This window comes from Cavia porcellus, unplaced genomic scaffold, assembly GCF_034190915.1.
Source record: "Cavia porcellus strain 051 isolate PalLab524CR breed Dunkin Hartley unplaced genomic scaffold, mCavPor4.1 scaffold_2, whole genome shotgun sequence".
Lineage (NCBI taxonomy): Eukaryota > Metazoa > Chordata > Mammalia > Rodentia > Caviidae > Cavia > Cavia porcellus.
Genome location: NW_026947485.1, coordinates 90,317,356 through 90,605,713, shown reverse-complemented (window position 1 = coordinate 90,605,713; position 288,358 = coordinate 90,317,356). Strand labels below are relative to the sequence as shown.

Genomic DNA, 288,358 nt, shown 5'->3' with positions numbered 1-288,358 from the left:
CAGCCACGAATTTTTCTTCAGCCTTGAATTCTGGGTAAGCAGCCTCCTGTGCTAGCTAAACGCTTTTCCAGCTCTTCAGCCGCCGCCTACAATCATTTTGGCATGCGGAAAAGTCTGCATCAGGATTAAACCCCAACATGCTGTCTTGCACTTCTTGGAAAGCGTCCTGAGCAGCGTCCGAGCTCTGCTTTCTCTAGCGTTCAGCGGCTGCCATCTGCTGGGCGGCCCTGGTATGGCGCGGTGTCCCGGCTGACCAGATAACTCAGGGCTGCGCGATCTAAAACAGCACACTCACTGAAATGGCACTGTGGGTCATAGTCCTAAGGGCTTGGGACTTAGGCTGGACGAAGCAGACAAATGTCCTTGCTCTTCTAGATTGCATTCTTGCTATGTGATAAATTCATGGGGAATTTTTAAAGTAGAACATGGAAGGGGATTGAAAGTGCTGGCACCAAGGTGAGTTGCAATTTTAGTTTTCAGGGTGAGCTTCACCCAGAAGGTGTCTGTGGTGGATTAACTAATGGTCAACTTAGAACACCCGGCTGAACTGAGTCGGCGTGGTTCTTGGTGTGGAGGGCCCACCTGAGGACTGCTGCCAATGGCATAAAGGAGAGCAGGAGAGGAAGGTTGCATGCTCTTGATTCTCCTCCAGAAGCTTGCTTGGGCTGGCTTTCCTGATATGAACTCAGCTGTTCTCACCGTTGGAGGAGCTCAGGTCCTCGCTGTCACTGAGGATGGACCTTACTTTGAGCCTCACCTCCTGGCTCCAGTGCAGATCCCTCAGCCTGCTGATATGGATCCTTCATCCCGCAGGCACGGACTTTCCAGCTTCACCACTGACCTTTGGATCTTCCAGGTGCAGACGCTTGATACAGAGTCGCATGAGACATTGCCATGTGCCCTAGGCCTTGAATGGACTCATGTGGGATACTGCCATGGAATCCAGGCCCTATACTTTTCTGCATTTGACTTTTTGGGTGAATATTATAATATAATCCTATAAAATATGTGTCCTGTATTAAGTCTATTCCCTTGCAAACACTGACTACAATAATGGCTTTTGAGTGAACACTTAGAGGAAGAAAAGGGATCTGCTATGGAAGAAGAGTGTAGCTGGCAGAGGAAATGGAAGTGCAAAGGCCCTGGGGTGGGAATGTGCTCCATGTATTCTGCTCCAGGGGGAAAATCAACACCCATCTCCCAGAGTGACTGTGGGAACAGAAGTGACCTCAGTGTTGTCTCAGGTTCTTGCTAGCATGTCCTGAGTGCCAGGTGCTCATGTGTGTGTGCCAGGAGCCAAAGATGCATATTCTAGCTGGACCTGAGGTGGCCTGGCCACACTGATGAGCTTTTGAAAGCAGGCGCTATGTTTGCTAAAAGCTGATGTTCACTCAGCTTCCAGTTGTTAAAATCATAGAGGTGGGTGTGGGTACAGTTATACCCAGGGTAACAGAGCTGCTAAGAGATCGCTACAGAGATACTGGTGAATGTTTTCCCTTAAAAGATGCACATAATAATAGATAAATAACACTAAGTATCCAAAAAGAAATTCTATTGGCATAGGAAGTACGGAGAAGACCAAATAATTCTCCAAAATATTTATTCCTTTGTTTCAAATATATTTAATAGCAATGCTAACTTGTCTCATTTATGCTGCTTGTTTCTCTCAGTTCACTGAAGAGGAAGTTTGTCCTTGTATCTGCTTCCTCTCTGTAAGAGACAGCCATGACTTGTACTCTGAGTAACATGTTGGCCTTTCTTTAAAGATTATGACACACAATTTATTAACTATTGTTATTCTCCAATTATGTCATTATGAATTTTTTTATTTTCTCATAGAGGGGTAATTTTATATGTTCTTTATTAATATCTACTTGTATTACATTATGCTAACCTTGAAAATAAAAAAAGAGATACTATTGCAGCCTGGAACAAAAAGATAAACACTAATAACTTCAGAATAGTATTTTCCCTGAAGAGAGAGAGAAGAGAGTGGGGTATGGAAATTAAAAAACCACAAAGCCAAAATCATAACTCCCATTGATTTCCCAGATACACTATTTCATTTATTAAATATTCGTATCACTCCTTAATGTGTTACCCCATATTACAGGTTATTTAACTGAGGTTCAGTGAGATAACACATTTCATGGAAGGCTGATAACTGAAACAAAGTCTATCTAAATGTGAAGTCTTAATCTAATTTTATTAAATGTCTTTACCTCCCTAATTTAGTTCTATTTGTTGCTGAATTGAACTTACTAATATTTTGTTGACGATTTCCCCCTAAATTTATGAGAAACGTTGCCTGTGATTGATTTCTAACCTATCTTTATCTAGTTTAGAAGTCAGGTGAAACTAATTGTTTCAAAAATGAGTTGGTAAATGTTTCCATTTTCTATTTTCTCCAATTCATGGTGTAAAATTGGTATTAATTCTTTTGCAAATGCCCAGAAGAATTCTGTAATAAAACCACCTTGGAAGCTTTTAAAATTACAAATGCTAATTGTTATAGTGCTTTTCAGTAGTTTATTCAACTTGACTGAGTTTTGGTAGCTTGTAGTGTTTGAGGTATTGAATTTATGAGCATAAAGTTATTCAGAGTATCTGCTTCATGTCTTTTTAATAACAGCAGACCTGTGCTGATATCTTTTGTCTACTTCCCAATATTGATAATGTGTCTTGTTAAAAATTCTTGTCAATATTTCTAGATTTATCAATTTTATTTTTAAGAAACTTTTTTATTTCATTAGTTTTTCTCTGTTGTTTTCCATTTCACTCATTTTTCCTTCTACTTTTATTTCTTTTCTTTTGTCTGCTTTCTTTAGATACAAGTTTTTCTATACAAGTTTCTGAAGAACTTTGACTATTAATTTGCTTCTTTTGTAATGTTAGCGTTTGATCCTGTAAGTTTTTCTGCTGGCTCTGTGTTAGCTGCACCTCAAAGGCTGGGTATTTTTGTTTTTCCCCTGAGATTCCTGCTTTGACTTATGAATTATTTACTTCTATGCTGTTTAACTTCCAAGTATCTGGAGATTTTCTGGTTGTCTGTCTTCTGTCATTGAATTTTAATAACCCTCTTTGGTATGCATCCCCATGAGAATAGTATTTTATTGATTCTACAGCTATTTTGCTAATGCTGAGAACAGGACAATGGTAAGTGTTCAGTAAATCAAGATGAATGAGTGATTGAAATATTTAACTTAGAAATCAAGGAAAAACTATAGGTTTAAAAGAGGTAGGGAGGCTGGGCATGATGGTGCACACCTATAACCCCAGCACTTGGGAGGCTGAGGCAAGAGGATCCCCATTAGATCAAGGCCAACCTGGACTACATGGCAAGACCAAAAACTGGAGAAAGAGAGAGAGAAATAAAGAGAGAAAGAGAGAGAGATACAGAGGCAGAGGCAGAGACAGAGACAGAGAATTTGATGATGATTATCAGTAGGTAGAAAAATACGGTTGTCTCTTATTTTCTTCTTTTTGAAGAAACTGGTGTGGTTTTTGTTTGTTTATTTGTTTGTTCGGTTTATTATTATTTGTTTGTTTGTTTGTTTGTTTGTGGTACTAAGGAATGAACCCAGGGAGTACTGTACTGAGCTACATCTTTATCTCCCCCCTTCCCCAATTTACTTTCCTTAGTTTTGAGACAAGTTCTTACTAAGTTGCAAAGGCTGGTCTTAAATTTACAATCCTCCGGCCTCAACTTTCAAAATAGCCGGGATAATGGGCTTGAGCCACCTCACCACTGGCATAAGCCAGTCTGGCAGGAAACTGGGAAGTTGCTGCAATGAACATCTGCTACTTTCACAGTCCAGTAATGAAAGTTTAAAAACGGGAGCTGCTATTCTAATTATTTTTCATTCCTTGCTTGACAGGATGTAATGGAATTTGAATCGCTGAAAAAAAGCCAAAGATGAGAGGCAGAATCACTAAAGGACACTCGGTGAGGTCCCAGCACTCTGCATCAGGTAAAGAGCCTGTCTTCAGTGCACCTCCAGCTTTCACAGCTTCCAAAGTTACCGCGGCCCTAACCTTATCACAGTTTCTGTGCTTCTTGAGTCAGTCAAGTCCTGGTCTTCTCATAGCCCAGAGGCGCTTAGAGATCTTATTAATTAGTGTTCACCAAGGAGATCTTGTTTGGCGTCATAAATAAAACATCTGTCTTTCTAAGACTGGCCATTAAAATTACTTTGACAATTTACCTCGTGGGAACAATACTAACATTTTCTTACAGGTCTCAAAAGATAACTAAAAATTAGGAGAGAGCAAAAAAGAGGCACTTCATTTTATCTTTCATTTTAAAAATATGCAACCATCCCTTGTGTACTTCCCATGTTTTCTGCTAGGCAATTTCTGTGGAAAGCTGGCTGGATGGGTAAGTCTGATGATAACTCTATCCAACCAGGGTCACCACTCAAGCAGTTCTTAGCTGTGGACAATTCCTGAAGGTGGGTGAATAGGTTTTGCTGCTTTGTAAAACTAAGACCTAAGTTTCAGCTGTTTGTTTGTTTGTTTTTCTGAAATTTTATTCAGGAGAGAAATTCCTAGATCAGAAAAATGTTTTGCCCTTTCTTATTTATGAGGTAAAGATCTAGGATTTACTGGAGAGCCCAGGAGAGGATATGTTTAAAACCTGAAGCCTGGGAATGGTACAGGGTGCTGTCCTAGGATTGTTCCACAAATGGCAAAAGAGGAATACCTTCCTTGGAGCTGAGCTTATGTCTTTATGATTATTATTATTATTATTTGTCTTTTCAAGACAGGGTTTTGCTACACAGTTCAGGCTGGCCTGGAACACACATTGATTCTCCTGTCTCAGTCTCCCAAGTTCTGGGATTACAGGTGTGCACCACCATGCCCATCCAGGCCTATGTTTTAAAGAATGGCCAAGGACATGAATATCTAGGAACCAACAATCCTAACCCGGTAAGGGAAAAATAAAGAATCCTTATCTCAGGATACAGTGTGAGTCATATCATACAAAACAGGCTATGCTAACCAGCCAGAAATAGAAAATTACAATGTCAACTAGTTTGTTCACTTATTTTTGTTTTGTTTTGTTTTGTTTTGGGAGATACCTGGAATCAAGCTCAGGACCTCATGCTCACCAGGCAGGTACTGTGCCACTGAGGTAGACCCCCAGCCCCAGTCTGTCCATTTTTAAGATCATTTGATTTCTTGGATTCCTGAGCACCTGATTTGCTAGCTTTCTGTTGCTATTGTTGAGCTGATTGGTTGAAACTGAGCACGTCAAAAGACACAGATCAATGTGTCTGATTTTTATCAACAACTATGCTTAATTAAGTTTGAAAGCATCAGTTGCTCTTCTACATCTCCAAATAGACATTGTCTGCACCCTTTTCAGGATGATTTATAAAATATTTCTGGCTTTCCATTTTCTGTCTGTATAAGGACTGTACCTCTTGCCCATAAAGTTAGGTACCGCACAAGCCTGCTTGAGACACAGAAATATATGCAGAAGTAACCCATCCAACAGGAACCCTAGCTTGGTATGTAACCCAACCCATCTTCTTTTGTTGTGATGTGGATGTGGGAGTCACAATGAAGCCATCATGGGCCCCAAAGTCATTATGACATGCAGAGATGCCATGGATAGTGCTATAGTTTGAGTATGGTTTGTCTCCATTAGGGTTCCTGTCAAATACAACTCCATTGTGGCAGCATTGGAAGGCAAGCCTTTGGGATGGTCAGGTGGTCATCGGGTTTATGCCTTTCTTACAAGATTTGGTTAATTCTCATAGGGGAGATTAGTTACTGGGAGTGTAGGATATTGTAAAAGCCAGTTTGCCTTCGTTGGCTCTTTATTGTCACTTTCTTCACCATATGATTCCTTTTTCCCCTCCCCTATGGTGTACTACAGGAGGAGACCCTCACCAGAAGCCAAGACAGTGACAGCACTGTGGTCTTGTGCTTCCAGCCTCCAGAATTACAAAGTAAAATAAATTTCTTTCATTATAAATTACCAGCCCCTGGTATTCTGTTATAGAAACAGAAAACAGACTAAGAGAAGAACAAAAGAAAACATTTACTGTGTAAAGGCTCTGAGATCTGGTGGTTTTTACTGCGTAGTCACTTGGCTTGTGCTTACAGATGCACGTGCATACACACACACACACAACACACCACTTGTAGGGTGGTATGCAAAGATGGACCTGAAGCCATGGAGAAGAATCAGGGGAAGAAATCATCTGTGTCTCTGAAAATCCCATGACCCAGCTTGGATGATGCATGGTCTTGGCAATGTATGATGATAAACAACAATTAGAGAGGGGACAACTCAAGATGACAATGCCAAGATGTTTACAGAGCTGCAGTCGAAAGGAGGAAGTGGGGCTGGGGATTTAGCTCAGTGGCATAAGTGCTTGCCTTGCAAGCAGGCAGTCGTGAGTTCAATCCCTGGTACCGGTAAAAAAAAAAAAAAAGAAAGAAAGAAAGAAAGAAAGAAAGAAAGAAAGAAAGAAAGAAAGAAAGAAAGAAAGAAAGAAAGAAAGAAAGAAAAAGAGAAAAGAAAAAGCAATCAGGCAGAGTCTGGGATAAAGGAAGAGCAGCCTGAGGCCAAGGAGCTCCTCTTGACCTCCACTGCCTCCTCTCTTGTCCGTTCTCCATCCTCTGTCTGCCCTGTGAGACCACCTGGTGCGCACCATTTTACAAGCTCCTTCCCTCTGCCAATGAGGCAGAAGTCTGGCGAAAGGCAAGGCTGAATATTTTTTCCAGCTCTCTCCTCATAGGGTGCCCACCGGCTGGTTACACCTTGCCTGAATCCCCAGCTCCTCTCCTTCCAGAGTCTGGTAACACTTTGCTCCTTAACCCTCAGGCTCAAGGTGGCAAGAGCCTGCCCCCAGATTCTGCAGCATTCTCCCCCATTTCCCTACACTTTGCCCACACATTGGCAAGTGGATTCTTTTTAAAAACTCTGGAAAGGGCCCTAATTAGAGATGGTGTTTCCTGATAGATCCTCACTGATGGTGCTTTGGGAAATTGACAGTAGAAAAGAAATGATCATGCTCTAATTACAGAGCCAGCTGGTAAAAGAGGCAGAAGCTTTTAAATAATAATTCATTTTTCATTATGAATGAGTGATCAAATAGCTTTGCACCTAGCCAGCTAAATTGGGAGATTCTTCTTTAAAATTAAAAAGCACTGGAGGCTAAGTGTTAGCCTCTGCACCTGCAACAGAGAATGGGCCATCAACAGAGCCTTGACCTCACAAAACCTTGCGAATCCTGTGACACAGAGCCAGTCAAGATGACATGTCCTTGCCAGATCAAGAGGTTTTCCTCTTGCCCTCTTCTCTGACAAAGTTCACTCCAGAATTCCTATCACTGTATTCAACTTGATCCTGAGGGTAAAGGCTTAATTTCTAGATGCTCAAGGAAAATTGTAGCCAAATTTCTTTTGAGCATCCACACATAGCACACAACTTCCTGGGAAGGAATTGACTTCTTTCTGCCACCTCTCTGCCAACTGGGAGTTCCTTTAGTGCTGCCTTAGGATGCTGTGGCAAATCCACTGGAGTCCTTCATTTGCTGGCTGGATTTCACATGGGAAGCCAGGGAAGCCTTGGAAGAGCTAAATTTGGAAGAGTTCTATCTTCTCTCTCCTATCCTGCAGGTCCGCTCTCCTTAGCTGCATCCTGCTCAGAGAAGGTGTGTGGCGAATAGGTTGGGATGGGTTCCCCAGCATTTCCCAATGCGGCAGGAAGAGCAGACACCTGATTGCTCTTGACACCAGATTCAAGGACCGGTTGATTCAGGCACATCAAGGTATAGTGTTGGAGGGTGTGCAGGCATCAATTTGAAAGCTGTCATCAGATTTTACTGTCATTGACATGTATTTCCTCCAGAGCAGGAAAGAAGAACAAAAGTAGAGCGTACTCACATGCCAGCCCTGCACAGCTGGGAAGCAGAGGCAAAGTGCAGAGGATGGGGGTGTGATGCGCCGGAAGACCATGGATGCAGCTCACTCCTCAGATGCCAGATGATATATGCCAAGGCCTGGGCTGGTACCTACCAGGAAGCAGCAGAGGTGATAAAACCCTCGGCAGCATAACTGGCTTTAACAATAACTTCCAGGAAAGTAAAAACATGCTTTTGCAAAAAACAAATACCAACAAATGAGAGAGAAGTTTCTCATTAGCATCACGACAAAAGCCAGGCTGCTGACCAGCGTGAGAGTTTCAGAAAAAAATAATCAAGACATAATGCATATACATACCAGCTCCTAAGGTGCATGTAATTATTATGTATTGCAAACATATACTAACACAAATAATGAATAAAAAGTTGATTAAGAGTAAAAAAAAGGATTTCAAAAAAGGAGAGGGAAATAAGAAAGAAAGAAAGGAATTCGCCCTTCCTGTGAGCAGGCAGAGCCATGTGAGTCCTGGGAGGAGAAACAAGAAGCCAATTTACCCTTCCCCATGAGCCAACCAGTACACAGACTGGAAGACAAGAAACACACCCCATTTCCCACAAACAACCAGCTGATTCACAGGACAGGCTGAGTTGATAGCAACTGAGGTACAAAAGCAAGCTAATGCTTATATTGTTTGATTGACTTTTCAGTCATAAGGCTAGTAGCCCGAGCGTCTATTAAGAGGATAATAATATACAAGGTAACAAATATGAAGGATTTCCTTGTCTTGTTTTTGAGTGCCAATATTGTTCTCACTGTTTCGCTTTGTCCCACTTTATTCTTTTGTTTTATTCAATGTTCTGTTTTAATTGACTTTATTCTGTTCTGTTTTGTTTAATTTTACTATGTCTGATGGTATGGACAGTGATTTTGAAGATAACAGAGGCATTATGGTAGCCATTGTGGCTTTCCTATTATCCTGTTTTGAAATTCTGAATTACTTTCACTGTTTTGTTTTGAGTGGATTTATTCGGTTTTATTTTGTTTGGTTTTATTATCTTTAAAATAAAAAAATTTTAAAAAGAAGGCAAGAAGGGTGAAGGGCCTGTACCTGTTCCTGACAACCCTGTCTCAATAGCCAGTTACTGGGGCTCATGTTTTAGAGTCAGAGAAAAGCAACATCTCCTCCAACACAAGTTCCCTTTTTTTATTTTTTGGTACCAGGGATCTAACTCAGTCTCACATTGCCAGGCAAGCACTTAATCCACTGAGCTAAATCCCTAGCCTGACAACTTCCCATTAGAGATATCAAGTCCTGTGGCACCTGCACCAGAGTGGCACCGGTCAGACTCATTGAACCATTGACTCATTTCCTCACCAAACATCCCTGAGCATCTGACATACACCAAGCTCTGTGCTCATGCTGGGGGGGACAATGATAGATAAACAGATTGTGCCTGCATGGAGCCAACTCTTGGGACTGGATCCATTTCTCATGGGCAGGTGTAAAAAATAATGCGGACACTCCACATACGGTAATGGTTGTCATGGTGATGACAGCAGCGTATACTTTATAAAGCCCTGCTGCATCCCAGCCACTGTGTGCAGCATCTGACGTGAGTCATCTCCTTAATGCTCACAATGGCAGGAACTGCTAGTAAGCCCATCTCAAAGATGAGAAAACTGAAGCTCAGAGAAGGTAAGTAACTGACTAGTAAGGAGAGGAGTGAGACTGGATGGCCAGGCAGGCTGACCCCCTAGTCCAGGCCGTTAACCTCTGTCTATACTTACTAGGTCTTAGTGTCTGCTCGCAGCTCCACATTCTCTCCCTGAGGGACAGCTCCACGGAAGCCAATGACTGTGGCACTTGAGACAGTGGAAGAAGCAGATGATACAGACTACAGAGCAATCACCTTGCAATACCTCAAGGGACACACTTGTGACTCAAGTCAGGCACTGAAGCTCCTACCCAGCCTCCCCTCTGCCTTGGGCACAGCTAAGGACACATTGCTTGACTTTGCTCCATCTTGCTGAGCAAAGGCAGGCATCAGTCTTTCCTGGGCCCCTTTGGTTGTACACACCACACACACATTTGCACACTTATAATCATCCACAATCACACAAGCTCACACCCACACCCACATACATGTTTCTACTCACACACTTATATACACACTCCACCATGCATAGCACACATATATGCGTGAGTGCATGCTCACACACTACTCTGGGGATGTTAACACCTTCAGTCAAAAGAAACAAAGTCCTTGCTGTTTTCTGCTTTGGACCTGATATATTTGTCTTGTAGTTTAAATGAAGACAATCTTACTTCCCTAAATCCTGGCTCTAATGGGTCCTCTCACATTGGCTCAGAACCCCTACTCGCTTATAAAGCTCCACATGGCTCTATATGGCCACTTCTCTTGACATCCAAGACAGGAGAGTCTGAAATGGTCCTGAGTATTGACGTCTTCTTTAAAAACAGATGGGGGGCTGGGGATTTAGCTCAGCGGCATAAGTGCCTTACAAGCAGGCAGTCGTGAGTTCGATCCCTGGTACCGATAAAAAGGGAAAAGACAAAAAAAAAAAAAAAAAAAGATAAAAACAGATGGCCTTCCTTCAGAAGGCTAAGTCACTTTGCACCCAGTTTTCACTCACTGTGAGGCCAGGGCTGCTCACTCTATGCACAGGAAAAACTCTCCTTGCCAGCCTCTATGTCAACACTGTAGAAGTTGCCCTTGGCTTTCTACTGCATCCTGAGCTGGACTGTGAGCTGGCGTCCCCTTTGGATTCAGCTTGCCACCCACCCATCAGTCCTACTGACATCTGATGAGGGGGCATCTGCAGTGCTGCACTTGTGTCCAAAAACTGCAAAGGTTGTCATCCAGAGCTAAATCCAGCCCTAAGGAGATTGTCTGAACACTGGGAAGTCCAAGTTGGCTCAACGCCCATCAGGACACTGAGCCCCATGTACTGCAGGAGTTCTAGAGACGGCAAACTTCAGAGCAGAAAATGGTGTAGGGAGCTTCCTGGAAGAGGGAGGCTTCTGATGGGCTTTGTTATGGGGTGAATTGTGTCCTCCTCAAAGTTTACATGTTCAGGTCCTAACCCCCAGTATCTAAGAATGGGACCTTATTTGGAAACAGGGTTACAACAGATGTCATTAGTTATGATGAACCTGTACTGGAGTTGGGTGGGCCCCTAATCCAGTGAGCCTGGTATCCAGTAGGAGAAAGCTAGAGACAGACACCTGGGTAAAATGTGACATGAATATAAGGCAGACCCAGGGTGTCACATCTGTAAGCCACACACTGCCAACACCACCCCAGAAGCTGGAACAGGGGTAAGGAACAGCTTCTCCCTCAATGGTAGGAAGAAGCAAGGAACCTCAGACGAAAGCAATACTGATCTCGATTTTAGACCTTAGCCTCAGAATCAATGCCATATCTGTTGTCTAAACACCTAGTTTGTGATTCTTCATTCTGATGGCCCTACAAGCTTAGGCGTAAACAGGGAATTTGTAACACACCCTGAAGTCAACTCTCTGCCCACTGTTGAAAAGGATAGAATCTGAGCACCTCCTGCCCCTCCCTGTCCCTCACTTACAGAGCTGTTAAAAGCAATGCAGGGGGATGAGCAGGTCCCAGGGCCCCGATGAGAGGTGGGCAGCAGGTCAGCCCGAGCTGCTGCAGAACCAAGTGTTCGTCACCCCTGCCCACTTGCCGATGAGCGCTGTTAGCCAGGCAGAGAAGCTGAGGAGGGAAACTTGGCCACATCCCTGCCTGCCTCACTGGCCAGGAGTGGTGCTCACTGCCAGCTGGCCCAGCTCCCCACCACATACCTGGCTGGGAGTCAGTGGGAAAACAGTGTGTGTTTGTAGGGCTCTGAACTGAAGGGTGTTAGATCAATGCAAAGCTAATAAATTAGAGATAAATGGGATTTATTGATTTGCTGGTGGTTACAGCTCCAGGGTCTGGTGTCAGCTGGTGATTCTTACCCCAGCTGGCTCAAGTATGAGTAGAAGATGGAGCTGAACTGTAGGGGACTGGAAGGGAGGAGAGAGGGTGCTCATAGAGGCTGGGTACAGCATGCAGGATGCAGGTAGAGAAGTCAGTACAGGGGGATGAGACTGGAGGTTGTAAGTTGCATCTCCTGTTGTAGGTTGCATCTCTCTAGAAGACAGGTTGAATCCTCACTTCTGGTGCTTGTGAATGTGACGTTTGGAAAAGGGGTTTTTGTATGTACAATCAGTAAAGATGAGGCATCTGAATTCCTTGGGTTCTAATTCAATGACTCATGTGGATACAACAAGCAAAGTATGAACAGAGACACACAGAGATGTGAGTGCTATGTGAAGACACAGACACACACACACAGGGGGATGCTATGTGACTAGAGAGGCACACATAAAAGCAGAGCTGTGGCCTCCAGACCTGGGGAAACAGTTACGACATTTTCAGCCATGTGGTCCATGATCATGTGTCATGGCAGCCATGGGCAGTGCAGACAGGGCCCTTGCCTGATGAATGGAGCAGCCTCTGGGGGCACCATAGAAGATGCAGGCGAAGACCTCAGTGCCACATGCTTGCTCATTCAGAAGGGCTTCTGCTCTCGGTCTCCGCTCTCCATGCAGCTTGGTTAGGGTTCGTGGCACTGCCCTTTGCACTCAGCCGCCAGGAGAACTGATGTGGCTGCCCAACCTTCCTGCCAATGGCCTCCTCCTATCTCTGCCTTCTTTCTGGGATCCAAGAGAACGGAGGTGACAGAGCTATACACCCTACAAAGTACTGTGTGGAGTGGAGCAAGGAGAAACACTGGATGCCAACAGGGAGACACATCCCACCCCTCAGGACTGGTCTTTCACCACCTCCACATGCTCACAATTGCCACCTCCTTGGCATGGCACTCAAGGCTTTTTCCAGGCTGCCTGCACTCACCTCTCCAGTCTCATCCCCCTGTACTGACTTCTCTACCTGCTCCCTGCATGCTGCACCCAGCGTCTGTGAGCTCCTCTCTCCTCCCCTCTAGTCCTCCAGTCCCATCTCAACACTCCCTTCCCCATTACCACTAGATTCTGCAAATCAGCGTCACATCCTCCAAGTCCAGGGTCCACTTTGGCATTTTGCAGCTGAGAATGTATCTTCCCTGACTTTGAACTGATTGGGAGCAGGACCATGGCCTATCTCCATGTTCCATGTGCCAGCACTTCTCCAGGGCCTGCCTGCTCCAGAGGTTCTCGGCCGATAGAAGGCTGTGCACTCGGTCTTCTCTTATGTTTAAATTGTTCTTATAAGATTCTTTCCCCTTCCCCATCTTTACAATGGCTTTGTTCTCTTGGGCTGCCTGCCCTGGACTCCACAATTCACCCTACCACCTCCCTACCATCTCATCAGGCCCCATTCTCTTTCTACTCTCACTAGCTCTTTGGCCACCTTGGCTGCTCTTTAATCCTTCCAAACCCCGTCCTCTGTGGGGCCTCACATCCATCTCTGGGCCTGGAGCTCTGTCTGTACCCCCAGAAGTTCACATCACTCCGTACTGTGTCCTCCTCATTCTTCACATCTCAGCCTGAACAGCACCCGTGCACAGCCATCCTCAGGCCTCCTGCTCTGCCCTGTGGCACACCTGAGCCTGATGCCATCATGTCTTTGATTTGTCCACCTCCCTGCTGCCCTAATCACCACCACCAACAGCTTCATGAGGCCACAGTCCTTGCTTGTTTTGCTGCCCACTGGACTCAGCACTTAGCACAAGCTGGTACTTAGTGAAGAGTTACTGAAGACTGGAGTTGTAGCTTACTGGTAGACCACTTGTTTAGCAAGCATCATGTCCTAGGTTCCATCCTCAGCACCATAAAAAAATGGACTTACTGAAAAACCAAAGAGTGAATCCCACAGGTCTTGGGACCACAACTTGGGGACTTTGGTGCTGAGTTAGAATTCCATTGCATTCTTGCAGAAGCAGGCAGAATGTAGGAGGCGAGGCTATCTTTACCTGCACCCTTTTTCCAGGGACCCAAGGGGACTGGCACTGGGGCTCCAGCGTCCACTACTTCCTCCATTTCACTGCTATAGGGCTATGGCGGAGGAGACAGAGGAGGAGGTGAATGTGGAACATGGGAACGGTGATCTAAACAGCCCAAAGGGACATGCTGTGGAAAGTGAATCCCTATCACCACGAATGCCGGGTCTCCCAAGTACCTGCCCCAGAAGCAGCTTCTTCTAGTGTCCCTGGTGGTGACCTTGTAAAGACGCTCTGTGCCTCCACAAGCACCTGGATGCCTAACATGTTTACCCAGATGTGCACCCTATGCAAACTATTCTGCACCTTGTTCTTACTCACATCCAGATGTGCCTGCTGTGCACACTATTCTGCAACCTACTCTTGCTGTTGACCTTTTGCTTTGCTTTGTAACAGGATCTATGCTGGGGCTCTACCTTTGTGAGCCCTTCATTCCTTCTGCTCCAGGATCCCACTAGTGTTGTGTCATGCAGCTGGTGTCTCACCCTAATGAGGTGGACCTTTGAGCTATTTCTCAGCAAGACACACTGCCTTATGGATGTCTCTTTGCATGCTTGTAGGATTGTGTCTGATAGACAAGTGTGGAGTTATGGGTCAAAGGGCACGTGACTTTCATCTTCTGAGCAACATGAAAGGCCCTTTGAAGAGGCTCTGCCTGACTGTACCATTATGCAGGACACTTTCACAGAGAGCCTAAACCCATCTGCTAGCACATTGCTGACCCTGGCTTCCTCTGGCCTTAATCGGATGCTTCCCACTCCCAAGCCCACTTCCTTTCTTTTCCCCCTGCATGCACGCTGCCACCTGCCTTCTGGCCCTTAGAGACCTACAGATCTTACTGTTCAGTCTGCATGCACTGTCTGGAACCAAACCAAACACTCACCCCCAGAAGACCCAAGAGTGATCAAGATGCTGTTACATGAGGGAGCAGATGACCCCTCTAAACAGTGTGCCTTTTAGGAAGTGGCCCCATACCCAGAAAAAAAAAAACCCCTGTGACTATGTTCGGTGAGGCCCTTTACAGCATGAGCACCCTCCTCTGCTGTCCCCCAGTAACTGGGGTGGGGGTGGCACCTGGGCTACAATTTGGACATTGACTTTCAACCTTCACCTCTTGGTGGAGACAGAGTCTTCTTTTCTCATCATATTCCTCAGTTGTCACATCTCCTCACCACCATGACACGCAGTGCCAATGGCACCCTAACAGAAGCCAGCTCTAGGACCTGAGCCCAGCTCAGGCTTCACATGCCCAAGTGACTAAGGCAAATCTCTTCATCGCTAATCTCAGCTCCTTCCCCAGAACAGAATGGGTTAGCCTTGGGATGGGCCCTGGGCTCCTGCCTTAACAGTCGCCCTTGCAACGGGTGGGTTGTGAGAGACACAGGAGCCCAGCTTCTGCCTTGCCAGGCCTCAGGCTGCAGTCCATCACTGAGTTGGCTGCCTTGCCTGCCCAGAGCAGCTGACCCGCTCTGTGCTCTTCTCAATGACCTTTGACCTCTTCAAAGATGCACAGGAGATGTCCCTCCCCCTTCATGACAATCTGGACTCCACTTAACCCAACACCACTCCCATGACTCCACACCCTAAGTCCTAAACAAAGGTATGAGGGATGATCAAAAAATACAGTAGCTATCTAAATGTTTTTAACAAAACTTACTACAGTAAGAAACACATTGCCAAGAACAAAGACATAAATATGTTTGAGGTGAGGGGGAGTGTTTTGAGTACTTTGAAGTGATTAAATGTGTCTTTTGCAGTAGCAATTTTCTATTTAAACATATTTCTGGGTCATTTTTTTGCTAATCAAACATTTATGCAATTTCTGTCCAATTAGACATCATGGTACGTCCTCTTCTACCTTACTTCCTGAACTTGATACCATGCAGTTTCCGGCTCTTTCCTAAAATCAAAATAACCAGGAAAGGTAAATACTTTGAATGGATTCAGGACATCAAAGTCATCATAAAAGAACAATGAGAGGCACTCACTAAAGACTGCCAGAATTGTTTCAAGGGGTGGCAAAAATAATAGCACAGGCGTGTTTAAAATGAAGGGTATCAGGGGAATATTGGCACTAGGTCTTTCACTACAATAAATCTTGTTTTAAAATGTAAACATGCACTGTGTTTTTTATTAGGCCTCACATTTATTTCAAATGTCAATGGAAGTAAACTTGGCCCAACTTCAAGCCACCAGCAGCCCAGAGGGAGTCGCACGCATGTTAAGAACACACCTGGGGAAGCCACTCTGATAACTGATGGGGCCTCAGTGAAAGCACTTACCTGGTCAGGGCTCAGCTTTGTCCCCATCACTGGATAGGGTTCCCCTGAAAGATGCCAGGAACCTGGCACCATGACCCATAAGGAAGAATCAGCTCCAAATCAAAGGTAGCTGAGGCTTTGGGTTTAGGAGGGAACGCATTGGTGTGTGGGATCAGGGAGAGCTGCAGCCAGGAGAGCAGCCCAGGATTCAGCCAAAGACCCTCAGGATTCCTTAGCCCCTTCTGGCTGCAGAGGAGACTTACATCTTTGGACTCAGGCTGGGAGATGGGACCAGGTGCACATGCAGAGTGGCTCGACTGCAGTAGGGCCAGATTTCTAAACACCAGCTTCCTATTACCTGGGAACCCATCTTCCCTGAAGCCAGAGTCTGCATCAACTAGTCTGCAGTGGGTTAACCTTGTACAAACCTTCACTCTTTATCTGTAACTCATGTATCTAATCTTTAGCAAGGAGCTTCTAGTTGCCTGGACAGCAATAAACACTCTGTGTATATTCTCTCACTGACTCAAGTCTTCTGCAACATTGGGGATCAAGCCTGAGACCTCTCACACATAGGCAACTGCTCTGCCACTAAGCTAGATCTCCAGTCCTTTTTATTTTTGAGAATTCCTCCCAGATTGCCCAAGATGGGCTCAAACTTACAATCCTCCTGTTTCAGCCTCCAAAATTGTTAGAATTACAGGATGCACCACTAGATGGGATCCTTGCAAGTCTTTTGAGGTCAGCACCATTCTCCAGCTTGTTTTGCAGACAAGAAAATAGGTACAAAGACTGCTATTTTCCTGAGGCCAGGTAGCTTGTCTGTAGAAGAGCTTGGTGTTGAAAATGGACCAACTTGACTTTGAAGTCTCACCTACCTTAGGAAGAACAATGACCAAACTACTCAATGAAGGACTCAAGAATCCCCCAGAAAGGAAAAGAATCCCTGGAACAGAAATCGCCTGTGCAGAACACCTGGTGCAGAAGAGCACAGTGGAGCACATGAGTCATCCGTATAATTCTGGAATCAAAGAGGTTTTCAGGGCAGCAGTGGGAGATGCAGCTGTGAAAGGAGGCAGGTGCAAGATCGTGTAAAAAGCTTTGAATAGCAACTTTAAAAAGTGGCATTTCTGGAGGCAACAGGGGAACCTGAAGGTCATGAGGCCAGGGAGAGAACACCTAAAAGATCACAGCAAGCTGCTTTGTCAGTGAGTGCTGGCTGCGAGAGGGAGGTGAAAGCCTAAGAAAAGTTAGACAAGAACGTTCAGAGGCCAGCGCACTCCGGCTGTTCCAGTTAGGCCCCATTCCAGGTGCAAGGACACCTGATGGGAAAGGTGGTTGTCAGACTAAGCCATGCACAAGGTACGTGAAATCTGCACCACTTTAAATTTAGTTCTAGTTTTACCTGTATCAACCTCAGCATGGGGAATTAAAACAGAGTCAGCTAAGAAACCACCCAGCTTATTAAAACTGTCCTGGCTCTGGAGCTCTGACTTTCCGGCTATAACCGAATGTTCTAGGTTTCTGCTTCAGTCAGTCACTCCCTACACGTGCTCAGAGAGGGATCATGCTTCCTGGGGTCCCCCAGCCTTCACCATCCCCACTGAGCTTCCTGACTGATTCCAAGACCAATCTTTTAACCTGAGTTTGGGGTCCCCCCAAAATCCTGTTCTCCCTGGGTCTGGAGTCCACAAAGAACCACTTAGAAATTGGTGTGCTCTTTTTGGGAAAAAGACTCAGTTCTTTCCTTAGCTGCGTTTCTCACTATGCTGATTTTCAGGGAAAAAATAAAATTTTCTTAATGGAAAGTTACCACTTATTTGCAAAGAGTTGTTGGTCACTTAATATTTTTTATGGTGAATGACGCAATCCAGAGTCTGCTGGAACTCAATTCTGGATCCCTAGAGAGTATAATTGACAAAGCTGTCTGGTGGGCATTGTTGGTGGAGATGGTATCCACGAACTTCCTTGTACAACTTGAGGGTTGAGGAACCCCAGAAAACATCAGCAGTCAGCCCCTCATTGCCCTCCTCCCCACTGCCAGCCTTTTCCTCCCAGTCCTAGTTTACCTGGTAGAGAAGCTTCTTAAAACTGAGGGACAGTGACTAAAGAGGAAAAGGAATCCAGCTGTTAGACCCCAAGGAATGCTACTGTGTACAATCTCAGAGAAGCCCACCAGGGCACAATTCTGTCTCTAAGAAGCCACCTCTGTATGGACTGAGACCAAGAACAGTCTGGGTCCCTGGACAATAATGGGGCACCGATCAGCCAGTTTAGATACCCATAAGAAAATAAAAGAAAGGAGTAAGTAGAGAGACGAAATGGAGACTAAAAAAGTAGGTGATGGACAGGAAGCAGAGAGACGGGAAGTGGAGTTAGGAAGTGGGAGATGAGCAGAAAAAGTGGAAAGAAGTGAAGACTAAGAAAGGAAGTGGAGAAACAGGAACTAGAGATGGAAGTGGAAAGTATCCAGCAGGGGGCCGAAGTTTCTGTATACTCCATTGACAGGCGGGCTCCTCTTACAAGAAGGTAAGAAGAGTTTTAGCTTTTACCAGGAAAAATTCAAGTCAAGTCTGGGGATAACTTAAGTTTCCTTAATCTCTACTAGTCATTTTTTTCCCCTAGAATTTTGTTAAAAATTTCTACCTACTTCCTTTGCATTGTGGAAACTCAACTTTCATTTTTGAAATACAATCCTCAGCACTGCCTTTTTAAATTAAAATTTTCTTCTTTTGACTACAGTGGATGAAGATGTGCAACAGTGGGTTTATAAAGGCTGCCTGGAGCTGTGCCCTCCCCCACTCACCCCCACAACACATCACACGCACGTACACACTGGTGCGGAAGACACATTCAGGGAGTGACATGGAGCAAAGAGTCACATATACAATGTCCTATTTTGACCCCTGGGGGGAAAAAAAGGCTTCCACAAGCCCCAGGATATGATCCTCACTGTTTAGATGACAGTTCCTCCTCAGAGAAAGTCAGGCTTTTTTTTCTACTTTTATGCAAATATAGGACCAAACAATACCACATATAAAATATTATATTGGCATATATATATATATAGATGTTTAATTTCATGTTTTTCCTCCTCTCTCGTAATCCTACCCCCACCCTGAGGATTACTATTATAGTTGTATATTGATGAAGGATTTTTTTTAATGCTTTTAAACATACATTTACCTATTGGCTTTTTTGCCCAGAAAAACTGGGGAATCTACTATCACTAAACTTGCTTTTGAAAAAAGCAACAGTATTTCCCAGTCATTGTTTCAGTTGTAAGGCCCATATCTGATTCATCCTTTTACAGCTCTGTTACCTCTTGTACAGGGGCATCTTGATCGTAGGCAGTAGTTGGTCCCCTGCTGTAGGGCATCCGGATGGCTTCCAGGCTGGGTGGTTGGTTGGAGACTTTTTGCTATTATTCTAAATGACCCTGAATATGCCCCAGGCATTCATTCCTCTTGCTGTACAGTGAGTTTGCTTTTACAAGGCAGAGTCCTACAAGTGAGATTTTGGTGCCAAAGGCAAGGAGTGTTTAAATTATAGCAGGAGCTGGCAGCTCAGAGCTCAGGATGATCTTGTGATTCACACTCCTTCAGAATGTCTTCAGTGTATTCTGCTGAGCCTAAGCTGGAAAGTGAAATTTCTCAGGGAAAGCCTTTTTTGTTTTTATTTTGTTTTGCTTTGTTTTGTTTTACTTCTTCTCTCTCTTTTTTAAGAATATGTGAAATTACTTTACGAGCTTTAAAGCATTTACAGGTTCTGTGCTAGCTGGGCTTGTCTTACTCTAAAATTCTAGATTATAAGCTTATGATCCATAGACTCCCCAAATCAGTCCCTTTTTTCAATTTTCTGTAAGTTCCTACGGGACTGGAAGGAATCTGTAGTTTTAGAATCACTTCTAACTCCTCACTCTAGCCGAGTCTGAACTTATTCCATGTGGATTCTCCCTGTGTCCCTTGTCACATTAACTCAGACATAGGAGTGAGCCCTTTGCTGTAATACACACACACACATGCAAGCACACACACACATGAACACAGACACACACTCTTCTCATATTTAGCTATTCCTAAGTGTGAAGACTACTGACAATTTTAAGAAACTGCAACTTACAGCTCAGGATACACACAATTAAAACTTCAAAATTCCATAAGCTTATTTCTAAAAGAAAACGTCCTAGCAATTTCAAAACATAGGCCCTCATCTTCTGATCTTTACTTAGCCCATCTCTCTCTCCCCTGCATCCCTACCTTATTTCTGAGAAACACAATTGCCAAAAATAATAAATCCTTGCCTTTTCTCGTGTGCTAAAATTCAGTTCTGCCAACCTCTGTGCCCAGATTTTGCCAGAGCCAGACAAAAGGGTCTTTCATGCAATGGGATCCACCCTCCTTTAAAAAGACTGGGAGCTGCAGGTAGCAAAAAAGCTTTCGTTTCTTTCAACACCCAAACGCCCCATTCATTGAATCCATTCCACACCCTTAGCAGAGTCTTCTGGGAAGATGTAAATCCAATTGTATCACCTGGCTCTATCCCTGGAGCTGCCCCCACAGCCATTAGAATAGAATCCAAACCTTCTCTACCTGAGCTGCCTGTCACAGGGACCTCATCTCCCTCCACTTTTTCTCTTCCTTTATAGCTGACCTTGGCCTCAATGTCGGGTTCAAGGGTTAGGTTCAAGTGACCTAAGTTGGTCCAACTGATTCTGCATGATCATGGATCACTCTTTAGCTTCTCTGCCTTCTCCTTCCTAAGCATGCTCAGCCCTTAGCCCCATCCTCAAGAGGAAATGATAATTTTAGAAATGAGGAAACTGAGGCTTGGAACCCTTAAGCTTCAATGCTGAGGCCATCAAGCTTCAGTGGCAGAGGGACAGGCTTTAAAGAGAGGCCTCTCTGAAGCCCATGATCCTCCCAACATGCCACTGCCACCAGGACAAATGTGGGGAGGAAAAGCAGTGTGATTTATCTGCACAGAACAAGAGCATTTTAGCTCGAGCTATCAAGACCCTAAGGACAAGTAGTTTTGGGGGTGGAACAGAGTTAAGAAAATCCAGAAAGAAAAATGTTATGTAGTTCTACTCATGTGAGGTACTTAGAATGATTAAATTCATAGAAGGAGGAATGGTGGTTGTCAGGGCTGGAATAGAGGAGTTTGTGCTTTACAGGGACAGAGATTCGGTGATGCATGATAAAGATCTGAAGGCCAGTGGCGGCCACTGTTGTACCACAGCATGATTGTACATAGCATCACTGAACTACACACTTAAATATAATGGAAGTTAAATGTTATATTTGTGTATTTTACCACAGTTAAATTTTTTAAATCATCCAATAAAAATTGCAGGATTCTTAGGAAAATAGAGTTAAAGTGTAGCATTCAAAAACGTTGTCAGTAGTACACTGAAAACAGATAAGATCCTTGTAAAAAACAAAAGCATAGTTTTTAAGCATAAATGACTAAGAACTACATAAATACTGCAATAAATCTGGCTTTCTTGAAGAAAAAAAAGGAGATTTAGAGCAGAGATTCTCAAATGTTTTTGTCTCAAGGTCCCTTTACATTCTTACAAAATGTTTTAAAAACCCCAAAGAGCTTATGTTTACATGGCTTATATCGCTCTCCATTTTCCATATTCAAAATTAAAACTGGGAAATGTTTCACAAACTACAATACCCAGGCACATATTTCATCAGCCCCTATGACATGCAGGCTCCGGAAAATTCCCCTGCTCACAGATGAGAGAATAAAAATGGAAGGGAAGAAGAGGTCATAATATCCTTGTGAAAGTAGCCTCGACTTGTGAATCTTCTGATAGGGTCTCAGAGACCCCCTAGACATCTCAGAAAACTTCATGGGAACCAAGGGTTGATTCTAGAATGGAGGCCAGACCCTGGTGTCGCCACTGGGAGGTGGGCAAGGGGCAGCAAGGTCACCCGATGGGAAGGCCCCTGCCATCTGCAGCCACAGAAAGGCTGATGATTCCAGGGAGAAGGACACTGAGCAAGGTTTGGCTGTGACTCCTAACCCCACGGTGTCCCTAGCAACTTAACAATGGGTCCAAGCTGCCCCAGTCGGCCTCTCCCTGGGGCCATCTCTTTGGATCTCCTCCAGGCCCCAGGAAAATAGCAAGTCTTTCTGGACTATTCCTGAATTTGGTGCGGCCAGCAGCAGTTATGTAAAAGCAGCTTTACTGTCTTAAAAGCCCAGGAAGTCACAGCTCTGCCCTGCGACATTCCCACAGATCCTGTGCAAGTGGTAGCCAGTTTTTAATAAGGATTATTTTAAAACAAAAACAAATCAGCTTATTTTCCATGTGAAATGAGTTGTGTGCAGCCCTAATCCCCCGGGGTCAGTCAGCACTCAGCCGTGAAGCCAGCTGTCCCAGTCTCCGAAGACCACCTTCGTGAAGGTTACATCCCCTTTCTAATGACAAGAAGCAGAAACCCAGTAATGCATTCAGTGCAGTGAAAACTTAATCCCAAATATAATTTTTATCAATATGAGAACAGTTAACCCACTGACGATTCAATTCAACAAACACTGTCTCTGAATTGAGGTCATCTGTTCACTTCACTGTCACATCATGCTCCTAAACAAGCTTCTGGCCAGCAGGCAGTCAGGCGCCTCAGTGAGTTTAACCATTGTGTTTGCTAGTCCTTCCTGGTACAGGAAGCCAGAAGGAGTGGGAACAGCTGTGTACTCCCATGATGCCATGCGCTGCTCCCAAGATGCCTATCTTTACAGGTGAGGGCTTATAGGCACAAGGGTCCCCAAGGACATACATCCCTGGAGCCTTAAGATCCTAAAGGAGCCTCTTTTGCAGGGGCTCCTTGGCCTCTGGGAGAAATGGTGACAAAGCTGTGGCCTAAAAGGGGGACCTGGACTCCCTGGCAGGGTATGGGATCAGCAGGCTTCTCCAAAAAACAGAACCAATAGGATGTTCACAGAGAGGAAAAGATACTGATCCTGAGGAATTGACTCCTGCAATTATGCAGATAAGGAAGCCTCAAAATCTGCAGAGTGAGACTATGGAGAGCTGTTTTAGCCCTAGTCAGAAATGAGGGAAAAGCTGGTATTCTATCAGGCAGGAATTCTCTTATACTAGGAGAAGTTTCAGCAGTTTTGTGCTATGCAGGCATTCAACTAATTGAGTAAGGCCCACTCACCTCAAGGAGGCAACCTGCTTTCCTTAATCTACCAATGTAAATATTAATCTTCTTCTGAATACCTCATAGACACACCCAGAATAAAGTTTGGCCCAGGATCTAGACATCCCATGGCCTGGTCCAGTGGCATAATATAACCATCTCAGGCACCTCAAGAGAAAGAGAGGCAGGGATTATACCTAAATTAGGAGGAAAAGAGTGGCGCTCTCTCTGCAGCTAGGAGGAGCTGAAATCTGGGTTCCCCACTCAACAGGTGGGCGTGTCCAGAGCCAGGGCTGGAGAGCTTTCCCGTATGGGTTCTTCCTGGGGTTCAGGACTGACAGAAAAGCCTACTCTGCAGGGTCTGAGGGATGGTTAATAGGCCAGAGGTTGGGCAACCACCTCACTATCCAGACTGAGCCCAAGCAGGGCTGCCTGAGCTGCAGAGTCTCTCAAGATGAGGCCACATCATAGACCAACTGGCTCTATTCCTAATGACACTTGTACGGCCTTCTTAATCAATGGTGAGTCTCTAAACAAACCACAGTAGCAGAAGAGGACTTTCATCGTGCAAAATGGAAGTGCTGAGTATTCTGAGAACTGCTGAGACCTTATACCTGGCAAAACTCAACAAGTATCATCTTATTTAGCAGATGAGAAGACCCAGAAAGCCCATGAAGATGTCCTATAGTTAGTCATAAGGAAATATGAGAACACAATCGATAAACTTGACCCTATGCTTTATGACCTTACTTTGCTTAGCCTATTAAGAGCATTAATGGAGCAACCCCCAAAGATGGAAGCTGTGGTGAGTTAAAAACTGGTGGTCAGGCTGGGCGTGGTGGCTCATGCTGTAATCCCAGCACTCAGGCAGGAGGCTGAGGCAGGAGGATCGTTGCAAGTTCAAGATCAGCCTGGGCTACAAAGTGAGCTCAAGGCCAGCCTGAACTGCATAGAGAGACCCTGTCTCAAAGAGACCAAAAAAAAAAAAAAAAAAAAAAACTGGTGGTCAACATAAACAGCAGCTGGTGGTGCTGAGCGTTGATGGCCCACCTGAGGACTATTACCAGCATAAAAAGGAGACCTGGAGAGGAAGGATAGTGCTGTAGATTCTCCTAAGTGTTGTTTAGAGCCATTGGTTCTCCTGGAGGAGCTTGTCATGCTGGCTCCCCTGATATGATCTCGGCTGTTATGATTAGAGAAGCTGGGGACCTTATTGCTGAGAATGGTTGTGGTTCACTTTGGGGGAGCTCTGGTCTTTACTTTGAGCATTACCTCCTGGTTTCAGAGGGGAAGATGTGTCCTGTTAAATCTCCAGGAGAAGACTGTAACACTGGTTTCCTGATATGAACTCAGCTGTTTCATTATCGTAGGAGCTCAGGACCTTGTTGTCACTGAGGATGGCTGTGGTACTTTTTGGGAGAGCCTTGGTTCTTATTTTGAGTGTCACTTCTTGGCTCTAGTGCAGAACACTCAGCCTTCTAGGACAGATCCTTCACCCTGCTGGCACAGACCTTTTGGCTTCTACCACTGACCTTTGGGCCTTCCCAGCGCAGATTCGTGAAAGAGACTTGCATGGTCATTGTTGTGGCCTCTAGGCCTCCAGCTGGACTTGTGGGAGACAGTGTCATGGGCTCTAGGTCTTCAGCTAAAAGCATGCAGAATATTGCCATGGGATCTAGGCCCTCGGTTGGGTTCCCTAGGTCTTTAGTTTGTGAATGGAGTTCTTTCACTTCCTTTTTATAATGGTCACTCCTTGGGTGACCATTATAAATAATACTATAAATTATGTGTCCTAAATGTAATTGTTCTCCTTACAATCCCTGACTACAACAGGAGCCATCACCCTTCATAGATTGCAGAAGTAAGGCAACCTGAAATAAACTGCACTCCTGGTGCCATACAACCACTACAGGGTGGGGGTAAGGTCTGGATCCAAAGAGTTTTGGAATTGACCACTCCACTTTCCTGTTACTGGACCCCTAACAAGGAGTTCCCCAGGTTTGGATTATATATCTGAGGCACCAAGAGCTGGCCCAAAGGAGGTAAAAGCAGGTTTGCTGAGGAGCTGACCAACCTTGCAACTGAAAACTCTGGCTCTGCATTCCTCTCTCCTGGTGCACGTCTCACTAGGAGATGATTTCAGCAATGGGAAGCAGAAGCAAGAGACCACTTAAATGAGGCTGGGGGGAAGCGGCAGTGCTGAGGGTAGGAGAGAACTGACCTGCAGGAGTGGGAGGACGCTTTCATCCTCTCATCTTTGGAAAAGCAGCCAAAGTTGGGACCCACGAACCCCAGCCCTTGTAGGGTCCTCTCTGGGGCTCAAGTAGAGTTCTGAAGACTGATCTTCCAAGGCATATCACCATCTTTTTGCGAACACTCTTCGCAGCCTGCACCAAGGTAAGTGCAATGCGAGGGGAGGGCAGTAAGAGAGAAAGAATATGGCTGACCTAAGAGGTTGGAAACTAGTGGCCACAGCTTTGAGATGGGAGATTTTCTCCTATGGTGCTTGCTGAGCCCCATGGTACATGTGCAAGTATAGCAAAGAAGGCTGCAGAGCTGAGACTTGTGACAGCCAGGGTTCCCCAAAAACAGAGCCGACAAGAGACATGGAGCGTGGGGTAGGTTATAAGGAATTGGCTTCTATGATTAGGGAGACTGAGACAACCCTTTATCTGCAGCTGCCAAGCTGGAAATGGTGCTCTAGTCAGAGGTCAAAGGTCTGGGAGCCAAGAGAGCTACACAGGAAGTTCCAGTTCTCTAGACCTGAAGCTTCGGACCCAAGGACATTTCAGTCCAAGGCTGTAAGCAGAAAAAGTGAATGTCCCAGCTCAAGCCAGGCATGCAGGGGGAGTTTTCTTTTATTCTTGGGCTAGGCAGACTTTGTGATCTATTCAGGTCACTAGAGATGAACCACATGAATGAGGGTGGTCTGCTTTGCTGGGTCTACTGACTCAGTGTTAATCTCATGCAAATATCTGGTCACCTCATGACCCATTCAAGTTGGCACATGAGATTAGCCATGTCAGGGCTCAAGGTGAAAAAAGAGGAGGCACTTAGCTTAACAAGGCATATTACAATGCAAGAGAAGGGACACAGGCCTGAGTGTCCTGAAAGTGCCCCAGCCTGAGGTTAGGGCAGGTGGAAAGTCGGGGACATGTACATTCCCTGCATTCGTCTCCAGGGAGGAGAGGCCCTGGATATGGCATTCCATAACAGTCTCCTTTAAATGTCTCAAAAACTTCTTTAAAGAATATATTATTATTTCACACTTCATTTGAGATTTTGAATTTTCTCTTGATCCATTAAACATATAGGCACTGTGCTGCGTACTGGGTAGAAGTTGACCCCAAAAGACATGGTTCCTTCATTGAGGTTAGCAAGTTAGCATTCATTCAAGGAATGCCCATAAATAAATACGCAATGACACATCATGTACACGTACGTGAGTACATATACAAAGCAGAAGATGCCCTGAGGGTATCATTAATTACTATATCCATTAGAATTTTAAAGAATATTATCTTCTAGTATCTACAGAAATGAAATTAAGCTGAAATTTCTTGCTAACGGTATTATAGCACAAATCATTCAATAAATCCGTGTAAAATCACCATCTCACTTACCGGGTGATTTTTATCCAGCTGGGAGGCCCCATCTGAGCCTTAGCTGGCTGCAGGAACTGCCTCAAGTCTTCCAAGGGCAACCTCATTAGCGATGATCCCGGGGTCACTAGTCCCTGGACCTCTGCTGTAGCTACAGCAGCCTGGCACCCTGGCCACATATTGTGCCTTGGACAAACATGCCTCCCATGTGGTCCCAGTGTGGAGAACTCCTGGCATAGAACTCCTGCCTTGCTTGCTGTGCTGCCACCAACCCCTGCTCCCCAGGCTAGTTGCTCTGGAGCAGTGGGCAGGTGTGGCAGTCACCCTCACTGCCACCATCCACTCAGTCTCTCCCCTCAGCCTCTCCAGCACCTCTCAGAGCCCCAGCAACCTCTTCTAGGCTGCTGGGGACCATGCTATTAGGTGACCTTAACTTGCATTCTTTGCCTTCTGGTAGGAGATGATTTCAACATTTTAATCACAGTGAAGCTTTGGCAATGTATCCCTACTGAAGAGCTGGTGAATCGGCCAGCCCCAGGAATCCAGAACAAAGCCACAAATACTCTAGAATGAACCAGAAGAGAAGTTGAAAGTATAGATATGCTTTGAATATCTAGACTCTGTATTCTTCACCTCCCAGTGGCCAGAATTAATAAGAGAGTGCTGGACATATACATCATGGTATGTTCCATGCACTCGCCATGTGCCAGGCCCTGAATATGGCATTCCGTAACAGTCTCCTTTAAATGTCTCAAAAACTTCTTTAAAGAATATATTATTATCTCACACTTCATTTGAGATTTTGAATTTTCTCTTAATCCATTAAACATATAGGCACTGTGCTGCGTACTGGGTAGAAGTTGACCCCAAAAGACATGGTTCCTTTATTGAGGTTAGCAAGTTAGCATTCATTCAAGGAATGCCCATAAATAAATACGCAATGACACATCATCATAAAACGCAACAAAGGAAGGACCAAGAGCACCCTGGGAGACAATGATGTGAGGTCCTATATTTGGTAAAGACAAAGGAAAGCTTCCTTCTGGGGAGCCTAAGACCACCCAGTTAGTGAGCTCCAGAGTCAAATTCTAACCCGAGACAAGGCTCCTCCCACCGTGCCTACCTATGTCCTGTTTCTAAGCAAATGGGAATGGAGAGCTCATCAATTTCTCCTCTGCTATTTAGTCTGTGTGTCTTGAACACATTTTGGGCCACCAGGACCCAGGTTCCTACTGCTTCATTGTGTACGTTTGTGCTGTAACTCATGAGAAATTGGTGATGGGGCCATAAAAAAAAAAAGTAAAATGTCAAAAGATTCTTTGAGACCCAGATTCAATCCCTGACTGTACTGTTTAACCAGAATAACACTAAGACATATGTTTTACCCAGATTGTAGGGGGTCATATAATGATCATCATTGCTATTTCCTAAACGCCTTCCACATATCAGGAGCTGAATTCTACATTGGACAAGCATTGCCATGTGTGGTTGATGGAATAACTAGCCTAATTATCATCCCTTCCGTGTATCCACTGTCTCATCATGATCTAAATGTGGACAGAATACATTCTCTATCTCTATCATTGGGTTCAGCCATGTGGCTTATTCTAGACAATGGGATGTTAATAAGTAAGATACAAATAAGAGCTTGAAATGTGCATAAGCAGTGAGGTTTGTCCTCTTCTGTGTCTTATCATTGCTGTTAAAAGAGCTGTTTCCATACCAGCCTGGATGCACAGTGTGATTCAAGAAGCACGTCAGCTGGTTCCAGATAATCCTCAGAAGCATTAGCAATAAACACTCATTGTGGGATGACACTGAGATGTGATGGTTGCTTGTTACCCAGCTGTAGCTGACTAATACCATTCTAAACCTCGCAACTCCATGAGGTAATGGTTATTTTTACCATTTCACAGATAAAGAATCTGGACTACATGTTTATATAATAGTATGTGTCATGTAATTAGTAAGTGACACAGTTGAGATGCAAATTTAGGACATTCTGGGGTTAAAGTCCGCAATGTAGTTGTTGGTCCTGATCCAACAAAATCTCACAATCATGCACACTTGACAACAAAAATCTGGATGTGACATAAGTGACAACTGAACCCTAGAGCCTGAAGCTGCCCAGATGCACAGATTCCCCCCACTCCCACCCCATTATTCTGCAAACTTCTCATATGAAGTCACCTTTTCTGTATGGAAATTTTCAGTCCCAATTTAATAGGATCACAGTAGATCTTACTATATTATAGCTAGCTAGAAATCAAGAACAATGTTTGAAAAAAATTATATACATATATTGTATATTTATTAGCTTATGCTGGGGAAAAAGAAAAATGAAGGAAATGAATTCTATTTGAGAAGGCAAGAGTCCCAAAGAGAGAAGGAAAGAAAAAATTATTCTTTTTTAAATCAAGGGATTGGAGCAGGGTCTTTGTCCCAGTGGGAAGTCAGTGAGGTGACTTTTGCAGCTAATCAGGGAGACGACAGTGGAGATAGAACCCAGGTGGAGAGTTTCCCATTAACTAAGCTCCTCATATCTTCCACCTTGGATCAGAAGCCTTAATGAACTGGGAAAAGGGCCAGCCGATAGAAAGGTCCCCCTGTCTTTGCAGCCTCTAATATCAGTCTGGCCTTCCCCAATTGGGGCACTCGGTACCCTGTCCCCAGGCTCTGCTGTGGCCAACAGAGCAGAGGTCACTGTTAAACTCCATCTGGGCTGCTGCAGCCCCATCAGATGCAACCCGGGGGTGAGGAGACCAGGTTTTCACAGAGGCCATGCAGAGGGAAGCGGGTAGTGATGGGAACAGAAATCTTGGCTGCGTTTCTTTGGGTCTGGGCTGGGGCTTCCGCTTTTAGCTTATGACTTGAAATCTGGGCGGCAGCTCTGGTCATTTCTCAGTGGACACTCCCCCCACTTCAGGCTTGGCTTCCACGGAAAGCCTTGGTGGCTCAGGCACTTTTGGCCTGTGGCAGGCTGTCTCAGGCTATCTCAAACAATAGTCATCTGCTTCTTACACCCTGGAAACTCAGAAGTGAGACTTGAGGAAAATAAAAATCCTTTGATTTAAAACAATAGCGTGATCACCAAAATGTACCAAACCACAGCCCTGTGCATCCCAAGCGCTGGGACTTGGCCTGGAAGCAAATGCTGCTGAGAGCAGGGAGTGCCTTTCCCAGCTTAAGCATCTGGGTCACGGCTTTGCTATGTGTTTGTTTCTGGGCAGGCTGACTTAAGAAGTGACTAAGCTTGGAAGTCATAAAGCCTGGTCATAAAGCTGTCAGCCAAGCTGAGAAGCAGACCCAGGATGCCTTCTGCAGCTGGGCAGACCTCTTACTGCTAGCTCCTACGAGGGCCTCAGGCAGTGCCCTATCTCAATGCCCTGGAATCCTCTGGGGTCCTAAGGTCCTTTGGGATGGTCTAGGGCCTCCACTTAACTCAGTCCAAGAGCAGGGCTATATTGGGGTAGGGGAAAAGGCCAGGTCAGAGTGGCTGCATGACCTTCTCTGAAGCCCCTTCTGATTTTATGGCTAGATTCCGTGGGATTTGACAGAAAGTCTGTTCCTCTTGGAGTCTGTGTCCTACAAAGGTTTTCACACAGTGTCCATGTGGCCCAGAGTGTAAAGATGCAGATCCCATCACAGCTGAGCCATGTAACTTAGGCAGAAAGCATTGTTCTGTGCTTCCACTTTTTTTCCAGATGTAAAATGGAAATGATAACATCACTTACCCTGACTGCCCATGGGTACTTGGCAGGGCTCAAATGAAATACTGCATTCAGAGGCTTTGGGAAAGTGCCAGGTACCACGTAACTGTGAAGAACAGCAAGTCTGGAGTTCAACCCTATGGACTTTTACCCTGTGCTGGCCTCTTGCTGGGCAATGTCTGGGCATCAGAGATGCAGAGGTGAGTGAGAGGGACAGTTCTCCTTCCCTTGGGCTCCCCACTCTGCAGGACACATGGAGGAGACAAAAGTCTATGGCGATAGTAACTCTAACCACTGTGGTACAAGCACCCGTCCCTGAGCACTCACCGTGGCCCAGGCTTCACAGGAAGCTTCACGTACATGTAACCCTGGAACAGAGGTGCACAGTGGCCTGGTTATTTCCACTTTGCGGATGAGGAAACCAAAGCTCAGTAGGATGAAGTTATTCTCCATGATCACTCAGCCAAGGGGAGCCAGGTCATCTGATTTCAGAATCTCCCTCTCCAAGGCTCGCCATCTTGTGTGCTTTTGAGCACACACACGTTTTGTGTAGTGTTCCCTAACTAAAGGCCCAGCATCACTGCAGCAGTAGGTAAGATATGTGCACATGTCACCTCTGCTGTCCTGGTCTTGGTCATATCACAGCATTGGCCATACAAGTAAACCATCTCTGGGCATCCTCCAGTTGGCTCCATGACAAAGCGTGACACTTTCTGCTCTTCAGCCTTCTCCTTCAGGCCCTCCCGCCTATAAAAACCTTCAGGAACGGTCATTAAACTCACCTCTCTTCTTGAACAAGAACATGAACAATTTAACTTATTTGTTCTAGCTGAGCATCGAATTGGCAGTGTGATGTTACCAAAGTGACTTACCTCATCTGGGCTTCCATTTCTCCATTGAATGTATCAGTCTCTCTAATTCACAGGCTTAGAATAAGAATCACATTCAACAAGGGCCCTGAGAGCAGACTGAATTGCTCTCACACTACAGGCAGGCAAGGCATGATTATGAATATTAATTGTGAGGGAGGTAGAAGAGAGGCCCCAGAAGGAGACTGGCAGCAGGGTTTGGGGCAGCAGGGGACCCTGGCATCCCTGGCATCGCTCCACACAGAGGGGTGCAGGGAGGAGGCTGCACTCCCCTCTGCTGTTCCCATTAAGGAGTTGGCTGTCTTCGTCCTTCTCCTGGCAGGCACTGGGTGCCTACCACGCATAGTGCTCCACCAAACCTAGATGTAGCTGCTGCCATTGAAGGTCAAAGCAAAGCAAGTCCTGAACCCGGAAACTGACTTTTCTTTCTTTTTTTTTTTCAACCGGGGATTGAACTCAAGACCACACACTTGCAAGGCAGGTGCATATGCTGCTGAGCTAAATCCCTAGCCCCCTGGCTTTTCATCTAAATAGGTCAAAAGGGTTTATGGAGGTGTCACACTTACGAACAAGAATCATGATCGGCTCTGAATCCCATCTCAGCTGTGCAGGTCAACCTGATCTCAGACATTACAACTTTGTAGGCCTCAGCTTACCCATCCGAAAACCAAGGGCAGTGTCACCAATATCATCTGCTTATCACTGCGTTTTAAATTATTTCTTTTGTGATACAGAGCTATACAAAAAAGGTATAAAATAGCATAATTACATCTATATGCTTGCAACTCAGCTGCTTGGCTACAAATGATAGAAAAGGCAAAGCAGTTGCTTATGTAAGTTGCAAGTTTTTTCACCCTGACAGAAGGGCTGCTGTGAAAGTCCAGCTGTTCTGTGAGTCACCAGCATCATTTCCTCCTCCTGGACCAAGATAGCTGCCATATTCCAGACATCACATCTGCTTTTCAAGCCAGCAAGAAAGAGAAGAGAAGAAAAAAGGTCACATCTCCTCCCTCAGAATGACTTCTTGAAAGTTGCACATTATGCTTCCTTGAGGTACCACTGGCCAGAATTTAGTAACAAAGTCACACCCTTTTGCAAAAGAAGCCAAACAGTGCAATTTTTCTCCCAACTAGCCATGTACTCAGTTAAAAATCAAGAATCACTGTCCAAGGATAAAAAGATAAAACTGGGAGACACCTATAATCTCTGTCGCATCACAACCTTAATTGAATTAAGACCTTAAATTATTGAAGACACCACTTCTTTTTTAAGACTATTTTTGTGTATCAATTATACTTCAATGAAATGTATACAAATAACAAATCTCAGTGAATTCTCACAAATTGATACAGAGTGTTGCTGAGGCCCCAGAAAGGCCTCTTTATATCAAGGACAAAAGAAAAAAAATGACTTCAATTATAAAATAGTTTGAGGGCTGGGTAGGAGGGTGCATGCCCGTAATCCCACCACTCAGGAAGCTGAGGCAAGAGGACTGCCGTGAGTTCAAGGCCAGCCTGGGCTACATAGTGAGATCCTGCCTCAAAAAAATGAAATAAAATAAAATCCCAGGTCAGTAACTGTCAGTTGGCTCTTGAGACTTGGTTTGCACCACTGTGTGTCTTGTGTGCTGAGGACCTCTCCTGCCCCCAGGAGACACCCTGACCACGCATGGCTGCCTCCCGGGACTCGGCTGTATTTTACATGAAATGGAGAGACCATACCGACTCTGCATCTTTTCAGGGGCAGCTCCTCTTCTGCATGAAGCTGTTGCTCTGGAAAACAGGAGCAGAATTTACAGTGATGTCCCTAACTGTCCCTATTCCCGCTCCTGGATCTGCTGCTGGTGGGGCCATGCCCTGTCACCAAACCCAGTGCTGCCTCAGTTTTCTCATTCCCAACATGGGGAGAATTTTGTGATGGTTGAAACTGGAAGATGCCTTCAAAGCAGTCTGTAAACTGGACAGCACCACACTTTAAAGACACTGACTCTGTCCCCAGGGAGGTGACGCTTCTGACCTACAGAATGCCACCGGCAACACCATTTCTGGCTGCCTCACTGGCACGGGGACCTGGGAGCCACCACGGTCCCTTCTGTGGTGAGGAGCCCAGGCTCCTTCCTTTCTGGACCTCCGCGGCCACCGCTCCCGTCCATCTCTGGACTTCTCGGTGTCTCTGCCTTCCTCCCTCCCTTTCCTACCCTCCTGTACCACACCAGTCTGTATACACTTAGCTCTTTCAATCTTGCTTCATAAACCATTCTCCCAAGTCCAGGTCCCTGCAAACATCTCCCAAATACCCACCTCCTGGTGAACACTGCCTGGCCCATCCAGTCTGTCCATGCACTGTCATTACCAGGGAAGAACGAGAGGGAAACTGCAGAGCCACCAAAAGATGGGCACCAGCAGTGATGCTCTGCACCCCATTCCTTTGAGAGATGTGGAACCTGTAATGGAAGCCTGGGAAGCCATTTTCCTTCAGTCTCCGCCATCAAGGTTGCAACTAGGTTTGGGTGCCAGCAGCGAACATCTGGGTTCAAATCCTGACCTTGTTGCTTATTTGCTGTAAGATTTTGGCCAAGTTAGTCAGCTTCTCTGAGCTCCTCCAACATCCTCAGCAGTGAGATGGGAATAATGTGTGTCTCACTGAGTAGCTAAGAAAATTAAGCATGAAGTGTTTGGAAAGTACTTAGCATGGTACTTGGCAAGCACTTGGTAGGGGCGTGTTGTGTGACTGTGGCCTACAACATATCCATTCTCTTTTTTTTTTGTACCAGGGATCAAACTCAGAACCTTGAGCTTTACAAAGCAGGTGCTTATGTCACGGAGCTAAATCCACGGCCCATTCATATCCATTCTTTTCACCATCATCATTTACAGAACCTTGATTTTATGCCAAGTGCTCATATGCCCTCGTGAAAAAATAGTGGAAAGTTTTCTGCCTTCTCCTGCAACAAGGAATGATCAGAAGACACAAATCTTAACAGAGAGATATTAACTAGAGATGTGGGAGATCCTCTCAGAAAGCTTTTGAAAGGGAGCAAGTTGAATACCATGCATCTGCGTTTCTCCTTCTTGTTTAGAATGTGTGATGGCTGGATCTTCAGCAATCGTACTGACCAGGAGTCCAATATGAAACTAGGTATCATGTGCTTAGGATGGTGCAGCAGAAAGAGAACCTCGGGTCCCTTGAGATGCTGCCGAGGTGCCAGCCGTCAGATTCTTGTTGCCTAATAAGTAAATAAATAATAAGCTCCAACCACCGTAAGCCCTGATTGTCCAATTTCTATTGGTAACAGCCACACATAATTCCTACTGCTAAAAGCACCAGGCCCTTTCTCCTGAGGGGCAACTCCAGCCTGAGTGGAAGGAGACCAGAAAGTGGCGAATGAACTGCTCTCTGCAGGAGGAGGGAAGACTGAGGCCTTGCTGTTTCTCCTCACCCCGTCTTTTTACTAACTTTTAAAAATGTATTTTAGGGGGAAAGATGGTCTGGTTAAGTTTTGTTTCAAAAATAGATTCTAGGACCATAAATAAATAAACACTTTGCAAACCACCGTCCTGGTCCAACCCACTCATTTTCCAGATGAGTGAGTGACCCTGAGTCCCCAAAGTGCTTTGTCCAGTCTCGCTAGCTGAGCCTCCCTGAGCCAAGAGGAGAACCCAAGTCTCTCCTCTTTCTGGGGTCCCTGCCAAGTGCTGGGGTTTGCCAGAAAAAGCAGATGCAGAGAGGCTCCAGTCATTCAGGAAGCCCCAAGCCAAGGGCCCTGAGAGGCTGCCTGGGAATTTGGACCCGGCCCTCTGAGAATGCCTTCAAGGCCTGGGCAGCCCATCTCCCTCCTGCAGGGAGGAAACTGGACCTGCTTTCTCTTCTGGCCCCACAGTAATTCATTAGCGGTTTGTGTAGTTTGTTTATTTTTTTTTTTAAGTACACATGCAGGGGATGTGTGGGGGCAGGAGTGGGTGAGTGGGGGTGTGAGCTCCTTCACACACCAGGTTCTGTATCCCAGTGCCCCTGGAGCTTGTAGCCCTCCTTGGCCTCCACTACTGTAAACACAGCCTCATTCAGCACCCACTAGAGAGCAGCCCTGCACTCTAAGGCAAGAAGGGGCTGCTGGGTGGCTCCAGCCGCACTTACCTCAGAAGCCTCTAACTGTTTGAGGTGCTGCTGTGAGTCTGGCCTACTTGGGCACAGTGGTTCCATTCGGTGGGAAACACTGTGCTACTTGAGTGGAAAAACCTGACGTTCCCACAGTTCAGTACATCTCACTCAAGACGAAAGTCTTCCCCATACTTCAGTTCCATCTGTCCATTCATCTCTGTTATTTATTATGCAGTTTCTCACAGGTGTAGCACCAGTACGGAGGACAACAGTCAAGGTCCCCCACTGCAGCAAACAGAAGGAACTGAAAACAGAACAACGTGAGCAGACAGATAAACGAGGTAGCCTGTGGCCCAGTGTTGCTGCAGGGCAAGCTGCCTGGAGCAGACTGCACTGCACCCCTGGGGGGATCAGGACAGTGCAGGCCAACTCTAGCTCCAACCCTCCTCCCTCATAGCTCAAATTCAGAGCTCTGATCAGAGCACTAACTTGGCATCGCAGGCTGGGCCCAGGGTGAAGGGCTTACCTGGGTTCTACTTAATTCCTTTTGGAAACAAGCTTTCTTCTAGGCCTCCCTAGTCCCCCAGGGAAAGAAAGGGGACCCTGAGCACTCAGAGAGGCTCACTATCAGGCCGAGCTCAGATCACTCGGCTTTATGAACCATGAGCAAGGCTGCTTCAGGACTCCTATTGATGAACTGTAGATATTCAGAAGGGCCCCAGGGACCCAGTAGCTGTGATCTTTCATGAGCTCACTTAGCAGCTACTCTAAGGCAGGGGATAGGAGCTGGAACTCACACTTACTTCAAATCCTCCAACTCAGGCCTGCACCACTGGGCAAACCCTTACCTTGCTGCAGCTCAGAACTGTAACAATAATGTACCACTCTTGGAATTGTCAGGAGAATTTTTAAAGTGATGCCAGGCACACTCCGGCATGAGTGGAGGCTCCATGACTGTTGACGAATCTACAATGGAAACAGTTCTACTATAAGATTAGGCAGATGGCTCAGTGCCAGAGGACCAAGCATGTGACTTGGGGAGGAAACATTGCCTGAGAACAAGGGCTGGAAGATGGGCGTGGGCACACGTATGCTCAGAACAAGGAAGGTGGGAGAGGCTGGGGAGGTGGCGGGGTGGGGGGTGCCATTAACAAAGACCATACAAGAGAGATGCTCAGGGAGACCAGGTAGACGAAATCTGGTAGCTGAGGCCTTGGGAGCCCTCCACACTGTGACAGCTGCAGGAGCCCTTGTAGGCGATGTGCATTGCCGACACTGCACACCACCCCTCTGACAACTGTTCTTCTATGCCCACTATCAACATGGATGGACCCCAGGCCTGACCTGCCCCAGATGTACCACCCAGTGTGCAACTCCACTAGTCACCTGCTATCCCTAGGATAAGAAATTGAGGCCTCCAGGTGCCAGTCCTATAGTGTGAGGAAAGCTAATTTGCAGGAGAGAACAAAGCCAAGCAGAGGCAGGCAGGACTAAGAACCAGAGGCAATCCTGACCTCAATGAGGCCTGGAATCTGGTCCTTTCATAAGCCCCACCAGCACCAGCTATGCTTCCCCCAGCACCACCTCTTTACTGCTCTTCCAGCCTTTCCAGGCACTAAATCAGTGTATTCTCTTTTGTCCCTGTAGATTTGGGGTCTGGCTTCTGTCACTTGCCACCCAGACAGTCTTAGCTGCCTTGGCTCTCAAAGGCAGAGCATTTACATTTACATCTGAAAACTTCACAACTTGAGAAGCTGATAAGAGCAGAGGATGCCCCAAATGTTGCCTCTTGTTCAAGCAGCACCCACTGGAAAGCCCACCGAGGTGAAAAGCACCTGACTCCTCTTTTTCCCGTGCCAGTGGAGGAAGGTGTGGTTGACCAACAGCTGTCACATCCCTCCTCCTCACTTCCTTCCTCAGGGTTCCCTGAGGAGGTACTGGGACACCTTGCCTCAGTAGCCTCCTATCCGCATCGTCCAAGGTTACTTTGCGGCCCCTCTTGAGGGTCTCTGACATGAGGTGCAGCTTGGATGTCAGCCATGGCACCCATCCCCTGGTCCTGCCACCTATCCCCTGGTCTTGCCACCTCCTATGGCAGAGATCAAGGAGGATCTGGCCCTGTTATTAACATACCCAAACCTCCATAAGCTGTGGTAAATATAGCTAGTCTTCCTGAAGAGCCACTAGTTTTGCTCTACTATTTTTTGTAGAAAGAAAACAGCTGTCAGTCAAAAGCCTTGTATCTCCAGATGTACCCCCAAACCACTGTCTACTGCTATACCCCACTCCTACTTGGAAGTGTCACCCTGACTACAGTGGAACTGAATTTGAATAAAGACTTGCATTCAAGTCACTTTGGATCAATGATCACATGTGAAAATGGACCCATCACAAGCCTACAGCTGTTTTACAGTAGGACTCCTCATACACTGTTGGTCTCGGAGGGCTTCTTGGGGCATATTGATTCCTTGGTACTGTAACACAACACCTTTCAAATAAAACCTCACTTCAGAGGTCTGGCAAGTCCATTTATAATTTATTTGTTAGGTAGTGTAGGTTCAGAAGATCCTGTACATCTTTTGGGATCCTTAAACCTGAGTAATGTGAACAGAGTAAAAAGAGCTGAAAGTGTTAAGGGCTTTTAGCCTTGAAGAAGTCCAAAGACCAGTAGCCCACAAAGCTCTGCAACAGAGACTGGCAACTGGCAGAACTGGCCAATGGTGTCTGGTTTTAACTGGCATCAACCGGAGCTGTAACATTAAAGAGGGAGGCAGGGCCACTAGTAGACTGCACCAAGTCAAGCAAAAAGAAACTTCGATTTATTGGCGACATAAGGACCCTTCAAAATTCTAGGATACAGAAAAGAGCAGAGTGCCTAGGACTGAGCATTGCAGACAATTCCTTTCAGATGACAAAGGGAGAGGCTAGGGCTAGCGGTGGACAACAAAGAAGAGGAGCCATGGTGAACCACACTGGAGAGGAAAGGGCCATTGGTGGCTGACTTCAGTGGGGGATTTGGAAACCATATGGACAAGTAACCATACCACTGGAGAACTTATAAGGGAAGGCAGCAAAATTTAGAGACTCTGAAAACTTCATGCTGTGTGAAGGAAGTCAGAAAAGCCCATGAATTCTAGGATTGCATGCATATGCAGTGCCCAGAACTGAATAGTAGAACCTTAGAAGCTGAGAGATTTGTAGCTGTCAGAGGCCAGGGAAGGAGAAACTGGGGGTGACTGCTCATGAAATTTGTTTTTTTTTTTTTTTAGGATGTTCTGGAGTTAGATAAGGAAGTAGTTTCACATGTGAACACATTAAAGACCACTGAATCATATACTTTAGAAAGTCAATATTATGGTATATGAGTTACATTCTTTTTTTTAAAAAAAATGAGTATATACTGATGGAAAGCAAGCAGCAAGGATAGACCCTTCCTTGAGAAGCTTAGCAGTGAACCCATAAGGAGATCCAGATTGTACCTGGTGGCAGTGGCAGGACCTGGGAAATTAATTGTATTTTAGAATGAGCAGTCCTGACACTAGAGGGAAGATGTGTGTGGTGGGCATAATTATGCCCTTGCCTCTAAAAGTATGCCCTTGCCTCCTAGTGCCTGGACCTGTGGATATATCATCTTGGATGCCAGAGGCAAATTCAGATTGTGGGAGGAATTAAAGATGGTAATCAGCTGACCATAAAATTGGGACAACATACTTAAATTCCTAAAACAGACCCAAACTGATCCCCAGGACCCCTCACAGTAGAAGAACAGTCAGCTCCAGAGAAGTGTGACCCTCAACCTGGTGGTGCTGGCTTTGAAGAGGGAGGAAAGGGGTCACAAAATCAGAAAAGGCAAGGAAATGGGCTCCTTTACTCAGTGCCCCAGAAGGGAATGCAGCCCTGTTGACTCCTGGATCTTAACCCAGTGGGACACATGCATGTCAGACTTTGAGCCTCTAGAACTGGTAAATGAATTTGTATTGCTCTAAGCAGCCAAGTTTTGCTAATTTGTTACAACAGGGGTAATAAGCAGTAAAAATAGTCCAAATACAGGTATGATAAAAAGCATCAGGAAGCCCAGTGGGTATAAGATGAGGGGATGCAGCAGAACACCAGCCCCAGAACCAAGTGATACGTGAATCCCCACACTCACTCTAACGTAGCAGGAAGCACCAGGCAAGCTGCCCTGCCCTCTCTGAGCTTTAGGTTCTCCTCTGCGACATGTGCATGCGGAAGTGGCCGATCTGAGAGCTCTGGCACCTCTGCACTCTGACTTCTCAGGATGAGCCTCCTGGCTTTGCAGCTTCGTCGTGGGACAGCACAGCAAATCTGTCTCTGGCAGGTCCCACAAGGGCTGCTGATTGTATCTCTGGGTGGTCTGTGGTGCCTGAGGATGATGGCAAAGGAAGTTTCACTGGCAAAAGAAGTGCACAGGCAGGGTTTGGGGTCCATCTACAACAATAAATACGAAATCTTTCTTGGGCCCTGAGATTCCTCTCTGAGTTTAGGTAGAAAGAACATCCTTGTGGCAAGGGCCCTGCCACTCTCAGTCATCTCCACTTGGCAGACATCAGCTGCTAACAAGCTTTGGCTTCCGAATGGCCCTCGACACCACCAACTGAGCAGCCTCCAATGGGCTATCAAGGATACCAGTCCCCGCCTTGAATCAGGATTAAGAAAGACCTTAGGATGGTTTCAGTCATGAGGAGCCAATGGTAGGTGAATTAGTTCACCCAGGTTCCAGCCAAGTTTCTTGGTTTCAAATGACAGGAAACAACTCAGACCAACTGAAGACAAAACATCAAACCCTTGCTGAAAATATTGCTCATAAAATTTACAAGTAGAGAAAAGAGGCAAGGCTGGAAATTAACAGAAATGACATAGTCATGTTTTATGTCACAGGAAAAAAATTTGATTGAGATATCACAGTTGCCATCACCAACCACTCACCATCTGGACACTGCATCAGCAACTCAGCAGCTGCTACCCTGAACAACCTCTCGTTGTATTACTCTCCTTATTCAGAGCCCAGAGAACTAGTTGTCAGGGCATAAATTCAGGGCTATTCCTGGGGCCAAACACAGAAAAACAGCCCCAGTTTCACTCCAACTTCCTCCATAAGCTGGACGAGAGGGGTGCCCACCATAATCTACACTATGGGGCTGGGGATTTAGCTCAGCGGCATAAGCACCTGCCTTGCAAGCAGTTGGTTGTGAGTTCGACTCCCCAGTACCGATAAAAATGAAAAAGACCAAAAAAAAAAATCTACACTATGGAGAATCCCCCACCTAGTACCAAGTGGTTTCACATGGTACATTTCCTTAAAAGGATCTAAGACCCTTTGCACTCAGATAATTTACCTTGAGATGCTCCTGCTAGAAAAGATTTTGGGACCTACTAGCTCATCACTCCTGCTTCAGAAGCTCAGAGGAGATGATTTGTTAGTATTAGAGATACTAACTGATTAGCTGATACAAAGATCAGCACATAGCCTCTGGTCTCCTCTTTGTAGTCTTTCTGTCCCACTGCATTCTCCTGAAGTCTGCAATTGGTTTGCTCCAGTTTAGGACCTAGAAGCAGAGGAAACAATGTTGCCATGGCAACCAACATGGCAACCAAGTTCCAGTTGGTCCAAGATTAGATTAATTTATAAAACTTTCACTCTTCTGTAAGAAGGGATGAGTAAGAGCTCTATGTTAGTTAATCTTTATCCTTCTGTAAACATAACTTTCAGACAAATACATTTACGGTGCAGAGAAACAATGTTTTCCAGGTTCTGTATTCCTGCATGATTTTTTCTAAGAATACGAGTATGTGGGGATGGGTTTCTAGGGGAGCAGTTCTGTTTGCAGATCCCAGTGAGGAGAACAGCAGGGGAGACACATATCTGGAATGAAGGGAGCAAGAGAAAGCAGAAGGGAACTCAGGCCACCATGGCTAGAGCTGGAACTTCTGCTGGTGACTTCATTATTTCTCAGCAGGCTGGCACAGCAACACAGTGCCTTGGCTGGACTCAGTAATTAACAGCTCCCCACGCTCCTAATGAGTGGTTGTCTTGAGGTTTAAACTGCCTGAAAAGTTTCCCAAGGGAATATATTCCTGGAAGCAAACTCCTCAGAAGTGATGTCCCCTGGGACACCCAGTTCAGGGCTACTGAATTGGGCCAATGGTTGGAAACTGGGACTTCTGGACCCAGAACCACAGCCTGCAATCTACAAAGGAGAGCAATAACAGAGCTCAGCCCTAATTCCAGCATTCTAAGGGTGCCGGCAGAAGACAGGTGGCTTAGAGGTTCTGCTTCCTCACAAGCCTCTTCTGAGACCCTTTCTATCTGGTTCACCTAAGGATGGATACAGCCCCTCAAGGCAACAGTTGATAACTGGCTAAGAATCAAACCACTGCTTTGAGAGGCAAAACCAGCGGGCTGTCTCCTGAAGAAATTGAACTTCAGACTTGCACAAAATCCATTACCAGGTGGCAGCAAGAGCAGTGGAAACAGAAACTGAGAGGAGCTAAGTCCCCGGGAGGGAAGAGAAGCCTTGCACCCTGTGGTGTGCATTTTGTAGTCCTGTTGAAGCACCGTGCAACAGGCCCTGTGACATGAAATAGGCAGAGTTCCTGTCTGCTCTCTGTGACCTGTAGGAGCCTCATGAACACCCTTAACCACAGGCACATGCAGCCAAATGAACAATGGCACACTGTCACCTGACTGACTCAGGGTCACAGGACTCCACTTCAACCCAATGCTCAGAGCTACCATCAGTCCCAAAGCATCTTCAGTTTGGCACTTTAGTTTGTAATGTGGACAGAGTTAAGATCTAGGAATAAAGGAGAAAATCTCAGTGGAATATCACTGTTTAAAGCACCAAGATTTATGCATTGAATTTCCCTCCATCCTGAGAGGTTGGAAGACCTTTAGTCCCATGGACTGCACTGACTGGGTTCCCAGAGCCACATTCCCCTCATGTACATACTTGGGTGTAGGGTGTGAGGCCCTGCAGGCTGCCCCACCTCCCACATACAGCTCCAGCTACACAGCAGCTTCTAGGTCTCGCTTTACATCTCAGTCAAACAGTTCTTGCCACCCTGATTCCCTCCCAGCTTTCATATTATGTGGATTAGGATTCTTTGGGTTGTGACATGTGGAAATTGACTCTGGGTTACCAAAGACTCAGCAATACCACACAAATACAAGAGTTGCACTACCGTATCTTAATAAAAACAAGGAAAGGGCAGCTCACACATGTAGCACCTGTCACTCTAGAGAAATGGTTCTCAACCGGGGAGATTTTGCCCCTCCACATACTTGGCTCTAGAGGTCTCTAGATACTTGGTGATATACAGAGGCGTGAACCTGGAGGAGGCCAGGGAAGCTGCTAGACATTCTGCGGTATGCAGGACTACTCTTTACCCTGGCAAAGGATGAGCAAACCTAAATGTCAAGTTGCCAAAGTTGATGATCTTTGTACTAGAGGGCTGCTGCCACTTTGATTTGAGTCCCACCTTTGAGATTCTACACTTCAAATTTCAATTTACTAAGAAAACACTTGATTGGCTCACCTTAAGGACTTTCTCACCCCAGAACCTATCAGTTGTAACCTGAAAAACAGAATTATCTACTGTAGACTTGGCCACTGCAGACTCTTTTCTGGTATTATGAGTGTGCTCAGAAAAATAATGATTTCTTGTAGTTATATATCCAGACAGACATCATCCCTTTGAAAGAGGCTTCCCTTTCTCTTTAAGGATAGGTGCCTCTCCTGCCCTCTGTAAACAACTCTGATTCATGAGCCCATCTGTCCCAAGAGACTTGGAGTTCTCTCAGGATTAAAACTGGGTCTTATTCATCCCTGAATGCTCAAGTCATTGTTCTGGTTATATAATGTAATGTTACTGTGTAACAAACATCCCAAAACTTAATCACATCCCGTAACAATCTTTCACTTGATTTTGTGAGTCAGGAATCCAAACATAACTGAAGTTGTTGATTCCTCTATTCCTCGTGGCCTCAGCTGGGTGACTCAGTGATATTCAGCTGGCAGTTGGACTTGGCTAGAGGCTCGAAAATGGCTTCTCACCTAAATGATGCCTTGGTGGCTCTCCGGAGGGTTGGGCTCAGCTGACCCATTTCTCCAGCCTCAGGGCCTCTCCACATATTTTCAGAAGGATAGTATTTCTTAAATGGTAGATTAGGGCTTCAAATGCAAATGTTTCAAGAAGACCTAGACCAGTGGTGGTGAACCAATGACTTGCATGTTATTGTTTTCCTTTTAAGACAAAGATGTTAATGTATGAAATGTTTTATTTAAGCTAAAACTTCATCATCCAGGTTTCATTGCAGTGTTGGCACTTTGTGATGAACAGGTGGGTTTTGGGTTGCAGTTTGGGCACTTGGTCACTAAAACATTTGCCACCACTAACCTAGACTGAAACTTGACTTCTTAAGACCTTACATTGGAAGATACTTGACTTATTTTGGTTGCATCCTGTTGGACAAGCAAGTCACTACGAACAACACAGACTTAAGGTACAGGGAAGTAGACTCCATTTCTTTATATAAGAGCAGCATGCATGAACAGAAAAGGAAGTTACTGATAATGATCATATTTAGAAATAACTTCCTACAGCATAGTATTATAACTATCCAATCAACGTCTCTAACAGGTAAATCAATAGAAAGACAATTAGCCCTAGTGAATTTTCTCAGTTAATGTAATGCTTAAATAAAAATAAAGTTTATGAAAAATACTTTTCCAACTATCAAATACTATGAAGAATAAGTCCCTATTGGGAGAAAACTTACTGCAGTGTACATAGGTTTCTTCCACCCTCTCCCTTGCTGCAGTAGAGCTCCCTGACAGACATCACTATTCAATCACAGCTCTTCTGAGCATTCTGGTTATGCTCTCCAAATCTTCCTCAGCAAAATACTTCAGTCTTCCACTACTAATTGACCAAAGCTGCCAAGGGAGTTGATGCCTAATTGCTGTCCTGTTTTTACTGAGTTCCTTTTTGTTAAACCATCCTTCAAAGCTCCTGCTATTAGTTCCTTTAAACATACACGCAACCTGATGTTGCTTTCTTTTTAAGAGAAAATACAAAATTGAGGTCCTTAGGAAGATGAAATGATACCACCATAACTCTTCAAAATTTGATTTATAATGGAAACTGAAACTGATTATAGCAGTGAGCTCTGCCATTATAAATTATTTTGGAAGAAATAGTCACCTGCAAGAATCATCACCTGATGTCTCACAAGGGAGAGACTGTCTACCTTGACATGTTTTCCTCCATGAAAACTCCAATTTCAAGGTGAGACAAGCCAAAACTCGAATCCCAAGAAGCAGGAAAGCCATGTTCCATACTTGTCTTCCACCAGCAGACCTCCTCCTGCTGTCATCCTGTCTTTTAGGGAATTTGGGAAATACATTTATCTAAATTCTCATCTAAAGCCCTTAAGGGAGAACAGAGGACAGTGACACAAGCATCCTGTGGAGCTACAAAGGTATTTTTGCAGTCTCATGGTTAAGGATCCCTGGTCTCCCTTCCCAAAGAACCACATCTCATCCTAAGACTCAGAGTCCTACCTGTGCCCTCAAGAAAAACAGCAGGCTGAAAACAGCCAGAAGAGATTGGAGAGGCTGACTATAGGTTGAAGGCCACAGAATTTGGCAAGAGGGACTTGAATCTCAGGCATGTTACCTAATAGCACAGTCACCTCACATCTGAGTCTGTTCGCTTGACTATGCAATGGGAGCAACAGCAATGGCAGTTGAGAAAGCTGGGCTGGTCCCAGGCAGTGATGTTGGAGGACTGGGAGCCTTCTCTGCACAGCTGCACCAGGAGCCACCGGCAAAACGCATAGCAATGGGACAATTAGCTTTGTAAATTTCCAGCTTCATCAAATGCAAGAAAAATCCCAGTTGTGTAGCTTCCCTTCCTTGTGTGGCCAGGATCAGATCTTAGGGTGGGTCATGCTTCCCAGAGCACAATTACTCTGTACTTAGCTGAATTTGCTAGATCTGCATGAAAAACCAGCACATGCACTAAGTGGTTTTGCAAATAATCCTATGAAGAAGGTATGAGGTCATACTGCTTTCATGGTCCAGACAAGGAAACTGAGGCATAGAAAACCTAGTCAATACAAGTTTTTCCACTATCAAGTAGCAGACTTGGGAGTTAACCCACAGATTCTTGCACTAGAGTCATTGACCACTGACTACACCATCTCTCCAAAGGATTAGGATGGCTGGGGAGAAGTCCAAGCCAAGCAGTTTAGTCAGCAAGTCTCTCTCCCTCTACCTTTTATACTTTGGGAGCAGGAGCTTTATTTAGCCTCAGGCTCCAGGAAAATAAATGAACCAGAGAAGCATTTAGAAACTTGAATAAATCTCCTATTTGGTGTCAAGTATTGTGTTGAGTGAAGAAAGAAGAACAGCACACTGTAAGTCATTTAAACCTTAAAAACGTGAAAAGACAACATTACATAGAGACTTATCCACATATCGCAACTGCACCAAGACATTCCAGATAATGATGAACAAACATCACCTTCAAGATTCACCTTGGGGATAGAAAAGGGGTTCACATAAGTTTCAAATATATCTGTAATTTTTTATACTAAATCAAGATATACTTTTAGATACCATTGTCCATGCTGAATTAGAATAACACTTTTTCTCTTTTTTCTTGTTGTCTATCTCACATATTGGTAATACAATTTTTAAAATTGTTAGATAGTGTCTTGGTTACTCTTCTCTCATTGCTGAGACAAAATACCTGACACCTAAAATGAAGGAAGGAAAGGTTTATTTGGCTTACAGTTTGTGGAGGTTTCAGTCCATACTCAACTGGCTCTGAGGCAGGGTGGTGTGGCTGAGAGACAACCATTCATGGCAGCAGCATACACTAAAAATGGCAAGAGCAAAAGTCCAAAAGGTGCAAAAGGACAGAGCATGCCTCTTTCCCTCCTGTATATTGTATGCGGGATGTCTTCCCCAGGGTGGGTACAGCACTTATACTGCCAATCCTAGCACTAAATAATGAACCATAATGCTAGATTCAGCTACCTTCAAAAGCCCCCCCCCCCAAGTGATGGCATGAGGCTTTGGCAGGATATCCAGACACAAACCATAACAAATAGCAAGAGCACAAATGTTCAGAAAAGTGCTCTTTATGCCTTTACGTATACCGAAATGTTTCCTAATTTAAAAAATAATCTTTCAATGCTAACAACTCAATGTTGACATCTGGATCACTTTTTGTCCCTCAGTTTATATTAGCTAGCATCCCTGCAAGTCAGGGGGTCTTAAGCATCTGCTAGTAATAATAGCTAACAGTCACTGGAAGCTTACTATGTGCTAGACACTGTTAAAGGCTTTACACCCATCAACTCTGTAAGGAAAGGAATGTTATGGCTTCATGTTACAGACAAAAATATATGCTGACAGAGATGTGGTGAATTTCTATGGATCTTCAGCTAATAGGTGACAGAGCTGGGATTTGAATCCTTGTCTGTCTGACTCCAAAGTCTGAACTCAAGAAAACGGAGGTGGAGAGAGGCAACCAAGAGATGACTGTTAGTCTCCACTAGCCTGGACTCCCTCAGCCCCCAACCTGCTTGCCAGCAGAGTCACTACTCTCTGCAGGGAGCTCAACTCAGTGTCAACGTTGTCATTGGCAAGCGCAGGATGCTGTGAAGAAGATAAAACAGAAGAAGGAATTTTGCAGGTCCTGGGACATGTGGGGATATCTGGAGACACCTGAAAACACACATTGGAATCTTCAAGGACTTCGCCCTCTGGGTGCAACACTGCCAGAGAACTCTGACCACATATGTTTATTAAAATCTTCCTATTTAATGTACCCTGCCTTCTTTCCATCCCTATAAAAGGGACACACTTCTCTTTGTCCCCTCAGGTGGTCTTATCACTCTCTGCCTACCTGTACCCAGGCACAATAAATTCCATGCCATGTTGCCTTTACACAAGCCTGTTGGTCTCTTCTGGTCCCTCCACCTCCCTTACATATGCTACAAGGACACATCAGGGGGCCTATAGTCCATGGTGGCTTCATTCCCAGCTACTGAGACTACTGCCAGCTCTCAACTAAATTCCTCTGCATCCCTTGAGCTGACCAGGAGAGAAAAAAGTTACCTAAGGGAACAGATCTTCCTTGGACTGCCACATCCACTAGCTGTTGACCTTGATTGTTGATGTGTAATAAGACTCAGACCTCACACAACCCTGAGGCCATTCCAGCTCCAGAGACTCAGACTTTTGTTGTGACTGTATTTAAGTTCATTTGCAGCTGCTGCCCTCTCCTATACCAATCACTGCCCATCCCCCAAATTGGACCCAGGTGCTCTTGCTAAGAAAATGCTGGAAACAAGTCCTATCAGAGGTCCTGCATGCCAGGGATTGACCTGTAGTAATCTAACAGGGGAAAAAGTGTAAGACCTAAGTGTGTGACTGTTTGCCTGTGTGTGAGTTACAGCTGGAACCAGAACACAGCAGAGTTGGCAGGAAGCTACAAGGAAGTCCCAGGTGAGAAGAAACTTGTGCTGGAAGACATGGGAGTAATGAGAAGAAAATGCAGTTTTAGGTGAATGGATTTGTGCACAAAGAATGGCAGGGAGAATGGAGAGGTAGAGCCACTGGCTGGGATTTGTTGTTCTCACAGCAAGATATTACGTGGTTTAACACACTCATGCACACAATCATAATGGCATTAAATGTTTTTGTTTGTCTTTCTCACCTCAATGAGCTCTTTTCTATGTCTCTCCCACCAGTCCACCTATTGCACAAGCTTAACACTCAGTCACATCAATTCCACCCAGTTGCACAGGCCTATAATCCCAGAACTCTGAGTGATTAAGCAGGAAGATCACAAATTCAAGTCCAGTCTGGGCAACTTAGCAAGTTAGCAGGATCCTATATTAATATTTAAAATGGGGTGGGTATGTAGCACACGGAAAAGACTCAAAGCTCAACCCCTAGTACCACACCAAAAAATAAAAAAATCACAGTGCGACACTTAAGATGGAGTATCAATTTGATTACCTTTGGGATCTGTCCAGGGAATTGGTAGAACATATTTCTAAGTGTGTCTGGGTGGGTAATGGAGGCATGGCCTTGGGAGTCTATGTCTGATCGCTGCACCCTTCCTCTCTGGCACTGTTCTCTGCTCTGTTTTCCAGCTGCCATCAATGAAGTAGCTTTGCTCCACATCCTTCTATAACGATATTTCTACATTGGAGCAGGATGACTATGAACTGACTTCTCTTAAAATGTGAGCCAAGTTAAATTTCTCCTTTAAGTTGTGGGTGTTAGCAACAGGAAAGCTATATAATAGAGAAAATTGATACCAGAGAATTGGGGTCACTGCTGTGACTGTACCTAATAATGCAGATTAGAAGCCTTTAGAAGTGGTCTGTGGGATAAGTTTAGAAAGATTTGGAGATGTGAGCTTGAGAAGTCCTGGAATATTACAAACACAACATGATAGGCAATTCTACTCAGAAATCATAAGACCAGAATGAAGACAGGAATGCAGACAATAAAAGCTAGCCTCATGAGATTTCAGCTGAAAACAAGAATTCCATTGGCATATAGACTGTAGGCCATGTGTGTTATATGCTAATAGACAACTGATCTATCTTTTGTCCATGCACAAGACTTTGTAAGAAACTGAGATTATGAACAGTGGGCTAATACATCTGGTAGAGGAAATTTCAAGATAACCCAACATTCAGGCTTTGACATTGGTGCTACTGGCTGTTTTTAGGTAGATTTACAGTGAGATTCAAGAGCAAAAGGTAGAGCAGAAATTTTTGAAAAACTTGAATGGTCCCAGAACAGATGACATGTAAAGTTGGGAACAAAACAAGTGCAATTGCTGAAGACATGTGCACCATTAAAAAGAAACCAAATACTTTCTACAAGGGCAAGAAGGAAGATACCTTGAAGACATCTTGGAAATCAGCAAGATCCCATCCATCATAGGCCCAAGGATGCAGAAATGTAAATCTTGTATTTGAGAAGAGATTAACTAGGCTCCAACTGAGAAGGACCTCCTAGAGAATTGGCCCCTGGGATTTACTTCACCATACTCAACAGTCCAGGAACTCAGAGGATGCTGTAGCTATGTTCCAACTGGTTTGTGCTCCAACTGATATCAGATTTTGGCATCGTCCTCGTGATGCTAGTTTTACCAGCATGCATAGTGTAAGAGTTGTGGGATCAGAGAAGCTTCCACGCAGATTGCAAAGAAAGGCCTGAAAAGCCAGGAAAGGAGCTCCTAAGAGGACAGTGTATGAAACTGTGAGAATGAAGACAAAAGTGAAATGGAGACCCCGGAAAGTTAACAATGCCAGGAACATGGGATCTGCTGAGGAAAGCTGCAGCCCACAAATGGAGCCAGCCTGACTGAGCTGCAATCAGCAAGCCATAGAGATGGGGCAGCCCCAGGACCTAGGAACCCAGGTTTTCCTACTGCATGTCCCAGATGCCTAGTATGAAGTTAGAGGATTTAATTTTGCCTGCTAAGTTTTAGTCATATTTTGGTCTGATACTTTTATACCCTATATTCATTTCTTTTAGGACAGGAATATTTACTCTGGATCATTGTACTGTGGTGTTATATAATTTGTCTTTAATTTTTTACAAAGGTTATCAGCTAAATGTTTATCTTGAATCTCAGGAGAGACGTTGACTTGGGCTTTTGAAAAATGCTAGAACTATTGAGACTTTGGGGAAGGTATTATTGTGTTTCTGGTTGTAACCAGGATTGTTGTGTTAGGTGAATTATTAAGCTCCTATTACCTTTATTTAGAGATTAGATATAGTTTAAGGAGATACGTTTAAGTATGAAGTTGACAAGGGATAGGACGTCACAAAATAGAGTATCAACTTGATTGGCTTTGGGATCCACCAGAGGATTGGTAGAGCGCACTTCTGAATGTGTCTGGGTGTGTCATAGAGCCATGACCTTACCATGAAACTGAATCCCCTTAAAACATGAGCCAACTCATTGACAGACTGCAGAGGAAGAGAAGTAGAATTCACCAAGAAGCAAACCCTCCTTGTGAACTAGCACCATGAGCAAGTGGCCACCACTGGGGGACAGCTAGACCTCAGCCCCTTCCAGAGCATGGGCTGGCAAACAAGAAGAGCCAATATTTCCCCATCCCACCCCTATAAGTAACCAGCTGATCCAGAGAAACACAGGCTGCAATGATAGTTATTCAGGTGAAATGCAATTTGATACTCATGGTGTTTGGTGTTTCACTGACTTTGCAGGTCTATGGAAGAGGCCTGTTCATCTATTCAGAGGATAATGGTACACAGTGTGACATCTAGGGGGATCTCCTTCTGAAGGTGGTAACTGTTATTAATTCCTTGCTATCTTGCTTTGAAGTCCTGTATCATTTTCATTGCTTTGTTGGGTTGGGTTTTATTCTGCTTTGTTTTGTTTGATTTTGTTATATTTGATGGTATGGGCAGCTATTTCAGTGATAGCAAGATATATTATGGTAGCCATTTTGGATTTACTGTTATCTTGTTTTGAAGTCCTTTATTGCATTCATTGTTTTGTTTTTATTGGTTCTATTCTGTTCTATTTTCTTTGATTTTTACTATGGCTGAAGGTATCTGCAGCTATTTTGAAGATAGCAGAAGGCATTGTGGTAACCTTTGCTGATTTCCTATTGTTTTGAAGTCTTGTGTCACTTACACTGATTTGTTTGATTGGCTTTATTCTGTTTTGTTTTTCTCAACTTTATTGTCTTTTTTTAAAAATGAGCCAAATTAAACCTCTCTTTTAAGTTGCAAGTGCCATACATCTTGTTCAGCAATGAGAAAGGTGAGATACATCAACTCCCATCAATCATATTTATGCTCGCAGAAAGTCCCACAAGTCCATCTGGAAATAGCCATGACTTTGGTAAAGTACCCAAACTCTATATAAATCTAGTCTCACTTCCCAAATCAGAATTGGATCTGGAAGTGATTTTTATTTGGTTAAAGACAGAAGTCATCTCACCCTTCCTGCAGGACTTTATCCTTCTGTCGTCTTGAGTCTTCACTATTTCACTCTGAACCACTGGCAGAGTGAATTGAGGTTCTGCCCATATCTGTTACCATCAATGATGTCAGTCAATGAAGGATACTCAATTTAACTTATCTTAGAAACACAAAACACTGGAGGTGGGTGACCATGAAAGTTTCCCAACTCTACCTTCACATTTGGCCAGGGAGGAAATGGAGATTTTTACCTATTACAGTCTTAGGGACTGAGGGGTCTTTCCTCTCTGGCAATGTCACCACTTGCACCATGGAGCAGTTTTGAGGAAACCTTCTAGGTCCAGTGTAGTCGCTTTCCAGCATCTCAGGGTGTGTAGATGAGAACTCAGTTGGTAAACAATGTCCAAGGCCCCTACTTGCACAAGCCAAGAGAAAAAGACTCCTGATCATGTGCATATCTGACTGCAAGGCCTCGGAGCCTGCCTTCAACTGAAGTAATTCCCAAAGGAGGAGGGCTGGGATGACAAGCATCACATGCCAGTTTGGAGCTGAGTACATCCAGGGCAGGGGTACGGGCTATAGAAGGAATGGCAACAGAACTCCAAAGGTGTGAATTACCCAGCAAGTTGGTTAGAGCTGTGATCAGATGGGCTGATGAGCCTGGATTCCCTCTGCAGAATGGCTATGTCAGCTATTGGGGATCTTTTCCAAGACACAGTGATGAAACTGGCCCTTGGTTCCACTTCCTCTGGTTCTGTCACAGACCCATGAACAAGGCCCATTGAAGCCATGAAAATAACATTTGAGACAGTTAGGAAACCTCAGTTGTTACCCCGCTGCCCTGCTCTATTTCTCTGTCCTCAAACTCTGTATGATCTTGAATAAGTCCCTCCACTCAGCCCATGTGAGCAGAGGTACAGGGAGTCAGGACAACAAAATAAGCATGAATGTGAGCTTTGGCCATTCATGGAGGTACCTGGCTGTAAATCCCACCTACTGAGGAGGCTGAGGTAGGAGGATTGCAAATTTAAACCCAGTCCTGGCAATTTAATGAGATTTTGTGTCAGAATAAAAAATTAAGAGGACTGAGCGTATAGCTCAGTAGCAAAACACCTCTTGCACTGAAAAAAGTGTGAGCAATCAAATAATCATGGGCTTGAAATCTAGTTCCATGTCTTATAGGCTGGCCTCTCAAAAGCTCAGTTTCCTCATCTAGTATCTGGAGGGTTGAAAGAGGTCTGAGTAAGTAAATACAAGGAAAACTTCTAGATCAAGTTCCCCAAAACTGTGGCATCTGGTGCCACTTTTTTCAGTCCATACATACATTCTTCCTTCTCTCCTCTCTTCTTCCTTCTACATGTAGTGACTGCTTTATGTCACTTTTTGTTTCTATTTTTATTCAAGTTACATTCCCAGAGTATAATCACATGATTCTCCAAGGCTCATCTCTCTCGAGAATCCAGTGGATATTCTGATAAAGGAATGGTAGAGAGTGAGAGCCACTTTTGCTGTTAACTTTGGCACTCTGCATTACTGTGGCCAGAGGCCAAGCAGCTCAGAGACCCTCCCTGTTTGCAAGATACCCAGGGATTATTTGCATGCTGAGTGCAGAGTCACAGGAATGGAGGCCATCACTAGCACATGGGTTACGATCATAAAGAACAAAACATAAATTCCCCGCCCAATTTTCCCTCACCTCAAGGAAAACCACTTCTCTTCGCTTTAGATCATTTTTCATACACCTGGAGTTGCACCATACTTAAAAAGAGAATTAAATCAGATAACAGAGACATTGTTCTTGGGAGGCTCGTCCTTCTCTCACTCCTGGTGATCAGTGCAGAATAGCTAAAGCAAGCAGTTGGAGGAAGAATCCAAGAACAGAGATGGAACAGGAGAAGCCCAACTGTGTAAATATATATATATATACAGTCACTATATAGTTTGCTTTCAGTTAATATATCTTTTTAATTACATTTTTAACCCCAGTGCTGATGGTTCTGTTTGACCTCCAAAAAGGCTCAGTTATCAAGCATAGATCAGTACTGACATCCAGTGGTCACAGGAAGTTATCTGCCCAAAGCCTCTTCCAGAAGCCAGTGGATGTCTCTATCAAGAAGCCATGGAGCACTATGGCCAGTGGCTAAGCAGCTCAGGTCTAGGTCCTACCAGTTTGCAAGATGCCAAGGGATTATTTGAATGCTGAGTGCAGAATCATTAAAAAAAATGGCGGCCATCACTAGTACAAGGGGTAAGATCCTAAAGAACAAAACACAAGAGGCCATGTGGCCTTCTAGAGAATGCTGAGTTAGAAACCTTGATTCGGGTTGCCACCTGCACAATTCTTTTAAACATTCTGTACTTTGGTTTCCTCATCTTGTTCTACTAGTTTCATTGAGCTGTGGTAATGCCAAATGGGAATATGCAAAAAGCTTTTCATAAACTGTAATGTGCTGCATGGATGGAGGTGCCGATTGATAAAGGAGGGCAAAGTGGAACTGGTGAGGAGGCACTAGGAGGTAGTGTCATTGAGAGTTTGGCCAGATGACAAATAAAATGCCCCCTTTCCAATCTCCCTCAACTTGAGGAAACTTGGACGACCTTGGACGGCCGGAGTAACTTTACTGGGAGGGACATACATGTCTCATTTTCCTCTGGACACCAGGCTCTGAGATAAACATTGGTAAGAAACTTCAAGAGCTAGAACACCTCAAAAACTAACACCAAACAAGTTGCAAGAAGCTCTCACAGAGAACTCTGGAACCATTCCAAACACCCCAGGGAGTAACCCAAGGGAAACATATGAGTCAATATTTATTCTTACATTAAAGAAAGCTATTGTTAATATCAGCTATAGAGTAGACTACACCCTTTTTCATTTCCTTATCATTTTTCCTTGTATTTCCTTTAGTATTATGAAGACTAGTTTAGCAAAGTGGATCTAAATGAAATTATGGGGTGACCAGAGAGTATGGGCCCAGGGAAGAAAATGTAGAGAAATGATACTAGAGACCCAAGAAACCACATTCTCAGCTCTTTATTTCTGTTTGTATCATCAGAGTTCATAAATCACTAGAGTGGAATTTGATGAAGTTAGGTCCCCTCCGTTGAGCTTAATTTAGAACAAACAAAGCTAATTTTCTCATGCTTCTTAAGGATACCAGAGGGCTTTGAAATCAAAAGAATATTATGCTGCTTTTTTCCAGATTTCCATGTAAGTTTCTCTCTCTCCCTCCCTCCCTCCCTGCCTCTCTCTCTCTCTCTCTCTCTCTCTCTCTCTCTCTCTCTCACACACACACACACACACACACACACACACACACACACAACTGGGCAGTATAAACAGAAAGGAATTTTTATTACAAACAGATTGTAGAATTATGGGAAGGGCCAGGAAAGATACCAGTTCCAGTCACATGGCAGAACTAGGCTCCCTATCCTCAAGAAGCTACCTGCTCAAACACCACTTTGCGCCACTGCAAACTGGCACATGGTTAGAGTTGTGATCTGCCCTATACCATGTCTCCAGAGCGGCTGTCACCAGATGCTGAGACCTCAGCCAGCACTGCCCCAGTAAAGCCCAGTCCTCCCTGGCTTTGCTGGTCAGCAAAAACAATAGCAGAGCAGTTTCTATCTTCCTTGCCCCATCCCAAACTCACAGAAAAGGAGACCAGCAATCCAAGCCAAATGTAGAGCACTTGCTGCAAAGGAGTTGGAAAATTCATTTTTCAGTTTCTAACTTCCATGAAAAAGGGTGTAACAAATGGTGAGCACTAACCCATCCTGCCCACCACAATGGCTTGTTTTCATGTTAAGAATTATTTTAATTTCTATTTTAATCATTTTTTCCAATATAGGAGATTGAACTCATGGCCCCATGTATGATAGGCAAGCAGTCCACCACTAAGCTACACTCCCAGTGCTATTTTAATCTTTTCCCTTTGCAAAAGTAATACACACTCAGTAAAAGAATAAAAGTGCCTGACTGAAAACACATTCTCCAAAGAGAATTACTGTTAAATTAGAGTATATCCTATTTTGTGCACTAATTGGTTTATATAAGTAGAAGGGAAGTATTATTCTACATGCTATTCTGGAATTCTTTTGCCACTTGAATACATATCCTGGACATCTTTCCACAAGAGGACATGTGATTTTAATCCATTCCTAAAAAAGAAAGCTAAGAATCCATCAGAGAGGTACCCTGTTGATGGCTATTTGGGTTGTCTCCAATTATTCCCTATTATACACATGCAAATGAACAACTAGGCAGTTGGAAAGGTCAGCTTTCTAGAAATGAAAAAATTAGGCCATATTTTGAAGCTGTGTTTTCTTTCTACCACAGAGTCTGGAGAGTGTACATAGCTGTTTATGAAAAATCAAAAAATTAGCCTAAACATTGAATAGTTGTTTCCGCAACTGTCAGCAAGACAGGCTCACAGTCAGGGCCCTGTTCCTCCCCAAGGAGCTGTTCAGCTAGTAAGTGCCTGGGCCAGGGAGGGGAGGAGCAGAGGACTAGGAAGGGAAAGAGAGGGCACAGCTTTGGCCCTGATGGGCAGGAGAGTGTAGGGATACTGGAGATGGAGGGTCAGGAATCTCTCGTGCCACCCAGGGGGAAAGGGTAACAGGAAGGCTGTGTCACACACGTCTGCTAGCTACTCTGGTGGAAAACAGAAAGCTACTTGGCAAAGTACACACCAGCTATTACCTGTCACCCCAAAGTGTATTTCCTCTACAGCCATTTTAAAGTCTTCATTTCAGCTTATTTCTGTATGAGCCCGGCTGCCTCCAGCAGGTGAGCCAATCCCAGCCTAAGCTGGATGCACAGTGACCATAGAGTGATAGGTGCAGGAAGTATGCTCTGCTATGTCCACTGTCTCCATCTATTTCTCACCCCAGTAGGATTTTCATTTTCTTTTGGAAAATTCTCCACCACCACCACCACCCCACCCCCCCATGAAATTGGGAAAGTGACCCAAACTCTCTTTGCAGCCTTCCCTTGGTCAGTGGTTTATTTAAAAACCATCTGATCCAGTCCGAGTCATCAAAGAAAGGCAAATCTCAGCACTGTACGAAATCTATGGGGAAAAACACTCTTTTTCTGCAGGTCTGGAACAAACGCATGTTGTTCTTATACGGAAACTTGAAGATTCTAGGGGTCATTTTGTGAAACTAACAGAAGACAGATTACAAGGTGAAGAAATAACTCCGGGGCCATACGGAATGCCTGGACCAAGAATGACCTGAAAGTAGAATTTTTTCTACACTTCTAATTTGCTATTTTGAGTAAGTTTTCAACGTTTTACCTAATAACAAAGAAATCCCAGTGGAAGGAGGTAAAGCAAATGCAAGTTCAGCGTGAGCAAGTTCATATGTTTTCTCCACTCAGTCATTATTCAGTCAACACACCTACTTTCTTGTCTAAACCAGTTTAAGCTGGTGTTTTCTGTCATTCATATCAATAAGAAGTTTGATGACAAAGAGAAGCTTTTGCATACATGATTCATAGAAACTTTCCCCTTATATGGTTTTTAAACGCAACTTGTATATACCCACTAACTGGCCTTGTTTCCCCAGAAGCTGGTTCCTGCTGGCCTCTCAGTGAGACCTCTCTGAATGCTTGTCCTGGAAGTTAACTCGAACTGAAGGACACAAAGATTCAAAAGAAGAGCTCCCAAACTTTAGGATCGTTCATTTGCTATTTGGTACCTGGTTTAATTCTCCCAAATCTGTGTTCTTCAAGACTGGTAGAACACTATCCTCAGTTGTGGGCTCTCCCAGAACAGTCACTAATGGAGAAGAAATAGTTCAGTCCTCTAATTCAAAGAATCAGATGCCCTGAGAATGACTCTGATTGGTCATATCTGCATTGCTAGACCAATGACTGCAGCCAGAGGAGACCAAGATTGGTCTTACTACTTTTGTTTTCTTTCTCAATGGGAATCAAAGTTCTTACGGCCTTGAAAGCAATTCATTGAAGAAGGTGCTACTCTGAAAGAAGGAGCAAAGCTGAGAATGAGGGGGAAAGGTACTGACAAGCCACAATAAAAATTTCCACAGTGCCACCCTGAGAAGTTGTATGGATCCATTGATAAGGTGTGCATTCGAAGAGCTCCTCAAAATGACTTTGTTTAAAGCATGCTAGGCAACATGTATGTGGACATGAGTCACTGGTGGAGAGGACAAGTGGCAAGGTGAAATGACCCAGGGACTTAGCAGCAGGTGCACTTGGTTGAAATCCACTTTGTGACCTAGGTTAATCCACACAGCCTCTCCACCCTCAGCCCCTTAAGGATTAAATGGTGCAGTGTGGGCGGCACAACGGCAAAGGTACACTCCTCCCAACGTCTAGAGTCCCTTGGAAGCAAACTTGTTCAGCTTGTTTATGGTAGCCTTTTCTGAAGAAATCAACAGCAAGAGACTCCAACAAGTCTGCTGGACCGAATAAGGCCCAATTGTCCAAGAAGATCAGATACCAAATCAGCCTTGGCCTGGAAGGTTTTTAGCATAATATCCAATAGCCAAGAAACTCCAATAGGAGGAAGTAAGGAAAATGCAAGCTCAGAGTGGGCATAGTTTCCCTCTTTGAGCCACTGACCATGTAGCAGCACATGTATTTTTTCCTCAAGGCTTAAGGAAAGTTAAGCCTGGCTATCTGTTCTTTGAGTTGCTGTACTCCAAAGCAGCCAGGCATATACTATTCATACACATCCTTGGCCGTGGCCTGTCACCAACACGCTGGGTGGATGACCTAAGAGAGGGGCTCGTATTTATGGTGTGCCCCAGATTTTGTAGGATTGTCCCAGTTTCAAATACCTTGCCCTACTCTCTCCTTGAGTGAACATCCTGTTTGCTCGGTGTCCCATTTGCTTTCTTCACAGGGCTTCTCTCCATTCAACATATTTTAAATTGCTCACTTCTTGGTTTATTTGGTGGTTTTCTGTTGTCTCCATTATAGCATCAGATACTGAAGACTACTCTCATCTTTCCTTCTCATTACAGACTCTTGAGCTCCCAAAACAGAACTGATAGGTGGTGGCCACTCAGCCAAAGTTATTAAGTAGAAGTGAGTTGAATCCAGTGATAGAAGAGCTGTCAGACCATGTGGCTTGCTTTTGCTTCACAAGAGAAGGTCACAGTCATAGAATTCAGAATTCGCTCTCCCCTCAGGCCTCCTAAGGAATTCCAGTTAAGTAATATTATTTGCCCTGCTTTACAGATGAGAAAACAAACTCTCAGAGAAACTGAGTGGTTTGTCTGATATCATGGAACTGGGAAGGAACAGAACCAGGAATTCAAGCACATGTATGTCAAGGTCAGATGAAGGACAGCAGAGCAGCAGTGGAAGTGAGAAGGTCTTGCAAACAATGGTTATGGAAAGTAAAAAGTGGTATTTGTTGATTCATGAATAATCGTCCAATGAACTTAATGTAATTTTGATAGACACTAATGGAGTGGCTGGGCTCTCTTGGGACATCACATTCTACAGAAGCAATGGTCTTTCTTAGAGAGGACAGAGGGTTTAGGAATAAATAGCTCCTGACATGGCAAAGGCTTGAGAAGATTTTGTTTCTGTGAATCATTGTATTTTGATCACAAGTGACAAAAACATTGCTCAGATGTAAAGGAGGTACCTTACCTAAGCACAGAAAGGATGGAGCAGCTGTAGGAATAAGAGATCAGGTATTTAAATACCACCTTTTATCTCCTGTTGATTTTATTCTCTTTCATTGTAGCCTACTTTTTTCCACACAGTTGAGAACATGCCAGCCCAGAACTTCCATGTCGCATGTTAATACCTTCCATCTGCAAATGGTTCCGATGTGAACAGTTCCCAGAGAAGAACTTTAATTAGCTCAGCTTTGCTCAGGTGCCCACTAACAAGCCAATAAATTGCATGGCAAGGGCATGGGGTCATATAACCTGGACTCATTCTTATTTCTTTGTATCTAAACCCATTAGAGAAGGAGCAGCTGTTGTGATCCAGTATGAATTCCTATAGTTTGGTGCCTGCTAACTTTGAGTGTTGTTTAGCCACTTCAGTTACTTTCATAATACTAAGACATTATTCTTCTTTACAAATATAAACAAAGCAAATCCTTGCAAGCTCAGCATTAGTAAGAAGTAAAACGGGAATGGACTTCCTGAGCCTACACCCCCCCACACACACACACACCAGTTCTTGCCAACTCCTATTCATTTCCAATTTCTGGATGGCAGTCTCTACTGTTCCAATGTTCTTGCCAGACCTGAGCAGAGAGGCAGGCACCCAGCTGATGGGAGTAGAGAATAAATTTTTCCAGAGAGGTCAAAATCTGGTTGCACCATGATCAGCAAAAGAAAACTACTGGCTTACAAATGCATCCCCCAAACCATGCTAGACCTGGGAGGAGTAACAAGAGGCCAATTCGCCCTTTCTGTGAGCCAACCAGCACACAGGCTGGGAGACAAGAACACCTCCCTAATCCCCCAACCTACCCCCACCCCTGTAAGCAACCAGCTGATTCGGAGGACAGACTGAGTTGTTAGCAACTGAGGTACAAAAACAACCTAATGCTCGTATTGTTTGATTGACTTTGCAGGTCTTAGGCCAGTGGTCTGAGAATCTATTAAGAAGATAACAATATGCAATATAGCAAATATGGAGAGGTTTTCTTCTGTCTTGCTTTTGAATTCTAATATTGTTCTGTTTTGTTCCATTTTATTGTTTTGTTTTATTCAATGTTCTGTTTTGGTTAGTTTTATTCTGTTCTGTTTTGTTCGATTTCATTATGTCTGATGGTATGGGTAGTAATTCTGAAGATACATGGCAGTCATTGTAAATTTCCTGTTATCCTGTTTTGAAATCCTGTATCACTTCACTGTTTTGTTTAGTTTTGATTGCCTTTATTCTATTTTATTTTGTTTGGTTTTATTCTCTTTAAAATTAAAAAAAAAATGCATCCCTGGGCAGAGTGGGTATCACCCAGCTTCCATTCCATTGGACTGCACCCTGAGAGCTCTCAGGCTCTGAGGCCTTGCTGCCATAGAAGAGGCATTTGGATGTGCAAAACCCTGGGCTTCCAACAGGAGTATGAGTATCCCCACACCCGGGAATCCCATAGTCTCCTCCAAATCATTAATTTCCTGCATATTGAAGCGAATGTGCAAAGGGCTCCAGCCCCTTAATGCTGAATGGGATAGGGAAAACAAGGAAGCAGTTCACACTCCCTGCCAACAGGGGCAGCACTCTCAGCAGTTCCTGCTGGGTTTAAAATGAAGGCAAAAGGGCTGGGGATTTAGCTCAGTGGTGTAAATGCCTGCCCGGCAAGCCCTAGGTCTTGGGTTCGATCCCCAGTACCAAAAAACAAATAAGTAAATAAATAAATAAAAATAAAATGAAGGCAAAAGAATAAGTCAAATTATTTCTAAGGAACAACAAAAGAATATTGAAAGAGAGTCTGGTGTCTCTGTAACAGGTTTTGGGGTAAAACCAGATGCATTGCTCTCCATTCCCTAAGATTTGCCTGTATCCCCCAAATGTTGCCCAAAATGATGCACTACTGTCAGTCATTTGGTGCACAGATTTAGCTGGATTAAGCAGCATACTGTACAGCAGTAGGAAGCGCTGTTTACCTGCTATTGATGTGACAGACAGGGAAAGATGTCAGGATTGCATCAGGGAAGGCCTTGTGAGAGCCAGGCTAAGACTTGAGGGAGGAGTAGAAACTACACAAGGGAGAGTGGGGGAGAAAGTTGCTCGAGCATGAGTCATTCTGGAAAATTCTCTACTTGAGCATAGGATATAATGTCAATGGTAAGCTCACCAAACAGTGGATGTCACCTGAGGAGTTTATACTATACCCCAAAAAGTAAACAACCACAGATCACATTCCAGGACGGTCTGTGGCCTGCAAGGGGAGGGCACTTGTAAGGCTCACCCATTTGGGGTGATAGCCTCACCTGGACCTCTCCTGGCTTCTCTCAGAGCAGCTGCCTCCCTCTTGGCCTCCAGCCTGCCCTCTTCCAGCTCCTCAGCACAGTCAGCTGCTGACAGAGGACAGAGATAAGCAGCCCAGGAAGGAACCAGGTGGAGATCTCAGCAACACCTGCCCAGCCGGAGAGATGGCAGATAGCAAAAATGCTAGCTGCAGCACACCAGCACCCCCAAAGAGCTGCTGGTGGCAGGCTAGGATTAGATGGAAGGGCTTCTTTTGGCCCAGAAAGCCTGATATCTCCCCAGGGAAGCTTTTAGGGTAAGGGACAGGCCCCCAGTTTATCACACCTGAACCAGAGGGACCCCTTCCTTCACTGATTGCCACTGCTCAAGGAAGAAGAGAGACTGATGTGGTCAGAGCTGCTGGCACTCAGGCAACCTGAACAGCAATGCGGTGCTTCTGTGCTCCTGGGAGCCACAGGGTCCTCAGGAGAAACACAAATTCAGGAGGAATTGTTCCCGGTGCCTGAATCCTGTCCTGAGGGCTCTGTCTCTCTCTGCCTCTGTCTCTGTCTCTGTCTCTCTGTCTCTCTGTCTCTGTCTCTCTCTGTCTCTCTCTGTCTCTCTGTCTCTGCCTCTCTCTGTCTCTGCCTCTCTCTGTCTCCGCCTCTCTCTCTCTCTCTCTCTCTCTCTCTCTCTCTCTCTCTCTCTCTCTCTCTCCTGTCACCCCTTTAGTGAAAGGCAGCCCTTGTGATTAATTCTGGTTACCTGTCATTGTTCCTGATTTACAATCCATCTCCAGGTGTTCCTGGATGCTTCCTGTTTCACTTGCCTAGGCCTGCTGAGCTGACAATCCTATTAGTAGAATTTTTTTCATTGTGTTTGTGAAATGAAATAAAAAAGGGCCCCCTCTCCAGAATTTTTCCTATCCTGTATCTCCAAACACCACCAAACTCTGGAGAGATCCTGCGGCCCTGGGAGATAGTCCAGGGTGCTTCTGTGCCTTGGCATCTGTCTGAGAGGAAATAGTATTTCTGGCCTCTCTGGTCAGGGGCAGGCAGGTAAAAGCCTTTCCTGCCTTCAGGGACGGAATCGTGATAGGGTGGAAGAATAGATCTGTGCCAGGTAAAATGAAGACCCCATGCGCTAAAACGTGGCCAGTAAGTGGAATACAAATCTGGGTGCTCCAGGTGGGAATCTCAGTTCTACCCCTGCTCCCCAGCAACATCAGGCAAGTGATTCAAGCTTTCATGCCATTTCACGCACCTCACTTGCAAAGTGGAGAGAAAAACTCTTGCCTTGTGAGGGCCATGAGGGTTAAATGAAATCTTACTCCCTTCAGTCAACACCTCCTCCCCACAGTCCACAAAGCCCTTCTTTTGATCCTAGAAAAGAACACAGCTTGAAAACCTTATAACAGTCACCAGGCCCATCATATGGAGAACAAAGAAGCAAGTTGGGAAATACAGTTTTGCTGAAAATCCATTTCTATTCAAACAGCCCCATCCAGCTCTGTTTTAGAAACAAGCAGTAAAAATGCTTTTTGTTTTTTACACTCTGGAAAGAGTGTAAGGTTTGGTTTGTGAATATTTAAGTCTTTGACTTATCTAGTTGCTATAGGGACTTTACAATTTGAGAAAATTAAATTGTGATTATGAGGAATTGATTCAGCTTACAATAACTTATTTGTTCCTGGGGAGTTTTATGCTGGTTTTCAAAGGGGAGGAATATGCCCTTTTTGATTTGTTTCTACCTAACTGCTTCCTTAGAATAACAGGTTGCTGTGGGTTTTAGTTTCCTTTTTTGTACAAATGTGGGTTTGTGTATTATTAGAACTCATTTGCAAATATGATCTGAAATATTAAAGGCATGTGTCAGTTCTGTGTTTTGATGATATGACTGTGCTGGGCAACTTGCTGAAGTCTAGATGGTGTGGAATGGGAAGCCCTCAGCAGCCTTCAAACACATATGCAGGGCTCCATCTGTTGCGCCCCCGGGGACTGAGTGCTGCCTTTTTTCTTGCTACAGAGAAAGGCAGCCAGAGGCAACAGGCAACATCCAGCAGAAATATTGGTGCTAGTAAGCATATACAGGGTACTCTGGGGAGCCCATGTAAGGATCAGCTGAGATGTGGCCTTTCTTGTTTTCCAGGACAGTCAGACACCCCGCTGGGAACCTTCCATGGGTCCATAGCAGACACTAAGCCCCAAAGGTACAGACTCAAACGGAAGACTTCTGCTTCTCTCTCTACTTCCTAGGGCAGGTTCTTCTGCCTTCTTGAGCCCACGAGCTCATCTATGGAATAGAAATGATCATAATAACTTGTTAGGACAATCTCTACACACCACAATGGTATTGTGATTTTTTAAGAAAATGCCTATCACTTTCAGAAATACTTACAGGTTGTATAGAGATGAAAGCACCCCGGATCTGGGTTTTGCTTTAAAATGATCCAACAAAAATAAAGTAGGAAATGATTCCATTTATGTCAAGTTCGGGAACAGGTGAATCTATGTTTAGTCTTTTAAAATTTTATTTAAAGAGAAAAAAAGCAAAACAAAAAAGGGTAGAAATAATACAGAATTTCAAAAAAAACCACTAAGAAATCACTAGTTGATAAATTACATAGTGTCATCTTAACAATAGCTCTCCAGTTACTAAATTAAAACATAAAAAGTGGACATTTAAACAGTGAGAGTGCAAATAGTTCTAAACAGGTAAATCTAATAAGAGCATTGATTGCCTTTGGAAAAGGGCTCCAGGGAGCTTTCTGGAGTACAGAAAATGTTCTACATAATTCAACTTGTGGTGATGATAATGATTTGGGAAATGAAACTCCTGACCTACTATGTGTCCAGTATGAGTTTTTGTTCTCTAAAATCAAAGAATGAATTTTAGAAACAGCGGAGGTTAAGAGCAGAATATATTTATTGAGAGGAATAAAGCTTCTGTCTGAGAGAGAGAAGCAGAAGGGGTCCTGAGTGGATTGCCAAAGATTCTGTTTTTTATAGGGACTTTTAGATGGGTCAAAGGTGGGAAAAAATGGGAACTCGCAAGGTGGGCATAAGGTGGGACAGAACTGTGGTCAACCAATAAGATTAATTGCTCAGGTAAAATTGATAAAATTAGGAGCAAACGGGGCGGAGCGAGTCACACAGTAAGCGGGCATGCTTAACAGCAGTGACTTCCTGTAGGGGTGGATGCTGACTCCTGACTTCCTCAGAGTGATAGAGAACTATCTAGACTGTGGATCCTTAGGATGTGGATGCATTTGCTTTGCCTTTTGTCTTGAGATCTGGCCCACAGCAGGAGGCATTTGTTTCTTCCAAGGCTGCAAGGTATCTGAACTTCTGCTCTGGCTCCTTTGAGGGCCCAGCCCTGTCTGACTGCCTATAATATTTCCAACTCATTCAGCTGACCTGTAACAGTAACATGGGCAAAAACCATTTCTTAAAATCATCTACCTGAAAATGTTTCAGAAAAATGATAGCCTCTGTGTATCCAGAAGAATATTAACAAGAATATGTCTATATAAAGCATGATAAAATGATGAAACAGGTGTGGTAAATGTTTATGTGGCAAGTCTGTGAAGAGAATACAGAATAGTACAAAAAGAATGATTCTTTGTATTATTTTTGCTACTCCAAGTATGAAATTATTTCAAAATAATAAAAGTTTTAAAATCCATCAGTCTTTTTACTTAAAATTGATGCATTTTACTGCACATACTTACTCGTACTTACATCAAAGTAAAAGTTTAAAAAGAGTTAGGAAACAAAAATCTTGATAAATATGGAATCTGGGTGATAACTTATGGAAGTTTGTTATATTATTCCTTCTACTTTGTATGTTTTGATTATGTTTTATTATATAAAAGTAACTTTACAAATTAAACATTCATCCAGCCCCAGTGCAGTACCTGGTACAATGCAGCTTCCCCTCTGCAGACAGCCCAGCCAGGGCTGCCCCATACCTTTCACCTGGGACAATTAGAGGGTGACACACACAAGTCCTGTCTTGTATGTCATGCTGCTGATGCAGCATTGCCTATGACTGTGCTTGACAAAAAAATGCATCCCAGGCTGTTCCTCTCTGATCTCAAACAAAGGTTAAGGGATGAAACAAATAGGAAACATTTTACCCAAGGGATGAAACAAATAGGAGATAGACACAAGTCCTTTCCAAATGCCTACTTTCCCTTTACCTAAATGCATTCTGTCCACAGAAGGTTCTCTGTGGCAGCTGCAGCCACAGCAAGGCCATGAGGAAGTCATAGAGAACAAAAGAGACACCTCCATATGGTAAGGCATGGTGAAGCCAGTCTAGATCAAAGCTCACTGGTGCAAGGCAAACATTTGCTGTGGCTGAGGCCAGAGGGACAAAGTGAGGGCTCATAATGACTTTGAGGCAAATCTAACACATTTCTTGCTGAGTCTTGATCTCTCTGAAGAAAATGGCAGCTTAAGAGGAACACTGAACCACAGAGATAGAGACCTCTGTTCTTTTCCCACCCACATCACCAGTGATCCATGTGACCTTGGCTGAGTCACCTCCTTCTTCCTCGGCCTCTTTCATCTACTGAAAAACAAGAATTTGGGCCAAAATACAGTCCTGCTTTGTGGTTCTTCAGAATAGACTTTGAGCCTTCACTAGAGAAGGACTTCAAGGCAAGGAGTGTGCAACCACTCTGCCGCATGGAGTCCACCAAGAGTCAAGAACCTAGAAAACTTCCAGAATCTATCTAGCAGGTGGAGGAGGACACAGGCAGGTGAGGACTGTGAGAAATGCCTCATGTGACCAAATCTCCAAATCCCCAGAGAAGTTGAAAATCTAGACTTTTATCCAAGCCCTTCATTTTCAGATATAGCAATTAGCAGATATCCCAAAGATATTTGTGAACAGAATTGGGTTTCCAAGCGGTCTTCGATGTGACAACATTGCCTATCTGGCTGGGGATTAGATTTGAGGGGGTGTCTCTGATCTTTCCAACATCTAGGTTTTTGACTCACTAAGTCTCAGAGATCACTACCTCAAAGCTAAGATTAATGCCAATGAAAAATACTTTAATTCACACAGCTCTTAAAGAAATATTTTCAATTTTTTTTTTACCATAGCCTCTTGTAAAAAGTCCATTTTACAGTGCCAGTGCACACACATTTACACATACAGGCACATAAGTACATGAAACTCGGAAAAAATATACACTTGTAATCTCAGCTACTTGATAGGTTGATCCTGGAAAATTGCATGTTTGAGATCAGCTTGGGCAATTTAGCAAGAGCCTATCTCAAAATTTAAAAAAAAATTAAAAACAAAAAAAGACTCAGAGTACCTGGGTCCAATCCGTGGTCCTCGGGGGGAGGGGGGAGACTTACAAAACAGAATTTATTTCTATTCAATGTGATGCATACTGCTTTTTTTCTATTACACTTTATCCTATTTCATTTTAAAGCTGGTAGCAACCCATTAAACTGGTTTCATGGACTACAGTTGAAAAGCATTGCTTTGAACTTCACATTTAGTTAATTCCCATTTAATTCTCACTATTACCTTCTGAGGTAGGAGTTACATCCCCATCTTACAAAACAGGTAAGTTATTTTCAATCTTCATTCTCTAGATTTAGTTTCTCTTTTACTCCTTTAATCAAGCAGGGGAAGAAAGGGCGGAATCAAGAAACTCTAAAGGGCTGTGTCAAAGAGTAAAAGTCCCAGAGGTGAAGCAATCAAGGAGAAGAGTGAGAAAAATCAAGCAACGGAACCAAGGCTATCTGCTGGGGATTGTGTAACTTAAAGACACAATTGTCTCTCTTGTGCAATCTGCCATAAAAATCTACACGGCTCCCATGAGGACAGCAAAGGGCTTCTTCCAGGAGGAGTCAGATTTTTTTCATCTAGGGGGGCTAAAGCAGGCTTGAAGCAATAGTTGTGATGGAAACTTCAAGGTTGCTAATGTCTAGATCATAACCGTGAACTTGAAACTCCAGCTTCCAGACGTGTTGGGGTACTTGCCCGGCATTGCAGAGCAAAAGAGAATGGCCAAGATTCAACTCCAGGTCCAACTTGGATCTGCCCGTGCTAGCATGTGAAACCTCATTTCTGAACTCTACCATCTCCCAGGTCATTGCTGTAGAACTTGTCACAAAAGTTCCATGTCTCCTCCATAGGTACAGCTCAGAGAGGACATGAAGACACAGAGGCCAGCCCAGGAGTATCAGTGAGCAGATATAGGGCAGATTTGGTGTTTTAAGACTGAGGAACTTTGCTGTTACTTGGACCAGTTACCTGAGTCTGATTGTATTGTTTCTAATAAGTCTTCTGCTACAGCCTTACGGGCTGAGGCAGGGAATCTAGTGCCAGCCCACAGAGCCCAGTGCAGCCCAGGGTGGCCTTACTCCATTGCACATCTGGTGTGTATTCTCCAAAGGTTGAGCCTGTCATTGTCTTTGTCTCTTTTTCTTTGTGTCCTTTGCTACCACATTCCTGAAGAGAACTAAGATAAGTGCATGTCTGTTTACAAGGCCCCCAGCAAAGATTTCAAACATCTCCTTTGGTGGCTTTTTGCTTTCTCTAAAAGCAGTTGTTCCTCTGTGATACAAACACAGTTGTTGCATAACATTGAAAGCCAGTGAATTTTAGATTAGCATCGCAAAAGTCAATTAAGTAGGCAATTTCTTCCCTTGATTTGTATTTGTATATTATTAATGAATTACAGGACCGCTAAGAGCAGTAAATTAGCCTAGGTAACTGGGGAGCAAAGTACAAATATTTTTTTTCTTTAGTGGCCCCAAATATTTATCTCATGCAGAGAAAGCTATATAGAAGCCCAGGGAGGACTCCCCATTCCTACAGCTAAGGAAGCACATCGGAGCAGCTCTGATAAATATTGATGTTTGTTTATCGAACTGCTACAGGCCATCCTGGCCAGCTGCCACCCCTTCCCACCCTGGTGCAGTACAGTCCTAACTGGCAGAACTCATGATGCAAGGAAGAGATATAGGAACCTAAACTGCCTTTGCCAAAGGACTTCCAGTCTTTGTTTCCTGAATACAAAAAGTGTTTAAAATAGAGGAACCAATGCCCTGACCTACAAGGGCTAGTTGCAACTGAGAAGCTCATGTTCTCCTTTAATGAGGGGGCAGAAATATATACTCTCAAGTACAAAGAGAATAGTAATTAGAGGCTCGGTGCCTTGCTGAAATAACTGGTTTAGGGATGTCTCAATGCCATCCCAGAGTGCTGTTTTGTTTTAAAAGCAAGGCCATTAAGGAAGAAATGATGCTACATACAAGTCCCAAAGCATTAACATGGAGATCTTTAATAAGAGACAACTGAACACCTACTACACACATGCATGTGAAGAATACTCTTAATATAATAATTTTATTCACCTCTTTCTAGGCAGCCCAGGTCAGTCTCAAAGGCTCTGAGGCTGAGTACATGAGAAATCAGTAAGGCTTATGAATCTATGCCTTCTTTGTGTCTTGACTGTTCATTGTTCAGATGCTAGATGCCAAGCACAAAACAAAAAACTGAAAACACAGAGCCTCTCAAGGAGTCTTGTGCCTTATGGGGGCAGCAAACTGGTGGGAGAGGCTGTATTCTGTGTTGAGGACAGGCATTCAGGCTCCCAGGACCCGCAGGAAGGTGTGTTCACTGTAAACAGTTGAGAAAGTGTCCAGACAGAAGTCAGGGGCCTTTTCCTCACACCCTCCACCTTCTCACAGCAATTCCTACTCAGGGCAATGAGCGTATTCCTCCAGGCTGTCTTGTGGGGAGACTGGCAGGCTTCACAGGGGCCGGAGTCAGATGGGCAATCACCCTGTGCATGCTCTCGTGACAAGATAGAAAACAAAATAGCTCCTTTATTCAAATTTAACTTTCTGACAGAATCTCTTGTTTCCTGATCACTTAGGCCCTTTAGACCCACAGTATTTTCATAGATGAGGCTGACACAGGGTGGGTTTTGGGAACATTCAGCAGAGCCCAGGATTCCTGGGACCTTTATGCTCCAGGGAGATCTGTGCGGGGTCCGAGACGAGGTCTATGCAGCTACTTCTGCCTGCAAAAAAAGCAGAGCCTGAATGGCTGCTGTCCATTTGATTTTAAGCCTGTCTATGGTGTGCATGTTTACATTTGATGTGCTTCTGCTTGAACAACATAATTAACCCCCATATGCAACGTTCCCTTGACAGGAATATCCTTCCCTCCCCCTGCCTCTTCACCCAATGAAACACCCACTCATTCCTCAGATCTCAGGGAAATGTGCTTTCTCAGAGAAGCCTTCCCTGACCGTTGCCCCAGTTATGTGTTCTCGCCTGCCCAGGCGCCTCTCCCCAAGGCCTTTTTTATAACTTGCAATTATACATATGTTTGTATCACCTTCTTTTATCTTTGCCTTCCTTTCCAAGGTCATAAGCTCCATCGGGTACAATGCTCAGCTTGCTCATCTCTGGAACTCTCATTCTAGCCACACTCAGCTCTTATAGACCCTGAACAAGGTCTCATGGACAGTAGAATAAACATCCAGGAAAATACTTCTCCCCAGAGCCCATTTCTCTGGTTGTGCCCACCCCTGCTTGGCTTCCATTTCTGTTTCCTGTGAGGCTTGCTTTTACCCATGCAAAGTATGATAGCCACAGGTGAAGTCCTGCGACTTCCAATATTTCATTCACACCTGTCCTCAAGGAACCACATGAAGACGCTGTGAAAAATAACAAAGCAGAAATTGTATTAAAGTCTAAGTCCAAAACAAGGCAAATATGCCGACAGCAGTGTACATTTGTTTTTTCAAGGAGAAAGTTACACTAGGTAAAAATTTATTATGTTTTTGTTCTAATAGATTTCATCTTTGAAATGGGAAGTGGACAGATTTTCATTTGTTCTTTCCCCTTGGTCATATGACACAGTTTTATTACTAGAGAAAAGAGTTTCAGGAGACTGAAGGTTAGAAGGCCAAGGACATTTAATACAGAGAGAAAGATATGAGAAGATTAATTCTCTCTGATTTGCTCAGCTGGGGGATTGAGGAGCTCAGCTTATTGATGATCTGCCCTTGGAGACTCTTTTTGTTACTCAATTAGAAACCACCATGGAGGCCAATGACTTCCTGATCCCCGGAGGAAAGCCCTGACCCAAGAAATGGTCTCCCGAGGATAAATAATTGGACCAAAGATGAATGATTCATTTCTCTCTCTCTCTCTCTCTCTCTCTCTCTCTCTCTCTCTCTGTCTCTCTCCTTCTGTCTGTCTGTCTGTCTGTCTGTCTGTCTCTCAGATCAGGCCACAGAGCCATTTGCTGATCCATTAGGCTCCAGGAATAGGATAGGAGGACGAGTCAGGCTGAAGGTTTCATGGCAGCCAGCCTGAAGGTGGGGAAAGAACCATGACAAGAGAGGGGAGGTGTCCATGAAGGAGAGAGAGCCACACACACCACTCCCAACTGTCTAACCTTGGGTCTTGTTCCTTAGGAGACCCGCTGAACTTCCTGTCCTTGGAATCCATAACATTTCCTCAAGTTCTCCTAGAAAACCCCCTCCCACTCCTTTGCTTGTTGGCAAAGTCCTTTCCAGTTCATTGTTGTTCTTTGAAAATTCATTTCCTGTGGTTGTCATAATGAATTACCGTAAACTGCACAGTTTAGAACAGAAACATATCCTGTCATAATTCTGGATTCCAGAAGCCTGAAATCATTATGTTTCTCCAAAGCCTCTACTGTACAGGCCTACTTCGCTTCCTCTGATGTCTAGTGACTCCACACATCCCTCGGCTTGTGGTTTCATCGCAGTGATCTTTGCTCCCATCTTCACACTACTCTGCCCTTTCCTCTCTGTGTCTTCCCCTCTTTTCTTCTCTCATAAGCATATAGGCCAATGGATTCAGAGCACAGCTGGCTAATCCAAGACAATCAGATGCTTCACCTAATTACACCTGCAAAGACTTTTTCTCTAGATGAAGTCACATTTATAAGGACCAAATGTTACGATCATATCACACTACATCTCACTGAGCCCTAACAGGAGTTTATCAAATATTCTTCACTGGCCTTGCAAACTGTGAGTGATCAGCCCACAGCATAATTCATAAATTGTAAAATTTATCAATTCATAACTTCTAAAGAATGGATAAAACAATAACACAACTTGTTTTTTATTGGTAAAGAGTTTTGAGGCATTTAGGATTTTTGCTGTTGTTATTTTGGTTTTTTTGTGATAGTAGGGATTGAACTCAGGGCCTCGTGCATGGTAAACAAATGCTCTGCCACTGAGCTATACCCCTGACCCTTTTCCAATCTAATTTTGCGACAGGGTCTTATTAAGTTTTCTAGCCTGGCCTTCAACCTGTGGTCTTCCCGCCTCACCTCTCAAGTACAAGCACGCATATTCTCATCAGCAATGCAGGGGAGAGAGTTCCAGCTGTTTCACATCTTTACCAAGACTAACACTGTCTTCTTTTCAAAATATTTTAATGTGTGTGCAGTAGTAGTATATCATAGAAATTATAGCATGCATTTCCTTGATAGTTATTTATATGGAATTGCTGTCTTGTATGTATCTGCCATCTGGATATTCTTTTTTGTGAAATGTTTAAAACTCTCGCCCTTTTCCTACAGAGTAGCTGGCATCTTTCTTATTGACTTCTAGGCATTCTGTATATACTCTGAACATATTCTGGGTGTGAGTCTCAGGATCACCTCCTCATTTTTTTACGGTGTCTTTGTTGAATAGAAATTCTCATTTTTTAGGGTTAGTTATACATTAAGAGATGCTACTAATGCTAAAAGACTAAATTGTGCAGAAATTATTTCCTTTAGAATATTATTTCCTAGATTTGTGTTTATATTTTAATCCTGGAAAATTCTTAATTTTAATCAAGTGCAATATAGCAACCTTCTCCTTTATTATTATTGGTGTTTTTTTTTTTTTTTGTCCTAGGGAAAAAAGTTATGCCAGCAATATATTCTCTGTTATCTTCTAGAAGCTTCATTGTTCAACTTTCACATTTATGTCCATTTTCCTCCTGGAATTGACTTTTACGTAGCTGAGATAATAGGTATGTACCACCATGCTAACCAGCAATTGAGTTTTAATATTCAGGAATGGAGTCAAGTCTTGTTCTGCCACATTAGTTTGTCTTCTTTAGACTCTTGGATTTGTATTGATGAGAACAATTATAGTTAAATGGATACCATAATATAATGCCAGGTGCCAGGCATCGTATATACTGGGCTCTTTACATGGGGCATCACATCGAATATCGTAACAGACTTTTGAAAGTCAGATTATCACCAGGAATCACACCCCAGCTGGACAGTACCAACTCAGCACTCCTCACCATAGGGTGGCCTTTTTGTAGGCATAGCACATTTGAGGCCTTCCAAGTCCACACTGAAATTTGATTGGCCATTGAGGTAGTAGTATCTGGGAGTGGAGACTTAAGAAAACGGTTAGACCTTTAAGAGGGCTCTGTGCCTTTCTCCTAGGACTGGATTGGTTACACAAGACCAGGTTGTTGTAAACAAAGCCACCCTTCATGCTTTGTCTCTTCTTCATGTGTTCATTTGCTCTTTTGACTACCATCATGTAACGAAGTGATATAAGCCCCTCACCAGAGAGAACCAACCTTGAACTTCTCAGTCTCCAGAACCATAAGCCAAAATAAACCTCTTTGTTTCCTTTATAAATTTTCCAGCCTCAGATATTCTGTGGTAATAACAGAAAATGGACTAAGCCATGTAGATATGAGAGGGAAAATGAGGACCTACTGTAGGCAGACTCATTATGCACTGACCATCGTGTTTGGTGGTTAGCATCCGGCATCTCATTTGATCATTATAGCTTCTCCATGGAAGTGACAGTGCAAGACTTAGCAGGAGGCTGACCACACTAGTAGGATGAGGCTTTCTGTGAATGCAACCTGGACAGTCAAAGTCTCAGGCTTTCCATCTTCCTATGACTCAGGGACCAATCCCTCCAGATCTCCTCACGATATCTTAAGGAAACATGATACAGGCAGGCTGTAGAATGACTCTTCTTCTCTTTGCTCACTTAATAGCTAAGCATATCGTTGTCTTTTCTTTTTTAATTTCCACTAGATTGCAGTTTTAAAGTTTCTCCTATTAAATATCATAGTAGGAGATTATCCTGGGTCAAAAAGACAATTTGGCTCCATTTTTTCCTAGGACAAAAAAGTAATAATAATAAAGAAGAAGACTGCCATATTGTACTTGATTAAAAGGGATCCCCTCTACCCCATCTCCATGGACTTTTGGAGCAATCAAAGAACACAGAAGAAGAAAGGTCTGCCTAGCAACTTTGTGGAGAGGACAAAACGCGTCAATGTAGGGATGCTCTTACCCACTTCCATGCGGAAGAAAGAGACAATAAAAAGGCACAGTGTCTAAAATGAGCAGGATCAATGTGCTCAGGCCAGCACTTGGCCTGTCTTCAGTCCAAGGATATTTTGATCTGCGTCAGGAAGTGAGACGGTGAGGGTAAAACTTCTGAAACCCATGAGCATCTTCCACTTATTGATCCACAAGTAACAGAGAATACAAAGAGCCCAGCTGTGGTGTGAGGAAAGTGGCTTTTGTGCAAATGAGAACAGAATTTCCTGGGTTGAATGAGAGTCTAGGTCAGTCTCTATAGTTTCAGGAAAAGACAAGTTTTGATAACTGTGGGTTTATTTATTCAAGCATTTGAGATCATTGAGGTCTTTTTGTTTGTTTGTTTTTTATTTTATTTTATTTAAAAGGAAAAAGAGAAAAAAAGCAGAACAAAACAAAACAGTGTAAGGGTACAAGTAATTCAGAACTACAAAAAAAAAAAAAAAAAACCAGTAAGCTATCACCAGTTAATAGATTACTCGCTATCATCTTAGAAACGGTGTTTCAGGTCACAGGATCAAAGCACACAAAGCGAACATTCAAACAGTGAGACTGCAAACAGTTGTGTTCAGTAATCCAATCAAAAATATTAATATGGTCTTCTATGTAACACACCTAAACACCCTTGCTGTTGTATCTTTCAGGGCACTTTTCTTTCCCTCTCTTTATTACAACAAAATTTACACATTTTGGGTTTTATTGCTCCCTTAGATCTTATTACTTTTTTTTGTAAGAGAATAAAATCAAGCATGATAAAACAAAGCTGTCAGTCAAAACCAAGGATAGACATAGCACATGATGTATAAACAGAGTGCAAGGTTATCAACAATGGTTACCATAATGCCATCATTGATGTCTTTAAAGGGATTTCTTTTAAGCATACCTGTATAAAGTCCTGAAAAATTTCTTAATAAATCAATATCTGTTAATTAATTGAATAATTACCAATATTCTTCCCTAGCTTTGATAATTTAGTACTTTTCCAGAGATGTACCTTTCATTATTGACTAGAAAACTTGAATGTGCTCTTCTTATGAGAGTTCATATCTACCAAATGTATCTAAATCATTCATTATTCACTTTGAATTCCTGAGCTAAGAGCTATAAATATAGATAAGATTACAGTTCCTGGTCTAGTTGGAGGGACAAGCATATTAGTAAATTAAAAGAATTTGAGTGACAGAGGCAAGAAGTATTCACAGAAACAACTGAGGTCCAAAGGAAGGGGTGGTCAGAATGCCTGATCAGTAAGGGGACAGAGCTTCAAAAACAGAGTCTGGTAGAAAGGGAAGAACACTCCATTAGGAGACAACTGCTTGTCCAAAGGCCCTGGGGTATGAAGTCTTAGAATTCAGAGGATTGCTAATAGTTAGGGATGAGTACAGAATATATAGGGAATTAGACAGGTGTGGTGATCCACACCTGAAATTCCAAAAGGCTGAGGCAGGAGGATTGCCGAAAGTTGTAAGCCAGCCTGGGCTCCGCAGTAAGTTCAAGACCAGCCTGAACTACCTAATGAGATCCTGTCTCAAAAGAAAAAACAAAAATACAGGCAGAGGCCAGATGTTTCACATATTGATTTAGATATTACTGATTAATACTTAATATACCAGGAAGGAAATATTTGACAAAGCAGCAAACAAGACGGATTTTGTTTTTTCTGTTATGCAATTTGCATTCTCATAGGATGAGACAAAAAAATAAATAAATAAATGTAATTTCAGACGATGACAGGTGTCATGAAAAAAAATAACCACAGAGAGGGGACAGTGGAAAACAGTTTAGAAAGCACCACTGGAAAGCCATTTTATGATGACAGCATTTGAAAACTTGAACACTGGGAAGGGCAAAGAACACCTCCAGAGCCTGGAGGTCCCTGCCACTTTTGTAGGACTAGAACAAGCTTCCCCATCTTATGACTCATTGGTTCCTGTGAGAACTTTTTCAGTTTGCAGTAACCTTCCACAGTTCATTGGTCTTCAAAAGATGAAGTAAGTCAGCATTTGGTAATTAGAGGTTCTCCAAAGTTCAGTGGTCAGGTTTTTACTCAACCACAAAAGTAGGTCAGGACATGTTGTTTTACAACGTCTTATAACCTAACCCAAACAAATGCTTATTAACTGTTCATACGGGCTTATTAGGACCCATTTTGGGTGACACTAAGAAGACAAGGAAAAAAATGGTCAGCTGGGATTCTCACTGACATTTTCTTTGCTACAGCTGATTTCCCTGTCCCTTGGGTGTGAAGGGGGAGCAAAGAGCCCATATGTTGAAATGGTTATAGGGCCAGAATCTGCACAGGGATGAATCTGGCTTGGAACACTGTCCCTGCCACTTAGTGGCTGGATAACTCAAGTCACATAGCTCCCCTGTACCCCCATTTCCTACCCTCTAAAGTAGGAATTCTATACAAACTCCAGTTTTTATCTGAGGGCCTAATGTAGCATGCCAATAAATGGTATCTTTATTGTTAGATTGTTAGTAGGCATTCACAGGAGTATATCTTGATGATATTTTTCATGACTTCAAAAATGTGGAGTTGGCATCTCCTGAAGAACAGGATCTTATTCTTCTTTGCTATTAGCTCTGTTTCATTTTGATGTAATTATTATTATTATTATTATTTGGCACCAGGGATTGAACTCGTGACTTGCCAGGCAAGCACTTATGCCGCTGAGCTAAATCCCCAGCCCTGATGTGCTTCTTATTAAGTTACACATCAAAACACTTTTGTGAAACTCTGCTATCCATCAGGAAGCTAAGAATTAAAGTACTTGATTGCCAAGTAAGAACTTTCTTATTTAACATGGCATTGCTTCTCCTTAGCAAAAGAGTACAGAGTGCAGAGTCAGCGTGAGCAGCCAGGCTGCTGAACCCCATCCCTTTAATGAGTCAGAGCAGAAGGGAACGCTATAGGCAGGAGGGATGGTATATCCCCACACGTTCAAAACTGCCTTGACCTTTCCTGAGACTCCCTGCAGCCTAGGCAGAGATATTTGTTTACAATGCAAACATCCCAATGGCCCAACTATCCATGGAATTCCTTTTTTATTGCCCTTAGATTTGGACAAGAGAAGAGCAGCCCCTCACCTTAAGGAGCACACAATATCAAACACATATGAAACAACATGTGTATGCACTGTCACCTGGGCTCTGGTAACAATGGCACATCACCATTCCCAACGTTAAACATCCATTCTCGAGTCTGGCACTATTCAGGCCTCAGAGAATATTTTTGCAGATTTCTGAACTTTTGTTCTCCTCAGATCCAAATAGGTTGCTCCTGCCAGCATCAGGCACTGCCTCAGTCAGAGGGCAGATAGGGCCAGTGTAGCAGGACCCTTTAGTAAGAAAAAAGGCAAAGCAATTAACTTGTTAATTCCTTCCTCCCAGAGAACATAAATGAAATAGATTTGGTACAGCACAATATCATTCCTTGTAATGCTGAGCGTCCTTTTTTTTTGCGTTCTACTTATAGTTCCTAAAGTACTCATGAATTACCATAGTGATGCCAAAAATGCACACAGGTAGCTCAGAAACTTACACTAATGTCAAAAAAATTCACACTATGCAATTCTATTTGTAAGGCTAGACATAACAGAAGCGAAGTGCAATCCTGATTTTTTCCTTCTCTTTCTTTCTTTTGTTTCTCTTTCTTTTTAGTAAGAATTGAACACAGTCCTCTCAAATGGTAGGCATGCACTCTATTTCTGAGCTACATTCTCAGCCCTTTGCATTTTATTTTGAGAAAAGCTCTCTCTAAAGTTCCCAGACTGACCTCAAACTTAAGATCTACCTGGCTCACTCTCTCAAATAGCTGGACTGTAAGCATGTGCCACCACACCCTGCTAGAAAGGTTATTTGCATTGGCAATTAAGTTGAGGGAATGAGTGATAGAATTGTAAATATTTTTTTAATTATTTAAAGTTGTATTACATTATCAACGTTTTAAAGAAAAGTCCAAGCTTTACTCAGATAATTTTAATAATTTTTTTTTTGCAATGCTGGGGATTAAATCCAAGAGTTTGAATGGAATCGTATCCTAGCCTTTCTATTTTTTTATTCTGAGACACAGTAAGGGTCTTACTAACTTGGCCTAGGCAGCACTTGTATTTGCAACCTTCTGCCTCAGCCTCCCAGGGTGCTGGGATCACAGACATGAGCCACTATATTTGTCCTTCCTATCGATTAATTATAATTCCTACTTTGTCTTTAATGTTAATAATTTTGATTCTTTAAAAGTAAATTTTCGACTTCTGGTAGAACATGGCGGACAGATAACAGCAACTACCAGAGGCTGTCTGAAAAACTAGGCTCAGAAGCCAGGTATGGTGCGGACTAAAGAGACATAAGCAGGTGGAGTTATGCTCTGCTGACTCAGGAACGAACTCGGCTGAGAGAAACCAACTTGGAATGCAGTCCTGGTGCTAAAACAGGAACAGAAAAGCCTCACTGCTGAGGCTGGATCCCGCGCCATTGGAAGCCGCGATTTGGGTTTCCCGCCGCGCGGCGGCTGGCTGCCTCTACATCGGCTCGGCAAGGAAAGAGACGCACGGAAACTCTGAGAATGGGAGTCTGCGAACGGAGTCGAAAACAGGACGGGCAGGGAGGCATGTTCTGACTTGTGGCGAGGTGAGTGAGAGAAACTGACATTCCATCACAGTTTGACTCCAGCGGACTTTCTGGGCCCGAGCAGTCCTGCGGGAGCAGGGCGCGGTGGCGACTCCAGCCACACATTCCCCTCTCGGGCGGGATTGGTGAAAAGTGCCTGGCCTGCGTGACGCTGCCGGCGGACCCCGTAGGCTGGCCCAACCCAGATCCCAGAGCCCGACGGAGGCCGGGGGGGGTGGGCCCCGCGTAGGCTGCCTGGTGTGCAGCGGTGAGTGGGAACACCTAACCGGCGCAATTCGATCACGCTGTGGCTGACAGGGAGAGAAGCTGGGCCTCTCATATAAGCTTGCATATATAAGGAACAGAGAATATGGGAAGAGGCAGCAACAAGAAAGGCTCCTCGGCCCCCAATTCTGAGAAACAGGCAATAGCGGACACTGCACCAATAGACATAAAGCGCCACATAGAGAGCCTCATAGACCAATTCAGGAATGAAGTTATCAACGACCTGAAGCTAGAAGTATGCAAAATAGTTAGAGAAATGCTAAGAACCACCCAAGAAAAAACAGATAATGGAATGGAAGAACAGAAAAAGAGGGGAGAATTGTTTGATGGAGAAAACAGGGAAAGCATAGAATACGCGAAGCAGGTTCAAAGGGACTACCAAGAAACTAAGAAGTCTATCGAAGACTGGCATAACAGCTTGAAAGAAACTAAGGACAGAATATCTGAACTGGAGGGCAGAATTGTAATATGGGAGAATGAAATGAAAAACTTCTTTAAAATAACAAAGAAACAAATAGCAATAATACAAAGACAAGAAGATGATAAGAGGATCCATAACTTAAGGATTAAGAACATAAAAGAAGAAGTAGGGACACAAACAAATGAACTACAAAAGCTACTCACAGAAATAATCCAGGAGAATTTTCCTAATTTAGCAAAAGGTAAAGATACTCAGATGTATGAGGCATACAGGACCCCAGCTACCTACAACCCAAACAGAGCAACACCCAGGCATATAATAATAAAAATTCCAGAAATTCAATACAAGAACAGAATATTAAAAGCTGTCAGAGACAAGAAACAGACCACTTACAAGGGAGCACCTATCAGAATTACAGCAGATTTCTCTGCACAAACCATCAAATCACGAAGAGCGTGGGGGGAAATAATTCAAGCTTTGAAAGATAATAATCTCCAGCCAAGATTGAGATATCCTGCACAACTGTCCCTGGAAATTGATGGAAAAACGAGGTGCTTCCAGGATAAAGAGGAACTGGGGGAATTTGCAACCACCAATTCAACTCTACAGAGAGTATTGCAGGATATTCTAAAAAAAGAAAAGTACAAAGAATCCAGAAATAGTGGAGGCCACAATGAATGGAGCAGAGAACAAAGTGAAGAAGACAAACTGACAGCTACTGACAGAATAAGAGCTCAACAGAAATGAGGCAGAGAAGTTTGGATGATAGGAACAGCTATTTTGGAGAAAATGACATCTTAATAGGTAATACTGATTTAGTATCATCTTGAAGTCTCATCTAGCTTTTGTCCTTCTGTCTCCAATGGTCCAAATAGGTTGTATCTTACTGGATTTTATTATGTACGATAGTATAAGCAAAAACCTTTTAAAGACAAGGAGATTATACAGAAACCATTGTTCATTTTCTGTTAGTCGATTCTAAATACTCTGTAATGCTGTCATTCTCTTAAATGGTTTTACATTGTTTTGATATACTTAATGCTACAGTATACGAAGTTGTACTCAAGGAGTTCAAGGAAAGAGACAATATGGTAACTACTTTTAGGTCAGGATTATCTGGTGGTGAAACACTATTCTGCTTAAATGGTTATGTTTTGATCTGTGCTGTTTCGTTTTACTTTTTTATTTTTATCCTTTTAATTAAAGGAAAAAAATAGCAGGATATATTATAGTAACCCACTTTGACTTTCCATTACCTCGATTTGAAGCCCTGTATTATTCTCACCATCTGGTTTTTAACTGATGTTCCCCTATTCTGTTTTACTGGATAGTATCAGGTTCGAAAATTTAGGCATCAGCTGTGAAGATAATGAGATTCATTATAACGCCCATTCTCGTTGACTTTTATCTATTTTTGAAGACCTACAATGTCTCCAATGTTTTGGTTTTGTCGGTTTTATTCTTTACTGTTTTGTTCAATTGTATTATAACTAACGATATAGGCAATTCTATTAGAGATAGCGGGAGGCATTATGGTAACCATTGATGATCACCTTGTATTATGTTTTCACATTATCTATTATGTCCATCCTTTTGACTTGACCGATTCTGTTCTGTTATGTCACATTTGGTTTTACTCTCTTCCAAAAAAGTAATAAGAACCATGGGAGCAATGAAACCCAAAATGTGTAATAGTCATTGTACAAAAGAGAGGAAAAGAAAGTGCTCTAAACTATATAACTGCATGTATATTTAAGTGTATAAGATAGAAAATGATATCACAGAGTTTTATTGGATCATTGAACAGAACTGTTTGCAGTATCATTGATGGAATGTCCACTTTACAAGCTTTAATTTTGTGACTTGAACAATTATTTCTAAGATGACAATGTGTAATCCATTAACTAGTGATTTCCTACTGTTCATTTTTTTTTCTGTAAATCTGTATAACTTGTACCCTTTCTCTGCTTTTTTTTCTTTTCTCCTTAAATAAAATTTAAAAAAAAATATTTAAAAAAAAATAAAAGTAAATTTTCTTTTAAAATATTCTTTTATTTCTACATTTAATTTCATTTTATACTTTTGATGGAAACATTTAAATTCGATACCTTTTAAATATAATTAATCTTGGAGGTGGGGATTTAGCTCAGCAGCATAAGCACCTGCCTTGCAAACACATGGTTGTGAGTTTGATCCCCAGTACTGATAAAAACAAACAAAAATAAATAAATAAAATCAATCTTTTAATCCTTTAGGTAATTATTGTCAAGAACATATAAATTATTTATATACTTTGGTCATAATTATATAACTAGTAATTTTTTCTGCCACAGAAGGGAAAATGTATTGGCTAGATGATTATTCATAAACATGTATTTATCCATGCCTAATAGTTATTACATGCCTAATAGTTAAATTTAGCTATTTTATGTTGTGGACTTTCAGATATAAGAATACTATAATTTTCCAATTTTTAAAAACTTTGCAATTCATTATAAAGCCATACTTATCAGTGTAGGAATAGAACATAAATATTGTTTAACAGTTCAATTTATAATTTTCAACATTTGCTCTATTTTTCCTCTATGCCTTACATACCATAAATGTTAAGGATGGGCCCAGACACTTTAATCAGAAAATCAGATTATTCTTTTTCTAAAATTTAGCTGATAATCACTAACAGATTGAAATTAAGCATGTGCCAGGTCTAGCTACATAGTATCTCACAGATCTCATAGTATCACATTAAATTCTCTCAAGAGCCCTGTCTCATTATCTGCACTTTACAGAGAAGGAAATGAGGCTTGAAGCTCTTAGATAACTTGCTTATGGTCACACAATCACTAAGTCTTGGAGATGGAATCTGAGTCCAAGAGGCTTGACTAACTCTGGGCAAGGGGACTCAGGGCGAGCTGACCTGGATGCGTACCCCTGAGCTCAGGGAAGATAACACACAAGTGTCTGAGCCCATCCTGATGCCACAGTATGACCAGAGGAAGCTGAAATTGCTTAGAGGGAACATCACTTAGGTACCAAAGGCTACCAGTTACCTGAATGGGCAAGCAGTAATACCAGCTGACCGATTCTACATGATCTCTGGAGTTCAATGGGCAAGTGAGAAAAATATCCTATTTACTATTGTTAATCTTGAATTCTCTGTCTCTCTCTCTTGCCCTCCTCTATCCATTCCTCCTCTTATTTCTTTTCACCATCTCCCTCTCCCTCCCTTCTTCCTTTCTTCCTGCCTGCCTGAGTGCAAATATATATTGAGCTACTACTATTTACTAAGCACTATGCTAGAATCTGAATGAAACACACAAGGTCTTATTCTTGTAGAACTTACCATATAGTTGGGAGAAAAGCTGCAAAGCAACACAAAAGTCATGAAGATTATAGTGATAAAGGCTACGAAGGAAATGGAGAACATGCTTGGGTGTCAGTAATGTGACATGTAGGGTTGACCATCAAAGGGTCACACTACTATCCCAGGTTGAGAAAGTAACATGGGTAGAAGCCTGGTGAAGGGAGGGTGTCTGTTGGTTTAAGCATAAATGTCCTAAAAGGAAGTCAGTAGAGCTGGAGGTTCATAGGAGGGAAAAGTTCCAGACCTTGCCTCTCAGGGATCTCCATAGTACAACCCACTGGCTAAATCCAGCACACTATCTGCATATAAATAAAGTTTTATTGGAGCACAGCCATGTCCATTTATTTACTGTCTGTGACTGACACTTTCAGCTGCCACAGCAAGGTTGAATACTTGCAATGAAGACACTCTATCCCACAAGGTCTAAAGTATTTATTCTCTGCCCTTTCAGAAGAAATTCATAGACAGTTGACCCAGAGAGTGGGGATCAGACCTTTGCAGCTCATCAAAGATCACGTACCTTATCCTAACAGTAGTAGGAAACCAGTGAAGAACAGAGGAAACGTTAGGCTTTAGTTTCATAAGAAGTAATTAAGGGCCAAGTAAATACTCACACTGCCAGCGTTTTCCAGTTAAGACCTTTTGAAGGCCTCTCTCAGAGGACTGTGGCATTAATCTCTGAAGGCAGAGGTTCCAGGTGCTTTCTTGCCTGTGGCAGGAATCTCCTGACATTTTCTTTTTATCTGATCTCCTACATAAGTCATATTATTTTGGAAACAAATGAAAAAACATAAACCGGCTATAAAGATAAAAAAGAATGGGGGTGTTGTAGTTAGGGGTTGTATACAGAGAACAATTAGGATCCAGATGTGGAGTTTATAATATTATTTTTATAATGGCCACTGGGAGTTAACACTGGAAAATGCAAGAAATCTATCCACAACACCAAAGACATAGAATATTTAGTCAAGAGCCTAAATCCCATAGCAATGCCCCACATGAATCCAGATAAAAACCCAGAGCTCAGGACAATGCCTCCCACAAGTCCAACTGGAGGTCCAGAGCCCACAAGAAGGACTAACACCAGTCTCTTTATGTATCTGTGCCAGGAAGACCCAAGGGTCAGCGGTGGAAGCCAGAAAGTCTATGCCAGCAGGATGAAGGAGCTGTGCTAATGGGATGATGGTTCTACACTGGAACCGAGAAGTCACACTCATGACAAAGACCAGGGCTATTCTGAAAGGCACCATAGCCATCCTCAGTGACACGGAGGCCCCGAGCTCCTCCGATGACAAGCACAGTCAGGTACATGCCAGGAAGCAGCATGACGAGTTCATCCTGGAGACCAAGCAGCACACGTCTTCCCCTCCAGAGCCAGGAAGCAATGCTCGATGTGAGGACCAGAGCTCCTCCAGGAGAACCAATAGCTCAAACAGCAACTCGTAGGAGAACCCACAATGCCTCCATGCAACAACGCATTAACACGTCCCTTCTTCTCCACCTATTTATCCTGGCAACTTTCCTCAGGTGGAGCATCTTCACTCGATGCCATGCTGATATAATCCAGCTGGCATTAAGTTGACCACCAGTTCTTAATCTATAACAAGGGGGGACTAATATTGTTCAAAAAAATGCAAGAAAGCAACAGAAAACAGAGCCTGCAACACCTGAGCCAATAACTGGTCACATTGAGAACCATCTGTCTCTCCACTCACCTCTTATCTTTCCATGACCATTTGGCTTCCTGTGCAAATAGACATTCTGCACTGAGTGACTCTTTCCATATTCTCCCAGATCAGGCACCCAACAAAAAGAGAGAACTTACTTTCTACAGCAGCTTGTAGATTCTGACTGGCCCCACTTGAGTTGCACGTCCAGGCTTCCTAGAGCAATCACCATCATCAGAGGGATTGGGTACATAAATTGACCAGATCTGAATTAGTAATGTATCTACCCATAAGCCAGCGGGTGGGCCTAAAAAGGAGAACAATGCAGAAGTGGAAAAGAGAGCCACCCCCCTCCCCAAATAATAGTAGGATCTATAATCCTGCCATTCTTGGAGGCTGGGGCAGGAGAATGGAAATTTTGAATAGAGAATTAGATCCTGTCTCAAGTTCTAGGTTGAATCCCTGGTTATCAGCAGAGTTGCTTGCCTGCTGGGGCCTGTGTGGCAGAGGCCAATTCCCTACTCTGTCCAGCTCTCAGAGACCGGACACCCTCCTTGCAACCCAGGCCCTTCCTTCTTCAAAGCCACCAACGGCTGGTGGAATCATTCTCATATTATATCAGACTCTTCCTTTCGGCTTCCTAACTATTTTAAAGATCTTTGTTATTACCTCGGGTCCAGCTGGATAAATCATATTAATCTTACCTCATTAGCAAGCTAATCCCATTTTTATTAATGCCTCATACCTTGCAACCTAGCATAATCACAGGTCCTGGAGACTCAGACATACATGTATCTTTGAGAGGCCATTATGAATGTGATTACAAAATAAGGTAAACATTTAAATGTTTAAAAAGTTATTACTATGAAAGACACCATTGTCATTAATGCCCTTCAAAATACCTTCCCTCACCTCAAACACACTTACCCATTGCTCGTATCACTTTCTGAAGCAGTTCTAGAAGTCCTCTTTGGAGGGTATCCTTAGTTACATTGTCATGGTTGCCTCTGTGTCTAAAATTGTTTTAAAACATTTAGCTTTTTCCATGGTCATTTGCACTTTGTGAGGTGGGGGGGGGGAGCAAGAATTTGCACAGTGCCAGAACCAGGGAATAAAGTAGATAAGAATACACCATCAGAGTCCAGTAAAGATGACAGATAGATAACAGCAGGCTACAGAGGCTCCCTGAGATAGTAAACTTAGAATTCAACATAATACAGCATGGAGAGTCCTGAGCAGAGGGAGATGAATCCTCTCAACCCAAGGTGAGAAGAACCAATCAAACATACAGTTCCAGTGCTAAGATTGGAACAGCTAAAGGCTCAGTGCTCCTGCTGCAGCCCCCGAACTTGTGAGGCAGCAACCTACTAAGTCATCTGAAATCCTGCAGCTTCCACTCATTGGAAACACACTAAGGATGGGAGTCAGTGAACCAAACGGAGAGCTGAGCTGGCGGGGCATCTGCATTGACCTGTGGTGAGTGATGGGAATAAAACCTTTCCATAGGAAAAAGGGGGCTCCAACAGATGACATTCTGGGACTGGGCAGACTGGCAAGAACAAGGAGCTGCAGTAACTTCAGTCAGTTGCTCCCTTCTCAACAGGATTGGTGGCGAACACTTGGGTCATGCCCTGGACTGAGACCAAATAGGCTCGCCCAAACCAAGTCCCTACCCCTGGCAGTGCACCCTAATGCAGTGAAGCCCTCAGCAGGTTGACTGACCTGAAGGGAAGGGCCCAGTATAGGCTGCCCCATTCAGTACCTCTGTAGTACACTGCAGTGGGCGGGAGCACCTAGCTAGCACATTTCAGATGAACTGTAACCAACAAAGAAGGAAACTGGGGCCTCCTATATACACCTGTATGGAAGGAACAAAAAATATAAGAGGAAGCAACAAGAAAGGGTCCCTACCCCCAACCTGGAGAACATTGATCCAGAAAAGGTAAATGTAAAGGAGGTTGAGGACAGCAAACATGCAATATCAGACATTGCACCAGTGGACATATATCAGTATCTTTGGGACCTCATAGACAAATTCAAAAGTGAAGTATTTAACCAAGTAAAGCAAGCTAAGCACCTCTCAGGAAAAAACAGATGGAAGAATGGAGGAACACCAAAAGAGGGGAGAATTGTTTGATGAAGAAAATAGATAAAACATAGAATACATGAAGCAGGTTCAAAAAGATTACCAGGAAATTAAAAACTCCATTGAAAGCCGGCAAAACTGCTTAAAAGAAACTAAGGATAGATTATCTGAACTGGAGGACAGGTTTGCAATGTGGGATCATGGAAGGAAAATTTTCTTAAAAATAACAAGGAAACAAGCAGTAACAATACAAAGGCTAGAAGACGACAAGAATATCTATAACTTAAGAATAAAGAATGTGAATGAAGAAGCAGAGGTAAAAACAAAGGTACTACAAAGGCTATTCACAGAAATAATTGAGGAAAACTTCCCAAACATAGGAAAAGAAAAAGATATTCAGATACATGAGGCATACAGAACTCCAGCCACCTACAACCAAAACAGAAATACACCCGGACATATAATAATCAATCTTCCAGAAATCCAACATAAGAACAGAATATTAAAAGCTGTCAGAGACAAGAAACAGATTACTTACAAGGGAAAGCCCATCAGAATTATGACAGATTTGGCACAAACCATCAAATTGAGAAGAGCATGGAGAGAAGTATTCCAAGCCCTGAAAGAAAACAACCTCCAGCCCAGATTGATGTACCCTGAAAAATTGTCCCTAGAAATTAAATATGGAGAAACAAGATGCTTCCAAGATAAAGAAGAACTGGGGGAATTTGCAGCCACCAATCCAACTCTACAGAGAATACTGCAGGACATTCTAGAGAGAGAGAGAGAAACACCAGGATTCCAGGAACTGTGGCTGAGAGGCCCCAATGAACGGTGCAAAAAGTCCATTTCTGACAATTAATGATGGAAAAAGAGCACAACAGAAATGAGGCAGAGAAGGTTGGATACAATTTCTAACATAGATGGCCTAGATACACTAAGCTAAGGAAAAAAAGAGAGAATCACAGGCAGAGTGGACCAAGAGGTATGGTCCACCAAGATGCTCTTAACAGGAAATATAATTAACCTGAAGAAGGGTATATGGACCAAAAATCAAATATGAGGAAACAGAACTCTATGTGATAGGGAACTAGAGAGTAATAGGGGCAACTGGAACAGTATTTATGGATAAGTTGGAAAGATAGGCTTTAATAGGTAAAGAAATACAACTAGAGATCAAGTCCAGGAGTGAAAAAGTTCAGAAACACTTAGGTAAATAGCAGGTTGCCCTCCCAATATAAAACCGAGGGTGTTGGGGAGACCCAAAAATGCACAGTACAACCTGGGGGAGTGAAAGGGGAAGAATAGTCCTGTAAAAAGAGAGCAGAAGATATTACTAATAGTGTATCAGGAATTAAAACCCATATTACTTGCACCACTCTGCTTAGATAGAACTTATTCTGTTCCAGTTTGCAAACAAGCACTAGATCTGAGGGCAGAGATAGCTATCCCAAAAAATCAGGATATAGCACAGCAATCATCTTTAATTTCTGCTTAACTTAATCTGGATCCCTGTATAACTTATACTGTTATATTATGACTGATCTTAGTTAAATCTGATTTGCTTGATTGATGTTTGTTATTGACAGATTTTATTCAAAATTGTTAAGGTTGGTAGTATCAAGTCAGAGAATATAGACAACTATACTGAAAATGACAATGATTCACTATTACACCCATTCTAGTTTGATTACTACCTGTTTTTGTAGTTCTATATTACCTACAAAGTTGTATTTCTGTTAATACTGTTATATGCAATTATACTTTATCTGATGATATAGCCAATTCTATTGATGGTAACAAGAGACAACTCAGTAACCATGGTAGAAATCCTTGTACAGCAGTTTGTATGTCTTCTTAGTTTTATGTGTCTATAGGAATATGATTTGTTCTGTCTTGCTTTGTTCTGTTCCTCCCTCTAATATAGAAAGGATAGAAATACATGTTAAGGCTCATATTTGCGTAAAACCTATAAACAGTTTACGAGAACTGATCTTATGACACATGATGAAATGAACAAATATTTTGAAGGAATAAAAGGCACTACAGGACCCAAAGCTGATTCTGGAGTGTCATGATGTGAAACCCAGCAATACTATCCTTTGTTCAGAGTGATTTTAGTCTGCTTTGGTTTGTTTAATCTCAACATTAATGAAGATATGGATAAATGTGTGTATGTTTAAGTGTATAGGATTGATAACCATATTACTAAGATTTTATTAGATAGTTGAACAGAACTATTTGCAGTCTCCCTGTTTGAATTCCCATCTATATGTGCCACTTTTGTATTTTGAACACTTATTTGTAAGAGGACAATATGTAAACATCAACTAGTGATTTATTACTGCTTATTTTTTTTCTTTGAAGGTATATACTATTTCTACCCATTTTCTGTTTTGTTGTCTTTCTTTAAATAAAAAAATTTTTTTTCTCTTTTTATCGGTCCCGGAGATTGAACTCACGACCGCCTGCTTGCAAGCAGGTGCTTATGCCACTGAGCTAATTCCCAGACCCCTAAATAAAAATTTCGTAAAAAGAATATACCATCATGTTTTTATTTGACAGAAATTTTCATAAATAGTTGATCAGTAGGATGATAACAAAATACATTGAATGTCTAAATTTTAAAAAATTATGACTATAAAAGATATGTTGCATTAGTCCCTTCCAAAACACTCAAAATACTCCTCCTTGCTTTGAATATATTTACCCTACAAGTCCTAACAATGTATCCTTCCTTTTTTTCCCTTGTATTTCTGGGTTTGAACTTGGGTCCCTGCACATAGTAAGCATGGGCTCTACACTGAGTTGCATCTTCATTTATTTATTTATTTATTTTTGTACTGGGGATCAAACTCACAATTTCATACTTCCCAGGCAGGCGCTTGTGTCACTGAGCTATATCACCAGCCCTGAGCTATATCTTCATTCCCAGCACTGTATCCTTTACTGTAATCTTTTAAAAATTAAAAATTCATTATATGTGCTGCATTTTTATATCACCCCCTTGTATTGATCCATCATAAAACAATTGGTGAGTTTGGAACAGTTAGGCAACATGATCAGATCTATATTTTAATACAGTTGCTGAGGCTGCTGTGTCGAAACAGGTGTCAGGGTGGCCTGAACACAAGTACAAAAGACAGTTAAGTCATCACCTGAGTTAACCATCATATCTGTTTTCTTGGCAGAGAAGAGGGAGAGGAAAGGACCAAAAACATGGAGCATGATAAGTTTGGGCCCTTTAAACACCTCCTATCCAACAACTTCTGCTTCTGTCTCGCTGGCCACTTTTAAATTGTTTGGAAATATCTTTTTTTTTTTTTTTTTTAAATAAAGGTGAACACTTTGCTGCTGTCAAATTCTTCTTTGAAATGAAAGAAGAGTGAAAAGATATGGGAGAACCAACCAGCAATGGTTGGAAGAGGAGACAGAGGCAAGATGGTGACGGGGCTAAGGGATCAGACTTGGGAAGTAGCATGCACCTAGAAGCCCGTGGGGAGCTGATGAAAGACTGCAAGCAGGGAGTAGCTAAATTTAGCTTGGTGGCAGAGCTGTGGAGGAAGTAAGAAAAGTTGGAGGTGGTTAAATATATCAGGAGACAATAGTAGGAATCCAGGCTATGGATGGCAGTGGCCCAAACTGGAGTAGCATCAGAGGACAGACACAAGTGGAACAGCTTGGAGAAAATTAGAAGAAATACGGAGAATAGGAGATGTGGCTCAGTGTTAGAGAGCTTGCCTAGCATGCCTAATGCCCTGGATTCAATCTGCAGCACTGCAGAGTGGGGGAGAAGGAGGGAAAACCAGAGACAGAGACACAGAGATAGACAGAGACAGACACTCAGAGGCAGAATCACACAGAGAGACGGGGCGGGGGAGGGGGGAGGAGACAGAGAGAGAGAGAGAGACAGACAGACAGACAGACATATCAGTCCTCACAGGCATACAAATGCTACTTAAGACCTCATCTCCTTAAAAAGGATCTGATAGCCTGGCATAGCAGTCAAGCTGTAATTGTAGTACTCTGGGAGCTTGGGACAGACAGGAGGATTGTAGATTTAAGCCCAGCTCAGGCAACTTGCTTCAAAATAAAAAAGTAAAAAGAGACTAGGGAGGTAACTCAACAAGAAGGCTCTCAGTTCAATTCTTTGTATCATTAAAATTTTAAAAAAGAAAGATATGATTATCAGTATCCCAGGAAGGGAACAGAGCAAAATGACAAAATGAGACCTTCAGGGACCACTCCAGGCTTTAGTTCAGTTTCTGATTTGTAATGAAAGAGAGTTGAAACTGGCAGACAGACTCAAATGAGAGATCAGATGTTTTGATCTTGGCAAGCACAGTAATTAAAGTGTTTTTCTTTTTTCTCTCTTTTTTTTTTTTTTTTTTTTTGGTACGGGGGATTGAACTCACGACCTTATGCTTGCCAAGCAGGTGCTAACGCCACTGAGCTAAATCCCCCGCCCCATGTTTTGTTTTTCTTTTCTTTTTTTTTTAATTTATTTTTAAAATTAATTAAAGTGTAAACTACACTGAATTTAGAGCTATTGTTAAGACTCTTTTGAATGTATTACTAGTAGTTTTCCTTTTCAATTGAGAAAGGAAAACAAAATAACCATTACCATTACTCCATAAAATGTTGATTTCCAAAAAGGATCAGACTCTGCTCACCTGTTACCTTCATTCCTGAAAGTGCCATCAGTGTAGGGTGACCACTTGTACCAGTTTCCTCAGGACTTTCTAATTTTAGCATTGAAGGTCTTGCTTCAGGAATGCCCTACACAGGTTATTTTTCATGGAAGATTTTTCTCCAGCATCATCCATATTAGCCTTCTGTCACTAGACAAAATATCTGAAACCTAAAACTTAGAGGAAAGATTTATTTTTGGCTCATGGTTCTAGAGATTTCAGTCCAAGGTCAGGAAGTCCAAAGCAAAAACTTCACAGAGGAATGGCATGGTAGAAAACAGCTCCTTTAGAAAGAAAGAACTTGCCTCTCTGTGGCCTGCTCCCAGGGCCCGGGGTGTAACATTGTTTAGCAGCCCTCTCTCCACCACCCTAGGAATTTCAAATGGGAGGAACCCAGGTGCCTAGCCCAACTTGCACCGCAGGATAGGCAGCAAATGCAGGGAACTCCCGGGACTAAGCAACCGGCTGATACACGGAGGAACACAGAATAACAGGAGAAAGGAGCAGGGTGCAATCTCAGACCTCCAGCCCACCCAGAACAAGTCCAGGAGATAAAGTCATAGAGGAAACTAGAAGCCACACATCTGAAATTTCTGAGATGATGGCAACTGAAGTAAAGAAACAACTTAGAGCTTGTGCTGTTTGACTGACTTGTGTCTGGTGGTCTGAGTATCTATGCAGAGGATAACAATGCGCATTACAGTAACTATGGTTGATTTCCTACTGTCTGGTTTTTGAAATCCCATTATTATTCGCATTGTTTTGTTTCATTTTATTGTTTTGTTTTATTCTCTTTAAAATAAAAAAGGCTCAACTCTAAGAAAGAGAAAAAAGGTAGCAGCTGCAGAACTAGGAGAGATTGCTCTTTGGTTTATTTTCATTTTGTAAGAATAGAGACAGTAGTTTAATGTGCTGGAGGGCAGTGGGACCCATAGCACAAACAGGCTTTTGCTTTGTTTACTGTTCTCTATTTCTTCCTCTTCTTCCTCGTGCTCCTCCTCTTACTCCATTTTTTGGGAGAGGGGTCTGTTTTGCTTTTTGCGATTGTTGCACTGAACAGAAGCACAGAAAGACAGGAATATCCTGCAGGTGAATCTGGGCCATGGAAACAAGGAACTGAGGCCAGGCCATCTATAGATCTCATTTTTCTCCATGAAGTGGGAGGTTAGATTCTCTCTTCAGCAGGGTGAAGGACAGGTGACATTGGGAGGACTGACACTGGTCAAGATTTGATGGTATTGTTGTGGAAATGGGAGAATACACTGGCTTGGGTGATGGAGAAGCAGGGGTGTGCTGTAAGGGTCTCAATGAGAATGAGGACCGTCAGAGGAGGTTGTCGTTGGATTATTCTAGAGTGAAGATTTCGAAGGTGGAGGAGATAAAGGGAAAAGTGTTAATGCTGAGTTCTCACTTAAATGCCTTTAGAGACATTACACAGCTTGTGAATACAGCCCTGGCCCTGACATTCATCCCTTCAATTTAGCTCAAGTCCACTTTGCTGGCTTATCCTTCTTCCCTCCTTCCTGAACTAATCCTATTCGTATCACGGATGACCTCTGTCCTATTCTGTTGGATTTCCAACTTCTGAAATTTTGCTTTATTCTGTTTCTATATCTAATCATTAATGGTTAGAGCAAATTTTCATCTACCCCACAAAACCTCCTGCCCTACCTACCTTAGCCATCTCTTGTTCTCCGTCAAACTAAAACTTCCCTTCAGGTTTCTCTATCCTTGTCTATAGAGAAGTTGTCTTGCCTTAGATTAGCAACTCAGAAGCAGTAAATTCCTGGGTATAAACAAATGCGTTATTGTGACCACCTGGAGATTCTCTCCCAGCACCTGAAATTGAACTAGCAGAAACTATTAGAGACATAGAGTCCTCTCAATTTTGGTGTAGAGCTGATGCCTTCGAAACTGTCTGCATGAGGCCATTGGAAAAGTAGGAACAAGGGCCTTATAGAGTATCATGGCATAGGCCTGCAGTCAGAGGTAGAGATAAAATAGGCTACTGGGTGGCCGGGGCGCAGTGGTGCATGCCTATATTCCCAGGAGACATATTGGGAGGCAGAGGCAGGATTGCTTCGAGTTCAAGATCAGCCTATGCTACATAGCATGTTCAAGGCTAGCCTGAACTACATGAGACCCTGTCTTTAAAAAAAAAAAAAAAAATCAGATACTGGGCAAGGATGGGAGGGGCGCTTCTTGCTCCAGGGTTTCCATGGAAACCCCAACTGAACATCTTGCAGCTGAGTCCTGCAGGTATACCAGTACCTTAACATGAATCCAATTTCAGTTAAGTTACCCTGAGGCAGTTTCTGTTCCTAGCAGCCAACTGTCCTAACCCTGAACCAGACTCTTCTGACTCTGTTAGAGTAGGGATTATTTATGACAATCACTGATTATTTATCATTAGAATAAAGCATCAGTTCCAGTGATGTGCATCTGCTTCCACCTGCCTGGCACCACTGAGGGCAGGGACTGTGTCTTGTTTATTTGGCACTCCAGGAGCCCGGCACATTTATATGCTCAAAAATAGTTTATACCATCACAGCTCATAAAATGATCTGAAGTTCATTTTTAATAAATATTCTGAACTTCTCTAAGTTTCACCCTATTTTGCTATACTTGCCAGGTTTTTTTTTTTTTTTCTTTTTAAATCAAATTGGCTTTCATGTACTCACAAACTCACATGCTTTGGTTTTCTCCTCCTATTTGGCGGTCACCAGGAAGGATGCCACGTCTGACAACATCAGAGGTCCATGTCTCTTTTTAGCTGAGATAGTGAGTTTTACATAAAACTCATCTTTCAGTATTCAGTTCTCTTTACCTTTGAAGCAGATCCTGCCCATGTAGGCTGTTGCGGCAGCTTATTTTAATGAAGTCATTTAAAATACATTAAAAGAAGTACAACTCTTTCCATCAAAAACATATATAGAATCATAGATTTTCAGTCAACTGTAGCAGTTCTCAGACTTTTGAGTTCCTATGAACCAGCATAGATATTTAAAAAGAAAGGTGGGGCTAAATTTGTATTCTTCTAAAGAATGGTATCAAAAACACTAAGCTGAAGCAAGAGGATAGCAAGTTTGAGACCAGCCTGGGCAACTTAGTGACTTATTGAGACCTTGTCTCAAAATGAATTAAAAAGGGATGAGTTGAAAGGGTGAAATCCCTGGTTCCAATCCCCACGTCCCCAAAACAACAACAAAACACAAAGCTTCTATTAACCACATCATTTCATTTAAAAAGTGCTTGTTACACCAACATTGCTGTGAGCATTGAAGTATCAAATTCATTTGACTTTATAAAAACCCATGCATTTTAATTTTCAAGTATTGTTAAAATATTGAAATATTTTAAAATCATAAGGTGTTATTGTGCCTGACACATTAATTCTCTGTGTTGCTGTTAGTGTTTTTTGTTTGTTTTTGGTACTAGGGATCAAATTCATGACCTTGTGCTTGCCAAGCAGGTGCTTATGCTGCTGAGCTAAATCCTCCACCTGTTAGTGTTTGTTTTTTAATACAAGAAAATACATTTTTCTTCTATGTAACATTTTTCTTTCTGCTAACTCCATCTCCTGCACCCATGATACACAGTCAACTCAAAACCTGCACACATCGGGTGTTACATGGACTTGTGCAACTTAGTAAAATACAGCCAGTACCGATCACACTACAGTATAGCAACCTGTTTATACAGCTACATGCCTGAAAAGACAAGTGTTTATTGTTATTAAGTTTTCTTTAACTATTAAAATAGGCTTATGTAATTTTATAAGTAATAAAGTTAAAAGCTTTTGAGCAACTATGGTCTAGAAATTGTGTCAAATAGTTTTTACTTGTGATGTTATAATTACATATACGACATTATTAATCTACATACAACATTATTAATGCCATGAAAATAAAAGCTTATTAATTAATTTTTGGAATGTATAAAGTTGCACTCAGATAATGAACTCAAACAAAAACTTCGATCACATCTGTCTATAGACTTTTTAAAACCAGTCTTCCTTGGGAAAAATATCCCTTTTTTCACAATCATAGCTTATTCATGTCATCTCGTTTGGCAGTACATATACAATGGTGAACAACTATTTTTAAGACAGAAGCACATGAAGAGTAAAGAAAATCAACTATTTCTGACAACACCTTGAGAACTCAAGAACTACAACCACTTCCATCAAACCAGACACTGATGCATTATTTTCATAAAAACAAAGTCAAACACACCACTACTTTTATCTTTAGGTTGCTCTTTTTTGTAATGTTAGAAAATACTTAAAAATAAATGTTGTCATTTATATACACTACTGTGTATTACATATTTTCTTTTTCATTCTAATTTTTTAATATATTTTATATACAGCCCAAGACAATTCCTCTTCACTCAGTGTGGCCCAGACAAGTGACATAGTTGAACACTTGTGCCCTCAGGGGACAAGTTTTGCTAGGGAACTGAATGACTAAGTAATAGATTGAGAAGATTTGGGGTCCCCAGAAGAATCTGGAAGAGTAAGGAAGAGGTGGAAGGGCCAGGGAAAAGTGTGCAAGGTGGTATGAGATTGAGCACTCATTCCCAGGAAGACATGAACCACAAGTGGGTGAAAGGTATTCTAGATCCACGATGGGTCAAACGACAATTTGAGATTTTAATCTCTAATGTGATGAGCTCCTCTGTCCTACCCCATTTCAGTCTTCTGAAACATTTAGTACAATGGTATCTGAGCATTATGAATAAGGTTTCTGGTGGAAATTGAAAAAGGATCTACATTTCCCATTTGCTTTGAAACAACAAAGTGAGAGCACAGCCCAGGAGTTAAGAGTGAGCACTAGAACAGAAGTAGCCTGAAGCCTCTAGAAATCTCGGCAAGGGTTAGAGCCTGGTTCCACAGCTAATGTCTGTATTATGGCTTCCTGGTAATAGAACCATTCTGATCTTAGCCCTGAGCATGAAATCATACATTGGTTCCAAAGCTCTGTACCTGCCTCAGCTAGGTCAGCACTCTGATTTTGTTCTGCTATAATGCAAAGTCAAGAGAATCCTTCACTTAAAGATTTTTAAGAGCTAGAGAGGAGCCTCATCCTGGGGTCTCAGGGCAAGGCAGAATCAGCCTATTAGTATGGAATATTTGACCTCTGTAGAACCAGATGTGTTGCAGTGTCCATGTGGGTGGAGAAACACAAGCATTTATGATGCAACAACTAAGTAGAGGGTGTAAGAAAAGGCATTGTTGCTAGGCAGCTTGGCTTCCTTAGCTCCATGGCTTTGGTCAAGGTGTTACTCTGCACAAACTACCACCTCTCCTTCTTCCTTGATACCTGGGATGGTTGATCTTGATTATCAACTTCATTGGCTTCAGCACCTGGGACGGTCAGGGGGGTGCTATCCTGGGGACTTTGTCTGGTCCCTGCCCCTTCACCTCCTGCTCTCTTCCAACTGTGATGAGTTCAGTGGCTTTCCTCTATCACACCACTGAAACCTATGAAGCTGAGCCAGAATAAACGCTTTCTCCTTTAACTTGTGTATGTCAGATTCATTGTCCCAGCCATGAAATGACTAATACTCCCTCTAACTCTCTCTATAGTCTTAGCAGTGTTGGCGTACAGAGTGGTGACCAGGAGTTTAGGTATTAAATCTAGGCTCCACTAGGCAACCCCTTGCAATTTCCTATGATTCTCTCAGCGCCCAAGTTCACACCTGTAAAATGAGTGGGAGCTCAGAGTAACTGCTGCAGAGATGGATTAAATGTGCTAATAATACACACAAGCTTACCAAAAACTTGACAGTGAATTCTAATCACCTGGCACACTCCCAACTCATTTAAACTTCCTTCTCATCTACATTTTGAATATCTACTTTGGTAGAGAAGTTAGTTCACACTGTACACACTTATCCTTCCCTTCCACCTTCCCAGGGCCACCCTCCGCGGACGCACAACGTCCACTGGTGGGACCCGGAGGTGGCGATGGCGCATCTGAGGCAGTCAGACCGCTCTGGTAGCTTGGCAAATGTCCCAACAGCCTGCTCAGGTCCTCTGCGCAGGATCAGCCCGCGGCCGCCAGCCCAGCTCTCATGGAGGCCAAGAGGAAGCACCACACTGCAGGAAGAAAGAGGCTGCTGCAGAGGTAACGGCGGGGACCACGGCCAACGCAGGGGGATGGGTGCGTCCGGAGATAACGGGAGGACTGCGACAAGCCGTCCGGGCCGGACCGCCAACGCTCCAATCCCTGCCCTCGGTCATCCTCCCGGGTCCGCACCGCGCCGTCAGAAGTGACAGCCTTGTGGACCCCAGCGCGCGCGGCTTGGGATGAAACCTGGGAAAGGGGGCGGGGCTGGCAGGACGCCCAAGGTGGGTAAGCAGGGCCTGAGTCCCACCGCGAACGCCGGCTGCCGGGCGACGCTGCCGGGAGCGAGCACGCACTGACGTCTGCGCCGCTCGCCCAATAAGAGGAGGCCTGGAGGAGGCGCCGTTCCCGCCCCCTCCGCTCCTGCAGCCGCCACACAGGTTGCCCCCGGGAGCGTCTGAGGCGGCGCGGGCCGCTGCAGGCTCAGGCCAGGCGGCGAGCCACCCGAGCCGGCGTACGAGGCCCAGCCAGCCAGTCGCCCTGACCCCACCGCCCGATGTCCTCAAGATGGAGGCAGCGGGGGCGGCGGCATAAAGAAAGCGGAGCTGTGGGCGCGGGGGCCCCGGCGGCCCGGGCGGCGGCAGTGGCGGGATGGGGCTGCTGTTCATGATCCTGGCGTCGGCCGTGCTGGGTTCCTTCCTCACGCTCCTCACCCAGTTCCTGCTGCTGTACCGCAGGCAGCCCGAGCCGCCGCCGGACGAGGCAGCGCGCGCGGGCGATGGCTTCCGGTACATCAAGCCGGTGCCCGGCCTGCACCTCAGGGAATACCTCTATGGCGGCGGCGGGGCTGAAGAGCCCGCCAGTGGGTCGGCGGAGGGCTCCGGGAGCCCAACCTCGGCCCCCGAGACTCCCGCCTTGCCGACGCGGGAGACCTGCTACTTCCTCAACGCCACCATTCTGTTCCTGTTCCGGGAGCTGCGGGACACTGCGCTGACCCGCCGCTGGGTCACCAAGAAGATCAAGGTGGAGTTCGAGGAGCTGCTGCAGACCAAGACGGCCGGGCGCCTGCTGGAGGGGCTGAGCCTGCGGGATGTGTTCCTGGGCGACACGGTGCCCTTCATCAAGACCATACGTCTCGTCCGGCCTGTGGTGGCCTCGGCCACCGGGGAGCCCGATGGTCCCGAGGGGGAGACCCTGCCCACCACCTGCCCAGAGGAACTGGCCTTCGAGGCCGAGGTGGAGTACAACGGGGGCTTCCACCTGGCCATTGATGTGGACCTAGTCTTCGGCAAGTCCGCCTACCTGTTCGTCAAACTGTCCCGAGTGGTGGGGCGGCTGCGCTTCGTCTTCACCCGCGTGCCCTTCACTCACTGGTTCTTTTCCTTCGTGGAGGACCCGCTGATAGACTTCGAGGTACGCTCCCAGTTTGAAGGGCGGCCCATGCCCCAGCTCACCTCCATCATTGTCAACCAGCTCAAGAAAGTCATCAAGCGCAGGCACACCCTGCCCAATTATAAGATCAGGTGAGAGGGAGCCGGGCAATAGAGGGGATCCACAGGGGCGGGGGTTCAGCTTCTGGTAACCCGGGCCTGGGTGGCCCTGCCGCCGGCCTGGAGTGGGAAGAGCAAAGGCTTATTTATATCCCCAACTCCAGCTCTCTAACTTGGACGGGCATTCGGTAAAGAGACAAACAGTGGATGCTTTCTTTGCTTCTCAGAGGCGCTGATGGAAACCCTTGCGTGTGATCCAGGGCACGGAGGTGGTTACCTGGGTGGAACTGGTGGATAATGGAAGGGAGGCCCTCGCCTTGGTCTGCGGAGTCACTTCTGGGACCGTTAAGCTAGTCCCGCGTGGTTGCCGCATTCAGAGTAGCAGCCGTGTGGCGACTGCAGCATCACCCGGGCCACAGTATGAAATTGTTGCCGGATGCGTTACGGTGCGGTGCGAAGGATGTGCGCATAGCCCCGGGCTGTGCTGTTCTGCCTAGCAAGCCCCTTTTATTTTGACACTGTGGCAACTGATGGCAGAGGTAGTAATCATTGCAAAGAAGTACTTCTTCGCGAATTGGCGAGGCGTTGGGACCCTGCACTTGGTGTACTTTTCTGTATCTTTTAAGTTGTCATCTGTCTTTCACGGTAGTTTCTGTAGCATAGGGAAGAGACTTTGACCATCAAGTATCTGCTCTCTATGACCTTAAGTTTCGCACCCAGTACTTGAAATCACTCTGCAGATATTAACTTAGTGGCAAGTAATATTTTTAATATTTTAAAGCCCTCCTTCATCCGATGGCTTCACTTTAAAAAAATTTATTTTTTAATGTATGGGTTTTCTGTTGCTATCATAGAAGAAATAGACAAGGATGCATTGTAGGGCTAGAAGCTTCATCTTCCTTAGTCTTGGAACTCCTATTAGAATAGACGGGGTTATATATGATTCTTTTAAATTTCTCGTCCTCTGTTAATTTTGTGTAGCTCAGAATGTTTGAGTCTTATGGGTGTTATCCTTTATTATGAGCTGATATCTATCTTGTATTAGCCTTACCCAACGCCCTTTCATGGACATTAACTGTTTCTCAATCACTAGTTTTCTCCCACAATCTCAAGATAATCCAGAGATATTGAGAATTTGGAATGCATTATCAATTTTTTGTGTGCCAGATGTACTTTACTAATTATGTTTTCTTTAGCAGAGTGACAGTTTAAAATTTGTGAAAGGCAGAGGAAACAATGCAATGAAATATTCCTACCGATTTCCAGAGGATGATGAACTTGGGTTTGCTTTATGGTTCCGTGATGTAGTACGTTTTGAAACCTACTTTTAAGCTCTAGAATGTAAAGTAACTAAGTTACAAATTCTTGTGTTTAAGCAGTGAGATGTTTATTTATAGCAGTGTATGACTAAGAAAGTCAGGAGAAAAAGTTGTTACAGATTTTGGTAATCTATCCCAATCTCAATTCTGATGTTTTCTGAATTGCTTTCAAGTAATAAAATTTGACTAGATTATTATTATTTGGAGGTTGTTTTCAAAATAGTCAGTGGCAGTAAGGTTGCATATCATGTTGAGTTTTTGTTTTTCATGAAGACTTGGAACTGAAAGATTTTATGAGTTAGGAAGCCACTGAGAAGTTTGTTACTTCGAATAAATCTGTAACATCACCATTTATTCAAAACTGCTTTTCAACTTATGTCAGATGGAATTTTGGAGAACATGTAGCATGGTTTGATTGCTGTATCAACTTACAAATCTTAAGTATTAAACAGCAACCTCCAAAAATGTTATTTATCTTGCTTTTCATATTAGAGGGCATCTCACCTGTCAGTCAGTAAATACTGCACTGAACATGTCATTCAGCCTACTGTGTGTCTAGGTAAGGCTTTGGTACTAAACAGAAATGATGACCTCAGCCCTTATGGAGCATAAAGTCCAGTGAAAACAATTACCCTTGCTTAAGATTTACACTAGAGTAGGGTTGATGGAGTTGAAGTAACTGGAAAGCTAATTTTAGCTTAGTAAAAGAAAAATACAAGTGTGAGGGTGAAAAAAGATGCCTCAGAAGTGTTGACTTTTTCTCTGTAAGCTGCTCTGCCAGAAGTGTTCTAAACTGGTGATATTGTGAAGCTGATTCACTTTCCATATTGAGATTGAATTACAGTCCATTGAAGGTAGATCACAATTCTCATCATGAGAATTAAGATAGATGGTGTCTATCCCATTTTGTAGATGAAGGAGTAGAGCTCAGATAGTTGAATAACTTGCTTAAAGCCACACAGGTGTTAAGTGGTAAATCCCAGCTCTGATAGGCTGCCTTTTAGAGAAAATCACACTGCATTGTTTGTAAGAATTTTTTCTTACAGTGTGCCATCAATGTAATATATGTAGGATATCTTTCCAAATTATACTAGAACTCTGGGTAGAGGTGCCTATTAAGCCTTTTTTTTTTCCCTCAGATCAGAAACTTCAAGAAGATTCTTTTAAAGTTAAATCATCAGGTTAAATCTTTGGGCACTGCTCCAGATAGAATTTCTTTTTTAATCCAACAGTTTGTATTTCCAAATAGGTCTGGCTAAATACTAAATAGCCATCTAATCTTCTTAATAGAGCTAAAGCATTAAAGAAAATTGTATTGAGTCTCCGGTCCTTTGGCACTTTGAATCATTATATAACAAATATATCTTGCCAGTTAACATTGTTGTCACTACTTCTCCCTTTATTTATTTTTCCTTTTTGCTAAAGTGAAGGGGAGTATCAGGGCAGTAGGTCTCTGATGTTTCACCTAGAGATACTCAGTAACTCAAGTGATTGATTCTTTTTTTTTTTTTTTTTTTTTTTTTTTTGGTCTTTTTCCTTTTTATCGGTACTGGGGATCGAACTCACAACCACCTGCTTGCAAGGCAGGTGCTTATGCTGCTGAGCTAAATCCCAGCCCCCAAGTGATTGATTCTTAAAGACACTTCATTTTACCCAGTTAAATATTGGGTAGTATTATTTTTTTTTAAATTGAATAAATAAAAATGAATATAATGTCTTTAAAAATTGCAACATGTAGAAAATGTATTTGCTAATTTATTGAAATTAGGAGTTTCTTGATTTAGCCATCTATTGTTAATTCTTTTTCTTAAAACATAGGCTCTAAAATAATATAGCAAAATATTTTTTAAAATCCACCCTCAAATTCATCTTCAAAGGACAGAGGTTACCACAGATATTCTTTTCTTTATTAGTAGATGTTTAGAGAATGCAATGACTATTCATCATGGGGAGTTGGTACACCTAATGTAACATTCTTTTTAAGTCCTCTTCCCTTTCCTTCCTGCTCCTCTTCCCATTTGCTAAAGATTATCTCTGTTTCCTATTATCTTTTATTGTGCTCTTTTATTCATACGTTGGGTTTCTCATATAAGGGAAACCTTGAGATAGTGAAGTTTATGTGTCTGATTCATTTCACTTAATGTTATAATCTCAAGGTATATCTGTTTTCTTACAAATGACTCAGGTTTATCCTTCTTTATGGTAGAATAGTACTCCATGGTGTATGAATACCACATTGTCTTTATCCATTCATCTGTTAATGGACATATAGGCTGCTTCCAAGATTATCTCTTACGAGCTGGGCTTCTATGGGTATGCATGTGTCACTGTAATGTGATATCTTAAGGAAAATACTTAGAAGGAATAGCTGGGTCAAATGGAATTTTTAGTTTTAGTTTTTGAGGAATTTCTTTCTGATATCCATAGTGGTCATACTAGTTTACATTCCCACCAACAATGTAGAAAGCTTCTTTTTCTCTCTTAGCCTTGCCAGGATTTGTTATAATCTGATTTCTTGATGATAGCCATTCTTTGTGGAGTAATACAAAATCTCAATGTTGGTTAGTTTGCATTTTTTTAATAGCCAGAAATGTTGAGCCCTTTTTTTTTTGCATGTATTTATTGGCAGTTTATACTTCTTTTCAGAAATGTCTACTCATTTTAGTTGCCTATTTTTGATTGGGTCTTTTATTTTAGGGAGTTTGACTGTTTTTTAGTTCTTTTTATATTCTTAGATATTAATCCTCTGTCTGAGGAATAGCTGGCAACTATTTTTCCTCATTCTGTACATTTCTTCTTCATTCTGTTGGTTGTTTCCTTTGCTGTGTAGAAGCTTTTTAACTTGATATGATTCCCATTTGTTAATTCTTTTGATGTTATTTTTTGTGATGTACTTTTTGGGGTTCTGTACAGAAAGTTCTTGCCTATGTCTATGTCTTCAAGAGTTTTACCTATTTTATCTTGCAGCAGAGTATGTGCTTCAACTTTAATATTTAGATCTTTGATCCATTTCGATTTAGTACATCATTAGAGATAATGGGTCTATCTTCAGTTTTCTATATGTGGATAGACGATTTTTCTAGCACCATTTGCTAAAGAGACCTCATCTTTCCTTCAGTGTGTTTATGGCTCCTTTGTCAAAGATCAGATGGCGGAATATATTGGGGTTGTTTCTGTATCCGCTTTTCTGTTCCATTGATCCACATGTCTGTTCTGTGCCAATACCACAGTGTTTTTATAACTAGCTTTGTAATATAACTTGAAATCTGGTATTATGATGCATCCTTTTTTGTTTTTGTTGCCCAAGATTACTTTTGCTATTCTGGTCTCTTTGTGTTCCATGTAAATTATAGGATTGTTTTCTCTAGCTCTATAAGAAATACTTTTGGTTAGATTGCATTAAATCTATATGTCAGTTTTGGAAATATGGCCATTTTGACAATATTGGTTCTGCTTATCTAGAAATAGGGGGTATCTTTCTATTTTCGGATGTCCTTTTTGATCTCTCTCTCTCCCCTTCCTTTTTTTAAAAAGAATACTCTAGTTTCTTTGTAGAGGTTTTTCATTTCCTTGGTTAAGTTAATTTCCAAGTATTTCCTTTTTCTAGACATTAATGTGAATGGCATTGTTTTCTAATTTCTTTCTTGGTAAGTTCATTATTGATGTATAGAAATGCTATTGATTTTTGTATTGATTTTGTACCCTGCTGTATTTTTAAATTTGGTTATTAATTTGAGGAGTCTTTCAGTGGAATTTTTTGAGTCTTCTATGTAAAGGATCGTGTCAATCTGCAAATAATGATAATTTGAGTTCTTTCCTGGATGTATCCCTTTTCTTTCTCCTGCCTGGTTGCTCTGGCTGGTATTTCAAGTATTGTATCAAACAAGAGTGATGATAGTGGACGTTCCTGTCTTATTCCTAATTTTAGAGGAAAAGCCTTTCAGCATTTCTCCTTAACATCTAAACGTGAAATCTGAAGAATATCACTCAAGAGGGGAGGGCTGGCTGTTTAGGGATTAGATTCATATGCATATTAGATTCTTACTGATTCTTACTGATCCTAGAGTAGTCTTGCCTTGTAAACAGTATGCATTGGTTGCTTACTGGAAGAGCAAATTCAATTTACAGTTACTGTTTTTGTGTAGCTTTTTAATTCCCAACAATAGTAAGTAGAAGAGTTCACATTACTTTGTTTTCTGTCTTTTGTTAGGAAAAAAATGGAATGTCTTATAGTGTCACCTCTGTATAGTATTCTTCATAATGACAAGAGAATGGAAAAAACTCTAGTAGAGTTTTGGTAGTTAAAACAGTGTAGAAGCTGCTGATGCTTGTTTAGCCTTAAAGTCCAAAAATTTGAAACCTTTACCTGAGTAAATGGGAATACTTAATAGCTAAACAACAAAGAGTGATCATTTTTACTAGTCATTGACCATTATATTTTTGAAGGGACTTTCATTGAGAAATTTTATTTTTAAAAAAATGTTGTCTATATAATGGTGAATTTTTAAAAGTTATTCTGCCAGAAAGCAAAAATCCCTTGAAACACTTGTACTTCTCTGGCAACAGATGTAGATGGTGGCTGCTTTTCAAGAGTTTGGTGGATATTTTGCTTTAGTGGAATGAATCATTAATTGACTATATAAGCATTTACTTTTTGACCTACTAAATGCAAGTTTAGCAACTCTATATTTGTCTTTAAGGAATATGAAACCCAGGGAAAACTTCACTTTATAGGTTTATTGAAGGTCTTCTAAGCGTGACTATCTTTGTCCTGGTTGTTTTATCATTTACTCCTGAAAAACTTGTGCAAAGTTTTTGTGAAAAATTTTCAAGTATCTTTAGTGATTGGAGAGTAAGGAGTATAACTGTCTTTATTAAGGATGTGGATAATCTGTATGACTATCTTCAGAGAACTAAATTAGGTATAGTTTGGAGAGCCTTGTACTCTACACTGTGTTTCATATGTAATTTGTTTCTCCTTTGATCTTCCAAATGAGGAAGAAAAAGTTTATTCTTAATTATAGCATTTAATTTTACTTATTTTAGGTAAAGGTGGTTTTAAATAATCCATTTAGTATGTCAAGAAATAAATGCTTATAAAGTCAGTGATCTTTCCCACTGCAGCATATCTACCAAACTCTCCAAAACTTTCAGAGTAAGTTTCACTGAAAGATGAAAATCATTTGTGAAATTAAAATAATTATTCACTCATATTTTTTTCTTCTGTTTATGGACAACTTTTAAAAAGTGTTTTAAGTTAGAAAAATACTTAGCTGTCAAAATTCCTTAATGATTATAATAATCATAATTTTACTAATGTGAGTAGGAAATGTTAACCTTTAATACTTTGGGATACTGGAGATAATGGCATTAGTGTATTATTTTAGCTATGTGGCATAATGAAGTAGCTAATTTTTAATCTAGTGTATTTTTTCTTATACTACTGATCAAAAATCTGTTTCTATAGCTCTCATAAATGGAATTGCAAAATCATCTTTTTAGAGAGTAATTATGAAGTCATTTGAAACACATTTGTAGTGAGTGCTTACGGCAGACTATCAGGATAGTGAGCAGGATGTGGGTGATAAAAGTCATTATAAAGTAGTTCATGCTGCATGTTGCTTAGTTTTCTAAAGAAACAAAGAATAATTAAAGTCATAATGACTTTTGGATATACAGTGGTCTCTCGGTTACTGAACTTGATTCTTTTCATGATTTTGGTCATAGAATTTATTCTACCATTCTAGTTACAATCTAATCATGGAGTGAATTCTTCGATCAGAATCATGGAAAGAACTAAGTTTGTGAACTGAAATGCAACTGTATTTTAGAACAGTTTTGTCAGAAAAAAGAATGGAAGAAATCAGTGTCGGTGCTAAGACAATCAGTTGATTATTGTTGTGTACAGTGTGAATGAAGGGAAACATATAATTCAGTGTAACTGAACTAACAGGGCATTGGAATGCACCCCTCGCAGATAAGGGAGGAATACTGGACAATATATTGTGATTTTAGTTGCATTAGTATACTTAAGTATACTTAAGTATAGTATACTTTGGTGCTAATATTACTACTTACAAGTTGGTTTTTCTGAAGCTGCATTAAATTACTGTGATTTAGGCTTTTAAAACTGTTTAGATAGAAAATAATGTACTGATAAAACCTTGCTCTAGAAATTTAATTTGTACGTGGAGGGGACAGGAATAATTATGAGGAGGTTAGGTTCCAAGTGGTAATGTACAGGCGAATTCTACAATTTGTTCCAGGAAATAGCCAAAGTAGATCATCATAAAGTAGATTGTTTGAAGAAGTATGCTTGACCAAACATTTAATATTAACTTACAGATATTTTTGGCCATCTATCAGATAAACAGGGACAGAGGTAATAAAATAAGTTGTTAAGTGTATGTATTCCAGACACCATATAGGCAGCCCACACCTTGATATCTGGTGCCTATGTGGAAGAGGTGTGTCTTTCATTTTTACAGATATAGAAACTTGAGTCTTCAGAGGGATTCAAGGGGATTGATGACTGTCTCAAAGTCCTAAATAAAATAAAAGTTCTAGACTCTGAAAGCCCTTTCTGTGTTATTTCTATAGCGAGAAACCATTTATAACTCTTAAATCAGGGATTACCTACACATTAAGATTGACTTTTATGTTTTGAACTGTCAAGTTGCTTAAAAGAAAAAGATGTGACAAACTACATCTGCAAATTAAAAAAAAACTCTCTGGCCTTTTACAGAAAAGGTTCACAGATCCCTGCTTTTATCCCTTAAAAAAGGGTTGGGGACTAAAACATGCTGAAAAACCTAAAAAAAAAAAAAAAAAAAAAAAAAACTTAAAATCCTTATTTTAAGAAGAGTGTATGTGTATATACATTGGAAGTACTTCTTGACCTTTTTTGAAGATTCTTTTTGGACAGCTATGGTTAATTTCTGTAGAAGAATGTATAAGCAAATTTTTCCTTAATTTCATAATTCTTAGTTCCCTTAAAATCTGCATAGAATTCTTTGATTTAAGGTTAAACTGGAAACAGAGAGGATGCAACTTTGTTGCCGTAGGTAGGTATAACTAAAACTAGTAGCAGGCTAACATGAATGTAAAACACTTTGTAATTGTTAGGTATTTCTAAAAAAACTGCAGGGAGAGATAGCCTTCCCCCTCATTAATTGTAACATGCCTCTTCCTCCTCCTCCTCTTTTTGTCTCTTGGTGAGATTCTTAATAGCAGGATGAAGCACTCTGAAGCAACAGAAGTAGCAATGAAAAGTATCTGATGTTTCAAGTTGAATTTTACACTAAATAGCTGGTTTAAAAGTTAGGTATTGTACAGACTCAACATTTGTTCACACAACATTCTCCATGTTCTCAGGACAGTTCCACCAGGAAATAAATACTGTTAAATCACTATTCCACTTCAGTGTCATCGAACATTACTGATATTTTTTCTTTTTTGAGTGGGGAACATAGCATCAGAGAACATGCTTTACTAGAAAATCATAAAACCAAGTACCTGATAATTAGCAGACATTATAGGGTACCTCTAATATCCCTCTTACCAAATTGCTAACGCTTGCAATTAACTTCATACTATACTTGACTAGGGGAAGGTGAGACTTGAGGTGCTGTTTACCTTCAGATGAGTAGAACTTCAGATGATAAGAGAATGCTAGTACTGTGAGATTATTTAATTTTCTCTTCTTCTATTTCTAAAAAAAAAAGTATAATTTGTTATTAATCTGTGAAAACACAGCACCCTGCTCAGTATTCCAGTTTTAGCATCTTCTGTATCCTGGATTTTTGAATATACCAGCTTCACTTAAGAGATACATGGGATTACACTGATTAGTAATGCCAATAAATTACCCACTTTCTTAGGGTCTTTTTCTCCTCAGTTTCTTAAGTAGTCTAAAAAAATGGTATATAAACATCCTTCTAGATATATTTTTGAATAGATCCTGCCATGTTGGTTTTTTTAAGGTGTTTTTCATTTGGGTTTTGTTTTATTATTGCAGGTAATCAAATAGTATTGAATAGTTAAAATACTGGAAGTGAAAAGTATATTCCCCATTTTAATTTTGTCCCTGTGATATAGCCAGTGTTAAATTTGAGGTCTACACTTAACTGTTTGCACCAGCATAAGCCTCTATATTGTGTACTGAAGAGATGCCTTATCCCTCTCAACTCTTCCTTTTTCCCATCCTCGGTCTTTTGTAATAAAATGAGAGTATGGTATAAATGTGATCTTGCCAATTGGTTTATAAGTGTAACATGGACATCTTTCCAGACAGTATACATGAACCCAGCTCCTTCTCTTTTTACTCTAGGTCTTACAGTCTGCCTCAGCTCTGTCTTCCATCTGTTCTCCGGCTGTTTACGCCTTTTGGCTCTTTTCATACTCCTAACATGTTCTTAACCACAGGGCCTTTTCTACTCCCCTTTTTGGAGCATTTTTTTTCCCCATAGAAAGTGAAAGGCTCACTCCATCACATTTCCAGTCTCTTAAATATTACCTTTCAGGCTGGGGATTTAGCTCAGCGGCATAAGCACCTGCCTGGCAAGTGTGTGGTCATGAGTTCAATCCCTGGTACCAAATAAATAAATAAATATTACCTTTCAACACTGAGTGAATTCTTTAAATGATGACTTTTCCCCCTACAAACTTTTTTTTAAAAGTTTAATATGTGTATATGTATCTGGGATAAATTTTCACAAAGTTTCACATGGGAATTTATTCATTCTTTGACTTGGAGCCTGTTCTTAGAAACTATACTATGCAGACATCAGTAATTGCTAAATAGTATATCTGGTGTTTGTGTTGTGTGTGACAGCCATGTAAATGAAATGAGGTGATTTTGAATTAGTCTTTAAAGAACATCCATAGTTTTTTTTTATTTCTTAAAAAGAATGTATGGAACATTTTTTTTTTCTTAAAGAGTGCAGTTGTAAATACAGGCTAATGACATGTAACTCAGTACCATCATACAATCAGTGTTGGAGTATTCTAACCCCCCCCCCCATACAACTATGCATGTACAATACGTGGCACCGTTAGCCAATCGAGATCTCAAGCAGTTTATGGTGACTTTGAGGTCTGTGCTGGTACCATATGGGTACCATCCCTTCTCATTTTCACACACAGCACCAAACAGATGAGTTTTCATCCTTCTCTAACATTCTAGAAACCTTAGTTTTTAAACTTCACATTCTTAGAAAAGTAAATATTGAGAAACTGTATTATACTTTTTCTGGACTGATACAGAATAACAGTGACACTCATTTCATTATTCTGGTGAGTAATTGCCAGTTTTTGTGAAATCAGCTAAATGCTTAAAAACACGTTTCTCTTTATTTTCTAATCGTCGTGTTGGGTATTTATGCTCAGCAGTTCTTCATGTATTATAACAAGAATGGAACTGATAACATGATGAGTGGGGTCCTGACATATCTGAGCTCTAATTTGTCTGGTGTTGTATAGGAGTTTTCTTATTTCCCAGCATAATTAGTTCTTGTTGCTATTTAATTAACAAGAGTTTTTTAAATATATTAAGTACCTATTACATTTACTTGGGTTATTGGTAAAGAAGTACCAGTTAAATGTGTTTGTGACCCATTATGTTTAGAAATGGTATTTGTTCTCATATCAACTCTATTATTGCCTGTAGAATCTACAATTATGTGACTATTGTTTTTTGCTTTAAAATCTTAAGTAGCAATAAGATGTCATTTCTCTTTCTTGCTGTCTACAGGAATTTATTTATACTTAGATGCTGTTCTTAAATACAGTTGCACTATGCAACAAGAATATGTGCTAAATAGAATATCTGGTGTTTTTGCTTATGCTACTTTTTTAAACCTTTTCATGCAATGGCTTTTTAAAAATTACATACTAGATTGTACTAATGCTCATTACTGTTACTCTAATGCTCGTGATTATGGTTGATGACTCTGCTACCTTAGCCATTTGGTCGCACAAGTAGGTTTTTGTAAGTTGCTGTGGCTGAGATAAGCCTTCTAGTGTTTGTGTAATAGTTATTTTACAACACATTAAAAACCTTGCTTTTGTGATTATTAAGTACATTGTTATTCTCCATAAAATTTAGGACTAGCATGGTAAATAGTACCAACTGAATTTAGTTCAGACATTTTAGTATTAATAAAATACGAGGAGAAAATTCTTGACAATCTGAGTCTACAAAAACGCCCATAAATAGATCTAAATGATAGTCGTTTTGTTGTTGTTGTTTTAGTAAATTGCTTATGTAAAATAACTGATTAAATTACTCAAAATATTTGAACTTCTTTGTACTGCAGGATTAGGATTTGAACTCAGTTCTGACAGTCATGGCAGTCAATGAGTCAAGAATTTATCAAACTGGGGCTGGGGATTTAGCTCAGTGCAAGCGGGCAGTCATGAGTTCGATCCCTGGTACCGATAAAAAAGGAAAAAGACCAAAAAAAAAAAAAAAAGAATTTATCAAACTATATTCTGGTTATAATTGTTGGCATTTAGGGAATATCTGTGCTTTGAATGTTTCTCTTGAAAGTAACTTAGCCTATTGCACTGAAACAGAATTTAAAAATAAGGAAAATTTTCCATTTTTGTTATTAGTATTACCTTGTTGGTTTTATGTGTCTTTGGACAAGTAATGCAACTTTTTATTTTTGAGACCTTGCAATAAAATTCTAAAATTTAAAATTCTAGAGAAAATATGGCTGGCATTTTTTAGTTTTCACTTCCTTATTATTTTTATTTTTTTGCTTCCTTATTATTTTTGCAGGCTGCATCTTGTCCTAGCATAGGTCTAATGTAGAGATTTCTCTCAAAGTGTTATCTTACAAAATTTTCATTTAATTCCAGCTTGAGTGAGATAGTTATAAACATGAAGATATACAGGTAATAATAAAATTATTTATACTTCAGAGGAGGATGTCTTGCTTTTATAAGATTAGAGAAAAATAAGGGAAAGCTGTGCGGTTATAACCTTAAAGTATTGATGTTCCCATTTCTCTTGTTCAGATCTTTCTCTGTTCTTCATATCTGGAATGGAGTTGTCTGATACATCTGACTGGCTAGAAGACCAGACTTCTGTATTATATATCTCATTGTCTGTGTCTGTACTGTAGTAGAGGGTGGGTAGCTTAAGGTGTGTTCTTTCCCCTTAGTCTACAAGGTTTTGATTTATTCAGTAAAAGTTTCATGTCATTTTTGCTCAGTGTACAACGACTGCAGAGAATTCATGCTAAAACGTAGTATTTTCTGACTTACAATTTTAGAAGGGTTATCACGATTATGAATTGTTACAGCCTAATTCAGTGGTTTACAAAGCATGATTGGGACACCCCTTTGGAGCTCCTAGGCTTTTACCAAGGAGTCTAAGTCAAAACTGTTCAATAACTGAAATGTTATATGGCTTTCTCATTCTTTTGCAAGTGTATGATGTTTTCCAGTTGCTAAATATGTGATGACATCATCACCCTGACAGCTAGTGGAATTTGTTCATTCTTCTGTTGTACTAACAGCTGTCATTTAAAAAATTATCATATAGTAAATATTAACCTACATAATCAACAGGTCCTAGAGTCTTCAATGTAATAATTTAAAATAGTATATAGGGATCCTAAAAACAAAATATTTAAGAATCATTGGTCTAATCTGAATTTATTTTCACCATATGTGAAGAAAGACTGACCTCTGTTGCTTCACTTTTTCAGTCACCTTTAGTAAATGTTAGATACATGTGTTTTTTTCAGTTGCTGTCTAATATTGTCCATCTTTGTATTATAAAACTCACAGGGCTGAGTGGATCTGCTGTTTTGACTGTACTGTTTACTCTGTGATCATAGACAAATCACTCGCACTTCCTTAGCCTTAGTTTCCTCATAGGTAAAATCATGGTGCCATACATTGTTATGAGAAGTCCTGAGATTTAAGGGTGTCTATTAAAGTATTATGTAATTTACAGAAGTGCTAGAAATGTGTGAAGTGGTAGGTTTTATATTCTCTTGAAGAGGTATTTGTTGGGGAGGGGCTGATAAGAATAAGCTTTGTAAAAGCTGAAAATTTTGATTTATTTAATCATAGACTATGGTAAGGGACCCCTCACTTTGATATGAACTTAAAAGAATATGAGATTTAGCAAACATGGTCAATCTCATGTGGTCTTTATCTCTCCATTGCATAGGATATCAGTCAACACTGATTCACCTTTGAGTTACCAGCTATTTGACTTCTTTTTATCAGTAACCTAAAGTCTCTATTATCACTCTTTCATTCAGCGTATATATAGAACCACTTAAGAAAATTGTGAGGTGTTTTTAGATCTTGACTATTCTTTCACAAAATTAGGAGTTTGAATAAAAATGAGCATTATAAAACAGAAAGATATATGGGTGAGTGGAAAGAAGTTTTTTCTTTTTTTTTTTAACAATGTGTTATTTTTGGTCTTAGTTCTCTAACTTTTAGGAACACTTTTTTTCCTCCATAGAAGTACAGAAATTAAAATCTTTTTCTCAAGTGCAGACTTTTTTGCAACAGTAGTACACAGCAAGGAATTCCATAAATAGAACAAGTCTCCTTGGCTGTTCTCTTGTCATTTTATTAATGCATTCATTGAAACTTAGTTATAAAACTTAATGACAAAAGTTTAGAAAGGTGCTATCTAAAATAGAAGCTATAGATATAACAGCTGTTCTTAATTTGTTCTCTTGCAATTGCAAGTTGATGGTATCACAGAGGACATGGCTAAAAAAAAACTCATGGGGACTGAAATCATGGTCATGTGGAATCTGAAACTGGAAGACAAATAACCATGGTCTTAGACCTTGTATATGATGAATGCTGAGTCCTTGTATATGATGAATGCTGAATTCTTGGAAAAGGAAAGACGCTTGATATCTGACATGTCTGTAGAGGTCCAGCCTTTTATAGATAAAAAGGAAGTTTGACAGGTAGAATATCTAGAACACTTCATTGTGCCAAACGTTTTATGAGAAAATTGTCATCCAGTCCTTACAGTAATTGTACAAAATATGTGCTATTGCTATTTTCCTTCTACAGATGAAGAAACGGGGGCTCTCAAAATGCAGTGGCTTGCACAAGATCTCAACACTAGTATTAGCCAAAACTCAACACTAGGTATTGACTCTAAATCTTATGTGCTCATCAACACCACCACTTGTGAAAAAGAAGCAGAGGGATGAGGAAGAAATAACACACAATCTAAGAGAAGATGTAAAAGAAAAAAAAATTTTTTTTGGTGCTGGGGATCAAACTCATGACCGTGTGCTTGCAAGGCAAGCACTTACGCTGCTGAGCTAAATCCCCAGTCCCTCTATAAAAAATTTTTAACAGTAATGCACAATTCATTAACTACCCAATTAATGTTCATATTTTCTTGATGCTGTAGGCCTTTTTTTTTTCTTTTTGGTACTAGGGGTCTAACTCATGTTTGCCCCCGTTTCTTCATCTTGCTTAGCATGTATGAAACTCTAGGTTCAATTCCCAGCAAAAGGAGGCGGTGAGAGAAAAATTATCTGGGTAGGTTATTTCTAATTTTCTTCTTTTTTGATGCTTCTCCACTTTTAACCAGTGTAAGATACCTACCTTAATAGTTGATTGAATGGTACAGTGCACAGTACTGTTATCACATCAGTCTACTTTAACTTGTGAATGATGTTAGGAATAAAACAAGCATGGCTTCCACCAAAAGCAGCTAACCTTATCAGGTTAGTGCATTCAAATGAACACTGGCCTGGGTGTCAGTGTACCTATGTTAAGATTTTGGGAATATTTTTAATCTTTTTAAGTTTCCAATATTCTCAGTAAAATCAAAGAAATTATTGGATATGTATAGAATTATCATTCATGTTTAATATTTCATGGTCTAAATTAATATTTGGAAGTTTTTGTTTGTTGCTTCCAAATATTCATGATATTCTTCAAATTGTTTATCTTTCTTTGAACTTATTAAATAAATTGAATGATAAGATTATTTTCTTAAATGATGTTAAGATGGAACATTATGTTAAATACTAGGCAATTTGAGATTCACAACCAGTATCTCTAAAAATAGAATTTAGAGGAAAATCAGTTGTTAGAAAAAAAAGGACCACAGACTAGTTGGCAGAGTTCACTGTGAGAACGAGTAGTAATGAATGAGATCCAGATCTTATCTGCTCTAAGGCATAAGGCTCCCATGGCCTTACGAAAGATAAAAACATGTATAATGTAATATTTAAAACTAGAGCATAGTTTTAAAACAACAGACCAGTGAAATTTCATGCAGTTTTTCATAGCATAATTAAGTTATGCCATTTTATCATTGAATAACTTTATTTCAATGGTATGTATCAGATGTCAACTAATATGCCAGCTGCAGTAAAAAAGAAAGAACCACCGGGATAGAGGAAAGGAGAAAAGAAAGAAGGGAAAAGATTTTATATTATATATGTATTATGTATGTATATACAAGATAGATAACAGCTCTACTAATCTCAGTTCATCAAAAAAAGTTTGTGTTTTCATTGTTCAGTTGATCATTTTTTATTCCTATATCTTTTAATCTGAACAACTACTTTGAAGATACAATACACAATTTATTAACTATTGTTAATCTATTATTTTGTTTTGAAATTCTGTATCATTTTTTTAAATTCTAAAATTAAAAAAAAAAAATTCCAATATGCCAGAATGCCAGGGAACTGAAGCTAAGTAGTACTATTTGCTAGTGTGGTACTAAATGTTCATTACGTCATGTAATCCTTACAATAGTACTTCCGAGAGAGGTGTAATTATCCTTCTTTTGCATTTGGGAAAACTGATACTTAGACAGTTTCCTCAATGTTATGTTTTAGGGAAATGGCTCAACAGGATTCCAGGCCAAGCCCTCTGGCTTCAGGCTTTGTTTTTAGCCACTGCTGCATACTGCTTCTAATAGATGCTTTTTTCCTGTGGTAACTCACAATGTAGTTGAGTGGATAGAGCCAGTCAGGGAGAGAGAGAAAAAGACAGAAATAGGCATATAAACAAGGTGAGTAGTAGTACAATAAAAGTGTTCATAAAGTGCTTTTAGAACGCATGAGGAAGCAGTTACTGCATAGTACTGCATGGTAAAAGGGAGGAGCAGGCTTCAGAGAAGACATGCCTTTAAAGAAGAATTTGGAAAGTGTAAAGGAGTTTACTATGTAGGGCTGTGTTTGGGTCATTCCATAACAAGTATTTCACACATACATTTGAAAGCAGTGTGTTGTATAAATATATACAGCTTTCTGTCAATTTGTTTTTTAAAGTTTTTTTTTTTAATTTTAAAGAGTAAAAAACAGCAAAGCAATATAAATAACACAGAACTTCAAGACAACAGCAAGTCAACACTGGCTACAATAATGTCTCTTGTTTTCTTCAAAATAGTTGTCCATAACTTCTTACACAATAAGTTAATAGAAAACAAAATAGTATAAAAGCAATCAAAACAAAAGAATGAGAGTCTTATGAGTCTTTAAAACCAGACAATAGTAAATCAGTAATGGCTACCACAATGACTTGTTTTCTTCAAAATAACTGTCCATACCTTCACACATAAATTATTTTTTTAAAAAGGAAATACTCTCACATGCATTTGTGAGTGTTAAATAAGTAATATATGTACACAAAGCTCTTATAATAATGCCCAGCACATAAATGCTAAGTAAATACTACTATAGGTGTATGAAGAAATAAGAGTGAGGCTTTTAGTTGCAGTGATAATAGTCATTGTTAATAACTAATTTTGTGGGCAAGTCACTCCACTTCTCAGGGTTTTAGTTTTCTCATTGAAAACAAGATTAGCCTAGTTAATGTCTAAAGTTTGAGGGATGCCCTTTCATCTCCTGTTTGCTGACAAATTGATGGAATTTTTAAGATTATTCATGTTATGAATATTCTTACTAATTGTGTTAATATCCATCATGTAGAAAAAACTTTTAGACAAAAAGAAAATTGTTTTCTTAAATCATTAGTGTGTTACACTTTGTAGTAAATCTGATTTTGGAGGGACAGGGCTGGGGGCCTGGTACAAGGTATCAAACTCAGGACCTCACAAATTGTATCCCTGGAGAGAACTTGTGATACTAAATATGGAACAGACTATAGACTGTGTTGACAGGTACCTCAAAAGTGCTACAGAAACTTTAAAAATTCTGTTTCACAAGTAACACTTTTGTAGCACCTTATAGTTTATAAGGTGCTGGATATGAATTAATCTTACTTTATTATTATAGATAGAAAAAAAGGATATGTTATCTTTCCTTATTTGAGTAAAAATTTGAAACCAGTCTTTCTAAAGTGGAGTTGAGTCTATCATCTATATTTGGATTATTCTACATTTCGTGTTCATTTCAATAGTACCTTGTCTCCTTGATAAGTTCTAATCTGCTTAATACTGCATGCTTTTAGTGATACAAGGCTTACTCTGCATTGAAAGGGACTGTGTCCATTTTTTGACTAGCTCTGTTAAAAGGGTTTTTGTTTTTTTTTTTAATTGAACTGAAAACTAGCTGATTGATCAAGGACACAAGTTCCACTCAAGCAGGACCAAGAGATGAAGAGTGGGAGTGGAGGAGAGAAGGGGAACGTAAAAAGGTTTAAGATGTGTCATGTGCATGTACCAACTACCCACAATGAATGTAATCACTGTGTCACAAACGTGAACTTAAAAAAAAAATAATGAAGATGAAAATGGAGGAAGGGGAATTAAAAAACAAATTCAGGTACAGTACGCCGCTTGGTGTGGTAGTGCACACCTGTAATCCCAGCACTTGAAAGGCTGAGGTAGGAGGGTTGCCAGGAGTTCAAGGCCAGTTGGGCTCCATGGTGAAGTCAAGGCCAGTCTGAACTAAATACATAATGAAACTTTGTAACAAAATAAAAAAGATATGTTAAGTATATGTACCTATTCCCTAGGATGAATGTAAACATTATGTACTACCAACATGTGCTAAGAAAAAAGTTTTCAAAAAGACAGTAGATCTAGATCTCAGCAATTTTTCATATTGGGTTTGTTGTAAACCTTTTTTCTGTAGTAATCACAGTATTTACAACAGTTTTACTGCTGTCATGTGATGACGATGTCACCAGTTGGCATTTAGTGTGCTTTATAGGGAAATCTTGAAAAGACCTCTTAGAGGGAAAATATATTTTAGATTAAAAGATTACCTCTAATCCACATATGAAAAGGTTTGTTATCTCTTATAGGTGTGAAAGTAAATATAGATTTTAAATTTTACTAAAGTAATACACATTTTGAAATTAAAATTTTCCTTTAAACTTCTATTAAAATATAACTTGCTGCCTGAAAAATATACTAGTTATAAAGTTCAGCTCAATGAATTTTGACAAAGGGAATAGACCTGTAAAACCAGAATTCAGAAAAGCAACAAAATTTTAGTGGCAGCAACTAAGCCCCTTGTAAGCTATCCAGTAACTCTTTCCTGTGCTGCCTAAAAATACCTACTTTCCTGATTTGAAGCATCATGGCTTTAAAAAAATTTTTTTAACCGATTTTTAAACTTTATGTATATCAAATCACACTGTATCTACTCTTTTTCCTTTTCTGTTCGTTTCTTTCACTCTATAATATATGCGATTACTCCATATTGTTAATTATGCCTATAAAGGTAGTTTCTTCATTTTATTTTCTGTATTTTGAATATTCCACTGTGTGAATTACAGTACCTCAAGCTAACTATTCCACCAATGATGGGCTGTTGAATAGTGTTGAATGACTATTCTTGAACATACCTGTTTGAACATTTGTATATATTTGTGTTGGTTAGAACTAGGAGAATTGCTAAGCCATAGTCCATGCATCTCTTCAGATTTAGTAGATACTGAAACAAATTTTCAAAGTACAATAGTTACAATAGTCTATACCAGCAGTTTTGCATTATGTTCAGCATTTCATATTGTCTTTTTTTGTTTTATTTAATGTGCCTAATTTAAAAAATACATGGAAGAGAGGCTTGATAATGAAAATCATCATTTATCTCCCTGAAACCCTGTATTTTTCTGCCCTGAGTTACACTCTTGAGAAGCAATCATTTGTATAACTATTTCTCTTTTTAACAGTTGCTGAGAAGCATTGGTCAAGAGCACAGGTTCCAAAGCTAGATGGCTTACATTTGTGATTCTGCCACTTACTAGCTGTGATGTTTGAGCAAATTATTTAAATATTATGCTAAGTATTCAATAAATATTACTGATAAAAATAATCATAGCATTACTTCTTTGTCACTAAACTGTCATATAGCTGTTCTTAATTCAGCAACTTTAGACATTGTCTTATCTGTTATTTTTTAATAGAAGATTTCGAGTAATCTCCACTTTTTTTCCCAGCTTTTTTCCCAACATAATATCACTGTTTTCTTTTCATTCATTGAACTATATCCTTATTCTGATACAGTTGATCATAGTTCTGTTCATAGTTTTCTTTTTTTTTTAATTTAAAAGGAAAAAGAAAAAACAAAACAAAACAAAGCAATGTAAGGGTACAATTAATACAGAGCTACAAAAAAAAAAAAAAAAACAGTAACAAATCACCAGTTAATAGATTACAATTATCATCTTAGAGAAAGTTGCTCAAGTCACATTATCAAAACATACAAAGTGGACAAACAGTGAGACTGCAAACAGTTGTGTTCAATGATCCAACCAAAAACATTAATATGGTCATCTATTTAACATCCCTAAAAATACTTGCAGTTGTATACTTTAGAGCACTTTTTTTTCCTCTCTTTTTTACAACAAAATTTACACATTTTGAGTTTTATTACTCCTTAGCTCTTATTACTTTTTTTTTTTTTTGGAAGAGAATAAAGTCAAATATGGCAAAACACAGCTGTCAGTCAAAACCAAGGGTAGACATAGCACATGATGTATAAACAGAGTACAAGGTTATCGACAATGGTTACCATAATGCCTCTTGCTTCCTTGAAAAGAATTGTCTATCTCATAAGGTATTATAAAGTTGAACAAAACAGTAAGGAACAAGACCAATAAAACCTAAACCTTGTAAACTTTACAGGACTTCCAAAGAAGATAATAGTCAAACCAGAATGGGCATCATAGTGAATCTTACTGCCTTCAAAGTAGTTGCCTATACCCTCAAACTTGATGCTATCATACAAAACGGAACAGCGTCTAATCAGTCAAAACAAGATAGTGGGAGTATTACAGGACTTCAAATCAAGTTAATAGGAAATCAAATAAGTTACTATAATATATCCTGCTAATTTTTTTGATTTTTCCCCTTAGTTAAAAAAAATCATAAAAAGTAGTATTTGAATATAACTTCATATACTATAGCTTCAAACATATCAAGTCAGTGTAAAACCATTCAAGTGGATGAAAGCATTGTACGGTTTTTAGAACTAACCAACAGAAAATGAACAATGGCTTCTATATTATCTCTTTACCTAAAACAATTTTTTTTTTTTTTTTTTGGTCTTTTTCATTTTTCTCAGTACCGGGGATCGAACTCACGACCGCCTGCTAGCAAGGCAGGTACTTATGCCGCTGAGCTAAATCCCCAGCCCCACCTAAAACAATTTTTGTTTATACTATCACATATAATAAAATCCAGCAAGACTCATCATGATAAAACCAATGGAGACAGAAGAGCCATAGTTTGGTGGGGCTTCAAAACAAGATGATAATAAATCAACACTAGCTATTATGATGACTTATTTTCTTCAAAATAGCTGTTCATTTCATCACAGGTAATAATATCAAGCAGTCCAGAATAAAGCCATTCCAATTAATAGGGGAAAACTTTATAAGGCTTCAAGGCCACATAATGGGGAATCATGATTACCACCTACTTTTATATATTTGAATCATTACTTGGATTAGGGAAACTGTTCAGTGTTCACACATGTGAGATTGATTTATTTCACTTATGAGTACGGTCTCAAGCTGCACCCATTGATAAATATCTCAATGTGATCCTTATTTATAGCTGAGTAATACTCCATTGTATAGAAATATCACAACTTTTTTATCCATTCCTCAGTTGATGGACACTTGGGTTGTTTCCAAGATCGGGCAGTTACAAATTGTGCTGCTATAAACATAGGTGCGCATATATCGCTGTGGTATGATGCTTTCAGTTCTGGGAATATGCCTGGAAGTGGAATAGCTGGAACAAATGGGAATTCCAATCCCAGCTTTTTGAGAATTCTCCAGACTGACCTCCACAAAGGTTGTACCAGTTACACTCGCACCAGCAGTGTAGGAGAGTTCCTTTTTCCCCACAGCCTCTCCAGCATTTGTTGTTGTTGGTTTTCTTGATCCTGGCCATTCTTTCAGGAGTGAGGTGGAATCTCAGTGTGGTTTTAATTTGCATTTCTCTAATGACCAATGATGATGAACATTTTTTCATGTATTTATTTGCCATTTGTATTTCTTCATTTGAGAATTGTGTATTCATCTCAGATGCCCATTTTTGGATTGGATCTTTGAATTTTGGGGGTCTGAGTTTTTTTAATTCTTTATATGTTTTAGACAAAAGTCCCTTGTCTGAGGGGGAGTTCACTAAGATCTTTTCCCAGTTTGTGGGTTTTCTTTTCACTGTGCTGGAGATTTCTTTTGACATGCAGAAACTTTTTAATAAGACATTGTCCCAGTTATTGATTCTGGGAAGTATTTCCCGTGCAGTTTGAGTCTTGTTCATGAATTCTCTACCTACCACTATGTCTTCAAGGTTTTTACCCAATTTGTCTTCCAATAGATTTAGTGTTTCTATTTTAATATTCAGATCTTTGATCCATTTAGATTTTAATTTAGTACATGGTGATAGGCATGTGTCTAGCTTTAGTTTTTGGCAAATGGAGAGCCAGTTTTTCCAATACCATTTATTAAAGAGACTATCATTCTTCTGGTGAACCTGCTTGGCTCCTTTATCAAAGATAAGGTGGTTGAGTGTGTTTGTAGTTATGGTTGTATCTTCTAATCTATTCATTTGATCTGTGGCTCTGTTTTGATTCCAGTACCATATTGATTTTACTACTGCTGCTTTGTAGTATAACTTCAAGTCAGGGATTGTGATACCTCCTGCCTTGCCTTTGCTGCTTAGAATTGCCTTTGCTATTCTAGGTTTCTTCTGGTTCCAGATGAATTTTAGGAGTGATTTCTCTAGATTTATAAGGTATGTTGATGGTATTTTAATTGGGATTCCGTTGAATCTGTATAACAGTTTTGGGAGAATTGCCATTTTCACAATGTTTGTTCTTCCTATCCATGAGCAAGGAATGTCTTTCCATTTTCTGAGATCGTCTTCAGTTTTCTTTTTTCAGTGTATTATAATTTTCCCTGTACGGGTCTTTAACTTCTTTTGTAATAGTAATTCCTAAAAATTTCATTTTTTTTGCTTACTAGTGTGAAGAGTGTGGTTTCTCTTATTTCCCTCTCTGTGATTTTGTTGTTAGTGTACAGGAATGCTTTTGATTTCTACATATTGATTTTGTATCCAGCTACATTACTGTATTTATTTATTATATCTAAGAGTCTTTCAATGGAGCTTAGGGGGTCTTCTATGTAGAGTATCATGTCATCTGCAAACAATGGTAATTTAACTTCTTTTTTTCCTATCTTTACCCCTTGTATTTCTCTCTCTTGTCTAATTGTTCTGGCTAGTACTTCTAGTACTATATTAAATAGGAATGGTGATAAAGGACATCCTTGTCTTGTGCCTGATTTTAAAGGAAAGGCTTTCAATTTTTGGCCATGCTGGCTGTTGGTTTGTCATAAATGGCCTTTATTATATTGAGGTAAAGACCATCTATTCCAATTTTCTGTAAGGTTCTTATCATGAATGTTGGATCTTATCAAAGACTTTTTCTGCATCTATAGAAATGATCATGTGATCACTTTTGGCTTTATTGATATGGTGGATTACATTTATTGATTTACATATGTTGAACCATCCCTGCATTCCTGGGATGAATCCCACTTGGTCATGGTGTATAATCTTCTTGATAATTTGCTGTATCCTGTTTGCCAATATTTTATTTTTGCATCTGTGTTCATTAGGGAGATTGGTCTATAGTTCTCTTTTTTAGTTGGGTCTTTCTCAGGTTTTGGTACTAGAGTAATATTTGCTTCCAGGAATGACTTAGAAAGGATTGCTTCCCTTTCAATTTCATTGAATAGTTTGAGGAGAGTCGGCATTAGGTCTTCTTTGTATTTCTTGTAGAATTCTGTAGTGAATCCATCTGGGCCTGGACTCTTCTTTGTAGGTAAGGACTTAATTACATTTTCTTTTTTTTTTTTTTTTTTTTTTTAATTTTATTTAAGGAGAAAAGAAAAAAAAAGCAGGGAAAGGGTACAAGTTATACAGATTTACAGAAAAAAAATGAACAGTAGGAAATCACTAGTTAATGGATTACATATTGTCATCTTAGAAATAATTGTTCAAGTCACAAAATTAAAGCTTGTAAAGTGGACATTCCAACAATGATACTGCAAACAGTTCTGTTCAATGATCCAATAAAACTCTGTGATATCATTTTCTATCTTATACACTTAAATATACATGCAGTTATATAGTTTGGAGCACTTTCTTTTCCTCTCTTTTGTACCATGACTATTACACATTTTGGGTTTCATTGCTCCCACGGTTCTTATTACTTTTTTGGAAGAGAGTAAAACCAAATGTGACATAACAGAACAGAATCGGTCAAGTCAAAAGGGTGGACATAATAGATAATGTAAAAACATAATACAAGGTGATCAACAATGGTTACCATAATGCCTCCCGCTATCTCTAATAGAATTGCCTATATCGTTAGTTATAATACAATTGAACAAAACAGTAAAGAATAAAACCGACAAAACCAAAACATTGGAGACATTGTAGGTCTTCAAAAGTAGATAAAAGTCAACAAGAATGGGCGTCATAATGAATCTCATTATCTTCACAGCTGATGCCTAAACTTTCGAACCTGATACTATCCAGCAAAACAGAATAGGGGAACATCAGTTAAAAACTAGATGGTGAGAGTAATACAGGGCTTTAAATCAAGGTAATGAAAAGTCAAAGTGGGTTGCTATAATATATCCTGCTATTTTTTTCCTTTAATTAAAAGGATAAAGATAAAAAAGTAAATAATGGAGTGGAGATTGAGATAAAAGAGGGCATAACAACAAAACAGCGCACATCAAAACATAACCATTTAAGCAGAATAGTGTTTCACCACCAGATAATCCTAACCTAAAAGTAGTTACCATATTGTCTCTTTCTTTGAAATCCTTGAGTACAACTTCGTATACTGTAGCATTAAGTATATCAAAACAATGTAAAACCATTCAAGAGAATGACAGCATTACAGAGTATTTAGAATCGACTAACAGAAAATGAATAATGGTTTCTGTATAATCTCCTTGTCTTTACAAGGTTTTTGCTTATACTATCGTACATAATAAAATCCAGTAAGATACAACCTATTTAGACCATTGGAGACAGAAGGACAAAAGCTAGATGAGACTTCAAAACAAGATGATACTAAATCAGTATTACCTATTAAGATGTCATTTTCTCCAAAATAGCTGTTCCAATCATCCAATCTTCTCTGCCTCGTTTCTGTTGAGCTCTTTTTCTGTCAGTAGCTGTCAGTTTGTCTTCTTCATTTTGTTCTCTGCTCCATTCGTTGTGGCCTCTCTGCCATTATTTCTGGATTCTTTGTATTTTTCTTTTTTTAGAATATCCTGCAATACTCTCTGTAGAGTTGAATTGGTGGTTGCAAATTCCCCCAGTTCCTCTTTATCCTGGAAGCACCTTGTTTTTCCATCAATTTCCAGGGACAGTTGTGCAGGATATCTCAATCTTGGCTGGAGATTATTATCTTTCAAAGCTTGAATTATTTCCCCCCACGCTCTTCGTGATTTGATGGTTTGTGCAGAGAAATCTGCTGTAATTCTGATGGGTGTTCCCTTGTAAGTGGTCTGTTTCTTGTCTCTTACAGCTTTTAATATTCTGTTCTTGTATTGAATTTCTGGAATTTTGATTATTATATGCCTGGGTGTTGCTCTGTTTGGGTTGTAGGTAGCTGGGGTCCTGTATGCCTCATACATCTGAGTATCTTTACCTTTTGCTAAATTAGGAAAATTCTCCTGGATTATTTCTGTGAGTAGCTTTTGTTGTTCACTTGTTTGTGTCCCTACTTCTTCTTTTATGTTCTTAATCCTTAAGTTATGGATCCTCTTATCATCTTCTTGTCTTTGTATTTTTGCTGTTTGTTTCTTTATTATTTTTAAGAAGTTTTTCATTTCATTCTCCCATATTACAAGTCTGCCCTCCAGTTCAGATAGTCTGTCCTTAGTTTCTTTCAAGCTGTTATGCCAGTCTTCTATAGACTTCTTAGTATCTTGGTAGTCCCTTTGAACCTGTTTCACGTATTCTATGCTTTCTCTGTTTTCTCCATCAAACAATTCTCCCCTTTTTTTCTGTTCTTCCATTCCACCACCTGTTTTTTCTTGGGTGGTACTTAGCATTTCTCTAACTATTCTGCATACTTCTAGCTTCAGGTCGTTGATAACTTCATTCCTGAATTGGTCTATGAGGCTCTCTATATGGTGCCTTATGTATATTGGTGCGGTGTCTGCTATTGCCTGTTTCTCAGAATTGGGGGCCGAGGGGCCTTTCTTGTTGCTGCCTCTTCCCATGCTGCCTCTTCTTCTCTGTTCCTTATATATGCAAGCTTATATAAGAGGCCCAGCTTCTCTCCCAGTCAGCCACAGCCTGATCGTATTGTGCCAGTTAGGTATTCCGGCTCACCGCTGCGCACCAGGGAGTTACGGACCAGGCAGCCTACGCGTCTCCCCTCCCGGCCACCGTCAGGCTCTGGGATCTGGGTTGGGACAGCCTACCAGGTCCGCTGGCAGCGTCACGCAGGCCAGGCACTTTTCACCAATCCCGCCCGAGAGGGGGATGTGTGACTGGAGTCGCCACCGCGCCCTGCTCCCGCAGGACTGCTCGGGCCCAGAAAGTCCTCTGCTGGAGTCAAACTGTGGTAGAGTGTCAGTTTCTCTCACTCACCTCACCACAAGTCAGTGCACGCCTCTCTGCCGTTCGCAGACTTCCGTTCACAGAGCTTCTGCGCGTCTCTCTCCTTGCCGAGCCACTGTAGAGGCAGCCAGCCGCCGCGCGGCGGGAAACCCAAATCGTGGCTTACAATGGCGCGGGGTCCAGCCTCCACACCGAGTCTTTTCTGTTCCTGTTTTAGCGCCAGGACTGCATTCCAAGTTGGTTTCTCTCAGCCCAGTTCGTTCCTGCGTCAGCAGAGCATATCTCCACCTGCTTATGTCTCCTTAGTCCGCACCATTCCTGGCTTCTGAGCCGAGTCTTTCAGAGAGCCTCCGATAGTTGCTGTTATCTGTCCGCCATGTTCTCCCAGAAGTCTTAATTACATTTTCAATTTCATTAATAGATATTGGGTTATTCAGCAGTTTTATATCCTCTTGATCTAGCTTTGGCACTTCATATGTTTCTAGGAATCTGTCTACTTCTGATCTTCTGTATTTCTGTAGAGTCTGTAGTGATTTCACCTTTTTCATTTCTTAATGCATGAATTTGAGCTTTTTCTTCCCCTTTTTTTAATAAGGTTGGCTAGGGGCTTATCGATTTTATTTATTCTTTCAAAGAACCAACTCTTTGATTCATTGATTCTTTGGATTGTTTTCTTAGGCTCTATTGCGTTGATTTCTGCTCTAATTTTTATAATTCCCTCTCTTCTTTGGGCTTTGGGCTTGACTTGCTCTTCTTTTTCTAGTTGTTTGAGGTGTAGCATCAGGTTATTTATTTGTATTCGTTCTGTTTTCCTGATGTGGGAACTCAGTGCAATAAATTTTCCTCTGAGGACGGCTTTCATTGCATCCCACAGATTCCGGTAAGTTGTGTCTGTATTTTCATTTTCTTGTAGGTATTGTTTAATTTCTTCCTTAATTTCCTCTGTGACCCACTGATTACTCAATAGTGTGTTATTCAGTTTCCATGTATTTGTGGGATTTTTGCAGTATCTCTTATCATTAATTTCTAATTTCAAAGTGCTATGATCTGATAACATGCAAGGGATAATTTCAACTCCTTTGCATTTGTTTAAATATGTTCTGTGAGCTAATATATGGTCTATTTTAGAGAATGACCCATGTACTGCTGAGAAGAATGTGTATTCTGATGTTGTTGGGTGGAACATTCTGTATATGTCTATCGAATAAAGTCCATTTGTTTACAGGTGTGATTCAGTTCTGTTATTTCTTTGTTCATTTTCTGTCTGGTTGATCTTTCCCTTGGTGTCAGTGGTGTGTTAAGTCTCCTTTACAATTGTGTTACTGATAATTTGAGTTTTCATTTCTTTTAATAGTTGTTTTATATAATTGGGTGCTCTGGAGTTTGGTGCATATATATTTAAGATAGTTATCTCTTCCTCTTGGAGTTTTCCCCTAACGAGTATGTTGACCTTTTTTTGTCCTTTATGATCATTGTTGGTTTAAAGTTTACATTGTCTGCAAACAGAATGGCTACTCCTGCTTTTTTTTTGGATTCCTATTGCATGAAGTATTGTTTTCCATCCTTTGACTTTCAGTCTGTGAGTATCCTTCTGGGTTAGATGAGTTTCCTGTAAACAGCATATGGTTGGATTTTGTTTCTTGGTCCATTCTGCTAGTCTGTTTCTTTTGATTGGTGCATTGAGACCATTTACATTAATGGTTATAACTTATATGCTGGTTTCTTGTTGACGTGTTATCTCTCTGCTGTTGCATTTTTATCTTTCTGTTCTGTTTAATTATCTGCTTTGCTTAGTGGTTTTTTCCTTTGTGTATCTAAACTGTCTCTCAATATTTTTGCAGAGTTGGCTTGATGTTCATGAAGTTCTTCAGCTGTTCTTTGTCATGGAAGTATCGTATTTCACCATGGATTTTGAATGATAGTTTTGCAGGGTACATCAGTCTAGGTTGGAAATCATTTTGCTTTAGGATCTGGAATACTTCATGCTCTTCTTGACTTTATTGTTTGTGCTGAGAAGTCTGCTGTGATTCTGATAGGTTTTCCTTTATAAGTGATCTTTCTTTTCTCTCTGACAGCTTTTAATAATCTATTCTTGTGTTGTATTTCTGGGATGGTGATTATTATATATCTGGGTGTAGTTTTATTTTGGTTATGACTATTTAGAGTTCTATAAGCTTCACTGAACCTGATTTCGGTTTCTGATCTCATGCTTGGGAAATTTTCAGCTATTACTTCTCTAAATATCCTCTTGACATCCTTTATGTTATCCTTTTCTTTTTCATTAATCCCTATCAATCTTATGTTGTTTTTCTTTGCATCATCTTGCAGTTGTTGAATTGTTATTCCCTGGTTCCTTGTTATTTTTAAAAGATCTTTCCTGTTCACTAGCTGCAATACTGTCTTCAAGGTCTGAAATTCTATCTTCACTTTCATTGAGGTGGTTTTTACAGCTTTCAGTGGAATTTTTTATTTCCTGTATATCTTTGTGCATCTGCTTTATGTATTCTGTTTGTTTCTTATATTGCTCATCCAGGCGCTTTATCTTTTTGTTTATTTCCTCCAATTTTTTAACTGTGTTTTCTTTAGATATATTCAGAATCTCTTTCATTTCTTTTATCATTTCCTCTTTTACCTGGGAGATTATTTCGAGTTTGAATTCCTTTAAAGCTTTGTGGAGTTGCTTGTTCATTTCAGTAGCTATTACGTCCGATATTTGAGGTGTATGGCATACGTTTTCTTCTATATACATCGCTTACAGGGTTTCTTGAGATGGGCTAGAGGTTTGAGGTTGTAATTTGGTCTTTCATTTTGTCATTTTCCTGTATTTTTGTGTTTCAAATGTTATTTGAAGGCTTCCTCAGGGTCTGTTGGAAATCCACTTCTATGTTCACATCTCCTGGGACTCTGGCACCAGTTCCCCCAAGCCTCTGGGCCTCTGGAACCAATGGCCCTCTTCTGCCTGTTTAGAACTCCGTAGTTCCAGATAAGCTGGACTCCAAGGACACTGTGCCCCTGCCTGCTTGCTCAAAACTCCACAGTACTGTGAATGCAGCTGGAATCGGGAGGCGGATGTCAGCGCCTCAGACCCACTTAGGCACTTCACTGCACCCGGAAGCCTGGAGGGTCCTGAACAGTCTGGGCTTCGGGCAGAGTACACTGGGCACTTAGTGCAGGCCGCAGAGCCTTTGGAACTGGTGATGCTCGCCTGCTTGCTGAGCAATCCACAGTCCTCCAGACACAGGGGGAGGCGGATGCAGGTGCCCCAGACCCGCCCAGCCCTTACTCTGCACCCAGGCAGTGAAAGAGTCCCAAATAGGCTGGGCTCCGGGGATAGTGTGTGCCCACCTGCTTGCTGGAAACCACAGTTCTCCGAGCGCAGCCGGAATGGGGAGGCGGATCATAGTTAGTCTTCTTTGATGGGTCTGTGTATTTACATTGTTATGTCCACATAAATGCTGTTTCTTACAGAGCTTTCTGATATGCAGGTTTATGTTTTCCTTTCTGTCATTCAGAGTAAAGTGTTTCCTGAATTCTTTTTTAGTCTTTTACCAAATCGCTATAATCATACTTTTATGATGCCCTTCTTCTTCTTTCTGTCTTTCCTATTTATTTTCCTTATTTGGCTTGCTTTATACTCTTCAATTTTGTTTAGAACATCATTGTTTCTTGGCTTGGATCTACTCTTTTCTGTATCACTTTTATTATTCTTTATGCCTTTATTTAGTGGATTTGTATCTTCGTGTAACTTTTAATGAAAGTTTACAGTCTTAGCAGGGCTTTTGTTCTCTCTGAATTTGTTTTCGTTTCTGTGTAAAATAAAGAAGTGATTTGCAACCCTGGACTCAGCATCTTGTCAAGACCAAGCACAGTAATATATATGACACCATTACCCTGATTGTCAGGTGTATTAAAAATGAGTTTGAAGCGTGTTGTGTTGGTTACTTTCTCTTGTTGCTGAGACAGATACCTGATAACCAAAGAGAAGGAAAAAAAGGTTTATTTAGCTCGTAGTTTATGGAGATTTCAGTCCACAGTCTGCTGTCTGCCGGATCCAAGGCTCAAGGCTGCTGGCAACGGTTCTTGGCAGAATAAGACAGCAAAATCAGCAACAACACAAGGGGAGGAGCATAAGAGAAGACTCTTTTTGTCCCTTATATTGTACATGCCCACTTGGGTGTAACACTCATATCTATAATCCCAGCTTTGGACCACAAATCAGTCACAAAGTCTAGAAGCCTGCCTCCATGACCACCACATGGGGTTTTGTGGGGACATCCTGACACAAACCATAGCACATGTATTCTAGCAGAAAACAGAATAGTGATCAAACAGCCTCAGGGGCTATAGAGCAAGATCCGTAATTTTATTTAGGTTCTCTTATGGACTAAATTGTGTTTCTTCTCCATCCCTTCCCTGACTTTGTATGTTGAAGCACTGGCCCTCAATGTGACTTGGAAAAAAGGCATTTAAAGTGGGTAGTTAAATTTAAAGATACCCCTGTTAATCAATTGAATATTCTTTTGCTCAACTCAGGTAGAAATCATGAAATGGCAGAATACAGCTCTACCAGTAACCCTGATGCCACTGGTCAACACCAGTTCATGCTAAATGCAATGTGTAACATTGCTAGCCACTAATACCTATCACTGTTGGCTGCTGGCTGGACTGGATAGTACCAAATGTCATTGATTAATTCTGCTGGTTGCTGGTCTGTGTTGCTGATCTTAGTTGACCACTGATCTCTGAAATGCTTCATGGCTAACAGTTCCTAGTGTTTATTACTTTTTTCTAAAGCATCTGCCATGTCCGCGATGTTCAGGATAAGAGTCCCAAGTAGATTTACAGGACCTTTTCAGCCTGTACTATCTGAGAAGTAAACTGTGAGCAGACTTATAGGATTACCAGGAGATTAACAAAACTGCAATGGGGCCAGGGTGAGTGACAGTATACCAGAGAGAGCCCTACTAGACTAACCTGAGAAGGGTGAAGGGAATGCTGCTTATATATTAGCTTCAGGTCTATGATAAGTGTAAGTATAGGCTTGTGATTAGTTCGTATTTGGGCTACTGGTTGATCCAAGAACAGACCTATGAGATAGGTCCGAGTAGGTACACAGTATCTGGGACAGCCCTAGACGTCATGGTGGCAATTAAATAAAATATAAGGGAGATATGGATTTTTTGACTGCTTTCTTGTCTTTACAAAAAAAAATGGTAAGATTGGAACTGGAAATCTTTAGGAGGGCTGGCTATGTTCTTCATAGTTTACTGGGAAGGCTGAGGTTGTTAATGATCAGTCTGGATACCTCCCTCCCTGATCTTGGCTTTGGTTCCTCCTGCCTCCTTTACTGGGGCAACAGTCGTGTCTGCACAGCAGCAGTGAGGAAGGGGCTCCATAGCTGATAGTAGAATGGCACATTGTGCCAAAGTGTCTTGGAAGGGAGAGGCTGCTAAAATAATCAATGAAGACACTGAGACAAGTTGCCCTGGCCCATTCTGGGTGGGGCAGTATTGCAAAGGGACCTGAAGGGAATCAAGGGTGAAGGTATATCAGCCACACCTGTGACCCTTCTTCTCACCAGACCCCTCATTTTATTAGCAAGTCACCTATTTGCCCCATAGACTAATCAACTTCCAAAAGCCCAACCCATGAGTGCATGAGGTTCTTGGAGGACATCTAGATATAAACCTTAACATTCTACTCTTGGTGACTTATGCACATCACGTTATGCATAACACATTTAGTCATTACTGAAAGTTGCCTGTGTCCTAACATTTTCAGCAGTGCTGAAAAGTCCAAGTTCAGAGTCTCCCCTGAGATATTACATGTTCCCGCTGATTTGAACTGTTGATATGTGTGAGTATCCCATCAGGATACTCACTATAGGACATTACACTGGTGGTACAAATGGATCTAGTCATTTTTACCAGCCTTTTTACTAATAAAATTAATTTAAAAGCAGCCCATTAATGGACCAAATCTAGCTGCTTGAATTTGAATAATTACTGTGTTAAATATATTAATTAATGCTGTTCATACTAATTAAAAATTATACTGTGGTCATCAAACTTATTTTCTTTTTTTTTAATTTAAAGAGGGTAAAATTAAGCACAACAAAACAGAACATAAGAAAGCAATGTAAGAGACATAAATTTCAAAGCAAGACAGTCAGAGATCTTCACTATCTATCATATTGTCTCTTGTTTCCTTCCAAATAGTTGCCCATATCTTCACATACAGAGAATTCACACAAAACAACATAGCACAGAACTGATCTGAACAGGATGAGGAAGGTGTTTTAGGTCTTCAAGACCAGACAATAGGGAAGTCAACAATGGCTGTCATAGTGTCTCTCATTCTCTTCAAAATAGCTGTCCATATCTTCATATATGTTGAAATTAAACAAAACAAAACAGGATAAAATCACTCTGAACAAAGAACAATAGTATTGCTGGATTTCACATCATGATGCTATGGAATCAGCACTGGGTACTGTAGTGTCTCTTTTCCTTTAAAGTAGATCATTTCATCATGCATTATCTAATCAGTTCTCATTAACGGTTTATAGGCTCTATGCATGCATGAGTCTCTACATGTATTTCTATCCTTTCTATATTAGAGGGAAAAACCAAGCATAGCAAGACAAAACAAAACAAATTCCTATAAAAACATGAAACAAAGAAGTCATACAAAACTATAGTACAAGGTGATCTACAATGTGTTGTCTCTTGTTATCTTCAATAGAATTGTCCATATCATCAGGCATAGTATAATTGAATGTAGCAGTACATAACAATATTAATGAAAACAAAACATTGTAGACAGTGTAAAACTTCAAAAGCAGGTAATAATCAGAGTGGGTATCCTAGTGAATCTTGTCATCTTTAGTGTAGTTGCCTATACTCTCAAACTTAATACTGTCAATCATAGTAGATTTGAGTAAAATCTGTCAATACAAAACAGCAGTCTAACAAACCAGATTCAACTAAGATCAGTCATAATAAAACAGTGTAAGTTATACAGGGCTTCAGATTAAGTTAATAGGAAATTAAGAATGATTACTGTAGTATATCCTGCTATTTTCGGTATAACTGTCTGTGCCCTCAAATCTAGTACAAGTAGGCCAACTAGAACAGAATATAATCCATCTAAACAGAGCAGTGTGAGCAACGTGGATTTTAAATCCTGATACACCTTTAATAATATCCTCTGCCTTCTTTTTTAAGACTATTCCTCCCCTTTCACTACCACAGGGTGCTGCGCATTTTGGGTCCCACCATTAGATTGGGGGGGCACAACCTGCTGTTAAGTGGTTCTGAACCTTCTCACTCCTGGACTTGACCTCAAGTTGTATTCTTTTACCTACAAAAGCCTCAATGTTTTCCTTTGTTACAGCTGAGTAGTTCTCTACTGCGCATAAATATACTGTCTTTCCACCTACCTGCAGGTTCTGGTTGAGTTTCCCCTATTTCTCTAGTTCCCTGTCACATAGAGCATTGTTTTCTCATATTTGATTTTTGGTCCATAATCCCTTTTTCAGGTTAATTATATTTCCTATACAGAGCATCTCAGTGGACCCTACCTCCTGATCTACTCTGCCTGAGTTTCTTTTCTTTTTTTTTTAGTGTATCAAGGCCATTTATGTTAGAGATTATAGTCAACCTTCTTTGCCTCATTTCTGCTATGCTATTTTTCTGCCATTGGTTGCCTACTTTTCTCCTTCATTCCATTGTCTGCCCCTTTCATTGAGACTTCTGCCACTGTTACTGAAATGCTGATATTTTTTTTTCTCTCTCTCTCTAAAATGTCTTTCAGTATTCTCTGTAGGATTGGATTGGTAATCACAAATTCCCCTAGTTCCTCTTTGTCACAGAAGTATCTTGTTTCTCCATTAATTTCTAGAGATAGTTTTGCAGGGCATATCAGTCGGGGCTGGAGGTATTTTCTTTCAGGGCTTGAATACTTTGCTCCAAGTTCTTCTTGATTTGATAATCTGTGTCGAGAAGTCTGCCATGATTTTGATGGGTTTTCCCTTATAGGTGATCTATTTGTTTTCTCTGATGGCTTTTAATAGTCTCTTGAATTATATTATATTATAAAATATAATATATTGAATTTTTGGGATCTTGATTATTATATGTTTGGATGTAGCTCTGTTTTGGTTGTAGGTGTCTGGAGTTCTGTATGTCTCATACATCTGAATATCATTTCCTTTTCCTATGCTTGGGAAGTTTTCCTTAGTTATTTCTGTGAATAGCCATTGTATTTCCTTTGTTTTTACTCCTGCTTCTTCACTCATGTTTTTCATTCTTAAGTTAAGGATCCTCTTGTCATCTTCTAGCCTTAGTGTTGTTACTGCCTGTTTCCTTGTTATTTTTAAGAGATCTTTCCTTTCATGATAATACATTGCAAACCAATCTTCAAGTTTTGATAGTCTATCCTTAGTTTCTTTCAAGGAGTTTTTAATTTCCTTTTAAATCTCTTTTAATCTGCTTCATATATTCTAGGTTTTCTCTATATTCTTCATTGAAGGTGTCTCCTTTTTTGTGTGTTCCTCCATTCTTCCATCTGTGTCTTCTTGAGAGATGCTTAGCATTTCTTTTATTAATCTACTTATATCTTGCTTCACTTGAATTAATATATTCAAGTTTTGAGCTTGTCTATGAGGTCCCAAAGATAACTTGTTATGTCTGCTGATGCCTTGTCTGATATTGCATGTTTGCTGCCCTCAATCTCTTTTGTATTTACCTCTCCTGGATCAATATTCTCAGGGTTGGGGGCTAGGGGCTTTTTCTTATTTCTTTCTCTTGTCATGTTTTTGGTTTCTTCCATACAGGTGTATAGTGGAGGTCCTAGCTCCCTTCCTTGTTAGTTATGGTTCTTCTGAAGCACACTGGCTAGGAATTTCTGCCCTCTTCAATTTGCTGTTGGTCACTGAGATGCAAGGAGGGGCAGTGTATGCTGGCCTTTCCCCTCCAGGCCAGTCAGTCTTCGGGGGCCTTCACCGCATTACTGTGCAGATGGTATCAGTTTGGGACGATTTATTGGGTCCTGGCCAGGAGCATGACCCTGCCAAGCAGATCCCACCAATCTGCTCTGGGAAGGGAGGAACCAACTGAAGTTACTGCTGTACCTTGTTCCTGCCATCCTGCCCAATTCCAACATGTCATCCAGTTGGTTGCCCCTTTTGCATGGGAGGGTCTTGTTCCCAGCACTCACTGCGGGTTAATGCAGGTCTCTCACTGGCTCCATTCTGTGTTGGGTTTGCCAACTTTCAACTTCAGCGTGACCACAGCTCTGGCAAGTTGCAGCAGCACAAGTTTGGGCAGCTCCAGCAAGAGTGCTGTGGCCACTAATCTCAGCTGCTCCAGTAATAGCCTCTGTGTGTTTGACCAGATCTTTTCCCTTTAGTTTCTTCCTGGGTCAAGAGGATCCATCTCCCTCTGTCTAGATCTCTCCAGGATGTTTTATTCCGGCATCTGAGTTCTCTTTCTCAGGGAGGCTCTGTATCCTCAAACTTATTTTCATTAAATTAAAAGAACTTGTATTCATGAATTTCTTTAAAACATTTTATTCATAAAGGCAGCTGATGCAGAATACATAAAATGTCAATGCTTTTAGTTTTGTATCCATTTTTTAAGATAAATTCTGATAACATTTGTGTCAGTTAGTGCTTTACTAGAGAAACATATAACACAAAATATACAAATGTGTAAGAAATTATAAGCTTACGATGGTCAGCCAGAGTTGGATGAGGAAGCATGCAGAGAGTGACTGAAGAGATTGAAGGTTTGAGTCCAAGATTGGAGTTCCCTGTAGATCTGTGCATATCTGAATCAGGAGGCCAATGGGTCTGCAATGGAAGGTTGAAACATCTGTGTTGGAAGCCAGGAAATGACATCTCAGCTGAAGAGGAAGACTAGAGTTCCAAAAACCAGAAGCAAGTCCATCCTTCCTCATTTTCCCTTTATATCTTTGAGGCAACAAGCCTCCCTAGGGCAAGTCTTCTACATCTTAGGGTGTAGAATTGCTCAGTCAATTTAGTTAAGCTTCTGAACTTCTCAAGTTGACACATCAGTCAACCATTACAATCTACCCATTGTCAACTTGGCAACGAGACATATTTCTTTAAACTAGTCTCCACAAACAAAGACACACTCATAATTGTGCCTAACACATTATAACTATCTCACAAACAAACAAAAATGTACTAATTCTCTCCCCAGAATAGAAAATAAGTTTTCTTTGGGTAATACTTGCTTTCATCATTTTATTAACTTGAGCATTATAACAGATTTAACAACCCTTAAGGACCACTATTATATTAGAAGCATATTAGGAGAGAAATAGTACAGTAACAATCCTCTTTTCTGTAGCTGATCACAGGTTCATAGCTGGTGTTTAGAACTACCTTCTTCCACTGCCCTTTGTGTGTTGCCTTGGCTTTCTGCAACCACCTCAGCAAATCTTGTTTTTTTGCCTTGCAATGACCCATACCTTCATTCCTGAGGGCTCTGGACCATTTGTCGTTCTATATTCAGTTATTGTACTTTCCTATTGACTTTAATAATGACGTGATAATACTAAGAAGCACAATAAGGGATCTCTTACATTCCTCATATAGTCTTCCTTTTGTCCATTATGGAGTGGTAGTCCAATTTCCCCTTCACAGTCTGGATCAGTCACCCTTAACATCACTGACTCCTTTTTGGCTTGTTTCTTCAGAGATGTGAGCACACCAAAATGACCCTAAGTTGTCTAGTTCAGGTGGTATCATTGTTATACTTCCTGTTACAACAAGCCTTTCGCCCTCTGGAACCAAGGCTTCTAAGCCAGCAGAGCACAAGGTCATGGGAACAGGAAGCAAAAATTTTGCTAGTAGATCACTGGGAGTAATGGTGAGGGGTACCACTCCTATTTCTACCCTTTATTCTTGCACCTGTGAATCCTGGCTATGGGAGTCACAGTACCATATAGTGAATGTTGATTCAAAGCATAGGCAGCCTTTTGAAATACCTTACCCCAGCCTATACAGCCTGTTGCTACCTAGCTGGCACTATAATGGTGTCTTCAGAAGACCATTCCACTTTTATATAAATCCAGCCACTTCTCAATGATGAGGAGGAACATGGTAAGAGAGTAGATTCCATGAGCATGAGCCCATTGTCTCACTTCTTTGACCGTAAAATGTGTTCTTTGGTAGAAGCAATGCTATGTGGAATTCCATGACAGTGGATAAGTCATTGTATAAGTCCATGGATGTTACTTTGGGCAGAGGGATTACATGCAGCAAAGGCACATCCATCTTCAGAGTAGTGTCTGTACATACCATTGAGGACAAAGCACAGTACCTTCTATGATTGAAGTGGTCCAGTATAATCAACCTGCCACCAGGTCACAGGTTGATCACCTGGGGAATGGTGCCATATTGGGAGCTTAGTGTTGATCTCTGCTGTTGGCATATTGGGAATTCAGCAGCAGTTGTAATCAGATCAGCCTTGGTGAGTGGGAGTCCATGTTACTGAGCCCGAGCATACCCTCTGTCCCTGCCCCCATAGCCATTCTGTTCATGGACCCATTGGGTAACGATGGGTGGCTTCATGAAGCTACTGTGATAATTTCCATTCACTGCTGTCCTTCTGCAGTGTCCCAGAAAGGGACTGTAATGCTGCAGCTGTTTGCAGGTGGTACCTATAGAATGTGCAGAGTCATCCATAAACCAAGGCCAAGCCTTTTCTTCCCTAGTCAGCTGATCATATGGTATACCCCATAAGACCATAGGTGCATGTTAGGAAACAGGCAGTAGGCATAGGAGCCATAGGTATCTGAGGAGCTTCCTCATGTAATATACTTATACCCTCTGGTTCTTCCCTGGCTGGATCACGAATATACCATTTCTGTTTGTTGATAGACTGTTGCTGTGCACATCTAGTCTTATGACTTGATGGATCAGGTAATGCTCAAGCCATGATAAGTAGTTCAGGTTGCATGGTGACCTAGTGTCCCATGGTCATGCATTCAATTTCCACTAAGGCCAAGTAGCAGGCCAAGAACTCTTTTTTTTTTTTTGTCTTTTTCCTTTTTATCGGTACCAGGGATCGAACTCAAGACTGCCTGCTTGCAAGGCAGGCGCTTATGCCGCTGAGCTAAATCCCCAGCCCCCAAGAACTCTTTTTCAAAGGGAAAGTAGTTGTCTACAAATGATATCAGAGCTTTGCTCCAAATTCCTAAAGGCCTCCAATGCAATTCACCTATAGGGGCCTACCAGAGACTCCAAAGAGCATCTTGACCTGCCACTGCCACTTCAAGTATCATTGAATATGCTGGATCATACGGCCCCAGATCTGTGCAGCAGCTGGACCAATTGCAGATCCATTTCTTCTGGGCCCCACTCAAAACCAGCAGCTTTCCAAGTCACTCGGTAAATGGGCCAGAGTAAGAGACCCAAATGAAGAATGTGTTGCCTGAAAAATCCAAATAGGCCCATTAGGCATTGTGCCTCTTTTTTGGTTGTAGAAGAAACGAGATGCAGCAACTTATCTTTTACTGTAGAAGGACTGTCTCTATATGCCCCACACCACTGAACTTGTAGAAATTTCCCTGAGGTAGGACTTGAAATTTTTGTTGGACTTATTTCCCATCCTCTGGCTTTCAAATGCTTTACTAACAAATCCAGAGTGTTTGCTACCTCCTGCTCACTTGGCCCAATTAGTGTAATAGACCAGTATGTTCATTTTGAATGGAGTATATTTAAGTTTATACAGGACAAGAAAAATTGATTATTAGAGCAACTAAATAACTTGAATGATTAAATTCAGTGTCTAATATATATGTAGTAATATTTATAGTTATTACAGAGTGACAGTTACTTCTTCAAGAGCCATAAAGCTTGTGCATTTAAAGCACTTAGCCATGGTATTGTCGTAACATAATAAATATAATTCCTAGCTTTTTGGTTTGTTTTTTACTTCAGAAACTTGGTGCCAGTATGTCTGAGTCAAATGACTTCAAATGAAGATTAGTGTAGTAGCTGAAAGAAACTAAAGGGGGCTTCTGCTTTCTAGCCTGGTTCAGAAACAGGAGAAAGCAGTGAGCCTTGCCTGCGTTTCCTCTGTTCCTTGTTTCCTTTAACCCTGTTTACTGAAAAACCATATAGCATCACTCCTTCTCTCCCAGATACTCAGTTTTTTTTTTTTAGGGTAAGCTGTTGTGGGCTTTTGCTATTTTGGTGTTGAATTTTTATAAATCACCTCAACATGTACTAAAGTACTTGAGTCTGAGGTCATGTACTGAGGGATGCAGAGACTTGTGAGACCGAGTCATATGGGAAATTTTGAGGCATAAACACACACTAGTTTAAATGACTGCAGACAAGAGAATCCAGCAGATGTGGTCTGTTACGATCTAGACCTGAAGCCAAGTATAGAAAGAGCATTGAAGTTGGGCAGACTTTATGGTGTAGGAAAAATTTCCAGTACCAGAGGTACCAGAAGGCCTGGAAGATAAGAGGTGATCCTTCAGCTTCAGCCTGTTAAGCCTCTGGGACTGTAGGCATGTGCCTATTTTTTGTGATCAGTAAGAAGGCATTGAATTTTTTTGACCAGGCAGATATCATGCCTGATAACAATGTAGGATGAATTGAAAAGTACAGGGCTTAAAATCCAATTTTCTCTTGTTTTCTTTGCTTTAATGGAAGAATATGAGTTATATTTCAAATTAAAAGTTTTTTAAAACTCAAAGTTTATAACCCAGCACAAGAATTTCCATAAAATTAAATGTATTTAGTGTGAGCACAAAAGTGCTCAACTAATTGATAACTATGTATTTTGGGCTTTTTTTTTTTTTTTTTTTTTTTTTTTTGTCTTTTTCGTTTTTACCGGTACCAGGGATCGAACTCACGACTGCCTGCTTGCAAGGCAGGCGCTTATGCCGCTGAGCTAAATCCCCAGCCCATATTTTGGGCTTTGATGTAGCCAGAAGAGTTTGAATTCTGATTTTGCCTCTCAGCTATCTTAAAATTCTTATACCTTTCTAATCTTGACTCTGTCTGTAGAGAAGAGCTAGCAGTAGTCCTATCTCAAGGCTATGAGCATTCATACTTGAATAATAATGGATGTGACACAGTAACAACCACTGACAAATAGTAAACACTATGATGAATACTTTTGCTGCCATTAAGTATTGTTGATATTATTATATTATCATTATCTTATACTAATATTATTATATTGTTTCCATGGAACTATATATTATGAATTTTGATCTTGCATTATAGGAAAAAAACTTTCAATTTGGATCAAAGACCCTTTCTCTCCTGCCCCACCTCGGGGCCCACTGGCTGCCTGTGTATTTCCCGTTGTTGTATGTATCCTGCCTTGTTGATGAGGCCATAATAAAATTCAAGACTGCTTGGTGCTGCAGAGAAGGTACCATTTGCTGCCAGTTACAGAGAGGTGTAATAAGTTTTGATTTTGTAGAACACATGCATATTAAGTGTTCCATTTTGCTTTGTGCGTGTTTTTTTTAATACTAGTAGGTTTTGTTATGCTTTAAACTGTGGTGTTTATTATAAATTAATGTTTTTCTTTACTTTTATCAGGTTTAAGCCATTTTTCCCATACCAAACACCTCAAGGATTTGAAGAAGATGAAGAGCTTATCCACATACAACATTGGGCACTTACTGAAGGCCGTCTTAAAGTTACGTTGTTGGAATGCAGCAGGTATGTTCTTTTGTTGTTGTTGTTTTGTTATTACTACATTATGAGAAAAAGTACGGTGAAAATGTATTTATGCAGTATTTATATTTATTCTGCTTTCTGTTAATTTATAGTGTATTATTTATCTGTAAATTCTTTAATCATAAATTTAATAAAAGTAGTCATTTCTAGCTTATAAAATATATGAACCATATTTTAGAAAACACTAATGGGGGAAGCATTTATTCTATAGCAGTTCTCAAAATTTTTATGTACATAATGCTATTGTCATATTTTTAACTTACTCTATTTAAGTTATTCCTAGTATAACAGATGGGTGTTTGTTTGTTTTGAGACAGGATCTCACTATGCAGTGCAAGCTCACCTTGAACTCACAATGTAATGCAGGCCTCTAACTCGTGGCAGTTCTCCTGCCTCATCCTCCTGAGTGCTGGTATTACAAGCGTGTGCCACTTTGTCCAACCATACCATAAAAGTTTTGAGAATTGTTGTAATACCCAGAAAATTTGTTTTCTGAAACTTTTAACCTCTGTGGGTTGAGAAATAGTTTTGCTTCATCTTCTTATGTCATTTCACCCCCAAGCTGTCCTTATATCTCACTACTTGAACTACTAAACTACACTAGCCTTTTTTACCTCCTAATACTGTAGTTTCCACTATGATAATCAGAATGATCTTTTCAAAATATAAATCTAATTTATTAGTCTGCTATTTAAAAAAGTTTTTAATAGTTTCACCACTGCTTTGGGGATGTGGATCCAAATACCTCGATTATAGGTCTCTCATTCTTTCTTTCTCACCATCGTTTGCCCAGCCTTTCATTCACAGTGCAATAGCCACATAGACCTTACTAAGAGAGGGATTGGCAGGTTTTACTCTCTAAAGTCCCCGACAGTAAATATATTAGGCTCTGTGACTTACATGGCTCCTGTTGCAGTTACTGAACTCTGTGGTATAGTATGTGAGGAATGGGAGTAGCTGCGTGGTGATAAACTTTATGTATAAATTCCATAATATTCATGGGTCGTGAAACGTTCTTTTTTTTCCAATCATTTAAAAACATAAAAACCACTAGTAACTTATCGGCTATGTGGAATAGGCAGTGAGTTGGATTTGGACCGTTTGCTTGCTTTTCCCTGCTTAGATACTTTAAAGTCCCTGCTCTTTATGTTGATTCTCAACTGTTTTCTTGGCCTGCCTCATTTTCTGTTTCTTGCCTTTCCAGGTTCAGCTCAAAAGGTACTTCTTGCTAATCCTGATGTCTCTCTTAATCATACAAAGAACAAATATACTATCTATATGCTACATTTCTATGACATTTATAACACTTACTTGGTACTTAATCACTTTTATTTATTTATTTATTTTTGGTAGTGGGAATCAAACTCAGGACCTCATGCTTGTCAGGCAGGCACTGTGCCATTGAGCTATATCCCTGGCCCACACTTTCAATTTTTATTTTTAATAAAAATACTACCAACGTTATATTGGCGTCCTCGGTGAACTCAAGATTGTATATCATTGTCAGAAAGCCTAGCTGATAAATAATTGCTTTGTCAAAAATGAACATGCTGTATATTTTATAAAAGAAACTGTAGTGTACAATAAAATAGATGTAATAGGTACTATGCTCAGTATTTACAAAAATTAGTTGTTTTGCTTTAGTAGTGCTGATGGGGTTAAGGATTGATTAAGTGATTGTTAGCTGGTACCTATTTGTTAGTTTTGATATTACCTTTGATCACTTCACTCTTGCTTTGTCTATAATACTGCTCATTTAAAGCAATATTGTTTGATTTTTTTTTTTGATCATGTCACCTGTTCAAAAAATAAAGACATTGGGGAAAGTGTATAACTGAGTTGAAAGTGAAAGCATGAAAACTAGCCTCTTTTATCAGTATTTTCTTAGAGTAATTCTTACATTAGTCCATTCATATTAGTCTTATAAGTTTGGATTATGTAACCAACACTTTAACTGAGATACATTACCTGCTGACCATTTATTTTTTGAATCTCTCTCTTTAGCTCCACTAAATTTTTATTAGTGCCTTCTCTAGAATCACTGACCATTTGTTTCATTAGGGCCATCAGATTAGTTATATTTTATTTAAATTCACCAGGCACCTTATTGAACTGTTTTACTTCTGTGGATTCCTTTTCAGGCCTTTCTGTTGTATGGCTTATTTCCTCCCCTGAAGTGGTTTTGGGAGAGTTAAGTGCTTTTGGAGGCATTTTGTTGCCTTATCTTTCCATGTTTCAATTTTTGTTTTTGTTTTGTGGTTTGTGGTTTCTCTGGCCCACTGCCAAGTTCTTTGCAAGCGAGCTACAGTACTGTCTATGACCCCCAGGCAATGCAGATATTGGCTTACAGAGAAAGCTAATTGACAGCAACAACTATGACACCTTAGCCCTAGTATTAAAGTTAGTGACAACAGTGGCATTAAATATCAGCTGGATACTGACCAACCCTAAAAACCACTCATAAACTGTCCTTAAGCAGAGCAAACAGGTCTGTGATTATAGTGAAGGTGCTCAGGCCACCTAAATATTTTCCTATAATAATTCAGACCATTAATTTCTGCGGGATGTAGGCAGCAGTGCAGAAGTTCAAGCACAGTATTGGACTAAATACTATGTACTTCAGTTCCATCCCCCCTGAACATTATATCCACCAAACCTGGCCTTCCACGACAGTATACAGGGCCATGATCTTCCTTCATGCGTGAACCTCCCAGGGTGTTCTAGAAGATCCCTGTATAGTGCAAGGGGCGGGGGGTGAGGGTCCTTGGTGTTCCTCTGTGCTCTGGTTTCCCAGGAAGTTGGAGCCCATGGTTTCCCTTGGAAGTACATTATCTGAAGAGCTTTGCAGGCACTATCTTTAAAAACCTGATCACATAAAAGTTACCCATGTTCTGGTGCAGTGCTTCTGTTTACATAGTTTAATTAGGCTGGGTCCAGCTAGCCCACTCCTTACTTTTCTGCTGTAAATTTGTACTTTAGTAAAATAGTAGTGTGTGTCTTAGTAACTTAGTAACTGAGGGATGCAAGGAACAACCTGTGTTTACCCACTTGGTATGAGAAATAGCAAGGGCGAAGTGTGTGCATGTACTTCATATAACTTTGCTTTGCTTATATTTACCTGAGCATCACAGAAGGTCCAGTAGACCCACACCACTCCAGAACTTGTTTTTAAAAAGTTTTCTTTTGATTTTTGTGGTAGACGTAGCCCAGTTCAGTTCAATTGCAGATGAAAACCCAGGTTTGCAAGTTTTGGAGAAGGTCAAAAGTGAATCATCAGATTACTCATGCATGGGTGATGAAGATGATCCATCATGGTAAAATACACACTTTCATAACAGAAGAGTGATGTAGATAGGTGGGAAAAAGGGGGTCAAGAGATGACAGAAGGAGGCAGAAGGGAAGGGGATGGCAAAAAATTAAAATGTACATGTATAACTCCCCGCAAAGTATGTGATCATTATATACTGCTGACCTGCACTAATAAAAATACAAGTTGACAAAAGAAATTTAAACTTAAGATGTTTCTGCAGACTGTTTTCATGTAGGGTTGCTTTTAATTAGCATGCTGTCCTAAGTTGACAATTTCTGGGTATTTAAGCATGTATACTCACATCTCTAATGATTATAATAATTATTAAAATAAGTCTTGCTATAATATGTGAATCTATTATAGTTGTAGTTTTGGCTTAATGTTTGTATAAATGTTCATTTCTTACAGTTTTTTAGAGCTTAACCTTAAATCAAGTAAAGTTCTTCTAATTTCTTCTCCAGTTCCATAAAATGGATTATTGTATTTATCATCCACAGGTAAAACTGTGGTTCTAGTAGGACTTTTCAGTTTGTAAACTGTTCATCTTGAAATAATAAAAATTTCCTGTGAGTTTTTTTGTTGTTGTTATTGTTGTTGTTTGTTTGTTTGTTTTTTATCTTTTTGAGACAGGATCTCCCTATGTAGTTCAGGTGGCTTTGAATTCACTGTGTAACCCAGTCTGGTTTCAAACTTGGAATGATCCTCCTTCCCAAGTGCTGTGTGAGAACTTTTAAGTATTTTAAAATTTTATTTTGAAGTAGTTTCAGACTTACAAAAACACCTATGCAAAGGTTTTTATTGAATTTATCTGTTTCAAGAGTTTGAGAAATAATAGACTTTTGAGTTACAGAAAACAGTTTAAATCCTAGTCTTGTGCTCTTGCTCTTGTGTCATGGTGTAACTTACACATCCATAAAATGGGCATGAGTGGTACCTTGCTAGTAATTATGATCAGAGATAGGAAACTAGACTGCCTCCCACATGATAAGCCTACACTAGATGTAGTTTCTACTGTTATATCTTTAAAAAATCTTTAAGCAAAACTGCGCAGGGCGGGGTATGTCCACATTTGGTTGTGAGAATTTGAATTTTGTTAATTTAAAAAAGGATTTGATAATGTAAAGGGAGGTTCATTTCTAATTATCTAAAATACTATTTTCAATTTCTCAGGCTTGAAAGTTGAAAAACAATTTTGTTTATAAAAATTGGTTGTGACATTTTACTTTTCTCAATTCTTTTAAAAAGCATTCATTCTGGGTGGTTCTAATTTTTTTCAGTTCACTAAAGCTGATCTTTAAATCACAAATAAGATCAGTTACCATATTTGTAGTATTGCCCTTAAGAGGCTGTATTATTTCATCTTATGTGTTACAGTCATGTTCTCAAGGTTATTTTTACTTTTTGTAGTTCATCTTCTAAAAGAATTTGAGATATCTTGCAAACAAAGCCATACACTCATGTATAAATTAAGGATAAAATAGATGAAAAAGCAGTATAAAGAACAAAATGAATTTCTGGAAGCAACAAAAGAAACTATTATTTACCTCTTAACATTTTGGAGAAAAAGGTATTGTTATTTTTACTTATAAGTTTTTTAACAAATAAAATTGTATTTACCTGGTACAATATATTTTACACTGTATGCTTTGTGGTATGGTTAAATTAAGCTGTTTCTGTGTACTCGTGATCCATCTTTGGTTTGGTTTGGTTTGGTTTGGTTTGGTTTGGTTTGGATTTGAGGACTTCATTACTTTCTGCTATCATAGCTGTTAGACATTTGTCTTACCTCTACCACAGCCCTAGAATCAACTTTTTCCAAAGAACCCAGGTTCCTTTCAATAGAAAATGGTCTTAGAGACCCAAAACTTGGTTGTTAGATGTGTTTATTGCTCTTTCACATATAGATCCCTTCAACAGGCAGGCAGTCCTATGAATATATGCAGTTATAAAGCACATATGCATATGAATAGTCTAGAAATCTTGAGTTCCCTTGATGTGCCCAGGTCCAACTCATCCTCATAAGGAGTTGTTCCTTACCTTGCTTCTTAGCTCATTTTGTATTTCAGGGGTCCTAGCAGCATCAACATTTCTGTTTGCTCAGTGCAAAGCACATCTCAAATAGTTTCACACTTGGTTTGAATATACAACTATGAAAAGGATACTTAAAAACAAGGAGGTCAAGATTTATTTGCGATTTTTCCTGACCCTACCCAAATTTGAGGGCATATGGTCAAGTATTGTGTTCATAAATTAGCTCTGCTGGTTTTGTATTCTTCTGAAGCTTTAGATTTCTGTGTCCAAACTGCACAGATTTCCTGGAGCCTTAGCCCTTAGTTAGACTCAAGTGAGACAGTGTTACCAGACCAGAAAACCACAAGCTAGCAATTAGTTCTCTTTCCAGATGCAGTTTTTTGAGATTAAATATTAATCTCAGCCTATGCTTCAGTCTGCTTTTAGGAAGTTTTTGTTGTTTTTAAGTGTTTTAAAAAATTATTTCTAGGGTTGGAGATTTAGCTCAGTGGCATAAGCGCCGGTCTTGCAAGTGCGCAGTTGTGAGTTCGATCCCCAGTACCCAAAAAAACCAACCAAACAAACAAAAAGAGCTAAAAAAAACTATTCCTATGATTGCAGTTTGTGGAAGAATTTGAGTAAATATTATTGTTATCTAAAGTGATCACCTGGTTTTCAGTGATGTGTTTTGCTTTTGTTTTTCTTTGTACTTCGTGTGGTTTGAGGTATTTGGGGAGATTCAAACCAAGCTATTATATTGCTCCAACACTCTTCTAGAACCAGAAGTTTATTGTGAGATTAAATTCTTTTATGATATCTCCTGTCTTGTTTCACATGTCAAATATTAAAAGAAAAGACTATATGATAATTATTCATAAAAACAAATATTCAGGCTCATCTGCTTCAGAAAAAAATCTAAAGTTACTACTTGTACCAAAAAGATCAAATAAATTTAATCAAACTAGAATAAATGGAAGATTATATTCCAAAGTATAATATTAGGTAAAGAATTTTCAAGATGAAAGTTTGATAGGAGAGAAAAACAGAGAAATAATTCTTTAAATAGCACTATGTTCATTTTTTATTTTATTTTATTATTTATCTATCTATTTATTTATTTTTTAGTTGGTACCAGGGATCGAACTCACGACCTCGCACTTGCCAGGCAGGCGCTTATGCTGCTGAGCTAAATCCCCAGCCCCTGTATTCATTTTAAGAGGAAATATAGGTGTTAAACCACAAACTATCTCTAGTTTATCTTTGCGAATCTTCCGTTAGTTTGATTAAATTTATTTTATCTTACTTGTGCAAGTGATATCTTTAGATTTTTTTCTGAAGCAGATTAGCCCGAATAATAATATTTGTTTTTATATTTCCTTTTATTTTAATATTTGACCTTTTTTTTTCCCGTGATACTGGGGATTGGACTCAGGGCCTTGTGCGCGCTAGCCAAGCACTGTACCACTAAGCTACATCCCTAGCCCACTCATTTTCCTTTTAAAAAGGGATAAACCTGAAGATATTTGAGGAAGGTTCATAACACTAGAAATAATTCTGTTGTTAGTACCATTTATTTAGTCACTGCAATATGTAGCCATAGCTACATATGTACAGCAGGCACTTTATAATCATTAGTTTCAGCTCAGAATACTGTTACAAGATTAGTATTACTATATAGCTATTTCATAGTAAAACCAAGGGCTATAGGTTGCTAACCTAAGACCTTATAATAACTGGAATTTGGATCTAGGTTTGATCCCAGCATTGCTTACTTTTCTATTACTTTCTGCTATCTCATTTATTTATTTATGTGTTTATTTATTTATTTATACTGGGGATCTAACTCATGGCCTTGTGCTTAACGGATGAGCGCTTGAGCCGCCAAGCTAATTTCTCTGCCCCATTCTCTTTAATTTATAAAAAAATTTATTGTGAACCTGAAGATTTATATTGTTAGAAAAATACAAGTTTTGCAAGTTTTTCCTTTTATAGGAAAACTAAGTTAGTTTTTAAGAAGCTCTTGGGATTTAGTATATTGATAATTAAGTAAATTTAGATGAAGGCTGAAGATCTCTTTTTCTTCCTCAGGGGAGAGAAAAGAGAAAATTACCTCAAGCAAAAGAACCATTTAAATTTTTACAAAACCATTTAAATTTTTACAAAATTCCACTCCAAGTGAATGCTCCCCAAAAGTAGGAGGAGTTACTTGGAGTTGTTACTGATTGTTATTTCCAGAGGTCTTTAAAGCAGTAAAGTTCTAACCAGGTGTTGTGACACATGCTTATATACCCAACTTTTTGAAGGTTGAGGCAGGAGGATCACCATGAGTTCAAGGCCAGCCTGGGCTACATAGTGAGCTCAAGGCCAGCCTGCACTACATGGTAAGACCCTGTCTGAAAAACAAAACAAAGAAGCAGTACAATTCTTTGTGGGTCTAGGCGCTCCTCCATTGCATGAACTACTTTTCTATAGAGGTCTTGAAACTATGTATGTATTTAGCTGTTTAAGTTCTCTTATGCAGTTAAAAAAATCTAGTGATATTTCCCTTAATGGGGTATAAAGAATCTTCCCAGTAATTAATTTACTTTTGACTAGCTACACACTTTTAGAAGAGTCTCATATAGGGCCAAGTATTGTATTGCTTTCTTATAACTCCAGCTTGGGAGGCTGAGCAAGAGGATTGCCTTTAAGTTGAAGGCCAGCCTGTGCTACACAGTGAGTTCAAGGTCAGCCAGAACTATATAGTGAAACCCTATCTCCTTAAGAAAAAAAGATTCCCAAGTGGAATTACACTAATCTGTCCTACATTTGTGCGAGTTGTCTTTCTTCCTCATTCTCTTTTCCCTAATGTTATATTAGAAAATAATATTTCTTTTGTATGCCTCCATTGTTTCATTGTAGTGAAATATAACTTTTAATTCTGATGCCTGAATTGTAAGAATTTAAGAAAGTTAGGAAGCCAGCTGACATTAAACCTAAGCTGTTTCAGAATTCCAGACTCCATGGGCCACATAAAGTCATGAGTTCAATCCCCAGTACAAAAAAAAGAAAAAAAATCCAGACTCCAAATTTTAAACATTATGTTGATGAATATCTATTCAGAACGTCTTCCACAAAATTGTAAAATCAGAAAATCAGAACTTTTAAGACGATATTTTTATCTTTGAGTTTTCCTTTTCTTTTTACCTTTATGTCATAATTACCAGTCAGTGCTTTTAATTTTTTTTTCAAATAAGAGTCATGATTTTAACTAAAAGATATCTGCCTTTTTTTCATTTCAAGTCAAAATTTTAGCTTATTCATGTCTATTTATGTAGTCCATACATTTTATTTATATGCTGTGTGATGAGTGGCATATTAGCCAGCCTCTCTGAAATCAGTTTTATAAGTTAAAAACTCAGAGTAATAACATCACCTATCTCATAAAATAGTTGTGAAAAATGAGTGAGATTATAAATTTGTAAACGTTTTAGAAGTACCCATACAGTAAATGTAAACAACTGGTATTATTTCGCCACATCTACTACTACCAGTTATCCTACAACCATCAGTTGTGACAATATTTCACCCATGTACTATGGCAGTGGTCCCTAATCTATTTTAGTGCCAGGAACCACTTTTGTGGAAGACAGTTTTTCCATAGGTGGAAGAAACAAGTTTCAGAATAATTCAAATGCATTACATTTATTGTCTGCTTTATTTCTATTACTGTTTTGTAATATATAACGAAATAATTATCTTACTCACCAGCTCACAGAATCATTCAGAGCTCTGAACTTATTTTCCTGCTGGACATGACAGGATGATGACTAAGTATGCTGCTTATTGTACAGTCTGCTCCATGCACTTGTTTTGGTTGCTGTCACCCTAGCTCACAGAGATGAGATGTTGAAAAGGGAACTAAGCTTTTGAGTGCTTTTATCTCAATCTCAGGATGTAATCTCTGGTCTTTAATCCAGAGCATATGGAGATTTGAAGTTGTTTCAGACATACTTTTCAGGCCACCATCATTTGTAGTCTCAAGCAGTTGATCATCTTCTAGCACAGATAAAGTTAATTCACCTGATTTATCCATAAATGTTCTCAGATCCATCCCTTTCCAGTTCAAGAGCCTTTTGTGGTTGTGAGGTAATAATCACACTCTTTTGAAAACTGAGATAGGTGATCATGCACCAAGTAGGAGAAAGAAAGCCCTTGCTCTGTCTCTTTCTAAATCTCTGCTCATGTTTGAAACATGTCAAAAGTCCCAAAGTTCTCCCCTCACCTCCATAATTCCACTTTGGCTTTCAGTGTAGCCATTTTCTCTGCCAACTTCAATGCAGATGTCATTCTCCCCTGAAGTGACAGATTGAGTTCATCGAGCGGGGTGAATATGTCACACGTGTAAGCAAGTTTTATGACCCATTCTGTATCACTGAAATGTGCTGCTAATAATGATTGCTTTTTAAAGGAACTCTTGGGAGTGGCTCTTGTAAATTAAAAACTGGCCAGTGATCTGCCTTTAGAAAGTCATTTCACTTCTGTGTATAGGAAAAGACATGTGTGCTCTGCATCCATCTCTTCACAGAGCTGGGAACAGATGTGAATTAAGGGCATGTACTTAAATATGGCTGATAATTTTAATCACATCTTGCAAAAACATTGTTAAGATTAGGTGATATTTTTTGGCTAACGAGCATTTTTCTATGGATGACATAGTGTACAGATTCATATTCAGAAATGACCTCTTGGCTGCAACAGCCCTAGGGGGAGAACCACCAGCGTCTCCTGAGATCCATGCCATGTTGGAACTTAGAGCACTGGGAAACCAAGCAAGCAGCTCACCTCCCTGGTAAGCAGCTGTGGTATGGCAGGCTATAGCCGCCCCAGGGAGAGAACCACCAGCGTCTCCTGAGATCTGCACCATGTTAGAACTTAGAGCGCTGGGAAACCAAGCAAGTAGCTCGCCTCCCTGGTAAGCAGCCGTGGTATGGCAGGCTGCAGCCCCTCCAGTGGGAGAACCACCAATGTCTTCTGAGATCCACACCATGTTGGAACTTAGGATGCTGAGAAACCAAGCAATTAGCCTGCCTCCCTGTTAAGCAATAGTGAGCCTACCGGTGTACGCACTTATCGTCAAACATCCCACTTCCCCTACCTCCCTTTAGCAAATGGGAACCAGAGATCTGAGCATCTCTTGGGAGGTATTGCATATGGTCAACCTCCATATGTAATATAGCAAATAAGAGGGATTTCCTTCTACCATCTTTTTGAAGGCAAATATTTTTACTACTGTTTTGCTTTATTCTGATTAATGGTACTATTCCATTCAATATTCACAGTATTCACTCACAAACCATGAACTAAATGAACCTTTCCTGCCTTAATTTTAAGGGCTGGGTATTTTTGTGTCAGCAACAAGAGAAAAGTAACCAAGACGGAGGTCCCCATGTACTTTGGTGAATATAAAAAAGCATGAAGTCCAATGCCTGCTCTCTAGAAATTTAAAATCTAGTTGAAGCCCACAGACAGTAACAAATGCATAAACCATGGAAGGCTTTCTGACTTGAACTGAGGTTTAGGTAATACAATACAGAAATTTTAGTACAGAGAAAAGTGCTTTTTAAGTTGAGGCTGCTATTAGATATGACATAAGTGGACAGGTGTATAGAGATTTTAGAAAATTGGAAAAGGAGCCATCAAATAAAAGAATTGCAAAATATTTTAAGGACTTCCCTGAAGTATAAATATGTGTCACGTGAAAGATCAGCACCAAATTTGCAGCAAAAAAAAAAGTTTTATTCTGTAGCTGGAGAAAAATTGAAGGTAGCATTAAACATCCTTTTCAGAAGATAGTTTTAGAGTGTATTTCATAGAGGTTGAAGAAGCTGCAGAGCCAAGAGTTACAGGAGATGGTAAATACTTGAAAGATGTTTTTGGTAGGAACAGGGAGGATAGGTTGGATAGGATTTAATGGGCATTGACTCTGGATGGGTACAGCCAGAGGAGACCAAGGAGTGTTAAGGATTTGAGTATATGAGTTATGGTATCATTGACGTTGAGTTAGCCTGCAAGTGTTATTTACTGCATTTTGAGGGTATCTATAAAGAGCAGAACATAGCTGCTGCCTTCCAGGACTGGTTTGGGAAATAGAAGTATTTGCTATCGAGGCCAATGAATCTGATTTTACATATCAAAAGTAGAAAGGCCTAAGAAATGTTCTACAGATTCCTGGCATTTAGATTTTGAGCAGGAGAAAGATGAGGCTTGCAGATTTGGTTTGGAGGTCATTGTCATAGATGGGAAAGCTGAGTCCTCTGTGAAGGTGTTTCTGAATGGGAGAGGACTGTTGAAAGGAAGGATACATGTATAGGTCAGCCGACCTTGATTATGTTAATAGTAGATGATTTGGTATGTGACCCCTGGATGCAAGGTTTTCCTTTAAAGTTACGTTTAACTCCAGAAGTAAAAAAGAATTTCTGTCCTCCACCCTCTTTTAATGATACTGAGGAATGAACCCAAGACCTTCGTGTACTGATTTATATCCCCAGTCCTTTTTAATGTTTTATCTTGAGACAGTGTCTCACTAAGTTGCCCAAGCTGGGCTCAAATTTGTGATCCTCCTTCCTGGAGATTACAAGCATGTGCTACCATACCTGCCTCTTTTCTTTTCACATATAGTAAAGTCACTTTCTTAAGTGGGGATGCATTTCCTTTTCTCAGTATTTCGAACTTGAGTCACATAAATTCTTTTGTTTTTTGATAGATCATTTGTATTTACATTTAACATAAGGTTTCCTAATACCTTTCCATGTAAAAAAAATTTTGACTTCTATAAAATTTTTAGAGTTAACAGTTCTCTCAGGCAATTTTCTAAAGGTAGTTTTCTTTGCCTTTTGTTGCTTGATAGTGCTGATTCCTTTGGAGTAGTAGAAATTTATTTATACTTCCTGCTTATTCAATATATTTTCATTGTTTATTTTACTCAAAATGAGGATTAGCCCGTGGTTGACTTAAATTCTAGGGATTATATAATTTGAATGGAAAGCTTTTGTTTACTTGAGATTGAATTGTAAGAACACAGATGTGAAGAACAAAAATTTGTCCTTGCTTGAAGGTAGATATTATAGTTTGTTTTAAGCTAAAGCACTTATCTAAATTCATATTAACTGGCTAGTCTTAGTAATTCCAGGGGAATTCTTTTCTCTCATTTTTTCAGAAATTTCTGTTTCTCAAATTGCAAGAGCTGTCATTTTGAGAAACCAGGGAAATGGGGAGAAAAACTATTATAATTCTTCTGAGAATTAAAGCTTGATAATTAACATAGTCATTATGTGTCAAAAGAATCACTGATGTTATCAAAATCAAGTACTAGGAACTGTGGCATATGGAATTATGTCCCAGGAACTAATGTAGAGCATGTACAAGAAAAATAGTTAACAATCTAAATAGTTTTGAATAAGTTTTTGCCAGGTCTACTACTAATAATGAGTCATTCTTACAAGCAAGCAAATATTTTTTATGCAGAAATTATATTTTATTAAAATCCTGAAAAATAATTTTTTATGAAATAAGTTTTTTAATAGATTGTTAAACTAGCAATTTCAACAAGTGCATCTGCAAAATTATCATGCTGTGTTTTCTTTTGCTATAATAGAATATTAGTTGTTGGGTATTTATAAGGAAAAGAGGTTTTTAGCTCATAGTTCTTGAAGTCCAAGAATACCTGGCCAGGGATTTAGCTCAGTGGCATAAATGCCCTCTTGGAAAGCATGAGATTGTGAGTTCAATCCCTGTTACCAAATCGAAACAGAAAAAACAAAAAAGAAGCAATCAAGAATATGGTGTGTATTAGTCAGGGTTTTACTAGAGAGAACAGAATATACAGAAACAACAAGATTGGTTTACAATAGTCAGCCACAGAGTCAGATGAGAAAGTGTGCAGAGGGAGGCTGAAGGATTCAATCCAAGGTCTGGAGTTCACCCTAGTGTCTTGTGCAAGTCCACACCAGCAGGCTGATGGATCTATGATAAAAGGCCGAAGACTCTACAATGAAAGGCTGAAGAGTCTATGCCGGAAAGCTGAGAAGTCTAGCCAGGAGATGACTTCCAAACCAAAGGGGAAGACTGGAGCTTCTCCCAAGAATGGAATGCATTCCCTTTTATCCCTCCATTTGATGACCCACCTAGGGTGGGTCTTCTTCTACATCCTTGGGTGTAGAGTTGCTAAACCCATTTAGTTAAGCTTCTAAATGTCTCAAGTTGACACAATCAGTCAACCACTACAATCCACCCCTTGTCAATTTGGCAGCCAGACACATTTCTTTAAACTAGTTCCAGATACACAGACATGCATATAATTGTGCATATCATGTTATAACTATACTTTGTACAAACAGAAACGCAGTAATTCCACTACCAGAATACACAGTGTAACTTTTCTTTGCTTGGTGTTTACCCCTATCAGTTTATAACTAACATTATAACACAAGTTTAACAGTTCCCCAAAAACAGCATTAAGGCTAACATTATGTTATATTAAAACCATATCTGGGGAGAAATAGTAATCATAATCCTCTTTTCTGTAACTGATCATGGAGACGTAGCTGGTATTTAGAACTTCCTTCTTCCACTACCCATTCTGTATTTCCTTGGCCTTCAGCAGGCACCTCAGCAGGTCTCGGTTCTTTCCCTAGTGGAGTGACCTTTACCTTCATTCCTGAAAGTTCTGGACCACTTGTCACTTTGTTTAGGATTAGGTTGCTGTAATTTTCCATTAACCTTAATGACAGGGCATGGTAGTACTGAAAGTTGCCCTAAGGAATCTCCTGCACTCCACATATATTTTTTTTCCCTCCATTGTGGAGTAGTAGTCCAACTTCCCTTTGGTAGTCTGAGTCAATCACCTCTGACAACACTGTCTCTCCCTTTTTAGCTTGTTTCCTCAGAGGCAGGAGGAGACCAAAATGACCAGGGGGGAGTCTTAGCTTCCAGTTCAATGGTACCATTGTCTTTCTTCCTGGTATAAGCCTTCCCACTTCTGGAACCAAAACTTCTAGGCAAGCAGAAATGAAGTCATCGGGGCAGGAAGCAAAAATTTGCTAATGGATCACTAGGGGTAATGGTGAATGGCACCATTCCTATTTCCAGCCCTTGATTCCTGGACCCATGAATCCTGGCTATAGGAGACACAGGGCCATATAATGGATGTTGATTTAAAGCATATTTGACCTGTTGAAGTACTTTACCCCAGCCTTGCAAACTGTTGTCACCTAGCTGGCATTGTAACTGTGTCTTCAAAATGCCACTCCATCTTTCTATCAATCCAGCTGCTTCTGGATGGTGAGGAACATGGTAGAACCAGTGAATTGCATGTGTGCTTGCTGAAGAAAGGTTACATGGCAAAAAGAATTGACCATTCTAGCTCAGGTCTTTCCTCTTCTTACAAAGTCACAAACCTATTGAATTAGGGCCCTAATCTTTTGGCCTCGGTTGACCTTACTTCCAAAAAGACTCACTTCTATATACTTCATTTGGTTTAAATTTTCATCCTTTTAATACTTCATAAAAGGTATTAAATTTCAGCCATGAGCTTTGGTGGGCATGTTGAACACAGTGGTAAAGAAGTTAAACTTTTCTAGGAAAAACTAGTATTACTTTTTTATTAGAGTACTAATACTGTTTGCTAGTGTTTTCTAGTATTTGAATAAGGAGTGCAGTGGGATGCAAAGAAAAGAAGCAAGTGCTGTTGTGTGTGTTGTGATGAGAATTAGAAACTGTTTTAAAATCAATTAGTAAAAACAGTGTATAATTGACTTCCGGGAGAACATGGCGGACAGATAACAGCAACTACTGGAGGCTCTCTGAAAAACTCGGCTCAGAAGCCAGGAATGGTGCGGACTAAGGAGACATAGGCAGGTGGAGATATGCTCTGCTGACTCAGGAACGAACTGGGCTGAGAGAAGCCAACTTGGAATGCAGTCCTGGTGCTAAAACAGGAACAGAAAAGCCTCGGTGCGGAGGCTGGAACCGCGCCATTGTAAGCCGCGATTTGGGTTTCCCGCCGCGCGGCGGCTGGCTGCCTCTACAGCGGCTCAGCAAGGAAAGAGACACGCAGAAGCTCTGAGAACGGCAATCTGCGAACGGCAGGGAGGCGTGCACTGACTTGTGGTGAGGTGAATGAGAGAAACTGACACTCTACCACAGTTTGACTCCAGCAGAGGACTTTCTGGGCCCGAGCAGTCCTGCGGGAGCAGGGCGCGGTGGCGACTCCTGCCACACATCCCCCTCTCGGGCGGGATTGGTGAAAAGTGCCTGGCCTGCGTGACGCTGCCAGCGGACCTGGTAGGCTGTCCCAACCCAGATCCCAGAGCCTGACGGTGGCCGGGAGGGGAAACGCATAGGCTGCCTGGTCCGTAACTCCCTGGTGCGCAGCGGTGAGCGGGAACACCTAGCTGGCGCAATTCGATCAGGCTGTGGCTGACTGGGAGAGAAGCTGGGCCTCTTATATAAGCTTGCATATATAAGGAACAGAGAAGAAGAGGCAGCATGGGAAGAGGCAGCAACAAGAAAGGCTCCTCGGCCCCCAATTCTGAGAAACAGGCAATAGCAGACACCGCACCAATATACATAAGGCACCATATAGAGAGCCTCATAGACCAATTCAGGAATGAAGTTATCAATGACCTGAAGCTAGAAGTATGCAGAATAGTTAGAGAAATGCTAAGTACCACCCAAGAAAAAACAGGTGGTGGAATGGAAGAACAGAAAAAAAGGGGAGAATTGTTTGATGGAGAAAACAGAGAAAGCATAGAATACGTGAAGCAGGTTCAAAGGGACTACCAAGATACTAAGAAGTCTATAGAAGACTGGCATAACAGCTTGAAAGAAACTAAGGACAGACTATCTGAACTGGAGGGCAGACTTGTAATATGGGAGAATGAAATGAAAAACTTCTTAAAAATAACAAAGCAACAAACAGCAATAATACAAAGACAAGAAGATGATAAGAGGATCCATAACTTAAGGATTAAGAACATAAAAGAAGAAGTAGGGACACAAACAAGTGAACTACAAAAGCTACTCACAGAAATAATCCAGGAGAATTTTCCTAATTTAGCAAAAGGTAAAGATACTCAGATGTATGAGGCATACAGGACCCCAGCTACCTACAACCCAAACAGAGCAACACCCAGGCATATAATAATAAAAATTCCAGAAATTCAATACAAGAACAGAATATTAAAAGCTGTAAGAGACAAGAAACAGACCACTTACAAGGGAACACCCATCAGAATTACAGCAGATTTCTCTGAACAAACCATCAAATCACGAAGAGCGTGGGGGGAAATAATTCAAGCATTGAAAGATAATAATCTCCAGCCAAGATTGAGATATCCTGCACAACTGTCCCTGGAAATTGATGGAAAAACAAGGTGCTTCCAGGTAAAGAGGAACTGGGGGAATTTGCAACCACCAATTCAACTCTACAGAGAGTATTGCAGGATATTCTAAAAAAAAGAAAAATACAAAGAATCCAGAAATAATGGCAGAGAGGCCACAGCGAATGGAGCAGAGAACAAAATGAAGAAGACAAACTGACAGCTACTGACAGAAAAAGAGCTTAACAGAAATGAGGCAGAGAAGATTGGATGATAGGAACAGCTATTTTGGAGAAAATGACATCTTAATAGGTAATACTGATTTAGTATCATCTTGTTTTGAAGTCTCATCTAGCTTTTGTCCTTCTGTCTCCAATGGTCTAAATAGGCTGTATCTTATTGGATTTTATTATGTACGATAGTATAAGCAAAAACCTTTTAAAGACAAGGAGATTACACAGAAACCATTGTTCATTTTCTGTTAGTCGATTCTAAATACTCTGTAATGCTGTCATTCTCTTGAATGGTTTTACATTGTTTTGATATACTTAATGCTACAGTATACGAAGTTGTACTCAAGGATTTCAAAGAAAGAAACAATATGGTAACTACTTTTAGGTTAGGATTATCTGGTGGTGAAACACTATTCTGCTTAAATGGTTATGTTTTGATCTGCGCTGTTTCGTTGTTATGCCCTCTTTTATCTCAATCTCCACTCCATTATTTACTTTTTTATCTTTATCCTTTTAATTAAAGGAAAAAAAATAGCAGGATATAGTATAGTAAACCCACTTTGACTTTTCATTACCTTGATTTAAAGCCCTGTATTACTCTCACCATCTTGTTTTTGACTGATGTTCCCCTATTCTGTTTTGCTGGATAGTATCAGGTTCGAAAGTTTAGGCATCAGCTGTGAAGATAATGAGATTCATTATGACGCCCATTCTTGTTGACTTTTATCTACTTTTGAAGACCTACAATGTCTCCAATGTTTTGGTTTTGTCGGTTTTATTCTTTACTGTTTTGTTCAATTGTATTATAACTAATGATATAGGCAATTCTATTAGAGATAGCGGGAGGCATTATGGTAACCATTGTTGATCACCTTGTATTATGTTTTTACATTATCTATTATGTCCACCCTTTTGACTTGACCGATTCTGTTCTGTTATGTCACATTTGGTTTTACTCTCTTCCAAAAAAGTAATAAGAACCGTGGGAGCAATGAAACCCAAAATGTGTAATAGTCATGGTACAAAAGAGAGGAAAAGAAAGTGCTCCAAACTATATAACTGCATGTATATTTAAGTGTATAACATAGAGATTGATATCACAGAGTTTTATTGGATCAATGAACAGAACTGTTTGCAGTATCATTGATGGAATGTCCACTTTACAAGCTTTAATTTTGTGACTTGAACAATTATTTCTAAGATGACAATATGTAATCCATTAACTTGTGATTTCCTACTGTTCATTTTTTTTCTGTAAATCTGTATAACTTGTACCCTTTCCCTGCTTTTTTTTTTCTTTTCTCCTTAAATAAAATTTAAAAAAAATTCAAAAAAAAAAAAAAAACCAGTGTATAATTAAAAGTCAAAACCAAATTCTAAATAACCGACAAAATACTTTCATTATTGAAAAACAAATATCTGGAGCAGTGTATTTCCTGCCTCCCAATGTGAAGATATTTTTGGTAATCAAGATTGAGCATCCCAAATAGGAAAATCCAAAATGCTGTAAAACCCAAATTTGTGTTTAGATTTGGCAGTTTTGACAGTTGGTTTTATAAAAATTCTGTTAGTTTGTTTTCTGTTATTGTAACAGAATACATGATCCTCGGCCATTAAAGCCTGTTACTTGCAAATATTCCAAAATCTGAAAAACATTCTGAAATCTGAAGCTTTTCTAGTCCTATGCATTATGGATAAACAATACTTAGCTATACTCATAATACTCATAATTGGACCAGTCAGTATCAATTTGTATCCCCCACAAAACAGATCAAGACTTTTAGATAGGACAAGTGCTGCTATATATGTGTGTGTGTGTGTGTGTGTTTTAAATTTTCATTTTTTCTTAAGAATGACAAATACTAAGTATTTGTGATATTATCTTTAATATTTATGAAATTTATTGCACCTCATGTCTGTTGTCAGGTAAAGGTCATTTTTATATCTTACTGACATATATAATCTTGCCAAAATATATTATTCATAATACAACTTTTAATATCATATTATTACTGTCACTGTTATATGCAACTCACTCGTTTAAGGTATACACTTAACCACTTCTTTATTATATTTATAAGGGTTACCAACCGTCATCACAATCTAACTGTAGAATATTTCATCTCTCAAAGAAATCCCTTATCTATGAGCTGTTAATTCCCATTTTGTAGTTCTTCCAACCTTAAGTAACCACTTGTCAGGAAACAAACAGTACAAATTTATAGACCTAATTAGCATTTATTTTCAAAGCATAGGTTAGCATAGCATCCACTCTATAAAATATCATGAGTACTTCCACTGGACAGTAGCAGAATATGGATTTTGTAAGCTGAGAGCAAAGAAACAGGATGAGGTGAGGTGCTCATTGTTTTTTTAAGAGAATAAAATCAAAAGAAATACAACAATAATGTCAACCAAAACAAAACAATGAACATGGTACATGACCTTAAAGCAAAATATAAGGGAATCAATAATGGCTATCATAATGCCTTTTGTTATCTTCAAAAGAATTGGCCCACACTATCAAGTATAAGAAAATCTAAAATATTACAGAATAAAACCAATAAAAACAAAACAGTGAAACAGTACAGGACTTCAAAACAGGGGGGGTAATGAAACCATTGTGGGTATCATAATGCATCTTGTTATCTTCAGAGTAGTTGCCTCTACCTTCAAACACAATACAATCAAAACCAAATAGAATAAAATCAGTCAAAACAAAACAAAGCAATACATGCTTCAAAACAAGATAATAGGAAATAAAAAATAGCTGCCATAATATATTTTGTTATCTTTGATTGGCTATTTTAGGTTATTTTTTTGTAAAAGTTAAAGCAAAGAAGACTTCGTATTACACCTCAGATAAATAGAAATCTATTTTTAGGAAAAACTAGTGTGTTTCAGGATTTATGTGTTTCCCTAACATTTTTGTCTGATTGTGTTCTATTTAACAAGAGTGACTCATTTTGGTTTAGTATGTTCTTTGGGGGTCTACTGCACTGCTCAGTCCAAAACAGGGCTTTTCCATAATCTTTATTTTATATACTAATCTGTTGTCATGGTTTATGTGGGTGACCCTCAGACTTCATGCATTTGCATTATGCATTTGTGATTGGTTCATTGTGTAGGGCTTGGATTGGGAATGTGAGTGCTACACTGGCCTAGGGGTGGAGCCAGGATGTAATGTAATGGCAAGAAGAAGGTGTGTCTCTCTTGCCAGTTACTGCCTTGCCCTTTGCAGCTGCCATAAACTGCAGCCCTGCCATGCCACCCTGCCTTAGAGCCAACTGAGTATGTATTGAAACCTCCAAAATCTATAAGAAATAAACTTTTCCTTTACCAACTTTGGTCATCAAGTATTTTGTCTCGGCAATGAGTAAAAAATAACCAAGACAGAATTTGGTATCAGGAGTGGGGTCGTTGCTGTGACTACCTGACCATGTTTTTCGAGAGACTTTAAAAATGGCTTGTGGGCAGCGTTTAAAAAGGTTCAGATATGTTGTCTGGATGCATAGAGTTGAAGCAGCTTAAGCTTTTCTATAGAGGAGATTCTGGTAAGAGCTCAGGAGACCAAAATGCTGATAGAAAGTCTCGTGGTAAAGACCAGGCTAGGGAGGTTTCTGCTGGGAAGAAGGACTGCATTGGTTGTTTGACTTTTGCTCATGCCCAGAGACTGCCTGAGACTGAGACAAAGGACAATGGACTGATTAATCTGGAAAAGGAAATTTCAAAGCAGTCAAATGTTGAGGCTGTGGCATGGCTATTGTTGGGGGCTTTTAACCAGCTTTGTGTTCTGAATCTGGCCAAAAGGAAAATTCCAGGAAAGCTGTGGATAAGACAGGGTTGAGACTTTGATTGCTGAGGAGAAGCAGAGAGATAAAAAAGATGGAGCATCCCAGGAAGCATCAGGTCCCCACCCTTTGCATCCTTAAAACTGCAAAAGTGAAAGAATTTGCTCAGAGGAGAAAGCTGCAGAGCACCATGCTCCAGAATAGCGACAGAGGCTACATGAGGTTCCAGAATGGCAACAGAGGCCACATGAGGTTCCAAAATGGCAGCAACATACAAAAGCTTCTCTTTACAATCAGGTTCACAGAGCCCAACGATCCAGGCAATCAGTCCCTACAACCAAGAGAGAAAAAAGCCTGGCTACTGCTCCAGCTGGCAGCAAACCTTGGCAGCATCCACATGGTGCTGATTTTAGGTACAAAAAAAACCTCACAAATTCTGAGGGTAAGATGGCTTCCACCTCAATTGCAAAGGGCCTGGGGGAACAAGCACAGTGCCCCTGAGAGGGCAGTTTGTAAAGATGTAAGGGTAAAGCTAAAGGTGCAATGGAGACCCCAAAAGTATGGGAAAGCCAGAAACGTGGATCCTCCAAGAAAAGCTACAAGAAGTGAGCAGAGAGGGTTTTAAGAGAAAAGCTGCAGGAGCTGATATCCCTGGAAGTGCTGTGGGGGTGGAATCACCCAAGCATTTTGGAGCTTACAACCACATTGATTCAGATGTTTAATGTTATCCTGCTGGATGTTGGACTTGCTTTGTTTCCAATGCTTTATATTTCCCTGTTTGTGACTTTTGGAATGGTAATGTTTATCTTGTGCCTTTGCATTTAGAAATGTTTAACCTTGTTTCATTTGTACAGGGGGTTACAATTAAGAGTTTGCCATAGATCTTAGAAGACACTTGGGACTTAGACTTTTCATCATTGCTGAAACTGTTAGGACTTTGGCAACTCTTGGAGGTGGACTAAATGTCTTGTATAAACCATGTATATGAGTCCTGGGGGCCAGGGGTGGAATATCATAGTTTATGTCAGTGGCCCCCAGGCCTCATGCATTTGCATCATGCATTTGTGACTGGTTCATTGTCTAGCACTTGGATTGGGAGTGTGAGTGCTACACTGGCCTAGGGGTAGAGCCAGGATGTAATGTAATGGCAAGAAGAAGGTGTGTCTCTCTCTTTTGCCAGTTACTGCCTTGCCCTTTGCAGCTGCCATAAACTGCGGCCCTGCCATGCCACCCTGCCTTAGAGCCAACTGAGTATGGACTGAAACCTCCAAAATCTGTAAGAAATAGACCTTTCCTTTCCCAACTTTGTTCATCAAGTATTTTGACTCAGCAACAAGTTAAAAATCACCCAGACATCTGTGTTATGTCTATATAGATTATAGATTTTCCTATTCCAAACAATTCATATCTTTGGAGTCATATATTTCTCTTTTGAGTTTCTTTGACCTGGTTTCTTCAAGATTCATACATAATTCAGTAACTTATAATGCTTCATTTCATTGCCAAATATTCCACTGTGTGAATCTGCCACATTTTATTTAACCTGTTTATCATTTGATGGACATTTGAATTGTTAACATGTTTGGCCATTATGAATGTTTTTGTGATTATATGTGTGCAAATTTTTATGTAAATATATGCTTTAGTTTCTTTTGTTTATATACTTAAGAACAGAGGTGCTTGTCATGTTAATTATAGTAACTTTTTAAGTAACTGCTCAGTTTTTTTCCAAAGTGACTATACCACTTGACATTCTCACCAGCATGTTTGGGGGTTACTTCCTGGATATCCTCATCAATACTTGTTGATCTTTTTTATTATAGCCTGACCCCTTTATTATAGTGAGTTTGATGTAGTTTTGGACTGTCTTGATGGCTAATGATATTTAGTGCCTTTTCATATGCTTATTGATAATTTATGCATCTTTGGAGAAAATGCCTTCCTTTACGTCTTTTAAAATTGTGACATTTTATTGTTAAGTTGTAAGAGTTTTTCATTTTTTGTGTTTATTAGGCTGTTTTCAAATATAAGATTTGTGGATATTTCCTCCCATTCTGTGTATTCTTTTTGTTTAAATGATATGTTCTTGGAAATGAATGAAATTTTAATTATGATGAAATTCAATTTGTTTTTCTTTTTTCTTGTCAAATTGTTGTCCTTTCTAACAAGCTGGTGATTTGTTTATATGTGGGAAAAAAAAGAAAAAGATATGATTTTGTTCTTGTAAGTTTTATAACTATAGCTCTTTTAGGCCTGTTGCCATTTTGGATTAATTTTTATTACTTTCTATGTTATTCTTTTGAAGAATAACTTTAAATGCTCTTAAAAAGCAGTATAGGAAGTATGGGATAACTTGTGACTTCAGAGAGAATTCTGTTTTTTCATTCCTTACTCTTAAGCACTTGGCAGGAATTGAAACTCTTGCTACTACAGTTTTTTCTGCATGTCAGCAAAGGCCTTCAGTTACGTTAGTCTTTGAACAGATGGTGGCAGCAAAGCTTTATTAATGAAAATTCCAATTATTCTTAGCTTGGTATTTTTAAATTATAAATCCTTTTAATGCATTTGGCCTCCCTTCTTTTTGTTATAGGTTATTAAGCACTGAATTTAAAATGCATTTTGAAACTCTTTAAGAACTAGGTGTCTTTTTTTTTCCTTATGTTTATTCAGGCTTCTTGTATGATGCAAGTCTGTGGTGTGTGGACATGTTTTGCTTGAAATCTCCAAATGTAGAACCTATTTTTCCTCAAAATCTTACATGTATTTTGTCCACTTTTCTTTCATTATCTCACTCCTACCCATGATCTTCATATAATGATAAAGTAATAGAGTAACAGTGCAGTGTTAATTAATGTTGAAATTATTCTCAAGCTTACTTTTGAATTGGCAGATTACAGTCTGATTCTGAGGATAGGTGACGTAAGAAGTTGGACATATGGATAACCTTTTGTTTCTTCAGCAGTAAAACTTTTATCTCAAAATTAGACTGCTCATGTACTGATTAGAATTTTATATTAAACAATAAAATTAGGCAATGCCATTATTGCTTAACAACTATTTTCAAGATAATAGGAATAAAAAGTGTTTATTAAGCACTTATTGTTTGCTAGACACTATGTTAAATTCTATGTACTTTGTATTTAACTGTCATGACAACTCTCATAGGTAAATATTAGAAATTAAACAGTTTGCCTAGGGTCACATTAGGAAATTAGGGTATATAGAGGTGTGGATCGTACTGTATTTCTGTGTGTTTAATTTTTAGAGAGATGATACCATTCATATCACTCTGCAGATTTCTAAACTTTTAAAACACATAGACAGTCTACATTGAAATTCTCTGCCTCTTTCTTACTAGAGAGATTTGGTCTCTTTCTTTATCTCATAAGTATATATTACTTTGAATTTGTTTGACTTTGCTGTTGAAAACAGAATACCCTGTATCTCCACTAATTTTAGCGTTACCTCACTTTTCCACTAGAGGGTGTACCAAATGTTTAATTGAATTTTTTCTGTTCCAAACCATAATAGCAATGGAATAATGTATTATTTCTTATACTAATGATCAGAAGAAGAAAAAAATTAATGTCTGTAACTACTGTAATCTTCTTGTTTTATTTTTATGCTACAGGTTATTCATTTTTGGGTCCTATGACAGAGAGGCAAATATTCATTGTACACTTGAGTTGAGCACTGGTGTTTGGGAAGAAAAACAAAGGAGTTCTATTAAGACGGTAAGACAGATTTGCATAGTTGTACACCTATATAAAGTATTATTCTGTAATCATCCTTTTATGACTATTTCTATATTCCTACAGTTATTTTTGGTCTTTAATTATGAAGAGATCTTATTTATTGGTCTTGTTAACAATCCAATGTTTGTAATAAAATAACTTATAAAACTAGTGGATATTTAGAAGGTCTACGTGTTTCAGTTACAGGATTAGAAGAAAATAATTTTTACTAAACACCTTAAAAGGCTTATGAGTCCAGAGCATTCATTTATTCAAAAGATACTTCTTGAGCATTTACTTTGTGTGAGGCAGAGTTTTAGATGCTGGGAAAGTAGTTCAAAACACAGAGACCACATTCCTCAGTGTTAACCTGGGGAAGACTTGTATAGGTTAGGTAGGAGGCCATGCACTACACACTATAGACTAGAAGAGAATATAGAATAGACTAGTAGCAAAAATAATGAGCAATAACATCTCTAGGAATTCACAAATGCAATGAAGAAAACAGGATAATAACGAAGTGAGCTGTGTAGATCTACTGGTAATTGGGAAGGCCACTAACACAGGACATTTAGTTAAATTTGAATCTCTGCTAAATAGTAAATTCCTTATTATGAATATGTTTTTGTTATCTCATGGCAGTAGTCAAAATGCTGCTAAATCTTTAATGGGCAACTATGATATATTTTTATGAATTTCACCTTGACTTTTAAGTTGATTTCAGTTTCTCTGTGTGTTAACTGATGTGAATATTTTTATATAAAATTTGGGCAGTCCAGTATGGTGATGCACACCTGTAATCCTGGCACTTATCAGGCTGAGGCAGGAAGTTTAAGGCCAGTCTGGACTACATAGTGAACTCAAGGCCAGGCTGAACTATACAGCAAGACCCTGCTTTAAAGACACACACACACACACACAAAATCACTGGCAGTGTGAAATTCACAGAAAATAAATAGTAATTTTTTTGAGGATAGAGTAGTAGGAAAAAGCAAAACTAGAAAGGAAAGATGCAAACTTTTGAAGATTTTGAACATGATAATGACATGATCAAAGTAAAACTTTTAAAGGAAGGTTTCTTGTTTTCCTGGAAAAACTATTGTTTGATCAGTAAATTTTTGGCATTAGTTTGAATTGGTCATGACTTGCCAATGTTGTTGGCATTTTCAATCCCTTTTATTACATTTATTATATTTGTAAGGGTATGAGATTAGACAGCTTTAATATTTTATAGCTAAGACTTTAATCTTAATACTTTAATACTTTAATCTTGAGTCATTATTTGAAATCTTAGTGTGTGCCATAAGTAGTTATCCAGAAAATTCCAGGTATCTTAAGTTTTGTCTGGTATTGAAAAAAAAAGTCAACAGTCAATGTCTACAAATATTAAATTACATATATCAGAATGTACTAATTTCAAGGAGAATTAGTGTGTTTTTCAAAACAACATAAAACATTAAACAATAGATTTTGATAATTTGCAATGTGTTGCAAATTTAGATAGAACATCACTAAAAAAAGCATGCTAAATTATTTGATGAGTTTAGGAAGCTGTCTTTGCATAAATTTTCAGGTGTAAAGCCATTTTTTGCTGGGGATTTAGCTCAGCGGCATAAGCGCCTGCCTTGCAAGCAGGCAGTCGTGAGTTCGATCCCTGGTACCAATAAAAACGAAAAGGAAAAAAAAAGCCATTTTTTAAATGTTGAAATTTGTTTAGTGCATTTAGGTCACTAATTGTGATGAACATGCAGAATGAAACAAAATTAATTTCTTTCATATGTTAATGTGCTCTAAGTTTTTAAAGCATTAAACACTATAATGCAGGAGCCTGTTTTCCTCCTCCATCATCCTTAATAGGGCTTTGTTGTTACTGTTGCAAGGATGTCTAGTGCATCCTTAAATGTTAGTCTTTCAAGAAAAAGAGTGAGCTTTAATTTTAAGGGAAAGGGAGAATTATGAATGTTTCTGGTGGCCAGTCTACAAGAAAACAGCTCAGATTTCTTTGATGCCTTTTTATTTTTAATGTTTTTGTTTTTTGGGTGGGTTTTTTTGGTACTGGGGATTAAATTCACAACTTTGTGCTTACCAGGCAAGCGCTTGAGCCACTGAGCTAATCCCCGGCCCTGGCTTTTTATTTTTTAAGAGAATTCTTAATAAATTGGGATATAAAGGAAAAAAGAAAAGAGTAATTTAACAAATAACCTATACAGAGCCTATTTTAGAAAAAACATAAATCCAAGGAAAATTTGGAGAATACCTAGACAATCAGGTCAAGGACCTGCTCAACTCATTTGCAAAATAAAAGAGCTCATATAATAAAGTGGATAATGGTTAGTTTTGTTTGTTCTTTAATAATAATAAATACAAAGAGCTTCTTCATGAAAATCCTATAATATGTATGTGATGATTGAGGTACAGTTATATTAGATGTCAAATTTAAGCAAAAATTAGAGGGTCATCCGGTAAGATGCAACAGAGACAATACTAGAAATATCTTTACCCCCCAAAAGAGACAATGTAATTTGTGATTTTTATTTATTTATTTATTTATTCATTTATTTATTTTATTGGTACCAGGGATTAAACTCAACGACTGCCTGCTTGCGAGGCAGGTGCTTATGCCACTGAGCTAAATCCCCAGCCCCTTGTGATTTATTTTAGTGTAGTACAGTATTCAGATGTAGTAACAATTTATTTCTGAAAACAAATTTAAAAAGTTCAGATTTTAAAGCTTCAGGTTATAATATTTCATAAGTAATACTTGAAAACAATTTATTATACTTACTAAGATTCACAATAAATTAATTTGACATATTAAAATGTGTGTACAGTACTCCATATCTGAAGTTTCTATATCTACATTTTCAGTTATGTACAGTTAAAAGTGAATACAATAAGTGAATACCTTTTTGCAGCATATAAACATTAATTGCTCTTATTTTATTGTTGATAATTTCTTACTGTTCGTAATTTATAAATTAAATGTTATAGGTAACTCTGTATAGGAAAAAACATAGTACTGTATATGTAGAGTCAGGTGGTATCCATGGGATCAGGCTTTCACTGGGTGTGTTAAAATGCACCCCCAGGTGGAAGGTGGTTGAGGGATCTGCTGCCATCTTTGTGTGCACAATGAAGCAGACTGCTTGTCACAGTAGCACACATTCTTTTGAAGAGGGGTATCTTGAGTATTAATCCTTTCAGTAAACTGGACTTTTAAAATTTTAATAATTAGGAGACAGGCTGTTCCCCTAACCAGACACAAGATTATGTAAATGTTCTGTCCACTTTCCTTCTCTGACCCTATTTTGACTTTTTTTCAGTGCTGTGTCTTGTCTTCTATTGTTTATCCAAAACTGACCCTTAGTTCTTTGGATTTTTTTTTTTTTTTTTTTTTTTTTTTTTTGGTTTTAGAATATTTGAAACCATTTGGGGGATAGAGAAGGTACCATGAAAATGGGCTATAGAACATCTAAACTTGGGGGCTCTGAGGTAGATGAAAAGGCATTGGAGATTAGTACAAACATCCTGTCATTCTGAATAAAAGGAAATATGGAGTTTTGATTTTAGAAACAAATTTTAAATGCTTTTTTTCCTTTTTCTGTCTGTGGTATTGAAAGTCAAATCTAATATGTCAGACATACTAAGCATATACTCAACTGGTGAGATATGCCTTTACCCTGTGAATTTCAGTCACTTGAGAGCAGTTGCTTTTCTTAAGAGACTTAAGTATTCAATAATTAGAGATAGGTTAAAAGTCCAGACAATATTGGAATAGCTATGCATTATCAAAAAGGAAGATGAATATGGATTATTTCCTATTCTGAAATAAGAAAACATCTGGGTCTCTCACTGTAGAATAAATAGATCGGTAGAGGAGAGACAATAGAATGCTTATTTCTTGAGGATAAATGAAGAATAGAAATGCCACATGTCTTAGCCCTAGCAAGTATTAAGAGAATGCCTTTACGTAGGATCAGCCTTGGTCAAAATTATGAGGTTGAAAGATTTTATCTGATATATTCTGAACCTTATTGTTCTGTTTGACTGGAATGATACTTTCATTCACTCTGCTGCTTTTTTACTTATTAAAGCTGCATTTTTCCCTAAAGAATCTGAGTCTGAGAGGCAGAACAGTTGATATTAACTTCCCTTCAGTTTAGTTTTAGACACATCATTACAGTTAGAGAGATTTCAGAAGATGCCAACAATGAACTGTCAGAAAAGATAGACATATCTATTATATGTAATGCCTTTCCCCATAAACAAAGAGCAAGAAAATCTTCTAACTATAAGATCTATACTTGTTCCATTAAATCCCACTACTGCTAACAAATACTGAATTACGAGTGATATTATAGTTAGAAGACAATTAAGGAGTTGTCTTAGTTACTTTATTTTTGCTGCTGAGACAAAATACTTCACACCCAAAGTCAAACGGGGACATATTTATTTAGCTCACAGTTTTTAGAAGTTTTACGGCATAATCAGCTGGCACCAAGGCAGAGTGGCTTAGCAGAAGGAGATCACAGAAGAGAACCTGTTCATGCCAAGCAGAAGACAGGAAAAAGCAAGCCATAAGGAAGAAAACAAGCCTCTCTCTGTTCCTTATGTTGTGTCCAAGCTACTGGGGATTAGGGTGGTTCCAAACCAATGAATACACCAATTTAGTAGTAACACAGCCTTAATCTTAGCATCACACACTGTAGATTCAGCCTCTGAAAAAAACCCACCTATGACCTTGTGAGGCTTTGGGAGGACATCAGGACCCAAACTATAGCAGGAGTAGTTATAATGCAATAATTTTAAAACAGAGGTAAAGAGAGATCTGACTGGGGAGGTAGGATTAGAAGTCAAGAGTGTTCAAAAAAAAGATTAGCCATGTTTAGTTGTCCAAGATTGAGGCTGATTCAGAGGCAGTCTGGTTTAATTCAGAATTTAGTGATTCCTTTTACCACCAGAGTAATGACAAACATTTGATAAAAGGAAGATGATCAATTTGGGAGAAAAAACAGTACTTAAGGAAATATTTCCATCTAATATAAAGATTGTCTTGGTTACTTTTCTCTCATGGCTAAGACAAAATACCCAACACCCAAAGTTAAGGAAGGATTTATTTAGCTCACAGTTTGTGGAAGTTTCAGTCCATAATCAGCTGGTTCCAAGGCAGAGTGACTCATGGCCGAGGGCAACAGTTTGTGGCGGCAGAAAAACAGCATAAGCAATAACAGCAAAAGAGGAGAAACATGGAGAGAAAATTCTTCCTGTCTGTTTTATTATATGTAGGCCACATCCACTTGAGTGTAGCACTCAAGCCCATAATCCAAGCATTAGACCATGAGTCATTCACTAACTAGAAGCCTGTCTCTGTGACTGAGCCATGAGCCCTTGGGCAGACAGCCAGACTCAGACCATAACAAAGATGGTAAACATATTTAGAACAAATAAAAACAGTATAAGCACATTTTCAACTTTCACAAAGTTTTTCGATGATGAGCCATATCTAAAATTCCTAAAATATGTAATTACTAGAGGAATGGCTTCTCCTAAGTAGATCTGACTCAAAAAAGTGAAAAACTAGGCAAGGATAATGAAGTATAGTATCACAAATGATTGCATCAGTGACTTTGCTCAGTTTTCCAGTGTGTTCTAAAATAACTCGAGGGGCCAGGTATTTAGCTCAGCAGCATAAACGCCTGCCTGAAATGTGCTGGGTCATGAGTTCGATCCCCAATACCAAAAAACAAAAACAAAAAACTAATAGAAATACGATATATGTCACTTACCTAATTTTAAATTTTCTGACATTCACATTTTGAAACATAAAAATAAGTAAATTTAATTTTAGTAATGTTTTATTTGCCCCACATATCTAAAATGTCGTCCTTTCAACATGCAGTCAACATACAAACTAATGACTTCATTTTATAGACATTTTTATGCGACATTATAGATTTTTTTCACTTCTTTGATATCCGATGGTGTGTATTTTGCAGTTAAACCATTTGATTCTCAGTTCACCCCAGCTGCAGTGCAAGTGTTCACTAGCCACGTGTGGCCAATGGATACCATATTGAACAACATGCTTCTAGCAGGATAGACAGCATGGGCAGTGTACATCTCCAGGATGAGGGATGGACAGTATAACCTGGAGATTAACAGTACCAAGTTAAGAATATATATTCTCAAGTCAAGTGTGTAAGAAGGAATTGCAGACTACAGTATTCTTAAAAGATCTAGGGTCTTTAAAGAAATAGACAGTGAATGATATGATCAGAAACTGGTGAAAGTTTGAATTTTTAACAACTCATTGTAGAAAAGATGCTTTATCTCTAATCTTTCTCAAAATACTCCACCCCACATCCACTATGAACACAGTTGCCTATCATTATTGCCACTTCCAGAAGCATTTTTCGAAGTCCTTTCTCCTTGTCTTTAGTTTCTCTGTTATGACTACCTCAGTGTTGCAAACTAATTCAAGATGTTTAACCTTTTGTGGTCATCTTGATTTTAGAAAAGTGCCAGATCTGATGAATAAAGCGAATAATTACATGGCATGAAATTATTATAAACCAGCCTTTCCCTTCAGTGGCTCCTGGCAGCAAAATTCACCATAATTTTGATCACACCTCAAAGTTTTGACCGTCAAAAAGGCCTTCCAAAAGTACTTCAGAACGTGACAAGAATGATGGGATAAGTAGTTTTGAAGTGAAAAAGAGTATCTTGAAGGGGAATACCAGCAGTGTATTTTTATTATAATAAATTTTTACAATTAAAACATTTACCATATATTTTGATCACATTCATATGCCATTGTGCCTCCAAAACAGATTTAACTTTCCTTGAGAATAAGTGTCAAAGGAGTGAAATCTGTTTTTGAACCTTTTTATTAATGTGGAAGTATAGGTAGAATTGTTTTTGTTTCTTTTTAATTAATATCTACATTTTAGATTACATATTTATAACATTCATCATATGAAATTTGTATCTGTACATGATATGTGTAATAATTGTCTTCACATAGGGAATTTCTACCTGTATGTGGTACATCTTTTTTTTATTTAAAAAAAAAATAATAATAATAATAAAACAAAGTTTCTGAACAGGTTAGTAGGAGAGTTACAGTAATTCATACATTGCATATTGATGTTTTCGTAGTATTCAGAGTACAAGATACAGGATGTTATACTGTCCAAACAATATTAGCACAAACATTTCTTTTCAGTGAACTCAGAGGAACTACCTGTAAAACTATCTTAACTCTTGTATATAAATATATTTTTTCTCTTCCTTTCATTCTACTATTACAGTTTATCTTTTCTTTTGACCAGTTTCTTCCCAATTCACAATATTTATTGTACATTTTAGACCTTATTGACTCATCCAGATTTTCACACTAGTGAGAAATATGATTCTTACACATATGGGTCTGATTTATTTCACTTATGAATATGGTCTCAAGTTGTATCCATTTAGCTATAAAAGTCTCCAGTTTATCCTTATTTATGACTGAGTAGTACTCCATCATTTTAAAAAACACATCTTTTTTATCCATTCCTTGGTTAATAGGCATTTGGATTGTTTCCAAGGTAATAGCTATTAAAAATTATGCAGCTATAAACATGGGTAGACATATATCATTGTGATAAGATGTTTTTAATTCTTCTGGTATTCCCTAGGGGAATAGCTAAGTCCCTAGGGGAACAGCTAGGTCGAATGGGTCGTCTAATCTTAGTTTTGTAAGGAATTGCCACATTGATTTCCATGGTGGTTGCACCAGTCCAGATTTTTATCAACAGTGGGTAAGGACTCCTTTTTCCCCACAACTCTGCCAGCATTTGGTATGGGTTGACTTTTTGATGCTAGCCATTCTTTATGGGGTAAGATGGAATCTTCTTGAGTCTTCTTTTTTCCCATTCCCTTCCCCTCCCTACAACTCCTCTTATCCTCCCTATTTATAAAGCTTTGTTTCTGTTTTATCCTTCTTTTACCATTTTTTCCCCTTTCTTCCTCCCACCCCCTTCCCCAGATCCCCTTTGGTTTGAACAGTGTTTTCTTATTTCACAATACCTATTACACACTTTGGTCCTTATTTATACTTTGTTTTCACACCAGAGAAATAATGCTATATTTATAAACTTATGTCTGATTTATTTCACTTAAGAGCATGATTTGAAGGTGCATTTATTTACCTAGAAATGTCTTAAGTTTATCCTTGTTTTTGGCTGAGTAATACTCCATTGTAGTAAAAAAAATTTTATCCATTCCTCAGTTGATGGGTATTTGAGCAGTTTCTAAGATTTAGCTATTACAGACTGTGCTGCTATAAACATGGGTGCGCACATATCACTGTGGTACGATGTTTTAAAGTCTTCCAGAAAATACTCAAAAGGATTAGCTGGGGAAACTCTCTAATCGTAATTTTTTGAGGAATCTCCATACTGATTTGTATAGTGGTTGCACCAGTCTGCACTTCCACCAACAGTAGAAAAGGGTTTCTTTTTCTCCACACCCCCTCCAGCATTTGTTATTCATTGATTTCTTGGCAATAGGAATGAAATGGAATCTCACATTGTTTTAATTTGCATCTCCCCAATGACCAATAATGTTGAACACTTTTTCATATGTTTCTTTGGCATTCGTATTTCTTCTTCTGAGAAGCTGTGTATTCATTTTTTTGGATGGGTTTTTAAATTTGAGGGACCCGATTTTTTTCAATTCTTTATAGGTTCTGAATGTTTCTCCATTGTATGAGGGATAGCAGGCTAAAAGTTTTTCCATTCTGTGGGTTTTCTTTTCACTCTGTTGATAAATTCTTTTGCATTGCAAAAGCTTTTTAACAGGATGCAAAAGAATTCTGTTTGGCATGTTTGTCAAAGATACGATGGCTGAGTGTTTGAAATCATTCCATCATCTTCTGATCTGTTGCATTAATCCTCAAGTCTGTTTTATTCAAGTACCATGCTGTGTCACAGAAGCTTTGTAGTATAATTTCAAGTCAGGGGTGATGCTACACTCTGCTTTGTTTTTGTTGCCTGGTGTTTGTTTTGCTACAAATATTTTGCTAGAATTTGCTAGGTGTCAGAGTTTCTTTTCTGGCTCCAAATGAATTTTAGATAAGCTTTTTTTCTAGTTCTATGAGGTATGCTAATAGCATTTTGATTAGGATTGCATTAAATCTGTATAACGATTCTGGAAATATGGCCATTTCCACTTGTTACGTCTTTTGACCCATGAGCAAGAGACATATATCCATGTTCTGATATCCTCTTCTACCTCCTTTTCCAGAGTAGTGTAATTTCGATGTATAGATCTTTTATTTCCTTTGTCAGATTGATTCCTAAGGTATTTTTTTGAATGCTATTGTGAAAGATGTTGTTTACTTAATTTCTCTCTGTGAGTTTGTTGTTTGTATACAGGAATGCTGTTGATTTGTGAGTATTGACTTTATATCCAGCTAGGCTACTGAATTTGGTTATTAAATCTAGCAGTATTTTCGTGGAGTTTCTGGGGTCTTCTATGTAGAGTTTCAGACCATCTAGAAATAATTATAATTTCACTTCTTCCTTTCTGACCCTTTTGTTTTATTTCTTTTTCTTGTCTAATTGCTCTTGCTAATGTTTCTTAAACTGTATTAAATAGTGGTGACAGTGGGCATCCTTGTCGTATTCCTGACTTTGAGCAAAAGCTTTTAGTTTTTGACTATTTATATGATGTTGATTGATGATTTGTCGAGATGACTTTTATCAGATTGAGATAAAGAGCATCTATTCCAATGTTCTGTAGGGTTTTTATTATAAATGGATGTTGGATTTTTTTCAAATGTTTTTCCTACATCTATTGAGATGATCATGTCATTTTTATCTTTGGCTGTGATGATATGGTGATTGCATTTATTGATTTGCATGTGTTAAACCCATCCTTGGAATGAATCTTACTTGGACACAATGAATAATTTTAATTATGATTTGCTGCATTCTGTTTGCCGGTATCTTATTGAGGATTTTTGTGTCTATGTTCATTAGGGAGATTGGCCTGTAGTTCTCTTTTTTGGTTTGGTCCTTCTCTGGTTTTGGTGTCAGAGTAATCTTGCTTCCAGGAATGAGTTTGGGAGTACTGCTTCCCTTTCAGTTTCATTAAGGTATTTGAGGAATAGTGGCAGTAGGTCTTGTCTAAATTTCTTATAGAATTCAGTGATAAATCCATAAGGACATGGCCTTTTCTTCATTGATAAATATTTAATTACATTTTCAATTTTATTGACTGGTACGGCATTATTTAGAATTCTTATATCTTGATTTCGTTTTGGCGATTCATATTTATTTAGGAATCTTTTCATTTCTTCTGTTTTCCATCTTATTGAAGCACAGCTTCTCATAGTAGGTATGGATGATCTGGATTTTTCACAGAATCTGTTGTGATTTCATGCTTTCATTCCTAATTGCATGAATTTGAGTCTTTTCTTTCCTCTTTTGGATAAGATTGACTAAGGGTTTATCATTTTTATTTCTTTCAAACAACCTTCGATTTATTGATTCTTTGCATTGTTTTCTTAGTCTCAGTTGCATTAATTTCTGCCCTTTATAATTTTCTCCCATGTACAAGCTTTGAATTTGATTTGCTCTTTTTTTTCCTAGAAGTTTGAGGTTTGGCATTAGATTATTTAAGCTCATTTTGTTTTCCTGATGTGAGAATTCACTGCTATAAATTTCCTGCTTTCATTGTGTCCCATAAGTTCTGGTGTGTTTTATCAGCATTATCATTTAATTGTAGATACTGTTTAATTATTTTAATTTCATCCGTGACCTATTGATTGTTTAGGAGAGTGTTGTTTAATTTCCAAGTGTTTATGTAGTTCCATGGTTTCTTTTGCTGTAGATTTCTAATTTGACTGCACTATGGCCAAAAAATTTGCATGGGTTCATTTCAACTCCTTTGCATTTACTTAAGCATGTTCTATGGACTATTCTGTTTTGGAGAATGTCCCATGTGCGTCTAAGAAGAACGTGAAATCTGATGTGGTGTAAAACACTGTGTAAACATCTACTAAGTCTATTTGTTTACAGATTTGACTTAGTTCAGGTGTTTTTTGTTTGGTTTTTGTCTAGTTGATTTATTTGTGAAAGTGTCTGTTAAGATTCCCCCATTACAACTGTATTAGTGCTTATTTTATTTTTCATGTATATTAATGTTTGTTTTATATAACTGAGTGCACCAGTATTTGGTACATATATCAGGGTCTCAGTATGCAATTTAAACTGGCCTTGAACTCACTTTGTAGCCCAGGCTGGTCTCGAACTTGCAATGATCCTCCTGCCTCAGTCTCCCAACTGCTGGGATTACGAGTGTACACCACCACACTTGGCTGGTGCATATATATTTATGATTATTATTTCTTTGCCAAGTATGTAGTGCCCTTTCTCTCTTTTGATTAGTCTTTGGTGAAGTTTACATTGTCTGCAAACAGAGTAGTTACCCCTGCTTTTTTCTTGGTTCCTGTCATATGGAGTATTATCTTTCATCCTTTACTATCTATGAATTTTTTTTACTCAAATGTGTTTCTTGTATGCAGCATATTGTTGGGTCTTGCTTCTTAATTCATTTTGGGGGTCTGTTTTTTGTTTTGATTGATGAATTGAAACCTTTTGTATTGAGGGTTATTAATGATATGTATTGGCCTATAATGACATGTTATTTTCCTGTTGTTACCTTTTTTCACCCCTGTTTCATTACTTTCCTTACTCAAGCTCATTCTTGTGAGATTTTGGAGTTGTCTTTGTAGGCTTTGCTACCTCTTTCTAGAATGTCCTTCAGAACATTTTGGAGTGCTGGTTTGGTGGTCATGAATTTCTTCAGGTGTCCTTTGTTGCAGAAGGACCTTATTTCTCCATCAGTTTTAGAATATACTTTTGTGGGGTACTCAATCAGTCTGGGTTGGAGATTGTTTTCTTTTAGGTATTGAAATATTTACTCCAAACCTTCCTTGACTTGAGGGTTGGTATTGAGTAGTCTGCTGTGATTCTGATGGCTTTCCTTTATAAGTGATGTGTTTCTTTAACCACTTTTAATATTTTGGTCTTGTATTGAATTTCTGGAATCTTGACTTGTATGCCTTGGTATAGATTTTTTTTTTTAATCATAGCTAGTTGGAGCTTTAGATGCCTCACTCATCTGGATGTCAAATTCTTTTTCCATGCTTGGGAACTTTTCTGCTATGACTTATATGAACAGGTTTTTTATTTGTTTGTGGTATGTCCTGCTTTTTCATTGACTATGATCATCTCATGTTATTTTTCTTTGCATCATCTAGCAGGTGTTGGATTCATTTTTCATGTTTCCTTGTTATTTTTAAGAAACCTTTCTTTTCATGATTGCTAACCACAATCCTTTCTTCTAGGTCTGATATTTTGTTCTCACATTGGCTTATTCTGTTATATATACTCTCAATGGATTTTTAATGTCTTGGATATCTGATTGTATCTGTTTCATGAATTCCATTTCTTCCCAATGTTAGGCATTCATGGTTTCCATCATTTTCCTAAATTCTTTCATTTTCATTTGTATGTTCTCTAGATGCACTAATGCCCTTCATTATGGTTATCATCTCTGAAGTTGAGATCATTTCTGAATTTACTTTTTTAGAATCTCATTCAACTGCTTTATTACTTCCCCCATAATCACCTCAAAGAGTCCAGGTGGGTAGCTTTTGAGTTGTTCTACCTTGTTGCCCTCAAGGTTTGCCCTTGGTGAGCTGGAACTCGAGTTGCGTCTTGCTTCAGTGTTGTTTTGGTTACTTTTTTCTCATTGTTGAGACAAAATACCTGACGCCCAAAGTGAAGCCAGGAAAGGTTTATTTATCTTACAATTTTTGGAGGTTTCAGTCCATACTTAGTTGGACCTAAGGCAGGGTGGCATGGCTGAGAGGCAGCTGTTTATGGTGGCTGCAAGCAGCAAGAGTGAAAGGGCAAAAGAGGAAAAACATACCTTCTTCCTTTCCTTATACTGTATGCCAGCTGTGCCACTGGGAGGATGCAGCACTCACATTGCCAATCCCAGTGTTAGACTATGAACCAATCACAAATACTAGAGCCGCCTCCATGACTGCATGAGGTCTGGGGGTCATCCAGACACAAACCATAACATGTCTTCTCTGTCTCTCTTTTGTTTTTTTAGTTTAAGTCCTTTGTTGATGCTTATAAATTGTTTACACTAGGTATGTTTATTGCAAATCTCAAGAAGCCTAGGAAGTCAGTATTCAACAATGTCTTCTAAGTGTACCAGGTTTTTGGGTTTTGAGTTTCTTGCAACATCATACCACTTCAGTTTATTGGAGAGTGAGAAATTGCAGCCTATTTGACCTACCATCTGGCTTTTTGTCATTAGTCCAAAGTATCTTTTATGTCCCTGAGGCAATCTCAGTCTTAGCATAGTAGAAGAACAGCTATTTAGTGCAATTATGTCATCTTGGCTAAAGTAATACAATTATTAACAACAATAGCATTGAACACACTCTAGAAAATGGCTGTGGTAACTATTAAATTGTCATCTTTACCATATGAACAGGATTTGTAGTTATATAACCAAATCTAAGACCAAAAAAATATGTGTGGTAAATATCCCACATTATGGAGATTTTACCCTTACCACAGAAAATTTAAGTAGGGTTGGGGAGGAAATAAAGGAATAGAGGGAGAGAAAGAGACTAGAAGCAAGGCTGGAGGACAAAGGAAGTTTACACAATTTGGGGGAACTGGTGAAGAATATAGGAAGGAAAGAAAGATACAGAAAAAGAATAGAGCAAAAACATCCTAGAAAGAGTGTTCTCACTCACATAAAAACAAAGATGAACCATCAAAAAAAATGGAAAAATAAAATAACAAAGTTGAAAAGCAGGGGGGAAAAAAGCCCACATCAGGCTATGTCTCTTCTGTCACTGGTTGACAAAGGGGGCAGATCAAGGTCAGATCTGTGTTGATCAATTCTAGCAAGCTAGCAGTAGGATCATGGTGATAGTAGATAATCCCAGCAAACCCAGGCCCTTTAGACCTACTGAAGTGTAGACTATTTGTTGTCTCTGGCTGTGGGGGTGGTACCTGAGTTTTTCAGCCCACAACACCCTTGAGTGTCTCTGAGTGCCACTTTGGACTGGGCTCCCTGACCTCCTGCTGGTTTGAATGCAGTTGCCCCTCATTGAACTTGAGGCCACTAGATGGAGCCGCAGCCACTCTTGAGTTGTGACTTCCACTGGCCCTTTTCGAAAAATGCTACTGGCTAATTACTCTCTCCTGGTGGGTATCTGAACCCAAATAACTCACCAGCCCCTACAGTCTACATTATCTGCTGCTCTGTTTCACTGGTGTGTTTCTCCATGGAGACCTCTGACATTATCAGTCATCACCATGTCTCTACAGGTTCGAGCTGCCTGTCCCACAGCACCCAGATGGGGTTCAGGGAGAAAGCATCTCTTGCCACCTCCCACTTCTACACTTTAGACCTTCTTTTTCTCTCTCCCCACGGGTTCTAATTCTCACTTCAAATCCCTGTTGGGTCCTGGGGGCCTATTTTTCTCCTCTCGCACTGATATATTCCAATGTCTGAATTTCAAATATCGGAGAAGCTATTACTCTGCTCCTCGCCATTCCATTGCTTTCTACTTATTCTAGAACCATGAAATTCTCACAGAATTCTTTGAATTTCTTTTTGCCATAATAAATTTATAACAGCTCAATAAAGTGAGAGGAAAGAGAATTAAAATTAACATAGAAATGAGATGGCCATGTAAAGATAAATGGGTGAGAAAACATTAGTGTTCAACTGAAAATACAGAGCTAAGTGAGTGATTAATGAATATGTATAAATACGAAAGTCAACTAATACAGTCAACAAATTTACTGAGTAGTAAGCTAAATCAGTTGACCTCTAAAGATAAATCTCATGTCCATGTTGATACCCAGATAAAAAGAATACTTAAAAATCTTTTTTAAAAATCTTGAGAGAAAGAAAAAAAATGGCAGCTTGCTAGGAGGCTGGGTGCAGAGTCTCTGATGCTAGGATCAGATCAGATCAGATGCTAGGATATGACAACATGGAGAGGGCCAGACGAATGGATAACGATTCTTATTGGCCAGACAGTATCCAGAGGGAAAAATAAAACTAGGAAGAGGAAGGAAAAGCGCAGGTGGAGAGCTGAAGCCTTATGTGCTCACTGAGCCTCATTCTGTGCTGTACTAAGCACGCCTGAACATCCAAGGTTGCGCTGAGACCGTGGCTACCGATAACAGGAGTCAGCGAATCCCGGACCCCTAATGGGAGGACGTGCGCAGTGAGCAGTGGATCCAAGGGGAAAAGCTATATCGGCTCTCGGCGACTGCTAGAAATTGAGAGCTGGGGCCTTGGAAAGCAGCCAAAGCCACCTGGCCACAGTAGAGGATACTGTGTGAAACCCCTGGGCTCCAAAGCCAGACACCATCAGTTTTCTGACCAATCCGCACTGTGTTTGGAATGCAGTGAAGACACTGCAGTGCAGTGTGCAGTGAACCCAAGAGGAAGAGCTGCATTGAGTCCCGGTGAGTACTAGGGACTGGGTCCTGCGGCTGCTGTCGCTGGCTGGAGGATATCTTGGATTTGGGCAGAGCCCAGCGCCACGGCAGCATCAGTGATACAGAGAGGACAGGTGGAGGACATCTTGGAGTTGGACAGAGCCCGTCGCCACAGTGAGATCAGATAGTCACCCCTGGCGCAGAGAGGTCTGGTGGAGGACAGCTTGGATTTGGGCAGAGCCCTGTGCCGCAGTGACATCAGTCAGCCACCCCTGGCACAGAGAGAACTGGCAGGGTCTGCTGGGGCTGAACTACGCCTCTGGTTGGGACCCAATAAGCAGATACAAAATTGTCGCGACTCTGCGACATCCACAAAGTACAGCCTAACTTGCGGATTGACTGGCACAGAGGCTGGAGGCTAGCCTACACCGTCCCTGCATCCCTGCCTGTACCTCAGATAACAGCAAATTGGGGAGGGCAGCAAAAACTCCAGTCAGCACACTTTGGAATGACCCTAAGCAATAAAGAGAGGGCCAGAGACCCCCAGGACACACCAGTCTGAAAGAAACCAGAAACATGACAACAGATAGAAATTAAAAAAAAAAAATCTCCAGCTGCCAAACCTGGGAAAATAAGCCCAGGAGAAGTAAATACAGGCAAGAACCAGCACAGTAACCATTCAGTACTAGCACAGCATCCGCTGATATAAAGAAATACCTTCATGACCTCATAGAGGAATTTAAAACTGTACTTCTGATCCAAGTGAGACAAGATATAAAGAGATTAATTAAAGAAATGATAAGCCCCTCCCAAGAGAACACAGATGGAAGAATGGAGGAAATCAGAAAAGAAAGAAAAACCTCTGATGAAGAATTTAAGCATATCCTAGAATACATGAAACAGAACCAAAGAGATTACCAGGAAACTAAAAACTCCATTGAAAACTGGCAAAATGCCTTGACAGAAACTAAAGTTAGCCTTTTGAAACTTGAAGAGAGATTTATGATATATGGTCAGGAAAGAAAAGACCTCTTAAAAATAACAAGGAATCAGAAAGAAACAATTCAAAGGCTTGAAGACGACAAAAGGATGCGTAACTTAAGAATAAAGCAAGGATACATAACTTAAGAATAAAGCACATGAGTGAGGAAGTAGGAGTAACCAAAAAAGAACTACAAAGAATATTCACAGATACATTAAAGGAAAACTTCCCAAGCATAGGAAAAAGAAATGATATACAGATAAATGAGGCATACGGAAGTCCAGCCACCTACAACCAAAACAGTTCTACACCCAGACATATAATAATCAAGATTCCAGAAATCCACCAAAAGAACAGAATACTAAAAGCAGGCAGGGAAAAGAAGTAGATTACCTACAATGGGAAAATTATCAAAATAACAACAGATTTATCAACACAAACTCAAATTGAGAAAAGCCTAGGGAGAAAAATCCTGAAAGAAAATAATTTGCAGCCAAGACTGATGTACCCAGAAAAACTCTCAAAATTAATGGAGAAATAAGATGTTTCCAAGACAAGGAGGAACTGTGGGAGTTCATGGCCACCAACCCAACCCTATAGAGAATGCTGAAGGACATTCCAGAGAGAGGAAGGGGTACCAGGATTGCAGCAACAGTGGCAGAGAAAGCTCAATGAACGGGGCAGACAGTGGAATGAGGGAGTTAAGGTGGACAAATTATAGCAGTAAAGTGGCGTAGCAGACATGAGGCAGAGTAATCTATAATCTTTAATATAGATAGCCTTGATACACTAAAATAAAAAAAACAGGCAGAGTAGATTAGGAGACAGGCTCCATCGAGATGCTCTGAAGGCAAATACACTCAACCCAAAGGAGGGTTAATAAACTGAAAGTCAAAGATGAGAAAGCGAAGCTATAAGCGACAGGAAACCAGGGAGACATAGGGACAACTCATCCAGCAGCTGCAGATAGATTGGAAAGCTATGGCACTTTTGGGCAGTGTAGAACTACACAGCTGTAAGGAAGGAAAACCCTATGACTTTAGTGAATAAAGGAGTATAGCTCAAGATCAAGCTCAGGGCTAGAAAGGTTCAGCAACACTGAGACAATGGGCTAGCCCCCTAATCTAAAAACTAAAGGGACAGGTGAGACCCAAAACATACAAAGCATCCTGAGAAGGGAAAAGGTAAAAAGGGAAAGCAGAGGTCATTGTTAATAGTGTATCAGGTTTTAAAAGTCACAGTAGTCTTATTGCTCTGTTTAGTTTGAATTTATTTTGTTCCGATCTGTCCACTCATATCAGATTTGAGGACACAGACATCTAACCCAAAAATAGCAGGTTATACTATGGTAACTATCCTTAATTTCCTAAATTACTGAAACCCTGTATTACTTACATTGTTTTACTGTGTCTGATCTTATTTGAATCTGGTTTGTTAGACCGCGGTTTTGCCTTCGCTGATTTTATTCGAATTTGGTATGCTTGATAGTATCAAGTCTAAAAGTAGAGGCAACTACTCTGAAGATGACAAGATGTAAAAGATATCCATACCGGTTTTGATTATTAACCACTCTCAAGTCCTACAATGTTTTCAAAGTTGTGTTTTTATAAAAATAGCTATGTAATACTTATGCTTAACTGTACTAATCCTGATGATGTGGACAAGTCTATTGAAAATAACAAGAGAAAGCATAGTAACTACGGTAGATCACCTAATATTGTGGTCTTATGTGTCTTTTTCATTGCATGTTTTTCTAGGAATTTGTTTTGCTGTCTTGTTATGATTTGTTTTTCCCTATAATACAGAGAGGATAGATATACATGTAGAAATTCACACATGGAAAGGATTTTTTAAACTATTTATGGGAATAGATTATATAATGCAAGATGTAATGAACAGATACTCTGAAGAAGAGACACTAAGAAACCCAATGCTAATTCTGTAGCATTATGATATAAAATCTAGCAATACTTAGTCTAGTCTCTTAAGTTCAATTTTAGCATACATAAAGATAAGGACAGCTACTACGAAGAGAATGAGAGACATTGTGGTACTCATTATTGACTTCCCCAATGTCAGATCTTGAAGACCTAAAAAGCCTTCATCATCTTGTAATGATTTGATTAGTTCTATAATATGCAGTATGTATTCAACGTGTATGAAGATGGGAACAACTATTTGGAATAAAACTAGAGACAATAAGATAGTGAAGATCTCCAGTGGACTTGCTTTGAAATCTGTATTTCTTTAAATTGTTTCTTTTTGAACTGTTTTGTTCTGTTTTGATATATTTAATCTTACCCTCTTTAAGATAAAAAACAAGTGTGTAGGACTGATAACCATATTACTAAGTTTTTGTTGGATCATTGAGCAGAACTGTTGGCAGTGTCACTATTTGAATGTCACTTTACAAACTTTAATTTTGTAACCTGAACTATCATTTCTAAGATGACAATATGTAACTTATCAACTGGTGATTTCTTACTGTGTATTTTTCTGTAATTCTGTATTATTTCTACCCCTTTTTTTCTTTTTTTTTTTTTTTTTTGTTTCTTTCTCTTTAAATAAAAAAAATCTTTTTAAAAAATCTTGATAATACTGCAGGCTACATCGTTAAACAAATACGCTGTATTCTTTTTGTGATGTGTATTGCATACCTGGTAGAATTTCTGGCATGTTTGCACTTGTTTAGTAAATGTCTTAGAAGCAAAGGGGAAACATAAATGATCTTTTGAGATACAAATCTGATTTTGTCTGTTTAAATCCCTCAGTTGCTTATTTCTCCTATATTAAGGACTGATTTCTTAACATGGCTAGTAAAACCCTACCTGATTGGTCTCTATCGCTTGCTCTGTTTTCTTTTTTTCTCTCCCATTCTCAGCTTTTGCCATGCTAACTGTTCCCTGCTAAACATGTTCTCTGTCCACTATGCAATGGTCATACTGGAGCACTCTTCCTCCAAGTCATTTCTCCACACACTGCTGGGAAATGAGATTGTCTAGAGGAAGCTCCATGGTTCTTCCTCTTCTCTGCCTTAGGCAACATTTCTTCATTGTCCTGCTTTTTCTCCCCACTGACTCCATGCTTTTCACAGCACCAATTCATCATGGGTCTAGCCTCTGCATGATGTTCCACCACCTTGTCTCTATTCATACCACATCCTTCTTCTGTCATTCCAGCCCAAGGCTGGTGGTGATTTCTTGTTACTAACATCTGAATTTCCTCATTCTCTCCTGTTTGGTAGTTAGGTCTTCAAACACCAAACAACTATTCCTGTTTTAAAGTCCCACACTTTTTTATTGTTTCGTTTTGCTTGAGACAGGATCTTGCTATCTAATCCAGGCTGGCCTTTACCTCACTACATAGTCCAGGCTGGCCTCAAATTTGTAGCAGTCCTCTGCCTCAGCCTCCCAAATGCTGGAATTACAGGCATGTGCTGCCATGCCCAACCAGCACTTTTGAGTATGTAGATGTTTTCTCTTATTTAGCATAGATTGATTGATGCACCACATCATTTCCTGTGAGAAACCTTTCCTAACTAACAGAAAAGTTCTGGTAAATAGTTGTCACAGTTGAAATTTTGCAGTTAGATTTCTAAGGTACATTTTATCACTGTTATATCTAGCAATATCTTCTATTACAACAGGTACCATGATTATTTTTACTGTGGATATTCAATGAATGTTTCTGGGAAGATTGATCCTGGCTATCTGGACATCAGCCTTCAAGGGCCCTTAGCAATTTTTTTTCTAGCTGGTCATGGTGGCTCACACCTGTAATCCCAGCACTCAGGAGGCTGAGGCAGGAGGATCATTGCGAGTTCAAGACCAGCCTAGGCTACAAAGTGAGCTCAAGGCCAGCCTGAACTGTACAGCGAGACCCTGTCTGAAAAAGATTAAAAAAAAAAAAAAGAAAGAAAGAAAGAAAACACTTTTCTTCTAGACTTTAAGGGTTTCAGCATGACTTTCCATCACATGTTAGTTTCCTTTCTCTTTTTGAAGCTAGTTGTGATCTGTTTTAACCAAATAAATTCTTTAGGATAAGAAAATCCAGAAAATGAGATTTACTTTTGTGACATGCCTAGGTTTTAGAGTAAGAGTCTTATTTTACAAATGTAGTATCTAGTGGTATATTTTATTTGTGACATTCTAAAACATTTTACTCTGTGGAGTTTAGTGTAGCGTAAATAGAATAACTAGGCATGGGCAGGGAATATAGCTCAGTGGCACATTGCCTGCCTGGCAAGCATGAGGTTGTGAGTTCAATTCCCAGTTTTAAAAAAAAAGGTATGACCTAAAATTTTGCTGGCCTTTTTAATTTTGGAGAATCTAATAAGTCTTGATAAGTGATACCAGATGAGTCTACAACATTCAGATCTGTGTATTATTGAATGTTCATACAAAGAATTGAAAAGAGCTTCCTAAAGAACTGTAATTTCAAGGAACATATGAGGCAGACAAGCTTATAAATATATTAAGCCGGATGCCTCAGAGTTGGCATTTTAGTGTGTTTATTTAAGACAGGATGCCTTGAAGGTAGCATTTTGGTATGCCTGTTTAACCATTTGCCATTTAGAGTCTTAATCTTATCAAAAGGAAGAGAAAGATTAAAGCAAATAAAGCTTTTTTGAAAATGTCAGTTTTTATGAAAACTTTGGTTTAGTTCAGTTTGATAATATTTGTGAATACAGTGGGGACTCAGTTGAATTTTCTCTATATATAATGTTCCGTAATTTAACTTCTTAAATAAACTAAATGCCTTTGAGATTTAATAGCAAATCCTATGAAATATTTCCACTCTCAGAGTTTATTCTTGTTAAAAGTGAGGGATGGAATGCCTTATCTCAGGTTTATTTATTGTAAGTAAGATTTTGAAATGCTGAGAAAAGTGGGAACTCATGTTGAAATTTAGGAGTATAAGTTAAATAAAATCAGCACTAGGCACTAAAGTATGAGAAGGAAGAAATTGAGTATGGAGGAGTAAGTCACTTTATAATCCTTTCCTTCAGGAAAACTAAGATCCACATTACTCTGTGCATCAGTACTATTAGCATATGGATGCAGTAAGTGTTTCAGAATAAAGCATTGCAAGCTTCCAGTGAAGTGAAAATTAGAAAAGAATACATTAAGGAAGTGACATTTGAGCCAAATCTTACTGTATATATAGGATTTTGAGATGATAAAGGAGGTATTTCAAGGTGCGAGATGTGGCATAAACACAGAAAGTAAGATTATGTAAGTCTCTTTAGGAATAATGAATTGCCTGATTTGGCTAAAGTCTGTAGTAGCATGGGAAGATTATGCAAGACAAAAGCAAGTTTGGACCATATTATAGAGTGTTCAGGGGCAGAATGTTTGACATATAATGGAGTAAGACAGACACCTAGACAGACAGACTGGACGTATGAGGAAGAAGAAGGAAACACTACGCCAAGAAGTTTGGTTGTTATTCTTTAAGACAGTAGGAACTTTAGAGGTTTTTAGAATGAAAGTGATCCAATCATCATCATATTTTTTGAGAGAATTGGAGCTAGATTTGAATCTTAACTAGGCTTCTAGGTACCATAACCTTAGTCAAAGTCCCTAAACCCATCTCACCCACAGATTCTTCATTCTTCTATAAAATGGGACTGACAGTATTTCTCACAGTTGCATGAAGACTAAGTGAGATTCTCTGCAGCTGTGTAGCACAGTAGTACGTGGCACACAGTAGATAATATGTTTATTGAATCTGGCAACTATAGGTAAAATTAGGGAAAATACTTAAAATAGTAGAAATGAGAGGTAATAAAAGTCTGAAGCAGGATAGTGACAATGGAAAATAGGATCAGTATGATACGGGATACTTACGGGAATGGAGTTTGGAGGGAGACAGGAAGCTAGAAAGACAGGAAGTATGAGGATGATAAAGAGGAGAAAGGGGACCTCATTTTGAATAAGCTGGGTCAAAGAGTACAAGTTACTATCAAAGGACAGTCCAAAGATGCAATTTTTTAATATATTTGTTTCATTTTTGTATTTTCAATGTTATTTCAACTTTGAATGACCTTTTATTTGGTCTTTTGGCTGTATTTTAAAATCTTTTTTCCAAATAAGAAAAACAGAGTTTTATGATGTAGTGATAAGAATCTAAATTTTATTCCCCCTGGTAATGGGGATCAAACCCAGACCTTATACAGGCTGGATAAACCTACCACTGAGCTAATATTTTAAAGAGCTTTTGAAAGAAAATTAGGAGAAAAAAATCATCAAACTTACGTATTACTTTTAGATTGTTTTTTAAGACCTTGCATTTTACTCTAATGCAAGCTAAATTGACTGGTTCAGCATCTTTCTGAACTAGATAGCTAATTTTCTCAGTCATACATAGATGCAAGATGCAGTGCTAGGTCATGAGCAATTTAGGAAAGTGTAAATAAGAGCAATCAAAAATTCCACAGTAGCACCTAGATCTGTACCCACAAGTTGTCCTAGCCAGGGGTAGTTACCATTTATAAGCTGTATGCACAGTTTCTCTGTGTCTGTCATAGCTTTAAGACTTTATATACATTAATCATTTAATTCACTTTGGGCAACTCATGAGATTAGGCACTATTATCCTCTCCATTTTAGCTGTGAGGAAACTAAGACCCTAGAAGAAAAGGTAACACCTGGCTGGTATGTGATAAAGGCAGTCTGCAGACCCAGAGTGACTCCAGAGCTGGTGTTCCTAGCTACTGTATCCCCTCCACAGATGGTACCCAGTAGGCTTGGGCTCGTACCCACAGTCTTCCACTCTGCTTTTATGACTAGATGCAAGTTATTTCATCATCTCTGAAAGAGAAAATAGCATCTGCTTTACAGGCACAGAGCTTAAATACGTGTAAAACACTCAGCACGATACCTGGCACACATAATAACTCTTACTGTTGAATTTGACCTAAATACCACCTTTTTTACCCCCATATTTTTAGTAATAACATTCTGTGTATCTTTATAAATCCCCTGCCCCTGTTCCCTTTAAATCCTTTTTGTAACAAGATAAGAGTACAGGAGAAATCTCTTTGTCAATCATAAGATAGTGTTTTTTAATATAAGAGGAGCTAAACGGTGTGACTGTTATGAACATCAACAGTTTTATTAAGCGCTATAGTATGGAAGATGGCAGTCAACTACTGCCCATTCCAGCTAAGGATAAAACATGAACAGACACTTAATTTTCAGAAAGGTTTAAGATAAGAAATTAAGAACTTCCTTGGAGTAAGGCTCATTAGGATCATTCATATCAAGCAATGGGGAAAAAAAAACCTCTAGATATCGTGATTAATAACAGAAAGCTTTAGAACATTTAGGAAGTAATAGTTCATGGGACTGAGCCATTTGAGTCCTCTAACATTAACCATGTTTGCATTTTGCTATAAATGTGAAGTTCTGTCATTTTAGTACTTGTCAACCTGGGTTGAGGTTTTCATCTTTGCCTTCACACAGGCACGTGGAAAGGAAAGGGCAATCAACATCAGTACTTAATTCATTTGTCCTATTAAATCAATCTTTTTAGTATTCCATAAAGTATTGTATATATCTCCACATAAATGCTGAATATGAATAAAATTTATACTGGGTTTTGGGACAGCTGTGTTTCTCATTTTTACACATGTTGATTTACATTGCTATTGAATTGTACTAAACAAGTGGTTTATTTGTTTACATATAAACAATGTATTCTATGCTGGAAGAAAAAATGTTTTAGTCATTGTAAGTTAACCTACTCCTATAATTCATTGTATTTCTTTAAAGGTTATGTGGTGATCTTAAAGAGTTTGGGCAAATGGCTTTTTTCTAAATGAATGATGTATGTAATTATCTACCATAAATTGATGAACACTGAGAATGTTATCAGTAAATGAAGAAGGAAAACACTGAGTATACGAAAGTATCATGAAACAGAATTTTGATTTTTTGTAATGATATACTTGTGAAATTTGAGAAGTGGTGCCTATCAATCAGATCAGTGGTCTCTATAAGATAACACTTACATATGTTTGGAAATTAGTATGGGCTACTTTTTTCCCATCAAAATAAATTAGATTGACCTAAAGAAGACTGGAAAAGTCAACCAGAATTCTGCTACCCAGAGGCTTCTGTTAACAGAAGAACTTTTATGAACACACGCTATTCATATAAGCATGTGTGTGTTCTTTAAACAGTCATTTGTCTTACAACTTTTCACAGCTTACCAGTATACATGTTTTTCTGTCCATGTATTGTTGTTTTATGTATGTATATTTCCCTGTGTATCTTAGTTTGTACCTCACCTATTGGTAAACATTTAGAGTTTTTAATTTTCTCTTTGGTGTATTAAAGAAATCTTATGATTTGGCACACTTCTGTAAAGGACCGTACAATAAACACTGGAGGCTTTCCAGAACAGTGACTATCTCAAGTATTACTAAGTTTGGCTGTTTCATAAGAAAACTTGTTTAAAGTCAACCTATAGACTGTAGTTTGTTAATCACTGATTTAAGTAATTCTTTCTTTATGCAACAAGGAAAGCCTACTGGTATATAGTTCAAAATTCCATTCCAGCTAGAGTAATGTCTAAATTATAGTATTGTGCAAATGTTAATTTTCTGACTTTAATAATGTATTGTGAATATGTAAGAAAGGTACACTTAAGCATTTAGAGTTAAGGAACATGTCTGAAACTTATCTTCAAATAACTTTGGGAAAATATAAAGAGAAAAAATATGCTAATCAAGAAACTTAAGTTAGGGACAAATGAAGAATTTTTCTTATATTTTGTCAGCTTTTCTGTTACTTTAAAATTATTTCAAGATTGGGACTGGGGATTTAGCTCAGTGGCGTAAATGCCTGCCTGGTTAGCAAAAGGTCGAGAATTCAGTCTTCGATACCAAAAAGAAAATGATTTCAAGGTTTAAAAAAGTTGTCTTTTGATTATTTTTTTATATCGGGAATTTAACTCAGGACCTTCATGTGCAAGACAGGCACTTGTGCTACTGGGCTATGTCCCTGGTCCAAAAAGTTATTTCTTTACAAAATAAAAACCACCAAAAGACATTATCTCTACAGCCCTCCCACTTCCTTAAATAAGATAAAAATCACCCTCAAAAGTGTAGCTGTGATCCAAATGTATGGTAAATGTTTAAATAAAAATGCATATTTCCATTTATCTACCTCAGAACACCCCTGCTCACTTCAAACATACCCCATTGTTCTTGCTACTTTCTGAAACAGTTCTGGATATCCTCTTCCATGAGTGTGTTTACGAAGTCCTCGTTTCTTAGTGTCTTTATGACACATGACCTAACATATTGTGTGGTGAATACTGCTGTCAAGAGCTAGCCAGTAGAAAGCAGGCTCATAAGAACGTGGTGGTGTGTCCTCATCTACGTTATCCATTAGATCTGATACCATGGAACATTGGCTCCTCCCCAAAGTCAAAATGACCATGAAAGATAAATATTTTGAATTGATTCAGAGCATTGAGGCAGCTACAACAGCAAAAATGAAAACATAGGTGAAAGAGGGCTTCCAAAACTGAGAACAATGGCAAGAATGATGGGATAAGTGTGTTTGAAGTGAGGGAGAATCCTTTAAGGGAAGTTAGTGGGAGCATGTCTTTTAATGTAATAAACTTCTAAAATTTTTCATAGTTACTGTATTTTTTAAATCAAACCTCATGAAGGTATTCTAACAAGAAAAATGTATCTGTAAAGTTCAAGTGAAAAATCTAGAATTCATTCTGGGTCCCTTTAAGGAGTGAGAGGGAGACAGAGAAAGAGAGAGAGAACTTTTGTCATCATTGAGATGGGGACTTCAAACATCACACCTGCTGTAGCAGAAATACATTAGTTGGCAGACTCTGATTTATCTGGGTTCCGAGTTTAAGAACTGTTGTAATTTATTCCATTACGTAGTGGTTAAACTTCATCCTTTGGAAAATTGTATGGGAGCTGATAGTAATTTTTATGGCAACTGATCGAAGCAAATCATTTGGCATGTGTTTGTTTCAAAGAGTTATACTTTCTATGGAAAAGACATGATCATGTGCATTCAAGTTATAAGTCTTCTTGACTGATAAGAGACAGTTTGAAAGAAAACAGCTTACAGCTTATAAATACAGTTATCTTCTTTTTTCTGTTACTGTGGTGCAGTTGAATGGAAGTGATTGAAAGTGTAATGGGATTCTTGACAGCTAGGTACTTTTGTAAGTAGTGGAGGGTCCTGGGAAATATTTTTTTAGTTTGCATCTTCTGTGCTGTGAAAACAGCCAGGCTTTGAAGAAGGTTAGACTGATACTTCAGTGACCCTTCAAACATTTAATATTTGATTCTCTTTACTTGCACTTCCTTTTTCATTCTAAAACCTAGTTGTTTTAGTAATTTCTGAAAATTATGACTTACTGAAATATCCTTTTGGAGAGAAATTGAGTAATGGTGTTGTACTAGTTCATTCAGTTCTGAGGCAAATGTTTCTTATGTTACCCCAATTTTAGGGGGCAGGGCAGCAGGGAAGCATGAAGAGGGAACGAAAAGGGAATTCAGATGCACAGGAGAATGTTTCTCTTTATGCATGTTTAACTGAGTATTAGTTGAGTTGGCAGGACCATCAGTTATGGGGTTGTGACTTTTAAAGTGATGGATAGTAAAATAGGAAATGTGGCCCTAGATCTTTTTTTCCAAATCCATTTTATTTCAAGGAGAAAAAGAAAAAAACAAGAAAGAACTAAATTTCAAAACACATCATTGGTGGCAACAATAGTACATACATTGCTCATTGCCCAAATCATTTACCCAGAACACAAGATATCTACATTCAATGGTCCAAACAATACCAGCACAAATTTTCTCTTCAGGAACTCAGAAATCAGTAGTATAATGGCCTTAACTATTTTATATACATATATACACACATAAGTATTTTTATATGCATATGTACATATACATACACATATGTTTCTTTCAACTTCTCACACTAATGAGATGATATGATGTTTACACATGTCCATCTTATTTATTTCACTTATGATTATGGTCTCAAAAAGAGTTGCATCCATTTACCTATAAAAGTCATGGCTGAGTAGTACTCCATTGTATAAAAATACCACACCTTTTTTTATCCATTCCTCAGTCAATAGGCTGAGATTGTTTCCAAGGTGTAGCTAATACAAATTTTGCTGCTATAAACACGGGTGCACATATGTGTATGATGTCTTATGATGTTTTGAATTCTTTTGAAAAGATACCCAGAAGGGGAATACCCTTCTTGGGTTGAATGGGGCCTCTAGTCCTAGTTTTTAGGAATCTCCATCCTGATTTCCCCAGTGATTGCACCAGTCTGCATTCCCATCAACAGTGGAGAAAGGTTCCTTTCCCCTATAGTTCCTCCAGCATTTGTTATTGGTTGATTTTTTGATGATAGCCATTCCTTCTGGGGTCAGGTAGAATCTCAGTGTTGTTTTAATTTGCATCTCTCAAATAAAAGTGGTGTTGAACATTTTTCACATATGTATTTGCTATTTGTATTTCTTCATCTGAGAAGTATGTATTCATCTCAGATGCCCATTTTTAGACTGAGTCTTTAAATCTGGGAAGGCTCATTTTTTTTTTTAAGTTCTTTATGTGTTATCCTTTGTCCTGAGGTACAACTGGCAAACATTTTCTCTCATGTTGTGGGTTGTCTCTTCACTCTGTTGGTGGTTTCTCTTGGTGTACAAAAGCTTTTCAGTAGGGTGAGATCCCAGTTGTTGATTCTTTGTGATGGTTCCTGTGCAGTCTTTGCCTATATCCCTGTCTTCAAGTATTTTACTTGCTCCATTTTCCAACAGATTTAATGTTTGTGTTTTAATTTGATCCATTCTAAACTTAGCTTCATGCATGGTGAAAGATATGGGTCCAATTTTAATCTTCAGCATGTAGAGCCAGTTTTTCCTATACCATTTATTAAAGAGGCTGTCTTTCTTCCAGTGAATGTGTTGGGCACCTTTGTCAAAGACAGATCTTTAACAATCTTTTTTGCTTCCAGTTGGGATGGACAGTAAAGCTGTTAATCTCTAGTGTGATAGTAATTTCTGCCCCACAACCATAAATAATTTGAACTAACTCTTGATATTCAATGAAATTACCAGAAAGTTACATTTCTAATGTACATAGCAGGTCACCTTGCAAGTTTATGATGCTATTTGTCTTTTTGTCATCTCTTATCACCATGCTTTTCATAAAAGAAAGTTCCTGCAGGGAGCATTTGTGTTGCTGGACTATCACCATGTGAATTGTCTGGTCCCTGGCTATCTGCAAAGAGCTGTGTTAAGTATAATTTCTCTTCCTCATTTAATTTGGTCATCCTAGTTCTTTAATGGCTAGGTTAGAGCCTTTATCTATTGCCACAAATAAAGAAAGATAACAGGGACTTAAATTTTGGTCTGCCCAGATAGGTGGGAAAGAACCAGTCTTTTCATTAGATCCTGGCTTGGGCAGGGCACGCAGTAAGGCTGGCCTGAATTAGATTCAGAATTTGGAGTTAACACTTGTACCGTTAACAGTAAGAACTGTTGCTGTACTTTTCACCATGTCACTTATTACATTTAGACCTTCAGAAATTGGGTGCTCTGTTTTTGTAATTGTCTGTGAGGGATCAATCCCGCATTCTCTCCAAGTCACAAGTGTCAGCTCAGCTGCAGAGTTCCCTATAAAAACAGAGACTTGCTTATGATTGTTTTAGGGCCTCATCTTTCATTTAGACATTTGATTTAGAGTCCCTGAGCATAATGAATGTGGATAATAGAGGAGCGACCCATATAAAGAAGCATTTAATGGTTTATAAGTCCATATTTTTTATGGAACTTTTTTGGTAAGTGGTCTGTTTTACAACCCAGCAATCAAACTTTGAAGCAATTTGAACACATTTTAAACATTTGACTTTTTAGGGTTTCTTGTTTAAAAAAAAAAAAAACTATTTTATTTCTTACATATTGATATTTATGAAATTGGAATGATTTCTTAAATTTGTGTATTTCTTTGTGTATGTTTACTGTACATAATGATTACATTCATTGAGGCAGTCGATACATATATGTACATAATGATTTAATTCTTTTTTCTTCCCCTTATTCTCCCTTCCCCCATCTTTAGTTCCCCTTCCTGTTTGTAGAGGATATGTCTATATGTCAAATTACCAGTTGTTTTGCTCTTTAAATTACTTATACTTTGTATTTTTCTTATATAAGACAAACCTTTAAGAATCAATGCACTTCTCATTACATTTCTTCTACTTCCCAAAAAGTTTTATTAAACCAATTTCTTTGGTCAACATTGATTCTTCTGAAAATATTAGAGGGCAGACTTATAAAAGAAATCAATATTTCTAAGGATTGTGAACATTCTTTTTATTATGATACATTGAGAATAGGTATTGATTTATAGAATGGACAAAAAGAACTAGGAATGGGTTATCTGTATTTAAAAGTTCTATCAAAAATTCAGTTTTATACTGGTGTCATGTACATGTATATACTGATTACTATGTTTTGTACTTTTTCTTTCTCCATACTACTTTACCATAGTTCTCATATTTTTCAGAAATTTATTTGAAAAAAGCATGCTCAGAATGTTCCTGGCTACTGTCATTTAGCAGCTTTCACTTAGTGATTCTTTTTTTTAGGTTTTTGTTTACTCAGTGATGTAAGGCCTTTTAGGAGAGAACAAGTTACATAATTTTAAAAAGTTACATTGATATACTGTTGAAATATATCCTCTTCTTACCTATCATATAAAGTTTGTGTTAGGAAAGAATTAAAATATCAGTATGTTGTTTTCCCTTCAATGGGAAAATAAGGCATCTCAGCCAGGTTCAAGAAAGACTAAATGATGTCAGCTTGTGAGAGCTCTGAAAAGCTATCTTAGTGTTGTTATTAAATTGCTCTCTCAAGACAGGTACACATACAACTAGAATTTTTTAACCTGTGACATTATTGGTAAAGTTAAGTGCAGGTTGTCTGCAGTCTTGTATGTATTGATCTATGATTCAACTCATGCAGTTGCTGTTTAATTAGCATGCGTGAGCAATGCTTGATAATTGTTAGACATTGCAGGGGAGGCTAATGGACTAGAAACAGTCTTTCTACTCAAGTGGAAACCTACATTTGGGTATTAAACTTCAGGCCAGTAGACAGAGGCTAAAGCTATAGTAAGTATATCTTGCCTTTGTAATTTATTTGTAGCTTTCCACTTTCATAAACACAGCACTTTGATTTTATTGAAAATATTGTTCTTGACCATCTCTAGGTCAATTCTTGGTAAACTAGAAATTATGAGAGAGAAGCAAATACCCACTAAAGCTAGTTAAAGCAAAGAAAGATACTAAGGATAGCAGGGTATTTCCTAATCTCCAAGAGCAGCAGGTTAGGCTCTACAGAGCTTTTAAGCAAGAATGCAGCCAGGTCTTAGAAACTAAAAAGCTAGACATGGGTGACTGACATTATCAGCCAGTCTCTGCATGTGTGCATGTACACACCATGTCTGGTTTTCTCTCTCTCCTTGGTTCTCTACCTCCCTGTCTCCTACTTCCCTCTCCCAAAGCTGAGGAGGACTTGAAAAACATTGGTGCCTATACTGAGCATATAGTGGATATTTAATACATACTACTAATTTTGTTTTCTCTTATAAAGTATCAGTTATGCCACAAAGTGTACAGGTTTCAGAAACATTTAAATACAGATTAATACATGTTGCAAACTCCGTATGTGTATGTTGTTGAAAGATAACAGACTGTAGGATGTTTTGTTTATTAGATAATCAGATACATAGGATTCTGTAAGAGTTTATGAAGCACTGCTTTTCCCAAGTAAATCTGTTATAATCAAGGTAGTAGTATTCTCCTATATTAAGTATCAACTGATACCATTGTGAGATTTTAATTTCCTGATGTACCTCTGTCACTGTACTCTTAGCAGTGTTACTCCATTGCCCAGGAAGATAGCTTCTGCCATTCCAACTGCTAGACTGTCTTCATATTAGGTTATGTGCCTTAGACATAACCTAAATGCCTTATGTGTTAGCAGCTGTTCCCACGCTTACCCAGAGGTAGACTTTGCTCCCTTTGAATTCGTTTCACACACTTTATTCGCACATGTCTTAATGCACATCATGTTTCAGTGTCAGAATATTGCTTGGATATGCTCTAAACTGACCCCTATTTAGCTACTGACCACAATACTGCCAATCTCTTGACAAAGGATAAGGTCCTGGTGGTCTAAACAGTCATAGTCTCTGGAGTTGATATAAACTTGCATCACCTCATATTTGGACTTGCTTGGTTTGGCCTGCAGCTTCCACATATATTCCATGAATGGAAGCGATGACTGTTTCAAAGAGTAAATGAACCCCCATTTTTACCTTTTCTACTACATCAGCCTTGACCTTCCTTGGGACTCATGAAAGAACCAGGTATTCTTTGACAGAAACATAAAAAGCAAGCTTCCACCATCCACAAGGATTTTGAGTAAAAAGTTCTATGGACGTTAACTTTAGTTGTAGCTTACCTTTTGGAATAGGAAAGTATCCAAATGTTGGTGGAACTTGAAAACAGCCAGTTGGTTAAGGAAACACTGTTAGTGGTGCTAGGAATTGACTGAATCCGCCCCCCCCCATCTATAATCATAGACATTTTGTTCTTCAGTACCCCCATTAACTTTTTAAATAAACAGCTCACATTTAGCTGTCCAAAAGGACCATGTTAAATTGTTCCATGTTGTTTTCTTCACTCTATGAGAAGTAGTTTTCCTCTGAAGCTGTTCCTTTTTCCCTACTTTCTCTTTCTTTTATTTATACCTAAATACGTGCTTTAGTTGCCCTGCATAGATAAATTAAGTACATATTTATTATCATCAATATAATTTACTACTCTTTGGGAGTTCGTTATATTTGAATTGGTAGTTTTCCCCTTACTAAATGTTGACATGTCAGTTACCATCTTTGTGTCTTAGAAGACAGCTTCTTAATCAAATAATTGTAAAATCATTTGAGCTTCCTAAAATTTTTTTTTTTTTTTTTGGTACCAGGGATCAAACTTACAACCACATACTTGCAAAGCAGGTGCTTATGCTGCTGAACTAAATTCCTGGCCCTTAGTTCTGTAAAAGTACATTAAGTTTTGAACAGTATAGTACATTGTAATGTCTGAGCTGTTATTTGTTTCATAGTGTGTCTTCCTAGTTTATGAAGCTAGATATTGTAGCAGACTGGTATGAATTCCCTTTTTGACTGGTTACATTGAATCTTCCTAACAGTATCAATAAATACTACAGACTGGATAATTCATAAACAGTGGAAACATATTAGACTCATACTTTTGGAGGCTAGAAAAGTCCAAGGGAATGGTGCCAGCATGGGTGGTCTCCTTTGTGGTTTGTCATAACATGGTGGTAGGCCAAGTGAGCACCTATGAGCTGAAGAAGGGGCCAAAAGATTTATGTCACTTTATCTGCAGTAACCCACTTAAACCCATTCATGAAGGCAGAGCCTTCATGACCTAATTACTAAGTTCTCACCTCTTAAAACCATCAAGATGGCAATTAAACTTCAACATGAGTTTTGATGGAGACATTCAAACCATACCAAAATCCAAGAAAAGTAAAAGGCTATGCATAAAAGAAACATAATAATCATACTCAGCTTTGTAATAAACTAGAATATTATAAACCTTGCTGATTTTTAGCTTTTATAGTCAACCTTGATAGCATAATTATATTTAGAAAATGAAATAATAGTTGTCAACTTTGGTAGAATTTAGAATATAAAAGGTATAAAGAGGAGAAGGAAGAGTGAATATCAAGATAGATACTGCCTATAATTGAATAAGAAATTGGGCTATAAGTATATTAAGATTACAAAAACATTATGGCGAAGAACTAAAAACAGTACTGTAATTGCAGTAATTTGCAGGAAGGGAGACTAGACTGAAGTTCTTGGATGTCAGTAGTAGCCAGTCAGTATATTGTCTACAGTTTGATAGGAAATGATAGTGTGTACTTATTATCTAGAGAAAAAAGGTAACCTTTAGAACAACTAAAAACAAATGTTTTAAAATATAGTAGTTGCTTGATTTTGGTGGAGAGTTCAGAGACAAGATTGTTCTTTCTGTTTTTAACCACAAGCAAAAATTTAATAAAAATGTATTCTCCCTAACTGCAATAAAATTAAAAATTGGAGTTTTTGTGGACATTTATTCTTTTGAGCACACTGTTCTTGCATCTAGTTATATCTGGTTTAATCTTTTATCCTCTTTGTAGTAATTTCAGTTATCAAAAGTTATTTGATTGAAATGATTTAAATGAGAAAACTATCCAAATGTTGCTCTTTTTGATTGACTTAAGGATCATATAAATTCATCCCAAAATATTTTGTTAAATTACATAAATTGAAAAACAAAGTTACCTGTAGTACTAATATGTATATTTAAGACAAAAAATGGCATGTTTTTTGGGATTGTCTGTGTATATGATGATGTTACCTGCAAATGAAGACAGCTTTTCTCTTCCCATCCCAATCTTTATGTGTCCCCTTTTAAATTTATCACACCATAACATTCAATAAGTGTTAAAGTAGTAAAAGTCCTTTCTTGTTACTGAGTCAAGAAGAAAACATTGACTCTTTGACCTTTGAGTTTTATGGTATTTGTAAAGTTTTATAGAGCCTGTACTCAGGTTTAAAAGTTACCTTGTATATATAGCTTGTGATGGCTTTTTTAGTAGTTCTTTAAACATTTATATGACTTTTTCAGTTATTTTAATATGGTGAATTACACTCATTGATTCTTTTTTATCATTATTACTATTTTAAAGGGAATAAAACAGCACAGTAAAATAAAGCAAAACAAAACAGTGACAAGACAGTAGGAAATCCACAACCGATACTGTATTACGTATTGTTATCCTCTAAATAGTTGCCGGGATCACTGACCCCAGACCTGCAAAGCATTCAGATAATATAAATGTCAGGTTGCTTCCCTATTTCAGTTATCATCATCTCAGCCTGTGTCGTGTGTGGTGCTCTCAGGGTCAGGGGAGGGAGAGGAGGCGGAGGCAGCTTCCTTGCTGTTTCCCCGGCCCACAGGGCCTCTACTGGCACACAGGAAGGCCGCACCGCTCCCCTCAGCTTCACCCCGGCCAGCAGGACCTGCACAGGTGCATGGAGTTGAGGGCTGCATTACTTCCTTGCTGCCTGCGAGACGTCTACTGGTGTACAGAGCGTAGGGGCTGCACTGCCTCCCAACTGCTTCTCCCCAGCAGGTCCTCTGGATGTGGGATATGGGGGCACATTTCTTCCCTACTGCTTCTCCCTGGCAGCCAGCAAGTCCTCCATCAGCACACAGTGGGTGGGGACTGCACGGCTTCCCCACTGTAACCTTCCTGTCTGGCAGGTCCACGGTTCCTGGCCTCCACTCATCGATTCTAACCTTGAATTACTGAGTCTACTCATTTGGTTATGATTATTATACTGTATTTTTATTTTTCTCTCATGTTTGAATATTACACATATTAGTCTGTAGTTCTCTTTTATTGTTTTGTATTTGTGTGGGTTTGGTATTCCTGAAACATTGACTGTAATGTATGATTTGGGAAGTGTTCCCTCTTTCTCTGCTGCTAAAAAATTCAAGTCACACTGTTACTTTTCTTCTCTAAGAATTCACCAATGAAGCAACTTAGACCTGAAGAAAAACTTAGCTATGAAGTTTATGTATTGATAATCATATTTAAGATTTCTGTCTTTTGGGGTCAGTATTTGTTATTTGTATCTTGAAGGAAATTCTCAGTTCAGGTAGGTTGTCAGATAATGCTTGCATGAAGTTGTTCACACTGCTACCTTATTCTGTAATGTTCATAGGATCCATATCTCCTTCTTAGTCATGATTTTAATAATGTATGTCTTACCTCTTTTTTTCTCCCCTTAATTAGTTTAGCCTAGAGGTAAATCAGTTTTACTGATCATTTTATTAAATCAATCTCATTGATATCTTTGTTGTTTTGTCTTCTATTTCTTTGTTTCTCCTTTGGAATTAAATTTTCTTAAGATGGGAATTCAAATCACTAATTTTAGATTTTTTTTTCCTCAACACATTTAAAGCTATAAATTTTCTATAATCAATGCTTTAATTGTATCCCACAAATTTCTATTGGTTGTTACTTTCATCATTGCATTGAAAATATTTTCAATATTTATAATTTCTTTGACTCCCACATTATTTAGAAGTGTGTTGCTTCATTTTCTAGAAACTTGAGATCTTTCTAATTACTGTTGATTTCTTATGTAATTCCATTATGGTTAGAGAATATACAAGTACAGTCTTTTTTAAATTCATTGATCTTTGTTTTGCAACATTCCAGACTCTTGAAGAATTTGAAAAAATTGTGTGTTCTCTTACTGTTGGGCATAGTGTTCTATAAATGTCAACTAAGTCAAGGTTGGTAATGTTCAGATTGCCTGTGTCACCTTTTTTTTTTTTTTTTGGCAGAGGGTACATTGGTTGCTGAGAAAAGGATAGAGAAGTAAATTATGCTTCTAATGACAAGTTTAGTAAAGCTACATGGCAAAGAGACATGCATACAAGGGCAACAGAAATTTGTGACTAGATATTTTGATCCGCCACAGGATTCAGTTTAGTCTTCTCTGTCATCTTGTATATATTTGAAATTTGAAAATCTTGATAATGGTATCATATTCCTGAGTGCATGCCACATACTTCACCAGACATAGAAAAAATAATTTAAGATTTCTGTTTCTATTTATTCTTATGTCACTTTAAAAGTTCTCTTTGGGAGACTTTTATAACATATACATGGTACATAGTATAGCCAGTAGTTTTATGTATAACTTTTAAGATACAGATATATAGATAGATGGATAGATAGATAGATAGATAGAATACCATTACATATTTTTTCACTGTTTTTTTAATAGTAATTTTACCTCATGGAGAGTCAGTTTTGTTCCAAAAGTTATTTACCATTTGGATGGTCTTGTAAACTGTATTTTAAACAATAAAATAGTATTTTTATGTGGTATTCATTGTTTTATTGCTATGTGTCTCTAATATACAAAGTCTACATTTCTTATAGAAGTTGATACATGTACTTAATACATTTTGATTCCTTCTTCCATCCCCTTTCCCTTCCATCCTTTTCCTCTCCTTCCACCTCTTGATCCCTTTCCTTTTCTCTTTTTGCGCAAGTTTTAGCACAAAATGTTTACATTCCTTGTGTGGAGTTGGTACCTATACGTAACAATTCCTAATTCCTTTTTTCCACCCCTCTCCCTCCTTTCCTGCTTTCATCTCTTCATCCCCTTCCTATTTGAGACTATTTCCCAGTGTCCTATTACCTAATTTTTATTTTGTTCTTTATTTATATTTTGTTTTTTGTATAAGAGAAACTATATTTAAGCTTGTGCATCTGATTTCATTTCTAAATACAGTCAGTGATTTGAGTGGGTACAGATAGCATATTGTTTCTTTGGAAATTTACAAATGAAGGTTAATATACATATTCTTTCTTTAAGAGCAGAATATGTTTATTGAGAGAAAGAAAGCTTCTATCAGAGAAAGAGACAGATGGGGTCCCAAGTGGGTTGCCAAGGACTCTGTCTTTTCTGAGGACTTTTATAGAGTAAGACCTTGAGGTGAGATGGGTCCAAGATGGGGAAAAATGGGAACTCGCAAGGTGTGCATAAGGTGAGACAAAACTATGGTTAACCAATAAATTTAATTGCTCAGGTACAAGAACAAAATAAATTAAAATGTCCCATTAAAGAAACATCATAACCTTATAACTTTACTGTGTTTTACTTTAAGATTTATCATTCTTTTAACAAAACTATATAAGAAAAAATTATGAACAGTAGGCAAAGACAAATCATAAGCAATGGGCAAAGACAAAGCAAAATTTGAAACATAAAAATTTGTTACCTAAAGAGTCCCAGTCCAGAGCCTATGAAACAAAAGCAAACTCTTACCCAATAATCTTGGTGGAGGACCTCCAAATGATATAGGGGAATGAAACACCCAACCTACTAGATGTCCCAGTATGAGTTCATGTTCTCTAAAATCGAAGAATGAATTTGAGAAACAATGGAGGTTAAGAGCAGAGTATATTTATTGAGAGGAAGCTTCAGTCTAACAGAAACACAAAAGGGATCCTGAGCATGTCACCTAATTATACATATTTTTGATGAATTGAGTGACATGACCTTTGTTTAAGGGGAAAAATGTTTATAAGTTAGCATCTTTTTAACAAGGCCACTCAGTAAACTCTGGCTGTAATTTTCCTTTTTCCTTCTCCCAAAAGAAAATTTAAGAATACAGTCATCTGTTAGTATCTCAAGGTCCCCCACAAACACACCACCACCACTTTTAGATTTACCAAAATCTCCAGATGTTCAAAACTATTGTTTTAAATGGTTTACTATTTGTGTGTAACCTACATATATCCCCTTTTAACCAACCAAGCCAACTATATTCTATAAGAAGTGGAATTAAAAGCACATTTAGTGATACAGGTTATTCCCATTATATGTGAAAAAGAAAAGTTCAGAATTATAATATATGATGATATGCTGTGTGTCCATTTATATCCACAGTGTCTCCATTTTGACACAATTCTCAATTTTGTGTTCAAATATACATTAGAAAATACGAAATACTAATAGTTCTAGATAGTATTATTGGGAGTGCTTTTCATTTAGCCTTTCTGTTTATTTCCAAATGAATCTTCATTAAGACATATTGAAGACAGAATATTTAATATTTCCATAACTTAAATGTGGTCTGAGAATATTAATTTACATTGTTAAAATAATGATTTCATCCCTCCTTTATTGATCTATAATTACAATCATCAACTTACAAAAGTCAGTCAATTGTGGTCAGTGTGTTACTATTGTTCTATGAATACATTGAATGTGTTTTTGTTTTTTTATTTATCAAAGGTTGAATTAATAAAAGGCAGTTTACAAAGTGTTGGACTTACACTTCGTCTTGTTCAGTCAACTGACGGGTATGGTGGGCATGTCATAATTGAAACCGTGGCCCCAAACTCACCTGCTGCAATTGCAGATCTTCAGCGGGGAGATCGACTCATTGCTATTGGAGGTATCTATGTTAATATCCAATATACTTTATATTTACAGAGAACTAGAAAGTAGACGTGACTTTCACTTCCTCTTTCTTCCCTAGGCCCCATTATAAGCATGTGTTACTTTTAAAGTAGAAAGAAATTTTATTACAAATAAAAATCTGAAAGGACTTGTTAAAGAGATGCTTTTAAAAATGTATGCTATTTTTAGTCTTAATATATAAAATGCTTCATCTTTAAACAACTTTTCTAATTTTCATTCACTTAGCATGTTCTGTTTCTCTTATTTGAATCGGAAAGTAAGAGCAAGTCAACAGTTACTTTTCTGTACAGCTACCACCATTACTATTCTTGAGCCTAAAATTTATACTATTAGCCCTACTGCCCTATCAGGTAGGACTAGGAAATGAACCATGAGGAGCTATAGCTCTTTGTCCAAGAGAACACACATGCACTGTCCTGTGGTCATGGGTTGTCTGAATGTCCAGCTATCTGTGGGACGCTATTGACTGCAAGTGCATGGTGGAAAAATATGTCACCTCTATACTAGACACCTTTCAGTTGGGTTATTCTCATCAGTAATGACACGAAGTCTACTGATGGCAAATTGTTTGCTTGGCTATGTATATCTAAGCAGTAGGACTTTGCTGTGCACAGCGCTGGCGGTAGAATTCAAACTTCTCCAGACCTTACAGTACTTGGCCATTGTAGACTTGTCAAGAAATTTCTTGAGTACATGATTGGTCACAGTTACTCTTTTAAAGCCAATGTTTATTTTAGTCAGCATTCCATCATGGCACACCCACAACTTAAAGCAGGAAAAGTCTTATTTTGGCTCATAGTTGCCACAGGATTCAGTCTCAGCTGGAATGGCATAGCAGAAGGGCACAGTGAAGGAAAGCTGCTCAACTCATAGCAGACAGGAAGCAGAGAGAGAGAAGGCCAGGGACAAAAACACACCCTTCCAGGTCACCTCCCAGCGACCCACTCCTTCCAGGCTCCACCTCTAAACCTAGGGCTTTTGGGGGGATATTTTAGATTTAACCATAACAGCAGTGTATAAAGCTGTGAGAGCGAAGCTGAACATGCAGCGGAGACTCTGGGATGTCAGAGATGCTAGGAATGCAGAGCATCTGCTGAGGAAAGCCCAAAAGAGAGCCACACCGGCTGTGACAGACAAGGCCCCACCCCATGGAGCTTACGACTCATCACAGCCTGCCCTGGGTGTTGGACATGGAGCTTCAGGGTTTAATGTTTGCCCAGCTGGGTTTCAGTCTTGCTTTGGTTCCGTTCCTGTCTCCTGATTTTTCCCTTTTGAAACAGGAATGTTTATCCCATGTAAATGTATGCTAGAATTATTTAACTTTTCTTTTTTATTTTTACAAGGGCTTATAGCTAAGAGTTTGCCTTCGGTGTCTGAAGAGACTTTGGATTTGAACTTTTAAACAATGCTGGAACTTTTAAGATTCTAGCAACTCTTAGAAATGGGCTAAATGCATTTTGCATGATAAGATGGTTATGAGCCTTTTGAGAGCCAGGGACAGAGTGTTACACTTTTAATTTAAAATGTTCTCCATTGCCTGCCTGGCAAGAACAAGGTCCTGAGTTTGGTTCCCAGTTTAAAAAAATTAAAATAAAAATAAAAAACATACTGGGTATTTGGCTCAGCAGCGTAAGCGCCTGCCTGGCAAGCGTGAGGTCATGAGTTCGATCCCCCGTATTAAAAAAATAAAATGTTCTCCAAAAGTCTCATTATATTAAGACATGGGACTTTTAAAGGGTGTTTGGATCGTGGGGACACTATACTGATCTATGAACTTGGCCACTATCACTTCATAGCTGTGTACTGTTAAGAGGTGAGACTTGGTTGGAGCAGGCTGGTCCCTGGAAAAAGAGGTATTGTTATCTCCTGCCTCCTCCCTTCCTCTCCCTCTCTACTTCCCAGCTTCTATGGAACCAGCATCTTTCCTTCACCATGCCTTCTGCCATGCCGTTTCTGCCTTGGGGATAACTTAACTGTGGGCTGGATGTTCTTAAAAATTGTGTGCCACAATAAACCTCTCCTTTAAGTTGCGGATGTTGCGTATTTTGTCCCAGTGATGGGAAAGTGACTAACACAAGGTGGTATGTTCTCTCGCAGTTAAAATGATAACAGTAATTAGGTATAGGAGTTCCTAAATCAAAGAGCACTTATCTGGTTACATATCAAAGAAACTCTGATTTAATTTTATCATGACAATCAAATAATGAAAATGATTTAGTTGTATATCTGATAGTCCAACTAAGTATTTTCGCCTCAGAATCTCTAATCATTTCATATGCAGTGCTTCTCACACTTTCTTGTGTGTCTCAGTCACCCAGACTTGGTGTTCCAATGTACACACAGGTTCGAGAGTCCTGGCCCAAGATTCTGCATGAGTGTCAGCTCCTTGGGTAATGCTGGAGTTGCTGGCCCACTATTTCCAAGGGCATGAAATAGACCTCATCCTGTGTGTTGCTCCTTACATAATTGTGTAATGTGAACATTAGAGGTAGTTTTCCTCTGCTAAAAACACAATTCTGTTTAAATGTTTTTATAACTTTATGTCCTCTTATAGTTTTCAGTTACATAAATGATTACTATGTCACAAAACAAAAAGCAGTACAAACATATGTAGAGTAAAAATATAAGTGATCGCTCTACTTCTAATGCTTGTTTGCAAGTGACAGTCAAATGTAAGTGCAGAAAAACTAGAGATGACCACAACCACCTTAGTGTAAGTGAAAACGAAGGAAGGTTTTGTTTGTTTGTTTGTTTGTTTTTTAAAAGAAAGGAGGGGGAAGGAGCAAGATAAGAGGAAAATTAATGAAGCGAAAGTCTAAAAAGGGATCCAGAGTAAAATAAAGGGACATGTCCTCCTCCTGCGTAAGACTCACAATCCCTGGCAGGGAAACTATAGCATCTACAGAGTGAGAGGAGGTGGGAGGGTGGGCTCTAAGGAATGGGGAGGGTTTGAGGCTGTTCATTTGGAGACTTGGTTAGTTAGAGACCCGTCTAAAAGAAAGCTAAGCAGCACTGAATCCTTTGCCAGAGACAGACACTAACGACTTGTTGTTACATCCAGGTGGTAAGCTCAAGAGCAGAAAAGGGATGGGGCTTGCAAAGCTGGAGGTCAAAAAGACAGGTATATAGTGTAGTGAGAGAACATCATTGTAATCTTGAGACTCGGGTTAGTAGATAAGCAAATCGTATCAGAAGACCAACAGGACCATGAAAAAGAAGAAAGACTGGGCTGCGAAATTGCTTACAAACAGATTGCAGGATCACAAGAGGTACAACAATAAAAAGACAGTGATGCAAGATATTTTTAGTGTTGCGAAGCTCTGCTTGATGAGCAGGTCTCCAGCGTGCTCTTGCAGGTGGTTGAAGTAAGAGAGCACACAGGTTGAGGAACCTGGGAGGTGAAGCCATTAGAAGAGGCTGGCGTTACTTTGATTTATTGAATATGGCCCTGACTCCTTTAGATAATAAAAAACCTATCTTACCTTTGATACATATATAAGGGATAGTGTGGCTAAGTGCTGTTTGGGGAGGAAACAGGCATTAAATGTAACATACTCAATATCACACTGGGACCTCAGGAAGGGACATGTGCCTCCTAGGTAGACATGCAAATCAACTTTCCACTGTATATCCTTTTGTATCTTTTGAATTTTAAGCTATGTTAGTATAACAATTCGAAAATAATATTAAAATTTAAGGTGGTACAGATGCAGATATTAACCAACTTTTTAAATTTTAAAGCAACTTACTTTTTTGTCATCCTGAAAAAGAGGAGTTCAGTGGTTATGACTAACAAAAAGCATCTGTAAAAAGAGTCAGTTATTCATATTACAGTATTTTGCTATATGTATTTCAAGCATTGTTCTCTTAATGTGAATCATTCATCACATAGCTTCCAATCCCTGGGATATTTTGGAATTTCCTTCATAAGCTTCTCATATTCTAATTCTAGTTTAACTGTAATAAAATCCTTTTAAGTATAGATTTTTCTCTACTCATTATCTCAGTTCAGTTAGAGAAACAATGTCGTTTACCCTAGGATGGAGTGGGAAGCAGTTAGGACTAGCAGTTGGCAGGTACTCTTAGGGATTTACGTCATCTGCGTTGAAAAGGTTAAATGTTCTTAGGTTTCAGCATCTTCAGATTGAGAATCAGAACATGATTCATCCAGAAATCAAGTAAAACATTTTTAAGGATTCCCTGTTACTCTTCCGTTAGCCAAGTATTCTTTAAAAAGGTAATCGCAATTATATGTAACAAATGTAGGTAATTTTTATAACAATAACTGATGTTTTCCCTTTTAAATCTTAAAACCAGGTGTGAAAATTACCTCGACACTGCAAGTGTTGAAGCTTATCAAGCAGGCCGGGGAACGAGTTTTGGTGTACTATGAAAGGCCCGTTGGCCAGAGTAATCCAGGTGTGGTGCTACAGGATAATCTCAGCCAGTTGGAAGAAAACTTTCTGTCCAGCTCAAGCCAACCAAGTTATGAAGAGGAAGCTGTGGGGCTGGCAGTGGATACTGAAAACAGAGACATGGATTCTGAATATGAAGACCTGGCAAGTGATGTCAGAGTACAAAATGAGTTCAAAGATGAGGCACAACCACTAAGTCATAGTCCCAAACGGACTCCAACAACACTTTCTATTAAACCCCTCGGCACTGTATCACCAGTTTTAAACCGTAAATTAGTTGCAGGAAGTCACCCACCACCACCAAAAATTTCTTCCAAAGAAGCAGCTAAACCATTGGCCCTAAAAACTTCTGAGGTAACAGACCTAATACAAGTGTCAAAACCCACCCAAGGATCCACTTTTAAACCACCTGTGCCACCACGACCACAAGTGAAAGTTCCATTGCCTTCTGCTGATGCCCCAAGTCAGGCAGAACCAGATACTCTTGTTGAAAAGCCAGAGAAGGTGCTGCTTCCTACTCCAGTAGACAAGTCTGCCGAAAAGCAGGTGAAAAGTGTAGATCAGGTAGAAGATTTGAGCACATCTAAGCAGTTTTTAGCAAAGCAAGAAGTGGCTAAAGATTTTACTTCAGAAAGTTCCTGCCCTACCAAGGACAATACAGATGACCGTCACACATGGGAATCATCAGAAATTCTTTATCGTAATAAGCTAGGAAAATGGACAAGAACCAGAGCATCCAGTTTGTTTGACATAGAACCCTGCCACCGATACCTAAACATTGCACTGTGGTGTAGGGATCCTTTCAAGTTGGGGGGTCTCATCTGTTTGGGACATGTAAGTTTAAAGCTTGAAGATGTGGCCCTAGGATGCCTAGCTACATCAAACATGGAATACGTTTCCAAGTTCAGACTGGAAGCTCCTGCACCTAAGGCCATGGTCACTAGAACTGCACTACGCAACCTGAGTATGCAAAAGGGCTTCAGTGACAAATTTTGCTATGGTGACATTACTGTTCACTTCAAGTATTTGAAGGAAGGAGAACCAGACCACCAACTAGTTACTAATGTGGAGAAAGAAAAAGAGTCTCACTTAATTGAAGAAGTTTCTGTCCTCCCTAAAGAGGAGAACATTACTGGACAGATGAGCTCCCCAGAAACTAAGCATAGTTTCCAGGACACTCAGTTCCAAAACCCAACGTGGTGCGATTACTGTAAGAAAAAAGTTTGGACAAAAGCTGCCTCCCAATGTATGTTGTGTGCTTATGTTTGCCATAAAAAATGTCAAGAAAAATGTCTAGCTGAGACTCCTCTTTGTGGAGCATCTGAGAGGCGGACAGACCGGATTCTAAAAAATCTGAGGCTGGAAGGTCAGGAGCCCCTCATAGGCGTACCTCCTCGTGTTGATGCTGAAACTAACAAGTCAGTCAATAAAACAACAGGTTTGACACGGCACATTATCAATACTAGCTCTCGTTTGCTAAATTTGCGTCCAGTCTCTAAAAGTCGCTTTTCTGAACCTGGAACTGATCTTGTAGAGCCCTCACCAAAACACACACCCAACACATCAGACAATGAAGGCAGTGACACAGAAGTCTGTGGTCCAAACAGTCCTTCCAAACGGGGCAACAACGCAGGAATAAAGTTAGTGAGAAAGGAAGGTGGGCTGGATGATAGTGTTTTTATTGCCGTTAAGGAAATTGGCCGTGATCTGTACCGGGGCTTGCCTACAGAGGAAAGGATCCAGAAGCTAGAATTTATGTTGGATAAACTACAGAATGAAATTGATCAGGAGTTGGAACACAACAATTCCCTTGCTAGAGAAGAAAAAGAAACAACTGATACAAGGAAAAAAGCACTGCTATCTGCTGCTTTGATTAAGTCAGGTGAACGACTACAAGCTCTAACACTTCTAATGATCCACTACAGGGCAGGCATTGAAGATATTGAAACTTTAGAAAGTCTGTCTTTAGACCAGCACTCCAAAAAAATAAGCAAATATGCAGATGATGCAGAAGAAGACCTTGATAGTGAAATCAGCCAATTGATAGACTCTCAGCCATTCAGCAGCATCTCAGATGACTTATTTGGCCCGTCTGAGTCTGTGTAATGGACCTACTATTTAAACTTCGAAATGATTGGGAGAAAGATGCATCTAACTTATCACGAATGGAACTACATTTCAGTTCTCTTGTAATGCCTGCTTCTCCAGTTATTTGCTTGTGTAAGAAAGAATGAACAAAGTTTTCCAGCAAAAACATGACCAGCTCACTAAATCAGTTGTTTCAGATTGCATTTATAGCTATGCCTTTTTGGATTTATACTGGGGAATTTATTTTTACTAATTTATTTTTAACTTTTTCTAATTATGTAATTATGTAAGCTAACTTTTCATGTTTATGTGTATGTGATGTCTCACTGTTACTTTTTCTTCCTGTTCTTTTTGAATTAATCTTAAATAGGATACAGTCCAGATCCTTGAAATGCTTTTATTTCCATTAGGGTTGTAATAACAAATTTGCTGCATGCCCAAATTGACAAAATCAATCTTTGAGGGAATAAGTTGTGGATCTTTTGTGTTATATTTTGAGATTTTGAGGGTTTTTTGTTTTGCCAAATGTAAAATGAAACCAGATGCTACAGCTTTAATCTATTATGCTGATTTAGTTTAAAAAAAAAAAGAAAAACATTTTTACATATGTTGCTTGCTTTCTATGCTTCTGTGAAATTTTTTTCTAAAGCTTTTGTGAACCTGAAATACATTACAAATAGTGATTTGATGAACTTACACTGAAAAACAAAATGTAACAGGGAATATTAAATAACATTTGGTCAAGAATCTTACAGAAGGGGTAACAACATTTAATTACTGCAAAACAGTAGACAGTAGGATTTTTGAAATATCTTTCAGAATGTCAGTGCTTTCCGTTTAAGTAGAAGTTCTAATAAGCATTCATGCTCTTTTTCATCTTTAGTTTTCTCATAGGAAGTAAAGCATGTACAAGGATATTTAAAGTTTCAGCGAATTGTTCTTAAAATGATGGTGTTGATAACTAGCTTTGTTTTAAAAACATTTTCACATAGGAATATGTTGTAAATGAGAGGGATCATGTAAAATATATTTATTGCTTCATCTGGGGTTTTTATAGCCTTAAAGGAATGGTAATCATTCTGAATGCTTCCATAGTTCAGAATGTCTTCACTCATTAAAAGTAAAAGAAATAACAATATTACATAGGACTTGAGAACCAGTTCTCTGAAAAGAGCTACTCCAATATTGGATCCATCTATGGATGCCAGTGACACATGACTGAGGGAAAATACGTAAGCTTGACCTGTTATTGTTATACCTTAAAAGTGTGAGCCTGTTAACTTGCCTCAAAATAAATCTGTATACATTTTTTCCTTTAATAGGAAATGGCTCTGCTAACTTGATACGTAAATTGGCATGAGTTTAAGAGTAGATTGCACAGCTTTGATGGCTGGCAGGAAAAGGCAGAGAAGAGCAGTAACACTGTGCCCAGCCTGTAGTCCGGACTCCATTCAGGAGCTCTTCCATTAATGAACTCCGTGACCACCGACAGGCAAGTCACCGAGAGAGAGCTCACTGCAGTGGTTCCCCATCTCCAGCGTGAGGGTGGTACTACTTCCTCTAACTACCTCACAGGATTGTTACGAGGAAAATAGTAGCATAACTGCACAAGGGCTTTGAACATAAAAGCTATACAAAGAAAAACATCTTTGCAGGCAGAAGTTATTCCAATTTTACACAAGTAGCCAACTTTCATTCCCATGCTATTTTATTAAGTGAAATATTAGGTCAATAAATACCTTCTAGGGAGATCAGGTTTATAACAGAAATATATCTGGATACCCCCCTGCTCATTGTTTATTTAAGCATGCTCACATTTTAACAGAACACTGGTATTGAAGGCTTTCCACACCAAACTCCCTGAAAGCTAAAATGTTCTACAGCATCTACTTAAACAGTCTGCCCAGTGTATAACCATGTGTCATCTTGTAAACAGTACCTTGCCATTGTTAACCTGGGAGGTAGAGTGTCTATAATTGGCAGGTGTGCCTGGGTTAAACCATGGTACCAAAGCATCTTCCTGAAACCGAGTCATTTGAAAGAGCTGTAGAAATAATGCAAAACTTTGGTCTCATAAGAATCTACTCATGTTTTAAAGTATTTAACTCTAGAACCACAGTTATGGAAAGCTCAGTAATGCTGCTAATGATATTTGTAAAATACCACCTTGATGTAGCACAGTATTTTTCTATCTGCTAGCTGAAGCAGTAGAGGCATCATGGTTGTACTTTAGCGTAAGGAGGCTACACTGCAAACAGCCTAGAGTAGTGTGAAGTGTAGGCTTCAATGGCAAAACTTGTATTGTATTACATTACTGATGTAATCTTGCTGCCATGCTATGTTATCAATAGCTTAAAGATAATAAAGACTACTACACAAAAACAGTTATCTTCATTTGATGACATCTTTAAAAAAGTTGACTGCAGTATCTCTGAAATTATTGTCTGGTGTAATTTAGTCGTGCAAACAAGCTAACAAAGTCCACTTTTGCTAAACAAAATTGCAAAGTTAATTTTACAATTGTTGTATATTTATGTATCTGCTTTTGTTGTAATTAAGACTATTTAAGATGTACTTTCTTTTTTTACATAATTGACTGTATTAGGGAAAATGAGCAACATTTTGAGTATTTTGCAATCATAATACACTACATTTCTTAAAATCAAGTGTCATATTCTTAAATATCATAACTAGTTGAAATGTTATTTTGTAATTCAAGTAAAAAAGAATACAACCCAAGGAATATAATTGCACATTTTAAACTTACACATAAATTTTTTAAAAGGCAATTGGAAAATATCTCGCTGTTACTTATAGTAAGATAAAGAATAAAATGTAGGTCTCCAGAAGTAAATTTTAAATCTCTTTAATTTAAAAACATGTTGTTCTGATTTCTAAATTAAAATAGTAATTTTGCTTACCAAAAAGAAGAGCAGAGATTCCCTCATCCTTTCTGAGCCCCAGCTGTCCACTAACATCTAATTAAAATTGTGTACAATTACACCATTCGCTCTAGAAGCTGTGCACACACATACCATTTCAATTGCCCCTACTTTTAAAGGTCTTCCAGAGCTTCCATGCCCTACTGGACATTTTAGTTGTCCTCATTGGATACAGTTACTTACTCATAGCAATCAGTAAGTTAAGAGAGTCAAGGATAACTTTCCATATTGACATGTTAGGGTGATAAATACAATGAATATTTCAGTTTTTTGTTAAAACACACTGTCATTAACCCCCCCTTGAAATCCTTTTCCTAACTTTGAACACACTTATCCTGTCATCCTTACCACTTTCTGAAGTAGTTCTGGAAGTTCTCTTCTGTGTCTTTATGAAATGTGGCAAGAAAAAAAAAATAATAATGGTGACTGTTGCCACTGAGTGTCATCCAGAAGAAGGAGAGGCTTGTAAATGCCCTGTGATGTGTTCTCACCCACTGGGTAGCTGCTGGCTCCTCCCCAGCTGAAATGGCCATAACAGGTGAATGTTTTGAATTGACTTAGGACATTGAAGCATCCACAACAGCACAATTAAATAGACTCACGGGAAAGGTCTGACAGCGGTTTCAGAAGGTGGCAAGAACGATGGGATGTGTTCAAAGCCAGGGAGAATGTTCTGAAGGGAATTAATAGTAGTGTGTCTTTTACTGTAAGAGTTTAATCAAAATGTAGAAAGCCAAAATGTATGATTCATACTAGCCTCCAGTGACTTGCCTGAGGCCTACCAGCACAGAATAGCTTCTAATTTTTTTTAAAACATTCAGGCAAAATGATACCTTGTGTATTTCATTCAAACAACAGTTGTTTTATGAAAGAATACAGATAGGCACAGGACAATGTTCTTAAGGTTTATTAAGTAAACAAGCTAAAACATGGCTAGAACAGATACACTTAGCATTTGAAAGCAAGGTAATACGCATTGCTACCTCCTCAAAGTCTTTGTGTTTTGCTTCCAGGGGAAAACAGAGCCACCTCTGTTCAAAAAATAAATGTTTAGAGTGCTGTATGTTCTTTGTTTTGACACATAATTTTAAAATTTTCAGTCTTGCTAACCTAGAATGTTAGCCTATAAAAGACCTTACCATTCTTCTCCCTCAGATACAACGTAACTTGCTCCCCAAACAGTTCTGAAAAGTTCATTTATCAAAAATCTTAGGGATCAATCATTAGCAATCAATGCCTTTGCCAGTCATTCTTCAGAAGCTGAAGTTTTAAAGGCAAAAATAAAAATTGTACAGTATTAAGGGCAGGCAGAACCACAAACGGTCTCTAATTGGTAGCACATCTTTTGAAGACCTTGTAGACAGAAGTAAAAACAATCCTGCCTTTTCTATTTTAGCCATGTAAGGGTTCTAGAGCATCTTTCATAATTGTCCAGTTGTTAGTAGGAAGCTTGTTTGCCTTAAACACTGCACTCAGAAATCGCAGAAAGCCTTCATAAAGCAAAAGAAGTCCCTTCACAAAGCAAAGCTAATCACTTTCCGTAATAGTCAACTAAGACTGAGGAGTCGTTCTAAAATTCTCAGCTCCTTGATGGCCAAGTTAATACAAACACAGTTTTAGCTTAACAAAATTGACATCAGATAATTTCTTATGACTCTGGAACTGCAGAATTAAATGTTATTTAAAAAGACATATTCCACTATTCACATTTCAGTCATATCTCACACAAAACAATGTAAACTGACAGTTTTTATTAACAGTATTTGCTGGTACAATGAAGACATCAATGTTGACATGCCTGGAAAAACTACACTACCCAACACACAGATGATACAGTAACATGTTCAGATGTTTGGTTTTTCTCTTCTGCCTGGAAAAGGGATGTGTCCTGATCACCTGTGATTTTTACCTGTTTTGCTAGTATGATTAAGACCTTTTCATTCTTGTTTAAAATTTGTTTTCACATTTATGTGAAAGACTTTCAGGAGTTTAGAAAATAATAGTTTCAGACAACCCAAAATTAACAGAGCTCTAGAAAAAAACACTTGGATGACCTGCAGACGAGTCAGGTTATGCTCTGATTTCTTCAAGTTACAATAGCTTTTGTAAACTTTTTTCCTAAATCTTGAACTATGTGTCGATAAACTTTACCACCCTTAAACTGGACAGTACAAGATACATACACAGTTTTCATCCAGTTAAATGACCAGATGGACATCCTAGAGGGAAAACTTACCATATCTGTACATTGGGTACTTTTGTCTGCTTTCGGAACATGTACTGTTTTCCTCTTGCTGGTTTTAATGTTTGCTGCCAAACATGACATGTAAACATGTAATTTACCACTGTCCCTTTCCAGGTAGGTGACTACATGGAAAACTGATGCCAGTGAATATTTGTAGACAAATCCAAAAGATGACTGACCCATGGTCTTGCCCTCTGCCCTTGAGAGAACTAGCTTTGAACTCATAAATATATTGATAGTAATTACAAGTTAAATAACACTCATTCTGGGTTGCTACATGATGTGCCGTCTTATGTGATTCTGTTTTTCAGATTTCTTTCTAGCTCCTTGTTGGAAGAGCCTCAGATAATGTGTGCTTTATCACTCATTACCAATATTCAGAAAAAATATATTTTTGTCCAAGTGTTCATGAATTTAAGTTAAAAAATTATATTTGATTTGGATTCAAATATTTATAGATTTACAGTATTTCTTCAAAATATATTGTATGATATTTAATAAAATCAAATACATAAAATAAAGTTTTCAACACTATTTATACAAACCCCTAGAAAAGCTTCTTTTTCTTTATAAGGCTGTTGGCAGTGGATCATAACCATGGAAAAGAAACAATAACCTTTGGTTGTTGTACGCTTTCGCCAGGAATGGGTGGTATGACTAACACAGCTCCGATGAGTCATTTCATGGGAAACACTTTTACACAGTCAGACACGAATGATTTTTGAGCGTTTCAGTCACTTTCAGATTCTTCATCTATTGGATATGATTGGGTATTATTCTGAGTGTACATTTTTGTTTTCATGGGGCAGTTGTGATCCATGAGAATAGCCTATAAGAGAAAATTACAAGTGGATTACCTTGTTTTATAAAGACAGTTTTAACCTATTCTAAAGGATTACTAATTTGAAAGCGCTGTAACTTTCAAATAATAGCTGCTATCTGAAGCCTGCCTAGAATACCTGGAGTTGCTGCAGTATTTTCATTGTACCTGTTGGGGGAGGGGGGCGTCAATTCTGGAAATTTGTACTCCATAGTGGGAACAAGGGTATGTTAGATTTATAAGGAGTTATACTTGCAATTTTGAAAATGGGGTAGGGGAGAGGACCCTGGAGATCATCGGTCCAACTTCTGTTTACAGATTTTATTGCCACTGTACTTCGTGAGGCCATGTGAGGAGGGCTGTCGCTTGTCTAGCTATGTAGACTGCCCTTAAGGGTATTTTTACTATATCGCCATGCCCCTTAGTTTCCTGAACCATCCGGAGCCTTTATCTTTGCTTTAAGGTGATACCTAGACTTCTCCCCAGATCCTGGCTGTCATACTGTAGTTCACATGTATATGGTACAACTTAAGAGTTCATAAAAATTTTATTATAGGGAACATTGCCATGATCCCCCTCATTTTGAACACACTATCCCATCATTCTTGCAGCTTTCTGAAGTAGTTCTGGAAATTCTCTGTTCATGTATTTAGATGCACTGTTGTAGCTCCCTAGAGTTCTGAATTGATTCAAAACATGTACCTTTTGTGATCATTCTGACTTTAAGCAAAAGCCAGAAGCCACACCGTGCCAGGTCCAGCAAATAAGATGTGCAAGCGCACACTTCATGAGCCTGTGTGTCTGCTGGGTGCAGTCACTGAATCTTTATCAACCTTGTAAAGACATGAAAGAAAACTTCGAGAATTGTTGCAGGAAGTGGCCAGAACGATAGGGTAAGTGAAGTAAGGAAGAGTATTTTGAGGAGGATTAATGATAGTTTTTTACTGTGATCATTTTTTAATTTAAATATTCAGTATTTCTCAGTCATCCCTTGTATGATATTTTAAAAACACTGAGAAACATAGAAGTCTCATGCCCTCTTTTGTTACTGAAAATTAAGACATAGGGTGACTTAAAAAAAAAGTGACACTTTGTTTTCAAAGCGCACTCAACTAGTAAACACTTCTAATCACTCCTGAACATGTGCAGAGCTCAACACCAAGTCTGATAATGCCTCTGACATTTATCACGCTGAGAACATGGGGTACATTTTAGATGAAATTCCTCAACTTCACAATAACCTTGGGTGGTAAAACTGAGAAATCACAAAGAGAAAAATGTCTACAAGTGGATTATAATATGTAGTATGTAAATGGATATAATAATGTGTCTGGTCTTCGGGACCTCTGGCCACGCTATTGATCTCACAAAATCAGCATCACAGTACATCAGTACATCCAGTAAAAAGAAGCTGTGATCCTCTTTTCCTGCTCTGCAAGTCTTAGTCTCAAGACTAAGAAATATTCCCTAGCTTTAAAAATAGTTCTTCAACCTGGAAAAGGAAGAGCCCCACTAAAAGCTATTAGCTCAGTATTTTGAGGGTTAATGGCTGCACTATAAATTGTCTTACCACTGGAATACTTTTCCTCAAAAAGCAGAGTTGGTCTTCCTTATACTTGCAGGGGAATTTGAATAAAAAGGAGTTTTTCTCTGTCTCTATTGATACCCGATTATTATAAAGCAGAAATCCAGTAAACCAAATAGAAGCAACACTCAAGTGCTCACAGACTAATGATTCCTTGGTTTGTGATTCATGAAAACAGCATCAAGTCTTACATATCAGACAGCTGAAGAGCAAACACCACATTACCAGGATGCTCCTAATCAAAGAACTCTTTGCTCAGGGGTGCAAGCCTGGCTTTCACAATCCCACTTGGCCCCTGCTATTCTCAAGCACCACTGCTTGTCTGTTGATGTCTCAAGTGCAGGAATCTATTCTCCTCCGTGGCATGCGCTGCCCTGCCCACATGCCTCATTAGATGCCACTGGCTTCCTCCGGCTTTCTTCCTGCTCTGCCTGGACAGCAAGCAGGCAGCAGCAGCTGGTTCCCACCCTCCAGTGTTGCCATTACGCCAGTTAAATGGCATCCTTCAATTACAGGCAGCAATTATGGGCAACAAGCATTTTCTCAAAACTTCAATGATTTATCTTTCTAGACACCTGTTAAGGATGTGACATTTTACAGAAAGCGGCTTTCTGGAAACCTGTAATTCTGCCTCTGCCTTTCAGGACTGTCTCTTCCACTTCCTTCAGCATTTTTTAAAAGAAAGAAGCACTGGTGTAAATGGAGAAAGAGGCCTTCTGTCATTTTGTGCAACATGGTAGCTGGCTGGACAAGTGGCACCCTGGTCATCCTCTGATCGCATTCATGTCCTCCATTACCTCTGATAAGTCACCATGCTGCCCACCACCTAGAGAGAGGACCCCTCCACCCCCAGCATCTGCTGCCTTGGTGAGATGCTAGGCCAGCAGTCCTGGCTTCTGGACAGCAAAAAGGAAGCTCTTGTGTTGCAGAGAGATGGAGGAAATTCAGCTGCTGCTGGGTGGACAGAGCACTGATAAAGCAGGGAGGACAAATGGGTGATACCGGAGAGGGTCATGAATTTACTAAATGGGACATGGGCCAAACAACCACCTCATTGGGAGTCTGACATTTAATCCACCCAGCACCTCCATGGGAGGAAACAGACTCACATGGCCCTGTGTAGGGAGGGAGCTGGAGCAGCAGCTGCCAGGATGGTACTGGCCCTTCTGCTATTCCTCTCCACCAAATCCTGAACATTCCCTGGGAGGCAAGCATTTTCAGGTGGTTATGTGTATTTATAATCTATCTTTAAACTCACTTTTAGAGAAAAACCAACCTTTGCTGGGCAGTTCAGGAAATACCAAGCATTAAGACCTTTCAGGTCAGCTGTCAGACAGCACTTGTGATGTGCTTCTAAGAGACCCACGAGCAAGCCTTCCATCTGTTCACACACCAGTACCATTCCCCCTTGCTCGTCTCATTCATCCTTCATCCACAGCACTCTCCTGTCAGGTGGACAAGTATATGCTTAAGAAAATCGGCAACACCACTCTACCAAGGATGAACCATGAGCGGAAACACTGCAACTCCTTTGGCTAGGTCTAGGAAATGGTAAAATGATTCATGCATGTCAAAATTCACTTTAGAATCAACAGGTTTGAACCTGTTCAAAAGAGAAACACTTTATTCTGTCTTGCCTATGGCTATAGTTCTGGTTGTGCAGTTATGAATTTAAAGGTTAACATGCACATGTGTGTGCCCCAGGGTGTGTGAATGATGGTTTCCCATAAAGATATAAAACCAGCTCCAAAATCCTACATGCAGTGAGGACCAAGACACCAACCATTACTGAATGCAGGAAGGGTGAAAAGAAAAGCAAACGGACCTACAAACATCTGATCTTGAGAAGCAGAGAAATGATGCCTGAGATTTGCAATAACCATAGAAAATTAAAATAACCTATCCCCGTTGACAAAGAAGAAGTACTCTGATGCCAATCTATGAACCAAAATAATTCCATTCCTCCAAGTTTAAAAGCAATGCATGAGACTACTGTGAAGGTAGTAAAAACAGGTAACTGCCCTATTTGCTAAAAATTAAATGGATACTCTCATCATTTATGTCTGGAGGCTTCTGCCCAAAAAGAACAGAAACATATTCCAATATTGAGCCAAAAAGAAAATTACCCAGCTGATCCTACTAAAATAATCAAGAAACACTTCATTGCATCCTAAATCTTTCTTACCATTTTTTCTTCCTTGGCAGGTGGACTTCGCAGAAAAAAGCAAAGAGGAGCAAAAAGAATGTCAATGATCCCGATAATTGTCATCAGCCATGGAAAGCCAATTGTCTTCGCAATGGCACCGCCAGCCGAAGGACCTTTTGAGAAATACAGAATTAGATAAAGCTCTTTCCAAATGTGTTGTCAACAGAAAACACAAGCTTCATTACTTTTCAGGACATAGCATCTGTCCTGTCTTGAGGTAAAATGTTGCTTTGAAAGCCAATGTTCTTACCTATGGCGTACCCCATACAAAATGCCACATCTGCGATGGCGTAGACACTCCCATAGACCGACACGTGCCGCAGGTCCACGAGGTAGCCCATGATGGGCATCATCGATGAATCCACCATCCCTGCAGGTATTCGGGGTCACAGAGCACAGGAGACTGATGTAAACCAAGCACCGAACTGCATCCTAAGCTCACTGCCCTGCCAGCCTGTCCTCTTTGTCATCACCGGCTGCAAGTTTTGTGGCAGACTCGTGATAGCAAGGCTTTCTGTGAGAGCTGGCAGAAGGGCTCTGGGGATTGGGGAGACCCCGAGATGACATCCTGCTGCCTTGTTAGGCTCCCATTTGCTCTGCTCTGCCTTGCCTTGTCCTCCACTGTTGAGTGGCCTGTGGAGCGGGTGAGGGTCTCCAGTCCTCTAGCAACTCATCTTGCTGTTCTTCAGATTCAGCAGGCTGCTGGCTTTGTGGGTTCCTGGCAGTCTTCCTGGTGGTGCTCCCCTGATTCACCATTTTCTCACCCACTTGTCACTTGGCACCCTACACATCTCTTCCAGCCCCTTCCACACTGGCCTCAAATTAGATCATGAGAATTACTAATGTGGAAAATGTTAGTAGGATCAGAGAACCAGAACACAAAAAGGAGTCTCGGAGATTGTCTGGCCCTATTCAGGAAAATAAACCCAAAGCCCTGAGTGCATTTAATTGGCTAAAACCAATGACAGAAACCACTACTAGAATCTCTGGTCTGAACAGCTAGGGCAGGTAGCATAATGAATAAGCAGGTATGTTCAGAGTGCCGGGTTCAAATCACTGGCAGAGTGAACATAGTCATGCCTAGTTTCTCCAAACACTGCTTCCCATTTATAAAGAGTGCTGAGGGCTGGCTGTACAGCCAAAGCCTTCGAACACAGTGAAAAACTTAAATGTTAATGTCCCTCCCCTCCATAGGTAGCAGAGGCATGTGGATAAGGAAAATGTCTTTCTTTCAAACAGTATTCGCTGATTGCCTATTCTGTACTAGCCTGGGAAAATGACTTTCACATGAGGAAGAACCATTCGCCCAAGCATCTCAGCACTACATTAGCCTGCTTCTATAAATATCAGATTTTGGAATACACTGCTTTTCAGGAAATAAGTGAAGAGCATGTGGAAGCAAGTATTTTTATGTAGGTGATCAATAGGCTGCCACTGACCTAAGCGGCTGGTAGCCTCTGTTCAAGCTCCTAAAAATCTGGGACAAGTAACTACATTCTATTTACCATAGCAGAGGAAAAGAAAATCTCCCCTAAAGGAGAACTTCTTTCGAAGTTTCCCATGTAGACATCAGGCTCCTGGGACTTACCAATTGCAAAACCAACTCCAAAGTTGGGTGCGATGAGCCCATAAATGTTCTTTGCAAAAGGAATCTACAAAAAGAAATAAAAAGATATCTAACTCTAAATAATCATGAGTAATCTCTTTCAAATCTGTGAGGCTTCTCTGGGGGGAGGGGATCCTAGTACAACTGTCCCCTTCTGGAGGAAAACGGGCAGAGGAAGGGTAGGGTCTGCCTTTGTAATTTTTTGAAGAGCAAGCTTAACTACCATGAAACCTGCCATCTGTGAAAGGTCAGCCCAGAACACCCTCCATTTTTGATGAAGAGAAGGAGCCTCAGTTTGGGACAGGTACTGGCTGCTGGTTGAAGATGTTTAACTGTGAAGAACACCCTGCAACTATCTTGGGCTTAGTCGCATCAAAAGTAAATTATGTAATAAAAGATTTTAAATAATTTCTGACATAAAAATACATCTGGAGATACATTCTGGAGAATCTTGTCCAAAGATACTTAAGATTGCTAGAAGGTGCCAGGATAAAATGAAAGACACAAGAAAACTAAAATATCAACAAACTCAAAGTGTTGTAGAATATTGCTTGGTAAGCCTTGGGAAAACAGGTTTTCATCCCAAATTGTTCCTACTTAGCAAATACTGCCATTTACTCACGCACAAAATGCTGACTCCCACTATGATCATTCCTATAAGAGCACAGAGCCACCTAGCAAGAGAAAAGACACATCAGTAAGTGAACACTTACGGGATTTTCTTTCCCTGTCCAAATTTTCAATGGAAGTAAAAACAATACTGAGAGCATTTAAGGGAGAAATACTTCAAATATGTTTAAAGAACTACATTATCATTAGTATAACAGAATGAATGCTGAATTCATTTCATCTTACCTCCCCATTTTGTGTGCAAGTATCCCAAAAATATTGGTTCCAATGAGATAAGAGATACTTGCCGGCAAGAAAGCAATGCCTGTGGATTTATGAAAAGGACACCTTATCAGTACCAATAACAGTCACATGTTCGAAAAACTAATAATCATGGCCACCACCGCGCTGATTACAGCGGCTGAAAGGAAGCCCCGGGCCTGCACCCACGCAGCTAATATCCGGTGGCTGACAGCTCCAGTCTGAACCCCACACTTTTACCCATACCACAGAGCTGCTGAGCCACTCTAGAAATGAAAACCGTTTCTCTATCGGTGGCTTCATCTCACCCCCAGTTCTGTGTGTGGCAGACTTTACACATAAGCCAAAATGACGTCCTCTTTACACAGCTCCTCACTGTGGGAGCCCAGCAGCCAGCACCTAAGTGGGCCAGGCATATACATATACATCCTCCTCCCTGTGACGACTCCCTCTGACAGTAGTGAGACATGGCCACTGAGAGAATTAGGGGAAATTAAGATAAGCAAAAGGAAAGCAGGCGAAATTATCCAAAGCCCATCACTCAGATAATCATCACTGTTATTTTCCCTTGTGAGTTTATACATATGTGCGTGTGTGCATATATGATTTTGTACAAGTGGGACTTCCGTATGGGATACTTACTTCTCTACATCTGCTTTATTCAATTAGCTCTTATGAACATCTTTCCACATCAAAAAAAGTCTGCATGGTTATTTTTTGTGGTAAAGTCATATGTAGCTTGCAGTTGCATGACCAAAGTTCAGTAGTCTTCCAGGGAGGGAGCTTGCATCCCCTGGATTCTGATGATCAAGGAGCCATTTCCTGCTGGCCGGGACAGTGGCTGCCTTGCACATGTTCTCACATTGAACAGAAAGGCCTGGCTGAGTCCGGCCAGGCTTAGCTACCAGCAGTTTGTCCACCTGAGCTCCACTGTCTATTATTAGGACAATGGGACTATATCTTTAGGAGAGACCATTTTTAAACTCTTAGTAATTTCAGGTTTTTTTCTTGAAATCAGATACAAGCGTTTGGATTCAAAGCCTTGCCTTCAAATGCTAAAAGCTGCTTTGTTCTCAGTCATGACTACACAAGTTACAGATGCATGGTAGCTGTTAGAAGGTCAGCAAATACCTGCTACAGTCAAAATGCAGAGGGTCTGGGGCCTGTTTGGTCCACCAGCACACAAATGGACAAGCGTGATCCTGTCCCTTTCCCATGAGCCACTGACTGCAGAGAAGACTCAAGCCTCCAACACAGCAGAGACTTCAAAGTGATGGGTCGCATATACAAAAATCCAAAACCAAATCATTCTAGATCTGGAAATTCTGGGAAATAATAAAAAGCAACCTCATTTCATGTTCCAGGGAATCATCTCCATCACACTTAACAATACATAGTAGCCAAATAATTAGTCTAATCTGATTCAGCAAACATTTACTGACAGCCAGCACAGCACTGCCGTGCAGCAGGGACAATGACAACGTGACTCCTGTCACCACAGAAAGGTCCTTTGAGTCAGATACTGTTTGAACAGAGGCCTGGCCTCCTTCTGAACATAACAGAAGTACAGGCCCCAGGCTGAGAACCCTGAGCCGACTTCAGAACACAGTACTTCAACCAGGCCTTGAAAGGTGAGCAGCAGACTTGCACTCCAGTGACAGAATTCATCTGGACAGTTGAAATTGGGTGGACCTCGTCTCCTGATAAATGACTCCAGGAGGCAGGGTCATGTCCATGAGTGATGGAGGTAAAGGAAGATGACCCTGCAGGTACATGGTAAGGACTACGACCTTCAGCCTTAGAATCAGAGAAACAAGATGAAAGGGGGATGGGGGGTGACCTGTGGTAACTGCAAGGCCTAGAACACACCTGAGAAGGTCACTGCGGCTCTCTCAGCCAGCCACTGCCCAGGTAGCTCCATTCCAGGATTAGAGGAGCTGGCGTTTCTAGCTAAGCTGGAACTCTGGGTTTTTGGATAAAACCTCTTGACTTTTAAATGTTGGCAATTCATTTTTTGAAAAAGATAAACCCTATAGAGGTCTACATCATACCAACTAACCCAAAAAGGAAAAAAAAAAAAAAAAAAAAACACCTACTTGAGGGCTGAGGATGCAGCTCAATGGTAGAGCTCCTGCTTAACATGCGCAACAATGCATAAGGCCCTGGGTTAAACCCTAATATTTATGGGGGTGGGACCTACCTTGGAGTTGAACTTGGCCCATAGACAGTCTGGTGGCTTAAGCTCTGGCCAAAGAAGTGGCTCACAGAAAGCCCCTTGGAACTCCAGGCCTCCTGCTGAGTCCTAACTTCAGGTTCTGAGCATGGGCTATGGCTCCAAAGCTTCTGAAGCTTCAAGAAAAGATGCAGACAAGATCCAGTGGAAGCCACATCTTCCCACTCTGAGAGGGGTGGCAAGCCCACCGATGCGACCCAGAAGCAGAGCACCCTTACTTTCCATGCAGTTCCAGGGCTCCATGGGCTCAAACTCCATCTCATGACTCTTTAGGGAAAAGCAGACATGAAAATCTTGCTACCTGAGGTCTGAGGTGATTCCTCTAATCCGTAAAGCCTAAGAAACTGCCATGGCTCCCACTGTACCCATCTCACAGGGTACTTTTGAGGCTCAAACAGTAAAAATGGACCATATCCTTGGCACACAGCCCTTCCGGTCCAGTCTCATGGCTGTCACTCAGGCAAGCCTACCTCCCTATTTTTCACCCTGGTCCGCTGGCCTTACCCAAATGGCAGCAAGTGTCTAGTGTGCAAGGGACTCCCTCACCTGTGCCCCACAGCCACTTTCATGCAAGGGCCAGGAGGTTCTCACCTGTGCCCCACAGCCACTTTCATGCAAGGGCCAGGAGGTTCTCACCTGTGCCCCACAGCCACTTTCATGCAAGGGCCAGGAGGTTCTCAGAGCACAACTGGCCATCAGAGAAAAGAGTGCTTGAAGACATGCCCCTTCACAGAGCTAAAGGTGCCCAGAGAGGCCACCATTCCTTGATAAGCACAGGATGCTTGCCCGGTGACAACCAGCTGCCTGCCCTGCTATCTCTCATGTGGCTCCGGCTCCTGGCTGACCTTAAATACTTTATAAAGGAAGCCTCAGGCTCTGTCTGCAGAGAATGAGAGCAGAGCAGTTTAAGTAGCCTGTACATGACCAGGACACATTCAATTAGGATCATAAGTCGGTTAAATGGAGACACCAGAGACATTAGAAAAGCTTCCCAGGCAAGGGCGCGCAGGGGGCAAATGCAGGGCACTTCACTGGGTCTGTGGGCTCCACCTGGACAGACAGGCACCTCTGAGAACACCAGAGATCTGGTCACCAAGGACTAAAGGGAAGGAGACACTGGGCAATGCTTCCACAAGGAGCAGCTGCAGGTACTGGCAGCAGGACCAAGAAATGTCCAACTCTTTTGCAAAACGAATTGCACTAATCAAGAAAAAAGATTAAGCCAGGTATGGTGGCCTACACCTGTAATCCCAGCACTTGGGAGGCTGAGGCAGGAGGATTGTTGCAAGTTCAAGACCAGCCTAGGCTACAAAGTAAGCTCAAGGCCAGCCTGAACTGTATAGAGAGACCCTGTCTCAAAAAGACAAAAAAAGAAAAAGAAAAAGAAAGAAAAAAGATTAGACAAAAAAAAATCATCCCTCCTGCAAAGCAGTGTGCTTTCTGCAGCAGCCCCCAAGGCCCTAGGTGTAGCCCCTGGTCCTTACTGCTGCTTCTTATTTGGGTTTGTTTTAGGTTGTTTGTGACATAGTCACACCCTATAAAATTCATTCCTCAGAGGAGTTTGGTGGGCTTTATTTTATCCCAAAGCTTGTGCAATTACCACTGCTTGAATCCAGATTTCCATCACTCCACAAAGAAAAGTCATATCCCATAGCAAGCAGTCTCTCCCCATCTGTACCCCTGCACCCCAGACCCCTGGGGCTGTTTAAGGATTGTTTGAAGAAAAGATGCAAAATCAATGCAGAACAGGAAGGGAATGGTGGATACTCAGGCTGGACCACATGCACCTAGGCAGGCAGAGCAGGGGAAAGTCTAGCTGGGGAGCACTTCTGACGAGGCACCCTGCAGAAGGCTGAGGCCCGAGGGAAATGTAGGTCACCTGCAGAAAAGCTAGGGGCACTGAAAATGCCAGAGTAAGTCAGAACTGACAGACTGCCTACAGAGATATCCATGTGCACCTTGAAAGAAGTAGGAAAGGAAAATAAATCTCCTGGACAGATAATCAATAAATTCTTAAAGAAAAAGGGGTATGTGTGGGGACCGGCGTTCCAGATATTAAGCAACATTCTAAAGACACAGTGATTAATTACCGGGCCCTGACAGAGAACACATGCAGCAGGTCAGTAGGACAGAAGAGAGAACCCAGAAACAGGCCCACTTGTTCATGCAGGGAATGACAGAGAGGAGTTTCCAGCATTCTCAAGAGGAAATGGCACTGGGGGGGAAACTGGTCACACAGAAAACACAAACAAAACTTAGGTTTCACCTTAGAACAAAATTCATTCCATAAAAGTCTAACATTTTTTTTATCGGTACTGGGAATCAAACTCATGACTGCCTGCTTGCAAGGCAGGCGCTTATGCCGCTGAGCTAAATCCCCAGCCCCTAAAAGTCTAACATTTTAATGCAAAAAAAGTATCATCTTCATCACTTTCCTTGTCTCTGACAATATCCAACACCCACAATTTAAAGGAAAGCAGATTTATTTTGGTTCACAGTTCCAGTTCACGATCGGCTGACTCCAAGGAGAAAGGATGGCAGATGGATACAGGGAGAAAAGGTGCCCAAGCAGGGGGCAGAAAGCGAAGGGAGGAGCCAGGGAGAGAGATGCACCCTTCCAGCTCACACCCCAGCAACCACCTCTTCCAAGCAGATCCCGGCTCCCCACAGCACATTCAGCTCTGCATCTGTCGGTGGGTCACCCCCCTAAATGAGTACAGCATCCCCCAGAGCCAATTGCTTTCCAAAAGCCCAGCCTCCGGACACATGGGACTTCTGAGTGACATTCTGTATCTAAGCCTTAAAGGGCATTAAAGGAAAACAGTTTCTGAAAGAACAGTCTCGGCATGGTATAGATATGCCTGAAAGAACAACAGGGAAGAGTCCTAAATCTGACTGGTGGCGTTGAAAGTGTTCTGAGAAGCAAATCACCCCACACAAAAAGACACACAGGAAGGAGGCAGTACGAGTAAGACTTCTGCTAAAAGATCCTGTTATATAAAAGAGCACTCACATCAACAGGGGCACAGACAACTTGACAGAAAAGTGGGCAAAGTGTCCCAGTAAGTTTCTGATAGAGAAAATCCACATGTCTGATAAATTTATAAATGAATGCTTGATTTTGCTCAGTTATTGAATAAAATTAGAACAGGACCCTGTGAATTCATAACCTTTTAGTCAACAGGAAAGACTGGAAGGCTGAGAATAGTTGTGTAAGTGCACTAACAGCAGGTACTGAATGCCCCCTGCAGATAAACTCCCAGATGCAAGGGGAAGGCAGAAGGTACCCTCCGCTGGCCGGTTTCTAATGACAAACACTGGCCCAGCCCAAACACTCAAAAATAAAGGTGGTTGAAAACGCAATGCTTAACTTTATAAGAAAACAATTTACAACAGTGAAAATGAGTGATGGGCAGCCTGAATCTATAGGTTTCAGTCCTCCACTCCAAACTTCACTGAAATGTTACTGAAACAGTAAAAGAAACTTACAGACACACATCCCACTCCCTCCTCCACATGCCAGCCTAGGGACAGACAGAAGGGACCAGGAGAAGCAAGCAGAGGGGACAGACAGGAAAATGAACACACATGGACTGCTGGAACCTCCCATTTGCATGTGGAGCGAGACATCCACAAGCTACAAGCCCCCGGGGCCTCATAGCTCATGAAGGCAGGGGCCAAGGCCTGAGACACAGGGTACCCACTGAGGGCCAAGGCTGTCCAGAGAGAGAGGGAAGCTGCTTGGGTAGCGCTGCTCCTCAGTCCTCCAGCCTCACCCTGCAAGGAGGCAGTTTCTCTAGAGCAAGAGGGATGGTTCAGGAGCCCTGGACTGCCCAGCCCCAGGCGGCATGGAGGCCTGAGTAATGAGGAGGCTGAAAGAGGGACTGAAGGAAAGTTTTCCTCCCAAGACAGTGAGAGGCTGTCACTTCACCGGTGACCACACACACACACACACCAAACACCACTCACAGGCTAGGAGGAGCCCACTACGAAAGGGCTCTTCTGATTTAAGATATGACAATACCAATTTTAAAATTCAAGAGATGGCTCAAAAGATGAAGATGAAGGGGATGCGGATTTAGCTCAGCGGCATAAGCTCCTGCCTTGCAAGCAGGCGGTCATAAGTTCGATCCCTGGTACCAATTTAAAAAAAAAAAAATGAAGATGAACAGATCCAGGGCAATAAGAGAAGAGAGATGAGAGAAGAAAACATATAGGTCCAACACCCAACTAAGTGGAATAGAAGGAAATGAGGGAAGAGAGTGAAGTAATAATAGAGAAAGGCTTCCCAGATCAAAAGTGGGTCCTCACGTGAAGCAGCTGGTCCAGCAGACCAAAAGGACCCACTGCAGAGAAAAGTGGACCCCAGTGCAAATCACCATCACAGACGCTCAATCCAAAGAGGAAGGAAGTTGCCCAGGCTCCAAAAAGGATCAGCAATGAAAACACCCCTGGCCTCCCCCCAGCACCCCTGCATGCCCGAAGACAACAGAACAGGTCTTCAAAATTCCAAGAGAAAATGATTTCCAACAAGGAAATTATTCACACAGTGTTGGGGCGTGTGTGTGCCTCTGTGACAGAGCACTTGCCTCGCTAGCGTAAAGGCCTGGGCTCCATCTTCAGCACCACTGAAGACAAAAGAAAAAGAAAAAAATTTATACAGGCAGCTACATGTGGTGGTACACACCTGTAGTCCCAGCTACTCAAGAAACCAAGGCAAGAGGATGGAAAGTTTGAGATCAGCTTGGCAATTTATCAAGACCGTAATTCAAAATTAAATTAAAAAGAAAAGGACAGAAGAGAAGAAAATAGAACATAACAGAGAAGAGGTGAGGAGAGGAGAGGAGAGAAAAGGAGAGGAGAGGAGGAAGGCAGGGGAGAGGAGAGGAGAAGAGGGGAGGGGAGAGGAGAGGAGAGGAGAGGAGAGGAGAGGAGAGATAAAAGAAAAGTGGGCTAGAGAGGTAATTCAGTAGTAAAAGGGCCCTGAGTTTTATCCCCAAAACCAAACACACACACACACACACACCAATGCAGACTAAGTCAAGCAAGTGGAAGGTGAGGGTAAGGTTATTTATGATACGCAGCATGTCAGAGAACTTCATTGGCCAGGCATCCTCCCCAAAGCCGCTGGAGGATGTGGTCTCTCGTGATGAGGGAGTAAGCAGAGAGAAGGACACAGGAAAGAAGGACATAGGAAAAAGAAGAGGTAAAGAAGATGCCCAACGTAGGAAGAGAGTCCCAGTCTGGCCCAGAGAGCACCACATCTGGCCTGGAGAGTCAGGACAGATATTCATGAGAAGCAGAACCACAGGAAGGCTACGCTGCTGACCCACTTGACTGCATTTCAGGTTCCTTTCATCTCTGCCAAGGTCTGGGAGCTGGACCCATTAGCGCTATGGAAAATGAAAACATAAGGCAGTGACTAATTCATTGATTAGCAATCTCCTAAAAAGAAAGGAGATGAATCACAGTGTCCTACAGAGCTCTGTTGAAACAATACACACACAGTCACAAGCATGTCAATGCCGAACACCATCACAACAAAACACAGCGACCCAGTGGTAGCTCCTGCCTGTCTGTGGGGTTACGTACCCCGACCGCCAGCAATGCCTGAGACTGCAGGCAGCTCCCCACCTACACAAACCTATGCTAGAATTTAATTTGTAGAACAGGCACAGAGAGAGATCAATAACGAATAATGAGATAGAGCAAGTTAGCAATATATTGTAATAAAAGTTCTATGAATTCCCTCCCTCTCACTCTGTTTCTGTCTCTCTTTCTCACTGTAATTTTACCTTCTTGTTTGGAGCGTCTACCACAAATGATGCAAAGCCCAAACAGACTTCAATGCTGCCCAAGGCACTGACCCTGTTAAGAGCCAGGCAGCAGTAAACACTTTATTATCCTGGTGTGGGTAGCTCGGAAGGGCTACACTGACAGGACCCGCCTGGGGACAAAGGTCTGAGAGTGAGAAGAGCTACCCTGCTCCTTACCCAGCTGCCACTTCCGGGAACACATGGTCTCCATCATCCAGATGGGCAGGGCCGGCTCCAGCATGGCAATCCCCATGTTCGCGAAGCAGATGGAGCCTTTGGGAGAGGAACAGGTTAGCGTGTTTCTGCTTCCAATGCTCAGTGTCCTCAGTCATCTCCGAAGTGGTGACAGCTCAATTGTTCAGAGCTTCTCTACTTCCATCAGGAAAAGATAAACACCAAGCCAAAGCGATGGCAAGGGGTATGTTTTTATTGTTATTGTTGTTGTTGTTATTTCATTATTATTATTATTTTGAACAAGTAGAATCCCCGAGTCATAGCGTTTGCAACTGGAGGAAGCCTTACAGATCATTTGGTTTAATGAGACCAATTTATTAATTGAAGAAAAGGAGCTCCAATTTATTAATGAAGTAATTTGCTTGAGGCCCCAGCAGCGAGGCAATTTCCAGACGACAAACGACACTGGTCAACCTGAGACTCTTTGGAATATGTTTTATCGTGCCATGAACACGGATATCTCTGGAGGATCACAGGGCTAACACAGAATGATTGGACTCCTCCCACCACCCCCACCAAGCACTGGGAACAGTGTGACAGTAGTGTGGAATGGGTCCCTGAATTCCCTCCTGTCAGAGAGGTTTCAACTGGCGCAGTCCTTCCAGATTTATCCAAGCTTCAGGAATTAACAACTCTGGGACCTCATCTTCCACCACACGCCCTCCTCTCTACCATGAATACATGGCCAGGGCTCTGGGGCATCCCAGGCCTGAGAGACTGCACCTAGCAGGACCCCAACACATGAAGAGATCTCTAGTACTTGGGCTATATACATCCTCCCTAAATCCAGCACCAGAAGGATTAAATCAGATCAGCCTGCAGCTTTGGAAGAGGTTGAATTTACATGTCCAAAGGCAGCACAGGGCCCCTTCTCAAAAGCTCCCTGAGCTCTCCTGGAGTACTGGAGCCCCACTTTCATAAATGCACCTTCATTGGGTCTGAAGGCAGATGGCAGAGCCGCCCAGAGAGCAGCGCCCAGCCACACTTCCCCCAGCCTCACACCAGGGCCAAGGCCAACCTCAGCACTCAGGTCCAGGCAGTGCCTACACATAGCTGGTCTCTTGGGTCACAGGGAGGTGGCCTGCTACCTCCAGGGTGGTCTTTGGGGACAGGTGCTTAAATAGATATGGGTTGTTTCCCTTCCTTCCCCAAAACAGAGAAACCAAAGCTCTCTTTTAGCCTGTCCAGGCCAAGAACTCAAAGGTGTGACCCTGCACCAGAGAGGGCTTCCTGTCAGTCTCCCCACTGCTCCATGAAGACAGGCTCTCTGCAGGAGGAGCAGTGTCCTCCCAGACTTCTGCAAATCTACTGTCAGTCTCTATTCATATACACCAGGGGGATTCAGAACGCCCACATAAGATCCCTGCCATGAAGCCACTAAATTCAAAGCCAAACAGTGATGGATTCTGACAGAAAAGCAGTGAGCAACTCAGGCTCCAAGCAATGCTGTGAGGCAGGGCATCCTGTGTTAAGGATGGCATCCTGTGACACTGGCCCTCTGCAGAGCAAGGTGCACATCGTTAAGGTTTGCCCCAAGTGAAAAAAAAAGAAACCTTGGCTGAGGTCAGAAAACAATGACAGAAGAAACCCACTTCTGAGGACACAGAAGCTGTCTGCCCTTTATGTTCCCTTCAGCCCCACATTTAACGACACTGGCACCCATCACACACTGCTACCTCCCTCACTCAGTCTCATCCGAGATGGACCCAGAAGCCCCACCTGCAGCAATGAGAATGTAGGGGTCCTTCAGCAGAGTGGTTAAGGGTGTCCCTTTCTGACTCTGTCAAGCAGAAAAATGAGGGTTAGAACTGTCGCCATGACCGCTGTAGGTCCCAATTTCCCAGATGCTTACCTCTGGCTGCACCCGGGATGGCTGGAGCACAAAGAGCTGAATAACTACAAGGGAAAAACACAAATGGTCTCCCTTCCGGAAAGCAGATGTGGCAGGAGTCCATGCCCTCAGGAATGCCAGGCTCATGGCCCGGTGCCCAGGAAACCTCACTCACCTCCATCCAAGAGCACCAGGGCCGCCAGCACCAGGAAGGGAGCTGTCTTCCCCACAAATTCATAGAGCACGCTCCCGAATGGGGGACCCACTGTGGAAAGAGAGGGCCCAAGCCAGTCCCGGTGGATGTCCCCTCAAGACTAGACCTGCCATTAGTTTCATGTATTTCTCTTTTTTTGAGCAAAATTAGCTCAAAAAAAGACAGAAGGGGGTCATGCCACTTTCTTTTTAGTTAGCAGTAAATTTTGCAACAATGTCTTCTAGGAGGGTTTCCACTGAGGAATGCCCAGGGCATACAAAGCACTCCCCCATCAGAGATGAAGGTCCCGAAGAAAGGAGATCCAGGCCATAGGACTGTGCCACTTCTGTGGCTTGGGAAAGGAGGGAACAGAGCTCCACCTCTTATCCTACACACAGGTAGGAGCCACACGCTCCAAACTGAGGCCAGGTATGTCAAAGACAAAGGGAAATGATGGAAATCTCCACCAGGGAAAACATTCGTCCCATGGTTGGGCAGATCATCCAGGGCAGGTCGGGGAGGCAGACTAGAAAGAAAGGTTCTCTCAGATCTTAACACATGGAATGTTTGAGGAAGGGGGTCTGGTGGACCAATCTGCTCAGCTCTTTGGTTTACATGGGGGCCCAGAGAGGTTCGGGACAAAACCCATGTCCTCCCAGCAAGAACTCCTTCTACCATTTTCCAAAATCTCCATGCAGTTAAGAAATAGAAACGAGACTCAGGTCCACCATGGCCAGGGCTGCCAGGTGACTGTCACCACCACCCAGTGCCAGACATGCCCCTCTTTTCACTGGCCTATACAGTGGCCCGTACCTACCTAGGACACCCATGGCCAGGCCTCCCAAGGCGATCCCCATGGCATTGCCTCTCTCTTCATCATCTGTGTACACACTGGCAAGCATGCCCATCCCTACATTGAAGACACGGTTAACAGCCAGGCCAGACTGGTGATCCACCTGAATCTGTGACGGGAGCTGCAGGTGGGGCCCAGAAGAACCCCAAAAGAAAGGTGGGCAGCTTCCACAAGTATCCCCACCACCATCACCAATTCCTTGAGCCCCTGTGTTAGTCCAGTTAACTGTCCAGAGGGCTGGTCAGGGCAATACTGGGGGTTACAGTTTAGATCTAAAATATCTCTCAAAATCTTGTGTTGAGGGGTAGGGATTTCACCAGGTGACTGGGTCATGAGAGCTCTAACCTCATTAGAGGATTAAACCCCTGATGAAGTCAGAACTTGATGGCATTGTTAGGGGGTAAGAGGAGGCGGGGTCTATTCAGACAGAGAGGCTCATGGGACTGTAATTTTGAGGACTACCTCGGGTCCCCAGCCCCTTCCTCTCTGGCTCCTTTCTCCTCTCTCTGCTTTCTGATTGCCATGAAGAGACCAGCTTTCCTCTACTTCATCTTTCCACCATGATGTTTCTGCTTCACCACAAGTTAAAAGCAATGGAGCAGCTTCCAAAGGACTGACACCTCTGAAACCGTGACCCAAAATAATCCTTTACATCTCTAAGTTGTTTTCCTCAGGTATTTTATCACAGTGAAGGAAAGTTGACCAACACAACGCCCCAACCCACACACAGGTGTCTCCATACGTACCAGCCACGGAGGAGCAGGAAGAGCCGATGCCCTGCAGGGACCTGGCGATCAGCAGAAAGGCATAGCTGCTAGAAAAAGCGAACACTGCCAAAAGAAGAGGCCCACAACAGCACATCAGGGCTGTGCCCCTGCCAGCGGGATGCCACCATTCCAACAGGGGCATTTCCAAAGCCATCCCTAACCAAAGATGTATTTCCATATTCTCCACTCCTTTCTCTAGCACACAACCCTCCCGTCACTCCTCTCCCCCCTTATTCTGATTCTCAGCTTGAGAATGGCATAGCTCATTCTGATATCAATACTGAGAAGACAAACAGGAGGCACTTACTAACTGTTGAAATAAACATGATGCAGAATCCCGCGAACATGGGAATTGGGTAGCCGATTCTGCAAAACACAAACAAGAAGAAAATCTGGTGACTGCTGGGTACTTTTGTAAAGCTTTATATTGATTGTCTCTTAGTTACCCTTTGAGATCAGACAGATAAGCTTTTGGTCAACTTTTCTAAAAATTCATATTCTTCGTGCTTCCTACGTGACCTTTTTGTGTTTGGCTGCCTTGGAACGTGAATACATTTATGGACTGGCACTCTGAACAAAAATTCCCCTGGAATAAATATTGATTCAATATTGGCAAGTAACCCAGAGCACATCCAAAGCATACAAACCCTATTTCCATCAATTTTTTTTATTTCTTTAATTCTAGTGTTTGCTAGGCTATCACCAAATGGAGAGTCACAGCCAATGATTCTGTCTGGTGAAACACACCATCAGGTGACTCACCCAGCAGCAAAGACAACCCCTTTAAATCTAAGAGGCATTAGGAAGCCAGGTATTAAAACCTATCTTCCTGTTGACCTGAGTGAAGCCAGCCTACGCAGACAGACCTCATGTTCTATGCAAAAAGTCGAAATCCCTATTTCCCTCTCAAACTGGTTATCCAGCAGGCCAGGGGTCTTCTGATATCACACACTGGCTGGGCACATGACCCTTCCCTTAACCAAGCAAACCTCTTAGCACCACCAAGAGACCCCTGTTCATCTCCTAAGACCTGAACATAGAGAGCTATGAATGTTAAAGCATTTAAAGTGCAGCTGGAGCACAGGAGATGCTTTAGAAATTTCATTTCCTCTCTCCCCCTGTTCCTTCTTTCCCTGTGTTTTCATAGGATTAAACAGACAGCTCAGTGCCTGCCATGTAAGCCTCATCTCCCTCCATCCTGAGAAAGAGGGGACAGGATGGGCAGGCCAAGTGCTCCCTCCTAGGCTCTCTTCAATTCAGAGGAGCCAGGAGCATCTTCAGGCCTCTTTCAACCCAGTCCTGAACCCCAAGAGTCTGGAGAGGGACTAAAGGAATCCAAGAAGCCAGAAGGGCCAGGCGTATTGAGCCCAGGTGCTCCAGGAAGGGCTCTCCTAAGCAGTTACAGTCACAGCACCTTCATTTAAATGTTAGATCCAAAGCCTCAAGCACTTACACCCACCAGCTCAGTGCTTCACACAGGCAATCAGCTCCCCATTTTACAGATGAGGAAACTCCACAATGAAACAGTGACCTGACACTGCCATCAGCTGTTCTTGCTGGTCCCAGGCAGCCTAAGGTGACGGCATTGTGCTTTCTACTCAGGAGGATAAAATAAACCCCGTAGCTCTGTTTTACATGGCACTGCTGGGCAGTGAACAGGGAAAAGTCCAGGAAGCCCACAGAGAACTTGCAGATGGCTTACTGTCTACAGCTCTGGTGCATCTTGTGAAAGAACAGACACGTGACCATTTTCCCACACAGGGAAACACAGGCTTTTAACCTCTTCTAACACAGATTTGAGGAATTCAGTAACTGAAATACTAATACAACGGGTAATCCCAAAATACAATCAATGCTTACATTTTTTAAAAAATGCATTCTAGTAAAACAACACTTTCCCCAGAATGATGTGATGACTATATTTGAAGCAAGGGAGATGATTTGGGGGGACCTCCACCTAATGCAAAGTGGTTTTTACTATAGTCGAGTTTATACAGTTAATTTTTCACTGGATTTTTTTTGGTCACTCCTCACTGGTCAACTGTTTACAGCAATTTCTGTCCAGTAAAAACATCCTAGTGTCTCCTCATCCACCATTACTCTGGATGTGACACAGCAAAACTAAGGACACTTAAGGAAATTTCCAGCACTGCCTGGGAAAGTGGCAAAAATGAAGGGACTAAGTGTGCCTGAAGGAGGAGGAGAATTTGAAGAAGATTAACGGCCATATGTGCTTTACTGTAATAATTTTATTTTAAACTTTCACTATATTTGTATTGCTCATATATACATCCCAGCCATTGGGGTTAGGGTTTAACTCTTTTTTCTCTCTTTGCTTTGGTTGAAAGCTTTAAAAGAGGCAACCTTCACCCACATAAAGCACCGGTGGTCCATTTGCAGACACAGGGAGAAGCTCCAAGTGGTTCCAGGGCAAAAATGTGAGAAAATGCAGTAAATCCACATGGGGTGCCCAAACCAGTAGTGATGGTTTGCCAGGGCTTCGGTCTGGCCAGAGGCTGAAGTCACCTGGCAGTGCACAGCTCAGGTGAGCTGGAAGCCACCGAGGCCCTCAGGCGACTCGGCCACTCCACAGGCAGGGAAACAGCACACAGGAGGCCTGGGGTACCCACTGCGGTCACCTGCGGTAGCCAGGGCAGAGTCTGCTTTTCAGATGACCACTCCTGGGACTCAAGTAACCTGTCCCAAATTCAAGTGGTGGATGTGCTGTGAGTGCATCCTGCGCACCAGGTATAGATTTTGGTGGAAATGCCAGCCCCAATGGGTGATGGCTCCCAGTGGCATGTGGGATGAAGAGGCACTGTCTCCCTGAAAAATACAGGGCTGTGCATTACACAAGGGTCTTTTCATGAATATTTTTTTAAAATTCCTTTGGGATTTTAACAAAGCGTATCTGGAATAATCAAATGACAAAAGCTAGAAGGAAACGCATCATCTTCCATGGCACAGAGTAGCTCACAGGCAGGGGCAGAGCAATCCAAAAGCTGCAGCCACACTGGGGCTAAGGGCTGCCTTCTTGCATCTGGTCACACACACGTCTGTGTCCCCAGCACTGGCCAACCCACAAGCAGGGTACCCAGCAGTCAGTTCCAGGCAGCACCCTTCCTGTGAGCAGTCCCAAGGAAAATAAGACACGGAGGACAACTCCTGGGTCTCTACCCTCAAACTCTTCCAGCCCCTGCACACACACCTCAGAAGGATGGTGGCCTGTTAGCCCCAGGGTTACTGAGTAACAGGCAGAACACTGGTGCCTTTCTCCATCCCCACAATATCTTTTAAGTGGACAGAAACTCGGCGAATATTAGTCAGAAACTTCTGAATTGACCCTCTTGTCTCAATTCAATACTATCTCAATAAATATAGCAAGCTAAATCTGATTCGGCAAACCTTTATCCACACATCCATTATAAACCTCCCGCCATGAGTCATCCAATTGCCTCTGCAGAGTGTCAGGGAGCGAGCAGTTAATCCAATTTGAATGAGACTAAAAAAAAATCACATACTGAATCCCTAGAAAAACAAATAAACCATAAAAGTTATGTCCTTGGGTCTGCTGCTGGGTGGGGATGGTTGTTATTGGCTATTCAGTGCCTACAAGAACTGCATGGATTACGGATCTCTAACTTTCTGGAGTGTGAGCCCTGGTTCCAGACACATTTCAGGTAGACTCTGCTCCCATGAGAAGAACCGCTCTAACCCTATTGGTGATTTCCTCCCATTTCAGAAATGAAGAGTCTGCCATACGTGCCCCTTCCACGGAAGCCTTAGCCTCACTACCCCAGGGTCGTCTAAGATGGGAGATCTTTTTCCACAACAGTGGCTGCCTTGTCCGCAGAGAAGCTGAAAAGGTCACTGCTTATTCCGGCAAAGCCCACTCCAACCACCCGACTGGAGCTCGGGGCAACAAATAATAACCCCAGTAGGTTTTGTAAAGATTCCATTCCCTGCGGCTTCTCCCTTGTCATTCAGATGTTGGCTAAGATTTGTGTGTAAAAATAACTGCTTTGAAATATACTAGGTAACTATGAAAATGAATTAAGCCTGTGACGCTGGCTTGATAAAAAGCAGACCACCCAGACAATAACAAAACTAAAGAGGAAGCCAGGGGAGATGGCCTCCAGCCACAGTTAACTCTTTCGCGCGCCAGCTGGGTGGCCTACAGAATCAATTTTCCATTCTCAAGACACAAATGCTGCTTAATCCATTATGAAAGTGAGCGAAGACCAGGATCTGACACCTTGGGCTTGGGGTGTAGCTCACTGGTAAAGCACCTGCTCCCCATGCACAAGATCCTGGGATCCATCCCCAGCACAAAAAGAGAAAGGCAGCCTACACCTTCACCTGACTTACGGAGTGTGTACACTGTTTTTCTGCTTAGAACCTTCCTTTTATGAACACATGTGCCCAAGATCCAATTATGACGGGTGTCACTAGTGTAATTCCTGCTGTCTCCCGTTACACACACTGCACTTGTAGAATGACTGGAATTGCAAACAAAGTCACACTTGGAAGTTGACCCAAGCACTCTTGGGCACTGGAAAATATGTCATTGGATAAGAGACAATGGCTCTTGCCAAAATCCAAGGTCCTTTGCTTCCTAGTTGGTCACATATTTTCAGCAAAAGTATAGTACCCTAACAACACCCGAAACATGAATCACACCTCCATTGCTAACTGAGGATGAATTTCGCACAAATTAGGTTAAAAGACTACTACTGGTAACAGCTCAGAGGAAAGACTGAAAGAACAATGCAAGCCGGATGTGGTGGTGCATGCCTGTAATCCCAGCACTCAGGAGGCTGAGGCAGGAGAATCACTGTGATTTTGAAACCAGTCTGGGCTACAAAGTGAGTTCAAGGCCAACCTGAACTGCATAGCGAGACCCTGTCTCAAAAAGATGAAAGAAAAAGAAAAGAAAAGAAGGAAGGAAGGAAGGAAGGAAGGAAGGAAAGAAAGAAAGAAAGAAAGAAAGAAAGAAAGAAAGAAAGAAAGAAAGAAAGAAAGAAGAAAAAAGAACCAGTGCACATGTGCCTTCTCCACAACTTTCTATGTCAACTGCAGGGAGCAGCAGCACTGTGGAAAACCCGTAGGTTCCCAAATTCATGCCTACCAGGTTTGGAAAATATTACCAAATTCACAGTAGTTCACTCCATGGTTTTACCTACATTAGTATTAAAATTTGCATTTCCCCATTACCAGGTAGGGTAGATCTGAAGATCATTTTTAAACCTGCTGGATAGCTGGGGAAACCAGGGAGGGGTTATAACGCTCCTCTGGATAACCCAACATGGTTCACTCACCCTGAGAGCAGATTGACTTTCACAAGTCATAAAACAAAATTAGGATTCTCTTGCAAGACAAATTTTAGAGCCCCAAGCATAAGCTTTGGACAGCTGCAACCTCAAAGCATTTAAAATGTTTAATAGCAGAAGGGTCTTGCTGGCTTTAAACAAGCTCTTTCCCCATGGCTTAAGCAAAGCATTAAAAAAAAAAATGGGATTTTTTAAAAGCTGTTCATTTGCTATTTGCATTTGGAAGATTGGAACACTCCCATCATTTCAGTGAGTTTCTAAGTGTTACACAGCACAGCTAGTAACATTCCCACCCAAGTGATTGGCAAGGCATTATTACGGTAATGTCCTCAATTTTCACATATAGTATTTGAGCTGTTTGCTCTGTCAGAATACAAAACCCTGCACCGATTTCATAATTATACCAGATGCATTTTAAGAAGCGTTCTTGGTTTTGCAAAAAGAAAGTAAACAAACCCATGACTCTTAGGGTCTGTTTGGTCTTTTCCTGCAGAATAGAAGAGCTGCAGCGTGTCACCTCTGTAATGGCGCCTCATGGTGGGCCCACAATCAGCCCTTCCCTGGGTTATCTGCTTGCTGTGTTCTGTGTGGCAGCTGTATAATACTGCTCTGCACAGACTGGAAGGCTGGCCTCGGCCCGGGATTGTTTAGGTAGGTTCAATGGCAGCACTCGGTCCAGAGAATCTAACTATAGCAGGAACTGTGCCCCACCCTGTGCACCTCACCGTGCATCCAAGGCAGCTGACGCTGGGGAAGGAGGAGTGTGCCATCCCCTCCCGGAGTCCCTGCCACTACCCCATGGTTCCCCAGCTCAGAGACCCTCAAGCCCAGAGAAGCCCAAGGCCTCACTCTCACAAGGCCCTGTCCTTAGCTCAATGCTTTGCTCCTGCTGTATTGAAATGCTTCCTAACGTTTGAACAATAGACTCATATTGGACCCCACAAGTTATGCAGCTGATCTTGTTCTCCATCTCCCCAACTACACTGCTTGGCTCCCTGACTCTTACACATGGCTTTGGAATTTCATAGGTACCCCAAATGCTGCCCTTAGCAAAATGCCTCTCCTCCTGGCCAGGCACTTGGGCACTCCTCCTCAGGCCTGCCCACCTCAGCTTACCTCTCCCCCAGCACAGTCTCCTGCCCAGCTCTACTCTGGCCTGGCTAGAAGGTAACACTCTGGACACTGCCATCTCTTCCACTCTTGCATTTCTACTTGTGGAGCTCATACGTTCACCTGGTGGTCCAGCTCTGCTAGCTCCCACTCTGCACCTAACATCTTTGAGGACTGCCCAGAAGTCTGTGCCCTGTGCTTTGGGCTCCCAGTACCAAGCAAAACCAGGCCATCTCAACTGTGAAAGAATAAACATTAGATGGATGGTCATCAGTAATGTAGTGAACAATTACTCCAAATAATACAAGTCCAAAACATCTAGAACATCTGGTGGATATGCACTAACCTAGATTGGGTGGCTTGTACTCTCTAGCCTCAGTGCTCTTCCCTGGGAGCACATGGACATGAGCAGTAACCAGCATAAGGGAAAGAACACGGCATCAGCTAAGGATGTCAGCTGGGAAGCCGTACCACCAGTCTTTCCTCCTACATTCCCCACTAGGCAGCTACTAAATCCTTTATCTTTAAAGAAACCACCACAGCTTTTGATAAGCAGGGACACGACCAGAGGTAGAAGACTAGAAAAAGAATGCAGAATCTGACGGTGGTCACTGCAACTGAAAAGCACATGCTGCCCAAACCTGATTATACCAAAGTATTTACAAAACCCAGTGTTAGACAAAAGTAAAGTTTTATTCTCTTTATTCTGTCCTCTTTCCTATTTTCCCACTTTCTGAGCAACAGGAGAGGCTAGAAAGGTGGACACATGGGACATCATAGAGAACTGAGACATGAGGCTGAGAAGACGGCTTTTCCCCAGCCCACCCCTCAGTCTCCAGGTCCCCACAAGCAGGCGGGAGAGGTGCAGGGTGGAAATGAGTGTGGCTGGCACAGAACTCCCTGCCTAACAGCACACAGCCTACCTGTTGGTCAACAGCCCTATGAAAGGGTTAGTGAGGAGCTGCACAGTGGCTTTGGAGGCGAACAGCAGGCCGACCTGCACGTTCTCATTCAGCAGGTCTTTCTCTTCCCTGGGACAGTCGGAGGGGGCAGCAGACGCGTTGGTCACCATGCGCTGTGTGGTGATGACCTTGCGCAGCTGCTCCCCGTGAAGGCCTTCTGTGGAGTTCCCTGTGACCACGGTAGAGTTGTCATAGTAGGAGAAGATACTCTGGAAGCGTCCTGAGGTGGAGGCTGTGAACACTGGCCGGGCAGTCTGGGTTTCGGTAGTATTTTTCTCATGTTCAATGCTGTACAAGTAACTGGGGATGATGGGAACTGGGCAGAACAAGAAGGTGATGAAATGCTGAAATACACTGAAATGCTCCATGAAACAAGAGTCAGCACAACTAAGGTCACATCGAAAGCCAAAGGAGGCCCAAAGAAGTTGCACATCAACCCCCTGTGCCAGACACCTGCATTCGTGCGTGCTGGGACAATTTCACATTGCTTAGTCCACTAGACAGAACAAACCCCTGTGATTTTTGTCACTTGTGCATTCCCTCTCAGGAACAAGAGAAGCAAAACTCAGTCTACAGTCAAGATATGCTGTTGTGGTATCAATTGGTGCTTCTCAGAGAGGTTCGAAAGACTTCTAACTCAAAAGACTGGGAAAGAGAAGCCTATTCCATTATGCATCTTAGAGAAGACAAACACAAATCAAGCTTCAGGAAATGATAAATGGGAAACTCTACCACAAGCTAACTTCATCTTTCTGTCATGTGAGTGAGGGTCTGGGATTTTCCATACCACCTAGGTGGTTTAAGAATTCCTCAGATTTCCATGAAGATAAAGCAAAAGTGTTCAATATAATTGAAGCCTTGGGCACAGGAGAAACACCAGAGCACCGAAGACAGAAGGAGTTCAGTGGTCCTTGCTCCAGAGCCAGGATAAACCCAGTCAGGCTGGAAACCTGACGGATTCGTCCTGCAAATCTGCACATGGGGAGAAGGAAGTAACCCACCACTTACCATCTGAACAAAACATTGTTTTATACGTTGAAAATTGGTATTTTTTTAAAAGGAAAAACATGCCAAATACTCAACTATTAATGGGGCTAATTAAGAGGCTTGGGTTTCAATTATTTAGTTTTTAAAAACTCCATTATAGGAAAAAAGGCTATAAGCAACTATGTTCCAATCGTTCTCTCTACCTCCCCCAACCTTCCCTCCCTCCCTCCCTCTTCTGCCCCACCCCAGGATCAAACCTGAGCAGGTTGTGCCCCCCTACTGGGGAAGCAACCTCTCTTCATTTCAAGGTCTCCCTAAATTACCCAGCTGGAGTTTTAATTTGTGACTAGCCTGCCTCAGCCTCCCACAGTGCTGGGATTACAGGGCTGGGCCAGGCTCCAATTGCTCAGGCACTGGGTCCTGAGATGTTTGCCTCAAATCGCTCCCTCATGTAGAATACTCGAATGTCACTTTGTACCTGCAGTTCTTAGCCCGCCTTTTAGAGGTAGCATAACATTTACTCTGAAGCATTTTTGAACTCCGAGAATTGTTCCTCTTGACCAGAAATCTTTTCATCTTGGTGCAAGCCAGCACAGAGAAGCAGGAAATTATCGGGAGGAAACATAAGTGCCGGGTCTTATCGGGAGGTCACCGTTTTTGACCTGACCACCACAACAGCGAAGCCACAAGCGCAGCTCCGCCTCCGAGCTCAGGCGCAGCGGTCAGGAGAGATGCAGTTTCTGCAGAGCGCGCCCCAACTTTCCCAGGCTGGGCCGGAGCTCTCGGGTAAGCGGGCACTCAGGGAAAGGGGTCCTGGGGAATACGTACCCACGACGGTGAGCAGCATGTTGTCCAGCAGCAGCGCGAGGAACACGATGAACAGGATGAGCTTCCGCGAGTGGCGGCTCTCCTGCAGCCAGCGGAGCAGCGCCAGCTCGCTCAGGGCCATGGCTCGGGCGCAGCTGCGGGGCGGCGCGCGGTGAGGGCCCAGGCGGCCGGGACCCCCGACCTCGCTCAGCCGGCGCTCGGGTTCACCTCGCAGCGCCAAGCAGGTCCCGGAGCCGCGCGCACCGGCTCGCCATCCCCAGCCGCGTCCCCAAGAGCACCTGGCTCCCTGGTGCTCCGCCGGAGAGCGCCGTCGGGGACTCGGTCGGGGATCCCTGCCAGCTGTCCGCTCCCCGCCGCGCCCGAGCTCCCCCGACCCGACTAAGGGCTCAGAAAATGCCCTGCGCCCAGCTTCGCGTGGTCCGTGCGCACCCCCCGACCTCTCCCCGCTGTCCTCCAGCGCTGCGCCCGCCCGTGGGCAGGGAGCCGGCTCCGCGTACCTCGGGATCTCCTGCGGGTCTTGCGCTCCTGCCTCGCCTGGGCCACCGAGGGCTCCGTCTGTGGGCGCCTCCCCGGGTCGCAGTCTCCGCCTAGCGCCGGGCACCGCTGCTCAATTTACCAGGTCCAGCTCTGACGTCACGGGCAGCGAGGCGGTGGGGGGGGGGCGGAGCTGGGGAGCCTCGGCCTCCCGCCCACGCTGGGGCGTCACTGGCGAGAAGGTCACCACTTCTTGTCCCTGCCTAGACCTCTCGTGACAATCGTGGGCTCTGCCAAGTGGCCGCGCCAGGGCCATCTAGTCTGGGAAGATGGCATGGGCGCAGAAGGACAGGGTCAAGCATGAACCAGAGCTTTCTTGTAGTTCCCAATAGGAACCGGAGCAGCTCTGAGCATGTCGTGTGATTCTTTGAGCAGCAGTGTCCATTAAATGTTCCCTGAGGACGCCAGGGAAGGTGGGGAGTTGAATCCCACGGAAAGGGACGGGACACTGAGAACCCGACAGGCCCGCCTGTGCAGAGACGGTTAGGACAGACACAGTGCCAGTTTGTGGCTGATTCAAAGGCCTGATACTACCAAGGGGTAAGAGTCCACCTGGACTTCCAAGTGCTCTTGATAAATAACAAGAACACACACAACACCTTCCATTCCAGGCTCCCCCTCAAGACACAGCCAGGGCTTCTGAGCCCCTTCTCCTGTGCCAGAGGAAAGGAGGCTGCTTTCTTGGAAAGCCAATTACAATCGGTGTTACACCGGCACAGTCTGGAAGCAGGAGAGTCTGACCTTGTTTTATTAATGTTCTCCTGCTGCTTGGAGCCGGAGTGTGATGTGAGGCTCTCATCCCACCCTCCTCCACCTTCCTTCCTTTCGGAGCTGCCCCCAGCCTTTCCCTTGGTGCCCTCCCCCACGGGTGAGCAAAGATGGTTGAATAGGTAAGTAGGTCAGTGACAAGGGTCTCCAGAAGTCCTGGAGTGTGTGCAACTTAAATATTAAACAGGCAGCAGAGTAGAAACCACAGAGGAAGAAAAAGCAACCGATGGTGGAGAGCTGTGTAGGTGGCCCTGGAGGGTGTGACCTTCACAGAGGAGCTTCAGAGCTCAGAGACCCTGCTAGGGACTAGAGGGACAGGAGGCATCATGTTTAAATGTCCTCACTGGGATGCCTGGGTCCTAGCATGGTGCTGCCTTGCCTGGTGACCTTAGGTGTGTTGTACAACCCTTCCGTGCCTTGGTTTCCCCATCTCTAAGGTGAGGATTCTAAGTGGACTCTCTGTAGGGCCATCATGGGCAGCCCTTAGCACGGTGCCTGGCACACGGTGACAGTCCTGAAAGTGTTGGCCATGCATTCATCTTGTGAATGAGTTCTTGCTGTGTGCCAGCACCCTGGTTAATGCTGGGAAGACAGTAATGGCCCAAACAGACAAGAGTCTTATGCTTAGGAGCTTCACCTAGAAGCTACATCACAGTGACACATGCAGGAAGCCACAGCAAACTCCAATCCAGCCCGCTAGAGTCCTGTGCTCCTGCCTCCTGGCCTCTGCTACTATTCCTAGAGTACCATAGTCTTCAAATTCTCTTTTAGTACTGATGCAATCCAGGACTGATCTACCAGTAAGCTACATCTTCCAAGTTCTTTTTACTTTTCATTTTGAGATATGATTTTGCCCAGGCTCACCTCGAAGTCAATCCTCCTGCCTCAGCCTCCTAAGTAACTGGAATTACAGGCATGTACCACCGTAGCTGGCTTCAAACTTTTTTTTATACCACCTCTGCCAAAGAATTTTTTGTTTGTTTTTTTTTGAGAGGTCTCACTATGTATTCCACATTGGCCTTGAACTCAGTGGCACCCAGGCTGGCCTAGAACTTACAACACTCCTGCCTCGGCCTCCCAAGTGCTGAGATAGAGGTATGCAGAGCTAGAATTTTTAAAAATATGCTTGCCTTACATTTTTTAAGTTTTTGTGGTATACAAGTGGCCAAGACATTCTGTATATGATTTTTTTTCAGGACTGGGATTAGAACCCAGGATCTTCCAGAACCCAGAATGTGCTTCATTCTCATCCCCACTATTTTTATTTTTTATTTTGGGCCAAGGTCTCCCTAAGTCACTAAGTTGGCCAAACTAAGCCTGCACCTTTTAGTCTTCCTACCTCAGCCTCTCAGAATATGGGGATAACAGGCAAGCACCACCATGCCTTGCTTATGCAATAAAGAAGTTTTAAATATAAAAAGGAAATTTGCATTTAAAATGCATAGTGTAATGAGTGGGCAGAGAATTAGGGGCACTTGATGGTGACACATCAGCATTACCCTTTTGTTTAGTACCTGGGCGTTTTTATGCCCCAGCACAGTGTGACAGTAAGATGACCAGGGTCAGGTGAGGTGAAAGGTAAACCTTTCTACTGTCCAGGGAGGGACAGGAGATGGCTATGAGGGGGGAGGGGGTGATGGGGGAGCTTCTGTCTTCATTCAGCAGAGTTGATTTTTACTGTTTTTAAATAGAGGTCATGAAAACTGAGGTGTTATGGTTTGTGTCTAGACGTCTCTCCAAGTCTTACGTAGTTGTAGGGCTTTTTCAGTGGTGGCTGAATCGAGAGTGTGTAATTGACTCACAGTGCCTAAGGGTGCTGGGATTAGTGGTGGATGATTTCAGGATCAGTCCACTAATTCTGTTGCCACCACCCTAATCCCAGTGGACTGGACACCATATAAGGGACAGAAGGAGACTTGTTGCACCCCACTTTGTTACATTTGCTATCTTCTGCCACCATGAACTGTTACCTCTGTGGCATGTGCCCCTCTGTCTTAGAGCCAGCCATACTGTGAATGAAATAAACATTTCCCTCTTTAACTTTGGATGTCAGGTAAAGTAACTAAAATAGAATTTTGTACCAGAAGTGGGGTTGTTGCTATGAATATACCTGGTCAGGTGGTTCAGAGGCCTTTGGAAATGACTTTTATTGGAAAGAGTTTGGAAAGATTCACAGATATCAGCTAAAAAATGCACTAGGACACCATAGGCTGTACTGTACAGGAGATTCCAGTTAGAGCTCACAAGATCACAAGGCTGATAGAAATCCTGCTGGTAAAGACTAGGCTTGAGAAGTTTCTACTAGGAAGAAGGACTGCATTTACTGTTGACTACAGACAGTATGTGTTATGGCTTGGCAGAAAGTTTGTCTGTGTTTTGCTCATTCCAGAGACTTTGCTTGAGACTAAGATTAATGGTAGCAAACTAATTAATCTTGCAGAAAAAATTTCAAGGCAGTCTACCATTGAAGTGGTATGGCTGCTGAGGGAGCTTTTAGCCAGATATATGTTGATACTCAAGAGCAAAGAGGCCAGTAGAATGGTTTAAAATGTTGTAAATCGGCCAGAAAAAAAACATCCTGTAAAGCTGTGAACTACAAAGATAGAGCAGAGGAGAACTTGATTTCTGAGAAGCAACAGAAGAATAGATCAGATGGTCTGAGGGCATCACAAGAAGATGGAGGACTCCATTCTTTCCAGCTTCAGAATTTAAAAACTTTGCTTTGAGAAGAAAGCCCCAGAGCCCATTGTTCCAGAATGGCCACAGCATAGAGAACGTGTTCCTTATTTGGATTCAGCATGCTCAGCGATCCAGATACTTGACTCCTACAGACAAGAAATAGGGAAGCCTGGCTACTGCTCCAGCAGGTGGCACACCTTGGCATCATCTTCATGGTGTTGCTTTTAGGTGCATGCTGAGTGGAAGAGTTGTAGGGTCAGGAAAGCTCCCACCCAGATTTCAAAACAAGGCCTGGGAAGCCAGGCAGTGTGCCCCTGAAAGGGTAGTGTGTAAAGTTGTTAGTGTGGAGCTAATGGTTCAGTGGAGACCCTAGAAGGTTGGAGAAGCCAAGAACATGAATCATCTGAGAAAAACTGCAAGGAAGGAACAGAGCCAGCCCAAGAGAGAAGACATAGGAGATACAACCACCAGAAGCACTACAGGGACAGAGTCACCCAAGCCCTTTGGAGTTCACATTTTGCCACAGATTGCCTTGGATGCTGCACATGGAAGACAGGACTTAATGCTTGCCCTGCCAAGTCTTAGACTTGCTTTGGTTCTCTTCCCTTGTACCCTTGTTTGTAATTTTTAAAATGGAAATGTCTATCTGTGCCTTTGAATTTTGGAAGTATTTAAATTTCTTTTCATTTAGCTCCCAGCTAAGAGCTCTTCATAAACCTCAGAGGAGACTTGGTATTTGGACTTTTCAGGAATGCAGAAACTGTTAGAACTTTGGCAACTCTTAGAGATGAACTAAGTGCCTTTTGCATAAAGGGATGTGCATGAGTCTTTGGAAGGTGAGGGGCAAAATGTTATGATTTGTGTCTAGATGTGCCCCAATGCCTCATGTGGTCATAGGATTTTCTCAGAGGTGGCTCAATTTAGAGTGTGATTAGTTTGCAGTGCAACGTGGGGATTGTGGGTGCTGGGCCTGGGGGTGAGGGATTGCTGGATTGGTCCACTGACTGGATTTACACTACCTTAATCTCAGTAGACTGGTACAATTTAAAGAGCGGAAAGAGGCTTGCCTTTCCTCACTCCTGCTCTGTTGCTTTTGCTGTCTTCTGCTGTCATCAACTGTTGCTTCTCTGGCATGTGCCACTCTGCCTTCAAGGCAGTTATGGACTGAAACCTCTACAAACTGTGAGCTAAATAAGTCTTTCACACTTTGGGGTGTCAGCTATTTTGTCCCAGTAACAAGAGAAAAGTCACTAAGACATGAGGCATGGGAAGTCCTCACATCTATTCTCATACCACTGTGCCCTCACTTTCTCTCCAGCCACGTGGGTTCTCTCAGACTCAGGGTCTCTGTACAGTTTCCCCCTCTCTTACTGGGAAGTTTGATCTGTTTTCTGGTTGCCCTCTCATTCTCCATTATTAGCCTAATGTCCCTCCTTGAGGGGAGCCAAGCTCTCATGGATTTGACCCCATGTCAGACAGGTCCTCCCTCTCGGGGAACCATTACTTTTTCCTGAGTGCATCTCCCCAGGTGTTAGGACTGAGGATTTTTTGCTCATGTGTCACTGATGCCCAGAACACAGCCCATTGAATGGGTGGATGGAGGCTGCATATAGGCAGGGAGGCTCACTTCCCACACAGAACTGTGAGGTGCAGAGAGCATAGCATTTTTGCAGCAAGGGGATGGCCACACTCCTGTCTCTGTGCCCCAGAGAGGCCACTCCTGGAGAGCAGGTTTGGAGGACTCCACCTAGTATGCACTTTTCTCTGTTCTCCCTGGAAGCCCAGAGGAGTGGACCACACTGTCTGGCCCCTGTCTCTATGTTCCACTCCCTCATTAGAAATTAGGGACTGAAAAGGTACAAAGAAACTACCAGGGATGGTTTTTAAAAATTTTTTGTTACATTTCAATATTTAGGAACAATAAAATGTGCAGCTACCTGGATTTAGCAGTTATTTGAAATGGGAAATATTTGAGATAAGCTAACCTGAGTTAAAGCTACAGATCCCATTGCAGCTCATCACTCCTACAAGTTATATGACCTTGAGTATGTTACTCAACCTTTAGGTACCTCAGTTTCTCCTTGGTCACTTGAGGATACTACTAAGGAGCAAATGAGTGAGCCTTGCACAGTGCCTGACACAGAGGTGGCCCCCATGCCCAGAAAGATCTCTCTTATTAAAGTATTGAGTACTGGAAGGGGCAGGTGTTCTTGGGGGTTAGAGACCAGAGAATTTTGAGAATGGGGGGAACCTGTCCCCAAGCATTCATTTGTGAAACACAAACAATGGGTAAGAACAGAAATGGATGAGGCCCCAAGTTCACTCACCCTCGAGTATGTACCACAGTACCTACTACTACTACTACTACTACTACTACTAATACTAATAATAATAATAATAATAATAATAATGACATTTCCCCAGAATGGCATCCTGTGCACCCAGAGCTGCTGACCAGGGACTGATTGCACAGTGCTGGATTGGAAGGACCATCAGTATTTGTGCAGGGCCCCCACTGGTTCTTGCAGTGTGGCCTTCAGGCCCCTGATCCTCCAAGACTGGTGGACTCAGCTCCATTTTCTGAAAAATGAAGCTTTTGATACAGGGGCCTTGTTTACCTTGTGTCCCATGCATGCAAGCAGACTGTGACACCCCCAGTGGCTCTGCTGATCCTCTTGGTGGCTCAAAGACATGAGGCTGGGGGTGACATCTCTGGATGGCTTCAGGGAGGGTCCTTAGCTCCCTGGGCTGCAGCCACAGGCTCGGGCAAGATAGGGCTGGGCAGTCTGGAGATTTCTCAAAAAACTGGGATTGGAAGTCCCATTTGTTCCAGCTATTCCACTTCTAGGCATATTCCCAGAAGAACTGAAAGCATCATACCACAGTGATATATGTGCACCTATGTTTATAGCAGCACAATTTGTAATCGCCAGATCTTGGAAACAACCCAAGTGTCCATCAACTGAAGAATGGATAAAAAAGTTATGGTATTTCTATATAATGGAGTACTACTCAGCTATGAAGAAGGATCACATTGAGGTATTTATCAATAAATGGGCGCAGCTTGAAAGCATACTCATAAGTGAAATAAATCAAACTCGCATCTGTGAACACTGAATAGTTTCCCTAGTGTAGGAAATGATTCAAATATATAAAAGTATGTGGTAACCATGATTCCCCATTATGTGGCCTTGAAGCCTTATAAAGTTTTCACTCATTAATTGGAATGGCTTTATTCTGGGCTGTTTGATATTATGGCTTGTGATGTAATGAACAGATATTTTAAAGAAAACAAGACATCATAATAGCTAGTGCTGATTTAATATCATCTTGTTTTAAAGCCCCACCAAACTACGGCTCTTCTGTCTCCATTGGTTTTATCACGTTGTATCTTGCTAGATTTTATCATATGTGGTAGTATAAACAAAAATTGTTATAGGCAAAGAGACAATATAGAAACCATTGTTCATTTTTCTGTTAGCTGGTTCTAAATACTCTACAATACTTTCATCCACTTAAATGGTGTTACATTGTCTTGATATGTTTGATGCTATAGCATATGAAGTTATATTCAAATATTTCAAGGAAAAAGACACTATGGTAACTACTATTAAGTCGGGTTATCTGGTGGTGAAGCACTAGGTTGCTGAAACTGTCATGCTTTAACTTGTATTGTTATGTTGTTAAGCCCTCTTTTATCTCAACCTCTCCCCTATTCATTAAAAAATTATTTAATTTTTTTTATTTCTTTTTTAAACTAAGGGGAAAAAATAAAAAAAAAACTAGCAGGATATATTATAGTAACTTTTTTGATTTCCTACTAACTTGAAGTCCTGTAATACTCCCATTATCTTTTTTGACTGATTAGACTCTGTTCCGCTCTGTATGATAGTATTAAGTATCAGAGTATAGGCAACTACTTTGAAGGCAATAAGATTCACTTGATGCCCATTCTGGTTTGACTATTATCCTCTTTTGAAGTTCTATAAGGTTTACAATGTTTAGGTTTTATTGGTCTTGTTCTCTACTGTTTTGTTCCACTTTATAATACCTAAAGAGATAGACAATTCTTCTCTAGGAAGCAAGAGGCATTATGGTAACCATTGTTGATAACCTTGTACTCTGTTTTTACATCATGTGCTATGTCTATCCTTGGTTTTGACTGACAGCTTTGTTTTATCATGTTTGATTTTATTCTCTTACAAAAAAAAGTAATAAGATCTATGGGAGCAATAAAACCCAAAATGTATAAATTTTGTTGTAATAAAGAGAGGGGGAAAAAAAAGTGCCCTAAAGGATACAACAGCAAGTGTGTTTAGGGGCGTTAAATAGATGACCATATTAATATTTTTGATTGGATCATTGAACACAACTATTTGTAGTCTCACTATTTGAATGTTCACTTTGTATGCTTTGATCCTGTGACCTGAATCACTGTTTCAAAGATGATTAGTGTGTAATCTATTAACTGGTGATATCTTACTATTTTTTTTTTTGTAGTTCTGTATTACTTGTACCCTTACACTGTTTTGTTTTGTTTTGTTTTGTTCTTTTTTTTATCTTTTTCCTTTTAAATAAAAAAAAAAAAGATAGGACTGGGCAGCAGGAGGTTGAGAGGGCCCACGACCCAAGCAGGGACCTGAGCCGAGCCAGAGCCCCTAGGCTGTGCTCTCTCCACCTGTGTCTCCGAGAAGTCCTGTCAGGGCCCCACGGGACAAGAACAGTGGCTCCAGCATTGCCTGTGGAAATGGGGAGTTGAGGCAATCTTGGTTTCTATCACTAAGAGATAAACACACTTGTTCCCCTTTAGGTGAGTTTTTGCTTTCTGAGGTTTCAATTACTAATAGTCAACCATGGCCTGAGAATATTAAATGGAAAATTCCAGAAGTAATTGATAAGTTTTACATCGCAGACCTTTCAGAGTAACCTGATAAAATCTTGGGCTGACCTACTCCCTCTAGGCCAGGAAGTGAATCACCCCCTGTCCTGCAGGCTTGGTGCCTTCCCATTAGCCAGTTACCGTCTGAGGCATCACCTCTGCTGATGCAGCCTCCCAGGGCTGCGTCTAAGCAACACTGGTTTTACTTAATAAGTGCCCCGAGTGCAGGAGCAGCGGCTCTGGCAACTCGGACATGCCAGAAAAAGCCATGAAGAGCTTCATTACCTGTCATCACAAGGGGAAGAGCTCACACAGTACAGTGCCATACTTTGAGATTATTTATAGCCATGTTATAAGGATTGCACTTTAACATTTGCTGTTAGTGCCTCACTGTACTTAATTTATGAATTCAACTTTATCACAGATATACATAGAAAGACGCTACATAGAGGACTCAGGATGAGGTTTAGGGATATGGGGGGTCTTGGAGTGTATCCCCTGCAGATGTGGGCGACTTGGAGGATTCTTGCTGAGAAACACCACGCAGCCATTGGCAGGTGACAGACAGGTCACACACAGCTCTTCAGGCAGAGTCTAAGAAGGCTTGAGGAGAGGAAGAGGGGGAGAAAGAGGAGAAAAATAAGTTTAATATCGAAAATTCCAGATGGGCATATGGACGCACACAGGGCTACACTGCTCATTCGGGATGCTCCCGTCCCGTTCCGGGGTGTGGTCACCTGCAGGGCAGCAGATACTTGTGGGGAAGGAGCCCAGGAATGGCGACGTGGGGTGAGGCCAGAAAGCAGAAACAAGTGGAGATAAATCAAGAAATGGGTCTGTCAAGGGCCATGGGTCACCGCATGGGTCACCGCATGTTTGGAACTCTGCTCTCTGTATCTAAGGTCAGTGCCTGCCTCCATATTTGCATCAAAAGGGGCTGTTGGAGGTGAACACATAACACAGCTTTCTGTGCTGTGCTGGATTCGGAGGACACAGGGAAACACGTCCCAGGGCGGGCAGGAGTTTGCTCAGCTACGAGCCAGACACAGGGGAATGATGTCAGGTGGAAACCAGACCCTCAGAAAACAAGAGCGTGGAGAAAGGCAAATATCTGAGAGGAGGAAGCAGGTTCTCGGGTGAATTGCTTTTGTTTCACCTTCTCCCTCTTGTTTCTTTACACATTTTTAACCATTTAAAATTGAAATTCTAACATTGTCTTGATGGTTTAAGGCATGTATAGCTGCATCACTTTAGAACAACTGGAGCTTAAAGGATGGGCTGGTTATGGGGCTGTCATGTACTCAGGTTTCATAAATTATAAATGAACCTTGAAAAGTTACACATTCCCAAAGCAGCTACTGTAAAAGTAATGCAAAAAATAGCTAAACAGGTCATTGAAAAATGAAAATTAAGTGGAATACTAAAAGGCAGTCAAATCATTTTAAAAGACAGGACAGAAGGAACAAAAAATAGAGGATTCAAACAGACTACCGAAATCAAATGATAGCTGATGACCATTCATATAAGAAGCTATATGAAATGCTGAAAGGTAATACAATTAATATAGGATTAAAATAGTCTCAACTCTATGATATTTACGAGAGGCATTCTTTAAATGTAGACACATATAGGTTGAAAGGAAATGAATAGAAAACATACAATGCATACAAACTATACGTATAACAAGGCTGAAGTTACTGTAACAATGTCAGATAAAGTACATTTCAAAACAAAACTTTAAGCAGAAATATAAAATAGCTTTCATAATAGTAAAGACTCAGTCAACAGGAAGACCAACGAGCCTTAATATATATGTACAAATAATAGGAAGCTGAATATATAAACAGAAATGGGTAAAATAGAGGCAGAAACGGACAGTCCCATAATCCAAGTGGGAGAATCCTGCAATCACATTCTCAGCAATTAGTCAAACACCTGAGCAAAGACCACACGCTGCAGCAGTGGCTTATCTTCACTGAACAATAGTAGCATCACATTCTCTTCAGGCAGTACCCAGATCTCTCCTGTAATCCGAGGATTTTTCTTTTGATGCCAACTTTAACATTTGCCTGACATATACGCAAATAATGAGACTACAACTGAACAAGAAAAAGAATCCATTTCATTCCCATGCTTTTCTGAGGGTCCCATAGGTACTGAAAAAAGAAGATTTTCTATATTCAACTTAACCAAATCAATTGTTCCCGTTTTAAGAGAGAGGAAACAGCAAAGCAAATGTCAATTTGTGAGAAGGATGCCTTGCTGATGGCCAATGAAATTAAGTCATAGCTGCCCTGACTTAATTCAATCACTGAATTACGTGGCCTCGTTCAGCATTATCTGTAATGTGGGCCCCAGGTTTGAGCACTTTAATAGGATCACTCACCTGCCTGAAGACGTTCACCGTGACTGAGGGCTGCAGAAGAGCCAGCAGCAAGAGGAGACTATGTTTCTGTCCTTACGCCCTTGTCCCCTGCTCTTACTTGGACTGCACTGCCCTCGACTGTCCCAGGGGCCACCTGGCCTCCCACATAGCACCCTCCTCACCAGCCAAGGACACCACGGTGGCCATGCCACTCTGTCTAAAATCCCCTCCACTGCCTCATGCTCAGAATAATGTCAAAGGTCCTCAGTGTGGCCCCTCCTGTCTTCTCTCCTGTCCCCTCTCCTGGACCCTCAATCCTCAAAAGCAGAGAAACTGCGCCTCCCTCTCCTGCCTTCCTGAAAGCAGAGTGCAGGGCCACCCACGGAGCAGGTTCCCAGTGTGCGGGGCTGGCCACCGCACACCTGTGGCAGTGATGCCCTGGGGACACAGCCAGACTGAACAGAGGTGGGCTGGGGTATAAAACTCACCCTGGATTTCAAAGACAGGATGGAAAGCTGCAAGCTATTAGTTATTTTTATCATTTAGATGTTGAAATGATAATAATTTAAGTCATGTTGGGTTAAATAAAATAGATTATTCAAACTAGTTTCACTGGTTTCTTTTTACATTTTTAGTGTGGCAGTTAGACATTTCTACACCACTTATATGCAGTATGCCTGCTGCGAGCCTGTGTGAGATGGCGTGTCAGGGCCAGAGGGACCCACAGGCATCAAGGCTGCATCAAAGCAGACCCAGAGAGGGACAGCGCTGTGCACAGAGTCACACAGGTGTGAGGCCAGGCCAGTGGAGGCTGAGACTCTTCCTGGACCTTCATGGCTTGGGGCAGCTGCTGTCCCACACTGTGGGAGCGACAGGCAGGAGCTCACCAGTGGTCCTGAGCAGCAAAGGACTCTGGAAGGCGCCTCAGCCTCGGATGCAGCTCCCTGGAGGCTCCTGCACCCCTCATTCCAGCTGTCTCCCCCCATTTTCCATGCCCACTGCACGTCCAGAGATCCGCAGGGCCAGGGATGTTAGTGGATAATCAATAGTCCAATAGGGCAGACTGCAAAGACCCAACCCAATTATCTTGTTCAGATACGTGTCTGTAACTAAAAGGCATCTGAGAAATCATTGTCGCCATCTCTGAGGGGGACAGAAATCCAGTCATTATGTCCAATTGGATTTACATTGACTGTTGTCTTGTAGAAGATGTTGTCTCCCTGCAAATTGTCATTTAAGAGCTTCAGGGACACATACACACACACACACACACACACACACACACACACGCACGCACGCACATGTGTGCACACACCTTTCCTGGGATCCTTTGGAAGGCTCTGGTCTGCCTTTTACTGCACAGGTGACAGGATGACTTCCTAGGTCTCATCTTGAAATTCCAAGCCCCATGACCCCCAATTCGTTTGAGTTATCCCGGACAGATAAAATGTCCCCTGCAACCCTGGCACTCAGGAAACCCCTAAAATGTAAGAAAATAAGTATAATGATGAGTCTCTTTGAATTAAGATATTTATATGACTTCAGAATTGCACTGGGATGGCCCCAGGAACCTCCCAAATATCAGTGCAGAGGGTCCCCGAAGGATGCTGCAATGTGGGAAAACTAATTTATTCGTGAATCTGCACATACATGTCTTAGTGCAAAATGTAGACAGGGCAGCTCTGGATGGCATTTGTCACCCACCGTGGTGATGGCAGCAGTGAGCCCTAGAGAATACAAACAGTCTGTGTGGGAGGGACCACAGAAAGGTGCAGATTTTCCCTCTCCAGCTGTGATTTTCTGCCCCTCTGGATTTTTTTGAAGCTTTCTCTACCTCAAGTTCCTGTTGCTTTTTCTCATCCTTCCACTGTGAAATACAGCACGCGTACAGAAGAGGGCACAAACGTACCTGCCATATAAAAGTAACTGTGCACTGACCCCCTACCCCAGCCAAGACATGCAGCCTCCCAGAAGCTCCCAGGTCATGCTAGCTGGCACAGCTGCTACCCAAGGCCTTGAATTTTGCTAACACTATCCTTTTCTTGCAAACCACCTTTATAATTTAAGAAATATTTTTATTTTGTTTTTGCTTTCCTATAAAAGTAACATGTTGATTGCAAAAGGTTTGGGTTTCAGCGGTGCAGTGGAGGCCTGCGTGAATGTTCCCTAACTGCCGTCTTTGCACTGGCCCTGTGCAGGGCCGGGCCTGTAGGCAATGCCACAGTAGACCTCACCTTGCCCCTCACCCATGCAGCTGTCAATCATCAAGAAGCTCCCGGTGCATAGTTGGGTTGAAGGGCAGGACATTTTCCATGGCAGACAGAGCTCCCTTCCAAGGCCCACTTCCCCACACGCCTGCTATTTCCTTGTGGGCCCAGGACACAGGGACTGGCAGTCACTGCTTGGCACCCATTCCTGCACCCACAGCCTTCAGACCATGGTCACCTCCCTCATCCTCTGAGTTTTAGTTCACCCTCCCATTAAAAAAGGTGAAAACTCCAACCTGCCTGTCTCCAAGAGCTGTAGGGGAGATCCCACCTCCCATATGTACTGGCCATCTGTCCATGGACCCAGAACTTTCCTCATCTTAGCCTTGAACATTGGAGGTCACTGGCAGTTAGCAGAATGCCCAACACAGAGCCCTTGTTGGATCCTTCCAGATCCAGTCGCTGGATCCTTCCAGGCTCAGCCCTGGCTCAGCCTTCAGCCTGACCACAGGGAAGTCAGCCAGCCCTGGAGCCTTCCTGTGTGCTGTGATCTGGGTGCATTTTAACCACTGAATGCTATCTGTAATTTGTTCACATTTATTGAGCAGCTACTATGTCCTAAGAGTTGTGCCAGTCTCCAAGGACATAGTGGTGAGTCAGTCGATCAGTCATCCTGCCCTTATGGAGGTGACAGGTAGTAGGGCCTGGCCAGTATTAAGCTTCCCATTTAGAACAGGGGCAAATGCCACATCCAAGTCCAGGGAGCTCTGCAGTCCACTGTGGGCAAGGGAGAGACCTCCGAGTGAGTTGGGCCGGGACATAAAGCTACACTGGGGCATCCCTGGCAGGGGCAGGTAGGGGACTAAGGAGGGAGAAGAGGGCCCAGAATGATCTCTGGCTCCAGGAGGATCAGGAAGGGTGCAAAGGAGACACCGATGGGGGTGGAGGAGGTGAGGCCCTGGGACCCCAGGCAGGGGCACCAAGGCCCGGCCAGCCCACAAAGCTGGGGGCCATCTGCCACCCCTGCCGTGTGGGGTGTTCACCATCTGCAGAGTGTCGGGTGCTCTTCTGAGGGATGGGGCTGTCACCTCTCAGCCTGGGGTGACCCAGGCACCCAGAGGTCCATGTGGAGTGAAGTGGAGACCACAGCATGGCTCCCGTGGTTCTCTAAGCTCTGGATGAGACAGCTAAGCAATTTCACAGCCCTGCATAGTGGGGTGATCCCCCCACTCTCAGGGTGCTGGATGTAAGCTGCTCTCCAAGTCAGAGTCTCTGCAGTTCACATTCTTTGGCTTTCAGAGAGAGGAGTGTGTATCCCAGAGAAAGAAATAAGACTCAGTCCAGGGATCAAAATAAAGGCTTGAGCCTGCGGGGCGCATGGCCGGTGCTTTCCTGCAGCACTTGAAAACGGGGCACCAGAGTCCAGCTCCCCACCCCACCCTGCTTCTGTTCCCTGACCAGGCAGTGTCTGTGGCCTTGGGAGGAAGATGCGGGTCGCCCTCACCATCCGAGCCTGGAGTCCCTCAGTCCTCTGGGAAGGGGGAGGGCGCTGAAGAGGGACCAGCAGGAGCAGCAGAGGGTATGACTGCAGCTGCCCAGGCCCTGGATTCATGCATCCCGAGAAAACCTGGGGTGGGCAGGGCAGAGGGGCAGCGCCCAGGGAATCAGTGCTGTCAGAAGGACTCCCGTGCCTTCGCTGGGGTCCCTCAGCACCCCTGCTCTGGAAGGGCACTGCCCTGGGGGAAGGAGCAGACCCCGGCCCCAACAGGGCAGGCGTGGCAAAGGGGCCCTGGCAGGAGCACCACAGAGGGCTCCAAGGGGTGGGGCAAAGCTGGGCCGGGGCCTGGGTGTGAAGAGCAGAAGCCCTTGGTCACTTGGGAGAAGCAGTACAGGACTTGATGTCCCTCCAACACACACGCAGGCCCTTGCTCTACCTCAGAGGAAGACAGGATGTCAGCTGCCCAGGCAGGTTTATGTCCTACATGCAATGTACCCTGTCCTGCGTGTCAGTCCTTTGTCTGAGGCCATAGGATCTGTGGCCCTCCTGGCTGTCAACATCACAGAATATTTCATTTAGAAAAAGCCTTAGAGAGGGAATCCTTGGCCAGGCTTTGCATTCCCACCCCACAGTTTTGTGTTGTGTTGTTTTGCTTTAATTATGGACTTGAACAAAATACTACAGAGATAGTCTTGAGTTTGACTGCCAGAACTCAATATACATATATAAAACAGAGAGCCAAAACAGAGCAGGGCAAAGAGCAAACCTACTCAGGCCAGAACAGAGATGAGAGAGCGTGATCTCTTCATATGGACCTTGGAAAATTTCCAACAAAAACTCCTGGGCCACTTCAATATCTTTATTGTAGTCTAGGGAAAATGAGGCACAGGGACACAGCCCTGAGAGAGCAGAGATCTACCCTAAACCCCAAGCTGCCCACTGCAGACAGTCCTGGCACATGATAGGTGCTCAATAAATGCTTGCTGAATCAGAGACATGGGCAGTGCCCAGTGAGTACTTGCTGGATGAGAGGCAAGCAGCCTTTGCAGTCCTCTCTGTTTTCCTGAAAATTCAGCTACTTTCTGAAGAGACTAAAGAGGGCTTGCACTTCAGAAAGGTCCTTAATTGCCTGTGTTTTAAATTTACAGCACTTGAAAAGGCTTTATGCTCTGATCCTAATTGCAAGAACAAAAGCAGAGTAGTCAAAGGCCGGGGAGGATGAAAAGGGCCACAGTTTGCATTCCTGATGGAAGTGAGTGCCCTTTGTTTCCCCAGGTCCAAGCCATCTTCAAAGTTCTCTGCTAAACAGAGATGCTCATCAGTCACCATGGCAACAACGACAGCTGGCCCTGTCCATCCCGCTGTCAGCCGTGATGGTGTGTGCTTGGTTTCTGGAGAGCTGGGTGGGGATACCGATACCGGGTCAAGACAGACCCGGTCCACTTCCTCAGTCACCAGGTAGATAGTGTGGAACCCAGCTACACCCAGGGGAAGAGGTTGCTGGGTAGCCACGCTGGTGGCTGTCCCTGTGCTCACACAACCCAAGGTTACTCCTCGGGCTGTGGCCCAGCCCTGGCATGTAGCAGGGATCAGCACAGGCTTGTGAGTGAATGGACAAATAGGAAGGTAACCAGCATCCCCTGGGAACTTCTGAAATAAATGAGTTGCTTCCTTTTTCTGGGAGGTAAACTCAGGCTTGGGTGCTGGACCTCTCCAGTAAGAGTGAGAGGGTGAGAGGGTGGAGGATGAGAGAGTCCGATGGCCCTCCAGATCCGCTGCAGGCTGGAGCTGCCCTCACGGAGCTGGGGGTGCCGGGCTAGAGGGGCTGGGTGGGTGTGAGGAGTCTGGAGTTCTGGAGGAAGTCGGGGATGGAGATGGCTTTATGTCCACCCAAGTAAGGAGACTGGAGTGGGGCGTGGACTGGCAAGGAGCAAAGGGTCCAAGGCACAAGCTGGCACAGCAAGCACCATGCAGAGGGAGCCAAAAAACCCCAGTGTGAGGGCCCAGCAAGGGTGTGGGAACCCTGGGAACCTCTGGGAACCCTGAGAAAGTGATGGCAGAGGCCGGGAAGGAAAGAGCCGCTCCTCAGGGCTGAGGTTACCAGGTGGGAGGTGTGCAGAGTGCCTCTCATCAAGAGTGCCCTGGGCAGCGGGGGTGCCCATCCTGCTGCCCTGGAGACTGGGGCCTCAGCGGGGCTGTATCCCATGACTCAGCCGGACACACACTCGGGCTGGTGTTTGGGCCTTGCTCTTTCCCTTCCCCAAGTCAGACCTCGTGGGGTACAGGAGAGAGCTAACGTGGGCCAGCATCGGCCTTCTAGACATATGATGGGGACATGGGGGGAGGGGGTCTGCAGAACTAGCAGGGCCAGGCACTTCCTGAATGTTTATCTCTTTTGAACCCCACAACAGCCCCTCAAGGTGAGGTGCTACCGTTTCTGTGTTTGTGCAACAGGACAAGAAACCTGCTAAGATCTGAGGCTGAGCGGGCAGCCTCTGTCCACAGGCGAAGATCTTACTCACCAGCCCACAACACCACTTCCTTCCTGGTCAGCAGCAGGACGTCAGGGCTGCAGCAGCGGAGTTTCTGGATCAGCAGTCTGACCGCCTTCCTCTCCAGCCCTTCCATCAGTCACTTTCTCTCCCGAGATTGCTAGGCTGTGCACAGTCCCGCCATCCGGTAAAACTAGGGCACGCATCCCTGTCAAGCCCACTTTGTGACTCGGTTAGTGACTCAACCCTAAGGCTCTATTCCTGGGGGTGGATGGCTGCTGTGGCAGGAGCTGGCCCAGTGCTGACGGAAATGTGACCAGACTTTCCTCCAGGAAGGATGCTGAGAAGGCGGGACTGGTCCCAGAGCTGAATCTCAGAACCAAGTTTCTTCTGCCGGACCAGGGTGGATTAGGTTTTGAGGATGCCCGTGCAACTCAGGTCTTTAAGAAAAGCTACATAATTAAGCATGCAAAATTATTCATGAACATGAATATTTATTTAGAATGAGAAATAATAAGCTGTGCACTTCACCGTGCTGACAAATAGTACAACAGACCACCATCCAGCACTTTGCCAGGGCTCGCGGGGCCACACACAGTCCCATGGGAGCAGGACCTTGGGTTTAAGCTTCCTCAGCTTTCTCGGAAACCAGTTCTGCGGTTGACAGCAACTTACTGACAGTCAGGAGTCTGGTCTTTCCTCTTCAGTGTGGCCTGGACCACCCGAAAGGCAGAGGAGTCAGTGTCAGGGAAGGTTCCTGCCCCTCTAGGCAGGGCCCACGCCCAGGTCTGGCACGACCTTCAGGGGCAAAGGCTCTGACCCAAGCACTGACGTCCTGGTCTTGGACACCAGGGCACCTCCTGCTCCCACTGTCAAAGCAGCAGCTATTGATTTGGTGCCCAGGCAGAATGCGCAATCTTAAGGGTCAGCAAGACCACAGGACTGTCCAGGCCAAGCCCCCGACCTCTGCACAGAGCCAGAAGCAGCATTTTCCCAGCTCCTGTGCGTGGCCAGGTCTCCCGGGTGCCAAGCACCTCCCGCTCCCTGGCTTCTCTGTGTCCCCAACACAGCAGGAATGCAGCCCACAGCATGAGGACCACCCGGCAGTATGAGAGGCAGACAGCAAAGCTGCAGCTCTGACACCCACTGGGCCTAACCCGCAGGCCCTGCGGGTTTCGGGGGCGCGGGCTCCAGGCCCCGGGTGTCTCTGCCGAGGTGCAGGAAGAAGAACCCACCGCAAGTGGGGAACACTGAGTGCAGGTCCGGGATGAGCTGGGCAGGGCTGAGGTGAGGGGCAAGGGACAGCGAGAGTCCGAGGCGACTTCCCTCAGGGGAAGAAAAGCGATGGAAGAGAAGCGTCGCGGGACCGAGGCGCGGATATTTCCCCCGTGAAGGTCCCTTCCTGAAGGCGCTGGGCGGCCGCGGAGCCGTCGGGCCGGGAGCGGCCTAGGCGCCACCTACCGGTGCCCGAGCACAGCGTCCGCGCGGTCTGGCGGCGCCATCTGGTGGCTTCTCGGGGAATCGCGATCCCGCCCACCACCAGCGGGGCGGAGACTTGGAGCGGTTGCAGGCAAGGCTTCCTCCAACCGCACCAGCAGTTTAGAGTCCCGCTCCTCCACCCCTTGGGTTCCCAGGACTTGACTTCTCACTCCGTCCCCATCTCTCTGGCCGATTCATCTTGAACTTATTGCTTAATTCCCCGAACTTCCGTTGCTCCGGCTAGGAAGGAGACACACTAACCATACCCCAGGCTGAGGCTCAACGGGGCAGGACGACTCAGCCCTACAAGGGTTCGGTCCAGGTGCTGGGAGATCAGAGGTGCGCTGTGCCTGGGACAGGGACGTAGTAGGTGACCATCGAGACGCCACCTCCCCTCCAGAGCCCAGGAGCTTCTTAGCCACTTCTAGAACCCCCGACGAGGGAGATGGACTTTAGCCTTGGGACACTACGGAACTGAGTCCGCTGGGAGAAGTTGATGGGGATCCTTCAAGCAAAGCCCTGCCAGGCGAGGAACAGCCCCCTCCCATCACCTGGGAAGCCACCGTTCTGGCTCTCCAGTCTCCCACCCTTGGGGCACCCTGAGTCTGGAGGAAACCAAGCGTGGCTGTCAGTGGGACAGGTTCGGCTCCAATCTGGGGGTGCCTGGCTGGCCCTGTCCAGACCCCCACCCTCATGCATTCATTCTGAATGGAGCCACTGCAGCCATTGGGGCTAGGAGGATTAAAACGGAGAGAACCGTGGTGAACAAGACAGTTATTTTATTTGGACCCAGGATTTTGAGAGGAGGCAAAGGCAAGAACCTCAATACAATCCTTTAAGGGAAGCTGTGTAGGAAGCAAGGAAGGAGTGAGTGACCACCTACGGAAGTCCAGTGGCATTGCCTAGAGGAGGTCACAGAGGAGTCTCTGAGGCAGATCTTCCACCTGGAAGGGCACTTGCAGCAGGAGAGCAGCTGGTGCCCTTGTCCTCAGGCAGGGCCACACATTGGGACCACCTGGGGACTTTTGAAAACATTACAAAGCCTCGGCAGCACTTGAGATGTGTAATTTGAATCTTGGGGGTGCTCTGTTTGTGTGCCCCTCCCCTGCCTAACTCCTGATGGAAGTGGGCCACTGAGCGGTGTCGGGGGTAGAGTGGATAGCCCTGATGAAAGGAGGAAGCAACCAGAGATCTCTGTATGTGTGCTCGCAGAGCGCCAGGAAGAGGGGCTCCCTTGAACCCCTTGGCTCTCTCTTTGCAGACTTCCAGCCTCCAGAACCATGAGAAATAAATGTAGGATGATTAAGGCACCTTGTCTGGGGTAACTTGCTATCAGGGCGTGAATTAAGATGGACAGTAGGGGCACAGTGGACCACTGGATTGTTTGAAGCTCCCAAGGATCCGTGTGCAGGCAGGGTTGAGGACCACTGAGCAAAGGCTTGGAGGGATGAATACATGAACCTGCTCAGGAGAGTAATCCAGCAGGGCAGGACTGTGGCAGGCACAAGTCAAAGGCAAGAGCTGAAGGACAGCAGGTGACACTGGGCCATTTCCTCAGAAGCATGATTCGATGCTTGCTAACGAATGCCATAAACTAAGGAGCTGCAGCACTTTTGACATGGATAAGTGCCCCCCTGATAACCTGCTTGTTTGCATTGGAACAGGACTTACCAGAGTGTCCAAAAGAAGGAAATTGCTTCTGTGTTTCTGAGGATTTACCTGCTTCATCTTTGGATGCCCTGAGCCTGGGGGTCAGTCATGACTCAGTGTTCTCACAGACCTGAAAATCAGACAGCCTGTCAGCCAGATCACATGTTCTCACCTACATGGCCAGTCTCAATTGCTTTTGGGATCAAAGGTTTCATCACATGGCAGCCAAAGAGGCTGAGGAATGTCAAGAAAACCTACAAACACTTCAGTCCCTGGGATGGTTGCCTTGAATCCCACAATTGGGGTTTTTTGATAGTCCTTGATAACCTCTTCTCACTTCTATGGCCAGAGGTAGTCTGCAAGAGCTCAAGAGAGAATATCTAATATCTGTGGGAAAAAGGGGAAAGATCCAGAAAGAGACACCAAAGACCCCTCCTTGACACTGGCCGGAACTAAAGATGGCACCACGAAGCACGCAAAGACAGCTGTTTCCTTCTTTTTGAAACCAGAACCTCCAGGCGTTTTCCTTGGGTTCTCCTGTGGAGCATCACACATCATTTCCCCGGGGATTGACCAATTTGCTAGTCATAGGACCGAGGTTAGGTTTTGCCAGAGGTACTCCGAAGGCGCTTCTCATAACCAGCAAGGGAGGTAGTAACCACTGGCGCTCGTTGGCAGGCATGCAGACGGCCCACACACATCTTGCTGCTGGTAATATCCTGTTCCGGGCTGGGGCTGTAGGAGTGACTCTGAGACAGAGATCTGAGGTCAGGTGGATTCTCTGGGCAGTGATCTCAGAAAGGTCCAGTGGAGGAGCAGGGAAGCGAGACCAGAAAATGAAGGAGGCCAATACAAAGTGTGCTAGTGAGCAAGGGAAGGCCACTGGGAAGTGGGAACCCAGGAGAAAGCATGCCCAAGAGTTACTCCACGGGAGGAGCAAGGTAGTGTGAGCCACATACCCCGCAGCTTCCCTTAATCACTGACTCGGGACTGCTCCCAGGAGCATTCTTTCCTGGACACTCCTGGCTGGCCTGGAGCATGGCCATACTTTAGTGGCTAGAGACCACTTAATGGAAGCAAAGGGAACTGGTGTGCCAACACCTACAGCATGTGCCACCCAGAACAGTGTGTTCCATGCCAACCCACTGAGAGCAGCTGCGGACTGTACCAACCCTTTCCAGAACCCATCAGTTCATCCACCGGCCCACTCAGGAGCAACATCCTGCACCAGTTAGTGAGGAAAGCAGTCTGCACAGCATCTGGCCATCAGAAATCTCCCAGTCCCTGTGCACACAGGTGACAAAATCCTCCTGAGTAGCTTCACGAGCCTGGATGGGACCGGCCTTGCATGCATGGAGTCATTCAAGAAAGCGGTTGCTTAGATTAGCTCTGTCAGGGGTAGCAAGGAATAGCCTTTTAATTTAGCTGAAAGCGCACATTCCAAGGTGATAAGGTGATATGGTTTGTGTCTAGATTCCCTCCAAGCAAGCCTCGTGCACTCACAGGTGGGGCTTTTCAGAGCTGGCTGGATCTGGAATGTGTGGTACTGGGATTAAGGGTGTGTGGTACAAAATTAGCCCGCTGATTGGTTTAGCACAGTTCTGGGTGTGGCCAATGGAAAGGCCCATCCCAGGTGCGGGTGGCACCGTCTGAAGTCTTGGATTCTGGGTGGGATGAAAGGAAAGGAAAAGGCTTGCTGCTTGCTGCCTGCTGCCTGTAATGCCATGGACTGTTTTGTCCCTGCCATGCCCCACTGTCGTGCCACCCTGGCTTGGAACCAACTGACTATGCTTAAAACTTCTACAACTGTGAACCAAAACAAATCTTTCCGTTTTTAACTTTGAGTGTCAGGTGGTTTGTCTCAGGAACAAGAAAAATACCTAAGACGAAATGTAAGTTTTTCTTTATGTCACAAAAAACCACAGACATCATCAGATTTTTTCATCTGCATAAGGCAGTGATTTTTTAAAATGAAAAAAAAAAAGCTGGGCATGGTGATGCATGCCTGTAATCCCAGCACTCAAAAACTGAGGAAGGAGGATTTAAAATTCAAATCCAGCCTGGGCAGTTTAACAGTTTTGCAAGACTCTAGCTCAAAATACAAAATAAAAAAGAGGTGGGGATGTAACTCAGTGTTAAGGCTATGCTTGGGTTAAATTCCCAGGACAACAAGAAAAAAAAAAAAAACAGATGGGAAAATTAGTTAGATTTTACATTGTGGTTATGATTTTCCTTTCAAAGTCCAGATACAAAGAGTATTAGCAGGATTTCAGCAGGGCCTCAAGATTGAACTCAGTGCTCTTATGAGTATTCTCAAGCCTCAAGGTCTCAGACAACAGGCTCCAGTACCACTGGTTTTAACCATACCGCCCCAAAGACAAGGTGAGAAAACCAGCTCAGTCTGTCTGTCTCTTGAGTGATATGGAGCCTTCACTTTTTAACAAAGTGGTAAAACTTCCCTTTTGCAAAGAACAGCATGAGATTTTTGTAAACCTCAATGATCCTGTTTTGCATCAACTTGAAAGCAATACACACAATCTCCATCCCAACGATGATGTAAATGGAGAAGAACAAGAAGAAGTGCGGGTGAGCTAACTCAATGTCCCCAAATCCAATGGTGGTCAGTGTGACAAAACAGAAATAGAAGGCATCCTCAAAGTTCATCTGTGTCTCCCAACAGGGCAAGATGGCAGCTGCACAGGAAATATAGGCAAAGATCACAAGGGCAATGACGGGCAGGGGGATGTCCAGCCTCTCCACTTCTTGTCCCACCTCATCCAGGTTGCTGATGATGGAGTAGGAGAGCCTTCCCAGCCCCAGCTCAGGGCATGAGCTGCTCCTTTCCAGGGTGCAGGGGGGCGGTTGCAGCAAGTGCTCTTGCTGTCTGGTGACCAATCTTTCAAACAGTTCTGTGTTGCAGCCTGGGGCTGAATGACACTTTCCAGGATTGGGGCTAGGCAGCTCTCTGTCACTGACCACGATCTGAGGCATGGCTTCGTCTGCAGGTCTGGAGTCAGGCTTTCTCTGGCAGTGCAGTAGGGGGCACCACTTGGATGGAGAATGGAGAAAGAAAGGGAGTGTTCGGAGCCGATTGTAAGACTTGGATAAAACAGTTGCCACAATGTCACCTATGTCTGTGAGGACCAGGAACATCAGGGGGATGCCAAAGAGGGCGTATAGCATGCACAGGCACCTGCCAAGTCTTGTGACAGGGAACATGTGGCCATAACCTAAAAAAGAAGACAGAGCCTAGAGTTGTTGTCAGTTTCCTAAACCCCTCAAAAGCTTCAAAGACACTTCTTGCTAATGCTCCTACCAAGACATTGTACACATGTGTTTAAAAATATTTATCTTGGGCTAGAATATTAATTAGTGGTAAAGCTTGTGCTTAGCATGCATAAGGCCCCAGGTGCAATCCCAAGCACCAAAAATATGAATAAATAAAATAAAACACTCATCTTGAAGTGTTTGCCACTTGTATGGCTTTGGGTCTGCCTTGGTGGAGGGATGGTGTGATAGTTAACTGTTGTGTCAACTTGAGTAAGGAATGCCCAACGGATTGGCTTAGCATAGTTCCAGGTGTGGATGGTAGACTTACCAAAGAGGAAAGAGCTGGCCCTGGGTGTGGGTGGCACCAACCAATAGGCTTATAGCCTGGATAGAATACAAAAGGAAAGAAGAAGAAAGGCTGCTTCCTGCCTGCCATGCCAGGGACTGTTCTTCCCCTGCCGTGCCCCTCTGCGTGCTACCCTGCCTTGGAGCCAGCCAACTATGGATTAAAACCTCTACAAACTGTGCCCTATAGTAGGCTTTCTTCCTTTAGCTGTGGGCATTGGGTATTTGTCTCAGCAGTGAGAGAAGTAACTAGACTGGATAGAAATGAAACTAGTTTCTCTTTAGAATAAGGAGCAACTCCTATCCACATGTTTGACTCAAGATGCTCTTGGCAGGGGACAAACACATGTTTGGGAGTGAGATGATTGTCTTTCATCCTGCCGAGGTTGTTTCTGCGTGTCCACACGAGCATAGGGTCAGCTCACCTGCAAGGACAGGGAGAACACAGGTGACAGACAGACAGTCATTTCACCCCTTCCTTCTTCCAACGATTCTGGGTTTTAAGAAGCACCTCTGGCCTCCCTGGCAAATCTGGACTTCTCACTTTCCTTGTTTTTGAACAGTGGCCACTTATTAAATGCCAACAGAATGTGTAGTACTAGGGACAATAGGAAGACGGAGGAGACAACCGCTGCCCTCAGAGCCATCTGTGCTTTGGCAGATGAGATAGACACAGTCATAAATGACAGAGAAGCCATTAACCTCCCACATTCAAAAGCTGATGATCTTGGTTCAAATGCCAGCTCTGGCATTTACTATACTGCTCATAGTTTCAGGTTTGAAGCGTGAGAAAATGAAGCACCATAAGAAGAGAAAGAAGGAAGAAAAGAAAGGAAGGTGGCCAAGAGCATAAACATGACAAATGGCAGCCTGAAATCACCACAGGGCTGTTCTGGCCCACACCCTGCCCCCATTCTCAGGGACATTCACAGAGAGGGTCCCTGCAGCCAGAGAGACCTGCTGAGCAAGAAAAGGAAGTGGTGGCCTGGCGTCTCCATGCTTGACTGGGGGTCTCTCTTCACACCCCGCCTCTGCCTGTGAGGGTGGGAGCAGAGAGAAAGTGACTCTTCCGTGCAGTTACTCGCATCCACCAGGGCAGGAAAGCTCTGATGACTTCAGCAAACAGGAAGCAGTGTTTGCTTCATGACTGTTTAATTTTTGATGTCCTAAAGGATCATTAATTCAGAAAATGCAGCCCAATTATGTAAATTAATTTGAAGGCAATTCCTGGGCTGGCCACGACCCAACCTCGTCCAGGGACTGCTGCTCCCTGTGGCAAACTGCAGCCTCAAGATGCCTGCTGGGAGCCAGGTGGCACTCCGGACGCCCACATCACCAGTGCCCAGTAACAGAAGAGGCTGTAACCCTGCAAGGGTGTCATTGGTTTGCATCTGTCACAAAGCACTCCACATCACTCTGACCAGTTCCGTGGGACCACTGGGTGCAGAGTTGGTAGACTCTATGTGTGTATTCATCCGCCCATTCATTTCTTCATTCATTGTTTCTAGGGTGCTTACTGCACGTGCTGGGACCATGGTAGTAAGAAAAGCAGATGTGGGCTCTGAGCTCCCCAGGTTTCTGGTTTAGATGGGGACGTAGATATTAGCAAAGTCTCCACACTTGTAAATATTCCCCGACAGAGGTCAACAGCAGAGGGTCTCAGTGATGTTGGAAGAAAGGCACCTGTCCTTGTATTGGGTTCAGAAAAGGTATCACAGTAAGGTGACTCTGTAGCAGAGATGGAGAAGGGGACTGAGAATCAGCTAGGTGAAGCAGCAGCAGCAGAACAAGCAAAGGACCAGGGACAGGTTTGAGAATCAATCTTCATGCAGTGGGACAGTTGGTATAGTGCCCCTACAGGCAAGGGACCGAGCAGGAGCTGAAATCCCACCTGCAGTGCACTCTAAGCCATGGCCCCAGGGCTCAGGGCCCAGAGCCGTGCCTGCCTAGCGGAGATGTGGCTTTCTGTGTTTTCACTAAAGCTTTAGCCAGAGTGAGGGACCGAGAGAGGACACAGAAGCAGGGAGAGGGGTGCAATGTGAGGCGGGGGGGGGGGGTGTCTAAGGACAGAAGGGAGTGCCATGACAGAAGAGGGGAGCGGGGTGGGAAAACACCCCTTCCCAATCTTAATTCACAGAATCTGGAATTTGGAAAGTGAGTCTGCAGCTAAGCTTAAGGAGTGAGAGGAGATTTATATGTAGGGGCTCTAATGGCCCCCATGAGTGACCCATCCAGGAAAGGCAGAGGGAGACTACACACAGAGAAGAGGAGAAGGCGATGTGACCTCAGAGGCAAGACCAGATCTTGGCAACCACAAGTCAAAGAGTTCCGGCTAGCAAGCACGGTGGCACATGCCTGTAACGTCAGCTGCTCAGGAGGCTGAGGTAGGAGGAATCAAAGATCAAGGCCAGCATGGCACCGTTTGACAAAAAAATAATGAAAAGGGATGGGAATGTAGCTGAGTTCAAGCTCTAGCTCTGGGGCAAGAATGTTGACAGCCACCAAGCTGGACAAAGCCAGGGTGCCCCTCCCTGGAAACTCTGGAAGGCCTGGGACCCTGTCAACATCTTGATCTTTAAAGTCAGTGTCATTGATTTCGCACTTTCAGCCTCCAGCACTTGACAAATTTCTGTGGCCAAGTTGGTTACAGCCACAAAAGGAGATGAATACAATCAGATTCGCATCCTGAAAAGATCACCTGGGCTGCATTGTTGAGAGTTGCACTGTTGCAGGTGACAGTGGCCCGAGGAAAACCAGTGGGGAGGTACAGGTACCTGTGCCAGGACCCAGGCTGTGCTTGGCAGAGGTGGGAGTCAGGAGAAGCACAGAAGTGTGCAGACTGGCTGAGCTTTAACGTAGACAGAGATCTCAGCAGGACAGACAGCAGAGTTTGGATTTGGGGTGTCACAAAGGAACTGAGCAGGCAGATCTGAGTCTTTGGTTAACAAGTTGAGTCACTGATGAATCCCCTTCAGAGTCTGCACACAGAATCCAGAAGCACACAGACGAGAGGCAGCACCACACTCCGAAGATAACATGGTGGCTCATGCTTGTCATCCTAGCACTCTGGGGGGCTGAGGCAGGAAAGACGTAAGTTTAAGCACAGCCCAAGAATTTAACAAGACCCTGTCTCTAAATTTTAAAACATTGTAATAAAGGAGAGTGGGGAGATAGCTGGGTACAAAGACCCTGAATTCAATCCCCAGTGCTAGGAAGAAGGAGCAGGAGGAGAAGGAAAAGGAGGAGGAGCAGGAGGAAGAGGAGAAGGAAGGAGGGGGGAGGGAGAGGAGGAGGAAGGACAGGGAGGAAGAAAAGGAGGAGGAAATAGTATTCTGGAATCAGGCATGAAGAAACTCGGCACCTTACTCTGTGACTCACGAGATCTGTGACCTTGACCAATGGGCTTTATTGCTTGTGGCAGCAGCTTTCTTGGATATGACAGGAGAGAACACTAGCCCCCACGTTACTGAGGGAATTAAAAGATTATGACATGAGGAGGACTTAAAACTATGCCTGGCCCATAGTAAGTGTTCAGCTTTGTGTTGTTTTTTCAAGAGACTGTGATCTCTGAGCTACTAACAAAAGATGTGATCAGATAAAGCACTGATGCCACTGCTGGGAGCAGGGGTCACTCTGCAGTTTCAATAGCAGTGGGACAGAGTACCTGACCTCTACACTCTCCTGCAACAGCCAGGAGAGGTGAGGTCTCAGCGGCGGAGATGGCTAAGTACAGAAAGTCAAATGACGTTGGCACTGCTGGAAAGCTGAACAGGACATGGGATTTCTCCACACACGCCCTCAGTGGAATGCATCTCGATACCCACGTGAATTGGGGCCTCCAAGGAGTGTTCTTTTGGTTCATTCATTGATTCTCTTCCTTTTCACAGAGAACAATCCCTTTAAATGCATCTGATCACAGCTCCACTTAGGGCAAAGCCAGTCTCCGGGATGCCTTTGGTGTCCAGCAGCCCCCACCTTCACCTCCAGCCTCCTCTTGCTCGCTCTGCCCCAGCCACACTGACCTGCTTACTTGCCCTCAAGAAATCCTAGGGAGGACCCCAGCCCAGGGCGTGCACTTAACGTGCACTGCGCCTACCACATCAGACTCCAAACACCCCCATGGCTCCCCCTGCTTCCCTCAGGTCCGCTCACATGCTTCTCTGCAGGGGAGCTCTTCCCGGCCACCCCACTTAATGGCAACCTCTGTCCCTCCACCCCCATTCCCTTCTTTCCTGTTCTCCATAAATTCCCAAACTCTCTAATCGACTCTGAACATTAGTTTGTCTATTTCATCATCTGCTCAAGGAGTTTGCTCCATGTTAATCCTACACCTCCTTCACTGTGGCTAGAACAGTGTCCAGAACCTCACTAAAATGAGCACCTATTTATGCCAGGCACTTAGGGATGGGTAGGGGCACAAGAAAGAGCAGGCAGAGGTCACTTCTCCCTCTAGGGCATGCCTGGAACTCTCCTGCAGTTCAGTGAGCCAGGCTGTGGGGTCCAGGAGGAGCCTGGGCTGTGATGTCAACACTGCATTCAAGCCTGATGTGGGCATCCCTGGACCACCAACCTGAAGGTTGCCAGTAGCAACCATAAACAGGAGCGAACTTGTTTTCCAGGCAGTGCCTTGCTCCCCATACTGAGTTCTCATGTATCTCTAGAGAAGTCGCAAGTGGCTCTCCAGTAATCACTGGTAACCTCTCAGCCTCCAGGATGGGGACCTGGGTTAAGTTTATTGTTATTTTATTTAGTAATTTAGTAGTTTATTTAGTAATTTTTATGTGTGTGTGTGTGTGTGTGTGCGTGCGCACACACTATTGGAATTGACCCCAAAGCTTATCCATCCCCAGTCCTTTTTCAATGTTTAATTTTTATTTTGGGTCCGTGTCTCACTAAATCTCTGAGCTGCTCAGGTCATGCTTGAATTTGTGACCCTCCTGCCTCAGCTTCTCAGAATGCTGGGATTGAAAGCACCCGTCAGTGTGCCCAGCTAAGTATCTAACACTTCTGGCAGGATTTATAATGTACCTTTTAAAGTCAAAATGTCCCACACAGCCAAACTCCTAGTGTTGGCAATCTCTGATGTTACCTGCATTTAGAGGACAAGGTATAGAGAAATCTGGTGACCTATTTGGGTCACACAGCTCACAGTCGGCAAAGGTCTCCACCTTCACCTGAAGACCTTGCTCATGGGACGCCCAGCCGCGGATGCCCCATCACACATGGATTTGCTGAGTTCCAGACCAAGAGGCCATGACCACCTTTTGCTTTGTTTTGTTTTGTTTTTTGTCTTTTTGAGACAGGGTTTTGTTATGCAGTTCAGGCTGGCCTTGAGCTCACTTCATAGCCCACGCTGGTCTCAAACTAGCAGTGATCCTCCTGCCTTAGCCTCCTAATCACTGAGATTATAGATTGAGCCACCACGCCTGACTCCCCCATGACCGCCTTTCAATGAAGTGTGTTACAACCAGTAAGACACGCTGCATCCCAAACAATGTCTCGAAAAGCCAGTCTCCAAGAACATACAATGCCTATTAAAGCAATAGATTAACCCAGTTACTGCAAGCCAAAATGCCCAATGCAGAATCGCATCACTCCCTAAAATGCATTTGCACATCTGATAAAATCAGCACACTGCACTTAGCCTGGGACCATTTCACAGTTAAGCATTTTCTATGCTGCTCCAAGGAGACTGAGCCACCGCCCACCTCCCCCCTGGCAGGCATCCCTGCCTTAGCACCGGAGCCATGGAGAATTCAGGTGATCCCAAAATGCAGGGCAGGAAGCTGTATACTAGAGAGCCTTTCAAGCACTATTATTGATTACAGACAAGGTAGAACATGCCCAGGGTAATTATCAGGATTATGATGTCATGACTCTCTTGGACAGTGGGTAGTGGCTTTGCTGTGATTTAAAACAATGTAATGCTGTCCATTAGATCACCGACTCACAGCCTGGATCCCATCAGCATTCCCTGGAGGGCTCTCAGAAATGCTGATGACTAAGTCCCGACTTGGTTGGTCTGGGCCAGGGTCCAGTCATGGGAACTTGTAAAAGACATGGACATGGTTCCTTTCAGGTCTCAAACAGGGCCTGGAATCTGCATTCCTAGCAAGTTCCGCAGAGACAGAGGCTGCCACCAGGGAAGCACACTTCCACAACCCCTTCCACAGATCTGTGATCTGAAACGGGGCACGTGGAGAACTGTTGAGAGACATTTTTTGTGACCCAGTGCCTGGAGGGTGGGAGAAGAACTCCAGAGATGCTGCTCACCTTCCTACAGGGATGGGCCACACATACCCACTCTCCACGAACAGGCCACGGGGCTTGTCCTGTCCTGAACCAAGAGTACCTTTTGAAACCCCCACTCCTACCCTGATCACTCACCCTCAAGATCTTTAAAGTAGGTTTACTGAATTCCCCTCTCCATGAAGCTACCCCCGCTCTGCTCACAGAGTCCCCTGAGTGTGTCACTGTCACACACAAGCTACATTGGTTGCCTACAAACATTTCTGTCTTGCCTGGGAGTCTGTGAGCTCCAGAAAGTCTTGGCCACACCTGTCCCATTTCCTGTGCTTTGTATAAGAATACTCAGGACGGGGACACGAGGGCCAGCACCCAGTCCACACCTGCTGACAGTCCTGGGGCAGTCCCGCTCTGCTCATTGCCGCTCTCCTGAGCTGACGACAGTGCCTGGCAGTGCCCCAGAGGCCTGGCACGAGGCAGACAGTCAGCCAATCCTTTCTTGCATTAAACACGTTCAATGTCCAAGCCTGCTGCCTAGAGACTCCTCTCCACCCAGTTCTGTCTCCCCACCCCGGGCAGCTGGGTAGGGGGCATGGGAAGGCCTGCCTTTACACTCACCCACCGTGCTGACCACTGTGCAGCAGAAAAAGAGTGCACTCAGGAAGTTCCAGTCTTCCGCCTTCTGGGCCCACAGCTCAGGCTTCACCTTCTTTAGAAGTCCCAGCACTTTCAGTTTTTCATCTTCCGAAGCTGGAGAAAGAGGCCAGGGTGAGGAGCAGGCTCTGCCCATTGCAACAGTTCGGCCCAGGCCAAGGGGATGGAGTCTTCCCGAGGACCGGAAGTTAGCCACCCCAGGGTCCTGCTCAGCACCAATGCTTTAAAACGTCTCTGCAGCTCAGTTCCTGTTCCTGCTCCCTGTGCAGATTGGCAGGCCAGGTGGCCCCAAGAGAAGAACCCCTAACACATGGCCCTGCTGGGCACACTCAGCTCAGCCACGGAGTCACTGCACGGCCTCTGGGGGCTCCCTGCACTTTGAGACTTTCTGATCCTTTCATCTTTCAGAGGGGAATAAAAACTTCTCTGCCTCTCTCATGAGATTCCTAGGAATAGAAAGCAAAATGGCTTTTAGGGAATGTAAGCCGTAAAATGGATGCAAATACCACCCACTCCTGGAGGGCATTAAACCTGTGGGATGCAGTGATCGGACCAGGTTTTAGTGCCAGCTCCTGAGACCACCTCCTCCAGGCTGGCTGGGCTTCCAGAACACTGACCCCAGGCTGAGAGGACAAAATTGGGAGCCCTGGTTTTCCGGAGAGTTTCCCAAGTGCTTCTGCTGGCCTGGGCAGCCAGTGGGCCTGTCTATCTCAAAAGCTGCCTGCCAGGCCCTGGTGTGGTCAGAAAAAGATGGCACCCTGCCTGTCACACAGGGCAAGCTGCCACTCCTATGAATGGTACCAGCCTGGGAGTCCATTCCAGGCCCCACCTTGATCCTGGCTGTCCCTGGGGCTGGGAACAAGAAGCTGCTCTCCCAGCCTCAGTTTCTCTGTCTAGGAGGCATGATGTGGTAGCAAAAGGCTCAGATTCTGGAGCCCAGATGCCTTGGGTGAATCCCTGGCTCTATTTTCTAGTTTGTAAATTTGGACAAGTTGCTTAACCTCCCTGTGCCTCAGTTTCCAAAGCAGAAAAAAGGAACAATTTATACCCAATGCAAAGTGTTCTAGGGAGGATTAAATGGGATGCTATGTGGAAAGAGTTTGGCCCAAGGTCATTATTTAACTAGTGCTTACAAATCATGTTAATCTTCAACAAAAGTCAGTACAAAATGGAGTGGGACTAGCTCTCTGTTCTTATACCTTTCTGTACATTGGAATCACCCAGGAAAATGAAGATTTTCAGTCTGCTATTGAGGCTCTGATAAAAGCAGGGCTGGGAAGAGCTCAGGAAAATGTGTTTTAGACAAACTCCCTGGATAATTGTGAAGCTGGGCTAGTGTGGAAAGCTTTGAACTTGCTGGGAGGCCAAGCTTCCTAGCCGAGGCTCTGGGCACCTCCCAGGTATCTCTCCACAAAGGGACACAGTACGTCTTCCATCAAGGGGACATGCAGCCCCGCTGAACTCAACATGAGGCAGCCCCAGTCGAAAGGTTCAGCTCGGGACAAGGCCCAGCCTGGGGAGGAGAGCGAGCAGGTGGCCGAGCCTGGCCACATCAGGGAGGGAGGGACAAGCTTCCAGCACCTGTCCCTGCCCTGGCTCTGACAGCCTGTTTGTCCTTTATCTTTAATGCACGTACTCTCTGTTTCTGTTGCTCTGTTGAATACATCTTTGCAAACTTCCTTTGGTGGAAGCACGTAACTAAGTACAAATGGACCGTAATAAAGACAACAGTAAAGTGCCCTCTGTCTTCCAGAGGCTTTATGAGGCTTTATCTCCTCTGCTTCCCACAAAGGCCTGAACTGTGGGTCGTCCCCTTGTCTACAGGAGAGGAACCACACAGCCAGTTGAGAGCAACCTGATCAGATGCTGCCCCTAAATTCATCTCACAACCCCTTCCCTGCCTCACAATAGACCAAGTCTGAAATAGCAAGCAGGTAGCCGGAGGCAGGCTGCTTGCTCATCCTAGGGACCCAAACCCAATTTCCTCCAATTCCACCCTGCACACTGAATCTGGGGTCAGGCAGACATCCACACTGTGAGGAGCAGCCTCCGCCCTGTCTTCCCCTGAGCCTGCCTGCAAGGCAGGGTAAGGATGGGAACTGAGGCAAAGGAAAGGGGCTGATCTTTTGGAGAATCCCAGGCTTCATGTTTTCCTATGTTCTCCACAGCACTCTTGAGAGGCTGATAATCTCTCCATGTTCCAGATAAGAAAAACCTCAGAGAGAAGTCACTTTTCTAAGTTCTGCCATGAGTGGGGAGACCGGCAGACACTCCAACTCCAGGGAGAAGGCTCGCCCTGCCCTGGGGATGCACCTACCTGCCTTGGTGCAGTTCAGGACTCTGCACAGCTCATTCAGGAACCTCTGGAAATCAGGGTCATCATTTATCCCCTGGACCCGGCTGCCCTCAACCGCGGAGAAGAGCGCAGCACCCAGCAACGCGTAGGTCACTAGGCAGCTGAGGAAGCAGAGGCCTGGCAGGAGCTTCCCCAGGGCCACAGGACAGCAGCCGCTGGTCTGGGGCAGCCCTTCAGCCTCCATCTCCTGGAGCCTGCGATAGGAGGAGCTGCAGGAAGAGGCCAGCATCCAGGCCCAGAAGGAGTGGAAAGGTGGGAGTGGCCGCAGGATGGCTGGGCTCCAGCGCTGAGTGGATTACATTCACCTCCCCAAGGACTGGGGAAGCAGCCGGAACCTATCCTGTTCAATTCATCAGAATGACTTGGATGGTGCCCCTCCTATGGCCCCAAATTGCTATTGATCCACTGGTCCACCCTAGAGCCACCAGGCAGGGGCGTTAGGAGGATGACATGGTTATTGTTTTTTGCTGTTTAACCTTTCCCCGTCCTAAAATTACAGTTTCATTTTACAGGTGCCAAATCCTGTTTTTGGTTCTTAGTCTGGAAATTGTCCTTCCTGTAGTTGGCCTATGCTACCTGCTCTCCTGGATGAGAGGAAATAACAGTACAGTCAAGCCCCACAGTTTCCAAATGGCCTTAACCCCACGTGGTTCTAATTTATGCAATGTTTTTTGTTGTAATTGTTTTTGGGTTTTTTGTTTTTTGTTTTTGTTTTTGTTTTTGTTTTGGTATCAGGGAGGCACTTGTTCTGCTGAGCTAAATCCCTGGCCCCCACATGTGGTTCTAACTATTGGCCCCAGTCCCTCACTCCCCCCATAGCATCCCCTCCAGCAAGTGACCCCACAGGGGACAGAGTACACTTCCTTGACCCTCAGGCTTGACCAGGCCACCTGATGCTCCACCCATTGGATAATAGCAGGCACGGGGATGCACGGGGACTTTATCAGCTCTCTCTGTGATCCTGGGTTCTTCCAGCCTTGTGCTTTCACAAGTCTTCTCCCCAATAAACATCTGTAGATGCCCTCTCTTAGTGTCTGCTTCAGCATCTTCTGAAGCTGGCATCAAGAGTGTCTGAGAAGCTCTGAAACAGACTTTCAAGACTAGGACACTCAGTACCCAAGTGGAAAGGGCACAACGCACAGACAGCCTTTGGCACAAGGCAGCCGTCATCCCAGTGTGCAACAACTCACCAGTGTGGAACTGGGGTGGCACGTGGGCTAGTACAATGATTTCAGCATTTGGAGAACACTGGAGGAATGAAAAATTCAAGAGTAATGAGTTTGAAAGATGAGTCCAAAGTTGTGCTAATCCCTTTGGGATGGGTGTCAGTCAGCCAGTCCTAAAATTTCCAGCAGGGTCTTCTGAGAGCCAGATGACTTGGAGGTAACAAAGACCTCCACGGTACCCTGGAGAGAGATGACATAGATACACGGCTCATGCTCCTAAGTACAGAGAGGGGAATACAAAGAGAGCTGCACACAGACCGTGTCTCTGAAGGCAAAAGAAAGGGATTCTAGAAGCTGGGCTGCCCAGGGGGATGAATGAGGTCAGCTCACAGATGTCAGGGAAGCAGGGCAAGGACTGGCTGAGAGTGGATCCGTAGTATCAGGTCTCCCTGACGGGACACTTTCTAGGTCCTTAAAGGGGTCTAGCAGCAGCTTTTTCTCTTCTCAGTGGCTGACCATTGTGTTGACCACGCAGGATCACAATACACAGGTAAAACAAAATACACTTTAAAGCCACTCTTGTACCTCTCTCAGTGGGGAGATACATTTTAAAAAGCAGGTAGTATTTTCCTGATAGCCAAAAGTGAGTCCCTCTAATCCATGCAGACAATCTCCAAAAATTCCCATGATGAAACCTAAGACCCCAAATGAGAGTATTAGGTGGGGTCTTTAAGGGTGGTGGAGCATGAAACCAGAGCCCTCATCCATGGGATTAGTGACCTTCTAAACTAGAGAGAACAGCCTTCCTTGGTGTGAAAATGCTGCCCTGAGAAGACAACGTGAGGAACAGGCCCTTACTAGACCCTGAATCTACTGCCACCTTGATCTTGAACTTCCAGCTTCCAAGACGGTGAGAAATAAATTTCCAGTCTTTATAAATTACCTAGATTCTGGTGTTTTGCTACAGTAACGTGAGTGCACTGAGACAGGAAGGATGGCATGGCCTTGGCAGGCCTCTGGAACCTCAGCAGCAGCTGGTGTGAGCTCTCCCGCTGCCATCTGCCCTGGAGACACATGACTGTTGTATTCTTTCTCCTCTTCTCTTTCCTGTTTTTTGTGATTTAGATACAGAATGTCCCCCTAAAGTCTCAAGTGTTTGGCAGGTGACTGGACCAAAGTGGTGCCATAGACTAGGGAAATTAACCCATTGATGACCGGATGCGCTGTAAGGAGGTGAGGCTGGGTTGCAGGTGGGTCACTGGCAGTGTGACCTGGCAGGATTATTCTCCTTCCCTTCTCCATCCTTTTCTCTCTGCCTTCTAGCTGTCATATACTGAAAAGCTTTCCTCTGCAGTGCCAGTCAATCACAGGCAGATTCCTCTGAAACATGAGCCAAAATAACCTCTCCAGGTATTTAATCCGTGTAACAAGAAAGTGACTAATAACCCCCCTCCCTGTCCCTTTTACGTCTCTGGAAAGAGGGCAGGCATTCAGGGAGTGGGCTGCTCAATCACAAGCAACTCCCCCATTCTTTTAAAAATAATGAGAAGCCGATTACACGCCTACATTTTAACATGGCATGGGTTCCTAGAGTCAAATTGCTGTGTTTTGCACAGCCAACTTTACACCTACAAATGACAGGATTAGCGATGTCAGGGGCCAGTGTGGGAACTGAAGACAAAAACTCTTACTACAAGAGTTGACAGAGAGGAGGTGGTCACCCCACACAGGCAGACTCCAGACCCAGATCTGGACCTGCAGCCTGAGGGCTGAGGCCTGCGGAGAGGTCCTGTGCCTGCAATGGCAGGGATACAGGAACAAAACAATTCTTTCCTAAAATCTGGATTTTCAGGGCCAAACCATAGAGACACTTCACTGAATTTAAGGTAGTCAGGGACTTAATCCTGACTGTGAATCCTCATTTCCCTACCTAGACCATCATGTGGTTAGTGTTTGGGGAAAGGAGACTTAACTTTAACAAGAGGACCAAACTATATATGTGGTGGTGTTGTAGTTAGGGCTCTCTGGAGCAACAGGGCCAGTTCGACATACACCGATATACAGAAGATTTATTGTGGGAACTGGCTCACTCGGTTTTGTGATGAGAAGTCCACAGTGTACCATCTTTGAACTGAAGACCCAAGAAAGCCAGTAGTCTGAAGCTCAGAGAAATGGGGCCGGGAGGTGTCACTGATGTAATTCTGCAAACTCAAGAACCTGCAATTCTGATACCCCAGCAATCTGATACAGAAGAACATGTCCCACCTGAAGAACAGAGAGTGAATTCTCTCTTCCTCCACCTTTTCATTCAGTTCTGGCCCTGAGGGAATGCTGTGCACTCACTTTTGGTGAAAATGGATCTTCTTTATCCAGCTGAGGGGTTAAAATTATACTCTTTTTCTGGAATATACTCCACACAGAGAGAGAGACATATAGATACACCTAGAAATAATCTTGAGCCAGTTCTTTGGGCAACCTGTGGCCTTCATCACACTGACACTTAAAATTAACCACTAAAAATGGCTGACAGAAATGGTGTTGACTGGTCTCTGGCTGAGAGTTCAGAAGGAAAAGGGCCCTGCTGCTGGCTGCTCTGCTCCACCCAAACATTCACACCCTGGGCCTGTTTGTCTCGGTACTCCACCACATCTCAGGGCAGCAGAGTTCCAAGCCTGGTCCTCAGGCAAACAGACTGAACATGGGCTGTGAACATGTTAGAAATGAAAGTTCTTGGGGCCCACCCCAGACCTATTGAGTCAGAAACCTCAGGGCAGGATCAAACAGTCTCACTAAGACCTGCAAGGGATTCTGAATTGCATTTAAGCATGAGAACAATGTCCTTGGACATAATCCTCCTCTGCAGAGTTAAAATTGGAGTGTTAGGCACATCTCTGTTCTGGGGAAAGGAACAGAGGGAAATAAATTTCTTCTAATCCAGTGAAATAAAAATCACACATATCCCTTCTGCTCAATTCAGTTAATAAGAATTTTATCATAGCCACATCCAACCACAAGATCAACTGGAAAATATAACCTTTAAAAGATGTCCATTACCTAGGAAGAAGGTTGATTTTGGGCAAAATTGACCATATCCTACCAAGGCAGGCAGGGCATCCTGAAACTACTGCTGCAGTCACCACCATTTCTGATGGAAGCACACATCTCTGCCACTTTGCAAGGGTTCTGTATTAGCCAGCTTTCCATCACTGTGACAAAATGCTTGACATAAGTCAATTTAAAGGAGGAAAGATTTCTTTTAGATCACAGTTTTAAAGGTTTCAGTCCATGGCCCAACTGGCTGTATTATTTGTAGCAAGTACTTACTTGTGGCAAGGCAGAATCATGGTGTATCTTGGTTACTTTTCTCTCATTGCTGAGACAAAACACTTGATGCCCAAAATGAAGGAAAGGTTTATTTAGTTTATTGGTTTTGGAGGTTTCAGGGTGGTATGGCTAAGTGACAACAATTCATGGTGACTGCAAGCAACAAGAGCAAAAAGAGGAAAAGCACACCTCCTCCCTTATATTGTGTGCTGGCTACTCACCCCTGGGTGGGTGCAGCACTCACAGTGCTAATACCCACACTAGACAATGAACTAATCACAAACGCTAAACTCAGTCACCTCAGTGACTTCATGAGGCCTGGAGGGCCACCCAAATATAAACCATAACATGGTGGAAGGACAAGGAAGAGAACAGCTACTCACTTCAGAATCATCAGAGAGAGAGAGAGAGAGAGAGAGAGAGAGAGAGAGAGAGAGAGAGAGAGAGAGACAGAGAGAGAGACAGAGAGAGAGAGGGAAAGTGCCAGGAAAGTGGGGGTCAGGAACCAGATACAGTCATGCGTCCATGATCTGTTCTCTTTGACTGGGCTCCACATCCTGTTTTCATCTCCTCCCAATAATGTCATCAAGCTACGACTCCTTCAGAGGTGAATCCACCAATAATGTCAGGGCTAGGATGATCCAATCATTTCCTCAAAGCCCCAAAACAACAAGCGTTCAACACACTGGACTTTTTTGAAGGACATTTTGGATAACAATGACATCAGGCTCCAATAAAATATCATTTTTAGCATTGACTTCATAAAACCTGTAATTAGTTGTTCTGATTTGGGGGGGGGAGAGTGAAGAAATTCTTAAGTATGCATAAAAATGGCTTTGGGAATTTTAAACCCATGTATAAACCCAAAAGATACCATTACTGTTCTTGTAATGATAATTATTTATTATTCTAAAACTTTGGGGTCTAGAGGGGCCTACTCTTCCCATATATGGCAGAGAGAGGTATCAAAAAAGGTTTGATTTGAGACCCTGATTTGAACTTGAGGCACAAACCAGATATTCTACTGTTGTGCTTTGTCACCCTCAAGAAGCTCCCCACTGCCATCTGAGTCAACCCTGCGGGAAAAGGGAAAATAGAAGATAAGGCTCTGTATCTGTGCTTTTAAGGCCAGCACTCAGAAATTGCACTTACTTTGCCAGAATCTGTTCACATGACCACATTCATCTATGGTTCTTCCCAAGTAGGCACATGACTTACTGTGATTTAAAACTACATTTCCCAGCCCTTCTGGATGAGACCCTGTGACTTGCCTAGCATAGGCATAGCACAGCTACAGTTCAAACCAATCACTGTTTATTAATTCATTTTGCCAGTACAGCAACCCGCACTCAGATGTTGGTTGGTTGAGCTGTATCTCAAAATTGTCCTCTGAAATGCTAAAAATGGGTTCTATCATGAGCTCCTTAGAGAGGTTTTGTGAGAGTCCTAATCAATTCAAATAATGTAGGTCACAAATAAGCAATCTATTGCTATTATTGATACTTTCCACAGTTACCATATATTGAATGCATGATCCCATTTAATCCTCATGATAAATGAAGAACTGAATGTATCAATCAGAGTTCAGTAGAGGAAATAACCCATTCTGGGCCTTTCAATAAGAAGAGATATAGTATGGAGTATTAACTGCTCTATATTAAACACTGGAAAGATAGAGAAGGACGTTCTCAACTGGATCTCCTGGAATCACACTCAGACCACTCAGAACTGCTCCCTCAGGGAGCAATGATCCCCTGGAGACACTGAGTTCAAGACAATTTGTAGCATCTGAGATCTGAAGATCAGGAGGCTGGTGTCACTATGCCATATGGCCTATAATTACTTTTAGATACTCAGGAGGCTGAGGAACATGCCCTGTGGTATAGCCCTGCAGGAATACTTTGTATCTGTGGCCCTCTTCCCTCTTCCCATTGGCTGAACTCAAATACGATGATGGCCGTTGATTGGATAGTAGAATAAACCAATGAATGAAGTCCCTTTGCCTAGAGCAGAGCCACTGTGCCATTCCTGGACCACCACAGTACTAGACTATGAGGCGAGAGAATAGCATTCTTGCTTATTTTTATTATTTTTACAAGTATTATGGCAATTGAAAAGATACTCTTAGTGATATATAGCTTATCTTTTTTCATACAGTGATGTCCTGTACTTGATAACCATTTTAACAAAAGTTTATCAACTGCTTTCTCTGTATCAAGATACTCCAAACACTTACTTATATAATGACTTTTTATATCCATATAATTAATGTATGTCATCTCTCTTTAAATCTGTTTTACTCATCTTTCTGATTTTAGTACTTGCTGCATTTCTGAAATCAAGATGTTTCTTACTGTTTCCACCAACAATGTACCAGGAAACACCTACCTGACACTGCCCATGTGTATAAGTTGGGTCAGAGTTTGCATTTTGACACTCCCAATCAATTATGTTGTCTTTACATGTGTTCATGCTGCACCCCAGACAGTGTAAGTGAAGTGAGGAGAAGTTCCTAATGTGCTCAGAATAAAGGAAGGAAATTTTTGGTTAAAAGAGTCTGAGGCAGCTGTGCATGATGGTGTACACCTAACACTGTCCCTGACCTCGACCTATAACCCTGTAATCCTAGCGCTCTGGAAGACTAAAGCAGAAGTATAAGTTTGAGCCAATCCTGGGCAACTTAGAGACTTAGCAAAAACCTGCATCAAAATTTAAAAAGGGAAGAGGTTGAGGATCTAACAGTGGTAGTGCATCCCTGGTTTAATTCCCTAGTACTAGAAAATGTTTTGAAAAGATGTATGTGAGGTGTAGATTTATAGTCTTTGATTTGTCTAAACTTTCTTGCTGTTTTGAAATGAAGCTGATTAATTTCCAGTCATGCGTAAAGGTGTCAGTGGAAGAAAAAATAAAATGATAAACAATGAATAGGCAGCACAGGTAGCAGTGAGGAGGGGGGAGGACAGGAGGACCGAGTACCCAGCCCAGCCCATGCCCTACACCCAGGGTGAGGCTGAGCACTCGTCAGCCACTGAGGCTGAAGATTACTTATCTTGGGAGCTACCAAGACATTGCTCACCTTAAACTTTTAAATCAGAAGACCAGTAATCCCAGCCATGTCACTGAGGCCTTTTGAAAGTCCACCTCCCCAAAGACCTGACCAATTCGAAGCAAATCATCACACACTAAGCAAAGGTGGAGAAATGCACACTCAACCCATGCTGTCTCAGTCAGCGTATTCTTTTAACCAAGCAGATGAAATCTTTCACTTTTACAAAAGGAGCATCAGAAAAATGTATCTATGTAGCACGGTCTTATTTTAGATGAACTGCTTTATTTTTTTCAATTAAAAGGGTTTTTCTCCTTTAAAAAGAATCAGTGTCTGCCTGCAGCATGGCTAAAAGCCAAACCATCACAGTGGAGCTAGCTTTAAGGTGCTGGAACACAAATGCTCTCTATGTCTCAAAAAGTGGAACTGTGAGGGGAAACGGGCATTGTGATTCTGATACAAAAGAGGATTTGTAGACTTCTGCTTCTGTGCAGCCAGATAAAAGTCAGTCAAGATGCCAACAACCCTGCTGCAGAAAGTAGAGGGGAAAAAAGACAGGGAATAAAAACCTTATCTTTTGAAACATAAGAGAGCTTTAGAAATAAGTGTTACCAGCCAGCATGAGTTCTTAGCTGCATGTAAGATGGAAATCTCACTGGGCCAGTTTTAAGGGTGAAACAAAAGTTGGCTGCAGTAAAGAAACACAGCTGGCTACTGCACAGACTGTGTAGCTTAGTTAGGGACTGCTAGGATGCCCACTCCACAGGCAGAGACCATAACTATTCCTGAAACTGAGCAGCCCCACACAAAGGAGGCATCTTAATTTTGTGGGGTCTCATCCGTTTCCTGCACTTCCTTATCTTAGAAAAGACATTGCTTTTTCCTTTGATTAACCATTTGAATTCTTTCTCCTTCATTTCACCCCAAAATGAAGCTACCTGCTTGCTTTTTGACAGGCAGCTACTTCAAAGTCCTGGTAGCTTCTTATCTCAGTTTATATACTAGACTCCAGAATCAGATCTCCTGGGTTTAAATCTGTTTCTTTAGCTTGTTTGCTGCTTGAATTTGAGCTAGTCATGTTGGCTTCCTGCCTCATGAAGAGAAAGTAAAATTGAATTTCATAAGTGGGAAAAGGCCCTCCCTGGGAGAGCTGATGTACAGCACTTCCCTTTGAGTATCTGGTGATCTGGGCATTGCCAGAGAACAGGAACTAGGCTTCTGCTGAGCCTCTACTTGGGGAAGGAAAAATCAAGAGCTGTCTTGGCAGTTGTTTTGGAGTAGGCACAATGAACTCAAGGACTCTAAGTGCAAGTCTGATTTTTCCCCATGGGATATTTGATAAATAGCCATGCATTGCTTAACAACAAGAATGTATTCAGGGAAATTCATCACTGGGCAGTTTTGTCATTGTGCGAACATTATGTAGTATTGTTACAGCCTATTGGTAGAGGCTATCGCACAGTGAGGCTGTACATTGTAGCCTATTATCCCTCGGCTACAAGCCTGCTCAGTGCGTCACTGTTCTGAGTACTGTAGGCAATGCTAATGTTACAGGCAGCTGAGTGAGTTAGAAATATCATAGGCAGTCAGACAAGGCTGGGCCATCCAAAGAGCCAGTGCAGAAGACCAGATACCTTGCAACACTGGAGAAGACAGGCACCTCTGCTGCAGGCCAGATCTCAAGACAAAAGGCAAAACAATTGCAACGACACCCTAAGTATAAACTGAAAGGGTTTTGGCCCAGGCCAGATACTATAGCTGGTGAAGCCAGAAAGCTCCTATCTCCCCCACCCTTAGGAATTGCCTCTGGCGCCAAACTAAGACCAATGGGCTACCTGTGCATCCCTAATGCCCCCCTTAGGTTCCACCCCAGGCCGAGGCTACTTATGTGCCTCACTCCACGTGTTCCACGTGTTCCACGGAGAGATCGTCGGCCCCGGGGTGGAGATGCCATGCCCCAGGGGGTCGGGGGTGTCTCTCCCCACATTCCCAAAATAAAAATTATTTATATTTCATACTTATCTTTTCAGCTGCCGCCGGCCCTCCTCCTCTTCCTCCCACAGTTCTATCAGATGGTTCCCTGGCCAGGAACAGCAGGCAAGAGACTCCTGGGGCTGGTTCCCAGATTTGGGTCCCCTGCTGTTCAGGACCGACCGGACTGCATCCTGCATTAATTCCTCACTTCTACACTCAGGAACTGTAAGCTTGGCTGCTGGTTCGCAAACAACACCCACCAATTTACCACAGGTGAGCAATTCCCCGGAGACAGCCACTGAGCCAGGCTCAGGTGGATTTTCTCCCCACTTTACGTGGGTTCGTGACACTTTCATGTCTTTTAGACAGCCCAAACCAAGGCCATTCTGGGCAAGCCGATGTCCACTCTGGACAGCCCACACTGAGAGGCTCTCACGTTTTTCCAGAGCTTTTGGGGCTTTCTGGGCAAGCCTGTGTCTGTTCTGGACCGCCCACACTGAGAGACCCTCACTTTAGAGCTTTTTAAGTTCTCATGGCAGAGCAGTTACTCGGCCCATGCAAAGTCCACTCAATATTGGTGGAGGCCAATTATTAAGAGTTTGGAGCCATATAGCCAACTCATGGTCTGGGGTGCAGTGTGATGACTCTAATCCTGACAGACCATGGTCCATTGTCTCATCTGATTGTAGCCCCATGGGCTAGACCCCACACCAGATTTTATCTCAGGGACCACTTCCTGTCCCCGCCCCCAGAAACCATACCTATCTATGGCTTACCACACTGCAGACAAGCTTACAAAACTCTCTATCTTTGTTTTGGGAATGTGCCCCTTTCCCGCCAGCTTCCCTGTCTCTTTGTCTCCTCCAGGATCCCTCCCCCTCCCCGAACTTAAAGAGATAACAGCGTCTTCCCTTGCAGCCTTTTGGAGTTTTCTCAGTGCCTCCTTTCCTCCCGGCTTCCCCTACCCCCACCACACTGCCAGCGTCCCTTTGTTTCCCGTGCTCGACAACCCATCTCCCGACGCTGAGATTAAAAATAAGACCAAGCAATGTTGAGATACACATAAGATTTTAAACAGCTTTTTGGCCCTCACACTGTGCTCCAATTCTGCAGTATCTCCACTGTCATGCGGTGCTTCAGGTCCACATGTGGTTGATATTTCTGTGCGCCCCACAAACAGTTTCAGCTCCACGTGGTGACTCAGCTCCACATCCAACCTGTTCCCCACCACGCCGGCCCATTTGCCATTGAGAGATACTCACAGGACTGTCTGCACCACAGGTTCAGCTTTTGGCGCCGCATCCTGGGCTGCGAGTCCTGCAAGCGTGGCTCCAGAGAGCGAGCGCGGCTCCCTTGAGCGGCTCCTGCGGGTTACCGTTCGCCAGCTGCCAGCCATGCGCCTCTGGAAGCAGAGCCACACTTGACTAAAAGCTGTGGCATGTCTCACAGCCCCACCCACCACCCCTGCCTCCACCACCACTGTGGCTGGCCACTGCCAGGGTCCCGCCCCACCGCTGCTGCCCTTTGCACCACCTGCTGCTGGCTCCGTAGCCAGCGGGCCGGCCCCTGAGCCGCAGGCCACCACAGAGGCCACCGTGAGCCCACCCACCATTGCAGCCGGCACCGCCCCCCCCCCCACCGTCACAGCTCAATTGCGTATTTCCCTACGCCATCCCAGCACCATTGTCGCCATTTCCGGGTGCAATCTGAGCCTGCTCCTGTGCGCTGTGTCCCAGCGCTCACCCCGCCCACTCTGTGAGTTCCATCTCAGCTCGCCCCTGCGTTCTGTGTCTCGGGACTCACCCCACCCACTCTTCATGCCTAGGTGCTGCATGCCAGATAACCTCAGCCCTGCCCCAAGTGCAACTATGCTCTCTCTACAGGTGAGCTCTGTCTGCCTCAGAGTTCCAAACTGCCTTAGATACTGCATCTTTACAACATCTCACGGCTCCGCTCAAACATATTTTTTACAATTCATTTCCACTCAAGAGAGGCTATTTTTCTTACAATTTTCTACCATTTATTCAAGGTTAGTGGCCACCTGGTAATTTTACCAGCCTTGTTTATCAATTAAAGCCTACACTAATCTCCTGTTTTAACCACTAAAATTAAGAGATATTTATCAATTCCTTTTTGCTAAAAACCACTAGCTCTGTTCCAAGACAAGGGTTTTGTTAAAAATTCTAATGTTGTCCACCACCAGTAATGTTCTGTTAAATTTATTGCTTCTACTGTACTGTGTTGTTGCCAATCTCCTGTTTAACAACTAGGTTATAATAACTTGAGAGTATATACTAAGTTAATACATTTATTCATAGGATTGGTAAACCTTTACTGCAAAATGTTTCCATTAAGGCCTTATTTGTTAATTCCACGTGGCACCCTATAAAAAGTGATATGCCATCCAGATAAAGCCTGCTTTCTAATCTAAAATGCCAATATTAAGCTCCTACATACTTACTTAATTCTACAGATACCTTTTACTGTAGTCCAGATCTCAAGCAACAAGGCAAAACTTGACCTTCAAGCTCCACAGAGACCTTGATATGGTTTTTCATATTTTAAATAACACTTGCAGTTCTGAGACAGACAAATCTACACAAGGTAGAGCTACCTGCCCCCCCTCCATGGACCACGCTCAAATGCAGCAGAAGACATTAGACAAAAAAATGCCCCATCCTGGCG

The 288,358-nt window shown here is 41.7% G+C and overlaps 3 protein-coding genes across 3 annotated transcripts; 1 reads left to right on the top strand and 2 right to left on the bottom strand.

Annotated features, from left to right (window-relative positions):
- The first annotated feature begins 97,504 nt into the window (after positions 1-97,504).
- Positions 97,505-211,707, top strand: Pdzd8 (PDZ domain containing 8). Its single transcript, XM_003479317.5, has 5 exons — positions 97,505-98,631; positions 139,556-139,678; positions 164,032-164,134; positions 202,632-202,794; positions 207,138-211,707. Exons 1-5 carry the CDS (start codon positions 97,760-97,762, stop codon positions 209,339-209,341), a joined length of 3,465 nt encoding a protein of 1,154 aa, XP_003479365.2. The 5' UTR covers positions 97,505-97,759; the 3' UTR covers positions 209,342-211,707.
- Positions 211,708-213,156: 1,449 nt separating this feature from the next.
- Positions 213,157-243,374, bottom strand: Slc18a2 (solute carrier family 18 member A2). Its single transcript, XM_003479318.4, has 16 exons — positions 243,239-243,374; positions 242,742-242,875; positions 240,888-241,242; positions 233,832-233,890; positions 233,504-233,587; positions 232,722-232,814; positions 231,887-231,976; positions 231,733-231,776; positions 231,600-231,660; positions 229,824-229,919; positions 221,583-221,661; positions 221,350-221,401; positions 220,710-220,773; positions 219,372-219,491; positions 219,101-219,234; positions 213,157-215,339 (listed from the first exon to the last, which is right to left on the bottom strand). The coding sequence occupies exons 2-16, from the start codon at positions 242,860-242,862 to the stop codon at positions 215,241-215,243; spliced, it is 1,551 nt and encodes a 516-aa protein (XP_003479366.1). The 5' UTR covers positions 242,863-242,875; positions 243,239-243,374; the 3' UTR covers positions 213,157-215,240.
- Positions 243,375-265,722: 22,348 nt separating this feature from the next.
- Kcnk18 (potassium two pore domain channel subfamily K member 18) lies at positions 265,723-287,285 on the bottom strand. The gene is made up of 4 exons (XM_003479319.3): positions 286,936-287,285; positions 276,125-276,372; positions 273,772-273,903; positions 265,723-266,522 (listed from the first exon to the last, which is right to left on the bottom strand). Exons 1-4 carry the CDS (start codon positions 287,283-287,285, stop codon positions 265,723-265,725), a joined length of 1,530 nt encoding a protein of 509 aa, XP_003479367.3.
- Between the last annotated feature and the right edge of the window lie 1,073 nt (positions 287,286-288,358).

What these genes read in the sequence shown, in the direction of transcription:
- Pdzd8 (XM_003479317.5), top strand. Translation starts at nt 97,760, where the DNA reads ATGGGGCTGCTGTTCATGATCCTGGCGTCGGCCGTGCTGGGTTCCTTC. An exon ending in CTGCCCAATTATAAGATCAG is followed by an intron (nt 98,632 to 139,555) that starts GTGAGAGGGAGC and finishes TACTTTTATCAG; the next exon opens with GTTTAAGCCATTTTTCCCAT. An exon ending in TCGACTCATTGCTATTGGAG is followed by an intron (nt 202,795 to 207,137) that starts GTATCTATGTTA and finishes TCTTAAAACCAG; the next exon opens with GTGTGAAAATTACCTCGACA.
- Slc18a2 (XM_003479318.4), bottom strand. Translation starts at nt 242,862, where the DNA reads ATGGCCCTGAGCGAGCTGGCGCTGCTCCGCTGGCTGCAGGAGAGCCGC. An exon ending in CCTGGTGCTCTTGGATGGAG is followed by an intron (nt 231,777 to 231,886) that starts GTGAGTGAGGTT and finishes TTTCCCTTGTAG; the next exon opens with TTATTCAGCTCTTTGTGCTC. An exon ending in TTGTATGGGGTACGCCATAG is followed by an intron (nt 219,235 to 219,371) that starts GTAAGAACATTG and finishes ATTTCTCAAAAG; the next exon opens with GTCCTTCGGCTGGCGGTGCC.
- Kcnk18 (XM_003479319.3), bottom strand. Translation starts at nt 287,285, where the DNA reads ATGGTGGGTGGGCTCACGGTGGCCTCTGTGGTGGCCTGCGGCTCAGGG. An exon ending in CCTGTGGTGCAGACAGTCCT is followed by an intron (nt 276,373 to 286,935) that starts GTGAGTATCTCT and finishes CTCTTCCTGCAG; the next exon opens with CTCCTCCTATCGCAGGCTCC. An exon ending in CCTGAACTGCACCAAGGCAG is followed by an intron (nt 273,904 to 276,124) that starts GTAGGTGCATCC and finishes CTCTTTCTCCAG; the next exon opens with CTTCGGAAGATGAAAAACTG.